Raw genomic sequence first — 285,595 nt, 5'->3', positions numbered from 1 at the left:
ATTTTATATGGCGTTCTAAGATGATCTCGAATAGATAATTCTTTATCTCTCTTGTTAAGAATTAGAAATGCAATCGGAAACGCGCGCGATAACTTATACCATCTTCAGGAAAAAAGCGTAGAGTGGGTTGTGACGTTTATGCTTATAACACAAAACTAAAACGACTTCATCGGGAATATGAGTTGATGGATTTTACTACACCTACGTGCAGATAAGTGCATTGCTTACTGCTAATTATTCCTCTCATAGTCTCCGCGTTCCTATTTGCATCTTCAGAGCTGTGACTATACATATACATGTATGTTGCTTTTGAGGTATGTTATTACATATCTGCAATCCGCTCAGAAAAGAAAGCTTGTCGCATGCCGACAATATGTAGAACATATCTAATCCGTATTCAAAAGACGAAAGATGAGATGAACTGAATAGGAAAAGTTATACATACAAGTACGTCATGAATATATTCAAGACTGCACGATGGAAGTTTGTCAAAGGTTTTGATTGACAATCAGTTATCACGCAGGCAAAATATTCCGTCATAGAATCTATGATGGCACCTCTAGAATCTATGTTGGTTATCAAAAACCACGTTTCACATCGGATTTCCCATCATAATTGGTTGGGAATTGAAATTTACCAACTCGTGTTGCTCGTGTATCTTGATGTTACTTTCACACCAACCGCACTGGCGGGTATTGAAATACCACAGAGAAATAACCGGCAATTTGGCCGAAAAAGCTTTTGCCGCTGCGCAAAAACGCACATATGGAATCTTACCTCCCTATAGGTCCTGCCTACAGTCTCCCTTTAAAGTTAGCCAGTGAATATTGATTAACTCTTTATGTACGTTCCATTGCATAAATATGATGCTTTTAAAATTGTCTTATGAGAGTGTATTCCTGTAATTTTCTTATGGCAATAATGTATGACCTCCTCGTTAATTAGTAGGTTCATTGTGGCCTATTCTCTTCTTTGAATGTGGCCTAATCAAAGATCCCAGCTGGCATCTCAGTCTGCGGAAGCTTGCGCCGCCCGGAGCAGCCGAGCCTGATATCATAATTGACGAAAAAACTGCCGGTCGCGAACCATACCCAGGGTGCAGCCATTTGACTTGTAATCAACGAAGTCATTTCTGATTCTGTACATTTATGGCTGGTATTGAAATATACAGGAAGCGTCTTGCATATCGGGATCTGACTGGCATATTAGATCTGCTGGGTCTTTCTGCGCCGCACAATGATTCCATCCCGCGCCGGGGCGAATCGCGGCGAAACTCTCTCGGTTTCTATTCATACGAATTTCTCATATTAGCAGAGGAAGAAATTATCATTTCTTGACTATTATCTGTGATTTCTTAGCCATTCATCTGTTATGAATAGGGTCGTTTGCTTCTCATTTAACCCCCACAGATAAAAATGGAAAATATGTATCTGTACCGGCTGTTTAGTCCCCGGTCTCATTACGGTAATAAGGCTGAACAAGAGAGAGGCAAAGATGACCCTGGCAGCGCTAATTTGCCGCGGGGCTCGATCAGAAATCATATAAATAAGGCATTCGGCGGATATGTAATCTTTAACTCTATAATATGAATATTTGCTTAATGAATCGGATTTATTGGGAGCAAGTAAATTAGTGTTATGGCGTGTGCTCCTTCGGGTTACTCGGGGTAGACCCCCGGGTGACTAAGAGGACCTGAGCGCGACGGAAATGGACAACGGCTGACAAGACTGAAATATGGCGGGGAAGTTTCTGCATGAGCAGTGAGCATGAGTTTAATGAGCCAGGTCATGTTATCGGCGATATGCTCGCGGTGTTTGAGGATGGCGTTTTGTTAATAATGGCACGACAATAGAAATCGTTAGAAAAAGGCGTAGGCGAACTAAGACGCGTTGTTAGTTTTCAAAATTGTCAAAGAAGTGATTTAATCGGTGTATTATTTGATTAATGCAGAAATCCTCTGGGCCCTTTTGTTGTTTGCCCGTGGGAATATCAAATTTTATTGAGTGAGGGATGCTCTTTCAATTGCCATTTGGGATTTCTAACTTTATGAAATCATAAGCGATTGCGTTGATTGTTCAGAATTGACTTCAACTGCTCATAAGACGTCTAGGGGCCCCTCCCCCTCTCTTGATATGACCAAGTGCATAAAATGGAAAATTAGAACTTCAGATTGTATAATAAACGGTCTTATTATTAGTATCAAGCTAACAAGCAAAACAGCGTCACACCTGTTTCAAGAATCACCGTACGCGACGCACATTTTTACTTGCAGGCCCTTCGTTTCAGTTCGGAACCAATTGCTTTGAACGTTGCAAAATTTCTTCTGAGGAGTTATTGTTTTGAAACCAAAATGATATCGTTCTTTATATCAAGACATTCTGATATATCACAATCTTCTTGAGGAATTCGTTTATTTTTAGAGATTTCTGCTCGTTCTCAATTACAAGTCAAATTCGTGCGAGTAAAAATAAGGAAAAATCATTTTCATGTATTGTATTTAAGGAACTGATGCCGAACTTGAAGAAGCCAGACTAGCTGGTGTATTGAGAGACGACTAACAGCCTGTGGGTGCCTACCAAGTCCTCCAAACCGCTACAAAAACGCGATCTCAGCTCATGTACAATTGTCAAAGAAATGATTTAATTGGTGTATTATTTGATGAATGAAGAAATCCTCTTGGCCCTTTTGTTGTTTGCCCGTGGGAATATCAAATTTTATTGAGTGAGGGATGCTCTTTCAATTGCCCTTTGGGATTTCTGACTTTATGAAATCATAAGCGATTGCGTTGATTGTTCAGAATTGACTTCAACTGCTTCATAAGACGTCTAGGGGCCTTTCCCCCTCTCTTGATATGACCAAGTGCCTAATATGGAAAATTAGAACTCCAGATTGTATAATAAACGGTCTCATTATCAGTATCAAGCAAACAAGCGAAACAGCGTCACACCTGTTTCAAGAATCACCGTACGCGACGCACATTTTTACTTGCAGGCCCTTCGTTTCAGTTCGGAACCAATTGCTTTGAACGTTGCAAAATTTCTTCTGAGGAGTTATTGTTTTGAAACCAAAATGATATCGTTCTTTATATCAAGACATTTTGATATATCACAAGCTTCTTGAGAAATTATTTTATTTTTAGAGATTTCTACTAGTTCTCAATTACAAGTCAAATTCGTGCGATTAAAGTAAGGAAAAATCATTTTCGTGTATTTTATTTAAGGAACTGATGCCTAACTCGAAGAAGCCAGTCTAGCTGGTGTATTGAGAGACGACTAACAGCCTGTGGGTGCCTACCAAGTCCTCCAAACCGCTACAAAAACGCGATCTCTGCTCATGTACCTGAACCGGTCCCTTCGCGCGGATCAATTGTTTTAGTCTCATATCGGGAGAGTGATTAACTGTCAATCACCGCGTCACCTGTCACATTTCTCAACACTAATTGTTTATTGATTTTAAAATTGAAATCAAAACGCTTCTTATTCCGACAGCGGGAATCTGCTCGCCATGAAATTGGCAAACTTTTCGATATTACCTAAGCGCAAACTTGTTCACACGCGATACAGTACACACCGAAATTTTCGCCGGCATTTTAATTTCGCGAACTATTTCTAATTGAAAAAGAAAGGAAAGGAAAGACATTTATTCATCCACCGGCCATAATGAAAAAAAGGATGATTTTTTGTGGAATTTTATTCGCGAATTCCAAATAAATGTATAGAGATGTCGTCCCCTTTGCTCTTGGTCTCCAACACTCTGCGGTTGCCACTCCATCCACCAGTTATTTGGGAAGCCTCGCCGGTTCCATTCTGCTCTGTTTCTCTTCTCGGTGGCCGTTCGCTTTCCGTTCCGGAGACAAGACCAAAGACCCCTCCAGGCACCACTACACCTGCGGCAAAAACATGTCACTCATTTGAGTTGGCCGACAGTCATGCATTTGTTGGAAACAGGCAGGCTAAACCTCAAACCGAAACCGAACAAAAACTTAATGTGTTAAAATGTGTGAACTCAATGGCCGCCAGTTTTCCACAATTGCCACGGTATCTATAAGTTGTGACAATTCTATCAATCGGTCTACGGCCGTTGCCATGGTATCCATAAGGTTTAAAACGAATAATCTAAGAGCGTCGAGGGCTGTCACTCCAGGAACACTTCAATATACACCACGGCAAACTAAACTCAGTCATTTTGTATCTTAGATGTTCCAGACTCGGACAGTGCATCGGTATTTTGTGGTGAGCGTATTACTTTTGTCAGAGTTGCATAGTAAGACTGCTGTTCAAAATTATCAGCTCCTCTCACCTCTGAGATCGTGGGCTCGATGCCACGTATAGCCGCGGGAGAATCTGCTATGTAATCGTGGATATCAAGACCAGAGAGTCCATCGGTATCGACTGATTGTCAGTACTCTTTTTATTCATAATTTATACTGGGTATGAAAACTTTCCACTATACCAGCAAAAGAAATGGCGAAAGTCAGCCTGTTTCTGAGATTGTTTTCCCCGAATCTTGAAAGCATTGTAACGAGCGCCATAAATACTCCCATCTCACGACCATATGGAATTGGATTTTTCCACTCAGTCGTCATGACACTGGCGATTACGACCAAATTTTCTGCCTTGGTTATTAAATTTCTTCGCTGAGAGCATTACTTCTAGTCCATTGCTCAATTCGCCACTAAACGGGACATTGTTACCCCGAGATAATTTCATATTTGGGATGATTCCGCCAGGATGATTGCCTCAGTTTGGGTCGTTACATATTTCTCCGCATTCTCATGCCTTAGCTACGCTTATTATCTATTGAGCTAAGAGTTATGTCTTCATATGGATGTCTGATGGCTTATCAGCGGAATTACCCGCCTGCTTTACGAGTCGTGCAGTGACAAGATACAATAAATCAACAAGATGATACGGCGATGGTACATCTTCATTTGGGGCGGGCGCGGGACGTCATGGAGGCCATCTTGGGTGATGTATGTCCTTATTTCAGGGGCCATGCTTCGTATCATACAATGGACTTTTGGAAGCAATTTTGAGATGCAAATCCACGACATCCCACGGTCTGCTTACATGTAGTAACTCTGCAATACTACAGCCAAGGGGGCCGACATAGTGAGGTTTAATAACAAGATTGGCAATCACGTGAAATGTTCAGCGTCAAAAACAAATAAATGAAGTCATGTACATGTATGTACCTCGTGGATGGATGTCATTCTATTTATATGTAAACAGAAGTCATCTGCAATCCTTGAATATCAAACACGTGAGCACGGACTCGATCCTTGGCCATTGAAATAGGCTCCAATCCGCTGTCCGTCTTGTGGAGGGATGGGTTTGTCGATATATCTAACTCGATCCCATCATATGCCTAGTTCCGGTCTTTCATGGCTAAACCAAGTACCGCCTCGATCGGCAAACTCGCACAGTGACGAAATTTTATGAATTTCAGATACAGAACCTCGAGGGTCAAGATGATTTTTACCCCGAATATCGTCGAGGCGGAACATTCTTAGCTCTGTGTGCGACTATGAATCATTATTTAGACTGAAGACAGGATGACATCAGAGTTATCATCCTGCCATGAAACAATTTCCTGTTTGTATCTGTGATATTGACACTGGGATGAGTCTCCCAGGAACACTCATCACCCTGAGCCAACACCGTGTGGATGATAGAGCCCTGGGTCGGCGGGAAGGCTGGGATCCGATCCGAAAGACCAAGGGAAGGGGTCTCTTACGCTTGAGATATAGTGGGGGAAGGGGGAGGGTAAATGGCCCGGGGTGATACCTGCCGGGTCTTTACATGTCAATTTCAAAGGAATCACCAATGATAGAATATTTGCCGGGGTAATGATGGTCTTGCTGCGCAGAGTTTCAGCGTCATCAAACTCTCGTTATAGGGTGTGTGGTAGGTCAGTCATCAAGGACAAGCATAATTATCATTGGATGAAATGCACCAATAGACCAAGAACTAGATATACATTACAGATATACAGACATTCATTTGGTACGCTCTTTCCCTGCGTTTTTTCCCCTCGTATATCAATATCGTCTAAAGCGCCTTGCATTCGGCGCCCACCTGAAACGGCCGCCAGCGGTTGCAGCTATTGGATCCCTTGCGAAAAGTACTGGATCTGCGCCAGCCTTGTAGAAATGTGCGAAAGCTTTGACGTTTTCTGTGTGCTAATTGTGTTGATTACAAGGTTTAAAACTGGACTAAATTGGTAGAAATGATATTTTTTTCGTTGAGAAGCGTCTGTCATCAACTACAATGTTAGCTTAGCGAGACATCATCATTCAGTTGACCACGAGGTCCATCAGATGAATAATCATCAAGAACACATTGGGAATTTTCGCCAGATCGCCAAAGGGACATTTTCCGCTGTCGCCTTCATTAATAAGCCATTAATTAGTGTGTTATTAGTGTGTAATTAATGAGTGGTGCTTTTACCCTCATGGTTTGGCTATAGTCGTCATCTTCATGAGTGGCAAACCGTACCACATCAGCACTATTTGTTCTTAGCCTGCATATTACTCCGCCAAATTAGTAAAGGTGGAACTCCAGGCTAATATCACCTTCCCGGCTAAAACTTTTGCTGAGCCTTGTTGGTTTTCCCCAGCCGTTCATTATCCAGATACATGTAGTTCGCCCTCCCCTATCCAGACTTTTATTGCGACTAGGACTCAAGATTTACTGCGTGTACGTACCATCATTGTCATCCAATCTCGGCGCTCCGCGCCATCTTGCAAACTTCGCCTGATTTCAATTCCGACCAGGTTCACGGAATCATAATAATTTGGTTTGCTAGTTTGTTTGTCGCCAAGCCAGTGATTATGAGCGATGTTAATTCTTATTCCTGATTCATGGGCTAGAGATTATCCTCCTTTCCGCCGTCTATTTAGGAGTGGTAAATTAATCAACCGGGTTCCGTCTGATATACTCGTCTTCTCCGTCTAACTTCCTAACTAATTGGACTTGGCCTGATCTTACAAAATCAACTTCGAACAAATTATGCCTGCAACAATCAGTAGCAGAAGCTGCGAATACATTAATCTGGGACAGGAATTTTATTATGTATTGCTTCTTGGAGACGAATTAAGACTGTTCACCCAATATACATATGCGACTTCATTAATCATTGAAGGACGTATGTGATTAGAAACCGAAGACAAAACAAATGAAATTCATGTCCTGTGGTACCATTTCGAATAATAGAATCTTCAACATAGAGAGCATGCTTCGTTTTTCCAGTTCCGAGTGAACGCTCTTTGATGCAGTGCATGTGTATCGCTAGAGTACATTTACAACGGGTACAATTCACAAACGTGACCAATCATTATCACACTTATTCATATCAATTATGACGCGTCTAGTCAATGGCCTCATCTGTTGCAGACCAGAATCTATAGAAGTTTTGAGACGGTGAGTTAAGACTTTAGCCTCGCAATCATTGAAGGCAGGTGTCCAAGATACATCCCTAATCCGTCATTAACAGAGAGATACCGTGAAGGATCAGCATCCAAATTACGTCGGGTTAGGCGGTGGCCTTTCCTCCGCCAATGTATTCATCCGCCTAAGAATGATGAAGGAGAATATAAGTAGGCCCTACATAGTGCTAAGCCTCCGCGTCATTAAGCGTTCTCAAATGTTGAGTGGTCGAAAGTTGATTTCAAATCGCAAGGTTTGACATATTGTTTTCTTTTGAACACGAACCTTGTTTACAAAATGTGAAGTTATGGTGCAAAGTGAATGTACGAGTATACTCTGCTGTTCCAAAATGGCGGCATGACCGATCTATTCATTTCGTCATGCCGTCTAGTGAGTTGATCGGGTACCTATACGAGTAGGTTTTGCCTTCGAAAAAAAGGTAATGGTTTTCAAATCGTGGTCAATTTATCACCAAGATGGATTCCAAAAAGGAAATCTGCTGACAGCCGTTGAGAAATGTTGAATATTTTGATGCACATCTCATCAACCTCATCCCCTCATCTATCACGAGGCGACACGAGCCTAACACCTCCTGAACAGGTCTTGGGTGATTAATATTCTTTGCTAGGTTTGCTTGGCGTGATAAATGACACCAGCGCAAGATTATAGCCCCCAATAAGATTTATAGGCTATCTTCAAACCGATCATAGCTTTCTGTTCGCCTTATATTGTACTATCAATATTTTCATTGTCAAAGTAAATATAATCTCTGTCGTTATCATTATCATTAGTCGAGTGAGACCATCACTCAACTGTCATGGCGACTGTCATTGTTGCGCAGACGATGGAACAGTTTCCAAATATGATGTCATTTATGCGGGTCAAATGGCCCCATTGTCTCCTAATGATGATGCAGGGCAGGTTAGGGGTGCTCATTATATTCTTCATATTCCGAGTGATTAAGTTAATTCGCCATTTGCGTCGAAGGTTTATTGCTCCAGAGGGTAAATATTGTCACACTACCTCTCGGAGTTTGTTCACACGTGGTTTTAGGATGCAGTGTCTCCTGTCAAAAGAGGTGCGAAAGATCGCATCCTCGTTCCGAGTCCCATTTCCGGCACGAACCCAACACAAAGAAACATTGGTGCGCTCCCACTTTGCCTAGTGCATCCGAGGTCTGGCTTAATCCACCGCTGGGGTTATTTAACTCCGTAATTAAAAGACAAAACGTTTTTGAGCTTACTCGCTCTTGGTGAGATGCCCCGTGTCAATCGGACTGGGAAGCCTGATTAGTTTAAATGACACCGGAAACTATTATTCATTTTTATGTCAGGAAACTGATCAGATCATCTCGACTGTCGCCCACGGCCGGCAAAAATCTTGAATATTCTATTTACCTTCCGTATGCGAGGTCACGGTAATTAGGTGGAAATTGAAATTCTGTCGGCAGGGGTTCGACGCCCGAGACAGTTAGCTATAACAAGAATGAATACATACATGTAAGATTCTGATTTAGAACTCAAGTATAGAAGCTCTGAAATCGAATTGGAGTTTTTAAAATGGACATTCGAAAGTTCCCTGACATATGCATCAAGAACATGGCCGCCAAGTGGCACTTACATCGGGTACCAAAGATATTTTGGATATCTTTGGTAGTGGTAGGACAACAGAAAGTGTCCCAGAAGGTTCAAAGCAACAAAAATTGCCATTTACCATTCATTGGAAAGCTTTTAGTGAGCGCAGCTTTCCATGGGCGCTTTTTGACGGGTATGCCATTTTGGTGTCCTGGCGCAACACAATCTCATCTGGTTGCAAGGAGTTTTTGGAAAGAATTTGTAGGCTGGTAGTTGAATTTGCCCCTCAAGAAACCACAGGTACAATATGGCAGTCAGGTCGGCCATCTTAGATTTGGGTTAGGCTGTCATAATCAATGTTACATGTATAAACATGTACATGTAGTTCGCTTTTGCGGGACGGAACCATGAGATTGTATGCAATGACTTGTGCATCTATTGCCATGTCAGTGTTGGCAGCCAGGCCAGAGTGCAAGCTACCCATGACCAACGTCTGAAGAGATTTGGCGACTATAATCAAACCTCGTTCATTCTCGTCAAAGAATGACTTCCGTTTCTTGTTCTAGCGCAACTTTCTCCACGCAACAGAGCACCAAAACACCATCAATCTCTCGTCTGCCAGATCTGCCTTGCTTTTTCTTCAAAGCAAAAATCAGAAATCTGCGCGTAAGATTCGCTGAATTGCTCAAAAGTCAGAAAGTACCGGTGATACTCGATCAAATCAACCGAAATGACGCTTTGATGCAAATGGTTATGTAAGAAATATGCAAATTAGCGCTCCGGCGCCTCTCAAAGATCTCTCATTATCAACATATAATTTCCAATCTACGGAACGTAACTAGCCGCCATTAGTGACAGAATTAAGAATTTTCCGCCCTGTTTTATCCGCTCTAGAAGTTAATAATTTTGCGAAAATGACATCTTGGATGGATACTTTGGCCCAAGAATTAGTACCAAATGAGGCTGTGAGCAAGTGACGCTTGAGCGAACAGAAATAATTGGCGGCGCAGAATCGGAAGCTTGGCATCGAAACAGATAAATAATTTGCAGGAGTGCATAAGTCGACAGAAGCGGAGCTGGCCTACAATTACATTCCCGCAATATTCGAATGACATCAACCTCGTTCCGACAAGCCGGATGAGCACGGTGGAGCCTCCATGTATAACCTGAATAATGCGGACCATTGAATGAGAAAAAAGGCTTTAGTTTGATAATCTGTCAAAATAAAAATGGTGAAAGAACCACGGAAGTATACGGGTTTACAGTTAGCTCACTGTGATTTAACTGCAGACTTAAAGAAATTCGTATTCTCACGTTCATTACCAATATTAGCGAGGTTACGATTTGATCCGTTAACGAGGTGACATTTGCGACTGACATCGCGGCCAGTTGTCAGACACGTATTGAAATCTATACCTCTCTAATGTGAGATCTGACACACAGAGTGAGCAACCTAATCAAAGGGCAGGAAAATTACTCCTTTGACAGGTCAATTTCTACGTCTTTCTCTTGCTGATTGATCGCCGAACCGGACTAATAACCTAAACGGGTGTCGCTTTATGATATTAATATGGCGCTATTATTGCGCGATGATCACTCTGAGATCTCTTTAGCGTCTTGTGTCGCATCCTGGAGCCTCTTGAGGCGATGATGTGAGAATGATGAGGCAGGGACACCTGTCATTATGCTCGCGTCGGACTTATGTAAGCGGGGGGCGGGGGGGGGGTTAGGGTAGGGGGTAGTACAAGTACAAGTATACTCATTTACACATGTACAACGTCACCCGCTCAGAAATATTGCTCCGAGCAATTTTATCAAGTTGACTGACAAAATCATTTGTGTTTACCCTTTCTGGCTCCGTCTGAAAGTGCAGCAACCAACTTCGTAAGAGAGGTCCCTTTCTTCCACCAAAAGGACTGGAGGACCCACACGGCTGGCCTGGTCAAGGTCATTAGGCTGAGCTTTCGACATCTGTGCAGTTTCTTGTCATGAAAACTATCGAAAGTCGCCCGTCCACCACATATGGCATCGCTCATGATTCAGATATTTCTAGCCGCCACATCACGCTCTACCGAGATACATTGATTATTATTTTATCAATATCTTCCTCCTGGTTGATAACTTAATTTAAATATTTGGTATTATCCGCGCAATTAACTCGTCATTCACGGTTATTAATGTGATGTCGCGGCGCGCGCTGCTCACTGGGTGTGAAAGTGACAAGGGTGGATCAATGAGGCAGAAGAGGTTGCTGAGGAAGGAATCGACAATGAAACAGTAGCAAATGTTGGTAGGATTGCTGTCTGCAGATACTGCAGAAGAAAAGTATGTTCCTTGGAGAAAGTGTCCAATGTTACAAAATCTACAGTATCATCATCATCATCGTCATCACCACCATCGTCGTCGTCTCCGTCGTCGTCTAAGAGTGTGGACTTTTATCTCGCGGTTTCCTTTCTCTCTGGTGTAACGGGAGTCAGTGTTCCACGGGAAATTGCGACCTGCGATCACACGACAAGAATCTCTCGTTTGCGGGACGCTGTACATGTAGCTATTGATCCTCACCTTACTGAGAGTCGACGTAAACACCATTGTCCCGGCGCAGCTTGACTTTTGCAATTATCCTCAGCACCAGCTAGCATTTATCACACGGGGAATAATATTCTATAAAGGAAAAGATAATTATAAAATATTCATACGAGGCGAGGCAGGCGGCCAATAATTCTACTTTCCATTTATCATCATCATCTGATATAGAATTTATAACGATGTCCCAGAATTTCGCATTACTTTGTCTCAGATTGTGTACATGTATGTGTTGTAGTGCATTGTTTAGTAAATGTATGTTGTACATCTAGTTTTCAGGCCGTGTTGGGTCGAATATTTACTATAGATTTTACAATAGAAAGACACTTGTTATGGGATGCAGCGCATTTATGTTATCAAATAATGTATTGTAGAATGGTATTATTATTTCACAAAACATCTGTAGAGTTTATGAAACCAATAAAGTGACCATTACTAATTCATACCGCCAGTAATAGCGTGCTAACTTACCTTATCATATATTGTGATGCTAGTACACAGTGCAACTTTATAAATTCTAATTTGCCCCAATTCCATTCGCTTGGGGAAGACAACTTTCTCAGCCATAAAGCCAAAATTAGTACTTATTAGCTATAAAGGAGCTATAATAACGATTTTCTCGCGAGGGCCTGCTGTAAGCCTTGGGGGCGAGACACCCAAATCCCCCGGAGCAATATCACAACGGGAAGTATCAAAGATGTGAAAAGATCAATGCGAACGCTATAGAATAATCTGCTGAAGTGTGACCAGATGGTTATTTTCCATTGAGAAGGTCCGCGAGAGGCTTTCAGCATCTTCAGAGTTGCAGCTGTACTCGAGCTAATTCGCGATGTTTGCTGGATAATGACTTGATTCATCTTGCCATTTAATATTGATCGATACAAAGTTATAAGTTTAACTCTTCTTAAAAAGGTCAGTGGCAAATTGTTGTGATATTGAGATATCAAGATCTTCTTATAAGGCCTAGCTGACTCAGATAACAATAACAATAACATATTCCTTACAATAATCTATTTGCAGGCAACTCACCGGGCACAATGTACGAAAATGGTAAGTGCATCTTTCTAGTCTTTTTTTATGAAAGCCTAGCAATTATGCTCCGTCAAATCACCACATCAATCGCATCGTCTTATCAATTTCTAATAAGAGAAAATGCACTGCTTCATGTAGGCCTCGAACCTTCCAGCTTTAAAACACATCGCCAGTGCACATTCCATTGGAGGAGAAATACCGCAGATACACGCAACCTTCTTGTCCGAAACAAATCTCTTTGCCATCCAGGCCGGTACGAGTGTTATCCGGCCGCCCAGGGCCGCGGCCTCAGCGAGGCAGAAATTTGATGTCACTATTCAACCACATTACCCATTAAAATATTCCTCTTTCCTAACAGACATCTGCTCGCGAACCCTCATCCCAAAGAGCAAGCCCTTAATTATTCCGAGGGCCCTTTCCTTGATTTCCTTTCCCAATTTCCTCTCTTATTCCTGAGGGATATTACGGCAACGGCGACGAAAATAGCGCGGAACCTGTCACAGACCCTTACTAATAAAATGATATACAAATAGCTACTATTGAGGGTTACAATCGTGCCCTCCTTCTTGACGCCTCGCCCCATGAGGCTCCCCGTACACACTCCCCCACTATATTCAATCAATATTTCCTTAACCCCGGGGCAAAGTCTGTCTGAATGCCACGTTAATTTCTCCCCCGTGCCCCGATGATATCTCATGTCATAAGGAATGACAGCTTGAATTGACCCTCGTTATAACAAGTCAACTCGTCACATACTCAGGGGGAAATACTCAAGAAGAGTTTCCCAGGGGGAGATGTTCACTCAGAGCGAGGCTATAGGTAAACAAAGGATAGTCCCAGGATGCCATCGTATACGTCACTTCCGTTTAGAGTGCATTTTGTTGATTGGCAACAGAAAGCAACTGATAAACGTTGTGATATACATTTGTACATGTAATATGATAGTTCTGCTGAGTAATGCAACTTTTTCGCTCCTGACTATGTTTCGAAAGAAATCAGATACCAATGAGCCCTTGGCCCATCCTTGGCCGTCCGTCGCAGCAAACGACCATCGTCGGCATGATGGACCACGGCGCGATAGGAAATGGTTCATGCTGACATCCTCTCAATGTGTCCCAAGGCTTCTGGCACGATAGCTGGGGTATCCAATCAGGACCCTCCTCGTTTTCGGTCGACCATCGCAGCATGGTACCAAGATGGACCATGGCGCGATAGGTAATGGTTCATTCTGGCATCCTCTCAACGTGCGCAAGGCCTCTGGGCACGATAGCAAGGATATGCAGTATATCCACTCAGGTCCGTCCTCGTTTTCGGTCGACCTTCGCAGCATGGTATCACCATTTTCTTGGCATGATGGACCGTAGGGCTGGTAGTGGTCCCTGCTGACTCTCAACGAGCGCCAGGCCTCTGGGCGCGATAACAATTATGAATGGTCTGTCCGCCTCGTCGCACCCAAACAATGGACAACATATTCCGCCAACGTAAGAACCATCTTCAGCGCTTCTTCGGTCATTACAACGGGAATTCAGCCATCTGACATCTCTGCGTTCGTCATCATGTTAATTACACCGTTAATTATCACGCTCTAGTACCCAGCCCGAGTCCAAATCAGAACTCGGCGTTACATAATGAAAAAGTAATAAGGAAGTTGCAGGGAGCAGCTGACTTTTGACAGAGGGCGTCTCCTTAGGGTTATCGCCAAGCAGGGGGTGGGTAATGATGACTTGTGAGTCTCTGCAACAGTTTTTTTGCATAAAAACACAAAAGAATGGATACAAATATCCCAGTGGTACATTTTGGTGACCTTAGTTTATATTACCATTGCCATTGCCATCGAATATCATTATCTCTTGTATTTTTATGAAGATCTGTTTCAAGACGAATAGTTCAGCGATGTCAACTTTTTGATGATTAAACTGAATAATGCATTTTTCTCTAGATATTAATTACCCGGCGAACTTTAACCGAAGAGTTACTTCGTTCCTCGGATAACTGGCACTGATATGATATTTTGGAAAACTGAATGAACCCTCGCCTTTAGTTGAAGCAACAATAGTAACTGGTTACGTGTCTTTGTGGCGGCTGCTTTCATGTTTGTGGGACGAATGATTAAATTAGTATCTTGCATCAGAAGAAAATTACATTGAAATGAAATTTGTTTGAGAGTATAAAGATAAGCTAGAGGTATCTACTACGTTACGTTCTCAGGAATATAATGAAATTACATTACAAACGTAATGGGAATCAACTTTCAGGGTAAAGAAGCAACATTCCTCGCTCCTGCGCAGTTGCTGCCGATGTCATTTGTTCAAAATGTGCAGGTGTACGAATATCGATCATTTAGGTGTGGTGTACTTGACAACGCGTTACAGCTAGTGGAAATGTATTAACTGTACCTTTAATGAAACGCGCACACTAGCCTTGGCGTCCCGAACAAAACAAACTCCCATTATACAAGTAGCGTTACCCTAACAAGGAAATCAAAGTAATTCAAAATTGTGAATTTTCCTTGTTTTTTTCCCCGTAATTCCATTTCCCGATTTGAAAAAAAGAGTTGTCAGTTTCAATCATTGGGTGTAGAATTAGATTCTGTGTCGGCCGCGCTTGGATAGAGGTGGCGATAATGGGATTAGGTCGAGGTATTTAGGAGCGTCTTGGCGCAGTAATGAGGGGGATGCCAGGTGTAAAAATGTAACCATCGACAAACTGATCGGAGAGTTGAATTTAACAAACAAACAAAAAGCATTCGGACAGTCGAATTTATAAATTTTTGCCCTAATGTTTCGGGTTGCAAGGGAGGTTAATTATGGCCAGTACAGTTGAAAGGAATACATAATACGGTAATCTGTGATGCTTTAAATTCTGGACCGCCAATGAGGTGCAAGGTTAAGTAGGCGCTTGAAGACGTGCGAGAATCGGCGAGAGGATCAAAGACCAATGACCCGGCATTGTTAGCGGGCAAATGATATTGATAACGCGCTAGCTGACAATAATGGGGACTCGGGAGAAAAAGAGGGGGGATTTCACCCGTGCAAACATCAAAGACCTGGGCCAATTCACACTGAATTATCTAATAAGGAATCTTCGCGGCATAATTTATTGGAGCGTAATCTGCGAGTTCTCGTTGGCATTCCCGCGGAAAATTTCAATTAGTCCCAGCACTTTTCGCGGGAAAACATTTGTTTGATATTTTCTCCGGCGGCTGGTCATTTTATTGGTGTTATCATGACAGTGAGTGGGTATGTTGAACAGACGACCTCTTAAAGGTAGAAAAAACCCCGATGTAAACTGATCTATTCGGCGTTCCTCTAAAAAAAGGGCGATCGATGTTCCTGATCAGTACATGTACCATTACAACCTCATCCCCAGGGGAGGAATTTATTCGTTGTTATCGTCGTTGTTTCCTTGGTCCAGTTTTCAAAAGTTACCTAACTGAAAGCGACACTGCTGCTGCATTGTAAGGTCTCGTCCCCTGTCGATCGACCCATTACGCTTGTCCTATCACTTCACCGTAGTTTCCAGAGCCACGTTCTGCGCAAGGATCTCCTCATTCCACGGCCAATTCCGCGGCCCTTCCGCACTGCCTCCCCTCTGAAGGACATTTTCCTTACAAAATACAGTGACTCCGCGCTTACCTATCACTCTCCTAATACCAGCAGCCGTATCCATCATCACAGTATCGCCTCCCTCTCACCCTGTCGCTGACGCATGCCGCCGCTGCCCCTCGCCCATTGATCCGGACGAACCCCCATTGTCCCCTCCGAGCGCGTCGGGACTTCACCCGCGCTGTCACATGCCCGGCGCCCGCGTATTATGTCCGACACCCGAGAACCCTGTTTGTAAATCTTGCTATTTTAGCAGCTTGCGGCATCTCACGGTATTATCATTCAAGTGTAGTCAATTAAATACCATCATCGCCTGCGAATCGGGGTTAATCGGGGGGTTAAGGAGGGATGACATCGGGAAATATGAAATGTCACTCATAATCAATTAGTTTAGCCTTGTAATCGCCGCAAGCTGCTTTCAGATTATGAAAGGGAGATTTGCTGCTGAGCTTGTAGCAGAAAGCAGTGACGTCATCCGAACGTCTGCTTCAGCTGCATTTGAAATTTTGGTCAATAAACGCATGAAATGATGTCTAGCATTCCAAGAAGGATTTTAATACGAGCGGGGGGGGGGGGCAGTACACTTTTTCTTCACTAATCAGCCAGAAAAACATGTTTTCTCTCTCGGTGTCTTCTGGGGGAGACAGGGTAGTAGCCCGTTTCTCCCTCGCTTAATGTCATGTCTTATTCTCCCTTTAAGAACTTAACGACGACACACTGCGAATAATATTTCCATTGTCTATCATGGTTACTATCGCAGCATCATGCTTGGTCCAATTTTCAAGTACTTTAATCCGACGTGTGAAGTAAACCACGTGCAGTAATCTTCAAAATTTGTTCTTTTGAGGAAGAAATTGCGGCCCTTTTAGTAAGTTAAGGATTGAGACCCTTGTGCAGGCGTCATACCCCCAATTTGAACCCTTTTGGACCCTTGAAACAGGGCCATTTGATATCCTCATTTTGATTTTGTATAATACCTCGACGAGTTAATCGAATGCAATTATTACCCAAATTACAAGATTGATGAGAAAATTGGTGAGGTTTCATCTTTCTAGATGAAACAGGGACGCGTGGAGACCAGACACCGTACTGGAAGTTTTGCTAAATGAAGAAATGTCTAAGACCTTTGGTGAGCGTTCTGTAAACTGTTTTTGCACATTTTCTAATGTATCTCTGCAGGGCTTCCTACACGGGAACTCTTTATAGTCAAGGTGCATTCCCTTCGCAACAGGTCCTGTCTCCTGGGTTTTATGAACGGTGTTTTCAAAAGCTAACATAATCTTGCCTACCTGGCAATAACTTGCGATTTACCAATAGGCCTACACTCCCTCTAAAATTGCCATCTTGAATAGGCTACAAAATTTCTTTGGGGCACTTATAGGGGACGCTGGTAATTGCTAATGTTGCATTTTCATAATGATGAGCAAGTGCTAAATCAAACTATTGTAGCTTGTCTTTCGTTGATCTCGCTGGATCTCATTCAGGTCACGTCCCCGCGAGACCAGACAAAGGGGAGCCATATTGCCTATTTTGAAGACGTATTCACTGATGGCAGTAGACTCCGTTGCAAAATGGACGGCCAGTGACTTTTCGATGGAGTGTTGATTAGCACATTCCATATTTGGGAGATGGCTCTTCGTAGTCCACGTCCTTCGGTAAGTCAATCTCTTATCCACAAATAAAAACTGAGTATGAAAATTGTTAGATGTATTTTCGAAGACATTTCATAGTAGATGCATTTTTCAGGCAAAACTCTCATCAATCTGACTAGAAGCAGACGTTAATCCACATTGATGGCACTTCATCAAAGATGCTCGTGCAGGGTTATGTAAGACAGTCATTTTAATATCTTACCCGGCGGACGCGTGATTAAATTTGTCTAATTAGACTGAGGAAGATGTCGGCGGGGTAATAAAGGTGACGCGCAGTTATTGATAGTTAATCAAGAGAGGCGCGGCGTTTGTTCCTGTTACGCCGCAGACGGGACGTGCAGGCTGGCATCTTGGCAACATTCAGTCGTTCTCGTCGGTGCATTGTCATGTAACGCCCGCAGACATACGACTTTATCGCAGCGACCTGCGATGTGCGATGATGATCGACTGTTTTAATCGGCCTATCGGTGCCTTGATATTCATTGCAGTCGCAACTTTGACCGATTCTTGTCCACAAATTCACCCAATGAACATGATCAACATTCATTTCAAAATGACCAGAACCACGAAGAAAAAACCCAGAGCAAAACTTGCCGCGATAAATCGAATCATTACGGGTTATGTCCACCAAATCTATCTGCAACTTCCTGGTGACTCAGACGACTTTTTTGCCGAAGCACGAAAAAGTAATAACTAAATCTACATTACCATTTATATGCGCGACTCAGGACTTGCATTAATGGAATATTGCCAAAACTAGGAGGCTATTCTAGAGAAACTGCTGGAATATCACCTAAACACTTGAGTTTTCTTAGTCATGACCGGGTGTAACGTTTTTCTTGTTCCCGAAAATAAAATGCCCCCATTCAATACTCTGCCATGAAGGACTTTGAATCAACAGTCGGCAGATAACGTCGAACGTAATTGCATAGAAATGGCATAGTATGACGAAAAATGTTAAATTCTGTAGTGAGTATTCGCTACTTCGACGAATTAAAAAACTTATATGAACATCGATAGATCTTACAGCATTTGTAACAGGGAGGAAGGAAAATCCCCGAATTCGGCGATTATTTGCCACTTCGGCAAATCGGCAATTCTCTCGCGACAGTCAGATATCCCTGGCAGCTTTTTTATTTCGGCCTTCGGAATATTTCTGCGTAAGACATCACGTTCGACGCTTCATATTCCTGGTGACCCTACATGGTCACATTTCCCCTCCCCTTTTTTTCAGGGTTTATCATTACCCTTGTCACCAGAGAAACAAAAGGTCGATCCTTTTTTGTCGCTCATGCATGGAACCATAACTTGCTACTTAAAACCCACGAGGTACTGTCATCGCTCACCGCGTGCCCAGAATTAATCGACGGTCATGCAATATCGCTCTTTGATACGTCTTTCGAGCTAATTTGTCCCTACTCGGCTCCTTAGAGATGAGGTCTTCTATCGTGCTCTTGACTAAATGATTCACGATCGAGTCGTTCATGTATATTTTTTCCCAGTTTTGTTCAAACTTGATGACACAACAGAAGGGGAAACAAGCGTTTTCTATTTATTTCAGAAATCGAAATTTGCGTAGCTCTTGATAAATAAGTAAGAACGTTCAGTCACAACATAATATGAAACTTCTTTTTTTTGGACCAATCTATATGCCATTGCATGTTCTGTCAGCCATTTATAAAACAAATTCCCAACCTGCCGCAATTTTTATCAACCTCTGATTTTTTATGTTGTTTTCGCGCCACTTGTAAATTTTCAAAACGACAAGTAGCAAAAAAGTCAACTGCGGCATCAGAGTTCTGTCGAACGCGTTTTTGTGCGCCGTGTCAGAAAGTCCATCTCCGTGTCAACCGTTTGCAGCTTTTATCAAGTTTCTTAAACCGGTATCATATGACATACAGAGTGTACATGATATGTCAACATCGATTTCTGAACATATTAACAAAAACTTGGGATATCGGACCCGTCTAAAGGGAATTTCGATCGATCCGTATAACGAACCCCGCAAGGCAACCTGATCGGTAATAATTCAACGCCAGGGGGACCTGTTGCGACGCCGGGGGCGAAACAAATTCCGCTTGAATATGGGATGAGATAAAGACTTTTTTTTACAATGTTGACACATGTCTGCAGTTTAGAATTCTGGCCTTTCTGATTGGATAGCAAACCGAAGGTCAACATCATTAAGTCCAAGTTGATCCCATCTCTAAGAGTGGACATCAGGCGGCACAGGTCCACTGTAAATAGTTCTGTCGCTTTTGATTGGACAATAGCGAAAGGATAATGATGTCCTAAAAGAGAACCAAAAAATAGATTCAAAATGATAAATCTCCTTTCTCTGGAGCCACGGATGTAAAGCACTCAGCACATTTTGCTATACATTATCCGTCCTGGAGCGGACAGACTGAACAGGTCCGCGGTAAAGAATTCTTATCTGCTGGCCCTTTTGATTGGAGGATCCCCCGAAAGGTCAACTTCGTAAATTCCCAAAAGAGAATCGACATGAAAATCTCATTTCTCTCGGGCGGACAGGCGACCAGTCCATAAATCTCCGTGAGACTTGTTCAAGCGTTCACGCAACAACCCATGCAGTCCGTCCCAATGATTTAGGGTGAACGGGATGACCAGAAAAGATAGGCCGAAGTAATTTCGCTTGCCTTCACCACGGATGAACAGGTTACAGATTTTGTTCCAAAACTTGGTGACGGATGGCACTTTCTTCGAAGATTAATCCCGGACACGCAGAAAATACCGAAACGCGGAAGCAATACGTCACAAGAACTCTTCGTTGCTTTTCATGAGTTTAGTTGTTCTCAGAAACATCTTTATTTTGTATAGTGATCTGCGCAGTGTTTACATCATTTTGGGTTCAGGTTGTGGTGAGGTCATCTCATGAACCAAGTCCGTATCCTCATGGTTATGCACAGAGAAATGTTTCATTTCCCCAAGCTTGGTTACCTTTCATTTCAGAACCGTGTTCTCTGATTTGAGGTGTCAGCTAGAGGATATCAGGTGACGTGGGATGCGACACCTAAACATTATGAATATTTCCCTTCTTACGTTTTGTTATTAATCTCGATGGATGTTTTGCCGGCAGTAATTATCTGTCCAGATCTAACTCTGCCACTCTATTAATTTGCCCGTTACGCAGACGACAGCTCAGATGAATTCTGATCCATTCTGACAGCATGAAGATGGCGGACCGGAAGTGACGTGCATTATAGGTGATATATTCCCCATCCGTCTTAATGGCGGAAACCGGTTAGAAATGTTTTTTTCTTATCTTGACTTAGATGTGGAACTGTCGTAAATATCTTATTAACCATGGTAGCCGTTATTTTTGAGTCAGCAGAGGTCGATGTTGTGACAGACGGCACGTGTTTCAGACGCGCCGCCATCTTGCTCGACTTATTTGCGACAGACGCATGGGCAGTATAACGAATCATTTAATTATGTTATAAACTGTTTAATCCGCGTTTCGCTGATGGGTGGGGACGGAGAATTCCTGTTCCAATCGAAGCTATCAAAGCCTCGCCAAACAGTGCCTGGGGGAAACAGATCTAGTGTAAACATCAATTATTATAGAGGGTTCCGAATCAGTGAGGGGAATTCAGTGCTTGCGGTCGTATTTAGGCCATTCTTGGATTCAGTACAACTGTAGCAGTTTCTCTGGTCCGTCTCGGACGGCCTACGCATAGAACCCGCTCAGCTCCAGGAAGTTGTGGGAGTGATACAGATTGCATTGGCTGAACCGCTCAGAGAGACTGCAGAACCTCATGTGACGGAGTTAGTTGTCGCCGACCATAACAATCTCCCCTCCACCCGTCACATTCCGAGGAGAAATCCCCCTTCCTATCACAGTGATCAAGAACGAAAATTGAATTTACGATAAAACGGTCTGCTCCGAGGCAGAAATTAGATTGTCCTACGAATTATGCTGTATTGCCCCTAATTTTTATATTTTTGATCAGCGGGTTGATTTGATTACATATTAATCCAATCTTTTGACTGTCGTCTTTTAATTGTGTTTCGTGCGAAACGAGGCGAGTCTTATGCTTGAAGAAGTGATCGCATTAGGCGCAGGGCATGGCTGCGTTGCCTCCCTGCGCTGCATGCGTAAAACATTCCACTTTGATGGGATCCCGGATCCCTCCTTTGCTCTCATCTGCATTTCCCTTTCGCAGACGACATGGCTTTTTCGAATCGTATACAAGACAGGAGGCTGCATAATCGACTGGTTTATCTAGGAGTCCTTACAAACAAAAAAAACTGGCCGCAAACAAATATTCTGAATAGCTAGACAGTACAATTGGCCTGTGATTTCTTGTGTCGTGGTCAAAGTTCTTACGAATGGTGTCACATTGGGGTCTGTAAAAAAACGGCTTGATGGTGTCATGGGGGAGCTGCTTGTGCATATTTTGAAGCGAAAAGCTTACGGTTCATTGTATAGGACGATGCCCCGAAAAATGCATCGTGATTGCAACATGGCCGTCACGGCGGCCATATTTGATATTGGGGTCATGGCATGAGCAGATAAAAATTGATTAGGCGGCATGGGTTCTATAGTATTTACTTGAATATTGAGACCCTCCGCGCATTTATCATGTGCCTGACCATGCAGTGAAGCAATTTTGGTCAAAATAAGGAGCAGCACCTACCACGGGTCGCATCCAATTAAGCTTCAAAACTACTTTCTTACATATATGTTAAGTGTTCCATTCCCCGCCAGCATCCGGTCAATATTATTGAAAGACTAGTCACCAAACACATGGGAAATTAAACCATGAAATTCAAAACCGTGTTGTTTGCAGGAATTCTGCGCAAGTGGCTGTCAAACAGCGGCTAGCTGCGCTGAAGGGGCTGTGTGTAAATTCAGTCTGAGCCGGCGCACTTCCCACGGCGGCCAGTAACTTCTCAAAAGAAATAACCATATTTGATGCGCTACATTGTGCGGAGGCGTCTTATATTACTCCATGGTTAATATGCTCCTTTATTACAGCTTATTAGCACAAAATGACCCGTGTTTCAAACGGCCATTTTACGGTCTTGACTGCGCGTCTTGGCGTGCGTGATAATGATTGTGTCGGGGCGCCGGATGACGGACCGGCTGCACGCGATTCTCTTCTTGGCTAATCCTCGGGGACACGTTCATCACAATTTACATGTTTGTCTTGTCTGCTCTCTAATGACTTTCAGAATTGACCTTTCTTATTCTAAGTGATCTTTCTTAGAGCTTAATGTTCTCATGAAAGAAACAGTGATGATTGTTAATCGAACTTCATCATGTTTTTGTCATGCGTTATTGTATCTTCGACTGACTTATCATGCGGCTTTTCGAGTTATGATAATAGTCATGGCCCAATTCAATGTGGAATATTGATGATGTAGAAGTCAGCAATTTGGTGGTCGAACTTCAAAAGTAGAAATTTCATTTATCAACAACAGATGGAGCTTTTTTCGGATGAAATTGATCTGATCTCATTGCACTTCTGTTGACTGCCCTCACGATATCCTTGTATTTGAGGCAACCGCTTCCAATCTCCCTCTCATTCGTATGAACATCGCAAGCCACACTTTCAATTAAACTCAGATAACCTGTTGTCAAGCTACACACCAAGGTTGCTAAGCAGTGGATCACATGACACGGCCAGCTTTTCAGTCTCGGGAGAGAGCCAACTATTAGGTTGCGAACAGGGAAATAAACACACGTTTCTCCCCAAACCTCTCAGTTTTGGAAGAACGGTCATTTCTTTTACATTCTTTGAATTGGACTTACCATTGCGGTTCCACTAATTGACACCAGATGGCGCGCATGCGGTAAGTAGCGGCCGACGTGTTATTATTGAATGTCATTTTCCAATCAAATACCATATTGTGCATAATTTATGGCATATTGCTTTGGAAATTTCTATAATATGTTCGTGGAACGCCTGGAGCGTCGCTTTGTTTTTGAATTGTAGTCCAAATTAGGATATTTTGTGCCGGGTGTTCGTATTGGCTTCCGTATAGACCTGGCGGGGAACTCTTCCTTTCGGAAAGAAAAACAGCCGCGGCATACGGCAAAGAGATAACACAATTTTTCAATGATTAAATATACGTATGATGCCCATACATGGCAATTCGTCCGGCGATCTAGGCAAGGCGACCGCTTATTTTACGCATAACGTAAACATTTTCACGCATCATTCTCTGTCTTTATCCTTGGTTGTTACGAGATATTGGGCAGGTTCCGTAAGCCGCGCGAATAGGTTCGAACGGCGAAGTATAAGAAGTATAAAAATGTATTTTATCGAATATACTTTTCAAATTTTCCCCCGATTCCTCCTCCATCTTACTACAAAGTATAAAATATGATGTCGGGTAAATGAACTGGCAAAGACCTGCGTACTTCTAAACTTTTAAACGAAGAAGGACGACGTCGGTTTTTTATTTCTAGGTGGAACGAGATTTACACCTGGCGCATCAACAAGCAGTAATTGAACCCAAAAGAAATGAGGAGAAGGGTAGAGAGGGCTTTTCCATTGAAAGAAAATATTATTATTTTTGGGCATTTTCTTATGATAGTTCATTGAAATTGTCGTAGGGGGCGCCTATGGTATTGGCCAAGAAGTAACTGGGGTGATCATGTTTTTGTCTATCGCTCTCCAAAGCCACTGGCTACTTTTACCCATGAAAAAAAATGTGCCTTAATTTGTCGTCGTCGTCATCATATATACATGCATACATTCAATGTGACGGCGGACTAAATCTACAGGGGACTAAATCTACTTTCACACCAGTACTTTCTAACTCGGAATATGAAAACATCTCTAAAACATTCAATCCAAATACCATCTGGTCCCGGCTCACGGCCATCGCGGTGATGAGAGCGCTGCTTCATCAGGCATGCATGGCTGGTCCCACCAGCGTTTCAATCCTGGGCGGAGTTATAAAGAAAACCAATAATTTATCATAGCTATTGCCCAGGATCGATAGATTTAGCGAGGGCATCTTGATACGTTGGTTCATATGTCGAGATGAAACGCGCAGACAGATGAAATTCTATCGCGTTTGGTGTCTGGGCTATTTCATTCCCAACGTCCCCAACGTTTCCGCAGGAGTATTAAACCCCAAGAACGTCCCACACCCGAGCTCAGTCCCTGACAATCTCAGCCTACGGTAATATGTATTTATGAATTCATAAATGTCATCCTCCATAAATGATTTCATATTCATCATATCAAATCATAAAGCTTACATTCTTTCTTAAAGTGCCCTTTTTGAGTAAATCTTGAGTGCCCATCATTTACATGTTACCCGGAGTGTAAGCGAGCAATTTGACCCCCAAAAAAATCGAGCATTTTTTTCCCTGCGGCTCCGGAAATGTTATCCCCTGGGTTGCGGTTTCTCGAATCATTTCATAATTCATGCATGTTCACATTCACATTTTCATCAACAACTATGGCATAAAATATTGTCCTCAGTGGCTTGGGAGTTGTCTTAGGTTACTCTGAAGCGACTGGTCGTATTCAGAGTGCCAGGTACTGCGGAGGTAATGGATTCCAGGGTTATGGGTTCAGTCAATGTTTGTTGCGGTTTCCTCTGAGGGCTGGCCATTGGCAGGCGCAAACTCCGCATTCAATTATGATTCCAATGTAACTGGACAAGAAATATGAAAAAATAACCAACATCTGACATATTGCCGCATGAGAAATCAAAAACAAATGGCGGACTATTCTGTTTTGAAAACAATACGCGGTGACTTCTGAAATCACTAAAATAAACAGTGGGGACGATTTCTATTTTGACACGAATCACTAACAACCCAATAGCATTCAGAAAATTTTAAATGCTATTTATTATACATATTTAGAGTAATTACTAAATTACTGCCGGTGAGTGGAAGTCAACGAGCGTAACGACTTGAAAGCCCCATTCAAAAATTTCGCGCGATTTTCTGAAATTCCCCAGGGGGACGTATTGAGGCCATTGTTACAGCAATGGTAAGAGGAAAAGCCATATTTGCAGTTCATACTTTGGTGTGTGTGATTGGACAGGTAGATTCATACAGCTTATTAAATCCTAAAGTATTTTCCGCCCAGGCACTTGCGGAAAGAAAGAAGTTGAACTAGCTGCAATAATAATTGTGAATGAATTGCCCATCGAGGGGTAGCTCCAGAGGATTTTCGCACTGGCACCTGCGCTGAATAAAACGATCTGCGTGGTCCTTCGGTCCATACAAACATAGTAATAAGTAAATTTTTTCTTCTGGTGTTTTCGTTGTTGCTTTGTCCTTTAAAATGATGGCGCTAGGTTATGTTTGTATTGTATAATTAATATAACGGCAGTTTCCACCCCGTAAGGTTCAGTCCCGGAGGAGTATTTTGCGCCCCTTGGCTGTCTACGGTGCAACTGTCCAAGTTTAGACGTGGGATGGCATATGTTCTGTTCGTATCGCTGTCTTCACTTGTACATGATTAATCCTACACCATGCTAGCAACGTTTATTCGAAATGAAATGATCTGAGACGCTGTAACAGTGTACCACAATTTGTCCCCAGATGCCAGAGCTCTCTGTCGACATTCCGACCCAACCCTCTGCGTCCTCAAAACCCGTTACCCGGGTAACCAGCCCGCGGCATCAGCAGCCGCCCGACCTCTAACACCATCCGTATTACCAAGACATTGCTTGTGTCGAATGGGACCTCGCTCAACTGTATGGTGAAGTGCAGTTTGTCAATGTTTGAGAGGTACGGGGTTCGAAACCAGCATCCTTGAGACCTCTGGATGTACTTTCCGTGTAAATACGGAAGGAGAGGGCGTGTTGCAAATGGGCACGACACGGACTGACCATACAGTAGTGGCGTAGTGCTGTCATGTGCCGTGTGTTTTGGTACCAGGGTATACGGGTTTCGAAACAATGTTCTCTGAAGAGATAACGGATTGGTAAAGTTGGTTGTAACCAACGCCTCGTACACGTAGATCAGAACAGGGTCACTTGAAAACGTCTGTGTTACTTGCCAGAGTCGACTGTCATTTCATTTTGCGTCAGCCCGCGAGAGAGTCAGCTGAAGATCGGGGTTGCGGTTTGGGGGGAAAGCGTATCTTTGACCGTTAAGTGTTCTTGACACATTTAGGAGTTTCCGTTTCATATACATGTTTACCTTCAAAGCATATTTTACTTAGTGATGAGCGTATGAGTCATTCCAAAATTGAGTTCATTTCGCCAGAAAATGGATGTCATATTTGCGTTAAAATATGAAGGAGGAAATGTCTGCCAAAAACAGGAAACGATGGGATATCTTCTCATACGTGAATTGGATGAAAATAGCTGTTCTTTGCTATATCTTGCCGTACAATACAATATGAAGTAGAGATATAGATATCAACAATTTCTATGAATATGAATCCCTTTTTGGCTGGGTTCGCAGGCAGCAGATAGTTTTTTCTTTAGAGAGTAAAGTTTAGCTACAACAGTCCCCTTATGAATTGGCTTGCAGTTTCGAGACGCGAAATTATTCCATGATAAAAAAAGAATTGGAAATGTTGACTCAACCGGATATTGTAATAGAAGACCAATTTTCTTTTGCCTGACCAAGTCGTCCGCTCAAACGTGCCTAATACAAGGTTATGCAATCCAAAGAATGGTAAAGAACGCTTGTTTTTATAAAGAGAATAATGGATAATATTATTGCTATCCATGTTTATGGGCCATACCACTATTCTTATAAGCGTCTACCGCATATCATTTCTGGACGCGCCGCCGGGGAAGCCACATCGTATGAATATTGTCATCCAGCAACATCAGAAGAAGGCAGTACTCGATAAGAGAAATCCCAACCTCCAATCAAAATAGCCTATAGAATTCCTGGATTATAATTTATAATCATATTTTTGTCGGGCATGCGCAGTGTTGGCGCGGCATTGGCTGGCGTTTGTATTATAAATCGCATAATGCATAGCGCGTGAAGTTTTCTCCCGGCGCTCGGCAAGCCTTCACACGCTCATCATGTCGCGGAGGAAGCAGCAAAATCCCAAACACTTAGAAGCTTCGGATGACGATTCCAGCCCCCAAACGTTACCTGGTGAGTGGATATCAAAAATTCTTTTCAGTGATTTAGGATTGTAAAAGTGAGTTTTATATCTGTTCTTTTGACGGGTGTGACTGCAGCCGGTGGGTACGCTATTGAAATTCTTTTGAGCGGAGCGCGCGTGTCCCACTGTCGGCATTTGACCTGTGCTGTTCACTGCATCTATGGGACTCCGTGGCACGCTTCATTCGGGACTTGTCAAGCACGTGGTATCGACACACTTTGGATTCTGAGAGTGAAAGCCACCAGTGTTACTTATTTGCCTGGCCTATTTGCACAGCATCTTTTCATTTTCGATTATTCTTTGGATTTCGTTTTTAAAAGTTGCAAAGTTTTGTGTCACTTGGTGACACTTTCATTTGAAGTTGCGTGATGGAGGAAAGTTTAAGTCATATTTTAGACGGTGGGTGTCTTTTCTTAAGTTCAATTCCCAAATATTTCTTTGACATAATACCCTTGTCTAAATAAGCCATCACTTTTATCTGAAATCGGGAATTATTCAACCTTACAACCACTGATGGAACGGTGTTGCGCTAAAGACATTCGAGCAGACGATATAGCTGCCATGTTTTTTTTCGGTGGCCCATCAAATGCTGTAACTTAAAAGTTCATCTTTTTTGTTTAAGTGATTGCTGAAGGTTCTTGTGCTCATTTGGTGGTTTTTAAACGTTATCCTTCTTGTGTATTGCCTCTTGGCTTAGCTTGGGGATCACAGCTTGGGGAGCAACACCTACAACATCGGAAAAAAGTTGTGTACTTTCAGTGGTTGATAATTTCTCAGGTTAGAGCAATATGTTGTCCTTCTCCTGTTCTCATTTTCTTGACCTGTTGATAAATTGGCGTGTTGCTGATGAATTGGTGTTTACTTCTCAAGTTCCAGAACTTGCTGGTGATGCATTTATGATTGCTTCTACCAGAACTTGCTGTTGATAAATTGGTGTTTGCTTCTACCAGAACTTGCTGTTGATGAATTGGTGTGATCTTCTACCAGAACTTGCTGTTGATGAATTGGTGTTTGCTTCTACCAGAATTTGCTGTTGATGAATTGGTGTTTGCTTCTCCCAGAACTTGCTGTTGATGAATTGGTGTTAGCTTCTACCTAAAATTGCTGTTGATAAATTGGTGTTTGCAGAATACATTTTCACCCTTAGTTTTCTGGATTACCAAAGTAGTGTTTAAGATAGCGGACTTTCCTGAAAAATGGTTGTGAAGCTTTTCTCTTGCAATCCTTGATCATTGACTGGTTTAGCAGGTCAGGTAGAAACATTTTGTTTTTTTATCCAGCTAATATAATAAGGTTTAACTCTCCTAATTCTTCTCAGGTATTAGTTTGACTAATCTGTATTTCTTTCCATTGTAAGTGAATGTCGTTGGCCTGTTGCTGCTATCTTGGCTGCCTTTGCCACAGTCGACCTAAAACATGAGAGGTATTGACAACATTGAGTCCTATAAGCATATTATGATGTCCAGTGGGTTTGCCTGTTGAAGCAAGCTGCCTGCACCATATACAGCAAAACCTCCCTTTCCTCTGTTAGCAGGCATCTTTTCTTTAAGGGAAAGAGAAGTTGGACCAAGACTGCTTGGTTCTATACAGAGTTGACCTCTGTAATCAGGCTGCTTCTCTATTCAGGACTGCAGATGTCAGTTCCAAGGGTTAAATGGTTTAATGTGTTTGTGGATGCTGAGTGACCCAATCCAAGGAAATGTATATTTTGAATCTGGTCAGCTTGTGAAATATTGTCCATCTTGTCCATTGTGACCTCTGAACCTGCAGCCCTCATTTTTACAAAAACATGTCAGACAATAATGCCACATGCAATCATTGCTTAATCTCTGGATCTTATGGGATTTAATGATAAAAGGCCATTTCCACTGACCATTCATATGGTTCTCTCTAGAAACGTAATAACATCATGCCATAACAATGGATTTTAAATTGAAGTTCCTCGTTCATGAAACTTTATTTTTCCGGCAGGGAATTTTTAAATACCAGAACATTCACTGGACATGATTGTTGATTCAGGGGATGAAAATTGTGGACAGCCCCGAACAAAGGTCATTTTATTTTCTGATTGGTTAGATGTGATGCCTGAATAACTATTACATGAGTCTTTGGGGGGTTATTTGCACAAATTAAAAAGTTGGCGGGTCCAGGCCCTTTGACCATCCCAGGGCCTTATGGATTTATGAATAGGACACTAAAAGGGGGTCAAAGTTATTTTCTATATGTAAAGTTATTTGCGCTTTTGTGCTCTGTTGGTCAATTTAAACAACGCTTGATGGGTTTTATGCCAAAATTGGCATTGGAGTTTTAAAGGTTATAAAATCTTTGCAAATAGATATGTCATGTCATGTCGCATAATTTGAATATTGAATAGGATTGCAATAACAGAAAGGGTTTTAGGCAGGGCTGTAATTTAAAAATATGTATATGGTTCAGTTAGTTGGTATTTACTCGGTTCTTAGATGTTTCAGTGTGTCTGGACAAGCACTACAGGTCTGGTTGAGAATGAGTCACACAAGTACATGCACACCCTTCTAAAATCATCGGTAAGACGTTGCCAAAAATTGGTTTATATTATCAAGCCCAAATTGACATCAAGTGCCCAGTGATATCCTGTCCCCTTTTTTGAAATCGGCGACTGCAGGCTAAAATAATGTTTGCTGTCTTGACAACAATCGAGAACCAGCGATGAGACAATCGTGATGGGAATCTCAAAATGTCATCTTCTCGGTTATGTCATCTAGGATGTGAAATTCTAAGGTGGACTATTCAAATTTATTCATTTTCAGAATTCTCAGAAAACTTTTGTAAAAATTCTGTGGGTGGCTGTCTTTGTCTGGGAATATCCCTTTTTGATGTCAGTTCCACATAGACAAGAAAAAAGACCTTGTACGAATGACACAGTCTCTTGTGTAGAATACATGTTATTATCTGTCGTTCTAGGCTGAAATAGTTTAAATATTTTCACTCTTCTTGGCATTTGATATGCATGTCAACTAAAAATTGCCCAAAGCGCTTGTATAAATACATTTGTGTTCAAATACAACTAAAATAAGTTTGATTGAGTGGGTTGCGCAATCATGCAATTACCTTTCCACGAAGCCTTCCACAAAGTGGCATATTCAATTGAGTTGTCATCCATAAGAGATGTACTTGAAAGCTTTTAGAATATATATTGTTTTATTCATGGCAAGGCTGATCTTGATAGATTTAGGCCTTCCATTTTGGAAACACATGCCCTGGCATAATTATGAGGGAAAGGAGTTTTTTTGGACACCAGACAAGACCAAAAATGGCTTGGATTTTGGGGATAGACGCCCATTGCAAAGGCGATTTTGGGGTGACAAAAAGTTGCTTTGCGATGTGTGGAACTTGCTTGTTGAATTTGAAAAAGGGGATTTTTTATTACAGGGTGACAGAGCAGGTGCCCCATCCTCCCCTATGATAATTTCATTAGTTAAAATCCGAGTACAAATTCAGAAGTATAAATGAGATAAAAATGTTTCATACTTTCTTGATACGAGAACTACAATCTGAGCTGAGAATAAGGGGAGTTGAATTTTTCTTTCTCGCATCCTTACGACGCCGTCTGTGATGTTGGTGACCACTGAGAGTACAAAGTATCCTTCACCTTTGTCACATGATCAGGTCCACTAAGAATGGGGCGAAAATTAGCGTTACCGAATATTTTCGGATATCTTTTGTCCGAAGTCATTCTGTGGAAAATGATATTCCTGTGTCATTCTTTTGGTTATGCTAGTTATCTTCTGTATTTGGATAGAAGTTGTATATATGAGACTTATGTGTCATAAGACGTCAAAAAGACGCTTATCTGGCGATAAAGATGATAAAAGTGAAAATAACCAATATCTAAAGTGGATTCTTACTACATGTATATATGACCAATGAATCACATTGGTGAACAACTAGAACTCTATAAAAAGTTGCTGGTCGACAGTTTCTTCTTATCAACTCGCTGGTGTTTGTCATTTCTTCTGATCTGTGATAAGGTGGAAGATGTCAAAAAGTATCAATAACAGGCTAAAAGGTGAAAATATCCAATCATCCAAACCTATATGCTTCAAGCAATCCGTTTATTCAGTTATTATTATGTGATACTGTGGCCAGTGTCTATCATTGGCCTGTTCAAAAAAAAATTGTAATAGGCATTTATTTGTGACTAGAAAACATTGGGGCTTAGAGTCTTAGACAAAACCTGCAGTCTTAAAGTCTTAAAAAGTGATGGACAATAACAAAAAAGAGATGACACCATTATCCCACTGGTCAAATTCTTAAAAAATGGACACTCGTCAACCTCTAAATCTTTTTACAAGAAATGACCAGTTGGTTATTTGGCTCACAATAATAAAATAATTTTCCACTCGAGAAGTTGGCCCAATTCTTTGACAACAATAGCCATTCCATAAAAAGCACCGTCTATAAAATGTGCAAAAATTCCTTTATATTTTTCCCTCCAGATAGCACAGTAGTTACCAACTGCCATCTGCCTTTTTACATAATCTTACAACTTTGTCCCCTCTTTTTCAATTTTGGTCATAAATGCCACCTGACTGAATTTACAGACGAGAACCTGATTGGCTCCAAAACCTTTTGTAATGGGCAAATACTGCATAATAACTTTTTCAAAACAAAATCTTTTGTTGACCAGTATGGAGGGTGTTGGCAGATGTTGTTTAGTTAAGAAGATATTTCAGACAATGAAGCTTTTATTTGATCATAATTACTAAGAGTTAACTTGAGCAATCTTCTACTTGAAATGTTTCATGGAATTCATCAACCAAACGAAAAAGACACCCTGATTGTTAAGGCATCTCCAAAAAAAAAGTGGAAAAGAAGAGAAAAAATAAGTTGTCCAATGTGAATATTGGTCACTTCTCAGCAAACCAATACTTTTGATAATATGCCAATGAGTGTTTTGATACTAACATCATTGGCGTTACAGTGTCGTTTCATGACTCCACGATAATTGACACAACTAGTGCCATCTATTGATTTGGACACTAACTGGTTGATTTGGTCGGGTCGTGAGCACTCATCGATTGCAATGACGAGGAGATGCTGTTCATCGACGAAGCTGGCGTCTTCGTTATTGCAGCCATTGTTTGGATCTGCTGGGTGGTACGCCTCATGAAGATGTCTTGACCGCTTAAAGGTAAACTCCCCCGTGTGATTTGGCCATTATTTGTTACCTGGTACCTTGAACACATCTTCACACACAATGCTCTGAGATTGCAAAGTCCCTTTAACCATGGAGGTATAAATATAACTCCATGCTTTAACAGCTCTGTTATACTCTTGACTGATACAAATGTATAATGGCAAAGGAGTTTTGTCATTGTGCTTCAGGTCAATCTTCACTGAGCTAAGGGGGTCTAGCTTGTTTGGGAGGCTTATAACCTTTACTAGCATTGTACCCGTGGCGCAGGCAGGTTCAAATGGGCTATACCTTGAATAGATTGAATTGCAATGAAAATATAATGCAATATCAAAGGAGCAATATCGAAGAGACAAATTAAACCAACCATTTGTCCACAGACTCGGACCCTGTGGCGTGCTGTATGCGTGCATATAAAAGTAAATCAATTGGTCCGAATGAGATGATGAGGCAATGTGAATATACCTCGTTCCTTAGTCAGCAATATGCCCCTTTTTATACGGAGATGAAGGAGAACCCATATAGGCCTTCACATGTCGGCCTCCAAATGGCTCGGACCAATTGCACTATCACTACTAAAACTTTAAAATGCGTGCTCCTCCTACATGTAGCATGATCTCGGGCAAGGCACTTAGTCGACAGGCAAGCTAGAAGTTCAGCACCGTGAGCAGCTCCTTGATAAGGCCATGCCAAGTTCAGAGTGCCTCTTCAGATACATCAAGTTTTGAAAGCTGTGGTGAGCACATTAACATACCATTGTAACCTTTAATTTGGAAATCCCTTCATAATCAAGGGCTCGCTCTGGCTAATACAGTACCAATATACGATAGACCATCAATTTGACCCCAGCTCCTTACTGCGGGAAAACCCAAGTCCAGCAACCAAAAGTATCAAAATACATTTTTGTTTACATTTGAACTGCACACATGCGTTTGTTTACAATTTCTTTCCCGCGAAATCTCGAAGATCAGGTGACCTACAATCGTGGATTGAAAATAACATTAACCTTGGTTCAGCAGGTCAACACGTGTACAGGCTGTTCCAATCATCCCCCTACAGCCAGCCGTTCAACAGGTAGTGTTATTCACCCCACAGGGAGTGCAGGTGATTCATTAATCCCCTGCATAACTGAACAGCAATGGCTTGGCTTCCGTGAGTGATAAGGAGAATTGACCGTGTCCGATTAAAAATCCCTCATTACTGCTCCGCTGAAGTAAATTTCCGAAAATAAACATGACGTTGCATCAGGATAACATATCACCTGCAAACGTGCAAAATTTCGAGACGAAACACGACCCCCAAATGGCACTTTAGCGAGCCGCCTTATAGTATTATGATATAGATCAAGGTCAAATCGTCATCACATTTTGAGAACACATTGAATAGGTGTATGCTATGTTCATTGTATCAAGTTGGGGTGGACAATTTTATAAAGGGACCAAAAAGGACCCTGGACCAGGGGGTTATTTGTAAATTGGAGGGGCATTTTCATTCCTCAGGAACACATGGTATCCACTGGACCCAAGAGATTGTGCTTGTCAGAGCTATTTACACCTCCAATTCTGCTCTAGTGTTGTGTTATTTTTCTTGCTCCCATTTGGCCTTAAAAAAGGGAACTTCCTTGGGAAAAGGTTTGTGCTTGCTTCCTCAATTAACTTTGTTATTGTTTCTTGACTGATTGTTTGATTGTTTCCCTGAGTCCCATAGCAATTCACCTCATTTCACCCCAATTGTAACATCTCTGGACTTGCCAATTAACAGAGTGTAGAGTTTTCAGAATCCGTTTTCTTAAACTTGGGCCAACTTTTCCCGTACTATTGCGTGGAGACCAATTATGATCTGTTGGTATGTGTCATGACTTCTGAAGGAAACTTGAATTATTGATGCAGGGGATGAAAAAGTGTTGAGACAAATCTTAATATTGACTTTGGGGAATAAAGCATCATTTAAGCCTGTTTATACATTGCTCTGAATGCACAATTAAAAATTCATAATAATTGGACATAATCTTAATGCTTGGAAAAACAGGAGGAGTGATTTTATCCGGTCTTGGGAAAATATGGCATGGCGATTTATGGATGGAGTTTTGATTTCTCTGGAGTAGTCATCTGAGCTGTATATAGAGTGTTGCAGAAAAAGTGCAAAAGTTTGATTGAGATAAAGGCAGCATCCTGCAAATAGCCTCTACATGTAAGCTCTGTACACTGCTGCAAGTAATTACGAATGGCGTACCCCTTTAAATCGCAAATTAGTGACATTTGCGTCTAAGCTCTTCAATATGATGTCATCCCAGAGCAATGTTCTTTGATTTACTGAAAATAGATCCGATGGTTCGAGAGTCTATTCCTACTGAATATCGAGACAGACGTACTCTCAATCCCTCTCTCTGGGGACAAAAAAACATGTCCAGTCGAAATTGTGGCCGGCAAAATCCGGTCATTGGTATACCGAATCCATCACGACCAGTCCACGGGGACCCGTAACTACCCTTGTTGTATATGATGAATCGCCAATATCGTATAATTCTTCCGTTTCCTGATATGGTGGCTCAAAAGCCACAGAGTTATAGATTCATATCGAGAACTAATAGCGATCCTTCGGGCGCGTTTCGTCCGTAATGAGCCATATTGGACCGCACATCTCCATAATACTATTGATATTTTGAAATATGTTTCATAAAACGTAGCGATTTAGGGCTATGAATGATGAAATAATAGCATGTTTGGAGCAGGTTCTATGAATGCAAATGTGGTCGATTCTTATCACTATGACAATAACGAGGTCAGTCAAGGTTAAAAATTCTGATGAACCCATAAAGCGGGTTGTCCTTAAAGGAGGGGTAACAGGAGGTAATGCAGGGTCAGCGCTAGTGAAGAATACATTGTCAATATAGATGGCGCTGCAGGTATACATCTGAAAGTGAAATCAAATGCAAAAAATTTCAACTTGACGTTAAAAACTCCCCTGTAAATTCCATGAGAGGTCTTTACAAGAGTGCAACATTTCTTCCAAGTGAAATTTAATATGAAATACCTTCAACCTAAGTTGTAAACTTTTATGTTCTTTTCTTGATAACCTTTCATAAACGTACTGGAAATGCCAGTAAATTCTTTGTGGAACCCACTTGAATCAGGTATAAAATGGAGGCATTCTGAGCAGACACATCCGATTAACACCAACGTTAAGATATCTCCACGCTTCGAAAGAAACGACCACAGCACTTTTGAATAACAAGATCATAACTTTACTACCGGAATATTCTATAACGCTAGTTTATGGATCCACCGAGGGGAAGAGAGATAACGTGCCAATAACCATCTGTTTCGGATGTACCTAGACATTTCGAAGCACCTTTGCATACCATATCAGTGATTACAAACTTAAAATCATATATTTAGTAATGTACACCTATATATCACTTTCGCTATGGTATTTACGCCAATCTGGAATTTCGAGCATGAAAATTGCCATACATTTTACTAAATTGTATGAAAATCATAAATTGTCTGGTCATGACGGTTGAAGATAATCATTTTCTGTTCATATTCAGTTTCAAATACGGTTTTCAAAGTGGTGTGTATCACTGGACTTTTTGCCTTTGCTCATTGGCATCGCTGGATTCTTTCAAAGCAGTCGTTACTGAAGATGTGTGTCTTGCTGCAGTTTCTTTTTGACTGAAATTATGGCTTAGTTTGTCTTGATAGCATTGCCTGAGCTAAGCTCCGAGTTCAAAAACAAGCATTCCTTGTTTACATGTATTCTTACTTGTACAGTCCAAGACGAACCATAATATGCTGTACTTAAGTCATAATTGGCGTACTCAAAAATGTTACGTAAGGAAATATTCTTATAGTGGCCATCAGTGGCAATAATATTTCTAATGGAGCCACTTTTCGGGTTTTATATGCCATGATGACAGATCTAGATTGAGTAATGCTGTAATCTTCCCAAGAAATTATGGAAATTATATCGACGTATGATCTTCAGTATACTTTTTAAGTTGGAAGTGAGCCATCAACACTATGAGTCACTTTGAGCCTTTTAGTGGAATGATCGACGCATGAGTGCAAACATGCGATTTCAGTTGCTGGGACCTCCGATAGATCCATGACAACATGTCGAGTGCAATTGTTGTCTTGGCTTTGTCACAGGTTGCGATAACTAATTGCCTGTTTGCACGGTGCTTTACTAAAACCCTTACGCTTTGACCTTCAGTGCCAAAAAAATTGGATCTGATGGCTTCCTGACGAAGTGAAAGTTAAACGTAGATCTACGTCACCGGTAGTCGATGGTTCACTGTGTAAAACGTAGGTTAACGGCCATGTTGGTCAAAGAGTTTAAGATGGGGTCCTTGATGAAATACATGTAAATCATTGGTGAATTCCTTCACCGAAATTCTTGAGTATTTTGAAAACAACTTTGAAATATCGCCTCATCCCTGATACCACCTGCATAACTTCAAAAATATTCTCAAATATCTTACAAAATAACCCATTCCACAGAATCTTGATTGATCGGTGAGGAATATTTCTTTTACTTGACCACTGAGAAAGAACTCTATAAAACTCTGTAAATAAAATATTTAAACCGGCACAGCCTTGAGATATGCCATGTCAGAGTGAAAAGAACACCTCATTCGAGATAACATTTTTCAGGGAAGTGATTTTAACACGGTATGAAGAAGATTAGTAGAGGCATCATGTTTAGTTTAGATAGTTTTGAAGAAAATTCGAAGCGATGCTGAAATATTTCTTAAAGGTGGACCATAGGGATGATATAGGGGGTCAAATTGGAGGTCTCCAGGTTATAGATATGCATTTAGTGGACTAATAGTCTAGTTTGATTGAGTGATTGATTAGTACTTGTGCAAGCATGAATAGTTCTAGTGTAATGTGAGATAAAAGAGACCCCTATCAGTGACTATGTGTAACTTTATTTAACCTATTTGGCTCCTGCCTTTTGCTCACTTTTAGTGTTTGAGAGTGTTTAAACACCATGATAGTGAAATAGTCCCTTCATGAATATGTTGGTTTTAATCTTGCAAGCAAACCTTTTGAGATATGTGTGTAGTCTTATATCTCAGGTATTTTTGGAAAAGTTGCACTTGGACTTGAAGGGTTAAAGTTTTTTATGAATGGCAAATGGCCATCCATCTATCCGATGACAGATTCACATGTGCAGTTCTTAACGATTCATTAATTGTTATTTAATTACACTTATCCAATAATAGCACAATGAGCATTTCATTATATTAAAAATAATTCAATTTGAAATCTGATTGCGTATTCAAGCATTTGATGTGATTGTTATTATTCAAAGAATATATCGGTTGTGGATTTCTGTTAAAGGAGGAGTATTTGGAATTGTTGCCGGCACTATCTGCTGTGTTCGTGTATAGGGGGCAGTTCTGATGTGCAGTTGAAAATGTACACTGCAATCTCGGCTGTTTTTTGCATATTGTGTAGACTTCCTCACAAATAGTAATTTGTGGCGCCCTCTGCAACTCTGATTGATGACAATTCTGCTTGCTCTGCAATAACCCGCCAAGGTTGACAGAATGCTTCATTTCGTTTTCATAGTTATAAGTTTTGAACAAATTTGCTCAATTTTCATTGAATGCATTCCGTCTCATGTTGAACTCTCTCATATCAATAAACATGAAAACCCATTATCTGAATCTTACATAACCACTTGCAAATAACTAACATTAAAATAAAATAAAAACACATTCCGCTTCTCAATTATAGACATTATTCATATATACATGACCCTCTTGCATTTTTCGCCTTTGAATATGGGTTTTATTATTGTGCTAACAATTATATACATAAAAAGTTGCATAAGATTCTCTGTGGTGTTTTCGTGCCCGGGCAAATTCCACCGATGATACAAATTTATTTGGCCTTTCTTCCAATTGAGCACACCCTTTTTCGAAAATCGTGATAATCTCAAAGTCGAAGTCATTTCCATAAGCAGATCCCACCTTATTTCAAAATCTCAGAAATTGACCATGAAAGTTTCATGTGTTGACGTTCTAGCTTAAATTCAATAAGACAGGCCGAGAGTGACTTCAAATCTAATGCACACATTCGAGGAACATTTTCAAACAATCTTCAACCAACCTATTAAAAGTATACAAATTCGTTAGATAAATTGTGATGTTAACCTAAAAAACATCATTGGGGGAATATTTTCCTAACATGACTCCAATTCAGATTGTTTGTCAGATCTTATTTATATATTCCGCATAACTTATATGATTGTTTCCTCCTGGTATTTTCAATACCAAATAGCATTTCTTTGTAAAGGGACTCAACTGGTGAGCTAACCTTCAATATTGATGTTAGAATTTACAGTAAAACCAAATTACTCCAAATATTTCTTTCCTCTGCTTACGAAAATATATAATTCCTAATCCAGACAAGAGGAAACGTTTGGCCAACGAAGCCCTTTTAATTGTGTGACAACCAAATGAAAAAGCTGTACTTATCATAGATACAAAAACATTTTTAGGCCCTTCTTCATACAAGTTAACACAAGAAACTTAATTTTTTCCAATCCGTTTTAGGCCTGTACTTGTTTTGATGTGTGGGGTACTAGCAAGGATGTCATGAAAACCATAAATGTTTTGCGGGCAATAAGCCAAGGCCTATGGCTTATATTATCGCTTGATTGGCTTATGTCCCCTCTGGGGTTTGACAGTGGTATGACTGAAGGGCCTAGTAAGAAATACATATTTTTATTTGGGATTTCATCTACGCATTTTGCAAAGATAAGTTCATGCAAGTACTTTACAGTCCAAATCACAATTGACATCCCTTAATCCATAGAGTGATAAGAGTGTCATTGGCACACACAGACGCGAAGCAGGAAGGATGTCAATTGTGACTTGGACTGTGTATGGTGTCAGGCATGCCGTACACTGTTGCTCCAGTTTTACTAACTTGACCAGAAGCAATTATAAAAGAGCTTTTTTAGAAGCAGACCTGTTGTCAAAGCCGATTTGTTAAATTTACCGTTTCATAGCTTTCTGAAAAAAATAAAATTGTACTTCATATACCTATAGGAAAAAAGTTTGTTTCAAAAAAAATATTAAAAATTTTTTTTGGTCGATCAAGTGAGAATTACAACTTTTTTTGGATGAGTAATGTAAAAATAAATGAATTTTCACAATGATCATTTTCGAGCATGACTTCATTGACGACGTTATAACTCATTCCCGAAATAATTTTTTTGTGAGGTGATACAACGTTGAGGTATTCATATTCCATAATTTATGTGCACTGCAAAGTTCACGAAGGGCTTGGACAATAGCAGTTGGGGAAAGAATTCTTAATCGTTTCGAAAGGAATTATAGTCTCAAATAGGGAGTGCCAAACAATATTTCATATCATAAATAGGAATATTAGATTTAGCAACAATCTTTTTGTAAAAATGAGGCCAGAATGACAATAAAATTGTGAATTAGTGTTTTATGACAGACTGCGATCCATAAATTGTTTTTCACAATATATTCAAAAATGTCCTTTATCTTGACACAGGACGTAAATATTATTTTTTTGAAATATGAACAAACTGTCGTCTCATGTCTGTGCAGCTTGGTCATATTAATATTTGCGTCTGTTCCGTTGAAAATATTCGATGGCCCGCTCTTGCATTTTCCTGAGCTCATGAGATGGATAATTTCATATCGACTCGAATTTTTAAACATTGGCGTCGTTTTTCAATCCCAGGTATGGTATTTAGTCACTGAACGTTTCACGTGCTTTTTCAATTTGATTAAAGCTGAATGTTTTGTGTGACCTCAGGAAATACACTTCTCCATCATACTTTGCACTCTCTGCTGTAGAGGTGGATTCCACGGCACGCTCTGCCAAAAAGCAGAAGGCTCAATGAATTGAGATGCCATATTTCCTCATGACATGGCGCTTGATCCAGCTTCTGTACCTTGATTAGAAAAGCCCTACAAGATCGGTCATCATCTTTGAACCCATTAATTGACCTCACTGTTCGCAAATTGTGATGCCTCGCCAAGCGATTTTCCAGTTTGGGATAAGTCGCGTACAAATTAAGGTGACATGGCGAAATGAGGAATTATGACGGTGATTCATATGCATTGTTATGGGTTGGATCTCGCAACGTGAGGGGGAAGGGGGTCAATTACTGTGATACGATACTTTGATTAACCATAATGGTCAAATCGGATGACCATCATCATGGCTTGAAAGCTTAAGAAAATATACACAAGGAAATAAGCTGTTGAGACAGAAGGTCCTGATGTGCAACCTCAGGTTACCACTCTAGAAGTAAGAGCACTGAGGTGTAACCTGTTATCAGTAAAATTGCCCTGACGTTTGGCATATGAACATATAAGAATCAAGGGATAAAGGTGACCTTAATTACTCCCTCATTTGATAAGGAGGTGGGGGTTTGAACGAGCTTTGGTTTGAAGTGTTAGGATTGGGATGTTGCCATCATTTAGTAACCTGCCAAGTTCTGACGTTCAAGTTCCTTGAAGGTGGCAAAGGTAAGCCAGACCCACGCAAAATCTTTCGTCATAAATCTTCCCGTATTAAACGATGTCAGGCGGTGACAGCTCCCATCGCGAGATGATGCCCGCGTAAGTTATCATCTAAATTAAGGAAATCACGAGTGATCTCTTCCACCTCGGTGGCCGCGAAGATGTTACTTTAGGCTGGCCCGGACGTAAATATGGCAAGAGGGTCATATCATCTTCTGGTGATGGTCTATATTATCGATTTTGTCTGTAAGTATAGGCTGGCATCATCCTTTGTACAGTATTAGCCATGTGTAACATGTCTTGTTTGGCTATTCCAGGGTCAGAGTCGATCTCTCCAAGTACAGTATCAGTCAAGAGTAACATGCCTTGTTTTGCTGCTCTGGGGTCCAAATTGATCTCTGCAAGTACAGTTCTAAGTGAAAATAACATGCCTTATAGCGCAAAAGACTTCATTCTGCAATCTAATTTGGAGTACATGTCGAAAGTTTTCAGGGTTTTTCGCTGGTCGTCTCAAGTCTTTATGAAAGTTTGAATGTCGAAAACTGCTCAGCATCCTACAAAACAAACACATATTTTACGAGATTACATCACGACTTGTATAAGAATCCCATGATGCATCATAATTCATAGCGCTCATCGTGTAAGGCGTTATAACAGTGTGTATTCTGAGGGTGTCTTAACTGCTATAGCACCATATTGATAGTCCTTATTATAGAATCCATAAGCTCCTATTAGATGATCTATCTCGTGGCGTTATCTGCCCCTTGGTACATCTCTTGCCCAGCTTCATGATTATTAATAATAATTATTATTCTGGGCTTGACTTTGTGGTCTCTCAAAGGCATTCGGGATTTCTGTGAGTGAAGCGAGAGCAAAGCTGGAATTTTACATCGGGTCATAAATCAAGAGCTGCAACATTGATGATAGATGGCTTAAGTGTTTCTGTGCATTGATATGAATTGAATACTGTCACCAAAACAATGGTTTATAACAGGCCAATATAAGAATCAGAAATGCCTGTTATAAATTTTACCTGAGCTTTGTATACATAAGTTTTTTATTAATAAGAGAATACATTGTATGGTCTCTGATTTCATTTTCTGCTAATGAGGGTCTTTGATAACACTGGATAACAGATCCCAATAACTCAACTTTGATACCGTACTGTAGAATATGCAATAGTGGCTGCAGCACAAAATGATATTACCTAAAAGTCTTGACCAGCCCAGTGACTATGACCAGTGTAGTCATGGCTTCCAGCCACAATCTAACAACAATAATTGTTACATAACATAAAAATCTCCCAAAAACAATTTACAACTTTGAAGAGGGAGCAACAATTCCCCTATCAATGCGTTTGAGCGAGACCTCCTGTAAGAATTACATAATGATGGTTACTCCCTCATATCCGCACAATAACTCTTAACTTTAATGCAACTAACCAAGCAGAGAGTTTTTCAACCACAAAAGACCAAAATACAGTACAAATTCATTGAATAATGTACATAGTCAGTTGCTGTAGTTAAGTTGAACCGGTTAACCATTGTGGTCCAATCGAACTTGACCTTAAATTGTAGGTAAATCTACTTGGGAAAGTGTTGCAAGCTCTGATTAAGTTGAACTGAAACACAATGGAATTTAAGGGATTTTTCTTTTATCGTTCTTGGCATTATATTTGACAATTATTTTCCCTCTATTCAGGGCCAGTATTAGTCAATGGTGACAACTTTTCAAAGCATCAAGCAGGGTGTTTTGGCGGTTATTACATAACTGTCATAATGGTCTACGAGAGGGACAAAGCATTTCCTGCTATAAAGTTGAATTTTCAAAATTCTGCACTCTTTTTGTCATCTGTTGGAAAGAAGCGATCATTTCTCAACTGGACTGGGATTCAGTAGGTATACACAGGCAGGACCGATTTGTAGCAGGAGGACCGATTTGCTCACTTTCTGTGCTTTCTCCTCTTGGTACAGGCATCTTTCATATAGTTATGACAGCATGTGCCGTTTTGGAATCTGCTTGATGAGGTACTGTCTATGTCCCCAATCATTCGATCACTGCCCAAGATGTCAAGTTCCTGATTAGTTATTATTAGTAAAACAGTTTGTCAAATTGACGTCTGCCATAATCATTTCAGCATCACTCTCCTCTCAAAAGAGGTAACAAAGTGCCATTGATAAGCTGCGACATTGCTTTATAAAAATAGTTATGGATGAATCGCGGTTATGGGACATCTTTCATCTTTTGAGATAATGTCGGGGCGCTGGTTTTGATCGCCATCTGTGCCGCTCCCCCACTGGGCACCTGTTACAAAACAAAAAGATGCGAAAAAGATGCAAGGGCTTTGGGCGTTTCAGGAGACGGGACAAAATTACAGTGAAAACTTGGGTCGGTATAAAAGGTCCTTTTGACAGGCTTAAAATATGACAGCCAGGGTCCATAAAATGTAAATTAGGCTTATATTTATTTTTGATTTTGCCCCTCGAATTTGGACCCTGGTAAATGCGGGCAGACGCCATCTGTTCCCACTGAAAGACCTTGAATTGAAACGATGTTGTCATCTTTTACATTTGCCTGCTCATTTAGTGACAATTTTGTCGACTACTTAGTTTTGCAAACAGTTTATTCATAAATAGGGAAATAGGTTTTCACAAGTTTAAACGACTTCCTCTACTCATACCTCACAAAAGTCAATATGGAAATTTCAATAAAGCAAATAATTTTTGTTGGGTTTCCATGTCCCTAGCAAATATCTACCTAACACCTTAAAATTATCGCCTGTGGGCATTTTGCTTTTAAATGGGCCTAATTTTCTGTGTACAATGCTTAAGAAAAACATGGAAAACTAAACATATGTGCAACAGAACGCATCAACAATTCCATCATTTATGATATAACCCATTGAACAATCACAAAAGACAAAAAGGTCGACAATAAATAAATTGGTGGAATATTTAATAGATTTCGCTTTACGCTCTTTGATCTGCTCAGACGGGTTTCTATCAACCAACCCAACCAACCTGGAGAACAGTGCCATGTTTGGAAAATTGTCACTAAATTCTGATGTAATCATAAATTTTTGTTTAATTTTATGACCAAGGATTGGCCTGGACGGAACAAAAAATTGTCGAATCTAAATACTTGTTGTTCAATGTTGATAGAAAGGTCATAACATTCCGAGAGAATTTGTTTTACCATTTTGGTATAAGCTTCTGAATATGAGAATATGTATGGTTTCTTGGTGTGGTTTGTTGACATACAGATTTATGCGACTTTTTTCTGTACTTTGGCTAATATGCTGGCATTATTCACAAAATGGAAATGACTTGGTATTTCTCATGACTCCTGGGCGGGCAAACAAGACTCTCAAATTGCAATAACCACATTGTCTTGGAACCTTATGGCCAGGTATACTATTAATACATTATAATACAAAGGCAAATTTTATCCTGTAATGAATAATTTATGAATTCCTTCACCTGCGTGGAGATATTTTGAAATAATTTCTAATTAATCTTGGAGGAAATTAGTATGATAACCTGGTAATGAAATGAGACGTGATGAAAAGTTGAGAAGGTATTCGGACGTTGTATTAGTTTTGATACTTTTAGTGCCATCTCTATCAATGACACTGTTTCTGGTCAGAATTGGTTGCTTCCATTTGATTTGACTTCTGCAATAGGACACCTCTCTTTAAGGACAGTTTATCTATCAGTCAGGTTATCAACTCCTTATCTAATTCTTTGTAGTCTGAGTATAAAGGGTTAATGTCTAATCCGTGTGAGAACGTCCCAGCTTGTTCTTCCAGACATGAAAATGACGATGTTTACCATCTTGTGTTTTAAGACGTGACAAATGCATTCAGACTCCAACTGATGGAGCAAACGACTCCGCCATGAGAATTTATCAAAACCTTTTAAAATATTTATGCGATATTGATGGCTAATAACGCCGCGTATCCGTAGCATGAAGCTAGAGAGAGCTAGCTGTTTCACACAGTGTTGTCGGACTAGCTTGGGCAAAAGGTTGCTTGTCATGTGATACTGTGAAACCCTTTAATTTCATGACCCTGAATGTTTGCGAAAAGATGCAAGTTTCCAGTGGTGTCCTTATCAGAGAGATTGCTGTACAGTACACATTTGAACCTCCCTTAGCTCAGAAAAAGTCATACTACAAGATTGACTTAAATCTTTCCATGGGACAGAGTTATAAGTGGTGTATCAAAAAGTTTGTGAAAGGAATTATAACTATTTTCTTTAAGTATTATCTATACTTTTCAGCATTTTCTATTCAGATCAAAATCACCCTCAAAATAATCTGTAGTGACCGAATAATCTTTCTGCCAAATTTACAAAATATATTCAATAGAAATTAAAAATAATACTTTCCTTAAAGGATTCATGAGAGAAAAAAGAATCATTTTAGCCAAAGTTTGTTAATCAGATCATGTTTAAGATATTTAAGCTGTTTTTGATCCATCCTAAAATACTATTATAATTGTATATTTATTCTATAGATATTGATATTATAAGATTAAGATCATAATGAATTGAAAATAGAGAAGGAGTTTCTGCATTCAATGTATGCCTCTCCTTGGCCATGTACTCATAGACCTTATTTTCCCAGCTTTTTAAAAAAGGGCCAGGGGACCACAATCATACAAGTCCATCCAAATCATCCTACATTTGATGGTGTGAATTGAAATGTGATTTCAAAATAATGGCAATATCTTGAGCTGTGCTTATAATTGGGGTCGAGAGCAATCTACTTTGTGGTGACAAAATCATTCTAAGTGCACCATAAAAGGTTAAAATATCCCTGATGATGGTGATGACCTTAAATCCAATGCAGATTTGAGGATTAGATATCAAACCGAACTGTCTCTTTCATGGAATTACATCGTTACTTTCGCGGAGATTTTTCCAGATGACCAACGTCATATTTGCAATTCGGATAACATCGCTATGTTTACTCAGGGCATTTTATATGAAATATTCATCGAGTTTATCCGGCAGACTGGCTGTCCAAAGATCTTTCTGAAAAAAAATTCAGATTTGAATGCATTGTATGAGGTAAAGCATTGGTATCGGCGGCCATTTTACTCCATGTTTTGGTGTTTCTATGCTGATGGTGACTACACTGTTGGCGTCAGTAAACAAAACACATAGGCCAAGCAAACTGATCATTTGTCTTCAGTTTCTGTCTCAAGAGCGTGTCTCTTCCTTTAACAAACCTCAAGTGTACACCTGGAGCTGAACTTCAAAACAATATCATCAGCAAAGACAATCCTTGGTGCTACCTCTCGTATCTTAAGTGTATTCAATGGCGGCTGATTCAATTTCTGGATCTTGACGATCATCTCTGGCGATATCATTTGACATTAATAAATAAACTTCATTATCGTTATGGCGATAATCTCGGCGAATATTGAAGATTCAAAAAGAGTAACGATAATTTCCCCCGCGTATGACAAATCTCGGCGGAATATGACACCCGTGGCAAAATTGACTTATATCGATTGAAGATTTATCATCTTGCCCATTGTCGTGTCAGAGTTCATTACCGCTACGACGCGAAATATGAAAATATTAGCCGTTGACATTAGATAATGCTGTCAATATCGGGCAAAAATTGAGTGTAATCGCTTTAGCTGATCTTCACAGTGGCGTTATTGGGTAATTTGATTGCGCATATGTAGTGAGTTAACCCGTGACCTGTTTCAGCGCTCCGGGCTTGTCATTTCACCTGACAACTGGATGCGAAGATGCAGCAAGTTATTGTCAAGACAGATGGCGATGAGACAATTTGTGTCAATATTTGTCTGGATCACCTGAGAAGTTTTTCACATATTTGTCAAATTATATAGATTTAAAAAATATTCTGCCATCTGAACTTCAAGATTTCTATCATCAAATCATCATGACCTTTTCTTTATGAAATTGCCATGGGCTGGAAATCTCTTGTGTGCTAGACTGCTAGCTATTGCCACCTACTGGTAATAGTGTAATCCTTCTTTTAATTGAGTCAAAATATGTCATTGTCCCTTTAACATTGTCTTCAGGAGAAAAAATGTCACAGCGTGTTTTGTTTATGTTATTGGTGATTAAGACATCAGGCCAGGTTCAAAGGAGACAGACACATTACATAACGACCCGATTAATCACATGATATGACATCGCGTATCCTTCCTTTCCTTTATCACCTCTCCCGATGATACTATTTTAATTTTCCACGTCCCAAGACGCTCGATCCAATACCCGGCATCATGAGATCACAAGACGTACCAGAAGATTAATTTGCGCGCATCCGTAGTCGTGCCGATATCAAACTTATAATTCTCGGCGAACGGTCCGTCTTCATTGGTAAGATCCCCACATACAAAGGCTATGATTCTGGTATGGAGTGAGCATATAAATAACGCTTTGTTTCCTGACGATAGTACAGTATCTGTATTAATTTTCCTTGTTGTGAATTCGGGAGAAGTTATCGGGTGATTTGACGGAGATATGAGGGATGGGATGCAGATTGTCAGTCATCGAGCACTGATGGATTGGGTGGCGTTACTTTGGTTGTTTTCGTTAGCATATTTGGCGATGCTACTGTCAGTTACTTCCCTGCTAAACCAAGGTCATAAGTCACGAAATTTACCGGAACTGTATAATCAGTTTATTTAACACAACAAAAATTTTAAAATTTTTTCGGACAGAGAAGGCCAAACTGCATAACTGGCATGTGAACTCCCATGTAGGTGTTAAAGCGCATACACGGAAGTGCCCATCCCCTGAGCTAGAAATGTACATCAAGTTAAGAAATGTAAAATTCATCATTGGTAAACTATTGACATGTGGCACCAAATGATGGATGGAAACAACTATCAAACTGAGTAAGATGCTGGCACAGTCTGGTACTACGATCTGCTGTTGATGGATGGAAGTAAATATCATCTTCACCTGCCTCTAGCATTTCATCAGCCGGAGTGGTTATGATTTAAAGTCCGAATTCAATTTGTAAAATCTTCCGCCTTCTAAGCTCACCTGTCATTCGTTACTCAAAGTTTGCCAAGTTTTCGAGTTCAAAAACTTAAAAATTATGATAAGTTTTTAAGTTTTTGCATTTCATCAACCAATTTGGTTGGGGCTCAAAGTGCTATTACATTTTATGTTCACTGAGCTAATCAATGAGTCAAGTTTGAACCAGTCATGTTCAGTGGTTGGACCTAACTGACCTACCCCCCCCCCCCCCCTCAGACAGACTTGTGTCTGGAACTGTTGACAGAAATTCCATACCTTTCACCTTTTGTGTTTTTTTTTTTTTGATTTAATTTTATGATTGTACCTACTTGTATATTTGGTTTTGATGCAAATACAACTTTCTCTACTCAATACCTCAACACACACAAAACAACAATATCAATAATCTAATAAACTATATTTCATTGTGTGATTTTGAGAGAGGCGTATAAAATGGAACCTGTCTATAAAGGACACCATTGGGACTGACGTATACTGTCCTTACTATTGAGGTGTCCTGAATACAGAGGGAAAGATGTATAGGAACAAAGATCTCTGTCTTTGATATAGAGGCTTTCCTGTTATTAAACTGAGGTGTGTGTTAAGGGAGGTTCCTCCAGATTTCAGATATGGCCAGAAGTTGTGCATGACTGATTCAATATTTCTTTCCTTATGATTTTTGTCATAAATTACAGTTTAGTCTAACAATGTCAAGAATGAAAGTTTGAACATGTAAACACCTCTGGAAAAGTGCACCTTATCATTTCAAAGAACATTTTGTGTGTCCCTGTTGTTGGTTTTAAAAAACCCATATAAAATTATGCGATTTATTCAAATATTTTAGCCAAAGAATAAACTATTATGCATGAGATCCTTCAAAAGCCCCCTGCAGAGTCAATAATGCATATAAAACAGCCATAAAGCAAACTTAGATAGATGAAGTGCCAAGACCAATAACAAAATATTGTTTAAGTGTTTTGCCTTCTTACCCGGTGTTGATCAAACTTTGGAAGCTATCATATAAATTTTTCATCGGTTCAAAGATAGCCAACATACATGAAGACTGAATAAGTGTTGATGAGCCAATCCTTCAAACGCATGGTCAAAGGTTTTTTGACACTGAACTCTGGACCCAGATTTCTTGTTTGCGTATCTCCGTCGGCATTTTCCAATAGAAAAATCTTCAACAGACCTTAAAGAGTTAAAACCTACTGAAATAATTATTCAAAGAAATCTAGACTGGTATTTTCTAACCCATGGGGAATCGATGAAAATATGTCCAATTATGATTTCTCAGGAAATAGACCTCGTAGAAAAAGTGTTAATTTTTTGCAGGCATCCATTGCTAAACACCAATCAACAATTGAGCAGGTTATACATGAAAAACTTTGGCATACCTGAAATCTGAAACTCGCACAGAATTAAAAAGCCGATTCAATTACCTGGCTAAACAACCAGAATATTAAAATCATATGGTCCGCCCGGGGTGCCGAGATGATTGGCATGGTTGCACCATATTTGGCCTTTGAAGGGTGAAAAACAATGCGGCTGCTATTTTCGCCTTGGGTAGTCAAGCGCTCTGTCGGTGATGAATACCTATGCATAAGTAATATAAGTTATCAGAATAATGATTGGGTGCAATATGAGGTTTGGTTGGGGCGGAAACGCCGGAAATCTTATAATGTGAATTATGATTTAGATGGAAAGTTTTGATTGCTTTCCATGGGTATTCCATAGACATCCTGGCATATTTGTAACTCAGGCAAATTTTAGGCCTCAGGAGCCAGGAAAGAAAAAGCACTTTAGAAATATCAACAGTTGGGCTGACTCTTTTTGTTGGTGTCACTAAATTCAGAAATTGCTTTTTTCCATAATTTCTAATTTCAAAATTTTCTTACTATTATCTATGGGTTAATCCCCACCATATGTTTGGATCTCGAATGACCCGTGGTACACACAGAGGAAATATCATACATGCCAATCAAAGGAGTCTGTATAGGTTTCGATACCTATAAACAAATGTTAGATACCTGACCGTCAATAACCATGGAAATACAGGTACATCTCATTTTCTGCCATATAGAACATATTCACCTGTGAAGATTTGCTCGTGGTGAGATATGGTACTTGAACAACCAGACAACACTTGATGCTGGCTTGCGCTGGCCAAATCAAAGCGTAGCATGAACAAACAGATATGGAAGGTGGGAGTGGAGGGTGTCTAAACTGGGAATATGGACGAGGCCAGACCCAGAGGCCCGGTCCAGTGGGTCCGGAGTGTAGAATCAGGATGCACATGTTAAAGGTTATACATCAGAAATTGATATCCACCGGATTAGCATTCAAATATGAAATACATCTTGGCAGTGTTGATGGGTGGAATTTTCTTTTTGGTCGGTTGAGTTGCAGCAGGAATGATGGCCCAGCGGGGGCGATGACAAGAAGGTGGCTCATTTCTTCAGGCATATTATGCTCATAGGGGCGGAAATGTTTACCCAAGCTAGGATTACCGGCAGGAAAACCATATTGTTCATCAACTGATAATGCACCAGACTTCTGAGTTCTAACTGGGCAGCAAGAACTGATATAGCTCTAGAGTTCATCTGACTTCTAAACTTTACCCCAATATGAAATCCGGATATAAGTAGTGTCAAGAGTTTCTGCGATGAATGCAATACAGGTCATCGTCAATTTAGATTTTGAAAATTCTCAAACTCTTCAGGCAGCTTATGTCTGCTACTCTTAGCAACAGGATGTCTTGAAGAGTGAATGTTTTGATTGTCTTAAAGTTATCATAAAACTGCTGGATATTTTTACAAATTTCGCTTCAAGGGAAATTAGTGAATTTAATCAGAAGCTGCCTTTATCATCTTCGCAATAACAAAACTCGATAGGGGCAGCTTTTGTTTTTGTTGACTTAACTCAGCAAATGCTTAAATCTTTCTTGAAAGAAATGAAAATTTTATGAATCAGTGGGTGCAAATTATGAGATATCTCTGCCATATGCTTTATGTTTACCTTGACAAGCCAGGATATGGCAGCGTGAACTCAAATTTACCTCTAACAGGCGAAACTCTGCAGGACGCCGGGATCGGTTCGATGCACAAACAACATTTGAACTTATTGCATTTCAGAATATGCTTTGAGCTATCATATAGAATCAACTGAGTCTGGGAAGGGAGACGAAAACCATGCGGTGGTGTCATGATGAATTCTGAAAGAACTGATCACTAACTCCTGGAGATTTTTTTCTGCCACCTGCCAAAGAAAGAATCCAGTGGCTGTAAAACGTCTTGCAAAGTTTTGTTGAGGTGATGACAAATAAAGTGAACCCACAACCTCTAGGAGTGAGACTGCTCACACCCAACCACCATATCACTTAGCCTCTGTTCTTTCTTGTTTTAGGACCACCCTGTATATCATTTGTTATATTGAAACTACCCGTGTTGGCCCCCTTGGTACATTTCCACATTAATTGAAGTGTTTACTTGTACTCATGTGGCTCCCTCTTTATCTTTTTAGGGGAAGCGGTTCCTGAGATGGCGACCCTAATTGACGAAAATGACGGAAAGCGGGAAGTTGAAGAGAGTTCGCAAACAGAGTTCACAGAGGAGCGGGAATTTGTGGAGCCGGCACCAAAACGATTGAAATTAGATGAAGAAGCTTGTGTGGATGAAAGGGTTAATGACAATGAAATTCAGGTAGATCATAATCAGAATGCAGCGGAGGATGTGTCCGATGTTGGCGATGTTATCGGTAACGTTGACGGCCATGATGACTTTGACGACGAGAATAAAGAGAATGAACATGACGATTTAGAAGGCGTTGATGACTATGACGATTTAGGTCAAGATGACGGAAAGTCTAGCGACGATGATGATATCGATGATGACGAGGATGATGAAAGACCGTTAGATCTGAATGTGAAATCGGGTAACTTTCTGTCGAATATTGCAAAAACTGGTATCGATACCCTTAACCCCATGTTGACACCTGCAATGGCAACATTACAGCAGTTCTTCCCGTTTAACAATGTGACATTAGAACCGTTAGAAACAACAAAGCAGGCCGTGGCACAGTTTGCGGAAAATAACCTTGCACCGTCAGAACTTGCCATGTTACAAAGCACACTCTATTCACTGCAGCAGCAGCAGTTGTTGCAGTTACAGTTGATTCAGCAGCTTCAGCAGCAGCTGATAAACGGAATGAACCAAAAACAACAGCAACAGCAACAGATGCAGCCAGGCGGGCATTCGTCGTCTCCAATGCCGCTCAAAGCAGCGCCACCTCCATCTACTACCTCACCGCCAATGTTGATGCCGCCTGGTGGCCATAGTAAATCCGCCTTTGATCCTGTTGCTAACACGGACAAGAAGGTCACAGGTTCAAGGTCATCCAACTCGAGTCCAGATCTCCATGACGATAATCAAGGTAAGGGTCAAGGTCACTTCATCTCAGATGCCTTCTTTTCTATTGCTTGCTTGCTTCTTTGGTTCAGCTTGACTTGAGCCGAGACAAGTGTCTATTGTTGTACAATACATACACCAGTCCTGACTCAAGTTAAGGAAAAGGAAAGTTGTTTGCTCTCTCACCCGCCTCACCTCATCACATCCAAAAGGGTTAATACACATGTGCTATAATGTCTTTGACCAAGCCGTTGAACTCCAGGGGGTTAAATATGAGCTCCTTAGTCCCCTAGCTGCTTGGAATATAAACAATGCGGATGAAGATGATCTAGAGACATCTTTGTCAGAATGCTGCCTCCATATTTTTCGAGGGGAGATTACAGATATGACAGACTTGGGCCCCTGATTGATTGCCTGGACCTGAGGTGACTATAATCAGATGCCAAGGCGATGAGAGTTCAAAGGTACAAGTAATCACTTGGAGAACCGATGGTAAATTTTACATTAAGAGGACAAATGGCGCCATCTGTTTCCAAGTGCAAAAACAAATTGTCCCAAAAAGTTAAAAATTGTCAAAACAAAATTGGACAACTCATGATCGGCACTTTCTGATGGTCTGATTGTGTCAAGATTGATTTTGGGTATAATATATGTCTTGATTCCACATGTGTACGAGTTTACCCCCCCCCCCCCCCCCGCACCCTACAACTTGGTCGTTATTGCACCTGCATGTACTGTGTTGATGCTAATTAGCCAGTTCAGGGCGTCCATACCAGAGGCCTCAATCAGCTAAATACCGTGGACACAGTATATTGTTGAACAAGATAATGTTAAACTTTAAAGGTAAACTGCTGAGGTCCACTCGGTTGGTCTCTCAAACATCCTATGGCCATTTTCCTCAGCAACCCTTATGGAGGAACATTTGTGCATGAAAATATAACAGTCAGGATCGAAAAATCATATCTTGTGTCTTCCTTTAAGCAGTTCACCTTTAATGTTGCCATGTAGGAGGTGGGTATTTTGATATTTCGGTATTTTTGTGCAATACTAACATTACACATCTCATTTCCATTTACCGTACTAACTCTATTGGTTAAAGGGAGAACTTGTGCGTGGGATTTAGCTGGCCATGAGAATGATTCCCTTGGTTGCCACAAGGTGCCGCATGCAGAGTCACACTAATATTGTTCTCTGATCAATGATTTTCGCTGGTCTGGTCTTGTGAGCGATTTTGAACAAGGGCCGAATTTACGAAGGGTGTTTAAGAGTTAGACGCGTGTAAATTCTACATAATCAGTTTCAGGGCCTAATGCGGTTTTCATGAAGAAACCCTGCAAGGCCCTGACTCTGTCTATTCAGACATTAAACGCTGTTTTAAGCTAAACACCCTTTGTAAATTCGGCCCGTAGTGATCGCATTCTCATCTGGTACACTGTTTAGTGTAGTATAATGATTTTCCGATGATTCTGTTTGGAGTAGACTTGCTGAGGGCCATTTTCATATGGAAAACCAACATATCTCATCGCCAACTTGTCTGTTTAACAACAATTTATGACATAATATGGAAGTAAAGGACAAGTTTCAGGCTCTTAAATATGAGAAAGTCGTTTATCATTGGATGAACTCTTTCCCCAGCTCACAGAAATGGTGACGAAAATAGCGGGGAATATTTATAAATATTTAAACCATATTCAACATCTGTCAAGATGATATCTGTTGAATTTTGATAAGTCACACAGATGGTAGGAAAATGTCTCGCACAGGTCAACAAGTGAGATGGAAACAGATTTTTACCCTCGAGCGATGTGATATGATATATACTTCCTAAAGTTTACAACTTTTAGCTTCTTATTGCTGAATATTGTTTAGTTAACCCTTAAATGCACCAATCACAATTGCACCATTTTCTTCCAAGTTCATTGAATTGTTTGCAAATATTTTGATACTGCTGCTTTTCATTCTCCGGGAGAGAAGAAATATCTGAAGTGACTCTCCTAACAGACAAACTACCGGGTTAGATTTGAAGTTTATTGGTGTCAGCTACCCTGACACACTGAAGTAAAAACCAATGTTACATTTCTTTTTGATACACTCAGTAGTATCAGGAAGTGTCTTACAACACAGTGATATTACCAGTGGACCTAATGATATCGATGACTGCTCAACATGGTAGGGGGCAGACAGTGAGTCCAAAGACCAGTCACCCATAACAACCTGTCAACACTCCTCCGAAATATCTGATAAAATCAACCAGTAATTTGAAATTGAACTTATCAGGTGGGGACTCAGGATTCAGAAAAAGATAGCCGACCAATGCTAGCCATTCCCCTTATACTACACTGATTTGGCATCTTGATTAAGATCGGGTCAGTTGGTTCTATCAACAGGCCTAGCCATCTTCTTTTCAAGAACAACAAAGTAGTTGCCCATGAAACATGCAAAATTGTTGCATTCCCTTTTGTCCTGATCACCCCTGCTCATGGAGTACTTTTTCACTGAACGTGGTCCTTCCCTTATTGGTGCTAATACCAGGCAGTTCGACCAAGGTCGGCGAGATCCGTTATACCAAGTAATCACAGCTCAGATACTGGACGACGACAATCACGACCCCCTGAAACATAATTTATCGCATCCGTGACTACCTTTATGACAAAAAGTACAATTGGCCGTCTAAATTGCCATAACGCCGAGAAATATGACAATGTGGATCAACGGTAACAGTATTCTGTTCGCTAGTGGGATAGCTCGCATTAGCTTCGCTCTCCGTGGGTTGTGTATTGTATAGCGAGAAGTTATGGTCATCATATTCAGACAAAACGATATAAAGGATTCTTCGGGCGTAATTACCCTGGTCTTCGGTGACAAAGGAAACAGCTTATGGCGATATAATCTGTGATATTGGCGCGGACAATGATGGCCACGAGTGGAAAGGTGCGCTGGCAGAATTTATCGTCTTTGGTTATTGTTTTCTTGTTCTCTAAGCATTGATGGCGGCTTTCGGAGGACTGCTCCGTTGGAATCAAAGATTTGAAAATAGAACTCGAATTTGAAGAAACAGCTTCTTTGTTTATAGATGTAGGGTTTATGAGGCTTGATGTGCAGGATGGCATTGCAGAGTATAGGCCTACTCCTTCCGATATAAACTCCACTGGCTCCCTGTCAAGAGTAGGATCATCTTCAAAGTCCTGCTCTGGTGTTTCAAGGCCAGATGTGGTTCCGCTCCTGAATACCTGTCTTGCTGCCTCCAGAACCACTCCAGAGTGCGTCCTACCAGGTTGTCCTGCTCAGAGCTTTTCATTGTCCCTCGAACAAAATCTCGGTATGGTGACAGAAGCTTCTCTGTTGCAGGTCCCAAACTCTGGAACCAACACCCAGCCCCAATCAGATCAATCGCTGATCTGATGCAATTCAAGTCCGCCCTAAAGTCCTGGCTATTTTTCATGTAGGTGTTTTTCTTGCGCTTTGAGCAGGGCAACCTGGAAGGGCGCACTACAAATCATGTATTGTATTGTATTGTATAAAAACTCCTAGTTTCTGTTGATTGGGTGTGCTGTCTGGTGGTTCAGCTTCTGTTTGCCTACTGCGTATTCTTTAATACTTTCGGGGTTGAAAGCACTTTCTCGATAGTTCATCATAATCAGAAACCACTGAGGAAAAACCACTGATCTCCAACAAATAGGCCTACTTCATATTAACCATAAACAAAGCCACCTGTAGTAATTTCCCTAGAGCTGTTGGAAAATGATTGTGTTAAAATACTGGTAAAAAGGCCGGCAGGAGGTAAAGCTCCCAGCCCAGGACTCACGCAGAGAACAGCAGACATCAATTTTTCACCTTCATAGTGCAAGTATTTTTATAATTTGTGGAAACTTGTCGGTTTTTCATGCAAAATTGGCAACATATGGAATATTTGCGCACTCTGATGAAACTGTAGTTGGGAATAGAAGATTTAACCCGCTTCTTGGGGATTGGGTCCAAAATTGTGTTGCAAAAAATTTGATCGTTTAGTTTGAAATCATAAGCAGCTTCTGATCTAAATGACGCCTTGAGTCCTTGGGATGGGCACTTAGCCTGAATTGCTTCCCCCTTCACAGGTGTTAATGGTGAAACCTGCAGGTGTCATACATAATGGGTTTATAGATGAAGAAACGATAGAGTAATTTCGAAAAAACTTGTAATTAAATATCAAAGACCACTTGAAAAGCAGGTGAAAGGCTTTCAAGCTTGGATCATAGTTCATGGTAAAAAGATCAAAAATCTCTTTGTATGATGCAGAGGGATATGATCAGTTATTAGATTCAACTTAGGATGGAACACTTCTGTGAGTCTTATTCTATGTAGATTTCTTTGTAATTTATACTCGTTCTTGTCAAAATTCCACCGGATGAAGCTCTAAATATAAATTGAACCTGGTTCTGTAAGGCCATATTCTATCAGGGCAGTTAATCACTCAAAATTCTATCTAAATGATAATAATGTACCTTGGCATTATATTTCACAGAATTTGCCGCTGTTACTAAGGTGAAATCATCGACAGGCCTGGCGTTCATTTCCTAAGCGAAGACAGACAGGTGGTGAAATTATAACCATGTCGATTTCAGGAATCAGTTTTTGGTTGAAAGATGCGAAGTGAAGGCAAACGAGTTAAAATCATTCCAATCTGGATCATATTCATCAGTTACAGGTTTGAGAAGAAATCGACTAAGCCGACATTGAGGATGCACACCTAGCCTTCGGTAGGAATTATGTATGAATTTGTTAAGAAATGTTTGCTTTTTGGGTGGAGAGAAGCGCCGAGAATTCAGGTAAAGTGCTTATCCCAAGGGAACTGGGTGTGATGCAGTCGTCAGCAAGTTCTTTTAGAGGTCGCCTCCAGTCATGCCAAGCCTAAGATTGAACACTTAAAGGCTCATTACTGAAACGTTTTACAGTGCATGCAGGCTTCAAAATTTTCTCTCCAAATAATCTCAGACTGAGTGAAAAGATTACTGGATGAAATCCACTTATATTATTGGTCAAAATTCTATTGGCAATTAAGGAACTTCAGAGGCCTTTGCCACAAAAACCTTCAAAGTAGAAATCCAGATTATAGAGGTTAAGATCATAATGTAGATTAGGATGAAAAGAATTTGATTAACTGGGTTTAATATAGTTTCAGGGATTAAGTTGGATTGCAGGCTTTAGGAATATTAGGCTAGCTCCCAAGATAAAAAAAATTATCAGGACCCTTGCTTAGTGCCTGGATCCCCCTGAAAGCATCCTCTTAACAGGGTCTACAACAGTTAGGCAGAGAGCTGTCATGTACAGTTAGACAGACAGCTGTCATGTACAGTTAGACAGACAGCTGTCATGTACAGTTAGACAGACAGCTTTCATGTACAGTTAGACAGACAGCTGTCGTGTACAGTTAGGCAGACAGCTATCATGTACAGTTAGGCAGACAGACAACCATTCATTCTGTGAAGAATATCAACAAGCTCTACACTGAGATAAATCTCGATCAGAATAATTCTCGTTCAAATATGATAACCACCGTCGCGCGTTATCTCGACGCTTAATAGCCTCTTCCTCGCCTAGACGACAGATAACGCGCGCATTGTCTGATTCAGAAGACACCGATCGCGGTTATTAATGTACGAATCCACTTTTCCTAACGCAGGTATGAGGTTCATGGGGGTACTTACACGACTCGGGGGACTACAATTTGACACACGGGGCAATCGCAAAGTAAATTTTTCCTTCATCTTAAAGGAAATATTTGACATAACTTAGTGATATGGCCATATTATTACATATGGGTCCCGCAGGAGGGCATAAAACGCCAGGGTTAATTTTCTTCGTGACGTCTGCTGCTTTGATGTCTTGATTGAGTTTATCGAAGGATGTGCTATATTATTTGGAGAATACATAGGATAGTTTGGACTGTCTTTGATCAAGGAGACATTGGCCTCTCGCCCTTTTGAAGATCTCGATACGCTAAGATATCTCGAATATCTCGACGACGAGGTGTCTTATCGATCCTTGTGTGCAATTTATGAAATGATTGTATAGGAGGGCCCTAGACACTAGATTGGTAATTTCGAGCGAGGGGTCACTTTTTGATCTCCACGACATCAAAGATGTGAAGAGTTCGATTCTGATTTAATGGCACATGATGTGTTATCATTTCATGTCGCAATCGACAAGACTTGTTTTCCGCCAAATGACAAAGTGGCTACTCCGCAGCAGAAATCGCATATCTTTGGGATTATACTCGGTTCAAGTGCCCAATTGCCCTTTGCAGACTGCAGAGGAAATATTAAGCATTGTTTAATGAGTTATTAAAGGTGATATTGTAACTCATCATCGTTGGAGGCGCGCCATGCCCTTTGAGAAAAAAGTTATGCTTCGTGATAACTGGATTCTGATTTTGAATTGGGCTATTTCACTCTCTTTTCTCAATGTAGTGCTTTTGAAATTTGATAAAAGTCATTTCGTATGATTACTTCTTTATTATTGGTGTATTAGTCGCAATTTTGGAGTCAATGCTTTGATCTTTTCAGTAGATTGCCCGTCTTTGGAAAAATGTTTCCGTATGGAGTTTTATAGGATTTTGGTCAAGTTTTTTAGCGATTGCAGCAGGTTTGAAAACATGTTTACTTTTTAGAAATTTGACTGAGGCATGATGGTTTATAAGTGATATATTAGAAATGGCATGTCGGTCTGGTTTATGTTATGATCACAATCAGATAACTAACTAGTTCGGAATCTTGAAGCTTTATACAGTTTCCTAGCAAAAAACAACCTATTTATGAAAATGTCAATCATAACATCAGAAATCAGCTGCTGGTGTCGAATATCAGTAAAATAAACCCTAGAAGCATAAACATGATAAATAGATCTCGAAAATGTGATAAAAATGAAGAAAATTGGCAGGAAATCTGGATCTGGTTAATGCAGCAACTCGTTTTGATTGAGACTATTAACAAGAGTTGAAATACAGAAATATGTTTGTGAAATACTGTGTGGCTGTGTGTATGGATGATGCTTGACTGTGCTAGTTCAGTTGTCTGTGTGCGTGCCTTATAAGACGTCTTTAAAACGGTCTGCAGTTGGACATCCATCATATCAATCGGAGACGCTTCAATTGTGAATTCAATTAGTGTCTCAAAGAAATTTGCAAACGATATGATTTTAGCCGCCGTTGTCTCCAAAAAGATCATAAAATGTGAAAATATATGGCTAGTTATGGATTCATAAGACATCAACTAAGCTGCTATCTATTTTGCAAACGATAGAATTTTGACAAGTTTCATCGAAATTCAGGATGTGTGGCGACTCCGTCATTTAATAATCGATATAAGATGTTGTCTGTACATCTTCGGCAGCATAGCGGAGATTTAAAACTAATCCCGTTATGACTGGCCATATCCATATTTCATTGTTCCCACCATCGGAGCACTTAATCATGACGTTAAATGATTTTGTTGTGACATTAATTCGGAGCATGATACACTGTATCTTGGCTTGTCTTGGCTGATTCACGTGTTTTAACTCTTTAGGTCGAGAAATTATCTCAGATGGCCGCCTACGCGCTTTCAAGCTCATTTTGATAGACACGATGTTTTCAAATTGGTGGAAGTACTGCTTAAAGAACCCATGAGATAATGATTATTTTCATCTATCACTTTACTTCACAACATCATACCATTTGAAGATTTCCATTGCAACATCTTCATTTTGTTCATTTTAACCAAATTCACTGTACCTAATCTGACAGTGACACTCAATGTAACAAAGCTTGGTCAAGAAAATCTATCACTTAATAAAATGAAGTCCATTCCTGAGATACTTGTAACGCATAATTAATCAAGTAATTACTTACCTCGCAATATTCTCGAGCTAATTTGGGGCTTTCGGAATAACACACTTATACACTTTAATTTCGAAGTAGTAATTAATACCAACAAGAACCTAAACAATTCATTAATGAATTAGAATTAATTCTCCGTGTATGTGTGTTTTGCAGTTGCACAGGAGAAGTCTGAACGCACCACACCATCGCCCGCCGAACCCACCACGCCCGTTAACCCCTCCGTCTTCGTTAGCGATGACCCGTTTTTCAAGCACAAATGCCGATATTGCTACAAGGTCTTTGGTAGCGACAGTGCCCTTCAGATTCATATCAGATCGCACACAGGTATGAAAATTAATTGATTCATTACCTAATTAGGTGTTATTTTATGTTTTGATGTTTATATGAATCAAACTGGGGTTGGAAGGGGTTAATTGTTTGAATTTTGCGTGTTGTGAACCAGTTTTAAAATGGATGGAGTTTTTAATCTGACGAGGGGTTAACTTTTTTCAATGTTGTAACGTGTTGTTATATGTTAAATTTAGATGGCTTATAATCAACTGACACTTTGAAAACGACCATGAAAATGAAAGAAGTTTGGCTAAGTTTGATGTACAAGAAATTCATTCTAGTTGAGGCTAATACCCTTAATTTTCAAAAAGGACAGCAATGCTGCAATGAGTGCCAAGCAAATTCAAGAGTCCTATAATATATCTTTTGAGAATCTGAATCGTCCAGCAAAGAGACTTCACTAAATTTCACAACAAAAGCTCAACGGAATTATTCGGAATTGCTAAATTTTCTATAATTAAAATCCTTTGAAGACTCCGAGTCTAATTTTCACCGGTCTTTGATCCCCGCGCTCTCCGGGCATTGTTCATCACATATCTGAATGCGCGGAGTCAGTTGGTATTGTCCGCGTCTGTAATGCCCCTTGACCCCGCGGGAATATATTGAGATTCCTAATTAATGATCATGGCTGCTAATTAGGCTCATCCTTGTGTCTGTTCATCTGCTCATCCGACTTTGGGATCTACACGACGGGCGGTGACAATATTTTTCATCAAAAGCAATTTTTTCAAGAGATTACTACAGTTTATGTGTTCAGTTTGCCCGAGGTCCACCTTACTCGAAATTGTTGGTTTGAATTTCTCAACAGTGGCATGATATCAATGGATTAGAAGCCAAAATTCACAAAGGGGATTAAGAATGGTTTGAAATTGACTTGAATGATTACCTGAGAAATAATTACCTGAGGTCTATATGATTTGCAACAGTGGTGTATAATTCCTGTTCTTGATTCTATTAAAAGGGCAGAATTTTGTCTTCAAACACTTTTAGAGTGACATCTCTGTCAGTAACACTGAGATTTGGCTACGATAATATCTATGTCTATTGTTAAGAGTAAACAATAGGTAACCACTGTAAAACCTGGGAACTTGCAAAATTTCATATTTGCTTCCGACAATATTTATGTCTTCATATTCATTGCACCTCAATATAGGAAGCAAAACAAAGTGAGTACACCCCAGGATGGCAACATTTGTTGTGAAAAAAAAGTTATTTCCTTGATGTGATCTCAATTCTGAGAGGGTTTATTTGAGCTCAGTTGCCATGAAAGATATGAGAGCTTAGTTATCACTCTTAGGTCAACTAGCTAAGTAGCGTGATTAGCCTCACTTCAGAAATAACCAATCAGATTACAGTATTTCGGCGTACAAAGTGCATGTCAGGTTGGCGGACAAATGGCCAATGCGACTGCTAATGGGCGATATAACAATGATAATGATTTGATCCTCTCCGACTTATCATTTTCTTATAAATTCACTGAAAATGAACAAGCAAAGATGTCCGATTTATCACAGGATCTCGCCTGCCATGATTGAAGCTATTCCAGCAATTGCAAACACCCACTTGGGTACCATGCTACTCCATCAATTGGTATCAGTCAGAATATGACTTTGACTTCAGATCATACTATTACACTGTGGATTGTTTCTTTGAATTGTCATCTATTTTGGGCCCGATACATTTGGAGGTAATTTGTAACAGGAATTTATCATTTTGGATTAGCACACACTCGCTAAGAATGAGTAAGGGTCCATTTGGAGGGGAGGGATGCTGTCCAGTTCTTCGAAGAGCCCCTAATTACTCAAGAAAGTGTCCCGACAACGAGGCCAGTTAAGAAGACAAATGAACGTGAATGCGTCCAATCTCGGACGAGAACAATACCAAATCTAATGACCTCATCTAGGCTATAACACCGTGGATTGAATTTATGAGACAAGTGTTAGATGAAGATGTATCTTCGATTTGATGGACAATATTCTAATGTGACTTAGGTTGGGATAGGTCTGAGAATACGCTAAGCTTCTGTGGGGATATATGGTACAAATTGGACCCTGGCATCAACCTTGGATGCCTAAGATTGAATGTACGAATCAATTGTCAAGGGGACCAAAAAGAAGACGGCACATCCTCAGTGTCAGACTGGGGACAGGGTTGTGCTCCTAGGGTTGAGTTTTTGTGTTTGGTGCAGGGAACATTATTTTTTCTTACTTATGAAACTGAACAGGCAGTGATGCATATCGATATATGTTGCAATGTGGATATTGCATATAAATTGCATTCATGAATAAGAATTGAATTGTAATCAGAATATACAAAATGTCACCTGAAAGTCATCAAATATCTCCTATTTATCATTCTAAAAATGACTTTACATTATTCATGAAGAAATTATTTCAAATTGAGTTCAGCCTGGCTTGTAAATAAAATATCAAATCAGATTTGATGAATTCATTAAATCTTATCTTGTTTGAGCCGTATCTGACACTGATCAAAATATTCCATCGGAACTAACGAGAAATTGACAAGTGTTAATATCTTGATTAACCTCTAGGTGGCCAGATTAACCCGGGATTATAGCGTGATCCCGCTGATTATTTGGCCGCCATTGTCGTGATTACGTTGTTACGCTCGCATCTTGATGAAATAACTAGCGTCGTAAGTTTGTAAAATAGAATATGAATTATTTATGGGAGATTGTGATATGAAGACGATGGGGATTTCTTGTCTGATGAAGAAACAGGCCAGCTGTTCATGTCATCATAATCTGTATCATTCACCAGATATACATGTAGAGGTAAAATACAAATAAATCCTGAGAGTATGATGGTCCTACAAATACAGTATCTGTATTTCTTCAAGCTGATTTTCAATTCATTAAATTTCTTCTTCTACTCAATAAACCATAAACTAGAATCGATGAAGCAAAAATCGTATGCCTGTGATTTTCAGCATACAATCTACCAATTAATATCAGCTTTATCAATAATTGATTAATATTATATTATATACTCATCAGAACATCAAGTGTGCATGAAAGGACTTAATTGGCAGCATCAATTAACTTCTAAAGAATGTCAAATCAGTCATAAAACTTTCATGACTCTGTCATATCCACAGAGCACAGAAATGAAACATTGTGAGAATATTATGTATTAGCGAAGTTTTCATTGCCTGACTGGGGTTAATGAACGCGTATTAAATTTCATCTTCTAATTAGGTTTTGACATACCCAGGAGTTTGATGTCATTCAAGTTATGTCAAAATTAGCCTGCTAAAGCATATATAAGGTTTCATTACATTATAATGCATGCTTATTAAATTCTTAATTGCATTTTCTGAGGAAAAATGTCAATCAGAAAATTAACCTCTTGGAAGCCAATTTTTTGTAAGACATTATTTTAAGAACACGTCACATGACCTTGGACTTCGTGAGCTATTGGAAACTTCTGCAGTACTTGCCTATAGGGAGTCTGTAGGCAGGAGCCGAGTAGGCCTGAATTTTGGTTATATGAAGTCACATGTAGGGGTCTCTCCCATCATCTTCATGCTTGTACATTTCACGCTGAATCAAAGACAACCCATGCCCTTAACTGTGCACCTGGAGATGACCAGTTTAACCCCACAGCTTCTACCGGTATATAGGTCCCCTTTAAGGTAACCTATTTGATAAATTGCAAAAACTGGTGGTCCTGATGATGTGCTTGAAGGGGTTAATCAGGTTAATTTAGCGAAAGTTGACTTATGAAATGCTCCGCTATGTTATGGTGTATATGATGTGTCAACGTTGCACTTCCTAGTACCAGCGCTACATCATGCTATCAATCATGATGTCGTAGCCGGTGAAATCTCATTTGGCACGTTGAGATCAATTGCGACGATATTCAATAAAGAATGAAACAGTTAACAAGACAAAGGTTAAATAATGTCAACGGAATTATTAGCGCTGCATTAGCACTTCATAACAGCGGAGAAATGCTATGGAAATATGCGATTATCAACGAGGCGAGCTATGACCCGACTGATAAATGGCTAACGGGACTGGGAAAATGAAATTAATAACGTGACACAGAAATTACGTGGCAAAACATTTCATTTGTCTTGTGTCACTATGGCTTATTTATGCAGTTGCTTTTCCGAGTATAGCTAATAATACCGTTGGGAGCAGATAGCGTCAGAAATGACGTTATTTTATGGACGCTATTTTTCTGCGTCTGCTATTAATAAGACTGACAAATCAAAGTCAGATAGCGCCGTATCCATACTTTTATAATTCCTTAAGGAATTCTAATGCTTGCTAACGTAAATCAAATATACGCTAAGATAACTTAGCGCTTTATGATAAGATATCTGTCTGCATTAGCAAGCTAATGCACCTTGGCGGGAAAGAGCTTTTGTTGCCGGTAAATGAGCAATGGATGACAGCGGGTTTGTTTTAATAATTCAACAAGAGCACGTAAAATAAAATCATGAGGTCTCGTAATGTTATGTCGAGAGTGCGTTCGGTGACCTCCGGGAGTTGGGAGCATGTTTCGTCCATTATAGGTCATGGGTAATGAAACTGTCACAGGCATCGAGAGTTATTGATGGATTAAGTAATAGCCTGGGCATTAGGAGTTGATGTGAGTTTGCAATAAAACTTATGGGCTCAAAGTGATGATATCCATAATGGAAGGTCAGTATAAGTCGTCTCCAAGATGAAAGGGTCAGTTGGAAAAAAGGGCACTTCTGTCGCTGTGCATCTTGAAAATCATGTACATGTAGCTTAAAGGGAGACTAGAGACAGAAGCCAGGTATAGGATCATAGTCACCTGGTACTTACCAATTTGACCCCCAAGCTCCTGCCTATGAAATAGAAATCATTTCGAGACACCCTGTATAATGCAAATAAACCATTGCGAGAACTCATCCTATTTTCTTAAAGGAAGATTAGTTATTATCTTCATGACATAACGAAGGAAATTACGGAACAAGAACAATATATTACTGAATTGTGATTGGGCGCCGGAATCAAATATTAAATCATGTTTGCTTCCTTGCGAAAATATTGACAGATTATCGGAATATCTGCGTAATCCGATTTTCTCTGCTGGAAATATGCCTCGGCAAATAATAGATGATGTTGAAATAGAGTATAATGGGGATGACCGTGGATGAGAGGGTGATAGTGGGATGTGTGAACTCATTAAGTAAACCTCTGTAGACCCTTTTATGCGGCATCAGATTCGAGGGAAAAACTTCCCACGCTTGAAATTGAGATTCACTTTTGAAATGGTGCTGCCTATGGTCAATGCTTAAACTAACTTAACAAATCCGACCTGATCTCAAAGGGCCCGAGACTTTATTGAGGCAGCGTGGCGTCCTAAAAAACCTCTTCATCATCTTCCACCCACATAGGACCCCGATTCGTCAACACAAAGTCCATGTTTAATTTTCAAAATGAAAAATTAATGCAACTAGCAAAATAACGCTTGGAAATGCAATAGATTCCGTAAAGATAAAAGCTCTTTGGTTTCTCTTGAGGATCGGACGAATCCTTAATAACCGTTTTGTATGCAGGGCTCGTCAGGCCAGGAGTAATTAACTTGTAATTCTGTTATGTTCTGTCATGCCCAGTGATAAAAAGTGGAATTATGGGACCACGCGCCAATAAGCAGAAGGTCCATAACGTCAGAAATTATTGGTGAGCAGAATATACAATATACTAAATTTACAAAGCTTGGGTACTTAGCAAAATGATGAGGAATTTGGTGCATGGAATATGGTTGCGTGCAAAGTTCAAATTGTTGTACAATAAGATTTGGGGAGGGTTAAAAGTTAGCAGGTGCGATGATGGCAGGCAATACTGTTCGTCTCATTATTTGTCATGCCGCCAACTGTGAAAATACTTCTCAAAATATCACATCATGAGAGGGTTAATTTTGAAGTGTTCGTGATTTTGACATGCTATTCAAAAGCACCCCCATTACTTCGGCAGAATGATTTGAAATCTTTATTAAATTTCTATTAAATCTATTACAATATTGACTCCATGGTGCCAAATGACGTTAAATGGGAATTCATCACAATTTCATAAACGCTCAGTGCAGAGTTTCATTAATTTCATCACGGAGAAAAGAGTCTTAGAAATTGAAAATTAATGTTGTAAAGTGCTAAATAGGAGCCTGATTGAAGCAGATGATGTTAGCAACAATATTTTACAAAAATGAAATTTGCCCGACTTTTCAAACATGCAGTCTCGAAAGTGAAATAGAAGCTGCTGTGGTGTAGTGGCTTGGGTCTCTCTCTCGCGGTCATGAGGTCCCTGGTTCGATCCTCACAGTCTGCAACCTTAGGCAGGTCTCTTTGCTCCACGTGCTTCAACCCAGGTGTATAAATGGGTTGGATACTGGTCAGAAATGCTCAGGTCAGCTATGCTCAGGTTGAAGCTGACCTGAAGCTGCATGTCACCTGAGTCAACTGAAAGATTTCATAGACCATTCAAAAAAACCCTTATTACTTTCACTTAGTTGAAGGAGGTAAATTGGAAAAAAGGAATAAAATGTCTAGAGGGGTGGGCAGGTGATGCAGTACAAAACCGAAATTAGAAATATTACTCCTCAAACGTGTGGCCCCCCTAAACATTATGCAACTTTAGGGAATTAATTTTTTCAAAAGGGGACAAAACTGGTGCCATTATAATCGAAATTTATTGTTCAGATTTGCTCATACTCAATTCTGACATCCAGGGTCGCAGGGTTTTCATAAAAGAACCCTTCTGTTACCGCTCCTTATTAACAATTGCCATCTCAGAATATCCCGGCATTATAAATTATTTTTCTAGAAAATTTCCATAGTTGGCTTTGAGCCAGTGTTGATTCATAAACCCTGTTTTTAACATCAAACAAAAATAGGGATTTCGCTGAAAAGGGCTTTGTGGACATATGGCCCGGTTATGCAATTTTCCTGTCCAGTTGGGTCACCAATATGGGTGTTTTATGATGGGTGGCGGACTGAGGGGATGTGATATGAAGAAAAAATGGCACGATGTACCCCAACTGTGGGCCCCAGACTGCCAGAGTGTACCCCTAGGCATCTTGACCAATCGAGGGCGCCACCATTTTACCCACTATGCCTTAAGGGTCCATGCAGGGAGCAAAATCAAGAGCCAAATGTAACCGAAGAGGTGATTTGCTTGTGCTGACACCTGGGAGAAAAATGTTGAACTGAAAATCTCGGTATTTGCAGAGACCTCAGCAGCTGAGTCACCAGGATAGGAGTTCATGCAGACCCTCTTCTTTGAGAAGATTCTTTGAGATTGGCTCTAACTAACCAAAAGTTTTCTTTTCAGTTCAGTTTTAGTATCATCTGGTGGGGTGTCTTGTAGAGCTCCTTTCTATGCACAGACTTGACTTTTAATGAGAAGTGCCTAACTTATTATGATAAAGTTAAACAAGTTTTAGCAATTGTTGGTTAGCCTTTACAGCATTGGAAAATTGTGCATGTCAAGATGCTTTTCACAGGGACTCCTTGTCTATCATTGTAATTTTTCCCAGGTTTTTATCGTAGATGATGACTTACACAATCATATTTGCTCATCATGAACAGTTTGCCTTATGAGTCCCCTGTTTCTGTCGTTCCAGGTGAAAGACCCTTCAAATGTAACATCTGCGGGAATAGATTTTCAACCCGAGGCAACCTGAAAGTACACTTCACCCGGCACAGAGCAAAGTACCCCCATATCCGGATGAACCCCAATCCAGTACCGGAACATCTAGACCGGATCGCACCACAACGAATCTTCTCACCGAACCACGCACTCCCAACACCGACGATGGGGCCTCATTTTGGACCAAATGGAATCCCTAGCATGCACATGCGACCTTTTGACAAGATGCCAGAGCTGCAAATTAAACAAGAAACGGAGACGTCACCGTTTTCAAGGATAGAGTCACCAGTTACAAGTTCCTCATTGGCAACTTCGACCAGCCGGAGCCATACTAGTCCAATCCCTGCGGTCGGAAGCGAGCCACCAGCACTGACTTCACCAGATATGTCGACAGGTACTGCAAGCACTCATAGCCATCAGCGTTTGAGCCCACACATGCCACGCCCACCGCACTCGATACCCATGCCAGTTCCGTTACCCAGCAGTCTTCCGACAATGTCCATGTCAATGCCACCAATGTCGATGGTGGATTCACCATTTCAACGTGGATCAATTCTGCCCGCAAAAACAGACGACCCTCTGGAGGAATTCATGGAGTGTAAAAAATCTGAGACCTCAAAACTCCAGCAGTTGGTCGAGAACATTGAGACGAAACTGACAGATCCAAATCAATGCGTCATCTGCCATCGTGTACTCAGCTGTAAGAGTGCACTGCAGATGCATTACAGAATTCACACCGGCGAGAGACCATTCCGTTGCAAAATCTGTGGCCGATCTTTCACGACAAAAGGGAATCTGAAAACACACATGGGTGTCCATCGTGCTAAGCCGCCACTACGAATGCTTCACCAGTGTCCCGTATGTCACAAGCAGTTTACCAATAGCTTGGTGCTTCAGCAGCATATACGCATGCACACTAACGATATGAGTCATATGGGATTCTCGAGCCACCATCCTGATTTCAGCGCCCCCTACCAACCGTTGAATTTGTACCACCCACCACCATCGCATCCACAAGTCCTTCCAGGAGGTGAACTTGACCTCAGCAAGCCATCAGATCGAGACCGCTCAGAGCTCGACAGGAAGACAGGGAGTCCGGATCGCGAGAGTCGGTCTCGCAGTGTCAGCCCCGAAAATGATACTCCAGAGAAAGACGACTATAATGAGAGTGATGACGATGAAACACCACCTCCCAAAGATCACAGTCCTGTACCAATGGACACTTACAATGAGAATCTCCCCATTGAACCTGGTAAGGGAACACCAGAACCGCCAACGTCAATGTATTCTACCTCACTTGCAGCTTTAGAGGAACGTGTTCGTGCGATGGATGCCAGCATGGCACAACCGCGGTACGACCTAAGTAGGCCGCTAGATATGACCCATTCGCATCACCAGGAAAGACGGCCCAAACCTGATACACCGGTATCATTCGCAAGCTCGCCGAACGGTGAAAGGAACATTATGTCACCTGTGAGTCAGAGTGAGCACGGATCTGAGCACCAGGACTCGCAGGAGCACCGCAGTAGTCCTCACTCCCGCATGGGCTCATCACCACCATCAATGTCTCCGTACCCATATCCAACATCTTCTGGTACAAGCAGCCCGGGTGCAAACTTTGGCGCCTTAGACTTGTCTCAGGACAACAGGCCGACCACTTGCAATATCTGTACGAAGGTTTTTGCCTGCCGCAGCGCGTTGGACATTCACTATCGCAGTCACACCAAGGAACGACCTTACATGTGCGAGGTATGTGACCGAGGCTTCACAACACGAGGGAACATGAAACAGCACATGCTCACTCACAAAATCCGTGATTTGCCTTCCGAGGCTTTCGGGGAGGACCTTGAGGAAGACAGGGAGTCGGACAGAAGTGAAAACTTCCCAAAGTCTGAGCCAAACACACCGGCGATGACTTCACACCCGCATCTACACACACCAACCACGCCGCCATCAGTTGCAGACAGTTCTCCGTTCGTTCGTAGACACAACCCAAAACATCAGTGTCAGATTTGCATGAAGCCGTTCTCAAGTGCGAGCGCGTTACAGATACATATCCGCACTCATACCGGGGACAAACCATTTAAATGTACCGTCTGCGGGAAAGCGTTCACCACCAAAGGTAACTTGAAAGTTCACATGGGGACGCACATGTGGAACAACGGGCCATCAAGGCGCGGCAGACGCATCGCCATGGAGCCTCCGATCCCTATGCCGACAAAGGAGGCCGATTTCATGTTTGCGCACCGATCGCCTTCAGAACTTTACTTCCCGTATCCACCGTTTGCAAATGGCTTGTCGCCCAAGTTAAATGAGATTCCTGTCATACAGAGCATGAACGGCACCTTCCCTCATCTTGGTGTCCCGACGAGCTCCGCAGCCGACTACCTCAAAATGGCGTACTCACCGCTGATGGCGATGGCGGCGCCAGCGTTGCATAATGGCTTCAAAGACTCGATCCCCAATCGTGGTGACTTTGGTTCAAATTTTAAGGAAGAGAAAGACAATGTGAAAAATAACAATGAAGGTGAGGAGGAGAGCAAAACGCGAGATGACCAGTCTGACGATTCTTCACATGCGCCGAACTGGTCGTGGAAGACGACGTGTCATCTGTGTAGTAAGGTTTGTTCCTCGGTACCGGCCCTGGAGGCGCATCTGCAATCCCATGTCTTGAGTCATAACAGTTCAGAGAGAGAGGAGCAGAAGACTGTCATGACGTAAACATGACGTTTCATCTAAAATATCATGTAACTTTTGATATCATGTGACATTTCATGAATATTTTGTGACCAAGCCGGAACGGCCCCTGGAAGACATTACAGTAGAGCACCCTTACTTGAACAGTTTTGACCATAATTGCAGTTATAGGAAAACTGAAGTCACTTTAAAAGCTAAGCCATGACATAAAACATATCTAATGAAGCCCTAGCCTTTCACTTCTTGTTTGATGAGGTAACTACTTTATAAAAAACACTGTATATATACATAAAAGTATCCCTTTTCCAAAGCTTAGGGCGTAGCAAAATAATTGTACTTAAAAATGATACCCAAGGAGATTTTGACTAATACTCAGAACTTTTGTGATAAATGTTGTTATTTGAGATGAATTTATATGGAAATATTTCTTTTTTATTGACAAATTTTGTCATAATTTGATGACAGGAGGCGAAAACTCATTTTTTACGTATCAGTATTCAGTATTTTGTTGACAATTTGTAAAAAAAGATGCCAGATTGTCCAAAACCAATATTTTGAATTCACTTCAAGTGTAAAATATTAAGATTTTTCTTGAACTGTGTAAGATGAATATGATTTGGACAAATTCTAGAAAATATGTACATGTATCTTCTTACTTTTAAGTTGAATCTCACGTATTAAGAAATAATTAGCATAATTCAATTAAAAATTTATGGTGGTGGATGTATAATTGACACAAGATGAGATTTGAAATTGATACTTTGTTGCTAGGAATAAGCCCTTGAAGGGTTAAACTGAGTATCTAGTCTGACGATTAAACCCCTTCCTGTAAACCCCATTATTTTTGCAAGCTTCATGTTTGTAAAAAACATCACTTACAGACTTTGTCTCCATTTATTTCCATGAAAATGAGCATTTTCCAATGATAAAATTATCAAGTTGAAACATTTTGGTACCCCAAGTTCATAATTACCCCCTCTCCCGAAAATATCAGGCTCGCAAAAATGAAGTGGTTTACAGTTTATGATATTATAAGATGATAGGGATGCACCAATATTTTTTTTTTTTTTTTATGGTACTGATAATTAATTATTGCAATAAAAAAGGACACTGCCAAAGTTTCATAGGGACAGTTTGCAAATTAGTGACAGTGTTCAAGATGTGGACAGTTGGTCCCTTAAAATGCAGTGGTCAATGCAAACATTGTCTTGCCAGGGGGTACAGGGTTTGCATTGACAGCTGCATAAATGTTTCAGCAAACCTTATCTATAGTTTAATTACTCAACAGTTTTCTTTCTGCAATAAAAGAAACCTTTCTATCGCACTTTTCTGTGTAAATTTGAGTAAAATGGTAAATTAATTGTATTTCCTTGGTTTTGACCCGACTATTAAAAATCTTGACAGTAGCTCTTAAAGGGAAACTCCACTCAGTAATGTAAATTGGGGGCACCTTTTAAGCGAAGCACACCTGAGGCAATAAAATCGCTTTCAATTTTCATTTTTGTCACAGGGTATCAAATGAACCGGGTGCTTTGCTTGCAATGACAAAACAGATGGCGGAGATGTGCAATTTTTAGTGCTGTAGATTTGCTGTTGGACTAGCTGCTCCCTCTATGTATTGCTCAGTGAAGCTTGCCTGTAGTCTCAAATGTGCTGCGAAAGAAGCATAAATATGTGCACACAACTCATCATGATCATCATTGTATATATTTTGCAATAAATATGACATTGTATAGATATGAAATTGAATATTGTTATGGACACAACAGGGGTTGAAACAGGACAAAATATTTGTATATAATTGGAAAGAAAATGACTAAATGTAGACCAATTTAATAACAATGTCTGTCAGAAAGGCACAGTAAGCAATTAATCTTTCCTCCAGTTGATACATTGCTAGAAGAATTGGCTTGGTACCGTTGGTTAAGGGTATAAGTCACCAATGAACTCTAGATGTGGCTGGTGCAACAATTAGTCCCCAATTAGGAACTCCCTTGCCAATAGAGCTCCTCAATTCATAGTCCCTTTAAGGAGTTTTAGGAGAAATAATTGTGCAATGATGCTCGATTCCAAAGATGTAAATAGTCATCATGCTGCTGCTATTTAATCACATAGTCAGATAAGTTTTGTGATTTCTAGTCGGATAAAAAATTGGAGATATGAACTGTACTTAAAACCCTCATAATATTTGGGTTTTGAAACTGCCAGATGTAATTGGGTTTAGCAATGACCTAAACCTTGCTATCATTAGCAGGGTTTGAATTGGTATTTCTATTAAATCTCTCAATGAATTTACATTAAACAGAGGTCAGATTGTAGATAGTTAGAATCCATTGATTGTTCCCTCTGCATAACTATTGTATATCAATTGAGAGAAGCTATTTTTGCTGATAAAAAGAAACTGGGTCAAAATACTTATCAATTATTGAATTGGATCCGAAATGTACAGTCAGCATTTTGGGTACTTGTACAAATGTTTAAATTTGCTCACTGACTTAATCCAAAATGTTGTGACAATTTTTGTTGGGAAATTATTATGTATCGGTATTATTGGTCATAGTCAGGGTGACCCCTAATATATTCCGCCCATGAAAATATTGATAAAATTCACTATCAAATTGGATTAACTCCTGTGAGGAATGGGTTTGAAGCTCTTGTTTCAATAAGTCCAGTCCCCACCTTTATCAAAAGGGGCTGTGCAATCTCAGTGCCTTGTGTGTCAAGATGGGTTTGCAGTGGAGACTGAAGTGATTGTGAATATTATTGATATGTCCATGGATGGCATTATTTGTGCGTCATCCTGTATATGTTGATAGCTAACACTAGGAGTAGGTTTGTATCTTGTCATGTTTGACATGTCAATAAAGCTGTCACATTTATATATAATGAAAGACGCGTCATGAGTTTGTCTTTAAAATATTGGAGGAGTCCAAAGGGAGGTAACTTGTCTTCATACAGTGACTCCAAGATGATGACAGTCCTTGTCTCGAGTCCTTTTGAGAAACAATTAGAGACACAGTCACTCCAAGATGATGACAGTCAATGTCCCCCATGCCTTAGGAGACCGTGGAGACAGTTTTTCCAGGGAAGTGATGGTCCTTGTCTTTAGCCTTTAGGAAACCATACAAGAGACACCCAGTTCCAAGATGATGACAGACTGTGTCCCCCATGGCTGTGGAGACATGAGACAGAGTAACTCCAAGATGATCAGTTTGTGTTGCCCATGCCTCCTGAGGAGACAACCATTTCAATTAACCCCAACTTTTCTCTGAACAGACTGGTTGTGACAAAGCTCGTCTTCCAAATACTACCATAAATATTTGTCTGGATGTTGTTACCTAGTATCACTTGTTTTCCATGACTACTATGGAGACAGATTGTGACTAGTATTGCTGGTTCCAGAACTACTGTCAAGCAATTATTTGATTTGAGAAGGCATGCCTTGTATGTCTCCCTGTAAAGACCATGTCACAACCAATCTGATGACAGTAGCTGGATACAATGTCCAAGATCTGAATAGTAGTTACCAGCATGTTGAGATGATAACTCAGCGTAAGGCAGTGGGCCCTGGTGTGCATGCCATCTGGAGCACAGTGAGAGGTCAGTCCAAGACAGCAGGCCCAGACGACTGCTCTGAGACAAGGCTGTGAATGTCTTCCAGAAAATTGCAAGAGCTCACACCAAGTCAGATTATAATGCATGTACTGGAATAACGTCCAGCATATGCATGTCAGAGAGAAGTTAGCTCAATCCAAGGAAAATGGTCGGGGCCTTTGGCAAAAGTCATTTCTCAAGAACGCAGTCATTTCATTCATGGTCCCCGACCACGTGCTCTTGGCTGGTTACTCGTTTCAAATCAAATTTTTTTCCCGCCACATATTTTCCCATTACGCATTGCGCTAATAATTTCACGCATGCGCAATACAAAGCGTCGCCATTTTACAACGCCCTCACGCGACGAAATTTGTCATTCAAAGGCAAGTAAAACACTGCAAATATAACTTTATTTCTTAATTTCATCGTTATTCAGATTCATCTGCATGTGCTTGATATTATAAGCTTCAAAATAAATCCAGGTTTTGGGTACTTGGGCCATTCCAGCTACCCATCCCACGAAGTCCTTTGTGCCGACTTCATTATCATAATCGCCGTGCATCAGCCAATGCTTCGTCGGGCAAGCACCTGCTCATCTCGCATTTGTCTGGGCGCGCAAATTACTCCAAAACACCTAGATTTTCTCACGGATTTCTTTCTCAAACGTAAACAGAACTATCCAGGAGTAGTTTAGACGCGAAACCGGTATGTGTATATCCGTATTTGGCGCAGATTTTTAGGTTTTGGCACAACAAGGACTTCGTGGCGTACGCGATGGAGGTCAACACTGAATGGCGATGTATGGTGCAGATGGCGCTGAGAAAATGTCTATGAGGGCGCTGACTGTCTCCTTGTCCGGGCGCTCCTATCGTCCAGTTGCTACATTAGGCATCAAAATTGCTTGCCTGTTCGATTTGTTGTGACCACGATCGATTTCAGGCAGTCACAACTCACTGAAAGTGTGGCATTCACAACCATGGCTTCTCAAAAGGTGACGGCCATTTTCCTCATGCCAGACATTCCCAGTCTGACCTCCATGTAGCCATGAGCACTGCAGAGCTCATCATGTATAAATTATGTGTATCACTACAGTGCTTCTGCCATGTACAGTGTACAGTGTACATGATGTACAGCATAGTCTAATACTTTGCAATTTTGCAAAATAGATAAATAAAAAAGGTGCAAGCAACAGTTGATTTTAAAAGGAATAGGTACTTTTCGATGAGCCATTGCCTTTGACTTGAGCGTCCTTGCATTAGTGGTTTCTTAGTATGTATGTGACCCTAAATTTTTATGTCCTTTGTTATATATTTTCAGGTTTCTGCATTGGTGATTTTGTTTTTCTGGCAAGAATTGCATCAGGTTGCAGACCTTGTCTGTCAGGTTAGTTTCAAAATAACTGTAATTGCCACCTGGGCCATGGGAGTGAGGAGACTGTAGACAGGTGGGGGGGGGGGGGGGGTAATATTGACTTGATGCTATTGCTAGTTCCTCTTCCAACATGATCAAGACATTACACTATTATTGTAGCGTAAACACACTGGAGTGACTGCATTACTCAATGATTTTCAAATGATCTTTCAGGATGGATTCTGTGAATGCTACAGTTGCACCTCCTTCGGCCGAGTCCCTCAATGACATCCAGGATTATCTTGAGAACTTTAATAAGGAGATACAGGAAGCTGGTAAGTGTATCATGTGTGACAACCACCTTGGATTGGATTGGTCCACATTGTTAAAGATGGACACTATTAAGACTAAGATCAGACTTTGGAACTGAATGTGCATATAAGGTGTTTCTCTCTTCGTGCTTTCAGGTCCAAATGGAAATCAACAGCTATTTAACCCAGAAGTTGGGCAGGGTGACTTTATCCAACAGCCGAGTGAGCTACTACTGGTAAGCTACATTTATGAAAAGTTATTCGCCTGGTCATTTTGACCTGAGCAAACATCGGCTGCATAGTACTCTGTGCAATCAAACCCAGTTTCCCCATGATGATTCAGAGCGGTCTGTTGAACTAAAATTTCAAAAGGATTCATTCCTTTGGTACTTGTAGTCTCACATTTTGTTCACTTATCCATGTTGTTACATCGAATTCTTGGTATTGTACAAGGTGTTCTGAAAAAAAATTAAGAATAGTATTTTTCAAGTTATTGTGACAACCTGAGAACTAAGATTATGGTATTTTGAACTGACTTGTCATGACATTTTGCAATTGCTCGCTTTTTGGTTATGATTGTGATTGACTTTGTTTCCAGGCTAGTGGTTCAGAAGCAGCAACCGCTACAACTCAGAACCTTGAGACAATTGCCCAGGATGCCCTGCAGAGTATGGGGACACTAACGCAACCCGTTGATGGCATGAATGGTCAGGTTGTTCCTAAGACAGAGATTGATGAGCCGATGGTCGTTACAAAACAGGAGCCGGGAGTTGACACAACCCAGTCCCAGATCCTTATCCATCATCCGCAGGGGATTGTATCCCAAGATGGACAGCTGATGATTGTCTCAGGTGACCAGACCACTGCCTCGCAGCCAATGTTGGTCAGCAATGCTGGTGAACTCCCCCAGATTATCGTCTCCGAAGGGCATGATTTGGGAAGTCAGCAGGTGGTAGTGCAGACAGCAGCCTCCGAGACAGTTGGACAAGATCAAAACGCCTTGGAAAACTCTGTGGTTCAAGTTTTGCAGTCTGTTGGAGCAGAGACCCAGATGGTGCAGTCTGGTGACCAGATGAATATCCAAGATCCACAGTTGGTCGCTGTGCAGAATGCCCAGGATAGCTCACAGCCACAGTTGGTAGCAGTCCAACAGGGTGTAGATCAGAGTTCACTGGATATCCTTGCGAGTGCTTCCCAGCAGGGCCAGCAGATTGCTACAACTGAAGGCAACATGGTGTTGAATTCTGAAAACGCACCGTACCAGACGGTTACGATTGTTCCCTCCGACGTCAACCAAGGCGGTGAAGTCAGTTATGTCTTGATTGTTTCGCAACCAGATGATAAGAACAAAGACGGCGAGGTGGGTGATCTGTCTGTGTATGACTTCAAGGAGGAAGCCAAAGAGCATGTCGACGATGGCGAAGGCAGTGACGAGGAGGAGGAGGGGGAGACCCCAAAGAAAATCATCAAGATCCTCCCCAAGAAAGTCCCACAGTGTACCCATTTGATGTGCAACTATTGCAATTACACCAGCCCCAAGAAATACCTTCTGACAAGGCATATGAAGACGCATTCGGAGGAGCGGCCTCATAAATGTAATATTTGTGACCGCGGTTTCAAGACCGTTGCGTCGTTGCAGAATCATCACGATACGCACACGGGTACAAAGCGTCACAAATGCAAGGAGTGCGAATCGGCTTTCACTACGTCTGGGGAGTTGGTACGTCATGTTCGTTACAAGCATACTCATGAGAAACCTCACAAGTGTACCGAGTGCGACTATGCTAGCGTTGAGCTGAGCAAGCTCAAGAGGCACATGAGATCGCACACAGGCGAACGACCATACGCTTGCCCTCACTGCTGCTATGCCAGCCCTGACACTTACAAGCTAAAAAGACATTTACGAATTCACACTGGTGAAAAACCTTACGAGTGTGACGTCTGCCATACCCGCTTCACACAGAGCAACAGCTTAAAGGCACATCGGCTGATTCATAGCGGCGCCAAGCCCGTGTACCAGTGTGAACTTTGTCCAACAACCTGTGGGCGCAAGACCGATCTGAAAATCCACATTCAGAAGTTACACACGAGCGACAGACCGCTCTGTTGCAAGAAGTGTCACAAATCATTCCCTGATCGCTACACGTTCAAGCTCCATATGAAGACGCATGATGGTGAGAAATGCTTCAAATGCGAGTTATGCCCGTATGCAGCGTTATGTGAGCGGCATCTACAGTCGCATGTCCTAACTCATACTGGCGAAAAACCATTTGAGTGCGACCAGTGTGACCAGTCATTCCGGCAAAAACAACTCCTGAAGCGCCATAAGAATCTCTACCATACGCCGGACTACACAGCACCGGTTCCACGTGAGAAGAGTCACGAGTGCAGTGAATGTGACAAGGCGTTTGCACACAAGGGAAATCTGCTGCGCCACATGGCCATGCATGACCCGGAGAGTCCGATGTATCAGCCGATCACTCAGTTTAGAAAGAAGAGGGAGCCGGGTGAGGTGCGTGAAGATGATGACGATGATGAGGAGGAAGAGGAAGAGGAAATGGAAGGTGATGGGCTTGAGGTAAGCATATTCATGTCACAGAACAAGTGTCCTTTCATGACACTATTTGGCCCAGGGCAACTTACTTGAGATAGTTCGAGGGTAGAGTGATAATCTTGAGACATTTATTGATTCATGTTGCTGCTCTTTGGAATGATTGTTCAAAAAACTGGCTGACATTATCATGTTGGTCTCATCAAATGCGCTTGCAAAGTTAAAAATGTTTCTACATGTTCATTTTGCTTGCAGGTTGAAGTTGGCGATGGTACCAACCAGGGTAAGACAGTAATGATTGAAGTGACCCAGGAGGGATCTGCCCAGCAGATGTTCTTGCTGATGGAGGTACCTGCCGGGACAGAGGAGCTTGAGCAGGGCACCATTCAGGAGGAGATGGCGGTGCCAGAGGGCGTGGAAGAGCCAGTAGAGATTGAGGAACAGCAGAATACGGAGGATATGGAGCCACCGGTGCTTGTGATGGAGACGCCTGTTACGCCTCGGAGGGGTAGACGTGGCAAGAAAGCTATGGCAGTGACACCAAAAGTAAGATAACACGCCTACTTGTACCGAGAAGTGTTCAGTCTGATTAACTTGTATGTTGGAGTTTCGAGGTTGTTGAAACAGATTCATTCAGTTCTTCATTTGCATTTTGCTTTTCAGCTTGAAAAGGTCGAACCAGAACCAGAACCAGAACTAGAAACGCCATCGCCAGTGGAGACTCCTTCGCCAGCAGTGACAGTAACCCCATCGCCAAGCAAGGGCAAGCGTAGCCGCCGCTTGTTCAAGAAGGATGAACAGGATGCGGAACCTGCAACCCTTGAAACGTCGACATCATCTACCCCAGCTAGATCAACAAGGTGAGCGTTCTTTTCGACTTTAATCAACAGCAAAAAATTATCTAAAACTCAAACTTTGATAACAAGTAGATTTCTGAAGTGGTCTGTTCTAGCTTGTTGATCTTCTTTGCTTGTAACTCTTTATAAAATAAGTGTGTGTTTTTTCAGAGGGAAAGCCAAAGTACAACAAGAATCTTCTGAAGAGCCGCCGGCTAAGAGAACCAAACGTCAGAGTCCTAGGAAGGGGAAGCAAGAAGATGGAGGTAAGGAATGGTTTTCTTCCGCATCTGACATAAAAAAATATCAAAAAATCTCTAATCCATACCTTGGTATAATGTATAGTGAAAACAACTGGTCTAGTGAAATGCCATGGACTCCAATTTCGATGTTCATATGGACGTATTACATTTCAGAAGAGCCCGAGGAAGACAAGCGTCGTGAAGAACAGATTAGGAAAGATATTGAAGAGTGCTTTGGATTTGAAGTTGACGAAGAAGGTATGTTGTAGAAGATAAAAAATGGCTCGAGAATTTTCTCAAATGTCTCTATGCCATGCATGCCTCGAGTGACATTCATACATTGCTGGTTTTTTGTACTGTGACTCCTATCACAACAATGCAGTACACTAGTGATACTTGACGGCTGTAGTTTTGCCGGTACCCTATTTGTTGCCAGTCACAGCCAGTGAATCGTGTTGTTGAGTGATTTGCAGTTTACCATAGTGTACTTTGGGTGATCTCAATCAAAAATTGTCCTAATCCTCTGTCTTTGTTCGAGATGCTCCTACTATATTCTTGACGGATTGATACAGTGATAGTTGGTGTTGTTGTTCTAGAGCCTGCCACTTATCTGAGAGATTTTGACATTTTTTCAGCGCTACGGCGACGTTTAGCAATAGCACGTTCGCAACAGATAATCATAATTGAAGAGGGTTATGGTTTAGATGTAGAGGAAAGTATGAGCAAATGTTCATGTTGACGACGTTTAACTTTCCTGTTCAAAATTTGTGTTTTCTGTTAACTTAAAATTTCAGCTTTCTTTTTTGACAATTTATGTTCTGTGTTATTGCATGTTTCTTGTTGCTGTTGAAGATTAAGACGAACATTCCACAGGCCTCTGCCGACAGTCTTTTGATATTTCAGTTTCAAATTTTCTTTCAGGTTGAATGAACGGATGCCATGGGATGGTCGAAACTGCTTGGATTGAATTGGAAAATGAATCTGAGGTAAAATCGACCTCATATACAGTTGAAGCATATCATCGATGCACTTCCCAGAGCATTTCTGTTTTAAAAGATTATGAAAACTTCTTTTCTGTGAATGCAGATGGACTTATTTTGTGAGACATCATTTTGAGCGAGGTCTCTGGGAGGAAAGTCTGGAGACTCCATTCTAACTCTCTTCTGTAATTGTAGGCTCTTCTCAGAAAGTTGATGCTGAAGGAGTTGGTCAAATATCGAAGCTATAAAATGTATTAAAATCTTCATGGTCTGTCCTGGTTCTAAGATATTTAAATCAGGGGAATTATGCCAGAAGTTTAGACGAAACGTTCCAATGACAATTGCATTGGTTGCTTTTGCTCTTACTTGTCTTTTCTCCTTTCCTTTATACTGTATATATGAATGGACGTTATAACACTTTTAGATGTACAAAATAATGAACTGTGTTGAGATATTTCATTGTTTATCCTTATTAACATGAATGTATGTCAAGTCCGAGTATTTTCACATTTGCATTAAAATCAAACTTGTTAAAAAGTTGTCGTAGACCCATCCATGTTTGCTGCTGTTGGTGGGGAGCTGTCTTCAATTAATTTGACTACCTCCAAATTGTTGGATTTCAAATTCCCGTTCAACGGCACACGAAAACAATGGGATTATTATCTTACATCATTCTATATTCTCTCATCTCACCTTTTGTAAATGTAGGTTATGTTTTTGTAACAAATGTACGCATAGGCCCTGTTAGGCGACGTAAAGTCATATTGATTGAATAGCCAAGTGTTAGGAACATGTATTTTGTTATTTTAAGATTGTCAGGATTGTGGCGGTGCCTGAGTAACTCACAGTTAGACTGATGACAATCCAGTAACTGTTTGTTATTTTGTTTTTGAAATAGATCTGGATTTTGGTTGTTACTGGCCCTGGAGGGTTACAATATGATTATTTTGCTAACTAGAAGTTGTTGAGAGGTACATTCACTTGGACTTGCTATGTAAACAAATGTATAATGAACTCCCTAAAAGGAAAAGGGTCATGAATTACTGGCACACATTGGCAATAAATCGTACTCAGACACATTTCCCTTGATCTTCCGAAGATGTGTTGTACATGTATTATGCGTGGCATGCAGACATTTGTCTTTCATTTCTGTCTTGTTGACTTAAAATGAGAATGCTTTGAGATTGTAAGATATCTGGTGGACACTGTCATCAGCCTTCAGTACTGCATATTGCCAGCGGATTTAGATTATTGGAAAAAAATCGAAGTTCGGTGGGCAGACGTTAGCACAACACTATTAAAATCAATAGAAATTTGGAGTTTAGGAATGAAAGTATTAGAACTTTTCATCAAAAATGATTGTTAGCGCATTTTTCAGTCAACTTTAATAGAATGTCCTCTTGAGAAACACTTTAACAATCGTGCTACCAAACTTTGAACCAGAAATATCCTTGATTATGAACAGATTTTAATGAACTTGTATTGCACACTCTAGTTCAGCTAGTACTATATTCTGTGAACTTATATGTATGGATCCATGGTGGAGTTTACAATAAAATGCATGAAAGTATAATTACTGAATTTTAGTGATATTTTCTTTAAAAGTTGGTTCGGTACCTGTGTTAACTTGTGGAGAGTTACTAAGGGCCGAGGACCTCTGCCAAAGATTGTCCGATCTTGGCACATGAAGATATTGGTCGATGTAGCCTTCTGTTTGGAAGGTAACATACATTGATAACAAACTAAAATATATACATTGTATTGAGTGCTATCTTTTTATTGCGTTTATTACAGAGAATAATATCAGAAATTTACTTTTCGTGTTTATCCTCTAAACCTGTCGTCATCAAAGGGACAACCTGGGTGTGTGATTAAAGTTGACAGGAGGATAATACCCCTGCTTGTCGACAGAGTGCTGCCACATGAATCCAGTGTTACAAGACAGGCTGAAGTGTCGTGAAGAGGTATTAAGCATGGCTTGTGAATTTCTTGCCCAGGGGTACATGGCTTGTGAATTTCTTGCCCAGGGGTACATTCTAATCGATTGTTTGTTCAACAATCACGTTTGGAGTAGTGACAGTCCTGGGTGAAGAGTGGTGGAATTGTCTGTGGAAACAAACGGATCCCAGTTATTTTCTGCCTCGAATCAATGACGCTTTATCTTTTACACTGCCTGCTCAAAAATGTTACATACTGTCTCATTTCTCTTTTCATCAACTTTCAGTTGAACGAAGATACCTCTTCTGACCAAATTCAAACTTAAAATCAAACAGTGTGAAGAGTCATCAACCACTTCGCTCTTGAGGTTTTCGCCGACTCTGAGAAGCCCAAGTTTCTCCCTTGGCTGGAGGAGGGTGTAACTGGATGACCGCCTTTGGCTGGAGGTGTCCCATTGGCCGCTCTGTTGAAATAACTCTAGAAAAGAAACAAAGGACTTAGTACTGGCTTATTGATGTATTGGAACAGCAGACAAAGACCCTCGTGTATCAATCGTACAGCCTCTTTAAGCTATTGTCCGCCGTAGGCCAACACACATAAGCTTTTCCCTCTGAGGGGAGTTCACCACTTTTCCTGGGCGCGTAAGTCCTTTCTCAAAATCCCGAAGATATGACAAAATCGTCTGATCTAGGATACTGCTCAATAATATTTCAAGGTCCGACGAGCTTCCGATAATAGTTACATTAAGTCGTTGTCAAGTTAACGCCAGCGTTATTTGCCTTGGGCGCATCATCAGCGAATCATTAGAGAGGTTCCGAGTTCGATCCGAAAACGACGAGGTGGCCTCTGACGAGGTTGTCAGATATGCATGGAACGGCAGTCTATAATCAATACTAGACAATCAACTCTACTTGATGACGTCACCTCGTTCTTGTTTTCTGATCAAAATCCGAACCTCTTCACTATCTGCCTCACCCTGGCCCCAGACTTACCTCCTTGGTAGTGACAGAATACCTCACCTCCTGAAGCGTAGTACGTGACCTTGACAAAACTCCGCGGAAACGCTCTGTGTGAAATATCAAACAGTTGACACTCGTACTTCGCTGTCTCCTTCACCATGAGGAACGTCTTGCACTTGGTGATATTTCTCAAACACGTCGCCGCGCACGACCTCCTGTCTGTCGTGAAGAACCTTTTAAAGGGAGTAAAGCCCTTAGGTTCTGGGACGAGTCGGTCATACTTGTGGACCTGTGTTGTTCCGAGCTTGCTGCATTCTGTCTTAAAGGTCTTGAGGTCCATTGGGTCTGCTCCTGTAAGATATTTGAGTAGTTACGCTCCATGGGTGTGTGATAAAGAGGTCAGACCCCTAAATAGAGTACAGCCCCGGAGTTCCACCAATGCGAGTTGGGCGATCCTCGCTAAGCGATCTCCCCCCCCCCCCATTTTATCAAGACAGCTCACCCTGGTGGTGTCAAAAGCTCTCCTAAAAGCGAGTCATTTATTGTCTGTGAGGGTAACGGGTAACGCCAGAGGCAATGTAACTTTTGCTAAATACTGCCCCTTTTAACTTTTCCCCCAGATAATGATAGGGAAGCACTTTAAAGTTTTTAACGGCTATTGTTTTCATCGTCTGTTTTAGTTTTCGTTAATAATAGATGTTTTATCCCCAGGCTGCACTCAGAATCATTTATGCACAGGGTACTAATGGCGTTATCATCTAAAAAATCGACACTCCTTTCTAAAACTGCACGCCAGTCCAATATTTCGAGAGGCCTGGGAGCAGCTACCTCCGATGAGAACTCCCTCGGTCTACAGGCGCTCTCCCGTTCTCAAATACAACTTGTTCACGGTATCTAAAAAGTAACCTATCAATGGATATAAGGGCGTCGTGCAACTGGTGACTCCTAGTTCTTCACTAGCATAAACATAATAAACGAGAGCGATGAAATGATTTGTCCATGATGCTAGAATGCCCTTTGGATGAATATTGTTTCTTTCCTTATCTCGGCCGATATACATGTATAAGCGAACAAAATCCCGATTCGGTAAAAGAATCTGTCTCCCCCCAAACAATCACAACCCCTCATCACCACCCGGTTCAATCTTACCTGTCATGAGAAGAAATAGGATATAGAATGAATTAATTCCGAACTGCGGTCTTTGCCTGGCCATGCTTTTATCCCGATGATGTGGAAATGCTTTTCAAATCAGGGATGATTCCGTCCTCACCTTTCCCGAAGTGTACCAACATATATAGCACAAAACATATTTTTTCCTCGCAAGTTCCTAAATCAATAAAAATAATGTTCCCAAAAAAAGAACAATGATTATCGAGTAAAAACATTTCAGTTGTCAGTACATATTTATAGAAGGCATCTGTGTCGGCTACAGACTCTGACTCGGAGGGAGCAAAAGGTCATGAAGAAGAGCCAGCACCGCCCTTGCTAGGAGAGGGGAGTATACCTCCTGGACAATCAGCTCCAGGTTGTGACAGACGGGGGACTGTACCTCTTGCTACACCAGCCGTAAGTGGCGAAAGACAGCGGAGTATACCTCCTGGACAATCAGCTCCAGGTTGTGACAGACGGGAGACTGTACCTCTTGCTACACCAGCCGTAAGTGGCGAAAGACAGCGGAGTATACCTCCTGGACAATCAGCTCAAGGTTGTGACAGACGGGAGACTGTACGTCTTGTTACACCAGCCACAAGTTGTGAAAGACAGGGGAGTATACCACCTGGACAATCAGCCACAGGTTGTGAAAGACAGTGGAGTATACGTCTCCTGGACAATCAGCTCCAGGTTGTGAAAGACGGGGGACTGTACCTCTTGCTACACCAGCCGAAAGTTGCGAAAGATAGTGGAGTGTACCTCCTGGACAATCAGCCACAGGTTGTGAAAGACGGGGGACTCTACCACTTGTTACACTAGCCACAAGCTGTGAAAGACAGTGGAGTATACCTCCTGGACAATCAGCTCCAGGTTGTGAAAGACGGGGGACTGTACCTCTTGCTACACCAGCCGCAAGTGGCGAGAGACAGTGGAGTATACCTCCTGGACAATCAGCTCAAGGTTGTGACAGACGGGGGACTGTACGTCTTGTTTCACCAGCCACAAGCTGTGAAAGACAGTGGAGTATACCTCCTGGACAATCAGCTCCAGGTTGTGAAAGACGGTGGACTCTACCTCTTGTTACACCAGCCACAAGTTGTGAAAGACAGGGGAGTATACCTCCTGGACAATCAGCTCCAGGTTGTGAAAGACGGGGGACTGTATTTCAAGTTGTAAACGACACGGGATTGCCTCTCTTGCTGCACCAGCCACGTGGCTTGTAGCTGTAGAAGACGATACCCTGTCAGTGGATCCTCTGGTCTTCCACAGTGTGTGGCTAATGTAGAAAGAGGAATAGTTCCCTGTCTTTCACAGCTTCACCACTGCGCCACGTGTAAAAGTTGCAAGAGAGCGGCAGTAAATCAAGCTGTGAAAAGCGAGGGGACTATTCCTCCTGCTACACTAGCTACATGTTGTGAAGGGACGTATTCCACCTGCTGTACCAGTCACAAGTCGTGAAAGACAGCGGACAATTCATCTTGGAACATCAGCCGCAAATTGTGAAGAAGACAGAAGGCTGTACATCCTGCCTCACTACATACGGCCCGTCTTTCGCAACTTGTGGCTTGTGTTAGAAGAGGTAGAGTCCCCCGTCTTTCACAACCTGGAGCTGATTGTCCAGGAGGTATACTCCCCTGTCTTTCACAACTTTTGGCTGGTGTAACAAGAGGTAGAGTCCCCCGTCTGTCACAACCTGGAGCTGATTGTCCAGGAGGTATACTCCCCTGTCTTTCACAACTTGCGGCTGGTGTAACAAGTGGTATACTCCCCCGTCTTTCACAACTTGTGGCTGGTGTAGCAAGAGGTACAGTCCCCCGTCTGTTAAAACCTGGAGCTGATTGTCCAGGAGGTATACTTCCCTGTCTTTCACAACTTGTGGCTGGTGTAGCAAGAGGTACAGCTGAGTCCCCTTACTTTCACGGTCTGTAGTTGGTCATCCAGGAGATAGAGTTCACCGTCTTTCATAACTTGTGGCTGGTGTAACAGGAGGTAGAGTCCCCGCCTGTCACAACCTGTAGGTGATTGTCCAGGAGGTAAGCTAGCTGTAAAAGACCGAGGACTATATCTCCAACCTCACCACCTACATGTTGTGAGAGTCGGAAGACCAAGCTGTGAAAGACAAGGACCATTCCTCTTGGTATACAAGCTACTAGTTGTGAAGAACAGAACACTATACAGTGGGAGACCGGTGACCGAAATGTAAAAGAAACAGGGAACTACTGCTACTGCTACACCGCGGGCTACTCGCCGTAAACGACTGTACCTAGTGCTTCACCAGCCAAAGGCTGCGAAAGAGTGAAAAAACAGGTTGTAAACGACACGGGATTGCCTCTCTTGCTGCACCAGCCACGTGGCTTGTAGCTGTAGAAGACGAGACCCTGTCAGTAGATCCTCTGGTCTTTCACAGTGTGTGGCTAATGTAGAAAGAGGAATAGTTCCCTGTCTTTCACAGTTTCACCACAAAGCCACTTGTAATAGTTGCAAGAGAGCGGTAGTAAATCAAGCTGTGAAAAGCGAGGGGACTATTCCTCCTGCTACACTAGCTACAGGTTGTGAAGGGACGTATTCCACCTGATGTACCAGTCACAAGTCGTGAAAGACAGCGGACAATTCATCTTGGAACATCAGCCGCAAATTGTGAAGAAGACAGAAGGCTGTACATCCTACCTCACCACATACGGCCCGTCTTTCGCAACTTGTGGCTTGTGTTAGAAGAGGTAGAGTCCCCCGTCTTTCACAACCTGGAGCTGATTGTCCAGGAGGTATACTCCCCTGTCTTTCGCAACTTGCGGCTGGTGTAACAAGAGGTAGAGTCCCCGGTCTGTCACAACCTGGAGCTGATTGTCCATGAGGTATACTCCCCTGTCTTTCACAACTTGTGGCTTTTGTAGCAAGAGGTACAGCTGAGTCCCCTTACTTTCACGGTCTGTAGTTGGTCATCCAGGAGATAGAGTTCACCGTCTTTCATAACTTGTGGCTGGTGTAACAGGAGGTAGAGTCCCCCTTCTTTCACAACCTGGAGCTGATTGTCCAGGAGGTATACTCCCCTGTCTTTCACAGCTTGTGGCTGGTGTAACAAGTGGTAGAGTCCCCGTCTTTCACAACCTGGAGCTGATTGTCCGTGAGGTACACTCCCCTGTCTTTCACAACTTGCGGCTGGTGTAACAAGTGGTAGAGTCCCCGTCTTTCACAACCTGGAGCTGATTGTCAGGAGGTATACTCCCCTGTCTTTCACAGCTTGTGGCTGGTGTAACAAGTGGTGGAGTCCCCCGTCTTTCACAACCTGGAGCTGATTGTCCAGGAGGTATACTCCCCTGTCTTTCACAACTTGCAGCTGGTGTAACAAGTGGTAGAGTCCCCTGTCTTTCACAACCTGGAGCTGATTGTCCAGGAGGTACACTCCACTGTCTTTCACAACTTGCGGCTGGTGTAACAAGAGGTAGAGACCCCCGTCTTTCACAACCTGGAGCTGATTGTCCAGGAGGTATACTCCCCTGTCTTTCACAGCTTGTGGCTGGTGTAACAAGTGGTAGAGTCCCCCGTCTTTCACAACCTGGAGCTGATTGTCCATGAGGTATACTCCCCTGTCTTTCACAACTTGTGGCTGGTGTAACAAGAGGTAGAGTCCCCGGTCTGTCACAACCTGGAGCTGATTGTCCAGGAGGTATACTCCCCTGTCTTTCACAACTTTCGGCTGGTGTAACAAATGGTAGAGTCCCCTTACTTTCACGGTCTATAGTTGGTCATCCAGGAGATAGAGTCCCCCGTCTTTCGCAACTTGTGGCTGGTGTAACAAGAGGTACAGTCCCCCTTCTTTCACAACCTGGAGCTGATTGTCCAGGAGGTATACTCCCCTGTCTTTCACAACTTGCGGCTGGTGTAACAAGTGGTAGAGTCCTCTGTCTTTCACAACCTGGAGCTGATTGTCCAGGAGGTACACTCCACTGTCTTTCACAACTTGCGGCTGGTGTAACAAGTGGTAGAGTCCCCCGTCTTTCACAACCTGGAGCTGATTGTCCAGGAGGTATACTCCCCTGTCTTTCACAGCTTGTGGCTGGTGTAACAAGAGGTAAAGTCCCCCGTCTTTCACAACCTGGAGCTGATTGTCCAGGAGGTATACTCCCCTGTCTTTCACAACTTGTGGCTGGTGTAACAAGAGGTAGAGTCCCCGGTCTGTCACAACCTGGAGCTGATTGTCCATGAGGTATACTCCCCTGTCTTTCACAACTTGTGGCTGGTGTAACAAGAGGTAGAGTCCCCGGTCTGTCACAACCTGGAGCTGATTGTCCAGGAGGTATACTCCCCTGTCTTTCACAACTTGTGGCTGGTGTAACAAGAGGTAGAGTCCCCCGTCTTTCACAACCTGGAGCTGATTGTTCAGGAGGTATACTCCCCTGTCTTTCACAACTTGTGGCTGGTGTAACAAGAGGTAGAGTCCCCGGTCTGTCACAACCTGGAGCTGATTGTCCATGAGGTATACTCCCCTGTCTTTCACAACTTGTGGCTGGTGTAACAAGAGGTAGAGTCCCCGGTCTTTCACAACCTGGAGCTGATTGTCCATGAGGTATACTCCCCTGTCTTTCACAACTTGTGGCTGGTGTAACAAGAGGTAGAGTCCCCGGTCTGTCACAACCTGGAGCTGATTGTCCATGAGGTATACTCCCCTGTCTTTCACAACTTGTGGCTGGTGTAACAAGTGGTCGAGTCCCCCGTCTTTCACAACCTGGAGCGGATTGTCCATGAGGTACACTCCCCTGTCTTTCACAACTTTTGGCTGGTGTAACAAATGGTAGAGTCCCCTGTCTTTCACAACTTGTGGCTAATTGTCCAGGAGGTATACTCCCCCGTCTTTCACAACTTGCGGCTGATGTAACAAGAGGTACAGTCCTCTTACTTTCACAACCTGTAGTTTCTTTTCTGGGACAAGACTAGGAGATTTGCTGTGGTTTCTGCTGGGAACTGAAGGGAGGGCCACTGGAACACATCAGGGATTTTAGGCTTCAGAAGTTTAATATCGACGGGGCATCCTCCACCATCAACACTCAACTCATAACATGGGACATGAGACTTATTTCATGAAAGTTACACTTTATTATATCATGGCAAGAACAAATATCCTCCAATAAATAACACCATGATAGATATCACTTTAAGCCAAGCTAATAATATTAACACAAACACTCAGGACTAACTCTTGTCAGCACAGCAACTTGGGATGGTATACATTAAAAATAGACCCTATTCAGTTCATTTTTTTTTTATTTCTGAGTTATATTTGAATTTTCTTCAATGAATTTAAAGTAAAAAGTTACGGAGTTTAGTTGGTTGATCCTAGCTTGTTAAATGCAGAACCTTGGTTTATTAGATGTCAGCATCACAATCCCCCACTAAATAGGTTGATCTTCGTTGATTTTCTGTTCGAAGGTGGCTCAAGATATAATAGCATTACCTACATGAATTATTCTTTTTGCCATCTCAAGTGCCCACCTAATAATTATATTTTCATTCATCTTGTCCTAGTTAATAACGGCGCATAAGCAAATGTCTTACATTTTGGCCAATCATACAGTATGAACACAAAAACTTTCTCATGCAAGTTGCAACATGTTCCAATTCGCAAATTGTCAACGAGTGACCTATTTCATACGAAAATGTGGCAGTCATACATGTAGTTAGAGAACCTTTGCCAGGGGCAACGAGTGACCGTATTTCAAACGAAAATGTGGCAGTCATACATGTAGTTAGAGAACCTTTGCCAGGGGCAACATCTGTACACATCAGAATGACTGGACTGGCTGTGGCATTCCTGTATTGTGAATTAAGTCACAATTTCTTCACGCAGATGATTTTTGGGCGTTTGGTGAAAAGGAGACTCGCTATCACAACATTTCATCCCATAATTGTTTGGCACACTTGTCAGATATCAAATGGTAAGACGACAGGGAACCTTTCTCATTGATTGTACCAAAATTTAACACGAGCATCAATATATTTACACTTAGACAAAATGTAAACTGTTAGCAAATCTTTGCATGCATACTCCACAAACGACCTCTGACAGCTCATACATATTTACATTTATTTACATATATCACACATGTACAAAGCAATAGAAAAGTGTACAGATAACTACAATACAATGCATGGCACATTGATGACTTGCAGAAACGTCTTTCCGGAATTACACAAACCACTTTACTATACATCACCGAGGATCGCCAGTAATACATGTTGTTCCCTTTATCAGGGATAGAGGGAGCAACATGTGCGACTTCCTCAAGACACAGGCCTGTGAAGGTCACGAATACTGCAGGATTTTCTGATCTGATCGAGTGTGTGCAGGTCTCTCCCCATGGCAGGATCGGTTTTCCAGATGTGGATAAAGTCCCTCTAGTTTTGGCCCTAGGGGGTGGTGTCGGTACTGATGACCTTATTCTTGTCAAATCTGAAAATCCTGATGTCAGCCGTTAGCTGATGTTATCATTGGCACCTTTGTTGGTCAGTGTATTAAGGATATCCTTTAAGCATGGGAAATACATTCAGCAATAAAAACCTTTTATCAGTCTTCACTCACCTCATCCTTTATGGTCAACAACCAAACAATTTCGCATGTAATTACCTATGCTACAACAGACAAAATATCAGTCTCATGACGTCACTTGCAAGTAAAGAACAACACCTGTCATGATTGTCTAAGCTTTAGTTATTAGGTAATCAAAGAGTGTTTTTCCACCACAGCACAATGTAACTGACTACCTCATTGGCCAATTCTAACATTACTCACCAACATCAACCAATCAGAACGCATTTTACATACAATCTCGTTATAAATAGCAAAATATTACAGAGGACAAGTAACACTAAAGATAGACACCTATGGTTGACCATGAAAATGTAGATTAGGGGCAATGCTATCCTCCCGGAGTGACGGCTACCCTTGGGAATCAACACGCACATGTACATAGCATCATCAGGGTGTTTACCAGTGAAGTGGCAGTCTTATTAGATAGATTTCTGTTGATAATGGTGGCCCACTATGGCAACAGCGCCGGAAAAAGCGCTACCAACATTTACAAATTACAATTGATGGCGAAAACAACCACAACAACTTGAGAAGAAAACAGAGCGAGATCGTTCTTGTGATTATTGTAGAAGTGGTAAAGCATTGAAAGATCTTTGGTCTGTCTATCTCGTCACGTCAGCTTGGAGTAGCTCGGAGGCGAGAATTTTCTTCTGAGATATTTGAGTATGTAAAGTGGGATGCAGCTGACTGAAGTGATCACTACGACTTTCCAAACAAAGTCCCACGTCTTGAGGAAATTGGCGTCTGAAATTCAAGTGACATTGTGATTAACCGTTTCATTACTTAGACATGTTTGGTAACTGTACAGTGTTAATATTCATGTCTATTTACTTGTGGAAAAAGAAAATACCATGAGCTCGAAAGGGTGTAGACCTTTGAAGAGGGATGGTTGGTCTTCCAATTATATGTATTACTATCAGAATGGAAAAGTATCTCTTCAACGATTCAAACTCAGTCCTGAGTAAACTTACCAAAATAGTTCCTCAAGATGGCTAATGCCGCTATATACACCGCTAAGCTTCCAACTTCCGCTATGACCATGAGATAGTGCCAGGTTCGTATTGTCAGCGCCACCATCAACAACTCCGTCAAGATGAGCGATGAGAAAGTGATCGCCACGACATGGATGAACTCGTCCTCGAAAAGTAGCAAAGCGCCGTACATGATTATACCACCTGGGGAGAAAGAATGTTATTGAATGAGTATTGACAAGGATAGGGTACTAGTAGATTAAGTGTTTTATAAACTGGGAAATAATCACTGCTTCTGTGCCAAAGACCACTTCTGGTAAGCAGTATATTGAGAAATGTTCACGAAGCTAAAAGTTGGCAATTTGAATTATTTTTCTTCACTTGGCAGACAATCAAAATACAGCACCATATGCACTGCTATGAAATAAACATTTTTAAGTTGAAGACCCAAAAGGGTGAAAACAACTTCTACAATGATGATGATGATGATGAAACAACAGTCCTACCTTGATATATACTTATAAGCACCCATATGAAGAATGTTTTGAAAGACAACGTCCGCCCCTTCACCAGATCTTTATACAACTCGGGATACGTCAGTGCGATCTCGGGCGACACATCCTTATCCAGCACCAATGAGAACACTGGGTACATGGTGAAGATTGTGGCATAACTAAAAAGAAATATCGGTAATTGAGATGACGACGAATTTTCACGGACGTACAAACTGTACAACTTTCGAAAGACTCCCTCCTCTACCAAAAAGAGTACAGAAAAATACCTATTTTAAACTGGTGTAGATTGTTTCAGCATGGCGTTAACCAATAACCAACAAAAAGGCATTTATAAACCGCATGTACTCATAACTTAGATGTCTGTGCAAAATGCATGTACTCATAACTTAGATGTATGTGCAAAATGCATGTACTCATAACTTAGATGTCTGTGCAAAATGCATGTATTCATTACTTAGAAGTCTGTGCAAAATGCATGTACTCATAACTTAGATGTCTGTGCAAAATGCATGTACTCATAACTTAGATGTCTGTGCAAAATGCATGTACTGATTACTTAGATGTCTGTGCAAAATCCATGTACTGATTACTTAGATGTCTGTGCAAAATCCATGTACTGATTACTTAGATGTCTGTGCAAAATGCATGTATTCATTACTAAGAGGTCTGTGCTTAACAGTGAGTAGCCCTAAGTATATGATTCGTATACACTATAAAGCAAAACCTGGACTGATTGACTTACCCCACCATTAAGAATCCAGGGAAGAGTGACACCGAGACGAAATAGAATACAGATGAGAAGACTGCTTGCATAGTAGAGATGATCAAGCCACGATGTATCACAAACTGACTCAGGGCTGCTGAACGCTTGTAGCTAGAAAAGAAAAGGAGAAATCGTAGAATTTGACAAGACAACACTATCAAAACATCAGATTCTTAAAGGGTAACTCGTGTCAAATTTCACCACATAATGTTCAAGCTGTTTTTGACAAATGACTACGTCACTTTCTCATAAATCGGTAAGGTGTTCGTATCGAAATGCACATTTTCTAGAAATTGATAGTTTAATCCCGCCCAGACGGCTCGCTTCGATGCCGTTGAAATTGCGCTACGCCGATGACGTTTTCGTTGATGACGTCACAACATGAACATTTTTGCAGTTGCGGTGGTTTACATTCAGCGATTTTATAATAAATCTAATCAAAAATGGAAAATCTGAGCTTTACATTTGTGATCAACAATTAAAAAGGGACGTATTTCCGCAAAGTTGTAAATCACATCATAGTATCACTACGATGGATTGCTATAACGGTTAAGTGCATCATACATGTTATTGGAAACTACCCTCCAAACTAGAGTTCTTGTTCCTGTTTGAAGTGATTCGAATACAGCACACACCTTGAGCTACCATACCTCAAAACCTCGTTACTTCTGATTCCAGAGAATGACCAGGTCTTTCTTCAGACAAGATGATAAAGGGAAACAGAAAAATCCTTCTACATTTCATAACCTCATCTCTTTTAAGATATTGGATGATATGAATAAAGACTAGCAAGTGCTTTTACTTCAATTTTGTTCAGAAAGGCCTAGTGTAAATGTACATGGAGTTTTAGATAAAAGCATTTGCTAGTCTTTATTCTTATCACCCATTGAGTCAAAAGCGGGCCTAGTATTTCATGTGACTAAACTCACCTGTATCGACCATGCACCATGAGCAACCGCCCAAGAAAACTAAACTGGTTAATGGAGAAATCTGCCGCCAGCGACGCCTGCTTCCCTTCCTTGCCGACGATACCCACGCCTACATCCGCCGCCTGGATCATACTGACATCATTACCTCCATCACCTGGAAGGAAAAAATACACTTTTTTTCCAGCCAAACTGATAAATGTATAATTGACTACAAAATTGATTATATCGTAACACAATTTGTACAGTTGTACGATTACTATTTGTACAGACGCCCTTGGGACTGACAGATACTGTCCTAAATTGGCAGATTGACTAAACGATGGTGGTTGAGAAGATACACACCTATAGCACATGTCCGGTTGTTCGTGTGCGCTCTGAGAAGTTTAACTATCTCTGCCTTCTGGGTCGGCGAGCATCGGCATACCACGACTGCTGGGCACTGGCAAGCCAACTCGACAAACTCATGCTCATAATATTTCAAACACACCTGAAAATAAGACACGAGAGGGTTACCAGACGGAAAGGGACACCCACACATGGCAAAGCTAACAATACTTGCATAACATTGGCTGATATGAATAAAGTCTAGCAATTTTGTACAGAAAGGCTTAGTGTAAATGTACATGTAGTTTTAGATAAAAGCATTTGCTCGTCTTTATTCATATCACCCCATAGCAGGTCAGAATTGTTTCATCTGCTTGGTAGCCTGGGCCAAGACGGCAGCTGTCAGGTCAAGACATTTGGGTGAAGGCACCACAATGACCCGTAGCATTCTCAGTTGAGAAATACACCTATTGAAGTGTGTTAGACGAAAGTTTCTCATCATTATCCTACAAGAATGACCCTTACCTCAAGTGACTCCCCAGTTATAACAAGACAACAGTCTTGTTTTCTCCTAAACGAGTTGAGTTCCAAATGCGCGTCTGCTCGAGACAACACCTGCTTGAACGTGTGAATGCTCTGCGTTCGTGAAACTAACCGTGAACTTTTAGCAATGCATGTAGCCGTCTCTAGCTTATCACCTGTTAACATCCAAACCTGGAACAGAACAAAGATACAATGAACTCTTCAACTACCAGGGACGAAAATGCCTGGATAAAAAGAATGATAAATTTCAAAGTTTTTCGCGACGAGAGGGAGGCATGTTCAGAATTCTTAATACCTTGATGCCAGCGTTCCTTAACATCTCTAACGTAGGCCTAACGTTATCCTGGAGCTTGTCCTCAACCCCTGTCAGACACAGCAGCTCCATGTCCATCTCCAGCCCTTCAATGACTTGTGCGACCTTGGACGAACGTTCCTGGATGGCGAGTTTTGCCTGGTGGTAGCGATTCTCAAAGTCCTGGTACTGGTCTTCCGTCAGCGGCCGCTTGGCTACGACGAGAGTACGAAGACCTTCACGTGCCATGTTACCGCACTGAAAAGAAATTTAAAGTATCCTTTGAAGCTTGACATGCAGGTTATACAACTTGTAAACACAATCAGATCATCCCTTCTGTTTGGTCTACCAGGGTCACTCGATTGGGACATCCAAACAGAGTCTACCAAAGTGTTTAGTAGGAGGCGTCAAGGCCAGGCAGTAATGAAGATAATAATGATGAAAACAACAGGCCTTTGCATACGAGTTTCCTCTCCTTGAACTTAGCTCATGACGACATTACAACTCACCTCTTCCTCCAGCCAATCATTGTACTGGACAACTGGCACCATCACGACGTCGGCACCTTTCATAAAGAACGTGATATCGCCAGTACTCATCTCCTGAAGATACGAACGGAAGATGATGAGGAAAGTTCTTCATAATATGCACACTGGTAACAGATCTAATCCTTCAAAGCCAACACCCTCTTTCACCAGCTTCACGCGTCAGCTTCATGAATGTAATCACAGCCACACTACTCCGGTTATAGATGACAGTCCGGTAGGCCTGGACAAGGTCAGTCTAGAATATCTGGTCGTTCGACTTCACAGCAAAACAGATTGAAAATATTCTTACCCTGACAATGATTCCCATTCTTTTTCTCTCTGACGTAAAAGGAAATATTTGTAAGATTTGATAGTGTAGTTCGGTGCCGGTTGGCGATCGAAGCCACATGTTGGTCAGGTCACGCTTAATTAGGGTCAGGTTAACGCTTTCACACCATGCTACCAGAGCCACCTGTAGGAGAAGACAAGTAAATGTTAGAAAAACTCACAAGGGGTGTCACAAAGAGTGCTTAGGAGGGGTCGGTATAAAATGGTGTCAATACAGTACGGTGTCAATTGAAGACAAATAAAGAAATGACTAATCTAGATGTCATCAACAAATAGGAAATCATGTACAAGGTGATGTCATTTTCAAAGCTTACATCCCATCTTCTTTTACGATAGTTTTTAGGTCATTGCAGGGGCAGCAAATAAGCCCAGTGAATTCTCAATTCAAATTGCGCAACCTACCTCATCAGGGCTGGAAGCCTGATATGTCACTTCCTGTTTGATCTGTTGGTCCGCTTCTGTCTCCGAATTGGCGCTGTCTTCAACATCCTCGTAGACTGGCGTCACGTTATGGCACAGTGCCAATGCCTTCACCGCTTCCACAACACGCGTCACGATCGTACGGCGGACTTTCGTCGTGGACCCGGGTCGACTGGGCGTGAGAGCTGCTGGGTCTTTTGGTATCGTGAACGACGTCTTTAAGTGCGCCATGACCTCATCCATGGTGTCGGATGAAAATGAAACAGTCCCGAGATGAAGTCGTTTGAAAATCTGAAAAAAATCAAAAACACAAATATCAGGAGTTTGCACATTGTTTTCAGGCACAAATGATGTACAAGACACAGCCACCTAACAATGGGCCAGGGCACTATTAGCTAGACACCAGATTACATCTTGCATTTTATCTTTATGGCGTGAAATAAGCTATGAAATGAACTTTGGTGCATACAAGAAGGTACTGGCCGTCGCAAACACATCTCATGATCGACTTTGTTTTGACAATAACTCGGTGCATTTAAAGGTAGACCGAAGTCAGAAAAACAAAGAAGTAGTGAGAAGTGCATCATTACTTCAAGATTGGAAAATGGGAATGAATTGACTAACAAACAATTGCGTAGTGAGAAGTGCATCATTACTTCAAGATTGGAAAATGGGAATGAATTGACTAACAAACAATTGCGTAACGTACCATTTCATTCTGAGTGAGGGTACCCGTCTTATCAGAAAGAAGATAAGTGATGCGACCCATCTCTTCGGGGATGGTAGTGCTCCGTACCACTGTACCAGGTATCTTGTCGTCTCGCTGGATCATCCAGGAATACACTGCCTTGCCCATGTCAAGGTTAACACGCAAACTGAAAATAACAAGAGGCCCAAGGTGCTCAGCTGAAATACATTGGTACAATGTACAAAAAATGGATAGTACCAGCTACATGTAGGTCTCTTTCAACTGCAATTTGGTTAAATGATCTGCCTATATCACGCACATATACAAGGACAGCACTTGTCAGTCATGAGGGTGTCCTAAATAGAAAGTTCTACTGTACACTTTGTGATGAGTACTCACCTAATTGGTATGATGTAGGAGAAGAGGAGGATGAATCTAAACATGTATCGATACCACGGTCCGGTGAAGCCCTTGATGATCATCATCACCAACGATAACACGACCACGGCAAAGAACAGGAGTTTGGTCAATGTGTTCACTTCGAGGTCCAACATCCCCACCTGCAATGAATCCACAACATGAATTTAGAAAATGTATTGCTTTTGATCACTTACAAGCGACAATCATAAACGGGCAAGGCTCAGAATTTAACTGCTGCAACCCCTGGAATCCTTGACTTCCCGACCACAAGTAAGACACTCCTCAACAGTGCCACTCTGATTCCCCGAAATAAAAAACGACATCTGGATTCCAAACTGATACTGGGAGCTCTTTTGTGCGTGGTCAGCTGTAAATTTATGATTTTAAGCAACGTACCTTAGTTTTAGGATGAGAGGTGTTCATGACGGCTCTAGTCTCTGGCCCGGTGTAGATGATCACACCTAGAGCTGTCCCTGACGCTACCACAGTATTGGACCACAGGACATTCTCAATCGCCAGCGAATCTTCTGATTGGTGCACCTGGTCACACTGGAAAATAAGCAGAACAGATCATGAAATAAAGCAAAACCAAAAAGTGTTTTTTTAACCATTCTGCTACCAGACATTCTGGTAACTAATTTACTAAAAGACCACAAGGACCGTCCCAACCTGTCGTATTTTAGCTTATGTTAATTTCGAATAACAGAAATTTAAAAAAAACAATTCTACAATAATTATGTGACATACCCGTGTAAATGTCCCAATAAAACTGTGAATGTCTTTTTGCGGTTTCTCGGCATAGACCTGAGCCGATATTCCCCACAGATCAGCGTCGGTCGGCAACTGCTGCGTGGAGCCAATCGCTAGTCGAAGCTTCCAGTCCGTTTCTCCATCGAGCTGGTCAGTCCTGATAAAACAAGACCCGTTTTTCTCTGTCGTTCGGACAAGTACCATATCGGCTGGAACCCGCTGATCCTAGAAATGAGAACACCATGCACAATGTAGGTACTTTGAGGAAACCATGTCAGTTGAACAGGATATTTTTGTACTTTTTAAAGAAATTCCTTCAAGTTTCAGAGTTTTATACCACATTGTTTAACCCCAGCATGCAGCCATGTCAATTCCAGACCCAGGTCAGATACAGTGGCAAGCAAAATTACTAATAATTATCAATTTACCTTTTCTACAAAAATAAGATCGCCAACTTTGATCTTTGAACTTGGCACGATTACAACACCGGTCCGCGTCACTTTTTTATACTTTGTTGAATTCATCTCTCGATCTCGTCGAAAACGTCTGAAATCATCGACCGCCTCCCGCACCATGGTAACAAATATCACAAAACACTAAAAAGAAGATGATTTCAAGGTAAGTTTCTTTCAAATAAAGTAATTATCTTTCAAATCAGGTCATTTTCTTTCAAATATAATGGTATAGAATGTTTCTTTCAATTTAAAAGTTAAGTCTCTTTCAAACACTGTCATTTTTCTTTTAAATAAGGTACGGTACATGTACAATCATGTTCAAAAGTTTATGGACACCAGTTTTTGCACATTTTCTCAAAAACGGCTAATCCTATTGAACCCAAATTTTCACCAATGGTGGAGAATCTTCTTGGCTATCGAATGACGTGATAGTTGATATCAGGACCAATTGCATAACAAAGTTATTACATAATTTTGAGAGGGATCTTTTTTTTACTTTTTTGTTAATCAATTTTTCAAAACCAAATTAACCTACAGTATATATTGCACATAGCTAAGACTTTCTGTGAAAAAAATTTGGATAAATCTCATTTCAGTTTTGAGATATATCGAAATATCAAAATTTTGATATTTTGATAATTTGATATTTTTGGGTTTTTTGCAACTGTATCATTGAGAAGTCATACCCAAATAATGATTGGCACCAATTTAGCACAGCTAGCAACTAATATTGCTGAGAAAAGGTGGATACTTGGTAGTATGAAAATTTTCATATTATAATTTCAAGATGTTCCTTTAGTTGAAAATCAGAAAAAAATCACCATTCATTCAGGGGACATGGGTACTACTAGGATATATCGAAAAATCAGAAAAATCTCAAAATTTTCAGAATCTCAAAATTTTGATATTTTGATATATCATGAAAAGTAAATGATATTTTCAAATACTTTCTTCACAGAAAGTCTTAGCATTGTTATCTGTATGATGCAAGATTTATACTTCGATTTAAAAAAAATCAACCAAAAAGTGAAAAATAGATGCCTCTCAAAATTATGTAATAACTTAGTTATGCAATTGGTCCTGATATCAACTATCACGTCATTCGATAGCCAGGAAGATTCTCCACCATTGGTGAATATTTGGGTTCAATAGGATTAGCCGTTTTTGAGAAAATGTGCAAAAACTGGTGTCCATAAACTTTCCGACAAGGGTGTACATGTAGGTTTCTTTCAAATTACACAACTTAGGACCAAAACCAGTGTCCCCATTAGCGAGGGTGTCTTTAATAGAGAGGTGTCCGCTAAGAGAGGTGCCGCTGTATTTTACAACAGTGATCTTACCAATGGTCCCCAGTAAGTATATAAATATCCTATCCGTATCTCCGGGATAAACTGTGAGCACGCCATCACAAGAAAGTAGAGATTCAGGAAAAATCGAAATTGTTCAAATAACACCTGTAAAAGAAACGAAAAGAATTATAATTGTTGATGATTTATAGATAGGGCAACTACTGATAAATGTCCTTTTACCTCTGGTTTCCTCCTACATGCACCAAGTTTTTGTTTTCAGTTGAAGAGAATGAAATGGCCAGGGCCATTGTGCTCACCTCATGTGGAGGAAAGATGGATAAAGAGCATGGTATTGTGTCATGTAGTGTTAGGTTTGATGTAGGTCCAAGCAATTACAATTTCCCCAAAATAGCCAATTTACAATACATTCGACCTCTGTGACCTTGAAAAGTAGGTCAAATCAAAGAAGACCCGGGTGACACATTGAATGGTTGTTAGAATTAGATGTACCTATGATATAAAATTGGTGCCAATCGGGCAAGTCATTACTAGGAATAATGGCATTTTGAAGAATTTAGGATTTGGCCCCCTCCCTGGAGGCCAAACGGCAAATCAGATCGCACCAAACTTCGGTACCTGAGATCACCTGACCAAGGGGTACATGTGTACTTAATTTGTGATTAATAGTCATTGCAGTTAAGAAACGTGCCATAGTTACGGCCGGACGGCGAATTTACGCCATTTGACCTCTGTGACCTTGACAAGAAGGTCAAATTAAAAACCTGTGTGACATATACTGTATGGTGGTTAGATGTACCCATGATATCAAATTGGTGGCAATCGGGCAAGAAGTTAAGGAATAATCACATTTTTAAGGTTTTTGGATTTTGCCCCCTGGTGGTCAAGTGGTGAATCATATTGGACCAAACTTCGGTCCCTAAGATCACCTGACTAAGGGGTAAATGTGTACCAAATTTGGTATCAATAGCCATTGCAGTTTAGAAACGTGCCATCGTTACATCCTAACGGCCAATTTACACCATTTGACCTCTGTGACCTTGAAAAGGAGGTCAAATCAAAAACCCGGAGGATATATGATGCACCTTTGCTAGAAGTACCTACCATATTTTTTTCAAAATTTCCCGACTACTATTAAGGGAGATATTGCATATTTTCACTTTTAACGTTTGGCCCCCTGGTGGCCAAACCATGAAACGAATCGGACCGAAACTTGGTCTCCAAGGTGTCATTACATAAGGGTACATGTGTACCAAGTTTCAACTCAATAGCTCTAACAGTTACGAAACGTGCCCTGCTAACGGACGACGGACGACGACGACGACGACGACGACGGACGACGGACGCCACGGTATGGGATAAGCTCACCTCTGCTAAGAGGTGAGCTAAAAAGGTTGACATTGATAAGTAAGTTAAAGTGGGACAATTTTAGTCCTGGTACAATTATAGCTCCACTGTGCATTGATGGGCACTACCAACTCTTTTCTACACCTTAGGGCTATAATATAATTGTACCATTTAACCTTATCAAAAGGACAGCCCCTGAGCAGGCTAACCTAGATACCTACCATGGGTATAAACGTGATGACACTATACTTCTGGTTTCGTATTATATTCGCTGGAAACTTTTCTGTCGTCGGCGCCAGGAGGCCGACCGGCACCAACCGCGGCTTGTATTCTTTCTTGCGACGACATTTGTCCCAGACGGCCTCGCAACAACTGGAAGAGAGAAGAAATATACAACAATTTGTCGCTAACTTTTTGAGGATATCTTTGATGTGAGAAGACGCAAATGCTCAAAGATTTGAAACAGTTCAAGTTCAGCCCCATTTCAGAGCCAGAGCACCAAAGGCATAAGGGAGAATATAGCCAAGATTATATTTCAGGATAGCTATAGGCAAAAGTAGCCCGTCTCATCATTCTTTCTGATGTGGTTAACGTGTGGCTTGTTATCTCGTAGGGTAACTCCAAATGTCTATAAACCATGAAGACATACCATCAATGTATTGAAAGATACTCAAAGACCCCCGACAGTGATAGTCACAGCGACAGAGAGAAGAGGCGAAAGATGTAAGAGTGACAGATAAGACAGTTGGAGTTAGAACAGTGCTCTCTCCACCAAATTTCTCTGGCCGGCTGCTTTGACAACATTTTTATAGAGTTAAGACTTCAATTCTGTCCTGGCTGGCAGCAAAATGTGTCAAAAATAAAGAGCGTGGCGTTGCCTCCAAGGAATAATAAATTGGTATGACCCCTAGAAATTTGGTTAAAAGGATGCAGAGCAACACCCACGCTGATTGGCAACTCAGGTCTAGTGCTGGGAAAAGAATTTTGATTGGCACGGAAGTGTGCAGCTGTCCGATATTCATGCATCTACATTCATCTGGCCCAAAGGATTTAAAATAGGAGTGTGGATGATTTGGTAATCTTGGAATTTTGGTGACTGGAATAACACCACAAATGGGTTGGTGGGTCATACAGGTACTTAAAAACGAATTAGAATGGTCTTTGGATAAATAGGATTTTCTGGAATGACTTGGAAAAGCAAGAACGACAAGACAAGACAAGACAGACACGAACACAACACCAAAAAAGATATCTTTGATTAGACACAAGAATTAAACAAATCTTTTGATACACAATAATACAACAGTGTTTTAGTGAGACAAATAAAATAATGAATGGAAACAGCTGAACGCAGATGTGGACGGACTCTCAACATTTCCTTGACAGTTCATTTTTTATGCCTCCTGAAATTTGTTTGACCCATTTTCCTTCAGCTCAGAAATTTGACTCAAGCAGGCCGCACACCTCATGGAAAACCCCAAGCGCAGATGACTGTAATTTGCCTTTTTGATACTTCTGCCCAGAGTGACATACCTCCCCCTCCCAACATCACTCAGGAAACCCTCACCTCAACTCAAAGGCAAGTCAAAATCTATGCAATGCAGTCCAGACCATCTTCATATCGTTTCCAAACAGAAAACGTCAATATACGCCTACATACAGGTTTATACTGTGGTTTTTCATTTATTCAATATTGTGGTCCATAACAAGGCCTGCTGATGCATGTGTGCACAGCTGTTAAGGACAGGTATTGATCTTCGATTAAATATAGAACCAGGCCTACACAGTGAGAGATAGATTTGATGAGGCAACACGCCATTTGTACACTCGTGGTTCAAGTGAATATGAAAAAAACCCTTGCAGATGGCATGTCAATGACAATGTGATGAAAACTGGCCTATAATCGGGTAAACAACAGCAATGCTGAAGTTTATATTCAATGTGTACTTTAAATACAGAACAAAAATATCTCAAAGTCAATTTCAATTCCCCCTCCCCTGCCTGACACCAACAAGTTGAGTCGTATGAAGTCAAAGAAAGACTGTGGAGCTATCCAACATATAATAGGATAGGCAGGACAAGTATCTCTGCCCTTAATGAAATGGCCAGGGCCATTGTGCTCACCTCATGTGGAGGAAAGATGGATAAAGAGCATGGTATTGTGTCATGTAGTGTTAGGTTTGATGTAGGTCCAAGCAATTACAATTTCCCCAAAATGGCCAATTTACAGTACATTCGACTTCTGTGACCTTGAAAAGTAGGTCAAATCAAAGAAGACCCGGGTGACACATTGAATGGTTGTTAGAATTAGATGTACCTATGATATAAAATTGGTGCCAATCGGGCAAGTCATTACTAGGTATAATGGCATTTTGAAGAATTTAGGATTTGGCCCCCTCCCTGGAGGCCAAACGGCAAATCAGATCGCACCAAACTTCGGTACCTGAGATCACCTGACCAAGGGGTACATGTGTACTTAATTTGTGATCAATAGTCATTGCAGTTAAGAAACGTGCCATAGTTACGGCCTGACGGCGAATTTATGCCATTTGACTTCTGTGACCTTGACAAGAAGGTCAAATTAAAAACCTGTGTGACATATACTGTATGGTGGTTAGATGTACCCATGATATCAAATTGGTGGCAATCGGGCAAGAAGTTAAGGAATAATCACATTTTTAAGGTTTTTGGATTTTGCCCCCTGGTGGTCAAGTGGTGAATCATATTGGACCAAACTTTGGTCCCTGAGATCACCTGACTAAGGGGTAAATGTGTACCAAATTTGGTGTCAATAGTCATTGCAGTTTAGAAACGTGCCATCGTTACATCCTAATGGCCAATTTACACCATTTGACCTCTGTGACCTTGAAAAGGAGGTCAAATCAAAAACCCGGAGGATATATGATGCACCTTTGCTAGAAGTACCTACCATATTTTTTTCAAAATTTCTCGACTACTATTAAGGGAGATATTGCATATTTTCACTTTTAACGTTTGGCCCCCTGGTGGCCAAACCATGAAACGAATCGGATTGAAACTTAGTCTCCAAGGTGTCATTACATAAGGGTACATGTGTACCAAGTTTCAACTCAACAGCTCTAACAGTTACGAAACGTGCCCTGCTAACGGACGACGGACGACGACGGACGACGACGACGACGACGACGACGACGGACGACGGACGCCACGGTATGGGATAAGCTCACCTCTGCTAAGAGGTGAGCTAAAAAGGAGCCTTTTTGTTCTTGACATGTAATGTTCATGCCCATATTCCAATCATACAACGTCCCAGCACTACAACTCCCGTAAATAAATGGAAACTGGCTGGAATGATTACGTACATAGCAACCGACCACAATTAACAATATTGCTGTCATATTTATACAGCCTTGTAGACATTTATGGGCAATTCCCTGCTGCGTTCAAACCACTATGTTGAAGGTTTTCAGAAGCTACATTTACATTGCCATGGCAAGACACCACGTCACTCCTCTCCAGTAAAGCTTGCAGCACACTGGACGCCAACTCCGGCGGCAAGGCGCGTTTTTTGCAGCAAGAGTCCTGAACGCCTGAAAAATCCGTAGTGTGCTACGGACGGCGTCAGGCAAACGCCACTTGCCGCCAGATATCTAGCATGTTTGATTTTTTACGCCTGTAGCGGCGTCTGAACGCCAGTGAACGCAAGAAGAATCCAGGTGTGCTACGGATCGCCGCCAGAGTTGGCGTCAACCAGCGTCAACGGCGAGGCTTTGGCCAATCAGCTTGCGTCTTGACGTCACATGATATCAAAATGGCAGCCCCCACGATTCTTGGAAGTGGCGGAAAAGACGCTACTGGACGCCAATTCTGAGTAGGTGTGCTATGAGCGCGATCCACTGCCGCCAACTCTGGCGTCGAGCGGCGTTCAGTCTGACGCGCCTTGCCGCCGAAGTTGGCGTCCAGTGTGCTGCAAGCTTAAGGGGTACCTCAGCTATGGCATAGATCCCTTCTTAAAACACACTTGTTCAATCTTCACTTCAAAAAATAGAGGAGTTGGCGCTTTGAGCAGGGTGACCTGGAAAGGTGCTTTACAAATTCTATATTTATATTCATTTATATATATTTATAGATCTATTAGCACTGAAAACATTCAAGATACGGACCATGCAAAAGCTACATGCAGGCCATCATTGCCTTCATGATTGGGACAGCATGAGAAGTCTAAAGGAAGGGTACCTGCCTGATATTTCTACCAAGAACAAGTGGAGGCCTGGAGGCTCCAAGACCAGCTATAGCATCCATGGATGCAGAAAAACCTTCAAGACGGGCTGCAGCCACAGATGAAGGGGGAGAACCAAGATCTAGAGGTGACCAAAATCTCACTAAAGACGGGGGCGGCAGCCACTGAATGAAGCAAGAAAACAACTTACTGGAGAGTAGTGTCGTTTTCAGATTCTATCTGTTCATCAGACGCTATTAACGGAGTAGCTTCCGCCATTTTCAGAATCAGGACTTGGCTAATTGAACCGGCCAGCAAGACGGGGACCCCACCTCTCTAAATTTTCTCAACTTCCTCCGTGGGCAATCGACAACCAAACGCAGACTCCTATCTTCTATCAAATTCAAACTGTGATAAGCAATCAATGGACACCAGAACTACGAAAATGATCACCACGTTTAGTTCTGTACATACAAGCAAAATATACCAATTACTATTTTCAAGACGGGTCTGAACAGAAATGATAACACTACAATTAGTTAACACATTGGGAGACAATTTGACAACACATCAAAATGATCAAGAAAACTGCATACAATATTTTAGGGTAGTAATTCTAGTACAAAATTGAAATTGCACTTCATCCAGGACTGAACATTATTGCTGGATGTTCAATTTTATACTTGAACATGAATGGGTGCATAATATTATATTACTTCACGCATAATTCACCGCTCATACTGTATATGGAATTTGAAGAGACACTCAATGCTGCGTCTCAATGAGTGATAATATCACTGGATGAAAATAATTATCGTCATTTACTGGGATTGACATGTACTGCAGCCACAGTGGTGTAAGCAGAGTGTATGATTACTATTGGTAAGAAAATATGACATGAATATCAATTTTTCCTGTTGCAGTGTTATGAACATCTGTCACATGACCACAACAAACAAACTCCAAGAAATAGAAATAAATAACGGTGTACTGTAAGTGTGCCAAAAAAGTGCGTACATCACCATATAGCATGTATAGAGGATCAGTATATCTGGAGAACTGTGAAGTATCTGTTTTTAAACTGAAAACTTTCTGTCTGCTAAAACCTGCAGTGGTCTATTTTAAGGTTTTCGGCATGGTGCTCAAAGATATCTGGTTGTCCATTCCCTTCGGACAGTTGTCCTGCATTAGGTTTGTTAGTACTAAAACTGAAATTTTTCTCCTTGTCCACAGGACAACCACTTAAATACCGGTACTCAATTTACTCATCCGTCCGATAATTTGATTGTGCAGAAACCTATCCTCTATTGTTTACGTGGTAAAACAAAAAGTAGTGTCATTTCATGCCGGGGAGGCAGGTCAATCAACTCAACAGCCTGCAACAGTGGGAGGACAGGCAGAAAAAAGAATGCCACAACAAGCCACTTAGCGAAATTACCATGTAAAACCAGCATTTCGACTTATCAACTGCGAACACGGTATTATGTAGATTTCTGTAAATGTGCGCCTACATCAAGATAGGAGTTAGAGCCATATCAAACATTGTATGAATCCACGATAGAATTGGATAAATTACAACAGCTGTCATGCCATGTCATCAAATGCTCTCTCTGTGTACATATGCCAAGCATCGAAAAATTGGCAGCAAAGAGAATTTTCGATTTGAGCACATCTCAATGTTTTAGCCCAGGCTGTATCTATCTTAGGTGTCCAAAGACGCTCAGTAATGGTATTTTGATATTAGTGGGTCTTCAAAACAGCACGGCACTACCAAAGAGTTTGTAGTGGTGTGGTGAGTCTCAAATATCAATCCAAAATTTGATAAAATATGACCAGGAATACACAGCTATTTTGGTCTGGGAGTGGTAAAGCTTGCTGCTTCCCAGAAATTTCATAAGGTAGACCAGATTAGCTTCCGTTTTGTTTTGGCATCTGAAAAGTCGAAGCAATGCTGGTTTTACAAGAGACGACGAGCTTACCTGAGATCAATTTTGACATGACTTTTTGGTAGAGTGGGTGTGGTCACCTGACAGTCCAAGCTGGGCTCCGAGTGTGACGGACTGACAGCAAGAATGGAGACTTATCATACGGATCAAATATAGTACAAAATAGTCGACAAAACCAAAACAAAGGTTAAATTGTTCTGTATTTGATTGAAAAATGGTGTAAAACTGAGGTGATTATCAATGCCTTGCAATGGAAATCTTCACCGGGTGTTCCCTTGCAAGCAACCATCAAGGAAGAGACCAATGAAATGGGGTGCCCTAAAAAACAGGAGGCAATTCCTACCCAAATTCACCATCATTTTCAGAGATTTTTCACTAATAAAGGAAGTGTCTGTCCACCTGTGCTTAATCCTGGTTCCACCAGGGAGTAAAGAGAAACCTTATCCACCAGAATGCTGACAATCAATGGATCATCTCGACCTGCCAGAGAGTGAAAGAAATCGTCTGTATTTCATGGAATCGGAAGATTTACATAAACAGATGATTCCATAACGACTTTCAAAATTAAATGAACTGAAAGTTAAACTTGACATTTTGCTTTTTATTCTATTCAACCATTACAAACCTACAACGCAGACTGTTGGTGTGACTCCCTTTGGCCAAAAGGCACAAACCTTTCCGACCAAGGCTTTAAGGTCTGTCTGGCACTGACATTGACTGTTACTGGCCAACTCTCAGTTCCTTTCCAAAGCAGCAGACCGAAATGATGTTGCATTTGGCAATGTTAAAGGGAAGCTATCGAGAAACGCTTATAAAAATGGGGAGTTTTGAACGGCCCGGTTAAAACCTAAGGCGGGAATAAGTTTCCTTTGTTAGATGTTAGCAGTTTCAAGGTCCCCTAGGTAGTTGTTGCGGTGAGCTGTTCATCTGGCTAACATTGCATAACGTTGCATAACATTACTGGCTCCAGTCAATGAACTGCGTAAGAGGTAATCTCCAATTTAGTTATTTTTACTACGTTCAGCTAGGCGAAATAAAGACTTGGGTCACGACAGGATCTCTTTAAGCTGATATCAAGGACAAGGAAGTGATTTGCATGCCTTTGCCAGTGCCAATGAATGATCTGATTCCCAGGACGAACTAAAAAGTACAATCTATCGCTATGTCCACCAATTCAAACTACATGTTCCCTATAAACTTATACCAAATTGAAACTGAATGTAAATTACCTCAATAAAAAAGCTTGCTTTTTTCCATAAAGGTATCTACATGACAATGATGGATTAGAACATTTTGCATTACAATTTCAAGAGTTGGACAATCTTCTAGTTTTTGGATTCAAAATTAGGGTTGATTTTCACCTTGTAAATTGAATGTTACTGTAATTACATGGTCTAGAACTGAAATCCAAGTCCATATTATAACAACATAATTGAAATACATGTGAGATGATGAATATATGTATTGTAAATGCACTGAAAGATATGAATTTACATCAGATACCTGGTGAAGTCCTCCTCAATCAAGAGAAACGTACTATAATGAATTATGAAATCACAAAATACAAAATATAGACATAAAGAATCGATAAATTTCTAGCACAAAAATATGACTTTTTGCATCTAAAACTTCTGACATGTCTGAAGAGAATCTGGCTTCGTCAAGTGTGAAAGGTACATAACTTGGTGCAGAGAAGTTTCCTTTAAGCTAGAAAAATGAAAAACTGATACAACTATAGCAAAATGGCTACAATATACAAACGCTGTCAGAATCCGCAACAAAGAGCCCAGCTTGCACTGTGACAGCACCAACGCAATTAACAAACAAAGCATGGAGCCACCAATACAAGAGAGTGTGTTCTCCAAAGCATTTTAACAGGATGTGCCACCCCAATATTCGTGACCCATCACACAAAAATGGGTAGTAAATAGTAAGTCGCATTAGGGGCATATGGAGTTATCCACATATTCACATAGCTTGCTGCTTAGATTATAAACCTACTCCCAGCTGTGTATCTTTTATGGCGAGATATTCATAAATATGGATCATATTTGACGTGATTTCATGTTGTCAGTGATTGCTCAATACTAAGCTTTGTGACTTACTACCCCATTTGGTTCGATGGGTCACACAGTGGGCCTTGGAGTGACAAATTGTTTTTTGGGCAGAGTTCGACTCAACTGGTGGAGAATGCGTTGTCACTTGTCACCCTTGAAGAACTCTGGCAAATTAAATTCGGGAGATAAAGAACACTGTTCTGAAGATGACATGAACTGATGAAGATGGGACAGCAACACAGAGGTAGTGGATGAATTGAAAGGGAAGAACGCACATAAAGATATGATTTTTGCCTCCTTAAATCAGCCACTGTCATCAATTTCTAGAGCAAAAGTCACGTGTAGATGAAAGGGACGTAGAAGTACCGTAATGACTATTTAGTTGTTTTGTCTGCTTTTTTATTTTGAAAATCTTGACAAATTTGTAAAGAAATACCAGCTTGCATGCATGCATGAATCTGTGTTTCGTGCATTTAAAAATAAGGTTTTCATCACATGGAAAGGGGCCTACCAGGGCTATAATAGTATAATCTTACCTTACTGTTTCAAACTATTGAGCTACACATTAAACATGACACCTACTAACCAGAAAACATACATCAGTACCACAGGGCACAGCTGTTAGAAACGAAATCTCACATGATGCAGATTATATGCAACAGCTCTAAAAAGGAACAGAATAAAATGCAGGTTAGACTATGAGACTAAGAGGATAGTGAGAAATTAAAGTGCATAGAAGAGAAAGTAGAAGCCAGAAGAAAATAGACAGAAAACGGAAAGTGTGTATGTACCTAACACACTTGAGGCGCCATCCAGTGGTTAAAAAATAGATGAATCCGTGAGAATGACGTCCCCGCAACCGGGGACGAATCAAATAGTCGCTTTCATCAGTCTCGAAGCCATCAGACTCATTCCCTATCATGAGGGGGACTTCATCCATTTCGTGCATTTCGGTGCCTGCAAAATCATCTTCAAATTCCGGGTATCTATACAAAATAAACAAAATCATGTCAATTGTCATTGCCATTCCAATACCAAAATTTTGATATCATATTCATACATTTATGTATTCAATATAAAGTCATTGAGTTGTTTAAAACTGATTTTATATAGTTTTTCATTTGATTTTACATTGCCAGTTGAGTATTTTAACTGTAATGTACAACCAATATTTTGACAAAACAACTTCTTTTTCTGTTGTTACTGTTTTGATGGACAGTTTACATACATAACAATGAAGAATACTGAAAATAGATGCCAACGCACCCAGAGGCAGAGTTTCAAGAAGGAGATAGAAGAACCCAATCCAACGTGCATAATTTTTTTCTCGAGTTACCCATAAGCACTAACTACAGGGCTCAATATTCCCGACCGCATTGACGGGAAAAGCTGCCTTGCCCTCTACTGCCGCACTATATGGTATCAAGTTTATTATCATGGTCTTCATCAGTCTATGAGCATGATGAATGATTGAGTTGAAGCCACGTTTCATGCATGCAGAATTAGAATGCAGCAATCACCACGGCCACATCGTCCTGGACGTCCGCGCTTGCCGAAGCTTCGTCTCCCAAGTAATATAACATCTCGGTCTGACTACAGTTCATCATTCACAAGTCAACTGTCAATGTCTTGCACATATATATAATATTTGCCAGGCAACAAATCTATCTGGACAAAAACCGTTTGAGGAAACACCTTAGTCATAATAAATCCCACATACCAAAATAATTTATTTTCTATGAGGTAAGCGACGCAATTAGATACGTGTAAAAAGGAGGCAAAGATGTGCCATTCAATCGGTAGCCATTCGATAGATATACGACCATTCTGCACAATGTGAGTTTCATTCATTAGATGGGTACATATTCTTTCACCAGAAGTCTTTGAAAGGCCTACCTGAATTTCTTTCTACGTTTACTTCGCCCACTTAGCTCGTCATCATCGAGAATGGGCGACAGCTCGGTCGCCATTTTGGTTGATTTTCTGACGGGTAGGGAAAATTAGGAGAGGATTTCATTTCATCAAAATGCACAAATGCTGCAAATTAGACTAATGGTTATTAGTTCAATAAAATTATAATAATATGATATTTTGTTTTCAGTTGTTGATATATTTTTATCAATGGTAGTAAACTCAGAAATTTAATCTTAAAAATGGGTCTGGTGAAATCATCACTAGAATTTCTCCTCTGTATGAAGTGATTTTGTTATTATTGCTGCAAGCGATGTTGTCAGATTTTTGTTTAATTTTGCCTTAACTTTTCTAAAAATTACGTTAAAAATGACATTATGAACAAATCCAGCGCAGAAAGTGTTCGATCTTTGAGTCGCAGTTATAGTGCTCGACATCAGGTAGTTATTCCATGGCTGATGACGCTGTGACTCTGTGAATTTTGATCCTGTGTCGGGCTGATACTGATGGCGATGCGATGATGATGAGCTCCTCGACTCTACACTACAGCACTAACCACAGTGACACTATGACTAGTACATCAGAGTGAGACTGGGTGAAGTAGAGTTCAATAGATTACTGATTACCTGGTGATGTCCGTCTGTGTCGACTGTGACTGTGATTGAGATAAGGTTATAGGCCTATTGCAATATGTTCATGTACGTCATCGGGTCATTGTGTTATTTATTGAGCCGAGGCTGAAGTGGATATTAGATTGAACTGTCCCTGCTGCAGTAAAAATATCATAACCACATTGATTACTTCAACTGATGGCCACTTATTGTTTTACAGACTCGACCAACAACAGCGGCTATAACACATTCAGAATGTGACCCATTTCTTTGCCGCTGTGGGCCATGTCGATCATTTTACAAGCGCCACTTTGGACCAGACTCAGAATCGCATCTCGGAAGTACGGCTTTACACAGATCCACACAGACCTCTTCCCTGTTCAAGTCAAAAGAATTACTTAAAAAAGGAGATCGAGTCATTGTGTGGGGAGAGCGCAAAGGTAGGTGGAAAATGTGACTTTAAAAAGTTGAGTTCCATTAAGAGTAAGAACACACTGATTGCTGCTCATGGTTGTAAATGAGCACAAAGATTTCTCAACTGGCTCCCAGTCTTTTTGGCTGGTCCAGATGACAGAGCTGTTCTGTAAACTTTGATATTTGATGGCTCTTTCAAATCTTTGCTGAAACAATTGTTGGAATGAAAATAATTGAAGGGAACTATTCTAGTGTAAGGCAATTATTTCTGATCGTTTTGCATTAAGGTCTAATTACATGTACCCAGTACCTGATGTGGTTAGGTGTTCCACTTTTTCAGGTTTTGTGAGATTTGTTGGTCTTCTTCAAGAGGACCTTGTGGCACCAGAGGTTTTCGTAGGTGTTCAACTTGATGATAATAGTAAGTAGATGATGATCCTCCAGATGAATGTCTAAATTCTTAAAGAAAATGACCTCCCTTATCCCATAGTTGGAAAAGTTGGAGTTGAAAACTAAAATGAACTTATGAATGATCCCACTGACATGTTAGAAGTGTTTTTGATCTAAAACTCCTATTGATAATGCCATGTTTTTTTAGTGATTCCTCTTTGGTTGAAAAAGGAGTCACTAGGCCAATCAACCTAATTGGCACCTAACCGTTGTGGCATGTAAAACACGCTAATCCCACCTTTGAGGAAGTGTACTCCCAGGAGAACAACATTTCTAGGTGCAGAGCAAATGCTGAAGACAGTGATTGCTCACAACTTTACTCTTTAGTGCATGCTGACCTTGTTTTCCTGTTCAGAAACTGAAGTTCATCTGTAAATAATTTTATTCCAGTTGGTTCAACTCATAATGGTGTTTACAGAGGCAAGCGTTATTTCCACTGCCCAAGAGGTCATGGTGCCATGGTCAAGTACAGTGACGTGAGGCAGTGTACTGTTGCTGAGAAAAGGCCACCTTTGACGGGCAACTATATGTTCCCAAGTTTCAAGGAAATTCAAGAACAGAGAAGGAAGAGGAGAGAACAGTAGGTGTTGAATTTGGAATTATATGAAATAGACACCGCTCAGAATGAGGCATATTGAAAGCAGTAAAGTAGAACTTCTATAATAAGGGCACCATAGGGACTGAAATGCTCTCCTTGATTTTCCATCTTGAAAAAACATGCAGTTGCCATTTCTGATGTTTGACAAGACCAATCATGAGGATTCTGTATCATTTTAAAACAAGTGCTCTAATTTCAGAGATCCTGGTTTTGATGTTGGCTGTAGATCATGGAGTGGCTCACAGGAGTTCAGCCTCTTTCGTGCAAAAATTACACCACAGAAGTTGATCTTTGACACAGATGATGTTGCATATAAGGCAAGAACTTCTATTCATGTTGAACAATTGTCTTTTATGGTTTTCGATTATATTCAGATACCCAAATGTATACTGATCCTGAGCTTGGCCTCCATTGATGCTTCAAATAGCCATGTGACCAGTCTCTCAGTGTCCAAAGTAGGCAGTCCTGGAGGACATGCTCTGGTTGCCCGCCAATTTTACAGTCCCAACTGCTTGTGTGAATACGTTTTAAAACAATTTTTAATTGTATTTTCTTCTCACTAGGATTCCCTGAAGAAGGTCAGACGACCTGCGGGCGGACGGCATCAACAAGAAGCTAACAAATTGTCTCCTCAGGAACGTAGGATTCAGAAGTGGCGGGAGGAGTTTGGGGGAGACGACCGTGCAGACCAGATGGTCCAGACATTACAGAAACTCTACAAAGCTTATGATCATGGCTTGACTTTAAAGAAGAACAACGATTTATATGATTCAGATTATGACGAGTGACATTTTCTCTGCTCATCTCGACATATCTATTTTGCCATGCTAACTTTGGTCTGTTTTTCAATTCAAATTGTCATTACCAAGTGTTGTCTTATCAAATTCTAATTGTTAAGTTTTTGCTAACATATAGGCCTATTCCACTTGTTGCTGCTGACAGTGTAACATGCTTGTGAAAACTTATGATAAACATTCAGTGTACATATATACCAGAATCTAACAAGTGCCAAGTTTTGAATTAACATATATTTTTGTAGTACAGTTGACATATTTTTGACAGTGTATTTGTATAGCAAAATCCATATATTTTTATATAACAATCACTATATTTTTCTTGTTCTCGTGAATTAACTACAGTGCATAAGCAACTGATCCTCACATTTAAGGGAGTGCAGCAGTGGTTAAAGAAACAGAGGGCTCTTGTGAAGAGAGTGCTACATGCATGTAGGTGTACAAATACAGGTAGCCTATGTTCTCGGTTGGTAGCTAGTCAATGATGCACATCACATAACTCGCTTTGCATTGTGTTTGTTTTACAGTGTTTGTATTGAATTTGAATGTAAAGAGTGTGCTGCCAAATAGACCTTTCTGTCTCATACATGGTTGTCCTTCCCTTTACTTTTTGTCACACATGAAGAAAAGAACTTGGACCCACATATACATGAACTTAGCCTGCACTCTGAATTCTGTCCTCAAGGCAAATCAGGTCTCTTGTCTTCCTGGATGAGATAATACTGGTATTCCACTTGCGGACAACATCAGCTTTATACATGTACCTTGCTTGATGTGACCATCATCAAGAGCACATTGAGACTGCAGCTCTATCAATTGCAGGGTCCTAATGCTGTCCTGTATTGAGCAGCATACTTGGACCTACATATACCTTGCTTGAAGAGTCTGTCTTCAAGAGCACATTGAGACTACATCTCTATTAATTGCCAAGGGTCCTATGGCGTCCAATTTTCCCAAGAACCATCCTTGGACCAACATACCTTGCTCGATGTGTCTGTCTTGAAGAGCACATTGAGACTACATCTCTATTAATTGACAAGGGTCCTATGGCGTCCACTTTTCCCAAGAACCATCCTTGGACCAACATACCTTACTCGATGTGTCTGTCTTCAAGAGCACATTGAGACTACATCTCTATTAATTGACAAGGGTCCTATGGCGTCCAATTTTCCCAAGAATCATCCTTGGACCAACATACCTTGCTCGATGTGTCTGTCTTCAAGAGCACATTGAGACTACATCTCTATTAATTGCCAAGGGTCCTATGGCGTCCAATTTTCCCAAGAACCATCCTTGGACCAACATACCTTGCTAGATATGTCTGTCTTCAAGAGCACATTGAGACTGCAGCTCTATCAATTCCAAAGGTCCTGACGTCGTTCTCCGGTACAAGTCCCATACTTGAATTGGACCCACGTGTACTGTGTCTAATGAGAGAGTCTTCAAGAGCACACTGAGATTGCAGCTCTATCAATTGCAAAGTTCCTGATGTTGTCCTTCATTACAGTGTCATACTTGGACCCAAGTATAGCTTCAAGAGTACATCGAGACTACAGCTCTATCAATTCCAAAGGTCCTGACGTTGTTCTCCGGTACAAGTCCCATACTTGAATTGGACCCACGTGTACTGTGTCTAATGAAAGAGTCTTCAAGAGCACACTGAGATTGCAGCTCTATCAATTGCAAAGGTCCTGATGTTGTCCTTCAGTACAGTGTCAAACTTTGACCCAAGTATAGCTTCCTGTTAAGACTCTCTTCAAGAGCATGTCGAGACTGCAGGTCTATACCCTTGTGGTCTGGAGGATCATCTACTAACAAGGTTTATTGAGGCCTCCAGATCAAGCAGAAGTCACTGGCCGTTCCGATCTGGTTAATAACCAGCGGTCAAACAGACAAAGCTATTGGTGTAAGTGTTCCCTTCCTCATCTTCATTCACAGTGTGCAATCAGAGAGGGAGCTGGCAAGTACTAACAAATCAACAAATCTTTCAATTTAAGTTTATTTCGTTCCTCCAATAAAGAAAAGATGAGATACAGTGCTGATTGATATGAATATAATATTCATTCATTGTATGAATATTAATATTGTATTATATTATACAAATTGCACATTTATGTAGGACATTCCCTATGAAGCACTAAAAACTATCACATAAGAGCCTTGATACCCAAAATATCACTAAAGGTTTTTCACAATAGTGAACAGTCTTTTGTCAACATGATCAAATAATCAGCAGAGCAAAGCTAAGACTGGCTGCAGGTGCTGACAGTGGGCTATGCCACGCTTGTTTTTTTACGCTACAAGACTCTGTCATGATCACGGTGCAAAATTGCCGAGTATACTTTTACATACAGAAGCCAACAGTCGCCACCTGGCCTCAGTGACTCAACCTCCAAGAAGTTTGCACGGTGTAAACTTAATGCTGAACAAAGCAGGAAAATGCCAAGAAAATGTCCGGAATTATTTCAAGTAGCATCATAAGCATGCTAAATCTGTCTCTGTGCATCGCTTGAGCAAACAGAATGCCTCAAGGTCGATCCAGAGAAATCCCAAAGTGTCCTCGTCGAAGACGACAAAATGTCCCGAAATGAAAGTCGGCCTGGTGTAATTATCATAAGCCACTTGTCCTCTTGAACTAAATCTAAAAACAGAGAAAAATCATAGAAATCAGAGCCTCAGACAAAAAATTCATGAAAACAACCTCAGCTTTATACTCTGGTCACGAGTCCACAATGCACAGTTATACCGTTCTATTAAGGAAACCTTGAAACTGACAAATGCTGTCCTGAGTTGATAAGTGTCCTGATTACAGAGGTCAAATTCAATGGAAATGACCAACTAGGGAGCTCCAAGATATTCAGACTTTTAATCTACCGCATTAGGCATGAGAACATGCTGCCCTTCTAAACAAGTCAAGCTATCAAGAATCTACCTCCATTTACAGCTCTCAGGGACTAGATTGCTTCCCTCTCTGGAGCAGCCATTTGGAATCCTAAACGGCTGAGATGGCAACTGTCCTAATTGCATATCCGGGTCAGGGTCAGGCAAGTCAATCTCGCTCAAAGTTTCAAGTTCTTCCTGCTGAGTTAACGTTAAAACCATCGGACACAGCAAGTCGGCCTTCATTGTGATGCAGCCTGCTGGAATGTTGGGATCTCCCTTCAAAAACAAGCAGTATTTCAACATTAGCATTTTACCCAGTGTGCATTTGAGTAGGAGTTACACCTGACTCTATCAGTGCTTTCATTTTTTTTAAAACCAGCATCAATATTTGGTCAAATTACCTTCCACTACAGAGCCTTCAATGACACACAAATTCTTGGTAAAATTTGGACTCGAATCATTACTACACCACTATGCTTTACCAGCGATTACCTACCGTAATTTTCAACAATTCCAACTGCTTTAAATCGTCTGTATATCCAAGTTTAATAATCTCTACCCCATGGGCAGAATAGTCGCCCTTGAAGAACCCTGGCTGCACTACTACACCTGGGGTTGAACGCGGATGCAGAATCCTCTTGCAACTATATTCACACCTAGAAATGAGAGAAGTATGTCAGGATACAATGGGGAGCGGGGAGCTATCGTACTTATGATAAACACAAAGGTACAATGCCAGACCTGATCACATCTCTTGTGACATTGGGCAGGTCACTTCACTTCCATTGTCACGTCCATACTCCTTTAAGGATTTTGAATCAGAGGCGTGAGTCGGCAGAGGATGGAACAAAAATATTCATATTTTGTATCAAGTTACCAGACTCTGCTATGATGCTCATTCATGCACATAACCGGATACAAAATCTGGTATTTGTTGTTCAAACTTCAGCCAATTGACTTTGTGTTGCCGATTCAAATTTCTCAAACGAGTATGAGTTATAACACCAATATCATTCGTATCTGATGCCTGTAGTCACATGCACAAATGCGGAAAGATATCTTACTCGAATTCAGTGAATGTATTATATTTCCTAATATAAAGGTGTTGATCAAAGACACCAACGTTTCTCTCCTCGAACCCGTACTCTTCACTCAGCCATGTCCAGAATCTCAGCTAAAACAGGAGAAGTGAAGCATTGGCATTAGAGTTACAAGTTTTGAATTCAACCGTCAAATATGTACATGTTGATGTAAGACAAAGCTGCATGGTTACTTGAGGTCGTATAAACAACCCCGCATTGCACTTGTAAATTAGTTGTTGTAATCTGTAAAGCTAGCGTAGGCCTACTATAAGCAAAATACCAAAGTAGCGATGACCAAGTGACATAATGTCCTCTGGTATAAAAGACTAATGAAATGTCATCCTCCCTCCAGGGCAAATTGTTCCTTTCTTTGTAGATTAATATTGTAACTATTCAGGAAATTCAAATGTTCTTACATCGTGATCACCTGACGTCTGGTGCTTTTCTGGTGACTGACACTTGATACAGAGATCCTTATTTGCATTCTGAAAAATATTTGTTGTTTGTTGATATTTATAATGGACAGTTGTTTCCTAGCAATACACCTTTAGCAGCGCTAGCAAGTATAGATTAGTTAATTAATCCATACTTGGTGCTCGTGGCAAAGTAATGTATTTTATCTCTAGCAGCGGAAGCGGGCATAACTTAGATATCCAGACTTCTGTGAGGATTATTTACGGGAAAAATTACAGCCTCGTGGCTTTGAGGTGGTGCAGCTAGCTGGAATTATTGACAACAGATTGCAGCGATCAAAATTGCTTGTTTGCAGGGCACGTTACCTTTGTCAACACAATTGGGTGTTGCTTAGCAACCTCTCCCCCAATGCCAGTCCTGCACTGTGCGTGTGTCTCCCCATTACAGATCCAGACAGTAAACAAGAGCTTTGATCTCAGAGCCAGCTTCACATTGGCGGGTTGTGATGGATAGTAACTCCAGGCTTCAAGGCGACCAGCGGCATTGTTTATCTGAAACAAAGGAACTACCGGTAACACGGTAACATTTAATGGCGGACTATAGGCAGGAGTTGGGGGGTCAAATTATAGACTTTCATGACTGGCGACTGCATGGTCGTGCGGATGATGATTACACTACCTTGACACAGATCAGTCCTCCATAGCAACCTCTGTCTGGCTGCCATAATCCTACCATCCAGCCATAGTGATATAGAACTGCAAAGAAAACCTTTCAATAAGGCATAATGATACATTGCAACGACCAAGAGCAATCATAGTGGTATAAAAAAAGATCCATACATTAACTTTCAAAGGACTAGGCCTTAGCATTTGGTAACACTGAAATATGGAGATATTTGACGGTCCAATACGGATTGCACTTGGATAGTATTAAAGATACACAAGGCTTGTGTATATTTTTGATAGTATGTCACTGACAGCAAAAAAATGTATAACCTTTGGTCTGGGCCTCAGATTCTCACCTTTTGTGTAGATCTCTCTGTAAGAACAGTTCCAACCAGATATGTCAGATATGCTAAATTCTGAAAGGAGAAGGAGACATTATGTGAGGGGGGGGGGGGGTGTTTCACGACATTTTGCTATCATAGCCAGCAAATGATAGGTATTTAAGGTAGTTAAAGCTGACGGGTAAAATATACATTCCCGAGTATACTATAATTGTATAAAGGCCAAAGCCGAGCTGTATTACTATTATTGATATGTATCTACGTGATACATATCATCATACCAGATATAGCTCTCTACAGGATGGCCCAGAATTATTTTCCCCCACACAATGGATACACAATAGAACTCTATTGTGGGAGGGAAAAGCTTTCTGGACCACCCTGTGGTACACACATGTACATGATACACACCATTCCTACAACGAATTTTCCAAACATAGTCCTCATTACAACCCTCATAAAACCGTCGACAGACCGCAGATGCGACTGAAATTTCTCCTCCAGATAGGTATGACAATATCTCGGTTAACAGTTCAGGTGGTAAAGATAGAATTGACGAGGAATTCGTGTCTGACATGTCTGAAGTTTGTGGAAATTCTTCAGATTCCATGTTTACATTTTTTTCCACACGTTGTGGTTGTCGTTTGACTAATTCCGCCCTGACCACAGTCTACATTTACTGTAAAACGGGAAATGTTCGCGACCGTTTTATTTTCGCGATTAGAGGCGAATAAAGCTTCAATTTAAATTCTGCAGCAAACATGTTAATTCTTCGTTCTGTGAACATTATCACTTGGTTTTATTACTGTACTACCAACATCCTCAAATGAGGGGTATAATGGGGTGGGGTGGGGGTCTGTACTACCCAGTTACATACCTCCGGTGGATAATTCTGTCAAATTTGAAGAAATAATCAAGATGTGCCAAGATCCAAGATAGGCATATCCACCATGAGGACAGTCTTCAATGACCCAGAGTGTTGTCGTCAAGACACCAGGTCAAGCCTGCAAGTTGACACTTCCACACCAGCTGTGGCACCCCTAGCTAGAAGACATTTTGGGTTGTTAGACTTTCCGCCTAATGCTACCACTTTCACCCCATGGCAGTCACCATAATCATCTTGCAGAAAGGTTATGAGCGGTGGAATTTCTTCTTATTGTGAATATTCCAGAAGAACTTTTAGGAATCAAATAAGGCAATGGTTGTATTTATATACAGCTTATAAAATTTATTAACAGATGAAAATTACACGGATATAAAATAACTATATACACATACATACATTACATGTACATTGTACAACTACGGGTGCAAAGTGGTCAGAGTCCAGTTCAATATAAGCCAAGTTTGAAAGTTTTCCATTTAATAAAATGAGTTCATTTCATATTTGTATGTATAAAAGGTGAGCTTATATATGCATTGTAAATCTTGATGACCTTTTCTTTTCAAAATCAGCAACTGCAAAGCTTTTTGTTCCTTTTCACCAACTAAATATAATTATCTGGACTGCTCATTGAAAACAACCTTGGGTGATATGAATAAAGACTAGCAAATGCTTTTACTTCAATTTTGTACAGAAAGGCCTAGTGTAAATGTACATGGAGTTTTAGATAAAAGCATTTGCTAGTCTTTATTCGTATCACCCCTTGGCTCTGACCCATACAATTGGAACATTCTGATCCAAGACAGTGCATGAAAAACTGCTGCGGGTGATCTAAATGGAAAGCTTCAATAAACGTGAAAATAGACATCAGAATTACGTTGGTAATAAAGCTATGTTCCAAATAGAAACACATCAGAAAATGTCCAATTCTAAACCTTATTCAGTGACAACTCCAAAAGTAACCTAATTACACAAACCAAAAGATCTTTTTTCCCCATGTTTTGACACAACTTAAACTTACCTCTGACACACACTACAGAACAACACAACAAAATCAAAACACCGATGATTGTGCTGAAAAATAAACATCAAAGCAGAAGCATGAGCGGCAGGTCTTGAACTAAATTGCATACAGATACCAGGCACCACTTTTCAGTTTATCAAGTAATGTGATATTCAACTAACACAACATTGCTTTAACAACACTCCCTTTAAGAATAAGCATGGTGTTTTCTTTAACTTTTAGCTACTGCTTCCAGATACATAATAAAAATGGAGACATTTTTGTCACACATTTGTTTGATGACCCAAATACGAACATGAAATATGATAAACCCTCAAAATGTACTAGTTGTTTACTAGAGTTATTTTCTTCATTACTTTGAGTTGCTGCCCTATTAATTTTAAATCTTTTTAACGACCCAAAAATCACAATGAAACATGACCCTCAAAATGTACTATTTTGTTGCAGTTGTCATTCAAGTTATGAACAAATATCTGCCAATTTATTTGACATCTCAAAATGATTGGCACCAAAAAGTAAAATGAATGGTTGAAATACAATGTGATATACTACATAAGAGCTGCCTCAATTTTTCATTGTGTACATGTATATTTATCATTCTGAAAAGAATAAGATTTGACCATCTATAAGAAATGTAGATATGTGCACGGTGCACACGTTAATTTTAGGAATGAAAACACAATGGTGGTGAGTTCCCCTGAAAAGGTATCAACATATCAATTATTATCACTTACAACATGTTCGTTGCACCAATGTTTCAAATGAATGTATTCTTAACGGACAGATGCTTGCTCACGAAATGTATTTCAGGTAAGGTGTGAGGTACGGAAACTAGAAAGTACATTACATTAGAAACTGACTTCTCTGCTAGGAGAGTCTTATCTTATGGACATCAAGCTTACTTTTAATATAATCCACTAACAACCCATTGACAACTACCCTTTAAATGATATGAGCTGAAAAAATGCTATGATGATTGTTTGTTCTTTTTCTATTTTCTTCCTTTTCCTTTCCTTGAAAAGATTTGTTTCGCTGTTGATGAAAACAATGTGTCTATCAACCCACCCTAATGTTTTCCAGTTATAAATTACAACAACGGTAATGTGATATGAGGATCGCCATCAAAACGATTACAGGTTAAGAATTGATCGATGAATGAGTACACACACTACAGTATAGTTTCTCAAAATCCTTGAATGTCTGTGTCATATCCTTTGTTCTTTACACATTCCAGTATAATAGCCTCCACTGACTCTCTCTAGTAGGCGTATTCACTCCCTCTGAAAAAGAAGAAAACCATTAGCAAGATCAGAAGAAATTTGTCCTATCCATGGAAGACATTACCACCAACTCCACCAAGGAAAACCTGTGCCTTAACCGAGCAGAAACTATACATCGGGCCATATGTGATTCATCTGTCATAGGGGGAGGGCAGGTCACTGTACTTTTTGGCTGGGAAGGAGTACTTTTCCCATTTTCAACTAGGCAATCTACCTTGTATATCATGAAAGAAAAATAATTAATTTCTCGTTGATGAAGACATATTTTCAAGGGTATCATGAGTGATACATGCACCATACGATGTACGTCCTTACCCATCCATCTCGTAATCCTCAAACATCTCGACTCCACCGAGATCCTTGCCGATACCCGAGTCGGAGGTGACGCTGAAAGAGAATGGGTGCATCACAATCACAACATCAATAGAGGGAGCTGTGACTGAAGGAGGGAAATGTCACAAGGTTTGGGTGGCACTTGTAGTGTTTCATCATTATTTAACTGTTATTGCCGGATTTTCACCACCTTATTTCTACTTCTTCTCGCATGAGTTGACAAATCACAATCACACCAACAATATTTATTACGCCCCTTTTGTGATTTTACCAAAGGAGAGAAGTTCAAATGAAATAGGATCTACCGGTCAACGATGCTGATGACCTTCTCACCTGGTTGCCCTGCAGGAGAAGAATACGATCCTCTTCATCTTCTTGTTGTAGATGAAATAGTTGAACGACCAGATGCAGCCTTCTTCACCGTATGGGTCAGACGCCAAGTCAGGATTGTAACTAAAACATGAAGAGAAACCAATTGTTGATATTCTTTGGAATAGAATTTTGATAAAAGTCATTTTTGTTCTTAATTTAGTGACAAGAGTTTGTAAACTACAGTGACGGTATCCAGTTCTACTTCTACTATTAAGAGTTTGTGTACCACACATTTGTGAAAGATTTCTCAACAGTCCTATGATCGGGAAGCTCAGCTGATCACCCCTCAGTACTTCTTAGAGTGCGATATATTCATCATCCAGCGCTAAGACCAAGTCAAAGGACCTTGATGCCCAAACAAAAAAAGTGGGGGAATCAGGTGAAGGAGAGCCTGAATCCTAGTCACAACTGCCATAATGACCGAAGAGCCAAACATGGAAAACGTGACGGGCAGACTGTACCTCAACATACCTGTAGAGTTCACATTCTCCCAAGCCAATCTCTTCATCAAGAGCAGCCCATAACTGCGGTCGTAACATACTGAATGTGTCGCCCTCAGAGGCAAACAGGAGACTGTCTATTGAATTCATCACCCACTGGAAAACAAGCGCAATAGGATAGGAAACAAATTTCTCCTTTGTGATCATGATTCCAAAATTACAGAAACAATGCACACAGCAATTTCTTGTCTTCTTAAAAGTGTATTCAAGAGTGTCGCAAACAACTTTAGAATTATATTTTGCAAACCTGCAGACTTGGCTCCTTGCTGAACTCTCCACTTTTAGCATTGCTGAAGTCATAGTCCGGAGCAAAAGATGCGTTCAGGGTCGAGATGAGGTAGAACAGTGTCTTGGTGCTTATCGTGTCGCAGAGTGGCCCCTCGCCACCCTCACTGTCACTCACACTCCTGAGAAAACAACAAAGAATTGTTGAATACAGTGGAACCCCTTAGAGGACACCTCTATATGATTATGAAGGACACCTTCTTGTTAAAGGACAAAAGATTTTGTCCCAAATCAGTTGTTTCAATTCAAATTGACCTCTGTAATCAGGACACCTCTCTTTTAAGGACAGTATTTGTCACCGTCAGTCCCGAGGGCGTCCTTAATAAAGAGGTTCTACTGTAAATAAAGGAATTTATTTCAAAAAGGAAATGAGTCATCATCATGTGATGATGTTTTCGAATGATTGCTCATGTGAATATGTACGTTTTGTGACATTTATTTAAAGAAAACTTCCTGGATATCACTGAGTGATAAGGCCACACCAATCATTTTATCCGGCTATTCTACTTTTTTTTTATTTTTCAAAATCCAAATTTACTTACTTGACAGGGCTGTGAGACAGAGTACCCATTGGAGGAGACAGAGCCTGGAGATCGTTAGGGGCGTGACCGCCATCTTGGCTGATGACTTTGAACAGTCGTTTGTCATTCCCAGCCATTTTGCAGGAGTAACTCTCGATTCTGGAAAATGGAATGGTACAAAACGGTCATCAACCAACAATTAATCCTGTTCGTTCCACTTTTCAAGGTCACTCGAGTCATATAGTAGATTTGCCAGTCAACAGTTACTGGAATGACCCTTTTTAATCACTTCATTTGTAACAATTAGCAAGCAAAAACTTGTCGCACAATCATCTTATTTCAAATAATTAGGACTTACCGCCCATCAATTTTGCAGTCACCCATCTCCACTGACAGGGCACAATTGATGGCCTCAAACTTTGAATTTTCTAGGAGTTTCATCTTAAATGATTGTCAGGTCTGAAAGAGAAAGGCAAGCAAAATTTACTTCCTTGACCATGTACTTCCTTCAAATCACGTCTTTTGGTTATTCTATTGTGTACTCGTAGCACATACTGATACCAGTCACATGAAGACTACCAATTTGGGCTCCTAACCTACCTCCTACCAATAGACTCCATCTAAATTTAAGAAACTAGCCATGATAAGATGAAGACTACAACATGAACAAGCTTGATCTACGTTTAGGGCTTCACACCTGCATGCCTGTATTCTGAAGAGACTAACTCACCTATTCAAATAAAATTTTGAAATCAGCAATTTCACTTCAGGTCTGTTGTTTTGACGAGATAACTGAACACGGTAACAGATCCTCAGCAGCAGATTTAGAACTGATTTACAACGTTAACTAATATAGTAATAGTAATACTGTCTTTGTACTATGAAATTAATACAAAATTTATGATATCGAATGAGATGAAGTTTTTAAATTGAATCGTTTGCTGTAGCTTCTTGAGATAGTCCGTTGATATACGGTACTCGTGCAAGTCAAAATTTCCAACAATACTCTAGGCCTACTGCCGTACTGGTTTATCTCCGACGGGATGAGGTTGTTGAACGGACCTGATTACTTTCAAAATGTAACGTCAGCAAGAAAACAGTTTAAACTTCTTCGACAATTTCTGGGATGAATGAATTTGAATGTCAATAATGCAATATCACTGAAGAATAGAATGTGTGAAGGGTACCCTGTAAGCTACTTTTTAGCACTTTAAAATCGAAAAAAGACTCGAGGAGCCTTGCGGACAGTTCTTTCTAATACTCTTGGGATGATTCAAAAGAATTCTACACGGTGACGGACGCATGGAGACAGGAAACACGAGTTCTAAAGACATAGATAATTTTTGTAGGTCAAAGTCTCTTGGCGCCATCAAGCTCATAGGCAAAACTGATACTATGGGTGAAATACACTACGGATATTTCTTCCGTACACTCAGGAAATCGGGCACAAATCCTGTATAAAGATAGTTCTGGTGGTTCTTGGTATCTTCCTCTAACACCTCACACAAAGTTTATTGACATCGGAATTCCCAAGGTAGCCAAATTTGTTGATTTTATTCAGAGTTTTCCTCTCCTTCCTGAGTTGTTGACAAACAATGAACACTTGACGTGCTTGATGTACACAAAATGCACAGCGGAAGTGGGAAACTGAACTTTTGGGTTATGACTTTTGAACACCCACTTTCTCAGTTTTCCCGATAGTGGCGCTACTGTCTAATTGTGAAAAATGCGAGTCCAACAGTCCTTTAGTGTGCACCGAGCATTATCCGTGAGTTATATGAAAAAAGTATTCAATAAAAAAGATGTACTTTGGGATAAAGAATGCAATTCACAAAATATATCCAACATTTAACCCCGTTTTAAGGATTTCATTATGTTCGCTCTCCAAGAGAGCAATACTTTTTTAAATGTTTAGGCCTACTTATATCTTGCATGCATTGAATTGTATTTTTTAGGCCAAAATACATCTTTTTTATCTGAGTATTTTTTTCATATAACTCACGGATAATGCTCGGTGCATACTACAACGACTGTGACTTGCCGTTTTTCACGCTTAGACAGTGGCGCCTCTATCGGGAAAACAAGGAAAGTAGGTACTCAAAAGTCATAACCGAAAATTTGCCGACAGGTTCCGAGTCGTTTTGAAATTTTTATTTCTTTTTTCATTGTTGTTGATTTGTTTGCATTTCCTTTAACATTTTCTGCTCAATATATCGACTAAGGCAAAGAAATGATAATACAAAACAATGTTTGAAAACGATCAGATTGGTACCCAACACGCACCGCGGCTAGACGGTGACGTCGGCATCTACCTCCATATTAGGCCATATCGCCCACTTTTCTGGGTGACCCCCTGCAGCGCCAAGTTATTTATACACTCGGGACACCCAACGGAACACTGCCCCCTCTAATTGTATGGGAATCCCTCAGGCGGTCATAGACGATAAGTGTATGCGGGCTAGAAAGCTAGCTAGCCTATGCCATGAGCAGGGGTGGGGGTCGGGCCTTAGAGTCTGGTTACTCTAAGGTCGGGCAGAGATCCCCCGCTTACGACGCCCTTGAAATATGGTCCCGCTGTTTGAAAGTGAAGCTGAAGTATTGAATTGAAACAAGCTCCGACTTGTATCCAGGTCGGTCTAATAGTCCACACTCCGGAGGCAGTGGACCGGCCTCGTTCCTCACCATAAGCTTCTAAGGAGACCAAATTATATAGGATGACGCGACCAGAAACTTTACGGAACGGAGTGCTGAAATATACACTGAGCCATGCGGTCTGGACCAGGCCGGCGATGATTTTGTACGATTACCAATGGCGAGACCTGCAGAACGTCCTGTCACCAAGAAATGTGTTTTTTGCCACAGAGCCTCCCCCCTCCCCCAGACCAAAAGCTAGCTATACGCCCCTGGGGAAAGTCATATCGTCACAAATATCATCTCTTGTGATTGGTTTGTTTGAATTGGCTCAGTATAGCCGACGACGGACCACAAGTCTAAAAAATGCTGGCCCAACAAATTTTGTACGCCGACCCAATTTTCAGACAAGAGGTTCGTTTTTCAAGTGTATATCCGGACTGGGACCAATTTTGAAATAGTGCGGGACTTTTACATCACGTGATATCGGAGGGTTCGCACTTACTTCAACGTGAAGTGCTCTTCATTTTCCTCGAGTGTACACGGCTCGATTTTCACATGGTACAATGTATGTGTTTCAATTGGATGGGAATTTAAATTGTACCTTGAAGCAATTTGAGGCATGTTGTATAATGTTTACAGCTCACACCCAACCAATAGTGCCAATTAAAGCAGGGTGCGCCTCTCTAAAAATGATATTCGATTGAGCCAGCGCAGATGACAAGCGCGCTACCAAAGGCGATTCATCTTCCCGGATAACGGAGGGAGCCGTTCCATCGTCTGTCAAGTAAGCATGTAATTTTTGTTGTTATAATCCGTCGAATCGTTTTGATAGCTGTGCAACATGGCTGAAGACAAATTACCAACATTAATTTAAACATAATGACACGTAAGTCAAAATTATCCCTTTTCTCTTTTGAAAGATGAACCTTGATGAATCAGGCTTAATGATAAAATCGTCCGAATATCCATCGTACCATCCTGGTTACCATGTCACAACTTTGACCTCGTGGGATTGTCAAAGCCCCGCTGAACTGACATTTTCAAATGGGGAACTGTTGCAGCTTCAGCGACAACTAGATGACGGATTGTTTGTTCATTTCTCTATTGTCTGCCTTTTGCTGGAACGGACTGTATTGAATTCAGTTTAGGTAGGCCGTACTATTGCCAAACATGCAAAGAAATAGCGCGCGTTTTTCGAGTTCCTCCGCGCCATAACATTCAAATACAAAACATAATTGGATTGTTATTTTGAAGGAGAACTCAAGAGAGTCTTCACCCTTTTTGTTACCATTGTTCGCCGATCAGGCGCACATAGGTGGGAGAGGTATGTTCCAAACACTTAAAAAAAGGAAAAATACTTTGACATCGACCGATGAAGTTTTTCACAGACATGGCATGTCTAGTAGCATGCTTCAGCCTAAAGTCAATATGCCTGATGCCAAGTTGCCTTTCGTCATTTCACCTTATGACTACATTATATTTCTACAGCGAGAAGTACATTTGCAGTCTCTAAAACAGCAGATGCTGACAATCGCCTTCCACTCGACCACCTTTACGAAATATTGACTATTAATTCGAAGCGTCTCAAGTAGTACATTTATACTTGCACTGTCCCTATCAGTGTAAACACGGTCTATGTGTGCGTTACGTTGGAAGTCACATCATGAATGCAGCGCTCCAGTAAAATCCAATTTTTTTTTAAATCTTGCGTCTGAATGGAATGCATGCTATAATTGCGCAAGTTTATCGTCAAGCTGAGTATACTGTAACTACCGATCAATATCGATGAATTGTTTTGGTTGTTCCCCGCCCATGCATATACACGCACGTGCCACGTTCACCACTGGACCAGATGTATCCCTGTAATTATTTGTAACATATTATTCTTTCTTCTTCTAGCGGCCGCCTTCAGAATGGATCCCAATGAGAAGAACGGCATGGACGACCCCAGGGTCGTCTCAGACGAGAACACCCCGAACTGGCCCGCTGGGTCGAGCAAAAGCGAATCGAACGACATCCCGTTGTCTGACATGGGGTACTACAACCCAAATGAGAGAGATTATGATACGCTGATGAACCCGCTACACATGGACAAATTTAAGGCGTGGTATGATATCTTAAAATCGGACGACGTCGAGGGTTACAACAACATGATGAAATGTGGAACAGATGAAAAATTAGGACTTCTGAACAAGAAGTTTCTTTACTGCACAGCGTATTCGAAAAAGTTGAAGGATTTGCGTAAAGATAACAGCCGCATTGAGTTTGAGACGCCACTTTGTGTCGCTGCAGCTAGTGCATCGCGAAGGGTTTTTGTGTGCATGCTCAAAGACGGGGCGAATGTCTTGAATACCGATATTGAAGGATGTAACGTCATTCACACGCTGGTCAGAGCCTGTAACTGTGCTGACGGCTTTGAATATATGTATATGGAAATGCTGAAGGCAGTGATGAATATGTATGATGTCGGAACGTTAAAGAAACTCCTCTTCCACGAAGATATGTTAGGCTTTCGACCGCTAGAGGCCGCTGCGAAATACGGGACGTTTGGACTTTTCCGGATAATCTTAGAAACGAAGGAAATATATTACGAAATCATTGATGAGGTTGGGATGTGTACATACGCCGATTATGATATCGATGACTACGAGAGTGGTTTCAGCCGCAAGAGGGAGCTACGCTCGCCGCTTCGTTTCATCCGGATGTTGACGCCGAACATGCTGAAAAGCTTCGACGAAAACAAAATCCATCAACATCCCGTCGTACAGCAATGGATCACACGGAAGTTTATTCGCGCCATTCCGTTTATCATTTTTTGGTTCAGCGTGAGGAGCATGTTCCTCGTAAGTCTAGTGGTGTTGGACCCGAAGTTGATGATAAACCGAAGCTTGAACTGCAATTCGGAACCAGGTCACCGTAGCTGTAGCGGGGGCGGAAATGACCCATCCATCGTCTTCACGCTGTTCTTCTCCGATCTGTCCGTCTACTTGAGCTGGCTTATAATAGCCTATGATATCGTAGAATTCACATATTACGTCCTTGAAAAAGACAGGTGGAAGCTCCACGGAGGGTTCTTGCATATTTTCAGAAAGTACGTATCTTACACTGTATTCTACAGAGTGATCCAGGATTTGCTGGCAGTGGTCAGTTTGACAAACTCTTACTTTTCCATCAAGGCGGATCCGGACTCCATCAACATGGCCAAGGCAGTTTCTCTTCCCCTGATTCTAATGTCCTTCATGTACATATTGGAACTTTTGCCAGTTTTTGGACTCTTCGCGATAACTTTCCAAAAGATGGCGACATCTCTGCTAAAATTCACCTTCATTACTGCGTTCGTTTGGGTGATTTATGCATATTTCTTTATGATTTGTTTGCCGCACACCGATACGAACTTCAGCAATCTCGGAACGAGTATCTATACACTGTTTCTTATCGAAAGTGGTAACTTCAACTTCACAGATCTCACAAGCTACGTCATGTTGGCGCACATCACGTATTTTTACGCCTCGGCGGTCATGTTGTTGAACTATCTCATCGCGATCATGTCGACGATTTCCGACGAGATGGGAAAACAGAAAGAGCTCTGTCTGACTCTGCGGCGACTGGACATCGCCATCTTGTTGGATGACCGTTTTGGGCGCTGGTTCCGGAGGATTATATACCTCTGCAGCAAAACAAGAAAAAGGATCCGACTGGCTGTGCTGAATCCACAGAGGTTCAAGAGAATTAAACTGAACGTCGAGCTTGATGGCGAACAGAGTGTTTTGCTCTAAGCGATACATTTATAATTCTATCTCATACACGTTGTCAATTTATCTACATGTGTGGCTGCCGCCAGAGTGCAGAGCATGATTTATCTATACTATCCGTAAAGCTCGCTACCATCATGCAACTTACCACGGAATACTGTACTGTATCACCCAGAAGTATTAAGGTAGCAGGAAGGGTTGGGCGTTTGTGGTTTCTGAGTCTGAGGGGGTTGGTGTCTGTTGACTGTGCTTTAAGAGAGACTAGGCATGGCGCCAGTCTCTCTTAAAGCACAGTCAACAGGCATTTGATCTTGGGTAAGTGCAGAATCAAGGCAGCTCAGAGAGCAATGATTGAACGATGCTGTGGACAAGTCCAAGGATACTGCATCCGTCACGACCAACTTCTCATCAGAAAGCGTCACCACCAGCATATTCAATGTTCAGTTCCAACCTGTATCAGTCCAATGCACGCCTGTCATGGTCAGCAGTGGTCAGCTTAGCGCGATATGGAACATTCTTCCGAAACTCAAGCGAGGGAACTCTGCTCATTAGCACATCTCGTGCACTGCTCCTTCTTGTCAAACATCGTAGTGAAATCGTAATGGAAAACGTCTGGCTTTGCGCCAGACATTGAGACTAATAAGTGAAGAACTAATAGGTAAAGAACTTCTACTTGCGCGAGACTGCTGTGATAAAATTATCATTGCAGAGACTCCGGTGACGTACACATATATTTTTTACAATCAAAAATGCCCTCAAAAGACGACATGGAATGATTATTTTATTGATATTTCCTACTATTTACCTTCCAATTATCACTTTATACAAATTGATCGGCGTTAGGTCGCATGCTTTTCTTTCCTGGTGACACTATAAAGCAAAATAGTTGCAACCCCGTAAATGCGCTATAAGTCCAATAATAAGTGACGGTGACCCGTTATAAATGTTTCGCCAGCTTTGATTTTTGCCGCTACGCGGCGCTTTGGGCCCTTGCGTCCAGCATACCATTGACGGGCGCCCCACTTTGTAATGGTTTTGCCATTGTGGCGTTTTGTAGAACTACTTGTTCTGTTACGTGCTGTGTACGTTTTCGACACGTTTTTGATTCCGACGATTAAAACCAGTTTAACAACATCCTGCGATTCGATCTTGTCTTCAATCAGATCACGAGGCCGTTGACCAGGAGGTCAATACAAATACCACCGTAAGTCCCTTGCACGTGTTCGACACCAGTGGACAAAACTGTAAACGTCAATAGTGATGATGGCTGATGAGCCGGGGTAATTGGGGAGTACCATGCTCAGGCAGAAAGCAGCGTTTTGTTGGCGCTCTCGTGAATCCATTTGCGAGACGAGGTTTTAACTGCCAATGTATATGGTATACAGCCCACTGCCAACGACTTATCCACCGGAGTTTGGTTCTGTAATCTGAAACTTATTTGGACTTTCGACCCATGATTCAATATGAGCAATCGAATTGGCCCCTTCAGACGTCAACATTTCAAACTGTGAGAAAATGGGGACTATATCTGTAAAGGCGAAATAGTGCCAGTAAGTCAGTAGGTAAAGTTACATTTATATGGCACTATTTCCACTTAGAAATGTTAAAAAAAGGGGTGGGGGTCGGGCCTTACAGTCTGGTTACTCTGAGGTCGGGCAGAGGGGATCCCCGCTTACTACGCCCTTGAAATAATATGGTCCCGCTGTTTGAAAGTGAAGCTGGGCATTGAATTGAAACAAGCTCCGACTTGTATCCAGGTCGGTCTAACAATCTACACTCCGGAGGCAGTGGACCGGCCTCGTTCCTCACCAAGGAGACCAAATTAGGATGACGCAGCGACCAGAAACTTTACGGAACGGAGTGCTGAAATATACACTGAGCCATGCGGTCTGGACCAGGCCGGCGATGATTTTGTACGATTACCAATGGCGAGACCTGCAGAACGTCCTGACATTGCCTAAGTCACCAAGACATGTGTTTTTTTGCCACAGAGCCTCCCCCCTCCTCCAGACCAAAAGCTAGCTATACGCCCCTGGGGAAAGTCATATCGTCACAATTATCATCTCTTGTGATTGGTTTGTTTGAATTGGTTCAGGATAGCCGACGACGGACCACAAGTCTAAAATATGCTGGCCCAACAAATTCTGTACGCGGTCACATTTTTCAGACAAGAGGTTGTTCGTTTTTCAAGTATATATCCGGACTGGGACCAATTTTGGAATACATGTAGTGCGAGGCTTTTACGTCACGAGATATCGGAGCGTTCGCACTTACCTCAACGTGAAGTGCTCTTATTTTTCCTCGAGTGTACCCAGCTCGATTTTCACATGGTATGCGTTTCAATTGGATGAGAATTTAAATCATACCTTGAAGCAATTTGAGGCGGCATGTTGTATAATGTTTACAGATCACACCCAACCAATAGTGCCAATTAAAGCAGGGTGCGCCTCTCTAAAAATGATATTCGATTGACCCAGCGCAGATGACAAGCGCGCTACCAAAGGCGATTCATCTTCCCGGATTACGGAGGGAGCCGTTCTATCGTCTGTCAAGTAAGCATGTAATATTTGTTGTTATAATCCGTCGAATCGTTTTTTGATAGCTTTGGAACATGGCTGAAGACAAATTACCAACATTGATTTAAACATAATGACCCGTTACAAGTCAAAATTATCCCTTCTCTCTTTTGAAAGATGAACCTTGATGAATCAGGCTTAATGATAAAATCGTCCGAATATCCATCGTACCATGGGATTGTCAAAGCCCCGCTGAACTGACATTTTTAAATGGGGAATTGTTGCAGCTTCAGCGACAACTGGAACCTCCCGAGACTGACAAGCTTGGTTTGATGGTGAGAGGAATCCTTTTGAAAGACAGTTCCGCCGCTCCCGCTGTGGTGTCTTGTACATGTATATCTAAAAATGATCGAACAGTAAGTTAGTCACGACATGGCCCGACGAGTACTACAGAAATCCCGGGAGTAAAGTCCCAGTTGTTTTTATTTTTTCAAAATTTCGGTTAAATGCGTTTTTTTCCTTCTTGACTATGACGGTTCTTAAATATTGCATTATAAAATATGATTATACGGGCTACATATGCACAGCTGTCAGTAATGTACAATGCGACGAGACTCTGGGTTGCCAATGGTCCGAGTTCCTGTAACTGAACATGGTAAAATAATGTGAAAAAGAGTTTAAAATAAGCACTGACGCGCTTTTAAAATGAACAAATATCATTTTGTAGATAAGTCACTGTTTACAATGATAGCGAATCGTTGGTTGCCATGTCAACGCGGCACTTAAACAAACCAATTTCACTGTAAATGTGGAACAATGCCATCATTTGAACAGTATTTGTTGATTTTCTGTCTCGGCTGTTGATTGCGTCAACCCAGCGCACAATATATCCGTGTTCTGGTCAGATTGTTTGTGCTTTCCCGGCTGAATCCATTCGCCACCTTTGACGTTCGGCGGAGATCTCTTGCAAGTCACGTAACTGTGGGACACTCGTTCACTCAAAAAGTTGGTTTCGTTGATGCCAAGGTAACAAGTTTTTCGATTTTGGTAGCTTAAATCCATCGGTTGTTTTTGTCTGTTTTAAGTATTCTCTTCTTATTTCATCAGAGGAGAAACCTCGACAAGCTGCTATGTTATTGCAAATGTTCAGTCAGCCTAAAGTGCCCCGCACACGAGCGATTTAAGTCACTGCTACCTGCGATTATATAACGCTGCTATGTGCCACAAAAGAGCACTCGTCTGCGGGTAAAACAGGAGATCGCTGGTTTTTATCGCAGATTATTATCGCAGGTACCTGCCACTTTAATCGCTCGTTGGCGCGGCGCTTTAGTTGCTTAGAACTGTGACAGAGCGATGTCTACACGACGATTTCGTGCCCCCGTCGCAGTTAGCAGCGACTAAAATAGCTCGCAGCGTATGCGCATCGCTTGACTTCGGTTGCTTGGACTGATGGGCGGTTAATTTTCTTAGCTTCGTGAATGCCGGGCTATTTTCACTGAGTCGAGGTCACTCGTGATGAGAATTCAATGAAATATTTCATATTATATATTTGAACGATGGCATTTGCTAGAACGGACTGTATTGAATTCAGTTTAGGTAGGCCGTACTATATTGCCAAACATGCAAAGAAATAGTGTCAAGCGTTTTTCGAGTTCCTCCGTTCACATTCAAATACAAAAAAAAAAATTGGATTGTTATTTTGAAGGAGAACCCGAGAGAGTCTTCACCCTTTTCGTTACTATTGTTCGCCGATCAGGCGCACATAGGTGGGAGAGGTATGTTCCAAACACTTAAAAAAAGGAAAAATACTTTAACATCGACCGATGAAGTTTTTCACAGACATGGCATGTCTAGTAGCATGCTTCAGCCTAAAGTCAATATGCCTGATGCCAAGTTGCCTTTCGTCATTTCGCCTTATGACTACATTATATTTCTACAGCGAGAAGTACATTTGCAGTCTCTAAAACAGCAGATGCTGACAATGGCCTTCCACTCGACCCCCTTTACGAAATATTGACTATCAATTCGAAGAGTCTCAAGTAGTACATTTATACTTGCACTGTCCCTATCAGTGTAAACACGTATACAGTGTGCGCTACGTTGGAAGTCACATCATGAATGCAGCGCTCCAGTAAAATCCAAATTTTTTTGAAATTTTGCGTCTGAATGGAATGCATGCTATAATTGTGCAAGTTTATCGTCAAACTGAGTGTACCGTAACTACCGATCAATATCGATGAATTGTTTTGGTTGTTCCTTTGATATGATGTATGATATGAATTAGTGTTGTGACGACTCATGTTAAAGGGAACTGGTCGTCCCGAAGATCCACTCGAGTCCTTTTCTCACGGACATCTATATATGAACACTTAGTTTGCGAAACGCACGATAAACATTTATCAGCTTTTTGAATCTGTCTTACGTTCTTTACGTATCGTTGCTCACCTTAAAAGGGTACACCGTTCGTATTTAATTGTGCCTCAGGGAAATAGAAATGCAGTTATACACAATGCCGTAGTGCAGTTACATGTATCACGCATGCAAATTTGCTGAAACTTTGTATTCTTATAGCATTTGGATGCCTGTCTTCACAACGGCAATGATAAAATATACATGTACATGTATTCTGTACATATTGACGCAGTTGCAAGTTTTCAAATTCAATTACAATTTCTTAATTTTTGACGAACGACCTTCAAAACCCTGGATCGAGGAACACTGGACTGGATCGAACTGTGACTCATTACTCTCCGCCGCCTGTTTCGATACACAAGGGGAATCACAATCCAGTTTTTCATATCTTTTTTTATAGCACATGTCGTGAACTGTAATATTGCACCTTTATACACACTTTTCGTTAACTATTTTGGAGAAATGAATTTTAGTTCCAAACAAATACGGTGAATATTTAAAGTTTTTAAACAACTCTAAGACATCAGGCAAAAGAAGGAAACTCAAACGCACGATAATTTTGTATATACATGTATATACACTTTTTTCCTTCTGTCTTCCACGTTCTCTCCCAAGGTCGTCAACGTCATCAACATCATCTGCCAACGCGGCCATCTGACAACTACAAACCTTTGGACAACCTGGAGCTGTCCTGCTGCTGCATGCACTAGCTGACAATTGCAAAAGCTTAATCCGTATAAAAGACAGCCTTATTTTGATCTAAATTGGTAGACCTTAACTTTCTTGTGCAAGATTAAACACAGAGCTCTTTGACAACAAGCTAAGACCTTGATTATGGACAATGTGATACAGGGATCCACTGATTATAGTAGGGGGGGGGGCATGGTGAACTTAGGTGCACGTTTCAAACTACATTAAAAATAGACTAGACGCCTGGAATAGCCGATGTTTGGCATGGGTCCCACGTACACCACTAGACCCTTGCCACTAGACCAGATGTATCCGTGTAATTATTTGTAACATATTATTCTTTCTACTTCTAGCGGCCGCCCTCAGAATGGATCCCAATGAGAAGCACGGCATGGACGACCCCAGGGTCTTCTCAGACGAGAACACCCCGAACTGGCCCGCTGGGTCGAGCAAAAGCGAATCGAACGACATCCCGTTATCTGACATGGGGTACTACAACCCAAATGAGAGAGATTATGATACGCTGATGAACCCGCTACACATGGACAAATTTAAGGCGTGGTATGATATCTTAAAATCGGACGACGTCGAGGGTTACAACAACATGATGAAATGTGAAACAGATGAAAAATTAGGCCTTCTGAACAAGAAGTTTCTTTACTGCACAGCGTATTCGAAAAAGTTGAAGGATTTGCGAAAAGATAACAGCCGCATTGAGTTTGAGACGCCACTTTGTGTCGCTGCAGCTAGTGCATCGCGAAGGGTTTTTGTGTGCATGCTCAAAGACGGGGCGAATGTCTTGAATACCGATATTGAAGGATGTAACGTCATTCACACGCTGGTCAGAGCCTGTAACTGTGTTGACGGCTTTGAATATATGTATATGGAAATGCTGAAGGCAGTGATGAATATGTATGATGTCGGAACGTTAAAGAAACTCCTCTTCCACGAAGATGTTTTAGGCTTTCGACCGCTAGAGGCCGCTGCGAAATACGGGACTTTCGGACTTTTCCGGATAATCTTAGAAACGAAGGAAATATATTACGAAGTCATTGATGAGGTCGGGATGTGTACATACGCTGATTATGATGTCGATGACTACGAAAGTGGTTCCAGCCGAAAGAGGGAGCTACGCTCGCCGCTTCGTTTCATCCGGATGTTGACGCCGAACATGCTGAAAAGCTTCGACGAAAACAAGATCCATCAACATCCCGTCGTACAGCAATGGATCACACGGAAGTTTATTCGCGCCATTCCGTTTATCATTTTTTGGTTCAGCGTGAGGATCATGTTCCTCGTAAGTCTAGTGGTGTTGGACCCAGGGTTGATGATAAACCGAAGCTTGAACTGCATTTCGGAACCAGGTCACCGTAGCTGTAGCGGGGCCGGAGATGACCCACCCATCAACTTCACGCTGTTCTTCTCCGATCTGTCCGTCTACTTGAGCTGGCTTATAATAGCCTATGATATCGTAGAATTCACATATTACGTCCTTGAAAAAGACAGGTGGAAGCTCCACGGAGGGTTCTTGCATATTTTCAGAAAGTACGTATCTTATACTGTATTCTACAGAGTGATCCAGGATTTGCTGGCAGTGGTCAGTTTGACAAACTTCTACTTTTCCATCAAGTCGGATCCGGACTCCATCAACCTGGCCAAGGCAGTTTCTCTTCCCCTGATTCTAATGTCCTTCATTTACATGTTGGAACTTTTGCCTAATTTTGGACTCTTCGCGATAACTTTACAAAAGATGGCGACAACGCTGATAAAATTCACCTTCTTTACGGTGTTCATTTGGGTGATTTATGCATATTTCTTTATGATTTGTTTGCCGCACACCGATACGAACTTCAGCAATCTCGGAACGAGTATCTATACACTGTTTCTTATCGAAAGTGGTAACTTCAACTTCACAATTCTCACAAGCTACGTCATGTTGGCGCACATCACGTATTATTACGCCTCGGCGGTCATGTTGTTGAACTATCTCATCGCGATCATGTCGACGATTTCCGACGAGATGGGAAAACAGAAAGAGCTCTGTCTGACTCTGCGGCGCCTGGACATCGCCATCTTGTTGGATGACCGTTTTGGGCGCTGGTTCCGGAGGATCATATACCTCTGCAGCAAAACAAGAAAAAGGATCCGACTGGCTGTGCTGAATCCACAGAGGTTCAAGAGAATTAAACTGAACGTCGAGCTTGATGGCGAACAGAGTGTTTTGCTCTAAGCGATACATTTATAATTCTGTCTCATACACGTTGTCAATTTATCTACATGTGTGGCTGCCGCCAGAGTGCAGAGCATGATTTATCTATACTATCCGTAAAGCTCGCTGCCATCATGCAACTTACCACGGAATACTGTACTGTATTACCCAGCATACCATTGCCCTTCAAGAGGTTAGAGAGACCGGCCGGTGGCGCCCCACTTTGTAATGGTTTTGCCATTGTGGCGTTTTGATCCTTTTGAAAGACAGTTCCGCCCCTCCCGCTGTGGTGTCTTGTACATGTATATCTAAAAATGATCGAACAGTAAGTTAGTCACGACATGGCCCGACGAGTACTACAGTAGTCCCGGGAGTAAAGTCCCAGTTGCTTTTATTTTTTCAAAATTTCCGTTAATGCGTTTTTTTCCTTCTTGACTATGACTGTTCTTAAATATTGCATTATAAAATATGATTATACGGGCTACATATGCACAGCTGTCAGTAATGTACAATGCGACGAGACTCTGGGTTGCCAATGGTCCGAGTTCCTGTAATTGAACATTGTAAAATAATGTGAAAAGAGTTTTAAAAAAGCACTGACGCACTTTTAAACAAACTGAACAAATATCGTTTTGTAGATAAGTCACTGTTTACAATGATATCGAATCGTTGGTTGCCATGTCAACGCGGCACTTAAACAAACCAGTTACACTGTAAATGTGGAACAATGCCATCATTTGAACAGAACTTGTTGATTTTCTGTCTCGGCTGTTGATTGCGTCAACCCAGCGTTCAATATATCCGTGTTCTGGTAAGATTGTTTGTGCTTTCCCGGCTGAATCCATTCGCCACTTGTGACGTTCGCCGGAGATCGCTTGCAAGTCAAGTAACTGTGGGACACTCGTTCACTCAAAAAGGTTGGTTTCGTTGATGCCAAGGTAACACGTTTTTCGAATTTTGGTAGCTTAAATCCGTCGGTTGTTTTTGTCTGTTTTAAGGATTCTCTTCTTATTTCATCAGAGGAGAAACCTCGACAAGCTGTTTTGATATTGCAAATGTTCAGTCAGCCTAAAGTGCCCCGCACACGAGCGATTTACACTGCTACCTGCGATTATATAACGCTGCTATGTGCCACAAAAGAGCACTCGTCTGCGGGTAAAACAGGAGATCGCTAGTTTTGATCGCAGATTATTATCGCAGGTACCTGCCACTTTAATCGCTCGATGGCGCGGCGCTTTAGTTGCTTCGAACTGTGACAGAGCGATGTCTACACGAAGATTTCGTGGCCCCGTTGCAGTTTGCAGCGACTTAAATAGCTCGCGGCGTTGTTCAAGTTCCTCCGCGCCACATTCAAATACAAAACATAATTGGATTGTTATTTTGAAGGAGAACTCGAGAGAGTCTTCACCCTTTCCGTTACCATTTTTCGCCGATCAGGCGCACATAGGTGGGAGAGGTATGTTCCAAACACATAAAAAAAAGGAAAAATACTTTAACATCGACCGATGAAGTTTTTCACAGACATGGCATGTCTAGTAGCATGCTATAGCCTAAAATCAATATGCCTGATGCCAAGTTGCCTTTTGTCATTTCGCCTTATGACTACATTATATTTCTACAGCGAGAAGTACATTTGCGGTCTCTAAAACAGCAGATGCTGACAATGGCCTTCCACTCGACCCCCTTTACGAAATATTGACTATCAATTCGAAGAGTCTCAAGTAGTACATTTATACTTGCACTGTCCCTATCAGAGTAAACACGTAAACAGTGTGCGTTACGTTGGAAGCCACATTATGAATGCAGCGCTCCAGTAAAATCCACATTTTTTTTGAAATTTTGCATCTAATGGAATGCATGCTATAATTGCGCAAGTGTATCGTCAAGCTGAATATCGATGAATTGTTTTGGTTGTTCCCTGCCTATGCATAGGCCCTATACACGCATCATTTGATATGATGTTTGATATGAATTAGTGTTGTGACGACTCATGTTAAAGGGAACTGGTCGTCCCGAAGATCCACCCGAGTCCTTTTCTCACAGGCACACCATGAAGCTTGGGCAGACATATACGAACACTAAGTTTGCGAAACACACGATAAACATTTATCAGCTTTTTGAATCTGTCTTACGTTCTTTACGTATCGTTGCTCACCTTAAAGGGGTACACCGTTCGTATTTAATTGTGTCTCAGGGAAATAGAAATGCAGTTATACACAATGCCGTAGTGCAGTTACATGTATCACGCATGCAAATTTGCTGAAAGTTTGTATTCTTATAGAATTTGTATGCCTGTCTTCACAACGGCAATGATAAAATATACATGTACATGTATTCTGTACATATTGACGCAGTAGCAAGTTTTCAAATTCACTTACAAATTTTTAATTTTTGACGAACGGCCTTTAAAACCCTTGATCGAGGAACACTGGACTGGATCGAACTGTGACTCATTACTCTCCGCCGCCTGTTTCGATACACAAGGGAAATCACAATCCAGTTTTTCATATCTTTTTTTATGGCACATGTCTGGAACTGTAATTTTGCACCTTTATACACAATTTTCATTACTACATTTAAAATAGACTAGACGCCCGGAATAGCCGATGTTTGGCATGGGTCCCACGTGCACCACTGGACCAGATGTATCCGTGTAATTATTTGTAACATATTATTCTTTCTACTTCTAGCGGCCGCCCTCAGAATGGATCCCAATGAGAAGCACGGCAAGGACGACCCTAGGTTCTTCTCAGTCGAGAACACCCCGAACTGGCCCGCTGGGTCGAGCAAAAGCGAATCGAACGACATCCCGTTGTCTGACATGGGGTACTACAACCCAAATGAGAGAGATTATGATACGCTGATGAACCCGCTACACATGGACAAATTTAAGGCGTGGTATGATATCTTAAAATCGGACGACGTCGAGGGTTACAACAACATGATGAAATGTGGAACAGATGAAAAATTAGGCCTTCTGAACAAGAGGTTTCTTTACTGCCCATCGTATTCGAAAAAGTTGAAGGATTTGCGTGAAGAAAACAGCCGCATTGAGTTTGAGACGCCACTTTGTGTCGCTGCAGCTAGTGCATCGCGAAGGGTTTTTGTGTGCATGCTCAAAGACGGGGCGAATGTCTTGAATACCGATATTGAAGGATGTAACGTCATTCACACGCTGGTCAGAGCCTGCAACTGTGCTGACGGCTTTGAATATATGTATATGGAAATGCTGAAGGCAGTGATGAATATATATGATGTCGGAACGTTAAAGAAACTCCTCTTCCACGAAGATGTGTTAGGCTTTCGACCACTAGAGGCCGCTGCGAAATACGGGACGTTCGGACTTTTCCGGATAATCTTAGAAACGAAGGAAATATATTACGAAGTCATTGCTGAGGTTGGGATGTGTACATACGCTGATTATGATATAGATGACTACGAAAGTGGTTCCAGCCGAAAGAGGGAGCTACGCTCGCCGCTTCGTTTCATCCGGATGTTGACGCCGAACATGCTGAAAAGCTTCGACGAAAACAAGATCCATCAACATCCCGTCGTACAGCAATGGATCACACGGAAGTTTATTCGCGCCATTCCGTTTATTATTTTTTGGTTCTTCGTGAGGATCATGTTCCTCGTAAGTCTAGTGGTGTTGGACCCGAAGTTGATGATAAACCGAACCCTTAACTGCATTTCGGAACCAAATTACCGTCTCTGTAAAGCGGGCGGAGATGACCCACCCATCGACTTCACGCTGTTCTTCTCCGATCTGTCTGTCTACTTGAGCTGGCTTATAATAGCCTATGATATCGTAGAATTCACATATTACGTCCTTGAAAAAGACAGGTGGAAGCTCCACGGAGGGTTCTTCCATATTTTCAGAAAGTACGTTTCTTATACTGTATTCTACAGAGTGATCCAGTATTTGCTGGCAATGGTCAGTTTGTCAAACTTCTACGTTTCCAAGAAGTCGGATCCGGACTCCATCAACATGGCCAAGGCAGTTTCTCTTCCCCTGATTCTAATGTCCTTCATGTACATATTGGAACTTTTGCCAATTTTCGGACTCTTCGCGATAACTTTACAAAAGATGGCGACAACGCTGATAAAATTCGCCTTCTTTACGGTGTTCATTTGGGTGATTTATGCATATTTCTTTATGATTTGTTTGCCGCACACCGATACGAACTTCAGCAATCTCGGAACGAGTATCTATACACTGTTTCTTATCGAAAGTGGTAACTTCAACTTCACAGATCTCACAAGCTACGTCATGTTGGCGCACATCACGTATTATTACGCCTCGGCGGTCATGTTGTTGAACTATCTCATCGCGATCATGTCGACGCTCTCCGACGAGATGGGAAAACAGAAAGAGCTCTGTCTGACTCTGCGGCGCCTGGACATCGCCATCTTGTTGGATGACCGTTTTGGGCGCTGGTTCCGGATGATCATATACCTCTGCAGCAAAACAAGAAAAAGGATCCGACTCGCTGTGCTGAATCCACAGAGGTTCAAGAGAATTAAACTGAACGTCGAGCTTGATGGCGAACAGCGTGTTTTGCTCTAAGCGATACATTTATAATTCTGTCTTATACACGTTGTCAATTTATCTACATGTGTGGCTGCCGCCAGAGTGCAGAGCATGATTTATCTATACTATCCGTAAAGCTCGCTGCCATCATGCAACTTACCACGGAATACTGTACTGTATTACCCAGCATACCATTGCCCTTTAAGAGGTTAAAGAGACCGGCCGGTGGCGCCCCACTTTGTAATGGTTTTGCCATTGTGGCGTTTTGATCCTTTTGAAAGACAGTTCCGCCCCTCCCGCTGTGGTGTCTTGTACATGTATATCTAAAAATGATCGAACAGTTAGTTAGTCACGACATGGCCCGACGAGTACTACAGTAGTCCCGGGAGTAAAGTCCCAGTTGCTTTTATTTTTTCAAAATTTCCGTTAATGCGTTTTCTTCCTTCTTGACTATGACTGTTCTTAAATATTGCATTATAAAATATGATTATACGGGCTACATGCACAACTGTCAGTAATGTACAATGCGACGAGACTCTGGGTTGCCAATGGTCCGAGTTCCTGTAACTGAATATGGTAAAATAATGTGAAAAAGAGTTTAAAATAAGCACTGACGCGCTTTTAAACAAATTGAACAAATATCATTTTGTAGATAAGTCACTCTTTACAATGATAGCGAATCGTTGGTCGCCATGTCAACGCGGTATTTAAACAAACCAATTACGATGTACACTGTAAATGTAGAACAATGCCATCGTCTCGATTGCTAATTGCGTCAACCCAGCGAACAAGTTATCCGTGTTCTGGTCAGATTGTTTTGTGGTTCATTTTGTGCGAATCCATTCGCCACTTGTGATGTTCGGCGGAGATCGCTTGCAAGTCACGTAACTGTGGGACACTCGTTCACTCAAAAAGTTGGTTTCGTTGATGCCAAGGTAACAAGTTTTTCGAATTTGGTAGCTTAAATCCATCGGTTGTTTTTGTCTGTTTTAAGGATTCTCTTCTTATTTCATCAGAGGAGAAACCTCGACAAGCTGCTGTGTTATTGCAAATGTTCAGTCAGCCTAAAGCGCCCCGCACACGAACGATTTTAGTCACTGCTACCTGCGATTATATAACGCTGCTATGTGCCACAAAAGAGCACTCGTCTGCGGGTAAAACAGGAGATCGCTAGTTTTGATCGCAGATTATTATCGCAGGTACCTGCCACTTTAATCGCTCGTTAGCGGCGCTTTATTCGCTTCGACCTGTGACAGAGCGATGTCCACACGACGATTTCGTGGCCCCGTCGCAGTTTGCAGCGAATAAAATAGCTCGCGACGTATGCGCGTCGCTTGACTTCGGTTGCTTGGACTGATGGGTGGTTAATTTTTTTAGCTTCGTGAATGCCGGGCTATTTTCACTGCGTCTAGGTCACTCGTGATGAGAATTCAATGAAATATTTCATATTATGTATTTGAACGATGGCATTTGCTAGAACGGACTGTATTGAATTCAGTTTAGGTAGGCCGTATACTATATTGCCAAACATGCAAAGAAATAGTGTCAAGCGTTTTTCAAGTTCCTCCGCGCCACATTCAAATACAAAAATAATTGGATTGTTATTTTGAAGGAGAACCCGAGAGAGTCTTCACCCTTTTCGTTACTATTGTTCGCCGATCAGGCGCACATAGGTGAGAGAGGTATGTTCCAAACACATAAAAAAAAGGAAAAATACTTTAACATCGGCCGATGAAGTTTTTCACAGACGTGGCATGTCAAGTAGCATGCCACAGCCTAAAGTCAATATGCCTGATGCCAAGTTGCCTTTTGTCATTTCGCCTTATGACTACATTATATTTCTACAGCGAGAAGTACATTTGCAGTCTCTAAAACAGCAGATGCTGACAATGGCCTTCCACTCGACCCCCTTTACGAAATATTGACTATCAATTCGAAGCGTCTCAAGTAGTACATTGATACTTGCACTGTCCCTATCAGTGTAAACACGTATACAGTGTGCGTTACGTTGGAAGTCACATTATGAATGCAGCGCTCCAGTAAAATCCACATTTTTTAAAAATTTTGCATCTAAATGGAATGCATGCTAAAAGTGCGCAAGTGTATCGTCAAGCTGAATATACCTTAACTACCGATCAATATCGATGAATTGTTTTGGTTGTTCCCCGCCCATGCATATACAACATGTACACGCATCATTTGATATGATGAATGATATCAATTAGTGTTGTGACTACTCATGTTAAAGGGAATTGGTCGTCCCGAAGATCCACCCGAGTCCTTTTCTCACAGGCACACCATGAAGCTTGGGCAGACATCTATGAACACTTAGTTTGCGAAACGCACGATAAACATTTATCAGCTTTTTGAATCTGTCTTACGTTCTTCTTTACGTATCGTTGCTCACCTTAAAAGGGTACACCGTTCGTATTTAATTGTGTCTCAGGGAAATAGAAATGCAGTTATACACAATGCCGTAGTGCAGTTACATGTATCACGTATGCAAATTTGCTGAAACTTTGTATTCTTATAGAATTTGTATGCCTGTCTTCACAACGGCAATGATAAAATATACATGTACATGTATTCTGTACATATTGACGCAGTTGCAAGTTTTCAAATTCACTTACAAATTTTTAATTTTTGACGAACGGCCTTTAAAACCCTTGATCGAGGAACACTGGACTGGATCGAACTGTGACTCATTACTCTCCGCCGCCTGTTTCGATACACGAGGGAAATCACAATCCAGTTTTTCATATCTTTTTTTAAAGCACATGTCTGGAACTGTAACTGCACCACTGGACCAGATGTATCCGTGTAATTATTTGTAACATATTATTCTTTCTATTTCTAGCGGCCGCCCTCAGAATGGATCCCAATGAGAAGCACGGCATGGACGACCCCAGGGTCGTCTCAGACGAGAACACCCCGAACTGGCCCGCTGGGTCGAGCAAAAGCGAATCGAACGACATCTCGTTGTCTGACATGGGGTACTACAACCCAAATGAGAGAGATTATGATACGCTGATGAACCCGCTACACATGGACAAATTTAAGGCGTGGTATGATATCTTAAAATCGGACGACGTCGAGGGTTACAACAACATGATGAAATGTGGAACAGATGAAAAATTAGGCCTTCTGAACAAGAAGTTTCTTTACTGCCCACCGTATTCGAAAAAGTTGAAGGATTTGCGTAAAGATAACAGCCACATTGAGTTTGAGACGCCACTTTGTGTCGCTGCAGCTAGTGCATCGCGAAGGGTTTTTGTGTGCATGCTCAAAGACGGGGCGAATGTCTTGAAGACCGATATTGAAGGATGTAACGTCATTCACACGCTGGTCAGAGCCTGCAACTGTGCTGACGGCTTTGAATATATGTATATGGAAATGCTGAAGGCAGTGATGAATATGTATGATGTCGGAACGTTAAAGAAACTTCTCTTCCACGAAGATGTTTTAGGCTTTCGACCGCTAGAAGCCGCTGCGAAATACGGGACGTTCGGACTTTTCCGGATAATCTTAGAAACGAAGGAAATATATTACGAAGTCATTGATGAGGTTGGGATGTGTACATACGCTGATTATGATATCGATGACTACGAGAGTGGTTTCAGCCGAAAGAGGGAACTACGCTCGCCGCTTCGTTTCATCCGGATGTTGACGCCGAACATGCTGAAAAGCTTCGACGAAAACAAGATCCATCAACATCCCGTCGTACAGCAATGGATCACACGGAAGTTTATTCGCGCCATTCCGTTTATTATTTTTTGGTTCTTCGTGAGGATCATGTTCCTCGTAAGTCTAGTGGTGTTGGACCCGAAGTTGATGATAAACCGAACCCTTAACTGCATTTTGGAACCAAATTACCGTCTCTGTAAAGCGGGCGGAGATGACCCACCCATCGACTTCACGCTGTTCTTCTCCGATCTGTCCGTCTACTTGAGCTGGCTTATAATAGCCTATGATATCGTAGAATTCACATATTACGTCCTTGAAAAAGACAGGTGGAAGCTCCACGGAGGGTTCTTGCATATTTTCAGAAAGTACGTATCTTATACTGTATTCTACAGAGTGATCCAGGATTTGCTGGCAGTGGTCAGTTTGACAAACTTCTACTTTTCCAAGAAGTCGGATCCGGACTCCATCAACCTGGCCAAGGCAATTTCTCTTCCTCTGATTCTAATGTCCTTCATGTACATATTGGAACTTTTGCCAATTTTCGGACTCTTCGCGATAACTTTACAAAAGATGGCGACAACGCTGATAAAATTCGCCTTCTTTACGGTGTTCATTTGGGTGATTTATGCATATTTCTTTATGATTTGTTTGCCGCACACCGATACGAACTTCAGCAATCTCGCAACGAGTATCTATTCACTGTTTCTTATCGAAAGTGGTACCTTCACCTTCACAGATCTCACAAGCTACGTCATGTTGGCGCACATCACGTATTTTTACGCCTCGGCGGTCATGTTGTTGAACTATCTCATCGCGATCATGTCGACGCTCTCCGACGAGATGGGAAAACAGAAAGAGCTCTGTCTGACTCTGCGGCGCCTGGACATCGCCATCTTGTTGGATGACCGTTTTGGGCGCTGGTTCCGGAGGATCATATACCTCTGCAGCAAAACAAGAAAAAGGATCCGACTCGCTGTGCTGAATCCACAGAGGTTCAAGAGAATTAAACTGAACGTCGAGCTTGATGGCGAACAGAGTGTTTTGCTCTAAGCGATGCATTTATAATTCTGTCTCATACGTACGTTGTCAATTTATCTACATGTGTGACTGCCGCCAGAGTGAAGAGCATGATTTATCTATACTATCCATAAAGCTCGCTGCCATCATGCAGCTTATCACGGAATACCACCGAAAGTCCCTTGCACGTGTTCGACACATAAAATTAGTGGACAAAACTGTAAACGTTATTAGTGATGATGGGTGATGAGCCGGGGTAATTGGGGAGTACCATGCTCAGGCAGAAAGCAGTGTTTTGTTGGCGCTCTCGTGAATCTATTTGCGAGACGAGGTTTTAACTGCCAATGTATATGGTATACAGCCTACTGCCAACGACTTGTCCACCGGAGTTTGGTTCTGTAAACCGAAAATTTCTGAAATTTATTTTGACTTTCGACCCAATTCAATATGAGCAATCGAATTGGCCCTTTCAGACGTCAACATTTCAAAATGTGAGAAAATAAGAACTTTATCTGTTAAGGCAAAATAGTGCCAGTAAGTTAGTAAGTAAAGTTACATTTATATGGCGCTATTTCCATTTCGTGGTGCGTTTCCGCCAATCAATTACTCCGGCAAATACCCATCCGCCAGCAACGTGTCGGCAGTTGTACCGACCATTTAGGAGGACACGGGGAAGTAATCGCATCTAAGACAGTAAATGATATTTCCGGGGATTCCCAACGACAAACATGTACATGTATATCAAGTATAAATTTAAATATCTGGTGAATGCTGCTTTAGATAGCCAATGAGGTCATGGGGATTTCCAAAACCTTTTCCGTTCATGAGATCAGTTTCGTTTAGCACATAGGAATGACAAGCAATTACTGCCAAAGCAACTATTCTCGTTGAGGAGCAGGATCATTGGTAAGCAGCAGGGCTTTCATGATAGGCATATGGCTGTCGTTTGGTGATGGGGGGGGGGGGGGGGGGTTGTAAAAGAAGTGCCAGGAAATATACGTCGAATATCCAACTGGTAAATACTTATTTTCAACAAAATTCTGAACGTCTGAGTTCAAGTCAGTGTTTTGATCTGTATGGATTTTCATAAGCAACATCATATCATGAAGGCAATTAGCCTTCCAGATTTCTGGGCTTGCATTTCAACGTGAGATGCATTTCTGTCGACATATGGCACGACCTTTATTGGCATTTGATTATAACATTTTTTTCAGGATGAATAATACAATGCCTTTGGATAAAACGAAGTTCATCGACTTCGGCATCACGCCACTCCTGAAGAAATGCGAACTAGACCGTTTAAAGACGAAATTCTTACCAGTGGTGGTCAGAAAGTTTTCACACGTCCCTCTTGACGTCATCGAGGACATAACATTCCTGACATCCGACAGCGATTTCTGTCTCGCCCTCCAGAAATTATCTAGCCAGGCCAGGGACGAGTTCTTTGCCGAGGATGACGAGTTTCGGGCACAGCAGTTCCAAATTGTCGCAAACCAGCCGAGAATGTTTTACACATTTCGGAAAATTCTCGAAATCGCTCTTAAAGATTTACCGGATGTCTGCACACAACCTATTGATGAGGAACAGGAATTAATGGCGGACGCTAAGATTGCACACGTTGTCTGTAGTTTGCTTGTGAGTGGTTCGGATATTTTGGAAGTTTTCGCCAAAAAGCTGAGTTATGAACCATGCCTTATGGAGCTATTTGCACGTTTTGTGAAGGAGGCAAAACCAGGTTATTTTGAAGACACCGCCGGATTGGTATGTATTTTTTTCCCAGACGATGTGTCATGAGTGCCGCGGGGACTAATGAATGGTGTTAGGGAAGGCTAGTCAAGATGTCCTCCGACCAACGGAGCCAAATACGAGAAGGCATACATTTGTTGGGAATCCGGTTACATTTATATGACCATGATATTCAGGATGTAACAAAATTGGAAATTTTCAAACAGGCAAGTACGTGTACGCCTGAACTTCGATTGATATTTGCACGTGGTTTTCGAGTAATGGTCTTGGTCCTGAAAGCGTACCCTGCTCGAGCATATCAAACGTTAATGTTAATGTGGAAATAAGCCTTATACGATATTTTTTTCGTTTTCTTTTTACAGGGTACAAAAATTATTCTTGACCCAATCATGACTATTATTCACAACTGTGCTTCGTTCAAATCAAACCGAGGTCGGTTGGTTCAAGCAGGTGTCCTCGATGAACTGAAGCCCTACCTCGAAAAACAAGATGGCATCCATGAATCAGAGATCGTCCAGAGCGTGGCATTTATAGCAGACGATGAAGATGCTCAATTGTTTAAAATGAAGAGGGAAGTTATTACGGACGACTTGGTGGTGAAGCTAAAGGAATGCATGAAGTCGGAAAGGAGGAAAGCGGGCGGATGGAACGTATTGGAATTGATCAAGGGTAGGTGTTACCTGAGAAATAAAAACATGTCTCGCTTTATTTATATAAATGAAAGAATAGGTTCCCCAGGATACATCCGCCAAGTTGTTATTTTTCTTCCATTTTGTTTCCAGGTCTCGGTCGTTTGGCGCTAAACGGAGACAACAGGGCTGTGATGAGGGAATGTGGTGTTGTGACCTTGATGTTAGACTTGATGAGGTCAAAGGTCAAGAGCGAACAGTATGGTAAGGGTCGATAAAAAGCTGAAAGCAAAGCAACGCTTTATACTTGCCTTTAATTGACCATGAATATACACTCATTTGGACAATCAGACCAGATTTGCTTTGCTATCACCTTCGCGGAATGCATATCAGGCGATTGAGGCGATGGGCTCGATGTCGTAGATGGCCGGGCTGCCGGGAACCCACTCCCGAATTCGGACTTCATAATAGGGAGTTTTCGCAAAGCCCCCGAAACGCGAACGTATATCCTATTGTTCGACCTCCTGATGCTATCATGTCATATCAATGGGTTTACGGCAATGCTAGCTTATACTGCATTTGTTTAGTGGGTATAGACTTCAGTGCAGCGTATCTTTTTCTCCTGCAGAGGCTCTGTGTGCATTGTGGACACTGAGCAGAGATCCGACAATGAATAACACGATTGCAGCTGACAGCGACGCCATACGCAGAATCACGGAACTATCATCTGAATCACCGAAAGACCCGCAAGAAGTTGCCGTTGGTCTACTCGAAAATATCAAGCGGATAGAGATATAGGATTATCTTACATATCGACATCTGGCTGGTTTTGCAAGTGATAGCGATTTAGGAAGTAGGTGTCAATATCCTATCATGTTGTTAGCAAGAACATTACAACGGTTAAGTCTTAATAATACTTGTTAGTCAATTAAAAAAAACCGATGTAAATACAATAGTATTTAATCACAGTAGTTTGGACAAAATTGAGATCAAGGGGTGAAGGTGAGAGTCTATTTCGCTACAGGGCGCCCAAGAAATAACTTCCGATTACACACTAATGATGATATAGGGGCCTGAATCAAAAAAACTACGAAAGCAACATGTGTACTGAAGAAAGTGATCACAAGCCCAAAGTATTTGCCATAATATGGCCATATTGGAAGTGACTAATTGGCAAGCCCGGCTTACCAAACAGCGACGTTTTCTTGTCCTGAATGGAGAGCCGAACTCATTAATATTGAAGTAAAGTCTCCAGCTCGCCAAACAGGGTAGATTTTTTACCTGTTTGGCAAGCCTGGCTGGCCGAACAAGGTGGCTTTTTAGTGCTGTTTGGCAAGCGGCTCTCCAAACAGGACAAAAAAAGATGCCTGTTCGGCGAGCGGCTTGCCAAATAGACCCGGCCTAATATATTTCGTCCTTTTGATAGGACTTTCTCAGTCTCACTGACTGACGGAGGTCGCTGATTAGCTGACCTCGGTAGGACCTGATGGTAGGTGTGAAAGTTGCAGACCCCGTCTCTGCACAGGCTGCATGGCTCGACCACTGTCGGTCAGTGTACTGAGGAAGTCCTTAATGAAAGCACGAAATATTTACAAGGTAAATCATTTCTGAATCTGATAAAAGAACCTTTATCAATCGTAAATGCCAAATGATGGATCCTTTTAATCAACACGGAAGCAGTAATTAATCTGGAGTGACAAGGATATTATCTTGGGACAGATAAACGTGAAAGTATCTGTTAATACGAGCGACCCGAGCTCTATTAAATAAGTGAGGTCAAAATGCATTTGAAAAAAAGGTTTTACCAACTAGGTCTCTTATACAACACTCATTGACTGACACGCACACGAAACACAAGAGTTTCGGAACCTTTCTACTTAATATTTTCGCAATAATTCTCATTGAACAGAAAAAGATGGTTTTATCCTTTTTGAGCTGATCGTCATACATAACAACAAACCCCTGTGATTTCTTTAGTTAAGGGGTTTGATCTCGGCTAAGATCTCGGCGATCAAATCAATCCGATACGAGCAGGATTGAGTTTGAAAGCTCGGGAAGTGAGAATCGAACCAGGCCTTGTTGCCTGCCCGCATAACCTCAATATGAAAATGTTCGTTTTGCCACATTCAGTCAGAATTGTCGCTTTTAGTAGTAAAAACACACGTCTTTTTCGGCCACTGCAATGAGGAAATTCTCGTAAGTTCGAAAATTAGATTGAATTAAATCCAAACTTTGAAGTAATATGCCCAGCGGTTTTTGCACAGCAGCCCAAAAGGGCGTTGACATTTACTTCTGAAAGCGACTATAGTAAGATGAACTCAAGATAAACAACTTTTATCATCTGCACACCACGCTTTTTAAAAGCTTCAACTTCAACTGATTGTCGCGATCAGTTCCTATATAGTTGATCGAACGGAACTGCATCAACTAATTTCACCACCGCTGTCTTTATGAATAAATTATAATACTCGACTCAATTTCTTTGAAGAAAGTCCATTTTCGTTCCGGAAGTTCCAGGGCTGACATTTTAGCACGATCCTCATCAGCCAATCAGGGGAACATATTCTGTTTCACCAGGACTGTGATGATGATAAGCCAATCAACATTGGGAAAACACGATTCGGTTTGTTATAAAGGCATGAAGTTGCAGTCGTCGGTTCCGCAGGTCCAGAAGCAGGTCTTTGAGGTTGTAAGATGGGCGGTCCTAGGGCCAGGGACGGGTGGTTGGTCAGGGGTTGTTGTAATACAGCCCTTGTAGTTCCTCTGTTCGCAGTCCCTGGTCACGGCACGCAGAACGCCTGAAAGAAAGAAATGGAAGAAGTGTTAAGAACAACTTGGCCTGGTTCAGAAGCACTTTGGTTTACGTTTATTGACGGTACGATAAGTATCCTTAAAGACAATATCTCTTTCGGTTAATCTCTATGAAAATATTCTGAGATCCGAGGTCTCGTGGCTCCTAGTTAAGGACTGTTGATTACTCTCACTTTCGACGTGACCAGACAAGTTATTGCACTCCCACGCCGTAAGTCAACCCTTCAGACGCAAACACAGGCCACATTACTATACTGATAATATCTGTTTTCTGATGCATATCTTTACAGATAAAAGGTTGACACAGTCGAGTTCAGTTACGATGAAGTGACCAAATACGTATGCATCGCACGCGTAAGGTTTAAGTCAACATGAGACGCATTGCTGACGCGTGTTCGTTCCATCACAATATTCTTCCGCCTGTTTCACTGTTATAGCCTATACGTCGCCGAAGAGAGATCAAAACACTCAACATATGCTCGTAACCACAAGAGTTTTGTCAACATATCCATCATGCCCATTCTCCAACCACATTTTGGTCAATTGACTGAATTTTTCGCGGAGTGTGTGTGTTTGCCTTGATCGTGCCTGGAACATCGTGTCTGTCACGAACCTCATTGACAAAGATATGTTTACAGCTGCTGTACTTTCGCCATTAACTCCTACAAAGGGTATAAGTAAACCAAGCTTAAAATAAAAGTGTATAGGCCTATATCATAATACTCCTGTACAGTTTCACCAAGCCAACAAGTAGTATAGCCCTTAGATGTTCTCCAAGCATAATTCAAAAACACATCGGGTGTAACGCGGCTTTGATTGGAACGGTTGTATAGTACCCCTAGGTATATGGCACGGCTTAACCCGCCGGCTATGAGGGAATTCCTTTATGGCCCAGTGGTTGGCGCGTTGGCCCCAGAGTGGAAGTTAAGCAACGTTGAGCGCGGTAAACCTTTGAATCGGTTACCGGCGCGTACAATACAACGGTGTCGCAACCATAACCGCTTGGGTTCGACCGGAAACTTTTATGGAATGCTGATTTTCGCACGGCGCAAAGCGATTTTAGTCGCTGCGATCTTCGACGGATCCATGACTAGGTGACGATTGTGGTCGTTGTCATGTTGTCATCATGACTCTGTTGCAAGTCGCAGCGACTAATATCGCTCGTAAGGGCGCTTTACTCCTGACTGCTATGTAACAGTGCTTTTTACATACTTTGTTCAAAGTTCAGCGTAGTAACACAATCCGTGTATCGGTCGCTTCCGCATTCGATGCCTGACGGAGGGTAGTACATGCATTCAGCGTCGTCAGACCATTCCCCGTTCCGGTCCACGGTGGCCTGGCACACACTACATCGGATGGCGGAAGCTGAAAAGAGAAAGAAGGTCATGGTGATAATCCTTTGCAAGAAGCTGCATTGATACACATTTATTACCTAACAAAATATGTGCATTCGGTCGGAAAACAAGGTTTCGTGTTCGCTACACCCGCTCGAAACACGTAAAAGGAATACATTACACCGTAGTATAAAAGTCTACAGTACTCAGGGAGCGTGGCTTCATATCTTCCTGTGTGAGGTTATTCATGATCACCAAATTCCCCGCAACTTTCATTTTCTGTTATTTAGGGAGACGGAAATGGTCCAAATTATGGTTTGCGTCGTCCGTGTCACCGTCATATCTATTTTAGTGTTCATTAATGTCATTAGCCGTCATCTTGAGTCCGAGATTGGATACTGTCATCTGAAGCCAAGGACAATAATCAGGCAATCTCCACTAAGGTACAAATATTTTGCCAATTAAATAACAAAGCAATTAAAACAACAAATGAAATATAGACATTCATCGTCCAGTCTATCCGACCTCTCCCACGCACGATTTGATATCACATTTCATCAAAACATTTCATTCAAGCCCAGTGTCTGAGAACCTTAAATTTGAGACCCGCTAATTTGATAGGTGTTGCACTTTTAACACCAAGGTGTTACATTTCAAACCTGCTTATTTTCATTTTGATGTCTCGGCCACGTCGACTCACCATTAGTTGTAAACCGCAGTAAGATGGCTACTTCTATTATAATAGCCTAGCTCTAAGCTTGTTGTTTTCCGGATTTTCTATTTTGATATACATAAATTAGGGAGGTTATCCCCATTATAGACTTGTTTTGAATCATACTTAATATCGTCATTCTGAGGATGATGATAATGGGGATAGCTTTCTGTTCATTTGATTGTGATTGCGAAGAATAAAGGAATGAATTTTCACACAAAGTTCCGGCATTGTTAAAAACTGCTACATGTACGATCAAGATTTATTGAAATGAAGCAATTTTGAAACAAATAGTGGAGTATAGGACATTTATTGTAGAGGGCGTGGAATTCCTCCAAGAGCCCCTTCAATCATGTTCCCAATGATGATCTCTTCGGCTGCCCTATTCAAGTATCACGATTGAAAAATGCTTGACATAGTCTTCTGAGCGCCGCGCGGCAACAAGACGAGTGACTGCACTTTGGCCGCATTTGATCAACCACAATCGTTCGGCCCTCATATATACATGTAGTCATGACTCCGTCGCAGGTCGCAGCGACATATCCAAAATCGTGGCGTCTTCGCGGCGCTTTCATAAACGTACGATAAGGTGATCATGTCCCCCGCGTGGCGGAAAGGTGGGTTGAGACGTTTCGCAACATTCCCAATGATGGCTCCCTCGCCTGGTGACTAAGCACCTACCCTGAAATATCTCTAGCCGAGTCTGGCAAGACAATGCTAAGTAGTTAATGTCATCAAACCAATCAAAGCTTTCCGGTAATCTACAGGAATATTGAGTTCGTTTGTCTTATCTCTTAGGGGAGTTCTACGAAGGTGTTTATTTTCCTCTGAAAAGAATTGCCATTCTCAGGAGAGCGGTTTTGCTGCCGAAATACCCGGGAGACGTGGTAGAAAAAGAATAATCAGTACGCACAACTCGGCATTAGTCGTATAAACACGGAGATGATATTTGTTTTTTTAGTCAGAGGTTGTATAGAGTTCCCCGATTCCCATCGACTCCCACTACAACCCATTTCTGCTTATTACGTCATCAGCTATAACGTGATGTTTTCTCAAAGTTGTTAAAAACAGCGCACACACGCAAAGCCTCCGCATACAGCTGTGAGCATCCTGACCACCAAGTTTTTTCCATCAGCTCGGCTCTGCACTTTTAAAGGGATCCTCAGTATAAGACGATGAGGTTCAGAATGAGCGGCTAGAGGGAGTCAAGCGAAAGGGTAACAATCTCGCACAGCCTGTCGCACATTGGCTCATTAGCATCCCATTCGCACATTGGCAACCCATGACCTCTGACCCCTGTGAAATTTTCGATGAAGCAGAACGAAGCAGAAGAACTTACATTGCGTAGCCTGTCACGTGAATCACCAAAGTATATTCATAAAACAGGCTTACGGTCGACATTGAGTATGTTTTACGGTTTGCTTCTGGCGTATGATGCCGAGGCTTACACCTCGTCGCGACAGGAGAGGACATTTGAGAGTAAGAAGATTTATGCATATTCCAACACCCATTGTTAATGAGACGCACAGCCGAGAGACATTTTAGATGTTTGTGAAAAGCATGTACACATTATTAGCGTTACTATACTGAGTATGAAAAATAAACGGAGACTAAGAAAGTGCAGTGCAGGGTCTCTGTACTGAGTGGAGCTCCCTGGGCATATAAACTCAGATCAAGCGATTAAAAGTTGCCGCCCCACAAACGAGCAATTTAAATCGCCTGCAGCGATGGTCGCTCGTTTACGATCGTCAACGTAGGTCGTAGCAAGCCTGCGCCATACAGCGATTGGTTTCACCCGAACTGACGAGTGATCCTTTGTCGCTACCGGTATATCATAAGGTTCGAGCATGCATAACGTGTTTCTGACAGAGTTGTCGCAAGCTCACATGCGATCGCGTCCGAGAGATGCCCGGGCGGACTCAGGGTTGGGCCACTTAAATAGATACCTGCAACTCAGACGACGATTGGTAAAATGTCGTCCAGTTCAATTAAATTAAAGATCGAAGAGTTCCCTTTCTATTTCAAGAATGTAATCGTGATACAATTATATAATTGTATTTAATCCTCTTGGTGCGGTTAATTTGTTCTGGAAGAGACATCAATTTGTTATCCTGCTGTTCAGATAACAACTTAAAGTGCATGTGTTTCTGACATCAGTTAAGCTGCAGTGTGGGCGGAGAGACGGCCGAGATTTAACGGCCGCCAGACAATTAAACTAACATGTTTATTAGACTAAATTAAATCAAATTACTCTAGCTAAACATTGGAATTTTGATTGTTGACATTTACTAAGATTGTCTGGCTTTGTTTTCGCTGCGCCGGGGTGGGGTCACGAGGGATGCTCGACCCGGCTGATTAAACGTCCTGTTTGAGTCTCAAACGAAATGAGGTTTTTCTACTATTCAAGAATTGAAACAATATTAAAAAACACTTTCAGAAAAATAGTTTACTGATGAAACAGGCGTAAAATAAACACAGTGAAGTAAAAACCTCACACACGCCCTTTAGGCCACTGATGACCAGCGCCAGGCGTGGCGGTGTACCCTGATACTGTCCCCGCCGTTGGATAATTAATTGGTCATATGCATGCGCATGTAACATCAGCAACTAAATATCATGCATAAGTCAGTGATTTGCTGGGGATGATTATTTAAACAATATTGGTCTATTTATATTAGCCAAGCCCCATTGTCTCGAATGTTGGTACGTAATGCGTAATCAAGTTAACATTATGACAAATACCGTAATGAATGTACTTCAGATGCATATATGTTACGAATTCCAAGAAATTTGTCTAACCGGCTGTATTTCCATAATTTGACATTGCTGAGTCAGGACATTGTTGTTCCTTTCCCATGGAAACGGTAAACAGAACAAGATGTTTGACGTCACTACAGTTAGGAAATCGAAGATTATTGCAGTAATTGCTCATTTTATGCAACTCACTCTCACATGCACCATGATGACCACTGAGATACCTTTAAACAATACATCATTATCGTACAAGAATGTATAATCGGTATCGTAAGTTACTTAGAAGTGCAGTAACTAGTGCCGATATCCAGACAGTCCGGGTGGCTTTGGCAGGTTCGGGCAATGGTTAAAGGAGCCCAATACGCATCTGCTAGGTATAGGCAAGATGGTTACACGAAGACGCCAAGTGGGGTCTCTCACATCTCGCAGTACGTCCGAACTATACACGCTTGTACGAGGAATACATAGTGGTGAATCAGACATGATCCAGCGCACCTGTTATTGAAGACGAATGATCTTGCAGAAGCCCCCTATTGTCAAAATTTGGAACCTAGTGCTAGTTTTAACTAAAGAACTTAAAAGACGCTGTTGTCTAGTCTTTATTTATTCTTGGCGGCATGCATGACCACGTGTATATATCTTTGCACAAGGTGATAATACAGGCAATCAAGCAGCTGACGCCGGTGTTGCCCCACGCATAGTGCGTCTTCCGTGTTTGCCGTACTATTCAATGATAGAGACAATCTGAGAAGTAGTGGGGAGAGGCCGCTATTTCAACTGTTAAGAAGTACTTCCTGATTTGCTATAAGTTGCATCAGAAAATAAACTAAAAGTACAGAAATGAAAATAATATAAATTTTAGAATATGGTCAATATATTTTTGTCAGTATCGCATCACCCTGTGCTGCCTGTGTGTTCCTTCTCATTGTCTTGTCCTTCTTTCTCACCTCACCGGCGTGCCTGAGAGGCTCGGTGCAGTTTTTTTTCTCAGAAACCGTGAACCATCCCCCCTGTTGACACTGCTACTAGGGAGTGTCCATACTGTAGGTTTACAGGCGTCCCTCAGATAAAAATTAGGCGCATCCGCAATAAAACCCACTTTATAAGGATAGCCAATCTAAAAACAAATAAAACTCTTTGAGATGTCAACATTGCCCCTCGTCTAAAAGAAGTACATGTATCTACTTGCGAATCACACGAGCATGCCCATGCGACGAACACAGGTTACAGGAGCGAGTATTATGTTCGCTACTTCTATCAAGATGAGGGTCCGCGAAGTCGCCGATAGCTGACTTTACCATGGACAAAAAAGTCGTGAACGCAAGGCCATTTTTTTCTTTCCCGTAAACGACAGTCGTGGATACATCCCCGGTCATCTAAAAAAGCTACGTCGAAGTACAATGTATCTCCAAGGCATTGAATCGAGGAGTTTCGACCAGGGGGTCGTCGCCCGCAACAATTAGCGACAAATCGGCGCATAACAGTTATGACAACATGAATCCAAAGGCGGGGTTTACATAGAATTCATGTTGTTACTTCGGGGTCACTATACTTGCAGGTGTTCTTTACGATCAAGTGATTTACAAAAAGCGAGCAAGACAGGATTCACGATGTCACTTTCCACACAAACGTCATTCAAGTCATGTTTTTAAGCCAAAATAACAACCTGCGAGTGACAAATGACGTGTGACACGGGAAACGTGACAAGTGATAATGTGAATCGTATGTAAACACGACCTTAAGAGCGAAAACGTGGACTACCTAAAAGAACATGGCCCTTTAGAGAAAATTCTCTCAAAATCAATTGGAAGTTCTTAATAAATGTCTCCTACCTGCATCAAGCAGCAATACTATTAGACACGATCCAAATAAGGCAGTTGCAGCGTTCGTGTTCATGTTGCCCGAATGGTCCTCTCCTCAGTCGATTGTCAAAGTGGCAGATTTTCCAGTTGTCGCCACATTTGTATGTGAGCGCCGGAACTCGTCATCAGCAATTTGATTGGGCGGAATTACGAGGTTACACTCCCTGATCTTGGTGTCAGAGAGGTAACATGAATATGGCGCAGGGGAATCCATAGCAACCGTTTGATGACGGTCAAAGTCAGACTTGGACGATGTGACGCTATGGACTGGAGTAGAGACCCCATTTACATATCACTATCAGTCACCTGATGACCAATTTGGCCCTCCTAGCTCCTCCCTATAGCTCCCTTTAAGTTTTTAAAGGAAATGAGCAGAAGTTGCTTCAGGTTGATGGTTTCAGTAGGTTCGGCCAACATAGGAAAAAGTTGCATCCTCCGATATGAGAATATCGTTCTTTATTTTTACTAAAGGAGGGTGTTTCGAGATAAGGCTGGTGTAAATGCTTGAAATGACCTAGTAGAATGTCTGGGGAACAAATGATTTTCTTATGTGCTCTTAGTATCTGATGCATTGACGGTAATGGTCCCATAGAAACATATACGATATTCCGTCAGACCACTAGAGACGGACACCTTTTCCAGGGTGACATATTCGACTGCATGCTCCACAGGTGTAAAGTTTTGGGCATTTTGGACTATTGAGAAAAAAAATGGTTGAGAAAATAAAACACTTCAAGCTATATTTCACGACTAAGATTATATTAAACTTGTTGAAAATTATGTTTGAGTATTTTTAGACCAAACTAAGATACCACTTCTGGGAAGCGCCTTTCATTGTGATAAAAGTAACACCTTGATCAGTCATCACCAGCGATGGGATTTTAATTACCTTTGCAAGGCGTCGGTGATGTTAATGTCGTTAGACATAAGAACAGCTTGACATTCAGTTCGTCGGCTGATTTATATCTTGTTGTTCAATAGAATCGTCATAGTTCTACTGCATGCGATTGCGACAACGCACACTTATCGGTCAGGGCCGAATCCTGGTTTTGCGAGCTGACGCCAAAATCGGCAGTCGGGCGACAGGCCATCGAAATACCCAGATTCGACTAGGCCGTGGAGATGACCATTTGCGTATAGATCGACAGGCCCGTATTTAGTTTTTGGTCGGGGGGGGGGGGGCAGTCGGCTTCCGAGGGGAGCACAAACCCCTTTGATTAACCACTTGGCGATTAAGGAGACTCCAGTGACGAAAAGAAACCCGCGGCATCACGAAATGTCATATTTCGCAACAAAGTCAAAATAGCGCTATTTGTAGTAAATCTTTTACTACGCTTTGAGGGATAAGCTGCAGCGAGGATTATCCTTATAAGGATGGGGAACGCTGAGACAAATGGGTGTTTATTACAGAACTAGTTAATGAATGAATTGGATTAGGTTCGGCGTCACTCTGAGTGATTTTAGTAACAGACTTAACGAGTTCAGTGATGGGTCAGGGATGACAAATGTCACTGGAGATTAACTCGGATCTTGTCCTACCCCAGATGACCTGAGGGGTAGGGATCATCCAATGCTAAAGGTTGAAAAAACGGCTAATTAGACCGTTTCTCCTAAAGCACCTAAGATATCCTTTCTGAAAAGCTTCATCCACAAACAATGCAAAAACCGTTATTTTTGAAAAATGGCTTTTATTTCCCAAGACAAGACTTAAGTCAAAGTCACAATAGCTTGACAATGACTTGCATTATAAATTGCGTTCGACTGGTGTGATATTCGAAACGATACTATTTTTGATGCAACACTCAGAGCTCTTGTTGAGTTTTTTCTGAAACCTAATATTACATTTAAGAAACTGCCCTTTTGTTACTTTTAATATTTTCAAAACAGGGTACAATGAGGTACAAGCAGAAAGGCTTGGGAGGTACGAACAATGAATGCGGGTATTCCTAACACTGACGATTTACTATATGTCGAAACGATAGCCGTCATAGCACTATTTCTTCGTTCACAATACAAGTGCCGCTGCAAAAAGTGCAAAATATTTCAGGCAATTGCTGCATCATTCAGACCTACAAATTCTATGAAAGTGTCTGCAAAGTTGTAAGAGCAGAAACAAATCTTAAAGATCTACAGTAGCTTCTCCTTTGGCCTCACAATTTCCTTGGAACGTCACAGTGACAGAAAAAAACAATGTAAATGATTTTTTACCGGAAATGAGCTCACTATGGCCAACAGGCAACGTATGGGACCCTGCACAATTAGAACCACTGTAAAATATGATAAGTAGGGAGGGAGTGGCCCTTTTTTTACGATGTCTTTTCAAAATAAACATGTAGCACACCATCCCCAATTGATTTCTTTTCAATTTCATTTTGGCTTGCTATCAACAAAAGGCAAAATCAACATGCTACAGAACAGAGATGAATAACATTTGAATAAAACACAAGGAACAAAATGAACACATTATGAACTGATTGTCAAAAGATATAACAAATTGCTTGCTACCAAAATGACAAAATGTCCTGTAAGCTTATAGAATGAACGTGTGTAAAGGTACAAAATTGTAGTACATAAGAGACCAGATCTTAAATTCAATAGTGTGTGGCAAAAAGACACCAATTGAGACACTTTCGATATTGAATCATCACATGCAACATTGCCTAAAATCCATTGTGACAAATAGCTTTTACCCTCCAAAAGAAAAAGCTTGCAACTACTTCAGACCGCTTGACTTGCTGTTCTGACTTGCTGCATGATTTTTCCTTGCACCCAAAGCCCTTGGTAACCAGTGTTGCCATCTATCTATACACCCATGAACCAACACAATGCTCTTGGTACGAACCTGCTGCTGTCGACTCGGACACACTTTTGAATGGTTTTCTTGGGAAGCAGAAACAAATGGCAACTGGTGCTTAACAGAGTGTTAACCCTCTGTCAAGAAGGGTATTGTTCTTTCTCCCTACCTCATACTGATGGACGTGAAGAAAGCTCTCCAAAGAAAGACCCCTGCCCCAAAAGAATCTTGTATTATTGATGGATAAAGACATGATTTCATTATTTTGCCATTAACCACTGTTTTAGCACATGATTTTTCTCTACTAAAAATTTGATGACTTTCATTTCTTTCAAAGAAAGATAAGAGCCTAAGTGAAGGGTTGATTGATGCTGTGGGTTGTCAGTTTCTAAACTAGCACAACTATAGCGCAGCATGCAGTTTCTAATATCTTATTATAAGGGTTTTACGCTTGCCAAGTTTCATTGCACTAGTCCAGTAATAAAATGCAGAATGTTCATGTCGATTGCTGTTCAGTGGACTTGCCCAATATTGATACAACTATAAAAATCAGTGAATTGAGACCTTCAGTTTTTGGGAAATTGTTGTGAATCGCCAAAATAAAGAGACACGAATAGTTGGGAGTTTAGAGTATTTCTCACATCCGCCAAGAAAAGCCACAAAGCTATCCTAAAATAAACAAAATAATTATTCAACAGTGAAAAGGGTATGACATGACTTTAAATATACACTGTACAGTCGATTGTATCACAGACAATTGGCATACCAGCATCAAAAAACACAAAGACACATCAATAGGGTAGCTCTGCAGGTCTTGAACAGATAATGCATTCTCAAGATGGTTTTGATCAGATTCTTCAAACTGTAAACCCCTCCATTTTTCGTGACTCTAAATTTTAGCAATATTTCACTTTCACTAAATTATTAGAAAATAATGATATTCACGTTCAGACCCCTGAAGCTGAACTCACCAAACTTTTAGCCTCATGACAAGCGAAGATTTACGCCCAAGTCAAACAACGTCATATCAGTTTCTAAGGGCCTTCCATAACTTTCATAAATGTAAATCGTACAAACAGGGAGCAATGCATCTAAAATTATATATTTTACGATAAAATGCTAAACATATGAAAGCCCCACAAAAACTCTTAGCTGAATGACAAGGTACATGGATAGTTTCAAAACAAAGAGCTGAGGAGATTTTTAGTATTGCATAATTGACAACAAAAAAAGAACACTCGAATATCTCTTAGCGGACACCTCTGTAAACAAGACATTGTCTATTAAAGTCACTTCTTTGGGTCATTTTCATTTAATTAGACCTATGTAATTAGGACACCTCTCAAGCTGTTCTTGGTCCAAGGGTGTCCCTAATAGAGGTTGTACTGTACATGAAATTTACCTTGTAACTCTTAAAAGTCGGTAATCCAACCAAAAGCCCTGTAGCACAAGTGGGAGACTACAAATTTTAATCAAGGTCATAAAGTGCTTACAGACAGTCAAAAGAATAAGGCTGCACCTCGGAAAGGCCACACAAAACAACACGGAACACAGATAGGTAAAGATCTAGTCAGGGCAGAAGGAATAACAGTCACAGTAACTCCTCACAGCGCAACACATACAACTGCTAAATTGGTTTCTCTTCCAGCTGCTGAGATAACTCGAGTCACGAGGGAATAAATGTCTTTCCAGGTTCAGTACAATGCCAATGGGAACAGGCCTTTTTATTTTTCGTATTTTTTTTGTATTCTCAACAATACTTAACTATCTACAAATCTCAGCCCGGTCTTTTATCTACAATGTACACTACTAGTACTACTCCCAACAGATTTGAGAATTCAAACCGACTTTCACAACCTCTCTCATACCCCTTCATTTTCTAGTTTACCTTAAGAACTCAAGTTACTGATTTTCAAACATTACGGCAAAAAGTACACTATATAGCAGTAATTTCCTGTGAAGCAAACTTGTGCCACTGAATCTTTTAACCGCCAAGTTTGGTTTTAGGGGAAAATGTACATGTCATCTTTCAAAACAGTTTACCAGGGCTGCGAAGATAAGTGCACCTTTAGAGCCCAACCAACCCTAGTCGATTTCCTCATGATATCATCTCTTCTCAATCTACATTCTAAATGGAGCCTAAAGCCATTATGCAAACAATGTGACTCGACAGCCAAAAAATATTTTAAAAACTTACGATTGCCTCCAAATGTTGGAGACGTCATTCCACCCACGGCAGAATACGGAGGCCAACTTCATGAGTAACAGACATTGGCCTCAAACAGTCGAGGCTGGCTCTTCTGGTCCCCCTAATTATAGGACCAATGTCGATATATAATTCATGTGACAATAATTTAACTCATCATGGTTCAAGATTCCAGTTTTCCAAATTTACCAGCTTACCATCCCAAAATAACATGGGTCCTCCTTCTCCAGTTTTGGCACCAACATCATAAACTATCATACAGTACACAGATTCAAGTTTCAGGATCCATTGGGTCTATTCATAGGATGATCTACAGACAAAACTAAAACATCCTACAATTGGGCAGATCGTGGCTGGGTCTGACAACTTGGGTTTTGTCTATTCCAATTCAAAATAACTTACATACACATGATAGGGTTGGACATTTTATCGGTTACAAAACCAGTGATCAATGAAATAACTTCACTGAATTCTAGGCACATGATTTCTCATTGTCATAAAACTAACATCACAACAAACCAGGATCCAAATCATTGAAATATTATGTTTTCATTCCTATATGTCTTCGCCAAAAATTGGACTTTTTCAACCAAAGCCAAGGTTAGAAATTGCAACAGCACAATGAACACAGGTCAATTCGCAAAAGACAAAAACAAATTAAGGTTTATAGAATGTTTGGCAATTATGCAAGACTACATGTACATGTATAAGGTTATTCAGGTTAACCCTTTCACCACATTGTGTCTAAATAAGGAAATACTTGTGAAAAAAAGCGCTTGGTTTCATCAGGTAATACTCTTTACGTCTCCTTTCTGCTGAGACTAAATATTATCAAAAAGACCATGTCATGACTTGTAATAATGAGCTTGGCTACGACGACATGACAAATTCGTATGACCAGTCGAGGAGAGGAACCTAGGTGCAATATAAAGTGACACTCAAACAAGCAATTTTCGTTGCTGCAACCTGTGATTCAAAATGTACGACAAAAAATATCTTGTCTGCGGGTAAAACTGGTAAAGTTTTGCTCTGGTCTGGCACCTCCAATGACTGTTGCAAATTAGCGATTTTGTCGCATGTGATCAGGTTAGCAGGCAGCACCAATTTAAATCCCTTGTTTGAGCGGCACTTAAGAGATGGTTACCAAACCACCAAACATACTGCGTCATTTAAAAAAAAAACAAGAGAAAATCTCACCTTTTGGATGTTTACACGTAATAGAGACTTCTTTACCAATACATTAGATTGTCACATGTCCCCATGTTTACAGAGCACAGAAATTGATCTCAATGAAAAGCTGCATGTACATGTGTGTATACATTAATACATATTTTAGACCCAAGACATGAAAATTAAATAAACAAAGCTCGATGTACACATATAAAACTAAAATGGCAAGTCAGCGCTAAATCTAAGACATCGGTTATAAACAACCAATGGTACAAGGCATTTTGTGTGATGTGTAAATCCAAGCGTCGTAAATGAAAAAACGATAAAAATGTGGTCCCAAAATTGCATTATATTTATAATAGGTGAATAACTTACATGTTCTTCTGAATACTATAGAGCGTCAAAGCCAAAAACCGCAAAAAGCTTTTTTGTTAGAAAACGAATATTTGTATAAAACCACCGATCAATTCACTCCCCTGCATAAATGCATTTGATGCCAGTCACACACTTGACTTGTAACTGAACAAAACCCTGTTTAACATGTACATGCTTGAAATGCTATCCCCCACCATTACCCCTTGCAAGACTTAGACCGAAGTTGGTAAAACATTCCATTATTTTTGGACCTTCTGTACTAGCTTGAACCGCCAAATCCAAAAACCAGCTGACCTCATAGGCTTGAATATAGAGTGTATCTTTTTAGTTTTCACTATAGATGAACCTAGATTCCTCTCCTGAACTGACTGATCAAAAAGTTCCTTCTTGCTGTTTTAAGAGATTCATTGACATGTCATGAAAGGGCAACTAATTATTCCTTCAAACTTACATTCGACCTGTTGTTATCATGATGGGGAACTGCTGATAATAATAACTTCCACCCAATAGGCCACAAGCCATCTATTCTAAAGTGTTTCATACCTGGTGACAAAGATTATTGTGTTACATGTATAAAGCCCAAGTCAAAATCCCTTCTAGTTCCATTCTTGTCACATTTTTTTTTAAATGGCCCCCTTCCATCTCGGGTATATAGAGGTCAATTTATTTTTCGGCAATGGCTTAAATAATTTTACATGTGTAGTTAGGTGTAAAAAAATGTCATGCCATTCTGTATGAGAAGTTACAAACATTCGAGTTCTCAACGTATGATTGTGTTTAGGTAACAACAATCGTAAGTTTGTGCCTTCTCTGTTGAGCCAAACTTGGAAATAAAAAATGTAGAAAAATATACATCTATCCTACTAAATATACCTAAAGAGGTAAGACTTCGAGAGGTCATCGCACTTTAAAAACCATACATGGAAACGTAACAAAAAATAAAGAAAAGCCAGGTTGGTAGAAAACAAAATTGTCTCAAGATCCAATACTGTCAATCAATGATACATAAAAACAATGCACAAGGCAGAGGCTCATTGATATTTCTAATTTTGCACTTCATTTCTCATACAATATGCCAACAATAATCAACTAAGAATATTCTAAGTTGTATTACTAAACCAAAAGCCTACCCTTGCATTCAGAAGACAATAAGTTCGCATTACAAGATGGGTATCAATTCTTCTATCATGTAGATTTAAATTATTTGTACAAACAGAAGCAATACGTTACTCCCAAGATTTTCTTGAGTTTCACTTGAGTAGACTTGGATCCTCAAGGTCTTGGCAAGGTGTAAGGGTTAGTACCTGGATACATCGGTGTCCCAAGCTGTCCTGGCACAGCTGATGGATACGGGCTCGCAGTGGGCACGGAGGTTGCATATGACATATGTGGTGACATATGATGACTCGGAGTCGGAGGGCCGGCGTAGAAACTGGCCCCAGCGGGCATACCATAACCAGGAATCGAGGTCCCTGGGTATGCTAAACTACTGTTCAGTGAGTGCTGACTATGAGCCGCTAAATAGGAGCTCGCTGGATAGGTTGGGGAACGTTGGATAGCTCCTGTGGGGTAGCCTGGACTTGGAATTTGGGCAACTGGATATCGTGGTGCTGCATATTGAGGTTGCACAGAGCGGTACGCTGCTGCCGATACAGAGCTGGGAGGCTGGTACGGTTGGGCAGGGACATACTGGGACGTAGGGGGTTGTGTCATGGGTCGGTATCCATTGGCCATACTGGGATAGGCACTGGCCATTGGGCTGGGTCCAGCACCAAACACCTGACCGGTAGTACTATACCCGGCAACACTTGCAGGGACTGATCCATACGTAGCGCTGCTAGCTCTGGGTATACCAGCAGCTAGACCTGCTCCTGGTGGTAGACCTCCTTGAGGCGTGTACGCCATGCTTGGTGCGTATGTGTTCTGCGGTTTCTCATTTGATGATGGGTTCTGCAGGATGTTGGCGCCAGTGGGGTAGTAACTATTCATAACGTGACTGAAATGAGAAACAAAAACTCTTTTTCATGATCTAGTAACAGAACACATGGCCATGCTAGGAATGAGAAACTCAGAAATAGAATCCATGTCACCAAGCTATACTATACCGTACCTGGGATCTTTCTAACTGCTTGACATGTGTCCAGAAAAATTATCTTTGAGACAGTTACAGGTACTGTGTGTTATCAATCAACTGGAAGGCTGCAAGTGTTAACAAGTGTCGACGTGTATCGGAGGGAACACTTTCTTGCACTTTCAACTTGTTCTCTTGGCTGAAAGATAAATGGAAAAATTATCGAACCAAGATCTGTTATACTGTTAAAAGACGCTGTGCATACTGCGTGATCAATCGGAAATGTCCGAACGGAGAGAGAATTTAGGTTTTGTTTTTGACAATGCACAATGCATACAAGTGCATAACAGCCTGCAGTGCATTATGCACGCAATGCAGAAGAGAAAAAGCGGGCAACGCCGTCGACGGCAGTCAGAAAGAGGAGTCGATTTCTACAAGAAAAGCACCTCGAAAACCGATGATGTGAATTGACATACACACTTTGGATATCGGCCAACACTGTCCGTTCCTTAATATTAGAAATATATCTTTATTTCATTGAGAAATTACCTTCAAAATAATCGAACTTTGCGTCAATTTCTCACAATGGCGACCATAATCGGAGCTATTCAGCATTTCAGCCGGCACCTATCTCTGATTGGCCTAAATTAAAATTAATTTACCAGCGCCATCTCGTGCTGATAGGTGAAACTGGCGAGGTTAGCGCGCGAATTTTAAAAATTGGTTTCCGAGCTCAGTTTACGCGCGAAGGGATGGATCTGGCGGGGATCTATGTTATACATCCACTGGATCCATTGCAGCTGATGGAAAAACTAAAGCTAAGAGAAAAATGCTTCTTGCCTAGAGAGATAGCCTACAAGTCAATCCTCACGAAGTAAACATTTATCAAACCCAACACGACCACTGACACAGTAGGCCTAGCTGTTAGTCACTCCGCCGGCAAACCACACTACATTCGAGGTCAAGGTAAATGAAGGGAACATAGGCCTAGTGTTCCCATCTGATGACCACAGGGTCGAGCACGACACATGGTGTTATGAACTGCGCTGATGAGTAAGACGATAACTTTGAGGGGCCTACCATTAGAAGGGGAAACATTTGCGAGAGGGACCAAAAATGACTGGCTACAGAAACCCATGGCCTTTTTCTTCGTCTGTATACCAGTGTAACGGAGTTGCCCCCTCCCCCCACCCGACCGCTGGTAATACACCACCAATGAGAAATGAAAAGACAGTTGGCCATGAAGACTCGATGGTCCGTAAATGGTGAACCGCGGCGGTGACCCCATCGAAAAAAAAGTAACATTAGGTCAATGTTCTTGACAGTTTATGACAATTCATACTGGCAGATAACGAAATAGGCCTTTCGGTTAGAGTTATTGACGTATGTCACACAACAACGTTATCATCTATTGATCGATGAAGACTGATATATCAACCCAGTATATGGATGTGACGGCATTTGACGACCTGAATCGGCCGGCCAGACTGTACCGTGTCCGACAAACTAAATTGACTTGTGACGAACCCACTGTTAACTCCATCGCCACGGACTCAATAATTGGATCGTCGCAAGACAGTTTTTCAGGACAATAGCGAACCATCTCTCCATCAACCAGTGTCATCCAGGACAAAACTCGTAGTAAGTGTCGATTTTTTATTAACTGCAAGAAGGCTGCAAGGTCTGTACGAATACATTACATGTATAAGTTGTGCCATTGTCTCGTCTCAATCACCCTGCCGATGAGCGATTTTTTGTCGTTGCGCCCTGCGATCTGGCGAAGTGCTCTGCGGCGGATATGTACCAGGAATGAGAAGGTACATTTTCTCGGGCGGTGAAAATACAAAAAGTGTAGGCTAAAGCATTGGATGTGGTTACGACATATTTGATATCAATTGACATAGTTATTGAGGTCATAACCTTTAAAAACACATCAAGTGACCTGGTTATCGTTTAAAACATTTAAAAACGAGGTAAAATGTCATTTGTAAGATAAACGTTAGAAGATAGTGAATGGGAGAGGAAAGTCCTCAGACAATTCTGATAACGCGCAGCGGTGGTAAGCTATATACAGGAAGGCGTGTCTGACTTGTGATCGAAATGGCGTTGGTTCGAGGCCCAGCCGCGTTAGCGCAAACTCTAGAGCCTGAGATGACAAAAACGAATAGGGCGGTATTAAAGATCGTGCCCTAGTCTTCGGAGAGCGCGGCCGCCGGGTGGCGTGTGGTTACAGTGCCGAGTAATAGGTACATTTTTGTATGTACGCGTACATGTAGATTCATTGGAACATTTTCAAATCATAAACCAATGAACATGAAAAGTGCACTTACTAACAGCTGACCGGGCTGATGCAATATATCAGTTGGCATGATCGATTTTTTAGCGCAAATAAAATGTACATAACCCTACTGACTTGATAAGTTGTTAGCAGATGGGAATTAAAGTCTTTGTGAATCACAATCATTCTTTTTCAATGTGGTGGTATAAAGCCGTCGTCATCATCTTCGTCACCGTCGTTGGCGACACGCTATCGGAGTGACATCTCGATCGGCAAATATTTCCCGTGCCAATTCTTGTGCCCGCTGAAAATAACGAACAGCGCGTTTTTCTACTAACATTCTGCTTATAACTACTATGAATTGCAACACTGGAAAAAACGTCAGGAAAATGGTTTACTAATGAATCAGGATAAGAACAAGCATGTTGAAGGGATAACCGCCTTCTTCCTTTCGTCTATAGTCCACATAAATCAGAGAGCTGGACAGGCCACCCAGCACATTGTGACCTTTCTGGTAGGCCATGACTATTTTCTTCTATTTTAGATTTTTCAACAAACGAGATATATATTTGACGATGGAAGCGAATGAGATAGTCATGAAGAAGTTCTGGGAGGACCACAGCAAAGATGGCTCCGTCAAGGAGATGATGTTGGATGAAAATGCGGAAGCTTTCAGTGACCTTGAAAAGGCTGAACTACTTTCGCTGTTACCGTCCGTGACCAACAAAGACATCCTTGAAATAGGCGCTGGCATTGGGTGAGTCTTTTGCTTTAACCGGCACCGAACTGGGGTATTTACTCGGGTACATCTGCCTCCCGAGGGGCCGTAGCTGGGTTTGGCCGAAGTGCCACCCTCGCGGTGTTTGGTAAGAAAGCCAATATATTGACATCGAAATATCAGTTTCTATTCTGTAAGATTTTTGCCTTTTTATTCTCTGTACCAACTCTAGCTATTATGGTCGTGACACCAAAACCGCTGCGTCCAAAATGTGGGGCAGTGTATTTCAAATGGAAAAGAATACTACATTGCGCCAGGTCGAATATCGAACGTCCGAAAACTGAGTCGGAGCCCTTCACCCTGTTATAGCATGATGTCCCAGTTCTGCCGCAAACAGGAATGTACTGGAATAAATCAAGGTCGATCTTCTCTTGCTCTACTTTGCTATATTTTCTCTATTTGTTGCAGCCGATTCACTGGTGACCTCGCCGAAACGGCCAAGTCAGTTCTAGCTGTAGATTTTATGGAAAACTTCATTCAATTGAATAAAAAGTCACATGGACACAAGACAAATACGAGTTTCTTACAAGCAGATGTCAATCACTTGCAATTACCCGAAGACAGGTGCGTATATTGCATCCGTGATCAAAAAGGCCTGAACCCGGATTATAGAGTGGTAGGCCTACCAGCTCTGCACTGGTCGGAGAAAATGAGATGATCCGCCATGCCCACCATTTTGCACCTTTCTCAACTAATCAGCGCGTTTAATTTTTTGTACGGAATACGGGCGAAGTGTACACTTAGCTTTTTTAAATTTTAGAATGGTCTTCACGCCGGTGTAGCAGTCTAAAATGCCCCCCTCCCCCCTGGAAAATGTCTGACCTTTTGTATTCTGTCGGATCATGGCATAATGCCTGTATAGTGACCATCGTCAATCCCTAGATCCAATGTTTCCTGGACATTCTATACGAGGACATTTCAACCTTTTCACCGATACATATTCCAATCATACAATCATATACATGTATCCTCTTTTTCAGTTATGACATAGTCTTCTCCAACTGGCTAATGATGTATCTCACAAATGATGAGGTCCGGAAGCTGGCAAAGAACGCGCTCAAATGGTTGAGGGAAGATGGCTACTTCTTCTTCAGGGAGTCATGTTTTCATCAGTCGGGTGAGAAATTATTTTTATCAAGAGTCTCTTTTGATCCGGCATCTTTCTTCACTTGGCTGTTACTGACTTCCTAGCCAATTGTAAAGATTGCTGTTGAAGACATGATCAGAACGAACAGAATGATACCTCAGTCATTTCCATTCTGTCAATGATCAGCTACATCGTATTTGTTCCAGAAAAATAATGTGTAAATCTATACCGTACATTTTCTATGTTCGTAAGTGGACAGAAATCACATTGTTTATTTAAAACAATATTTCGTAATTTAATTACAAAATGCCATCTATCTTTAGAATTAGAACTAAGTGCTAGACGTTCTACAAGACATTCTTGTCAAAAAGAACTACTCATATAAACGTACGGTGTCTATAAGCTCCTATCTTCCAGGTCATAGTCTACAAGTCTGTGGGCATTCACTCCTTGTGTCCTCAGTGTCGGCCAATATGAAGTGTCACTTGCGTCATCTTGCCCGCACATCTTGACCTGTCATCAATCACATATATACGTCATCTCCACATACTCACCCAGACATCTAATCTATATGTATACTAAAAAAATGAGAACATCGGATTGCGTAAAATTTAACACTCGCATTTTGAAGATTCAACCGTTTTTCAGGTAACAAAAAGCGTGGTTTCAACCCAACAGAATACAGATCGCCCACTGAATACAACAGTCTCATCCAGAGTGAATACGTTACGGAAGGTGACGGTTCTCATTATCAGTTCGAGCTGATGTCAATGCAAAGTGTGAAAACCTATATTGAGGTAGTTATAGCATCTTCAAATATCACTCTTTTCGGAGTGTTTTGTGCGTCCGCTTCAAAAAAGTCCCTCGGGAAGTGCCTCAAAGGAGAGATAGCGATGCACAACGCCGGTGGTTAACCTGCTGTATCTCGCAAGTCCATCGCAACCTCGTCGCCGTCAAAAATCGCAATTGTGGATTCCCCCCGCATTTCACTGAATGCGATTTCACGCAATTTCGCAAGAATTTCACAAGGCATGCGATTTTTGCGATTTTTGCGATTTTTGCGATTTTTGTGATTCAAGCAAAATTGTGATGAGTGAAAAGGCCCGAATAATATCACGCTCTTGAGTGTTATTGTTTACCGAACTCAACGTCAACCTATGAACTAGTGACCCAATGCCATTCGATATCAGAAAGTCTATATTAATCATTCTACAAAGTCCTCTTTGTCTTTTGATGAAATTTGCCGGTGAGTGGCAATTTGACAGGCCAGGGTCAAGTTGAAGGCTATTAAAGATCGCGACACTTGTGAATACAACGTGACAAAAGTAGGCTTTAAATAAAAATGACCCGAATTTGGGCCACCCTAATTCGATAGCGAATATTGGTTGAACTAAATTATCTGTAAGTCTCTCGCACAAAGTCTCTCGCTCCGTGAAGAGAATCGAATCGAACTCATTGATGACGTAATTGGCGCCAGAAACTATTTCTTGACCTCACTCAACAACTTAACTCCCTCTAAGCACAGGCCACTGAATCAGGGGTCAGTAAGGGGTTAAAACATTGTAAAAGGGGCGAACTTGTATAAAGGTTCTGTGGTTTCTTACGTGTACATGTACCTTTCAGTCTCTTACGGGACATCCTTGGATTCCTCTCTTTCTTCTACATAAACCTTTCATGGACATCGAGTGCTCTAACCCCTTTCCTTACTGACCCTTGATTCAGTGGCCTGTGTTCGAAGATAACATCTGCCTCATCACAGTTCTCATCACATTCCAGGTGAAAGGCAACTGCAACCAGATCTGCTGGTTGATGAAGAAGGTCCGACGCGACTCTCCCCCAATTGAGGATGATCTTGCGTTTAACAGGTTACCAATACTCCAATGGATGTGTGGCGAAAATTACATGGTCACCGGAGGTAACGCAATCACAAAGGTACGCATCGCCCTTTTCCTCAAGCGACTTTATGAACTAACCCCAAAACAGAGCATTTTCATATTCCGACTCTGTTCCTGATATTCCGACTTTCACCATGATTCGTTATTTTTCGCACTAAATTCGAGGTCATTCGTGAAATCCGCAATAGTACAATTACATTTATTTGCCCTTGTCGGTTTACCCTATCGACACCAGGAAAGCACTATATAGTGGGGCTCGACGTCATCAAGATTTGCTCTGATGATGCTTCGACAAGATGTAGAACAATGGTAAAGGCCTTGGTGCGAGCGGGCTTTGTTTAAAGACAATAGATCGTACCTTACGCAAGGCTTCCTTTAACTGCAAGATAAGGGAAATATAACGTAATAAAGACGCCCTGGAAAACTTGGCGATGACAGTATATGAAGTTGAATGCTGGTTTGGACTCCTGAATGCAAGACCATCTCCTGTTCTCTTTCAGCTGCTCTTACCTTACTTCAACATTGACTTGAACTCGACACTCTTGGATTATGGAACTGGTCTTGGCGGCACAGCATTTTATATAGCTCAGGTCAGTATATTCCATAGTTTTATTGATGAAAGTCATTCCTAGAAATGACCATCGAGATAAAACGCTTGGCTATTCCCCTCGGAATTCGTAAACACCTCGGTTAAAAACCACTGTTGACAGCGTAGTGTGCCTCATTTTGATGGCGGCGGTCATGATTTCTAGGCAGCCATAACCGCTTGGGTTGGTGCAAAATATAGCAGCAGTCGAAATTAAACTTTATGTTTAGTTAGATGTAGTGTTTCAGGAAAGAAATTGATACACGACTGCAGTCAGAATGCTCTGACATTAATGATATTCTGTACGTTTTCCATTTGAAGGAATTCGACGCGTCCATCCGTGCGATAGGCTCGAGAGCTGACGCCATCACAAACGCTGTGAAATCTGCTAATGACATTAAGGAAAAACGAGTCGCTTTCGAGGTACAAACGGACAGTATGTTCGCCATGGAAAGCAACTTGCTTGATGCTGTGATATGCCGAGACTACTTCAGTCAAGTGAGCGCGAAATCAGAACTGCTTAGAATATTTAAGGTAAGCTTATGAAGGATGGTCCATCTTTACTTTATCAACAAGTTCAAGAGCCATAAATTACAACTACCCTGTACTGGCTCCCCAGGATAACAGATGCCTACTCGCAATTTTGAACCAGTTCTAAAAAAGGTGCTTACGAATGATTGTGGGGTGGTTAATTTTCCGTCGTGTAGATTCCATTTGTTTTGGGGGAAAAGTAGATTTCAGTCAGATTTCCATCCTCGTATACAGTAATTTTGCAACTACAATGTATCTCGATTCAGAATGGGCTGAAACCCGGTAAACGACTGGTTTTAACCGACGTCTGCCGCACTGCTGAATCTAATGAGGGTGGGGACGTTGTAGAGTCCATGCTCGGACCGCACTTGATCACCAAGGACCGCTATAAAGAGGTAGGTATTAAATCCCTTCGACCTTTCTGCTCGTAACATGATGCACCCGGTGGCGTATGCTTTAGCCTCGCAATGACTGCGGTGCACGCAACACGACGACTTGTCTTCATAGCCTTCCATCTCAATCGCGGGCCAAGCCAACACATTGTCAAAATGGATGCTACAACGGAGGGTACCATGCCTATGGATGCATATAGCCTGGTCATGCATGCATTGAGTTTAGACACGGTATCTCATTCAGTCTTATCACAAGAATCACAAGAATGCCTTTTACATTTTAGATCTTCAGCTCCTCAGGGCTGACTCTAGTTGAAGCATTGGACCGAACTGATGTGTACCTACACCACCTCAAGCAAGAATTCAACAAACTGATGTCGGGCATCCAATCTTTTCTCCAAGTGAGTCTAAAACGTACCACGTTATCATATTAATTCAAATTCATGCAGCTTAAGCTGTTGTGGTGTACGGTCGGTCGCCTATTCTTGTTGGATGGTCGGCCCTTCCACATGTCTGCGCTTTGTCACATGAGCAGGCAGTAGACAGTGCTTCGCATACATAGCCGTTAATTAACGGCACTAGTACTTTGCAAGAGTCCAGATTTGTTCAAAACAAAGATATTCTCGGCACAGACCCTTGTATATATAAAGTTCACCTCTGGAAAACCCCTAACACTTGAAAATTTTAATCTGCAGCAATTCTCCATGGAGGATTACAAGAATATGCACGACGAATGGTGCAAGAAGATCGAACTTTTCGAAGGCGACAGCTTGAAGTGGGTGGTCCTGGTTGCAGAGAAGGAAGTAGAGAATTGAGTCCAGCAGTGGCGCCCGGCATGGAAGCGGTGAAGGTCGGAACCACTTCCATGTGAACCGAACACTGAAAACTGTAGACATTGGAGTAGGTGCATGGCTCCTGTGAGAAATCAGAATTACAAAGGCATCGCTTTTTATTCATAGGTCTACATAAGAAGGCGAAGCTAAGTTTAACCATTAAAAATGTGACTCTGTCTTACCATGTATAGGCCTAACTGGGCGCAAGCAATATCAGGAGTTTCCAAACCTGTCTGTGATCAGCGACACAGTCTCCTGTTGGTCCCCTTGAGAGGAACACGATGGACTCGGGATATGCTCATTACCGTGATAGGGACGACAGGCTGATCGAACGCCCCTATTCATGTCCCGATTCCATTGTGTTCCGCTGATGGAATCCACCGGCCGCGGACGACTCACTGACAATGCGTAATCTGACATGCGAATTATTATAGCACACTGGCTGGTGAAAGTTCACAATTCTTTCAGGTGATGGCACCACGGGTTCTGTCGTACAGAACACGTACTTATTTCTTTGGAAGGTGAAACGTTGGGCTAAATTCTACGTACATAATTTCTACATACATGTACTCAATGTTTCGCATCAATATATGCATTACACGTTTGGTGATTCTAGAAAATTCAAAATGTGGATAAATCGTCTAAGTACATGTTGCTAAGTAAGTATTATCATCATGATGAAATAAAGGAATTTTAAATATATAGTACTATTGTATAGATTTGTCCCTCGACTTTGGCGACAAAACCGCACAAAACTGTCGTACCAGTTTCGGAATTCTCAGTTTCTCGTTCGTTTTATCCGGCTAACACGCAAAGGCTAGAATAAGTGCTAAGATGCGAAATCCGTAAAATCCGCTAGAGGCATTTCGAGTAAATTAAACTTTCTGCTGCTACTGCAATTGAATCAAGGATGTATACATCCATGATTGCATGAAGTTCTTTTTCCTTCAATGAAATAGAATATAGGCCGGGTCTATTTGGCAAGCCGCTCGCCGAACAGGCATCTTTTTTTGTCCTGTTTGGAGAGCCGCTTGCCAAACAGCACTAAAAAGCCACCCTGTTCGGCCAGCCGGGCTTGCCAAACAGGTAAAAAATCTACCCTGTTTGGCGAGCTGGAGACTTTACTTTAATATTAATGAGTTCGGCTCTCCATTCAGGACAAGAAAAAGTCGCTGTTTGGTAAGCCGGACTTGCCAAGTAGTCACTTCCTCGAAATATAATGCAATAAAAGTGAAGTTGCATCTTGAACAATAGGATCCTGAGTACAAATCCGTCCCGATATGCATTGCCCCCGGGGAAAGAAGATGAAAAGATATTTCACTTGTCTCAAGTGCGTACAGCCTAAATGTGATTCAGAGTGGAAAAACACAATACGTTATATGTAATATATATAACTGTTTTACCCGGGTGTTTGAAACTTTACCTGACGCCTCCAATTAGCACCCACTGTTGTCATGCACGCGGCGTCCCTTGGCAACGGATGTGGATGGAACCCGTTAGATATCGGAGGCGCGAATGCACCGCGAACCAATTGGAAACTGGGAATTGTGTTGGAACTGGCTTTATTATTAATATCTACAACGCCGCTATATACAATGTAGTTTTAGCATCATAAACGTAGCATGCATACTTTGCAACTGGAGCTGTTTTAATCGCCGCATATATGTGCCTAGTTTACTGACGATGTTAAAAAACTTCCTATCACAAAAAAGGGAATAATAATATCGCAGAACGCATCGAGAGAGGCAATTTCAATATTATTCAGGGAAATGGAGTTTGATTTTCGATTCTGGCTATATCAATATCATGATTAGGATTAGGGTTTTGGCTCTATTAAGACCTTTACAACGCTGGTCCTCCCTACTTTTTACGGCGTTTGCGGTTTTCGGCTTGCGCGCGGCGGGGAAGGGCCTCACGTGCGCTGATTTACTGAGGAATGTAACGGAATACACGGGAGTGAACGCATGGCTGCGCTTAGATGTGACACACCCAGTACTTGATGCAAATGATGGATATATACCGGGAATGCATTACGATGGTGAGTATCGTATTGACTGATATTTGATTGAAGAGTATAATATGTCTAATCATAGTTTTTCATGAAAAAGCATTCTGCTCAGTGATCATTTAAATAGTTACTATTCTGCTGAGTAAATTATTTTCTGTAAATACACAGTTCGAGTTCGAGTTCCCACAAACCCTTTCTCTACCAGTATAACTCGAGATCAGGTGAGCGGTGACTGCTGATGCTGGAGAAATCCCAAATAATATCTGGCAAAAATAAACCCATGGTGTAACTAACTACAATGTACCTGTATAAACTGCATGGCGTCATGCTAAAACCCGTCTATAGGCGTCACTTGCCAATGAACTGAACGACAAGGGGGCCACGAACGAACATGCATGTTGCTCGTTGACAGGCTCTCAACTTCAAACGCCTGTAACTCGATGCCTTTAAGGCGCAGAGTTCTAACGGCATCATTCAAGTTGCCGCTGACTGGCCAGCCAAAGTCACAGTGCCAACTAGCAGCAGCATGGGCGCATAAACGTTACGAGCAGTTTTGTTTATCCTGCTGGCAGTCATCCTCTTGCAAATTGGGTCTACAACATGACTTCTCCTTACGCAAGATTCCATTCAGGGAGTAAGTATGTATCGAGTGAAATGGCCTGATATTGTGAGGATGGCTGGCAGCCGGCGTATTTGCTCATTAGTGACTATCGACGTATTGGTTGCCTAACACAAACATGTCTCAACTCTGAACAGTTCTGAAATGTACAGCGTGTACGGTAAAGAGTTAAGAATTAAAGTATCAGTACAATTATAGCCGCCGCAATGTAAAAAAAAAGCTGGTCTTACGCAGTGATTAACACATACGCTATATTGTGCCACAATACCTAGGCTATAGTATCACATGTAGCTATAACGGCTTTTTACATTTTTTCCCGAATCTGCAGATCAATAAAACCCAAACATTCCAAAACAAACCAACTCCGATCTGCGAAGACTATAATAAGTTGCTTCAGAGCCCCAAGCGCCGAAGGACATGGATTTCCCGAACGGCGACAAGAATAGTCATCTTACCCTCAATGTTTTGAGATACGCATGAGAGTCGTGATGAAGAATAGGTGGCGGCTCATAGTCAACAACGTGTTTCCTCTGTCCATCACGGACACTGATACATGTAATTCATTTATCTCAGTTTGTTGCAAATTTGTAAACCTTTTGACCAAATACACAACTGTATCTCAAATGTTACTGGAAATGTGTTTGATTCTAGGATATATCTTGGACCACAGCTCGCACCAATCGCACTTATCAGGGCCTCGGTTACATCGACCACCAAGAACCAGCTTTCATGTGGGGGTGGGGGGGGGGGGGGGGTCTTATTTCGAAGTAATTTCAGCTGAAGAAAAAAGGATATCAGTTATGAGACGTGCGAACTTGAAGCTTCAATGATGACCGACAGTGTCAAGAAAAACTCCGCACGCAATAAAACTATGGGTCCACTGAACATTAAGCAACAATCTCGTGACAATGTTCCATCAAAGGGAATTGTCAGACAAACCTATATTGGCCGCAGCTGTTACCTACGTTTATTCTTAGACATTTATAATATAGACGGCTAGGGAGACACACCTGCTCAAGCTGAAGAAGAAGCGATGTCCACCAACAAAGCACTTTTTTTTCCTAAAGCCATGGCCTTTCTCTCCTTTTACTTCGGCTACGCTTTGCTGTCCGAGATGTAGTACAAAATAGGAATTTGTCCCAATGTTTCCGTGTAAAACTAACGCGTAAGTCTTTGAGGTCATCGCACGTATAGATGTATAGACCTAATTTTTTTGCGTGTATAGTTGCTCTTCAAATTCCTCCCAGTTAGTGCTTTAGTGATTTTAGCCGGTTACTTTGCTTCCAAAGCAAAATTCTGTGTCGCACTATTGACCTGCATTCATTCTGATATCGCCATGGGCTGCTGACCTCAGACCGTGACTACCTGCCCGCCAATCTGTTAATAGTTATGGTTGATTAATATGCGTGCTAATGAAAAAACATGTAGAGCATCCTGTGGTCATCCGATGATTGATTCAATTCAATTAGGAGTCATGCATGCCAGGGATCGAGATATAAAACCGATAGTGGTAAACTGTTGACGGTCACATCGATTTTTTATTTTTGCGTATTACGACAATATCTTAAATTTTTTTCCAATGCATGTATAATGAAATATTTTCGAGAGTTTTATTTTCGCGAAATACTCGTGAAATAAAATGTTAAGTGATTTAGTGCTTTTAAAACATTGCGGGTCAAGACGGTTGAAAGAGGATGCGTGTATTGGACACACCTGGAACACCGGGCGCGACGTTTTAGATATCCTTCAGGCGGAGGTCAACGTTGGGACACCCCGTTCAACCCCTGAATGTGTCTATATTATTCGCTATACCATCATTGCATGACACCCAGCATATTTCTCACCTGAATAATCAAGGGACCGCATGAGTAACACAAACTATACACTCAGACATCAATAATTCATTTTTTGTATCAACAAAGATACATGACGTACATGCACATATCTTTTGCCGACACGCGAACCGGATTTGTTCATTCGGACTTCAAAGGGTTGATCTCGGATACTTGGGCATGCAGGGAAATTATCACAAGATAATGTGATGATATAAGCTTACTTACATCCGATTACAACACTGATTAATAGTAGTTTGCAGAGGATTTTGGTACGAACCAAACAAATCGCGGCAACACCGGAAGATGTTTTCGGCAGATGAGAACAGCCGAGGAATCTCGGCAAGTTGGTTTTCCAACTGCAAAATTATGAAAAAATCAGAAAACTGTCCTTTCATGGGTTTTAAGGATAGGTCTATATTCAATGTGTACAGGACGAATATCTCAGTCAGCACCAGAATTTTTTTTAATTTAGCAAATCTTGCCGAATTACCCTCGGCGATTTGGGTAGCTGTGATGATGACTGAACGCTCTACGACCATGACAAGTACATGTATGTGTATAACAAAATTATCACGCGTGCCATGCACAAATAAAAAAAACTATTTTCCTTTACAATTATCAACCAAATACATTATTGAATGTCTGCATATCACTAGAGCAGTGCATCGATCGAAAAAAGCTCTCGTTATTTCCTGGAGTGGAGTGTTGGATGACAAAGTCAATTCTGTAGATCAATTGGTTACATGACGGCTGAATCAAGTACGATAACTCCTATATTTTATTAAAAGTCAGGCCGTATAGTGTTATGATTTGTTGTGCAGGTCCAAATCGAGTTGTATATATGATTTCAGAGCCCTTTGTACATGTACATAAACGTCATGCAATCTCGCAGCAGGAAATCACGTGACTCAATGTGTCGCATCTCAGGAAGTATATAGCTCTCTAAAACTCTGATTTGCCGGCGGTAATGATTCATGTCTGATCAGGTATAGACAGTGCTGCTCAAAGTAAATCTGCAATTAGGAAGATGAATACTGCCTTTAAAAAACTGCTGGTCACATTCAAACACGGCACCCATTGTACCTCTCGAACGCCCCATTCTTTAATGGCTGCCTGGGGGGGGGGGGAGGGGGCTTAAGGTCAGGTATGACCGTCTGTTTACACACATAACGAGAACATAAAGCGCCATTATCTCTGTTTGAAGATAGGGATCGATATGAACACGATAAATTGAGGCAACACCGTCATTCCCAATTTTATGCTTTAAGCTGACCATGACCTCGGCCTAAAATTCTTGATAACATCGACCCCCACAAACAGCTTCAATAGGGTCGCTAGGCCAAAGATCGGCGAGGGCTATTACAAGTAATGTACTCGCATGAATAGGCCTAAAACTGAATCAATGTAAATTGGTTATTGCCGATATTAAGTTATTCGTCATCTATTGTGTTGTTAATCCCTAACCACGATCCACCTTATTGTTCGATCGATCGGGTTCAATTGTTAAGGGCGAGAAGGCGAAATTATTAGTGTAAACAAGGTGTTGTTACGTCAAGTATGCAAAACCTATATATAATTATTGGAAACATTCGCGTCATCATGGTCATTCTCAATAAGTCAGTCTAGTACATTTCCTCTTGGTAATATTGATATTCGCCGATTTTTACGGCTGATATCTTCTTTTCCAGAGAAACGTTAATGTGGCTGGGAGGCCAAACAGTCTTATTTGTTCGTATCACTCCCCGCCACATAAAAACATGTCAACACTGTCATATTTCTCATTGCTCATGATAATGGATGATATTTGGATAAGTTGTCCAAACACGAATGAACTTGGTAAAGCACGGATTTCATTTCCACTGAGCTAAGTGTTTCCCGACGAGGGTTGATTGCCGAGGTCACTCGACTTGAGCCATCAGTTTGTGGATTTAAAAGAAGCAATATTTTTTTATGAAGACCACACATGTATTGAGAGGCGTAAAGATTCAGGTATTCCGAACTGTTCTCGTGTCTGCGTTGCATAGCCTCGAAGTATAATCCAAAGATTTGTAGTGGATGTTCGGCGTCACCGGTGCCGTAATTGAAGAAATAAGCCAACCTCATCTTTAGCGTTTTCTGCATGCTCATTGCTTGATCATCGTTTCATCCTCTATCTTCCTTGATAGCATTTCAGGCATCACTTATAGGCCTATGATTGCTCATGAAGCGGGCATAGGTTCTTAAAGCATGAAGTGCGACAAGAATACGTTTGGTAATCCAAAGGATCAAAGCTAGCCCATTGAAATATGCTCCGATCCGCTGTACATTTCTTGTGGAGGGGTGAGCTTGTCGATCTCGATCAGAATAGAGTTATCGGTAGGCCTATACAATCTTAGAAATATGTGTGCACAATAACCCATTCTTTACTTATGCATAAACATAGAGTGACTTGATACCTTCTTGAAAATACAGGTTTAATGAAAGAAAGAAAAATCCCATTCTCACTATATACGTTATAAAAACAACGGCAGTGTCGGCAGCAAGAGCCAAATCAGTGTCAACCTTGAGGTGTCCGAATCTATATGATATGGATTCTCCCCAGTGAGTAACATTTGCCGCACCTTGTATTTGGTATGTGGCAATAAATCAGATAGGGAGGTTTACCTTTCTGACCGAACAAACATCACTCCTGTTCGCAATCAGAACTTAGCTCCAATCATATGATTGGAACAACGTGCTGGCAGCTTGTTCTGGTGGAAGGATTTCCCTTGAATATATCTTAAAGGGAGTCTGTAGGCAATTCCAAGAATAGGTCAGGTTAAATTACACAGGAAGTCATCAAAATGAGTCGCGATCTTCTATCTCACTCGAAGCTGAAAACATTTATCGCTGAATGAAAGCTGACCCAGTTCCCTAAACTGCGGATATATCTTTTACCGGTGTAATGACGGCTAATTTGCCCCCTTTTCACCTGATGACCGCTAAGTTTCCCCCTTATAGGTCACGTTCCCTTTAATAATTAATGATCGTAAATAATAATGTAAACCTTTTACAAGAGGTCTACTTGAACTCCCAAACCGGCTATATAGCGTCTACACGGTGTATATTTTCATCACCGTGTGAAAGTTACCAAACCAATGAAATAATTCTATATAACATACAAGCTATTAATACATCAAAATTGCATTCAAAAATAAACATGACGTGAAATGAAATTAGATAAAATCAAAATAAATCAATGACAAAACGAAGTAAAAATACATAACACTAGTGGTTTCCACCTCTGACTTATACAGTACTAAGTACATGTATAACCATAAAGGAATTAACATCTATATTCAGCTTTGACCTTGGTTGACTCAAACCATTATCGGCTTTTTACATAAAGTTTTTATCATTACATATTACATATTACCATTGAACATCGCTATCAATAAAAATACAATACACTCTGAAAAATAAATTGTTTTTTAGATTTTTACTGTCATCCTTTGGAAGTGGTATCCATTTTATATATATATTTACACTGTTAATTGGAGCAAAAAAGGTCAGAGTCAGTTCATGTATTTGCTGTATCATTACAATAATGCATTGACGTACCACTCCGCGATGTCAAATAATCTTCACCAGACAATGTGTGTTAATTGGATGAGTTTCGTAAACAGACAGTCGTTTCATCCATCCTTCGTTATTCGAATCCATCTTGTGTAATAACTTTGGCACTGTTGACCTTATCCAACCGCGTGGCAAAATCGGTGCAAAGGGAATAACTTGTCAGGCTAACGGCTAACACGGTAAAACCAACAAAATGTTGTTGACATTGCAACCATGGAAACACAATCGGTCCGACACAACCAATTTGAGATTACCGTTATTCATTATTACATTTTGGTGTTGGTTCACTGTTGGTGCCTTTGTTCACGAGGACATTTGGTAATTGTCTTTGAAGTTGTTAATCGCCTTCGCATCCAAATGCAACCATCAATGGGATGCGCTGATACAGACAATCACCAGATGAGACAACAGTTTGGGCTGAGATGACGGAGTCTGTTCGAGTATAGGGTGCTCCCGAGCTACTCAATATCTTGCCGCCATTTACGAAAAAAAGCCAAAGATATTGACTATTCCAAATTAGCATGAATCGCATGTTCGCCATCACGAGGTCAGGCTAGATTATTGGGAACATGTCGTCAATTAATTTACATGTCAATAGATAAGGTGTTTACGCAAGACGCTATCGTAAATCAATAAAATCAATGCATTAGTTTTATATCGTTTTATCACCCTCAGCATTGATATAATGAATAATTGAATAGAAGAGCGATTGTTTGAACAGTTGAACAATAGATTGGAATTTGCCAGTTGCGTTGGAGCTTTCTCTCGATTGTCTTGCAACCTTAATATAACTCTGCCAAGGGTGAAACTGGCGAACTATATCGCGTATTGAACTGCCCCGGCTCTTCTGAGCTTAGACCACCAGAGATATGGCACAGCTGAAATCCAGATTTCGTACCCTACTTTCTACGAAAGCCACTCCACTGAGCTAGCTCTGCTCATCACTAGCACTGGGTACATGCACTCCGGACGAAGTGGACCGGCCTGGTCTTGTCGCCCGGTAGTGGAAGGACGATCAGGATGATGATATTGACTGCATCGGAGTCTAACGCAAGGAAGCATAGATCTAAATCTATCTCGATCTGACACCCATAACAAACTGTGTCAACGCCAGGTAACAATGAAAATAAGACAATATAGTCAACAGAGATTGTATATTCCATTATATAATACCATGTCAGTGGTATCGTATCATGACCCTCAGTGTATTAAAATACAACTCGAAACTTGTGTTTACTACGACAAACCGTCCGGGTTTTTTTTCATAATTTCTCTCTTCCCAGTAACTTTCAATTAATATCAGAGTTGAACGAACCCCAGTACAATGATCAGTTAATAATTATTTATAACCTGGTTTATGATTCATATTCATGTAAATCAAATAGTATCTCCGCATATCCTGTAGGAAGGGCGTGGCTGTTGAAGCGCCTAAGGTAATTTGTATCATCACAGACTGTTGAAAGACTTTCTGCACTAAGTCTGTGGTATTATGCAGCGATATTCATGTATAGGTGTCGTATTTCAACTGAATTGCGCTAAGAGTGGTCTGACGGACTGTGATGAACGGTCCCCGTCCTGGGTACTAATGACACTTCATGCCTACCAGGGGTATGCTGATCTCCATCAGGGTATTTGTTGCTGATGACATTCTTGCCGTACCTGGGGTATATATAGGTAGTCAATATTAATCTTCGTTGCATGGCGTGTATTGCTGATGGAATTACTTTCGATCACCAAATTATCCGGGTGGATCACGGGAGGTAGACTACCGACCTCAAGTATAATATTACAATCAAAGTGACCTCAGCCCAAATTGTTGATAATGTTAATTGAGCTGATTTCTCCAACTTCATGATCAAGTGGCTGTTTCGTCTTTGGTTCTTTCCATGAAAAAACAACATTATGAATCGCTTTTTGGGCACAGTTTTAATTGACACGCAGTAGTTCTTCTTCGAAACGGGCGTGGCTGTTGTGTGAGAGCCTATACACGTACCTTCATCCGGCGGTGACAATAGTTGTACATGTAATCTCGTCAGGTCTTATCATTGGTTGATTATCCATCGTCGCGTGAACAAGATGCGTGTGATTACTAAACTATGCAACAAAAAATAAATGCGTGACTGACGAGAAATGTCTCTTTTAACTTATCTAACTTTTTTATTGTCGTTATAATGGGCAATGTAATGTATTTGTTTTAGAAAACCGAAGTTGACTTCCAATAAATGCCCATTGGTAACCATGGTTATGTAATCAAATGATGAACAATATTATTTCTATCATGGTTTTTCCTGTCGAATGCTGGAGTGTTTCAGCGTTCCCAAACTATGTGAGACAAAAATTAGGAAGCTGAACTACCAAAATTATGCTACACCTGCCTTCGTTTTCACACTATTTTTCACACTTCTTGGCAACAAATGGAAAGATAACGCCCACTAAGCCTCAATATCACACTTAACAGTATGACTTTCATATACATGTCCAATGCATTGCGTTTGCGTTATTACACGTAACACTCTATGCGTTAACATACGACAAATAACCACTGACATGTATCCACTGTGCAAAGTGCATGCAAATACACGCAAATACTATAGTATACGTTATTATTGTGAATAGTTCTTTTACAATAGATGAACCTTTATTTAACTCAAAATAGCACGATATTTATTTTTCAATTCCAATATCAATTGACAAAACATCATCTGTGAGCGAGTGTTTATTTTGTGATTCGGTTCATTCTCTTTGTTTGAATTGGATAATTTGATGACTGCCATTAATAAATAGCCTCATAAGGTTAAGTGGTACAATTATATCCTCGGTACAATTATTTACTAAATAAAACTACCTCGTACATTTTATCGGCCTACGCCGTTCGTTAGAAATTTGAAATTAATATTTGAATTTGAAAATTTTCAATTGCGTAGATACTACGAACTGAATATAAATTTCAACATTACCGTTGTGTATAAAGATATATACACATCATATCTATACCAAGTTTTAGCAAATTCGTATGCATAATAACTCCACTACCTGCATTTTTATTTTCCTGGACCACTGGTAATAACGAAGGCGTACCCCTTTAAAACATTGATAGTATTACTTTTCTTATTCCTTTCACCTTCCAGTCAGCCTCACAAGCCTAGATGCAACTCTAGAATTTGCCATCACCGCTGTCTGGACCACGCAACCAAACTCCACGACAGGATCATTTATTCACGTCCCCGTGGGGACAGGAATCGAAATTCTCCCGGACTGTAATGCACTCAGCGGCCAGACAGAAAAAGGCAATGTCACGCACTTCACATGGCAGCCAGCCAATGAAACAACAGATAGTGGGTGTATAGACATTATGTAAGTACCAATATAACGGGTCACAAATAGACTGTAAAATAGAAATCCTCCTTGCTTTGTTTGATTTATATATACGAGAAGAGTTCTGATGCAGAAGACCATTTACATTTAGAAGTATTATTATGTAATGAGTTTGTTTTGAATGATTTTTTCTCTCTTTTTCAGAACAATTGTAAAGATTGGTGCGATTTGGTTTAAACTAAAAAGACATCTATGTGAAAATAAAAGTAGGTAGTCATCATTTGATGGTCTTGTGGTAATGTTCGAGCTCATGAACATCTGGTAAAATCTACTCGGGTAGCCCTAAAGATTCCAAAGGGAAAGACAATTTTACAAAAGGCCAGCCCAAAAACCACCACTGGCGTGAAAGGAGTATGATACTATGGGTTCTATGCCTTGGTAAAAATGGTCCCAAATGTTTGATCCTCACTGCTGGCACTACTTTCGGCCTTTCCCATTACGTATTCCATTACGATTTTTTCTCCTAAAGCTTTCGACCCAAAAGTGGGCGACGACTTAGAAATTCATTGGGTTATAGATTTTCTGACATGAAGATAATTTCTTTTCCACCAGTAAGGAAATGGTCAAATTGGTTGGTGAAATACGATAGTCGGAATCTTTGAGTTTAGGAAGCGTGCGTTTCCTTGTAATCGATGTAACGTCATTGTCGACCAGAAAACAATGTTGAGGTAAACAGTGGTTGTATTTGGAGAGTGCGTTCGGCGTCCTTGACCTCGTCTGGCAGGCGAAGGTGAGGGTGAGAAAATAAAAATTATCATTCTCTTCACGTTTGGCAAGACCCTGATAGGGAAAAAATGTCATCTGATCGTCGTGAGTTCGATACATTTCAGGAACCAACTTTTCTTGCCCTTTTGTCCGGTCACTTTATCCACGAGTAGATTGCCTCGTCATTCGAATATAACGTCAAATCCTTATTCGGTGCCTGTGTCTCTGTGTCTATGCAAGTATTGTGGATACATGGGGAGTCGAACCCGTGACCACCAGATCGAAAGTCCAGCTTTCTAACCGTTGAACCGCAGAGGTTTTTTCTGTAAGGGTTGAGATGTTATTTGCCTGTAATAGCCAAGCTATGGCGATATGAACCTCGTGCGAAATAGAGCGACATTTTTATTTCACACAAGCTTCAGAAGAAGAAGAAGAAGAAGAAGAAAATGAAGCTAAAGCTGATGAAGTTTTTTCTTGTTTCAGAATGTCTTGTTTTTTCTACGCTCCTTAATGGGACCATATACTCCCCGGGGTTCCCAGAGCGCACTGAGGGGAGGAACTGCACTCTTGTTATTTCTGTACCGAAAGGATTTGTTATTTTTCTACAAGTAAGTATTTTTGGGCACTTAACAATGTCCAACGGGCGTGGTAGCATCGTTTGGCATTTGCAATTATGATAATGAAAAAAACAATTATCAGTTACACCAGCAGTGTATCTACACCTTATAACATCGATTCCCTCGAAACAGCTTTCGTAGGGCTGGATAGGCCAAAAAATACCACCATGTGGATTTTTAAATGCATTGGGAATTATTTCAACTGCTTGATTTCGAAAAGAATCGAGGGATTTCGTGATCAGCAGAGTTAGGTCTAATCACATAGACTCATTATTGCGCTAACACACGTTATGAAGAGCGATAGCATTAATATAGTTATAAGAACAATATCCGTTATACAAGGGCGTTGGCCATATGGTCATTTCACGGTGTTACCAAGGAAGCCTGTATGACTGCTGTCGCTTTTGTATTGATCTGTCGTACCTTGGGGTTCGCATTACTAATACGCTCGATATGCGTTACATCCATGTCCAATTCAGGAGACAAAGAGAATTAGTGCCGTCCAGTCAATTGAATGCATACAATGAAGTACATTCACATGGCTGATTTCTAACATTAGATTAGTTACCCTCCACCTCGCAGGTTCAAGAATTGAAACCCACCACAAACCCCGCAGTCTATTGTCTTTAAACAAAGCCCGCTCGCACTTCGGTCTAAATTTTCCATTGTTTGTCTTATCAACGGATAGCAGGGCATGTTTTGATAACATCGACCCCCAAAAACAGTGTAAATCGGGGTCGATAAGGAAAATAAACGTAATGAAAACTATTTTTCTGTATCTCGTCGTATGTGGCGTCTAAAACGACAACTGTTATGTATTTTTCCATGGTTGTTGCCAATAACCTTCCCACACGTGAATCGGGCCGTTGGTAGATTTTGAAATGCGTCACTAAATGGCTTACTCTGAAACGGCAAAGCCGCTGGTCGTACAAGTAACCGTAACTTGGTCGACAATCTATTTTCCGTTTTTTCCAGTTTGTATATTTTGATCTCGCACTCTCGCCTGACAACACGTGCCTTGATTACGTCATCATAGATCAGCCAAACGACGCAACCCATGGATACAAGTACTGCGATAGGAAAAGCAAGGAACAATTGAGGGACATGGCCTTCGTCTCTTTAAGTGGTGCTTTCTTCATTACCCTCATTTCTCATCTAACGCGTCCGCTACCTGGCCAGGGGTACCAGGCAAAATATTACGCTCTTAAACACGGAGGTATGAAACAATTTGTGTCCAGAATGCCGTAATGTGTTTTTTAAGTAAAACTGTTGAACATATTTCATATTATAGAGGAAGAAATCACGAAATTCTTTTAAAAATCGAAATATTTGTCTTGAACGAACGTGATATGTTTTTATTGATGGATCTTCTTATTGTTTTGTCGTTGGTAGTTTTTTTTGTATATGTATTGCTTTTATTGCCTAGTAAGCCTTTAATTGCCAATATATTTCAGAATGTAATTCAACACTTACTGCTAGTAGTGAAGCACAAAACATGTCGAGTCTCAACTACCCCAGCGAATACTTCCCAAATCTCCGTTGCTTTTCGACAATAACAGCGCAACCAGGATACAGAATCATCCTTAGAATTCTGGAGCTAGATATCCCTGGAGAAACGTCTTGCAAAACTGATAAACTTGTGATAAAAGTATCCGAAAGTGACTCCGGGACGCAACTTTGTGGAGCCAAGGTGAATTATAGCCGAGATGACTTGGAGTTTCAGTCAGTCTTGAACATACTATCAGTGTCTTTCATAAGTGATTATATGCTCGAAGGTCAGGGTTTTAATGCAGAGTACACGGCCGTTCAAACATGCTCAAATTCGACAGAGTCAAAGCCAACAGGTGATTTTCACAGTATTAACTACCCGAATGGCTATCTTAATTCGCAAAACTGCGAAACGACTATTGTTACGAATTTAGAAGGCAGAGTGATTCAAGTGAGTTTTTCATATCTAGTGCTAGAATCGGAGTCAGGAGGTCCAGAGGTTGATTATCGGTGTACAAAGGATTATATCGAGATTCTAGACGGGTTAGATGCGCATAGACGCTGTGGGGATTGGAGTGGTCGAGAATCTCAGCTGGTGTTCAACTCTTTCACAAACAAAATGGTGGTGAGATTTTCAACGGATCACAATGTCTCGCGGCCCGGGTTCCACGCAACATGGCACGCGGTAAAAAACGAGAGTGCGTTGTTAGACTGTGATATAGACTGGGAAGAGAGTAAGAAGCATTGCTTTAAGGTTTTTAATGAGCCAAGGAACTGGACTGATGCGGCTACAGACTGTGAGCAAAGACTTTCATATCTTGCTAAAGTGGATAATAAGGAATCGATGGTGGCTATCACAAGAATTATTCTTCAAAAGTAAGGCGGAAGGTTTTTTATTGCTTGGTTCTCGAGTACACAGTTGACAAGTTATACAATTTTGCCATAATTTTACTTTCTTAGGAATTCGTAGCATACATTTGACGTGGGAGGCGAAACTAAGATTGATAAATTTCACGATCTCAGGGGTGACCGTCGCTGACGTTTACCAAGGTCAGTTAACAGTTATTCATTTCTTTTTCCAGCAAACTTCACAAAGATATTTCTTGTTATTGGATAGGGGCGAACGACCGACAGTTTGAAAATGATTTTTTCTGGCAGGACGGGACACCAGTTATATCACCAGGTAAGGAAAACACTGAGGTTATATTCGCAGCCTCTTGTTTCGAACCACGACAGAGGTGAGTTTGCCACGCTGTGGAAGATCGTACTCAGTTTCTTGACGCAATCTCTAAACACCACATGTACAGGCGGAGGCTTTTGGACAGGGACATGTAAGCTGTTTTATAGCAATGGCTTTCGACTGGAAAGCCCTTTGGATAAGTAAACAACAAAATATAAATGAGGGTACAGCAACATTCCTGTTGCGGGCAAACGCCTAAAACATAGCAAAAGGTTTTGGGTAATGAAATGGCATTTAGTTAAAGCCAGCTGACCTTTCAAACGCATTTTTGAATTTGTATTGAATTTTTACTGGTATATCCAAAAGATTACGCAGGAAATAAAGGTCTTGCGCAAATGATGCCATCACTAAATCAAATTCACGTATTTACTATAGTGCTTTCAAGTATGAATACAAGTGTAAACATAGTTGCGTTGCGCTACCGGTAGATGAATGGTGCATGGATGCTGATTGATCAAGCGCCGTGCATGATATCGATCTAGCTCCCAGCCTGAAGTTCGATGTTTCCCGTTAACAAAATATCATTGAATAGAAAATTATTGATTGATCCACATTAGCTCACAGCAGGACTTGAGGAGGTGCTATGATTGTTTAAAAGGTAAACAAGTTTTAGATTTGCTATCCCTGACGTCATAGCAGGGGTACACATACCTTTGATCTTTGGTGCCTGGCTGGTTCTGAAGCAAGGCCATCACTAGAGTATAACAGTATGTCACGAAAATGAATCAGCACAGGACTTTATGACACCAAAGACCTTCGCACTTCGTCGTTGGTGAGGGTTGCGAAGCCTGCGTATTGTTTTTCAATAATGGCTCGCTGATCAATGACAACACAATTATGTACTTCATGCATAAATCAATAAATCACTCAAACCAATTAGTTTTCTCTCGTAAACAATCTTCATCCGCACGTGATGACGATAAAACAGATATATACTGGTATCAGCTTCAGTCACAGGATAAAAGCAGACATCGGTAAAGACAAAGAACTGCAGAAATGTTCAACCACTGGGCTAAATGTCAGAATGTATTGATAATGCGATCTTTGAAATTACAAGCATCATGATGTAGTCTATGATTATATTGGCTGTATAGTATCTTCAATACCTTTTCTATAGTATGGCTGCGATAACAATATAAGTGTCCACTAACAACCAAAGCTTGTCCACCTAACTACATGTTTGATCAATCCTATGATGCTGAGCCAACTGATTACGACAACGACCGTTATTCTCGGCTTCCCGAACGTTGTCGAGATGACGGCGAGACGATGATATATCAAATGCCGCACAGGCGCTTCGACTATTTCCTTTGCAAATTTCCTTTATTTGCAGCGCGATATGACGGCTATACATATCAGGTAAAGCCGGCTCATTACGCTGCTAATTGGTTTCTCAGTAAACTATAAACTGCAACCTATTTATACCATTAACCTCTATATCAGTCGAAGAAGATGTAAAAAAGACGCCATCATCAGTGACAATGACATAAACGATATATTGCGTGATATGTAAAAAGGTACATGTACATTAGCTATATTGTCCCAAGTGCAATTTGATCTTAAACTTTATCTCTCAATTTATCAGACGGGCGCCACTGTGTGGAGTATGATGTTTTCACAATTACGTACCTTTCAGACTGGTTCCCCGGCTGGTCAGACTACAGCAACTTCAGCTTCCAACCAAATGATGACGGGATGGCGGAACAGGATTGTGTAGAATTACGCCAGTCTTACCCCTACCCGTCCAAGGGAATCGGGCTGGCCCCCAAACTCTACTGGAATGACATGTCTTGCTCAATGAAGAACTCGTACATATGCATGAGGACCAAGGCTGGTGGTAGGTCCACAACCCTTATGTCATTTACCTGAAAAACCCTCACCAGATATCAAGTAAGCGTGATGAGGAAGGTCTTTGCTTCGAGGCTCAGCCAGCCAGTGCCAATCGGTACTTTCAACGTCGACTGATTGCCCGAAATGGCCAAGGGTACGCAGTACGTTCCTTTGTTTTCTGGATAAGGTATTGTGAATGAATGAAGCGCGCTTTGTGACCATTTAACCGTACATTTTCCTTCATAAATCTTACCCACAGATCATCATTTCCATACTTGCTTTCTCTCCTTTTAGTTCACCTCCCTCCACATAAGCCAGAGAAAATAAACTGTTCAAGCACACTCATGCTCAGGCACCTGAGTGACACTGGCCTACTGGAAAGTCCAAACTTCCCAAACAGCTACAACAACAACGACGATTGCGTCATCAACATATCTACTTTACTCGACTACAGGATTGCTTTGACGTTTTCCCATTTCCAACTCGAAGAGGACAGCAGGTATAAAATTTGTTTATCTAGTTGAATCAACGTTTTCGAACTGGGGTAGAATTCCTCTCATGGTACATGGATGGTTTTCCCATCCGAATTTGCTCTTGTGCCAAAGATGTTGTTGCGTGTACGGACATCATGACCCTCAATTGACATTACTCAGCCCATCTTCGGTCTGCGGCGCACATTGGGCGCTAAGAACAGAAGCAGCAACGCAAGGATTACAATGTAGTTGATTGTATTTGGTGGCCTCTGAGTTGATCTGAAAAGTTCCTTAGGTTACGAGTAAGTTTCGCCAAGTTAGAAATTACAGAAATAAAAAACGAGGAGTCAATAATGAATCCATTCATAACTTATCAGTGACGTGATCAATGATGAGGAATCAATAATGAATCCATTCATAGCTTATCATTGACGTGATCGCTTTTCGCTTGCAGCTGTCGGTACGACTTGCTCGAGCTGACGTCCCCCCACAGCGCCCCGAGGACCGAGAACACTGTCCGGCGTTGCGGAGACTGGGAAGACAAGGTCAAACTCTTACACTACACAAGCACAAACAATCATTTACAGTTAATGTTCCATTCTGATCACTCGAGGGTTCGAAAGGGATTCAAAGTCAGATATGCAGTCCTTGCAGGTGAGAGCCAATTCTTGATCTCCGGTTATGATGTTTTTCAAGAAGCAAAACGTCCAAGTTTGTGCTCTATTTTGACGCTGATGACAGAGTTGTTGTCCAGTTGGTCAAAACAACTTTTTAGTCACTACATAGGTAACATTACGTACAAAGTACTTGAGTTTTGGTCGCACTTTTTAGAAAGTCCCTCATAGGAGAAGAGACGGCGATGCGATCGGTCACCAACATTGGGAATTCGGCATGGTAACAAAAGCATCGACAAGCAAGTAACACAGACTGCAGAAATGATTTAGTTGAACAGGGTAAATCTTCATCGGTTGAAAATGCTCATCCCGGTTTGAAGAATAATACCTGAAAGTGCAGAGTGAACGCTGAGCAGAAATAAGAAGAATCTGTTGAATATTGCAGTACTGACCTATTATATTTCCTGTAGCTCCCAAAAGATGTGATGAAAGTGCGGCTGTCCCCTGGAGCCAAAGCTGTTATTACTTTTTCGCCAACGACACTACAGATTTAAGCAATGCCAGCACGGAGTGTCAGAATGTCAAGAGTGAGCCCTTGTTGATTGAGAGCCAAGAAGAGTTGAATTTCGTCACAAAGTACATCAATATTCATTGTAAGTGTGTGTTCTGCTACTCTACATGTATCTCAAAGAACTTTAAAGCTTGATGCTCATTGAGAATACTTTAAAGTTATACGCTCATTGAGTAAAATCAAAAATAATGATAAAATCAAGTTCAATCATGTCGGACAATTAGTGTAGGCATATGCTATGACTTTAGTGTTAAATTTGTATCTTGCATTGTCAGCCACAAGGCTTTAGGGTGTGGTTTTTTTAATATCCTTGCCTAATATTGGTGATGAATCAATTATATTTTGAATTGGGATTGGGTTTAAATCAAGGATGGATATGCTAAGAGGAACACCCCGAAATAGTAGCCCCGAATTCCATGGGACACTGGAACATGACATAACCATTTTTCGGTTTTTACTGATGACTGAACGTCCAATATAAATTTTTAGTTACATGTTAAAACTCTTCCTAAAGTCACAAATCAACGCAAACTTGTCAAAAGTATATCATCAGGCGCTCGGATTAAGCTTCATTCATTTCCGCTGAAATGCACGAAACAAAAAAAGGATTTGTACGCTGTGAATAATACAAATTTGTCATAAAAATGAATGATATTCAGAATGGCAATGATTTATTTTACTCTTATCGCTTGTCAGGCTGACTTTAGATTCCAAATGAGTGGACAGGATGTTCGATAACTTAAAAGCATTGCTCAACTGCTCGTATGTCAGAGTGTAGGGCGTTTTTATTTTTTACAACAAAAATGAAAAAAAACTCATTTAACTGAGGGATATGGTGTATTGCTCTTGTTAGATTTATGATTAAAATGTGTAAGATATCGGCAAAGTTTATCGTTCCCTTCGACACAGAAACTGTTTTCTGTTGTCAGGCTCTTTTGGGTTGAAATATTGATGTCCGTTCTATGATTTTATGTGGTACTCAAAAACCTCAAAGCTCGAAAACCTTTTATTTGAGAGTGCAATAATACTTATTCCATCCGCTTCAGATCCGGAGAGTACGTTCTGGCTCGGAGAATCCTTCAATTTTACTTCGACTCAAACGAGTTCGAAAGCAGCGGTCGACACCGTCACACTTGCCACCTCGCCAAGTCAAACAGGTGTTTGCTACGTCTTCGAGAACAGAACCATCTTGTCTCGGAAGGGAAACGAATGTAACCAAAAACTAAATTTCATCTGCAAGACACCATTTTCTGGTGAGTAACACTTTCAATCATGTTTTGATTTGCATTGTTTTTGCGTTTAAATAACAATCAGGATTTGAAAGTCCGTGGTGGCATCAAGTCATCTGCTAATACATATATACATACGACCATCAAAATCTACTTCTTTTTAATTTTTGCGGACCCACCTTAAAAAAATTACCATATTTTCAGAACATTCTACTGCAAGCTTAACAACCACAGAAGCGTCGTCTGGCAGTTTAGCAAGCTCTGACTACCATCCATCTAGCCAAAATTACACCAACAACGAAAAACACACCGTCATCATCACCATTCCTGCCGACCATAGAATCATTTTCGACATCGCGTTTATAGATTTAGAATACCAATACCAGTGCCTATACGATTTCTTGAATTTTATGGATCTCAACACTACCTTATCAAAACGATTTTGTGGTTATGATAAAAGTGATCTACACCACGCATCAGATTCGAACAGTGTTAACGTGACTTTCTTTACGGATAGTTCGCAGACCGGTCGTGGATACTCGCTCACTTGGAAATCAGTGGATATTTCGGAATGCAACTTGACGAAAGTGACAGAGGAATTCGGTGTAGTTTCATCGCTCAATTTCCCGCTTTTCTATCTGGATAACCTAGACTGCGAGACCTGGATCGTTGCAGCAACAAACAAACGAATATGGTTGTCATTTACTAAGTTTGAGTTAGACTACACAGATAATATTTGCAGTGATTATTTAGAAATAACGCTCTCCGAGTCGACGTCGTCTGCAACTATGAAGAAGACTTCTTTAAAGCTTTGCGGAGATCGAAATGGACGCGTTAATGAGTTGAAATTCGTGTCATTTTATAACAAAATTGTACTTCGTTTTCATTCGGACAGCAATATACGCTCAGTCGGATATCAAGCCGAATATAAATCAAGTAAGTGTTTTTGTTATGCCTTAGAGCTATTCCAAACGGAAATAGAGTCCATTGAACATATTCTTTTGCGATAGTGCTCTATTCAGGATTAATTGGAAACACGCTACATGTATATACTTATATGATAGCGAACGTTTACTGCAACAACATACAGTACATTCTGTTGATCCTCCGTCAGTAAACCCTATGAAAACATTCAGCCTTAACAGTTCCCTCTCAAAATCGTTAGACCTCGGTGTTTGTTAGCAAAAGTTATCACTTTCATGTGGCCTTTGGTAATATTTATGTTTTCTTCTTCTGAATTTGATATTTGAAGGGGAATACAACGCATACATGTATCACCATTTCCATCTCCAGTTCCAGACGGCTTGTACTCCCATGTAGATATGATAACAGTCGACCCAGGTGAGACCGGCCACGTGGTCAGCCCGAATTACGGCACAGACTACCCCGTAGACCTGGATTACACAGTCAGGATAAAAACAAAGCTAATGGACCAGATAATTCTCCAACCAGTCGATCTCGACCTCCGTCTGTCTGGAGATTGCTATTACGACAGCGTGACAATCAACGATGACATAAAAACCTGGCAAGGAGAAGAAGGCAAGATGGCCGTTCTCTGCCGGAATCAGACCGAGGCTACGAAGTGGATTTCACACATGAACGTCATCAGTGTCCGCCTACAGACCAAAACAAGAACTAACTTTGGTTTTAAGGGAACCAACTTCGCTTATCACGTAAAACAAGGTACGTATGAGGTTGATCCTCCAATTTCAATAGTCAGTGAGACCTAAAACTGAAGCTATCCAATAAACGACTCATTACATCATTGTACTTATTCACTCAAGAACAATTAAGTGTACTGGGGCGAACGTCTGCAAAATTCTGCAAAATTGAAAATCAATGGTTTTTGATAAATAGCCAATAACGTGTAGGTTTTCCTACCTAAGGGAAAATGTGAGTAATTGGAGGACCTGTTTCTACATGGAGATCGTTTTCGATACTTGAGACTTGAACGTTAGTCGCTAATATATAACTACTGTAGTAAAGATTCGTAATTTGAATGTTTCGCAAAACCCAGGCAGGACCCTTTGCCGCTTTCACAAACTCAAAAACCTTTCTTTTTTACATTTCTCTGATTCTCTATTCATGTTGGCTAAGGTTTTAAGACGAGTGTCGTGTTAGAACGCAGAAGAAGACGTTAGAAATGAACCCTTGCTAATTCCGACTGAGAATGTTCAATTTGCGTCATTCAAAATCGGCTTATAATCATAAAATTTCTTCAAAAACATACCAGTTATGATCATCAATCAATACGTGGGGCCCTAGATTTATTATCTATTGATGGTGTTGTCTTTCAAGATCGCTCTGTCGTGCTTCGGGCAAGCGACACCCACTTTGAGATGACCTTTCGTGCAATACGGGACTTGCTTCGCTCGTACAAATGTCGACGAGGGCGCCTGAAGTGCGAAAAAATTGCTCCATTTCACTTTTTATCTGGACTGTATTACATGTATTATTTTGCCTCTTGATTAATGATAACTCCAATTTGTATCTTTAGACGAATTTTTCTGGAACAAGACCCACAGACGTCTGAACATCACTCTGGATGAGTGCTCAAAAACAACTTGTAAGAATAACGGCACGTGTCGTAACACTACATCTGGTTATGAGTGCGACTGCAATGGAATACACACAGGTATAGTGTCGTTGCTGTTCGGATCGTGAACTTTGTCCCTTTTCCAGGAAAACGCGTTACACGTAGATTCATCGATGGTTCTATAGCCATCCATGAGAATGCCAGTAACGTTCGTATTCACCATGTCTTGAGCGCTCGCAAACAATAATTTTTTTCTGCAGTAACCACATATGGTTAAAAGTATGCGGCAGTGCTCTGTTATTTCATTCATTCAACAAAAATCTCATGAACATTCTACGTCTCTTCATTTCCAGGTTTGTTTTGCCACATCACTTGGTGCGAGCTCCGCCCAAGCCCCTGCAAGGAAGGCAAGTGCGAAACGAACGGGTCGTATGTCTGTAAATGCGACCAGGGCTACTTTGGACACGACTGCAACATGACGCTGAACCAGTGTAATGCGGCCAGGTGTAGCAACAACGGATGGTGTAAACCCATTGGTCGGTATGGAGATTACCAGTGCAAGTGTGAAACTGGATGGGATGGTAAGTCATTTTTTAGACTTCTGCGCGCAGTGCGCAACTTTTACAACTTTTCGGCCTTTTCGGAAATTTCTGAATACGATGCCAAATGGCACCAATTTATCGGAGTCGAACGCAGAGCAGGAACTTTGTGAAGCGGGGAATGCGTTGAAAGGTTGAGTGAGGATTTTCGAGATACATGTGTTAGAAAATCGAGTCCACTGCCACCGTTTCGTGCAATGGTAGAAGGGCGTAGTCGGGGACTAAGATAAGGAAACCAATCAGAAATGTAGTATATCAAACATGTGCGTTACATTTCAGGCAAAGTCTGCGACGAGTCGGCTGAGGGGACCAAATCTCTCGGGGAGATGCTGATCGAGGAGCCGTTCTGGATCGGAATCATCATCATCTTGGTGGCCCTTTTCCTCACTGTGTTCGTCTGGTGCTTCAGGAAGAAATGCGCCCACAACTTCCATTGCTTCCGACAGAAGAAGGATAAGGTGGTAGCTAATCACAATCATGGTAGGTATCTCTGGTCCGATAAAGTATACGTGAAATTCATGTAGTTGTAACAAAAAAAGAGATATAGGCTAGGACGTTTACGAAAATCTGAACGCACGCGAGCACGAAGTGAAAGAAACATTTCCCCTAATTCTTCCGATTTTGAAATCTGTGACACTTTATCTCAGGGCGCTTACATTCCCTGCCTGTTCCAGTAACCACTCTGTAACACTGCGCTACACGTAGCAATTTCGAGCCAACCAGAGAGTACACAAAGTGACACTGGCCCATCTTGACCCTCAGTGTGAGGCTACGGAGGCAATACCGCTGGAAGTTCAATATGCACTGGTTGGGCAACGAACCCATGACCTTCTGGTCACAAGGAAGAAGGACACTCTCATTCCACTGTCCCAGCGCACTCTCTTTCCTGCGTGCTGTCACCTCATGGATTATTCAATCTAATCAATTTTGCAGCAGTTTGTCAGTAATTTGGCTTGACTTACACGAACCTTCACCATTATCGCAAAAACTAAGAAAATTAAATTTATGACTCATGTAGCAAGACAGTCATTATCTAGACTATTCGAAAGAGTCAATAAAGTTTCATTGCGTGAATAGGAGGGGCCATTAAATATTCCGACCTTTAACGCCAGTCAGCCTGCGGTATCACGTCAGGAGTGATGAATTATATATTTAGACATGGCATCTTACAGGTACAGTTGACCTGACGACTGCTTGATGAATTAGATTAAATCGAGTTTGCGTCACGCAGATAACCGAGTGTGCAACGAACGCCATTCGTCACTTTCCTCATAAATGGCTGTTTTGGTACTATTATTAATATCATCGTCTTCTTCTTCTTCTTCTTCTTCAGCACTCGGCATTTTTTGAGAAGCATGCTAGACAGTCAGTTCATTTCGGGAACATGGTCGGCTGTCCTAGACAGTTCTGCCATTGAGCCCGAGAGTTTTGTGGTCACGCTGGTGTCCTTTGGTCACAATTCCTCCCTGGTCTTCGTTAGGGACAAGGCCTGAAGCATATGAGCTGAGTCAGGTCTCCAGTTCATCACTCACATCGAGCATATTCTCTTAACGAGTCCGCTCTCATTATGTTTGTTCCTCTTCTCCAGATATCAGCCGGCGGCCATCACCTGGGGATCTATTGGTCTACAACAACCCCGTCTTCTCACGGGAGGGGAGCCCAAGATACATCAGGTCTGACAGCCGGTCTAACAGTCTCTCAGTAGAATACAAGGTAAAAGGATTGTTTAATGGTTAATAATATGATATGACATCATCAATGCCGTATTGCGTAGACTGATACACTACATACAAATCTACAAGTATATGACTGACAAATTTGAAACACTTGCGGGCACACTGCACGGGCAAGTACCATTCTAAATACTGGAGCCACGAAAAAATACAAATAACGCGTACGGCCTTTAACTCAACCATCGACAGACAGACGCTAGCCCCTACATATCAATACGGACTGGTATATAGCAGTCAGTGATATCAAAAAGCACATGGAACGCTATTGCAAATGTTGCAGTCACTGAGGACATCAGAGGATTTCTGAATGAGGTCGCAACTCATTCGGTCGTCACTTTTCAGGACTCGTGGGGCGCGCCGAGCAGAAAAGGCCCCGAACAGAATGCTGCGGCCGCGGCAAGGTTCTTTGCCTCCCTGAACGACATCACTCGTGAGAAAACGCTTATGGACACGGCAGGGGCGACCTATGACACGGACAGCGATGCCAATTATATGGGAGTGCAGGTATGGTAACATGTACATTGAATGTGGTAGCCCCTTGTGAAGTGGAAAAATCTTGCTGTCGACCTAATGCTCCACTTGGAGTGATGGCATACAAATGGGAAAATCTTTCATTTCATTTGAGAATAGACATAATACATGTATACTGATGTTGTTGATAGCTTCAATTCTGGTGTCAGGTAGATTTTCGGAAGAGAACCAGATGTCATACTTATTGCTTCGTACAGTACATTATAGGATACATTTCTTTGTTTTACTTTAATCGTAGAACTCAGCTGTAGCACGACACCGTATATACGCTTTGTGCTTTTTTAGGTCAATTGGGTGTTAATAGTTAAATCATTTTTTTCTCATCCATTCAGGGTGGACAGATCCTTCTCACGCCAGCCAACCTGACGATAGACCAAGCTCAAGGTGGTTCAGTTACTCCCGGGCCATCGCCCTTCCTTGCCCATACTCCTTTGGCGGCTCGCTCGACCGACCCAGGCCTCAAGCGCGTAAAGAGCGCTCGCGAAGGAGGGCGACGAGACGGGTTCAGGGGAAGAGGAAGAGGGTTCATGCATGCGTCTCACAAATCCCATTCCTTTGATTATGGGCTACACCACTCAGACACAGAGGTGGAGACGGATGACAGGTTTCTACAGTTTGGGATTCCAAATCGGAGGGAGGTGAAAGCAACTATTGAGCCGCATAAGAATAGGTTGGACGATGATTTGGATCCCGAAGCTCGGAGTTCCGCAAGGAGGCGGCGGGCCTTCGCAACAACACCACAGATTACAATTCAGTTGTCGCCAGTACCCGGTGGAGATGAGATGTTTCATTTCGAAGACGAATTCGGCCACCGGGATGGAAATGGCTGTGAAGCCCAGGGAGATTATCATGATTATCCACGGCGATATGAGAAGAGATTACCGAGGCAGAGTTCGTCAGGGGATAGCACATCAATACGGCTCTCGCCGCACGGTTCGGAACATAGCTCAAGAAGTGGTTCTGTTGATATCTGTGGTGGTTCAAGGCGCGGTAGTTCACTTGATCCAACCCCTAGGGAATCAAGGAGGCATTCATTGGAACCATCTCGCGAGGGTTCTGGCCACAGCACACGGCGCCATTCTCTCCAGCCGTCACGGGACCACTCCGCACGCGGGTCAGTTCGTCAATCTTTGGAACCATCTCGGTCGGCCTCCAGGAGAGGATCAGCAGGGCACTCGCCATCGAGCAAATCCTCTCGGAGAAGCTCTATTGCGGTATCCAGGGATGTTTCCCAGCGCAGCTCCAGGCGACACAAGAAGTATGGAAAGAGACGGCATTCCGATCAGGCATCGCCAACAGAAAATAGGTACGGCAGACGACAATCACGTGACAGCTATCACGGGCAATCACGTGATACTGACATGCGCGAACACCAATCTGGGAGCAAACATCTCCAGAATCGCTATCTCCGCGACGTCCTGCGTCAGCATTTGAAGAATTTTGCTCACAGAGACTTGTCATTTGAGTCGACGACAGGTTCAGACGTCGGCAGTGTGAAGAGTTTGGGATACTTAACTGAAAGTTTGGATCTTCCGTGTGATTGTGACAAATGTATTGTGACGTCGTCCAAGCATCGACACACCCATGGTCATCGACGAAGGAATCTCAAGTACTACTCCCCGAAGGATAGTTTTGAATCCATGCCTGCGTCGTATGATGTGCACTCTTCTGATAGTTTGCCGTCAGATCACATTGGTGTGCGGCGGACTGCCTCTGCGGAGCCCCCAGGAATACGATCAAGTATGCGGTCATCCAGATCTGCGTGCGGCTACCACGAAGAACACTTCAAGCAGAAAAGTAAGAAACGTGGCTCAGGGCATCATCATAGGCATAAACATAGATCTGATAGTAAGGAAAGTAAAAATGTCCGACACGAAAGGTGGGCATCATCGGGAAATCGTGGCTACTCGAGTGAAAAAGACTTGGTTCGTCTCATTCCATCAATCGTCGTCGACAGGCACCGGCCCGTGATGCAAAAATCCCACAGTGAAGATGACTACTTGAATAGTAGGTCTCAGTCGCCAGTTAACAAGGCCTCTATGCCTGCTCAAGGGTTTTTGCGTGTCCCTGAGATGTTTAGTGAGCACGATCATTCTGCGTCGAACGAATCGAGCAGTGGGATTGCCTCCTCTCCGTCCCATTCTACTGCCTGTTTGGCTCTCTCCGTCCCCGAGGGTTTGGACTACAACCCAGCTGACTATAACCAGATGGATAAGAGGTTATTCCGTGATACTATGAAGCCTGGTGCTCGGGACAGAACAGACTTGGAAATCATAGAACTAGAAAATATGGTGCCTATAAACTCAGAAAGCCAAAACGCGCAACCGAGTGAATTGCGAAAGGATAATGATAAAACTGACCCTTCAGAGAGCGATCGGTCATCAAGTTCGAGCGGGCTCGGCTTGATGCAGGGTAAACGCCGAAGCAGTGTTGGGTCAACTTCCATCAGCGCTATAGAGGGATCCGATCCCGACGACATACTCCTCAGGAACGGCGGGGTTCTCCCTTCCAAATGCAGGCCGAAGCCGATCGCCATACGTGAGAGCCACAGCATGCGACGGAAGCACCAATTCCGTGACTCGGCCTACCAGACGAAGGAGCATTCCATGTCGAAGCCGCCTTCAAATCAGGTCAGCCCCACCACCCCCAACCTCATCAAGACTAGGCCAGAACCGGGAATATCAACCAAAGCTCAATACACAAGGTTAGAGCTATACCTTCTTACAAATGTCAATTCGTAAATATTCTGTCCGCATCATTTAGGCTCTGGTTTAAGTTTGTTTTATTGATCTTTGTGTCGCGACTGAAGAATCATCCGAGGGGGTAAAATGATCTCGTACCTTGAGATATCACGTGACGAAATCAAGGTGAACAATTTCAGTAGAACTGTTGACGACCTCGTTAACAGTCACGCTGAAATGTTACCTTCATGATCGATCTGCCCGTCCTCTATGAACTCCTCGGCAGCACTTCCATGGCATTTCAGGAGCCGGAAGAATTGATCTCGACCTTTAGTTACTGATCGTTCTGTCTCATTAACGAACATTTGATTCTATTCCAGGCCAGAGGATACGTCAGTGACGTCACAGTTATTTGCAGCGGCAAAGAAACTTGAACATCTCCAAAGTGATTTGAACAGTCGACATAATTCTGATTCTGAAACTGCCACTACGAGTGCGCCAAGTAGGTAGGTAACGAATTATACCAATGCTACTGCAAAGTTGGCCTTGTCCGTCCATTGACGTGGCCACTGGGTTGTCTGAAGTAAGTCATTTAAATTTTTCCTTGGTTTCTTTCAGTGTCATTTACCATCAGCCAGTCGCTCGGAAACGCAGTTATGGCAACGGTAAGCTTATCAACATCAGCGACATCCCGGAGAGCAGCCAGGAAATAGAGGATGACACCATGGGTGTCACGACGGCCACAACGGACGACTCTGGTCACAGAGGGAGCTACTATAGCCAGGAATCCATTGATGATCGCACCCATGGAAAAATGACCCCGTACAACACATTGGACACCGCGGAGGATTCAGTTGACCTGCGTGACGATGAGGTATTCAGGACTTTCTCACCTGTGCATAACGCGCGGTCGGTGCTTTCGGTGCTTCACCGGCAGAGGTTGTCGGGGGAAGCCGAGGAATATGTTGTATGAATTTAGATTGATGCTTAAATTAAACAGTTAATCAATTAACATTAAACTTTTCGGCGGAAAGAAGAATCCATACTTCTGGATTTGACCGACGGAAATTGAAATGTTTGGTGCCTATTTCGTCGTGTCGAAATGTTTGTCTTGGTGCACATATCGGTCGGTCATGCGAATTCTGCTTCAAATATCATGAAGGAACATTGTGTAATATTGGTGCTAGAACTACGGAGTGAAGCTCAAAAATTATTCTCTTAATTGGAAATCGACGTTAATAGCATGTAAAAGACAATGCGTATGGACAACACGAGAATAATGTGGAGGCCACCGGGGTAAAGTTGCCGGAGGGGTGCAGAACAGATCTGCGTGTGTTGCTTGTCGGAACAGTGCTGAGAAAAAGGCCTTATCACATTTTTCAATGTTTCTTATTTGTACCGTAATGATCCCGAAGACTCGAAAGTCGCATCAAGGGTTTGAGATTTATATGATGGTAGAAGACATTGTGCCTTGGGCTGCACAAATGGGATCTATGTATGTGCTTCACCTGGTGCTATTCATCAGTGTTACTGTTAACCGAGAAGACTCATCCCAACAAATTCGAATTTAACATTCGAATTTGAGCCTTTTGGGCTTTCGTAGCACAGTGACTTGGTACAAGGCTGACAGTGATGTTTATTCACCGTGCCTCACTACTACATGTACTCTACCACGCTGTCACATAGCACTGTGCCCGATGATGCATGTAATTCTGAAACACGTTCGTTGCAAATGTTGTTTTCAATGTTTCACATACGTTGCGCCTTTCATCTGTTTGCTATTATCTATATTTGTAGTGATTTTTATTTTTACCAAACGATAATGTATCATCACCATTATTTTATACATGTAGAACTCGACGACTGATAATAAAGACTACGTCAAAGGTAATATGCACCAACCTTGTTTCGTCATTAGGGAGTTTTCGCAAAGCCCCGAACGCGAACGCTTATCCCATTGTTCGACATCGATATCAGGCGGTCGAACAATGGGATAGGCGTTCGCGTAAGCGGTCCCATTCGTACAATGCCAAAAAAGTCAGCGTGCTCCTCACACAAAGTAAGCTTTCCAAGAGCTGAAACACTGTTTTTCAGGAGGCTGTCGTGCAGAGCCGGTGTAGAAGGAGAAAACGTCACCCTGGAAAAAAAGTCCGACCCTATCGCATTCTGACGGATTTTGGTATATGGTTTTGTAGAGGTTATGGCCGTCAATAGCTCAGAGATTTCAGCACATAAATAGAATCCATTGTTCCACGGACATTCTATCATAGGATATTTCTAACTTCTACACCGGCATCAAGCGAAATCCCGCACGTTTAATTTGTACCCAAACATTAAAAATTAAAAAATTATCTGCTACGGAACTACTATCTATAACCGTACTGATTTGACACTGCACAAACCGAAGCTATTGTTCGAAAACTGAGAAAGAAGTGTTTGATTTACAAATAATCGTGCGAAGTCCTTAGACCAAGTCGACTTCAACTGTGTCAACACAACATTAAGTCGAAACCCAATATTTTTCTTAGTAATGTTGCCAAGAATGCCTGTGTATCTACAAAGTACCCTTCTGGGGCTTCAGCGAAATGCTCGTAAAGGGTTGCCTAAGAAAATATAGGCCCGAGTGACACTTCGCATAACTATTGCACATGAAAGTGGCAAAGATTCTCGGCGTGAATAAACACGACGACGTACGTGTACAGTCCAAGTTCAGCCCATGAGTTTTTGCTATCCCATTCCGAGAACCAATCGACCAAGCTTGTCGTACCTAAATCGTCAGAACAGAAAGTATGTGGAAATGACAACTGCGTGGACGTATTCGTAAACGTAACTATCAGTCCGTGTGAGATCGAAATCTTACTATTCTCATCGCCAGCATTTACCATTGAACCCGAAAAGAAAACAAATTTTTTAAGAATCTACTTTGCTTGTCCATGGGTACATGTACATGTATTACAGCACCTGTCCAGTGGAGCAAACATTCTAATGGCATTTGTGATTCTGACTAAAGTCCATGGAGTGGACGAGGCAGAGTCGTACATGTATTTACAATGGAAGCATAAGTTGGGGCGCCACTAGCACTTTCCAGAGATCAACGGTATACAGAATCGAGACCCAGTCACATTAGCTTCGGGCTGAAGGTCCACAAGATATTTAGCCTCCTTTATCCCGGGAATAATCTCCTGTAGTGTGAGATTAGTAAACCCTGCCGACCGTCCTTCCTTTCCTTCCTCTCCTGATAACCACGAATGGAACCAATTATGGCTTGTATAAGCGACCTCTCCCGGGATATTCTGGAACTCACGGCTTTTTAATTTCAGACACACCTGCCTCTTCAAGCGTGACATGAGATGAAACTGTCTGACACATTTAAACTTAATCATTTGTAGTTTGATGGGGTCGAAAATTGGCGTAAAATAGTCCGGGGGAGCCAGCCAAACATTGTCCTCGGGGAACTGCTCGAGGTGTTTCCGGGACCTGTTCATGTAAATGGTATACATTTTCGTCAACATACCGGGCCCTGTGCTGATGATTGTCCGGCCAGGAGCGTGGTGGAACCGCTCGGATAAGTTATGATTCGCCTCCAAGTTTTTCAACACTGACAAAAAGAATGGATGTCCAGTCCTGCAGGCCATGAACGCATTACAAGCCAGCATCTTTTGATCATTCGAGAAGACATCGTTAAGGAGTTTGGCGTGTTCGTCCGGTTCTTGACTAAGAACACACGCGGTTTGATCGCGTAACGGATTCAAGCTCCGCAACGGTTCAACATCCAAATCAGCGTAAACGCCTCCATACTCGAATAAGATGAAATACCTCATAGCGTCAGCTTTATAAATCGGAGCAGGGTAGCGATCGAATAGCCTTAAATAGCTTGGGAATTTCTTGGCGACAAGCTGCCTTGCGTCTGCATCAGTCCAAAACCACACCTGCCAGTCAGAATTGGTTGTCGCCCAACGTTTTACCCACTGGACCGTCCCCGACGGTAGGACATTATCCTTCCACGTGACGTGGACGATCCGCGGGATCTTCATATCCGGTGGCGGAACGTAGTTTTCCGGCTTGTACTCGAGACGTACGCGCTCTCTAGGTTGTTCAAGAGATTTCATCGGGGGTCCATTTACTCCATTTGACAACGTTTTGACAACCATATACACAAACATCAATAAAACGGAAACAAGTCCGATTTTCTTGATGAGCCCAGCCCGCTGAATCATGTTAACTTCCCGCCAGTTCCTTTACAAAGCAAGTGTTTGCGTACGATAATCCAGGAATAGAAAAATGTCCGTTATATCACCAAAATATTGGAAAATTTGCAGAACTGTGTCTCGCGTTCATGCACTATCATGACAGTGATTTACATGTCCAATACAAAAGGGTAGCATTCCATGCATTAGGGTTCAAAGCAATCTGCCTAAACCCTAATCTCACGCAAAGCTTTATAACATTACAAAATGTAGTGATTTTCTTGCGGTTAGTCACGTCTCGGTACGTTAAGTCAATTCGCCCAGGTTGGTCGAGTATTGTGTTACGCAACGGCTTTTGTGTCCAATTGGTGAGGACAAACACTGGCGAGAGGTTGACAATAGAATTATTGGTATGAAAACATTCAAAGTTTGCAAGATCGGACAAGCTATAATTAGAGAACACTTAACAGATATCTGGAAAACATTTAAAACTGTAATCTTTTAAAGGGGTATACGCCATTCGTTCATATATATTTACTATTGGTTCAACTCCGGGTCCAACTATATCTGTTTCCTATTTCTAACACCAGGTACCGCCAAATCGAAATTTTGAACGAACGATTAAATTCGTCGATTTTTCAAGTTAACACTTATAATAGTAATATGGATGAAAGTAGAGATACATATTATAAACATTGACTATACATTTTGTACGTATGCTGTTATCTGTACATAAGTATTGTTTACGAAGATCTTATCACGTCGCAGCTACACTGTACATCACTGATTTCACAAAGGTCACAAAAAGATATACAACTGCAATGCAGATCTTTCAAGCTTTACACTTAGTGAAAGAATCCACTACTGCACAGTAACAACACCTGACTTTCCCGAAGTAGTGACCTGGGAGACGAGGCGGTTACTTCGGGCCTGGCGCTACAGGCCCTGGTTGTAACATCACGAAGGTAAACGAAAACATTGGCGTAACTTACCTAGCTAGGCGCAATGCAAGTAATCGAAAATTCTCATCCCCCTACCTAAATCTAGGTCTGGTGGTGATCTTCAGAGTTTTAAACATGATATTTGTAGTTATGATGACTATCTCACCTGATTATATCACACTGCACGCAAGTGTTATTTAGGGCGCAACGCGGCGCGAATATCCTTGCCATAACGGCCATGACCCCGTCCTCTGTGGCGCGATCGCCCAGATCTCGTCCTCTGCCTCGTCCTCTTTGGATGCCTACCCAACAGTCTAGCCAAGATTGATTCGGCACCATTTCTCTCCCCAATGTATTTACTTTTTCTCGTCTGTTTGATCAATTCCGGTTTCGGCGTCGTTCTTGGTATCATGTCTCGACATCTTGGACCGCGGTTGATCTGTGATTGGCTGCAGCGACACAGTTTGTCGTAGCACTGCTTCCACCAATCGCACTCCTTGACCTTATAGTTTGGATTGTAGGGGCCATAGCAATATCTGCAAATGTAATTTGTATACATGTACAGTATATTGTATTTCGTCTCCAAACAGTGTGACGAGACAGGTCGCATCAGTTTCCAGACAACGCGCATCAATATGGGCGGAGGCTACGGAGGCAATACCGCTGGAAGTTCAGTATGGGTCGCATTGGCGCCAACCTATTAAAAAAGACATTCATCGGGTTCGAAGTCAGTCGGAACCTACGGTACATAATCCATCAGTACAAATCAAGGTATAACTCGAGGGCGTCTACTTGAAAGCGTTACCACATTTCGGGGCTATATTCGGGGCGTCATTCAGAGCACATGCACGGATTCATGCAATATGTAGGCACATAGTACGTACTTCTTCATACACTGAAAAGCTTTCGACCGACACTGGTCAAGGCACTGCTTGACTACTCTGTCGAAGTGTGCTCTCGCAACTTGGGGCTTAGGTTTTCTCCAACTGTACCGATGCCTTCCGTGGCGCATAAACATCCGCCTTCGATATCTGTTTCGAGGGTCATAGGTGTGGCATCTGTGGAGGCAGCTTTTGTGGTCGAATGCTGGCCGTCCGCTGTATATCGAGGGATAAAGGTATGAAGCTTTGCCTGAAGAAGAGACGCAATGTTGGCAGTAAATCGCAACCAGTAGTGAAATTGAAATGGCGCGCACGGCGTTTGACTCGAACTATCAGCAAGACATTATACAATGTACCGATACATTGTTGAAATAGAAAGAAGGGTTTTTTTTGTTAAGAAGTGGAGTCCAAAGACATTTAGATGTGTATATATGGAATGAGACGGTAACTTTTCGTTTGGCCAAGTTATGGGGACGCCCGTCCGTCTGCGCAGCCATGCAGAGGAATCCGTCGGAAGCTAAGGCAGCATATATTGGAATGAGGTTGTTTTCAAGGATGAAGCAAATTAAGGTCGTTTCTTGCTCAAGGCACTGGGTGATTCTGACCTATGTTTGACTTTCTGCATGATCGCCAGTGTAGTCCTATAACCAGTATTAATTTGTCTGCCTCGCGTGCCCGATATAAACATCAATTATGATATGCATTTCATACATTAAAAAATAACTTGGCCAAGCTCTATAATCATTCTTTTATTGGGTCACAAGTATATCTAATGAAAAGTGTAGTTACAATGTATTCACTGAGAGTTGGAAATTATGTATAATTAGTCCCCTGGAAGGTTAAACGAGCAACGGATACCCTCATGCTCCGGTTGTATCATAATGTATAATGATGAATGAAAGAGACGAATTTGTTAAATGATGGATTTATCATAATTAGTACGCACAGAGTTTTTTTTTTACAGGACACTCACCTTTTAGTGGAACGAGATTTTAGGTCTATATTATGGAAAATCTATTGGGTATCATGTGAATCGGCCCACACTATTTGAAATATAGGTTGTTGAGTTCGCTTCGAAAAACATTCAAGCTGACGGTGACAAATATATGCACCCCGTATATAGAGGTTTTTTTCATTGAAAAATGAAAAACCTTTAGTGAATTTTCGGGATCAAAATATCGAAAAACTACCATTTGGTTTTTCATTTTACCAAAAACAAATTCAAGGGGTGCATATTTGTGTTTGCTGGAAAGAAAATTAAAGATTTTCTAATAAATCACTGAAAACCTTTTCTATTGACAGGGAGTTATTATACGACTTATTACAAAATGGTTTGACCGATGTGAACGACGCTTGATATGTCGGAAATTGTTCTTGAATGTTGGACTACATGTACTTTATATCGATCATAACACCTCCTCATTGCGCACGAAAAAACGGGAGAGCCAAAATAACTCTGGAATGTCATGACTCGTTTCTTTTTGCATCATTGTACGTCAATGACTGGCCTAGATTTCTACCGCCGTCTAGCCAGACATCAAGCGCTGCTGACTCTCCGCTTTTGTGCTTGTTTCAGATATTTAATTCTCTGCTTTTGTATTTAACTTGCTCCATGCGAACTCGAATAGAACTTTCCTGGCGAGATATGCGGCGTTGTTCTTTGATTGAGGCCTCAGGTCCGCCCGTCTCGTCACGGCGTGACTGATATTTGCGAGACCTGAGACCCACTGATCACCTTTGCCCCTTCTTCAATGTTTGTAGCATGCGCGTCACTGCACAACGCCCGTAGTCATACTTGAAATAGACCTTCAGATAAAACATCATGCTCAAATGCTATTGGATGCACGATTTCGAATCAAAATTAACTTTCATTATCAAAACTAAGGCCTGGCGTTCATGCGCAGGGAAGTCTGTTTTATACTGTAATCATTCTATTGAACCCCAATATGTTGTGATACGAGCGCAACCTGCTGTGAGAGACTGTCACGGACTTAAATACACAGAGGTCCGTGATGTAGATCACATACATACCAGTTATATCCAGTTAACCCATAAAAGAAATCGATCCAACTACTTTTAACCGATGTCTTTCAAGGTTATTTGCAGGACTGTTTAAACAGAGTGTACATATTCTTGTCACTTTATCTATATGATTCGCAGCAAAAAATTCACGAAATTTTTTGCGGATTTTGTACGAAACTCTTTGAAAAAAAATGCCCGTGATAATTAGTACGTTACTGTGTGTTTCAGCTTTCTGTGCTGTTTGACAAATAAGTTACGTCGCCAAATAGGTTACCACATTGTGTATAACCCGGTTGATTTTATGAACTTTCTTCTGAATCATCTGAATTCGAAAGGGATCGGGGTTTTTTAACCGTGATATTAAACGCCAAGATTTGAATATGCAAATGATGTAATTGGGTATCATAACTTACCAGTTGTTAATTTTCCCGTGACCGGGTCGAAGATGGATAACCCATGCGAGACCGATGTGACAGGATAAGACGCAGCAATCCATCCGACACGTGATAATCCCCAAAGTAACAAGAACGCCAGTGATTGCATCGTAATCTCGTAGGCCCAGGACGACCGTAATCGAGTTAACCTAATTGCATCTCATAGGCCTACCTTACTATGGCGGGCCCTTACATATTCTTCGAAATATCAGACTGCTCAGCTGCTAGACGGGCTAGACATCCCGGGGCAGCTAATCGCAACAGGTCGTTGACAGTTCTCTGAACATTGGTTGGCAATCACATTTAAGTTATATTCCAACTCAACCTAACTTGGCTCAATCTTTGCGTGTGTGTTCTAGTGCATGAGGTACATCGTCTGGTTGAATCCAACTTTTGACTCCCCGTTACTTTATACACACGTGACTGTTCCAGTTCTCTTTTACAATCAAACATAATAATTACGCTCATTCCCATTTAAATTGTCTCGTGTAACGGAACTAATTATCCTTTAACCCAATTCCCGACTCTCATCTTCGGTGCTGCAGCAATTTGCCTACAAGTAGTACCTTTTTTGCAATTATCTTTTAATTATGATATATGCGATTTAAAACGGTTGTTTAACGCGTTGTTTCGTACACAATAGAGAGTTTCGATTACACACTTCTGGTACTAATGGGTCAATAGAGAAGTTCAGATTTCGATCCGAGAACGAGGGGATTTTTTTCTTGTTGACGCTATCAAGTCAAGTTGAACGTTTTGTATTATTGTTTTTAGGCTCACCAGACGCTAAAGACACATACACTAGTTTCATTGCAATTTTGACGACTGGCAACGCGTTATTCGCAGTCAAAGATGTCACCTTGTTCTCGGATCGAAAGCTGAACCTCGCTATTGACCCATTATACTACCGTTGGTGCTCGCCGTGCTGTAATCACCGCTTGCAGTCGTAAGGAGGTTGCCAGCACAGGCGTTTCTTCAGCATGGGGTTAGACGGGGTGAGACTGAATTGAGTAGCAAATTGGGTCATATGTGGTTTGATAAGAAAGTGAAACATGCGTTCGTTAGACACCTTGACACATGTTTATCATGACCCTCGCCCCGGACCCTCGCCCACACGAGGTGCGTTAGTTAGCAACGGCGAGCTGTGCTAATTGGGACGCTCTCCCGGCGGGCCCCTTCTGGTGTCAATTGGTTATATTGAAAACGACAACCGATACGATATTGTATGCATGGTCTGTATTGTATGATGTTCGATGATGTCTAAACATTTGATAGCAGTGCAAAATACTGATTTTGACAGGCATAAATACGGTGGCAAAGTGAACATTATTATTGACTATGTAGTAGGCTAAAACATCTTTTTTAATAAGACACCAATACCAGTAAGTGGATAACTTTCGATATGGCCTATCGACCGCCATGAGCTGTTGCGTCAGGGTCGGTATCATCAAGATTTGTCCTGATGACCCTTTGATAAGAGTGCAGAACAATTTAAATTTAGGCTGATTTAGGTCGTTTCGACAGGCGGAGTTTATTAAAAAAACACTGGTTATGCCAGGATGGTACTGGGCAAGACCTTAATTCTTTAAATTGGGAGGAAAGGGTCGACGTAATGCCGTTGCAACCAGAATACACGTGTATAACTGAAGGCTTCATATTAACCACAAACCCCAGAAGTCGTTTCCCGTCGCCACTGACCATTAGACAGGTCAGCTGGGACGTCCTAATGGTTTGACACTGCTAAAGTGTTAACCTTTCTAGACCCCCAGTGATGCCTTGGGTGATAAAACCAAAGTGTCAAACTTGGCCTACGTGCCAAGCTAACTTGCATGTACCCTACACGTTCATATACTGTGTACATGTGTACATAAGAGTCACCAGTCATCCTCCTATATTGAAATTACACCTATAGCCCCGAAGGCGATGTTCAGGGGGTATATCTTCTTCATTTATGAATTTAAGTTAGATCTGACCAGATCGATTTTTGCGCATCAGAAACAAGCAGTTGGAATAAAGGTAAGACGGTTTTGTTTAATATTTTGTTCAAACAGAGTCCATTTTCTGATTTAATCGCCAATTTAATCGCGCTCCGCAAGCAATCGTCTAAGTCAGAATTTCAGCTTTTGATATTTTACGCTGCTCGACAGCAAGTTAGGTCATCATCACACAATCTTTGAAGAAATGACCAATTTTCTCCTGCCTTTTTTTCAGCTAATCGGGTATAATATTTCCTGTGGGGCTGTTCACCTCAGACCTCTTCATAAAGATACAGTAAGGTTACTAAAAAAAGCACTTCATCGGATATATTCGTGTACATGTAATAATCATTGCATTCTTTTGTCCGTTTCAGAAGCAATGGACGAGCAGAGCTATGGCAATGAGATCGCTGTTCGGGAAGAAGGCGCGTGTCATTCTGCTGAGGTATGTGTCTTTTGTACCGAAAGGCAAAAAAGGCTAATCAAAATGGTCAGAAACATAGGGCTTATGTCATGATAAATCCCCTAAGGAAATATTATCAACATAATGGAATAATGAAAATAAAATGTACATGTACTTGGTCTTATCGTATCGCTGCGCTTCGGTTATTACTTGACGGATTTTCACCTTTCACCTCTTCTCACCCCTTTTCACGCGATGATCAGGTGTCAATTAATTTGTTGACATGTTTTTGTGATGAAAAGGGTAACCATAGCACGTATGACGCAGAATTCGCCCATAACTGCGTCGTAAAATATTGCTACTCTTCCTCTACAAATCTAATTAGCGCAATTAGCGGGTTTTTAAAAACACAAATCACGGTCAAAAACACTGTTTTTATAACTGTAACTCATTACATCCAACCAACATTGTGGTTTAAGAGAATGAGCCGTTTTAAATTAAATTATTATCATGTGCAGTAGTTGAGTACAATGCACTTTTCTTGGTTGGCATACAATGAAGGTCAGCTATTTTCATCCTTTTTCAGGAAATACCAATTTCGATACAGTCAAGTGATGGCGATGTGCCTACAACTCTTTCCCTCGGCCAGGGCTTTTCGACATTAGCTGACATGACTGAGGGCTTGCCTGAGGAAGTCTTGCCTCATTTGGCGGGCTTGGAGCTGATGTCTCTGCAGCCTGGGTCGAGCGTCGTCGAAGTGAGCGCTGACGGAAAGAGCTCCATGGAATGTGTCATGCAGCAAGTCTCGGTCCAAGTTCAATCACAAAAATTTGAGCTTGAAGGTGAAAGTTCTGGCTCAGCGAAGAATCAAGGCTATAATGCCTTACATGCGGCCATTCTGTACTCAGACAACCCCAAGATTGCGCAAGATCTCATAGACGTCGGATATGACGTCAACCTAACCTCGACAGTCTCGAAAGAGACGGCCTTGCATGTTGCTCTAAAGGCAAAGAGGGAATACCAAGTGATTTACGTCGACAGGCTTCTGAAGGCTGGTTGTGATGTAGGGGTTAAGGATTGCAGCGGAAATACTGTCCTACACATATGTAAACACACTGACCTGCTTTCTAAACTGATCAAGGTTTCTGACCACGGAGTGTTTGAGACGCGTAACGTGAACGGCTACACACCCCTGCACTCTGCAATAGATTGTGGTCACAACGAAGCAGTTGACCACATGCTCAATAAAAATGTAGATCCCAACATAGCAGACCGTGATGGGAACAATGCGCTGCATCTCGCATCGAGGGACGAACTTACGGCAGACTCTCTAGAATGGATGGAATGGTCACAACAAGACCTAGATGACAAATGGAAGTCAGTTATTCCCCACTTGACAATGGGGACGGGCCTGTCAAAGGCAACATACAAGCGCCTTCTGACTCGGATGCACGATATTGACACTCAGAATAATGCATACCGCACGGCACTCCACATTGCCGTGGAGCACAACTGTCTTAGAGCTGTGACGCTTCTATTAGAAGCTAACGCTAACGCATTCGAAATCCCTGACGCAGATGGAAACTCGGCCTACGACCTAGCTTGCTCGAAAAAGGATATTGCGCCGGAAATAATAGGATTGTTGGGAAAGAATATCCCAAATCAACGAAAGATTTTCATGGGCGTCAAAGACATGCTACATAATCTAGAAACGTCTTTTATGAGTGGTGTTGGTATCGACGGACTTGATAAGGCGGAATTCAAAATGGCCTCGAAAATTCTCGTGCAGGCTCTGAAGAAACACAAGCGCAAGGATATTCCTATGGAGAAAGAACATCGCAGCATCTTGTTAGGGAATTTCGACTCTCTGTTGAATGAGGTTGCCCCAGGGGGAGTACTCGAAGTCTTGAAAGCAGAAGGGTGAGTTGTGATGTCTTAAATGACAAGAATACGCCTGCCCTCTTTAAAATACCAGTGGCGTTGAGTTATGAAGAGACATCTATTTTTCACTTTTCCTCCCCTTTCTCAAATGCCGCCAACATGAGCCTTTGGTGTTTTACTTTCCTCAATTGATTTTTTCAGGATATTCACCGAAGGCCTAGTGGCGGAAATCTCCGAGGAGCCGGGGCGCCGAGCTCAGAGTAAGAAGATGTTGGAGATGCTAATGACGGTTGGCAGGCGGGCATTCCCCATCTTCTGTAAGGCACTTACCCTCACTGACCAGTTCCATGCCCTGGAAATCATGAAGTAAGTAGGGAAATCAAAAGTACACTTTCCAATAAAACCTGATTTGATACTAAGTAAACTATTGAAGGGAGTACGTGTATATAGGTAAAGTCGAGCGGGCAAAAATCTGTCTTAGAACACTCGAATGCTGAAACAATGCACCAGTTCACAGAATTTCGATTTTGCAATGACAATTCAATGCAAAAGAATCCGAAAAGAACCTTTACTCTTCTTAATTATTTGCGCTGTTCCTATAATCCGTTTTTTGTAGAGAAAGCGTCCCTACCAGTGATGGTGACTCACCCATGCCGAGCATCCCACTACAGGGCAGGCCCATGCCAGAGGAGCATAGGAAATTCATCCGGGAAAACCGCGGTTCTCTCCTTGAGAAAATGACATTGACCAACGGAGAGAACTTCATCAAAAGTCTCGTATCAAACGGGTACGTAAGAGAAAGGTTTGCAGGCTACGCGTCTGCAGTAAGTAGTGGGTTGATGAATGAATCGAATATATCATCGCCACTGTTTGCGCTCGTACAAGCTTTATCACAAAGTCAAACGAGACCGACTTTCCCTTTTATCTGAGACCATGCATGTACGCCTGCTATTTGTCTCCCATTATTAAATTTGAAGCTGTTGAGCCTCTTGGCATATAACAGCGTTGGCGTGTTTTTTCTATGTTGTACATGTACAATGAGGTTATCTTTACATTGCAGAGTCCTTACGAAAGCCATGTTCATCGAAGTCATGCAGGACAATTTCGAAAATCAGTTTCATCGTATACTCGACATCCTCCCCTACCGTGGACGCAATGCCCTGCCCGTCTTCTGTCGCGCGTTGGTTCTTTCCGATGATGATACAAACGACTCCATGTCTTCGAGTGGCGAATACGATTCTTACTACATGTAATTCATTTGCAAATCGCAATCGAGGTGCAAAAGTTTTGGCAGTTTGCAGTTCCTGGTTTCATGTTGTCCTTTTATAGTCTTTAGTTGTTCTGGTAATCATTTCTGAGTGTTAAAAGTCATAGTATTAATGAGCGAAATTTTGAAGGCCCGGATGTATCTCGAATTTCGAACTTCAGGCACGGAACATTCGAAAATTATACTTTGTGCGCAAGTATAACATTTTCTTCACTTCTTCTTGTGTGAGAGGGTGTTCGAATGTAGAGCTTAAAACTATTGTGGAGCATTCAAAATTCGAATGGTCCCTCTCGGCTCCCTTATTACATTTCTTCATGCTTCGTGTGAGATACTTTTCTGCTCAATAATAAATTAAACGTTTACAGTGTGTATTCCTTTCTTGTTGTTGTTTATTTCAAATCTGTTATCGATACCGCTGCATTAAACCACCGAAAAGGCCAGTAATCCAATTTAAGAAAGCCTGCTCAGTATACTTTTGAAAATGTAGTGAAATATCATCCCTGATCTCAATACAATAAACTCGATTTCACCGATGTAAGGTCGGTTAATGAATTCTATACTGAATCGAAACAAAATCCAAGCCAGAACCTCACATCATGACCATGTTGCCAACCCATTGTTCAACCAAATTGAACGCCGAACGAGTTCACGTACATGTGGATGGTATCTACATGAAACTTTCATTGAATATTCAGACACGGTATAGGAATCGTAACCTTTGATACAGTGTCTTGTACATGTATAGCCGCATCCAACTCCAAAAGAAGAAAAATGTGATAAAGATTTATCAAATGCCAAGACAGAACTGATACGTATTTTCAATAACGTACTGGGGACCTCTTCGGCAACAGCTGCCCAATCGTCCCCTTTCCCTACACTCTGGACGCAGTGGACCGGCCTCGTTCCTCACCCTAACCCACAAGGAGACCAATTTAGGATGACGCGATGGGCTGTCCAGGGAGTCTACCTTTCCCCTGCCCGCGATAGTACTATCCTGCTTCTGGGTCAGGTATTTAGAAAATGACAAGTCCATTTTGTCACGCCCTGTACCAATTTAAAACTGTTTTTCATTGAGATATCATAGAATTTCCCGATACACTTTTCATAGAAAAGATTGCCTGTGCTCTAGATTCAAAGGCATGAAGAATAGCTATAGGGCATCTTCGGGAAATATATGCATAAATAATCCCAATATTACAACAATAACGAGATTTCAGTACGTAGTGTTGTAATCCTAAGATTTCGGGTCATTTTTAATATTGCGCTCGAAGTGAAGGAAGATGTTTGCGGACCCACACGCATTTGAGCTACTATAATGCAGATTGGAGTGATAGCGATACTGGCTGTGGTAGGATGCTCGGTCCGGGTCACAGACAGCGCATGTAAGTGAGAAATTCATATTCATCACATCCGTTCTACAATTTTATAGTTCGTGCCTTTGAACAGGGTATTGACTCTAATTTTCTACCAATATACCCTCAATTGTAAATCGGCGTTATATGTTAATCCTAATGTAGGTCTACTTCGACCCACAGCGCCGATAGATCAGCATCCTAAGATTCAGTCATTAAAACTCTGGTCTGAGATCTCATTCTTTTGTGTAACAGTTCCTTACCATTTACTATATTCTTTCAAGATTCGAGTCACAATTTTACCAGAACTTGCGGAAAATTATACTTACGTGAATCAGGAAAAGCACAGAACCTAATCGTACGACCGTATTGTGTGGGGAATAGACATCAGTTAACAATAGAATCGCCCGATGTTTTGTGGATGGTAAAATTAAGGGGTGTAAGGTGTGCATTACACCCCTCTTCAATTAGTTTAAGAAAAGATTGGATGGGTCTATTGTTGTCGGAAATCTATTTCCCACACAATACGGTCGTATGATTGGGCACTGATTGTGATAAGTAGACAGCGGAATTTTCGTCCTGTGATCATCAGTTCAAAATTCACTCTTAATTTTTCAGCTACGGTTTACGGTTACGTCGGGGCAAATGTCTACTGCTACCAGTCATCCGCGTTGCTACGTTATATCTCAAACCAACGCTATGCCTACCAATGCGCGGCTTTTTGTAACAGTTACAGTACTTGCCAATCATACTTTCATCACTATAGCTATAGGAGATGCTACCTTTACAAGATTAAGTGTCCGACAACCATTTTCAGGTATTGGGGATATTGGTACTACGAGTACCAAGAAAAAGCATGTAAGTGATGTATTACGTTCTTTTATTAGACCAGGTATGATAAAATTGATAATGATAATGAAATCTGGCGGGGCGGGCATTTTTGTTTTTATTTTCTATTATTGGTGCTCTATATTCATTTCCCGGTCTACGGACCTGCCATGTTGATCACCGACAATTCTGTTTCAATTTCAGCCTTATCGTATCTTCATCGCCCGGGTAAGAAAATTTAACTGTTTATAAAGGCCTCCTTCAGATTGATTTCGCATTTCATACTCTATGGGTGTTGCCGGACACAAATCGGTTGCGCTGTCCTATCTTCGTGGTCATTTGTCAGCCGACTGCACGCTATCCACTCAAAATCTGAAATTGTAAAACTGAATTCCGGAGGGTGTAGCTATAGCTACATGCAGCTAATGAATTTGTTGATGATATTTTACGAAAGTGTTCCTTTTTTAATACTCGATCCTTTATAGCGTTTTGAGTACACATCTTTCGTCACAGTTCAACATCATGACATCACTTATGCATTTCAAACTTGCAGAAAATCTTGCTTTCAAAAAAACGACGAAGATCTCGTCCGTGGCGTCGACCTCGTATGGGTCAGCGCGAGCGGTGGACGGGAATCGGGAGAGCAACGAAGTTCGGTTCTCCTGCGCAGTTTCCTTCCTGAAGAAAACCAACCCCCACTGGTGGTATGTGGACCTGGGCAAGACATATGATGTCGGTTCAATCTTTTATCTGAACGGAATGACATATTGTGAGTTGTTATTTTAAAGGGAGTCTTTATATTATAAGAATCATGTGACCAGAATAAGATGCAGCAAGCGACGCAAAGGTGTCGCTACTACTGCACATTGCATTAGCAATGATTTCGCTTGTTCGGAACCACACCTTTGACGTGCATATCGTCCTGTCCCATTATAAAACAACCAACCTCATTCGAAGGTCAGGTCTAATAGAACAACATCTTCTGAAGGCGAGGACTTATTAGAACTACCTCTTTTGAAGCAGAGGAACAACCTCACTCACTTGCACGGTCGCATAAAACAACCTCATTCTCGGGAGAGGACTCACAGAACACATTCGAAGGCCATGCGAGGTCCTATAAGTCAGATAAAGCCAGCTGCCTCGTAACCCTTACAAATGGCAAGATTTGAAGGAGGAAAATTCTACTTGAATACACTGTTCAATATCCGACTTTTTTCTTTTTAGATCAAGCTGCCAACACCAAGATCTACGTTACCGCTACGGTAGCGCAGACTGGCGACAAACTGGCCTGGACGAATGGGACAGAGTGCGGCTCTATTGGGTCTACCAAGCTGGATGTGTCAAAAGGGGGCAGCAAGTGGTTCCACTGCCCGGAACCTGCTCACGGCCGATATGTCATATTTTACAAGAAACCTGCTGATTATTATCTTACATTGTGCGAGGTGGAAGTCTACCGTCGGAATATCATACATAGTAAGTGTTGTATTGAAAGACTAACATATGGGGAACAACAAAAAACGCTGGACTGATTAATCAGGGCCAACATGCCCGACATTGACTTGTCATCTCAAGAAAATTGAATAAAAAAAATTATCTTCATTGGTGTAACACAAGATGAGTCCCTTTCATTAGTACAAACTGCGTACCGTAATCGTGAGAATGATTGGTGCACGGGTGGCGAACTCGTTTATGGTAAAGGCATTGATGATGACTGCTATCGAATCCTTAATTTTACCGTCTTGGACGAATTTATCATCTACGCTTCTTTTACAGATGACGTGAGTTGTGAGAAAAGTGCGGATATGTACGGCGCCCTTCAGACTAACATGGAGCCATCCAGGTGCGTGGACGGCTGGGGAAGTCAGTACTTCGAGAACGGGGCAGTGTTCCGATCTGTGCTAAAAGACCCAGGCATCTACAAGTGGTGGATGGTGGACTTGGCTACGACCTTCCAGATCAGGAAGGTGTCGCTTTCGTCCGTCATGTACTTCAGCGTCATCGACAAACGTAAGTTTGGTTACCCTTCGGTGAATTTACGACATACCCCGATCGAGACTTGCACTCGCTCTCTTATCATGTGAGGTGCCTGAGAGGCTTGGGTCGCGGCTATAGCAATTTGGCCAAGATCGCGGTCAGGGTGTTTCACTTACACAGTATGACTGCGATCGGACCCTATGATGTCTCCGGCGTGCTATATGTGCTATGCTACACATCACAGAGGCAGTGAATAACACCTGGCCGAACCATCAGGCTGTGGATAATGTTAGACATGATCCGCAGCGATAACGTTTTGACACATGTTCACACTTGACTTTCAGAATACCTCTTGGGCTACACGACCGTCTACACATCGAATAAATTCACCAAAAACGAGGTCACTCTTCCTTCGGGGATGAAGGGAATTGACATGGACGGGTATAAAGAATGTGCGGGGATTGGCCAACCCGCGCTGAAACCTGGCGAACACATTTCCTTGTTTTGCCCCGACAAACAGCTGGCTAGGTTTGTTATCATCATAAAGGCCTACGCTAGCATGAAGTCATTAGCGATTAGTAATGTGGAGGTGCTGGGACATGCACCGAACGGTAGGTATACCAAACCATTCACCTTTATTCGAACCACGAGATTTCCATGTCACTCACTCACCTGAAATCGTCTTTAAGCATTTTCAAATTAAGAGTACTTGGTGCTATTCACACGCTCATAAGTTTTTCCCAGACTTACGCAGGGAGGAACGCTTTCACAGTACCAACTGGTACAGTACTTTGACCGCTCGTTTATTTCAAACCGGCCTCCTTTCGAAAACAACAGCGAGCTGATTGGATTGATAAAGGTGCGTGACCTTCCAACGTCCGATTTTACTGTGTGCAATACGGGAATTCACTGTTGCACGGGAACCAGCATGTTGTTGTACCTTGCAAACCAAGCTGTACCTTTGGAATTTTCAGCAGACAACCTGATGCTGTTCCCCTCGTCTTGCTCGAACAACATTCGGCGAACATGTGGACTGTCATCGTGGTCAGAAAGGGCCTTCTTGTGATATCCCCGGGAAATAGTTAGGCCTCCTCCTTCTCCATGTTGGTGCCCCTCTTCTTGCTGGAACAACATTCGACGAACATGTGAAGTGTCATCGTGGTCAGAAAGGGCCTTCTTGTGATATGCCCGGGAAATAGTTAGGCCTCCTCCTTCTCCATGTTGGTGCCCCTCTGCTTGCTCAGCTGGCCGGGGAGACAGCCTTAACCTGCAGAAAAGCGATGGTTCACAAGCTCGAAAACCTTTTATGTCAATGAGTGTTGTGTAGTTATCGATATCTTCATAAAATTATGCTGGCCTGACCTAAATCTAGCACTTTTTGATCCTTGCTCCTCTTTAGGAGACAACCTCGCCCTGTTCAAACAAGCCATGCAGGTGGACAACACCGCCCTCGGTAACAGCGTCTCCGCCAAAGCCGTCGATGGTGCGATTGCCCCGCAGTCATTCGCCGCAAAGAAGTGCATCTCGACCACTGGTACGGCTGCTAAGGATTGGTGGACGGTAGATCTGCTAAAGGTGTACAGGATTCATCAGGTCATACTGACAACTCTTCAGGATAGTAAGTAGATTTCAATTCGGCCCACTGGAAAACTTTGTTTCCGTGTATTTACACGCTGGTTCACCTAATCAAAAATATATAAGCGAGCATTAATAATTTTGATCAAATCGGTTTTTAGATTATACCACGGACTTGTGTACAATATCTGATTTAAATCCGTGATTAGACCAGTAGTCTCCTTTCGGGTGAATCCGGCGCCACGCCCAGCTAGCTCAAGGCGAAACGAAATTGTACAAAAAAAGCTTTGCAATAAGTAGATCATTTTTAATCGGTATCAATTTGGTTGTTATTTTCTAAACAGTTTTCTACATGATATGTAAAGGTACTAGTGTGCATGAATATCAGAATAATTTACAAGATAAACCCATCATTATTTTGTAATGGGTAAATAACATACATTTTGACACACGTGTTTGCATTTTCAGAACCACTGAGCGATTTAAAAATTGTCTCCTCGGTTGACTTCGACCCCGCAGCGATAGATAGCAAGAGTTACCTACCCTGTTATGAATCACCAGCCGGGTGGTCAATTCCGGCAGGAATGTCTTGGCAGACCAAGTGCAAACCTAACTACGGTCGATACGTCACCGTGATGGGGACGAAGAAGGGTCCGTTGTACTTCTGCGAATTCGAAGTTTATGGCGCGAAACACGATGGTAAGAGTTCCAATATCAAGAATTTATAAAGAGACTGGTCTTTATCAATTCTTGCCTTGCCGACCGGGTCTATATAGAATTCCTGTCGTCACTTGTCAATACTCATTGGTCGAAAATAAACTTCACCTAATTCTTACCGACAAAAAAGCATTTTTCCACGGGAGCGATCATTTGGTCTTTTGGTCCTGAGACAGAGTTCCAATAGAGGACACCTCATATCCATCATCACATGTTATACGTGCACTATAGAATTTCTAATGAAACGAGATTTGATCTCATTTCTAGCAAATTTGGCCTATGCTGGCCCATCCAAGCAGAGTTCAACCTACTGGCATTATGACCCCATTCTGGCTGTTGACGGTGACGCTTCTCCTGACTTCTCCAAGAAGACCTGTTCACAAACCTTGAAGACCCAGACAGGACCCAAGTGGTGGTCGGTGGATTTACGGGCTACATACAGAATTAGCCGCCTGAAGATATCTAATGTCAAGTCTTGTGGCTGTAAGTGGCGATTGGTTCCTGATAAGCTTTGATAAACGGTAAGCGCACTGTTCTACGGAAAAAATCCACGATGGATAGAAGAGAAGCCACAAAGTATACCGATATTCTAACTGTTCAAAACTCTGAAGAAATCCGAGTTTTTTTATATGGAGCTTTATCAAACAGTTCATTTTTTCAAATCACATTTTTTTCAGCCAATTGTTTACGGAAGTTTAAAATCCTTGTGACGGATTCGTTTAACTCCGCCAGCTACTCCAGTAATACGTTCCAGACCTGCTTCGACTACACTGGCACTATGGTCAGTCCCTCCGTAGAGAGCTTGACGTGCACGTCAGCCGTCAACGGGAGATTCGTCATCATTGAGACATCAGATACGTCATATGCGCTGACCATTTGTGAAGTGGAGATCTACACTGCTCTGATATGGCGTAGGTGTATACTATGTGTTTCAAAATATATTAGACAGTTTTTAGTTCTATTTTTCAAAATTGACGAAATTTAACTAATTGCCATCTTGACCCTCTAGCCTTGGATGCACTCCGCCATCCCGGAATCCAGGGGAGGTAACGGACCGATTAACTCTGATGGTTCAGAATGCTAATTGTAAGCTACAGTGGCGTCTAATAATGAATGTTAATGAGGCGATATGGTATTGAAACTGTTTCACGTGTTGCTGGCAGTGATGAATTAGTATAACGTTCCTATGATATAAAAGTCAAAGCACGTTGAATGCCTTCCAGCGTTAATTTCAAATTACAACCTTATAATTTTCCAGCAAATATTGCCCTAAAGAAGACTGCCTCTCAAAGTAGCAACCAAGCCGGGACTGGAGGCCGAGCTGGTCTCGCGGTGGACGGGTGGAGGAACCCGAACTATGACGAAGGGTCCTGCGCGATGACCGGCGGTAAGGACTCGTATGAATGGATCGGGGTTGACTTGGCGGCAAGCTACATTATCAGGAAGGTGACGGTGACGAATCGGAACAAATGGGGTAGGTACAAGGTGGAAAGAAGAGGTAGTTCAAGGCGCATATGTCCGAGTCACGAGAGCTTGGCCTTCGCTTGTAAAGATGCATAGGTCAAGGGACTTGCCTACTGTGTGACTTACATTGCTATTCTTTACACCTGTCACATGCACCGAAGGATCGAAACCGGGTCAAACTCAATATTCTCAATGTGTGACAATATTCAAAACGGACGGGTCCAGATTGATTCCTCACTCGCCATTAGGTGATATTGATAAGGACTAGTAAATGCTTGTTTAAACTTTTCCTATTTTTTAAAGCTCATAATCTATGCTTGTTATCATGTAGCCAGCCTCATGAAGGACGTTTACGTCAGCGTCGTCGAGAAATTTGACTCTTCAAAATTTGCCTCCAACTACTTCAAGACATGCGCAGTGATCAAATCCATGACTTCCGGTGAGACAAGGTCAATGCATTGCGAAAGTGCCCTTGTTGGACAGCACGTGGTATTAAGAAAGAACAACTTCTATAAGAACAGTCCGTTGAGTGTGTGCGAGCTATCGGTGTATGGTTCGCCTTACAGAGGTACGACTGCAAGGTATCAATCTGATGAGCGCTTTGCGCTAGGCCAAAATGAAAGTTCCATGGAAAGCGCGGAATAAAAACGTGGCACAATGCTTTTTTCAAGGCAGCATTCCTAATATGATTGTACAAGACCGCACCTAGTCCATGCAATACACATCTGTTAGAGATCACGCTCGTCTCTGGTAAATGTGCTTGAAGATTTCATGTACATATACATAGTACATCATCATGTATTTCATAAACTCAAGATGATGTCCTTTTTTTCTTCCAGAGAACTTGGCACTGAAAAAGAAAGCGTACCAGAGTAACGCAATGTTTGCTCAATCCAAGCCATCCATGGCTGTAGATGGTGTGCTCTCCCCTGACTACCACTTGGGGAAGAGGTGTTCCAGTACAGCAGGGAAGCTTGCTACGGAGTGGTGGGCGGTGGACTTGGTCAAGACGTATACAGTCAGTGGTATGGTCATGATGGCCAGCGCCAAGTGCCCCTCATGCGGTAGGTGACTCACTTTTTCAATTTGCCTCTGTTTGCTTTCATCATAAATGATTCACTGCCTGCTAGATCCGAAAAGTTAAATTTGAGGAGACTTTTGCTCCATGCAATCAGATTGACAAATAATAGGTGTAGTCGTCAGGAATGAGCTCTGTTTGAAAATCTTCTGTACTACAGGCTTCGACGCCCACAAGGGCCTTGATGGAGTAGAAGGCAGAATCACCAGAGAACTCTTCACCAATGACGTATTCAGGACATCATACTTACCCTGTTTCAAGAATGACAAGACACTGTACCCAGGGGAGGCTGTGAAGGCCACGTGCATAGGGGGCGCCAGAGGTCGCTTCGTCCTGTTTCTGAAGTCGCCCGCGCAGAACAAACCCTTGGTACTTTGCGAGGTTGAGGTGTTCGGGAAGATCTACACGTACAACAAAAGTGAGTTTTTCAGTTTCTAAATAGATGTGCCGAATGGTGTTCAAAAATTGTAGGAAATGCTTAAAAAGCCAATATTTAGACAACCCTTTCTTTTGGGGTCGAAATACATGTATGCAAAATATGAAATGATTTGGCACTTAGGAAAGATTTACAAAACTTGCGTTCTGTTGTTTCAGCCAATCTTCTGCTTAACAAAATCGCCAAAGTTTCCACAGAAGGCTCCGGAAGGGCGGACTCATCTCAAGGGGCCAATGACGGGGTACCAAACCCGAAGATTGCTGGAGGATCTTGCGCCCAGACCAAGGGGGTCAACCCTTATGAATGGTGGATGGTTGACATGGATGATTACTATAACATCAAACGAGTCATCATAGCAAACAGTGCTGACTCGGGTGGTAGGTTCTGTTGGGACTACGGCTTAGCACTGGAACGAATAAGTAGACAAATAAAGGGCAAGCGTTCTCGTTTCTAAATCACCTTGCCATGGCAGTGCGTAAAGGCATGTATCTATGCAGCCTGACCGCTCTATCGATGACAGATTCGGGCGAGTGCCATCGAAGATCACACAATGAAATATTCTATTCACCAGACAATCTTTCCCGAAGTTCAATGCCACATTTGTCGGAAATTGCCCAGAAGGTCATCGAACTCCCTCAAACTTTGCTAACGTACACAAGCCATATATATGCCAATGTGATATACCCGCCTTGGTAATGAGAATCGTAATAAATTCTAACACTCTCTGTCACCAGTGTCTAAGTTCCTTCTTCCCTTACTCACAGACGACAACTTGGTGGGCGTGGACATCTTGCTGACTATGGACTTCAACCAGGAAGACTTGAACATCCGCTACCCAGGGGCGTATTTTGCCCCAAGCTCGACATCTGGTTCATCCCCTTCATCCGGGGGATCAAATACTACATCCAACAGCTCTACAGGTAAGGAAACACCTTGAATTGTTCGTTGTTTAAGGTTGACCATCCATGCCACCACCATTTTGGCAGAACTTGAAATCCTAAAGCAATTAGAACTCTCTCAAAACGAAGCGAATGCCATATCAATGGCGGAAGTCTGTTCTTTGTTCAAGAGAAAAGCTCGGTATTATTGGCTGTTTTAATAATTCCTCTCTGACAGTTTTCATTTCCACCTGCAGTGACCACGACGAATGCACCAGCCGGCGGGTCATGGACTTTTGAAACCTGCGCACAACTTAACAAAACAGTCGCTCCTGGACAATACGTGGACATCACGTGCACCAATAACGTGACTGGACGGTTCATGATCATCATAAAGAACAACACTGTCAATAATACGTTGGTTTTGTGTGAGGTTGAGGCGTTTGGGAACTGGGTATACGTCCCAACGACTGCACCGCCGCCAACTGCAAGCACGAGTGAGTCGCCGTCGCCTTCCCCGCCACCGACCCCGGCGCCGGTGAAGACGACCAAAAAGCCAGGTGAGCCATTCAAATAATACTGAGGTTCGGATTTTGATATGAGATCGAAAATCGACTTGTGATGGATTCCTCCCTTCTGGCGAATAAATCTATAGAGGCCTTCTGAGAAGTCCATAGTCAGCAAGATGTCCACGCCCAACCATGGCTGCATTGCAAGAAGATTCTTTCCGCAAGTTGTTTGTCACCCTTCATCACGCTGGCCGAGTTTTTCGTGAATAACTTTTTAAAGATTCTGGCTACCAAATGTTAAGCTTATTCATAGATTCGTTTCGTTCCAGTGACCGAGCCGGAGCCAGAACCGAGTGGCGCCGGGGCAATAGTGGGTGCCGTCGTCGGTATCCTCGCCTGTTCGGGTGCTGGGGTCGGGTGCTTCTTCGGCTACAAGCAGTTCATGGCGAAGAAGGCCGCAACTCCGGTGGCGAGGAAGATATCGGTCAAGGAAGCTTCGGAACCTTCGGAGGCGGACGACACGAGTGAGACTGACAGGCGACCCGCATCAGTCTCGTCCATTCTGACGACCGTCAATCATGAATAGGGTCATATGAAAATACATTCTATATTCTATTTTCAAGACCCTAAAATAGCGAAGGTTGTGTTCGCTTGTGTATTTTTTAGTATCCCTGTCTTGTACAGATACAAATTTTATCCATAAGTAGGCAACCGAAGGAATATTTTCACGAATGACTATTTTGACTTTAGTAGAAGAATCAGGTGGCAAGTTTTTCATGAAAGTTGTATTTGTATTCAGATACAAATTTTATCCAAAAGTAGGCAACCGAAGGAATATTTTCACGAATGACTATTTTGACTTTAGTAGAAGAATCAGGTGGCAAGTTTTTCATGAAAGTTGTATTTGTATTCAGATACGAGTAAAATTTAAAATTAGACAGTGTATACTATGCAATTTGTGAAGACAAGAGTTTTTGTTGATTTACTAGGTGGTTTCTACTGATTCAAGACGAGGTCTGTGCTGACTCCAGAGTTAGTTCTTTCATCGCCAGAATCAATTTCTTAACAATATATAAGAAACAGTATCGACTATAAAAGCGCCAAGCTAAAACTATAAGAAGCAACATCGTGTAAGCAGTACAACCGGGCCCTTGAAGTAAGCTCTTGGAGACAATTTGTACCCCTTCGACTAAACTGCACATGCCGAAGGAGTTGAAGAAGAACCAATGTGCATTTGATTTTCCCCTTCTTTTTCTTTTTCCCCTTCTTCTACTTAATCTCCTCCTACTCCATCAACGTTCCCTTTTTGTGAACGTTAATTGCGTGCCCTATGCAGGGGAGGTAAAACGGGGTGTTGTTCATTATACATCTTGTTAGAATGTGGTCCATTATTCCTCAAAGACCACAAATGATTGTTAGATGGACATCAACAAATGAAACACGGAGCAAAGCAACCCCGAGTGCCCATTTTATACGGCTCGCCTCCCCGTGTGACGATCGGGCCGCATTTCTTGGTCGGTGACGTCACGGGTCTCAACAGTGCGCGCTCCCAGCCTATGACGTCACCAGATATCCTCTGACGTTTATTCAAACGGTTGGGATTTGCCACGGTGCTGAAAGCACACCATTTCCCCATGAAAATAACCGATCTAAATATAGTCAACATGGATGAAGTACATGACGTTTTGTTGATAGGCGAGCTTCTTGCAGAGAAGTTCGTTTCCATTTTTCACTGTCCACGAAATGGCGATGAAAACGGCTACAGGAAGGTCCAGAGATTATCCACAGGAAATCGATTTTTTGCAAAAAAACTTAAATCCGTCAGCTTCAATGGTCGCCAGGTCAAAGTCCTGGATATCCAGGATCTTTTCACCAGTAAATTGAAGCTACATGATTATGTACCAGAGCTAGTGATACCGGAACAGAACCTTGCAACGTTCGAATTTACGAGTGTCGACTTTGTGGCGGACACGGTGAGTTAAATAAAGTAGGCCAATAAGATGTCCATATCTATAAATCTTTGAGTTTTATTGTTTCTAACTGTCAATTTCACTATTATAGAGCGTGACTCCCAAGAGCACGACATTTTGTCCGGGCCGCTCAATATATACACCTCATTTCTATAAGCGTTTCGTGATTGTCTTCCCTTAAGTTTATGTGATTCAGTTCATTTTCGTATCATCAGAATAAAACGCCCATGCTGCACCTGGAGTGCGCTAGAGGCGACCTGCTGATGGTCAGGATGCTCATTGACAACGGCGCCAAGGTCAACAGGCAACAGGACGTAAGTAATGGTGGATATGAAAACTGATGACATATATACACGTATGTGGTGTAAAATTAAATGTATTTCAACAAACAAATCGATGTAAAACAAGCCGTTGTGAGGGTTTTTCATGGCTGATAACACGTGCCATGGCGCATAATTAGTCGTCAAAATGTCTGCTGAAAACCGCATTTCAGTTTCTGAGATGTTGTATGAAGTAGGTTTTGACTTAAATTGATAATAAATATGAGCTAGACTGTCGTGAAAATACTTTTTAACCTTTAAGAATGGCAACACGGCTCTGATGGAAGCTGTCTTTATCCATACCGACAACCACCTTGAGATCACCCGTCTGCTTCTGGCGGCCGGCGCCGATGTCAACATCCAGAACAAGACTGGTTACAGCGCGTTCACCGTCGCGGCATCAACTGGTAATGTTAGGGCGCTGAAGCTGATGAAGGATTGGAAGGGTATCAACGTCAACACGGAAGTAACAACAAAAGTAAGTGCTGCTAAGGAATAGCCGTTTATTCATATTGCAGAACATTCCCAAAACTATTATACTGATGGCGATGGTCTATGTGTGGACCCACTAAGGCGTTTCCTGTGGTTGGTTCCGCGAGAAAACTGCTCTCTTCTGCGGATAGGTATACAGTAACTATGAATATGATTTCAGAACGGGATGACAGCACTTATCATAGCTGCTAGCCGAGCCAACAGGGACATGATGAAGTACCTCGTGGAGCAATGCGATGCAAACATCTTGGCAGCCACTAATGACGTGAGTAAAATGATGACTACCAATACTAAATTCATGTTGGAATAGAAGACACAGCTTTTGCCTTTCCTGGCCGCGACCTTCAGGCGTAAGTGCGAATGCCCCTCTGCATACATCTACCTCGTTGAATTTCTACACGTCGCCACTTTTGCTGACAGGTCACCACGCTCTTCCCTTCACTGTGACATTCTTAACCGGGCTCATCCATCTTTTCAGGGTCAGTGGACCGCATACAATCTAGTCACCGCTTACACCACGGACTACTGCATGAAGTACCTGGGGGAGAAACTCATTGAGAAGTCTTTAGTCAAAACCTACGTCAGAAGACGAATCTACGTTCTCAAGAGAAACACACTGGACCCCCAGCTCATGTTGACTGAAATGGTATCTCTTCCGCCGCTATTTCTCCTCGAAGCCAGCCTAATGCCGAATGATTTGCGGCGAACTGCTATTGGTGTTCTGATGGACCAATCGGACGCAAGCCTAGACGATCACGACCAACAGTGCTACGTACTGCATCGATTGATACCATGGTTCCTCATGTTGACCGCTCTGCGCTGCCGCTTGCGTCCGTTGAAACCTGAAACTCAACGCGCGGTCGTCCTTGACTTTTTTTCCCTAAACGCAGATGAATTACTTCTGAAGTGCGTCACTATCTACCAGGAAGACGACATCATGATGTTCAACTTTATCCGTATTATAAGTTTTTTATGCAGCGAAGATGAAGGGAGAAAATGGGTCGAAAAGCACGGAGAGGAATTTCAACGCTGGACTAAAGTCACAAACTTCGAGGGCCGCTTTTGCGGTCGTATGCAACCTCCAGTTCACCCGAGGTTCAGTGTCCCATGTGTTCAGTTGATTCGGTGCGAGACCGCCGATGATATAAACGGAAGGGCTAAAAACATCGACGTTGTGAAATATTGCATCGAAAGATGCGTTGCGGATAAAAACATGAACAAGCTGATTAAAGAGGATGAGGCCGAGAAGAGAAAACGCGAAAAAAAGCGAGACCGGAAGAAGCGACGACAACAACAAAAACGCGAGGAGGCGAAGGAAAAGACAGGTTCAATCGTGAGTTCAGATGAGTCCGATCATGATGCTGGAAATGATGCAGATTGTGGTATCTTTGACACTCCCTCGAAAACAAAGGAACTTGATGCGGAGTTATCCTCCGTCGACTCCCCTGAAGATGTGGACTATGGTATTTTCAGCACACCTGATGACAAAAAGAAAGACCAGCGAAGTCCTGAATGCGATCAAGAAGCTGACGAGGTGCGGACGGATGCTGGGGATGCTGTGGCTACTGAGGATGGTCCATATTGGGGATTTATCACGACGACTACGAATACGACGGAGAATTACACAGGATTTGCTAAAGTCACCAAAAAGTCCGCCACAAAGAAGCCAAAACCTTTGCCGAATGGTAGACCTACTTTTGAATCAATTGCAGCTCCGAAGTCACACGCCTTCGCTTCGACTGTGAAAGCCCCTGCCCGAAACCATAACAGGCAACACTGTGGAAGCACAGGCGGAAGGCCTATTCCAGTGAGGAGGAACATTCCTGCCGGTATGTCAAATAAACAATTCCAGAGTCAAATGAATAAACTTAAAGAGAAGGCCAACGATAACCAACGTCTTCAGGCGATTAAAGATAAGTCTGCCTGGCCAGCCCAGAACACGCAGGAAGAACCCCGAGGTACGTACGTCCCTGCACCCATTGAAAATTTGTTTGACGGATCTTCACACATAAAGGTTAACAAATTAACACCGAAGAAATCAACGGAAACGTACAACGATTTCATCAATAGGTTGAAGGAATCTCCAGTCAAAAATGAAGAAGTGCAACTCGAAAATGCGAAAGCTTTCATGAAAGCACGCGGAGTCGAGGGAACTGTGAGACGCCCTGCGCGGGCTGGTGACTACGGGCTTGATACGAAGGAGTTTCCGACTCTACCCGTGGAGAAAGTCCCTCCACATGCTGGTGTGCACTTGGATGGGTTGCACAAACTGCCTGTTAAGGATAAAAAGCCGAATCCCACGACCTTGAAGGACCTGGGTGAAGAATTCGAAAGAAGCCATCAGAACCTTGCTACTGTCATTGATTGGGACAAAGATACACCAGCAGAAGTGGTCACTTCGATCCATCCACCGAAAGCAGAACCACAGGTCGGGCCAGCTCAGCCCGTTCTTAAAATCGATCCTCGCGTGAAGCCTGAGCAGAACACCGGTTTTGAAAAGGACGGCAAGCCTGAGCAAAGAGGTAATATTTCCTGGAGTGAAGTTCTGACTAATTCACATCTGCATGGTGCAGGGGCCAACGCAACTCGAACGGAAAACGATGCTGATGTGAAAATACCAACACGCGATAATCATGCAAAACACCAACGACAACTTCCACCGAATGTGGTGGGCTCAAATGCGATGAACACTCAACCACCTGCTTGGGAAGACATGCCGGAGTGGATAGCTAAGGCTATAGAAGCAAGGGTACAAGAAGTCATGAGACAGTTCCGCGAAGAGACTAAGAATGCGACCGATATAGCTTGCCACGAAGCAACTGCTACAAATCATCCATCAAATGCAGAGAAACCTCAACCGGAAATTGGAAATGGGCGAAGTGTCTACAAACACACTGACACTTCTGCTGCCATTGACTGCGAGCCCTGTACCAGCAAAAAAAACCTGAAAGAATCTAAATTAAATTCTCCCGACTACATAGAAAACGAGTCGGCGTCCTCCATGACTACCAATGAAGTAATGCCATCAGATGTAGAGCAAGATGTGGCGTTGACTGAAACAGAATGCTTTGAGAACATCACTACAGATACGGACTTGGAATTAGCCGACTCGGCTACGATTACAGCGAGAACAGAACCAGCACTTCTAGGAGTGGACGCTTTGTGTGTACAAACCGAAAAGAATATGGTGCCCTCGGAGATGAAGAGAGAAGACTTGATATCAGAAACCACCCATTCGTCAATTGTTGTGGAACCGTGTCGCAATGAGCCGTCTAAAAGAAAAGAAACTGGCGAATATACTATTAGGAAGTACCACAGTAACATTGAGATCCCGCAAGTCAATGACATTGGCATGTTATTGAAGGGTCTTGGCCCGGAGTCGCTGTCACAACCAAACACTATGAAAACTGAACTTTCGTCCAGAAAGAGTGACGCTGGCGATCTTGCACTGGATACAGACAACGAAAAGCACAATATGTTCAGCCAGGTGGTATTCGAAAACGTAGCAAACAAGTCCTTTTCAGCGATAATGGACTCCAATCAAATGCCGAGTGGGAACCTGCGAAGAAACAAGCCACGGGAACAAGGCATGAAAACGACTCAGCCTGAATACGATGTCCGTAAGATGGTCCACAGCTCAACTCTTGTACCTAACGTCGTTCAGCAGGTATACAGGGCCGAGAACGTCGGAAGAAGCGAGGCTGATCCAACCCGGTTTATCATTCATGTGAGCGGATCTGAAAGTAGTGACTCCGACTCCGACCTGCGAAGAAACAAGCCACGAGAACAAGGCATGAAAACGACTCAGCCTGAATACGATGTCCGTAAGATGGTCCACAGCTCAACTCTTGTACCTAACGTCGTTCAACAGGTATACAGGGCCGAGAACGTCGGAAGAAGCGAGGCTGATCAAACCCGGTTTATCATTCATGTGAGCGGATCTGAAAGTAGTGACTCCGACTCGGAATCTGAGGATATCTACTCAAGTTGTCCGACTGCAGATATGGCGGAAGTCGAACAACAACCGGCATTGTCCTATTCAACTTGTGCGAGTCACGGGATGCCGGCTGAGCAAACTCAAAAGGAAACACAAACTAACCAAGGTCCTGGTAGAATTGTTGAAAACATCGCCAGGATGTCAGTCAAAGACGATTTGGATGCCTCTGCGGGTTTCGTAAAGGAGGGATCCCCGTCGCCAAGAGTGGAACAATCAAATCAGGATCACGGGGTAGAGGTTGGGATGGAATTTACTTCATTTGCAAACAAACTCCCTGCAGAAGATCTCCGTAGAAATCTTGACCACCCTGAATCTAAAATCGCCAAGGCACCTAAGGTTTTCGATATCGAGACGGTCCTGTCACAGGCACAGCGGGCCGCCCCTGCAGGCTATTTCTTTCCAAGTATGCCAACGGGCTCCGTGTTCGCCCAAGACCTTGAGACATTGCTGAGTACTGGTAATTCAGGTAGAAGTTCACAGGGCGAACGCGAAGCACTTGCGGGAGAACGCACCGCAATATTTGCATCAGATTTGGAAGCCAGACTCATAGCATCAGCGTCCAGTTCCCTTGAACAAAATTGCAGTCACCCAACAACTGGCCATGAAAAGCGCCACCAGACGATAGCGGTGGTCGATCTCGAGGCGAAGCTCCGAGCAGAAGCGGACGGGAATCTTGAATGGAATGTGCCCATTTCTGTTAGCTCTGAATCTGGCCATGACACCCCTAGAAGCGGCTCAAGTGGAACTTCACAGAATAAAGACGTCATTCTGGAAGAAGACAAAATACCGAGTATGTTCGATTGGAAAAGTTCAAACATTGATTACGACCACCGTGGCAACCAACCTTCTCACGAAAATGCTAGTCCACCCGTTGCTGCTCATCATGACGTGAAGTCATTACAGGAAAACAACTCGGATCAATCTCCTCAGACTACCAGTCCGCCACCGGGGTTTTCAACTCTGATGTCACAAAATCTTCAAGATAGTCAGAAGAGTTCAGTTCAATCAAGTCCAACGGACCCGAACCAGCCTTCTCCTGGCTTGTGCCGGAGTCCAAGTAACCCACAGGAAACATCCCTTGGTTTCGGCCAGAGCCCTCCGTTTCGAGGTGGGTATGGAGCTCCGTGTTCTTGGATCCCTCGATCTCTGGCCTGGCACAACAAACTCAAGAGGCTCTTCGCCCTGGATGAGAACATACAGCTGCGATTAGGGGGCGTGTTCAGCAGCAGCGATCCGAGCTCTTTAATATACAGCCATCGGTAATTAACGCTCACACCGCCATCATCATAATAAACATCATCGTCATCATTATCAGCATTATCCCCTGTAGCATCATCGTTCCTCCACCTAGTTTACTCATGACATTCATAATGTAGTCCATTTACTTGCTATGCGCCTCATATAAATCGCAACGCACATGAAACGGCATGTGAAGTTCTCGGTTTGTGGATTTTTTTGGATGCCGTTCCTGTTCCTGCCGTTAATGTTTGATTGTCCACGATGATACATGAACTTCAATGCGCACGACAGAGGGTGACGCTGGTACTATACTTTGGCAAAGTGATGGAAACTATTAGCCCACTGGGTTTATATAGGTTCCTCCGATCAGGAAATCCTATCGTCTGTCACGGTCGCTCCATCCATCGTTCTCGATTGAGTCGGCAGTGTGCGCGCAATGCACTTCATCATACTGTTTTTTTAATTTCAGTAACGGGGTCAGGGTGATGGTCGGCATGTCCTATGACGGCCATGAGTTCGCGCTCAAGCGAATCCTGAAGGTCAATTACCGGAGTTTAGAATCCTGGTTGACAAGGATGCGGAGACTGCAGATGGACAACAGATTCCTGGCAAGATATTTTGTAAGTTAATTCGAGGTCGAGGTCAGGTGTTCAAGAAGGTCAAGCCCATTCTATTGAGATGAATCTATGACAGGCATTTGATGGTCCTGAATAGATGTGCGGCAGTTCATGGTTTTCACATCTGGCGCCATCCAGTGTTTCTGGCAAATTTAACCATGCGCACACTGGCATGACTCTGGCGGACAATGTTGAAGCAGATGCATACAGCGACAGACATTGAAAGGCCAATCGACCCATGAAAGCGGTTTGGTGGGGGATTGATGTTATCAAGATTTGCCCCGACAATCCTTTGATAAGACAGTAACCAATGGGAATTTAGGCCTTGGTCCGAGCGGGCTTTGTTTAAAGGCAGTATAGACTGCGTATTGGGCAAGACCTGAATTCAACGTCATGTTCCACTACTTGCTGTTGACAGGACTGCATTGAGGACATCCATTTCGGCTATTTCGCCATGGAGCTGTGCGAGTACAACCTGACGCAGTACATGATGCTGTTATCCAACGCGGGGAGGCTTACGACGCAGGCGTTGCCCATCTGCTACCAGATTCTGTGCGGACTGCAAGCCCTGCATGATGTCGCCATGCTACACATGAATCTGAAGGTAAATGCTGGACATTTGCAGTGCAAGCTGACCAGAGAATAAAAACGGGACTTCGCATACCAGGGCTCACTGCGCTTTTCCTTGAGGTGCACGCACACTGCAAAATTGCGGCGAAATAAACAATCTTGTGTGCGACTATTAAGTGCCCCGCAAACGATCGGCTTCAACTGTCATTTTCGAATTATCTGTCTTCTTTTTAGCCAACCAATGTCATCATTGACGCCGAAGGCCGTGTCAAGCTCTCGGACTATGGTCTTTTTTACGGAATACCAAAGGCTCACAGTCAGTCGTTGAGAAGCCTTCTAAACGGTAAGCACATTGGTCCCCAACTAGTTTTCTACGTGGTATGTTGAATTGCCTTTCCTCTCCTCGAAATCGCATTTTTATTTTGTGGCAATTACTATGCTGGGTCCGGTTGTTCAAAATAAGTTTCATCACTAACGCTGGTGTTAACTTACTTGGCGTTAGTCCAAAGCGCTCAACTGAAGGAGATAACGCCAAGTTAGACTTATGCCAGCATTAGTGACAAAACTTATTTCAAACCACCAGGCCCTGACTATGATTTATCATTCTTTTTATTTTTTATGGACGACCCGTAAGTTCAGTGATAAAGTTTATTGGCGTTATTCATTTTCTTACTCTCTTGTGACCTTTTCCAGTCTGTTGGTGTCCGACGGAGGTGCTCAATCCTAAATATCAAGGTTTCCCGTACACGTCAGCTTCCGACGTTCAGGTAAGGATGGAAATTGCATCAGGTGGCCGTGGCCATGGTCAGAAGGAAATCATAAGTAGCGTCGCCGCGAAGTAGAATGCGTAAGCAAAGCAAAATTGGCAAGAGACCACTCGAAAAGCGAAGACCGGGGCGTGATTATTGGAACTCCTCTGGCCGAAATAAAGACAAACGATTTGTCATGTAGATATGTGTACATTCTTTCGCTTTTGTTGACCTCCTTTTCCTCGCAGGTTGCTGGCATGTTGATCCACTACGTGCTGACAGGTGGACTCCACCCGTTCGGCGACGACGCCATGCAATGCCAACACAACATCAAGTCGGGCAACCCGCGGTTCGGCGCGGGGCTGGGGTTCTTGGGCCAGCATCTCCTGAGCTGGATGCTACCGCCTGATATGCACAAGCGGAAATTCATCAGTGAATGTCTTCTGTAAGTACATGTATATATACTCACTTTGAGACTGAAAGACGACATGCAAACAGAACTTTGTTTCTCCGATTAGTTTGAATCTTGAATTTTTAAATGTTCAACGGCTTTACCGCCCTTTCACATCATGGCCAGCCATCCACTCTAATTTCCTTTCAGGTAACATTACTCATGATTGAGTGCATCGTATTTGAGTCTCAGTGCGCACCCAAATGATAATTTTGTGACGAAATGAATCGGTATTTTCTCCTTTTCAGTCATCCCCTTTTCTGGCCCGAAAACAAGCGGTTTGCCTTCATACTCACCGTGGCTGAACAAAGTGACGTCAGAGAAAAGTAAGTTGCGGCATTGCCATCGTATAAAACGACACTGCTTTAGCCATACGACAATTCCTAAGGCACAGTATTTTTGATGTAGCTCACCCATTATATTTTCATAACATTTCAGGAAGAAGACCACTGTCACAAAGGAGATCGACTCTTACGCGAAATGGATAGGATGCACGGACTGGGTAAGAACGAGAGATGTGTAACTTGACAGCAATTCGCCCATGCCTAGTCTTTAATTTTCCATCTTTTGGCTTATTTATGGAGGACACGTCCCTACCTTCTATGTACTCAGAGAGGGCTGCACACAATATTCTGTCTGATTTCAGAAACAAGCAGTAGCGGCGGCGGCGGCAGCGGTGGGCTTACGCCGCGGAGAAGAGGTCTACTCAAGTTCAGTATGTGACCTGTTGAGATGCATTGGCGACACATCAAGACGGTTCAGGCAAATGTAAGACTCCACTGACACTGAACTTGACAAGAAATGGCAAATGTCACCACGACAGGCCTTCGTTGTTCGGACATCGTCGTTCGTAGGAGACGCCAAATCATACAAGACGTCGACGCTGATGGTCGCGGGTCCGAGAAAATTCGGATTCAAACGCGTTAGGCCTATAGGATTCTCGTGTGGGGGGCATGCATTATATAAATATTTCCTTTGGGGAGATGTTACGCGTCGTTTAAGCCGCTATAAGCTGATCTTTTCGTTTTAGGCCACTGGAATACCAGTCGAATCTGGTCAACCCACGATTCTACTTCGACAGGCTTTACCCCAAGCTTTTTCTGCCCATCTACGACATCGTCTACAAGACAGACTGGAAGAGCAGGCAATCGCTCTGCCCGTTCTTTCTGAGGCAGCGGATGTAGAGAAAGACCAGGAGACCAAGAATTAAGAAAGAGTAGCCTTTATTAATTCTTGGTCATGCATATCTGTCCGAACATTTTGAAACAAAAATCCGAGAAACTATGATTAAAATGCCTGGGAGATGAGATATCAAGGTGAAGTACTAAAAATTGGAAATGCTTTGGAATTGCTGGCCTATATTTTTAAATATGTATTTTACACAAGAGGAGGGGAATCCCATGAGGGATTAAAGGCCACAAATTGGGTGGGGGGTGGGGGGTGGAGGATGAAAATAAGATAGGGTTATAAAATTTGGTTGGAGAGAGAAACCAGGGGAACAACGCCAGGGAAACCCACTCCAAGGGCGGGGCTTACTGAAGACTTGAACCGTCAAGGCCAGTTGGGAAGCGATGTCCAGATACAATCCTGAAAGTTACAATTGGGGTCATTCTTTACAAATGACCAATTTATTTCTACACAAAGCAGATACATTGTTGTACACCTTCTGACGAAGACGAAATTAAACTATTGACAAAATAAATTATTCCTTACACAAATTTGCTTGTATCTCTTTTTTGACCAAGTATCGGGGAAACTTCCGACGTCATGTGTAGCATGCCGGTGAGTTGTTCGAAATTATCGACTTGCTCTTTACACGTTATTACTTTCACTTTCTCCATACACGTTCTCTGTTGTTTACTCATACAACTATGTAACCACTACATACATGAGGACTGGCACCTCATCCAGTCCTGAGTTATACACGGCGCTGGAAAGTAACCTACTAACTACCTTAAGCGTTAACCGACGGGGAGAAGAAGAGTCTACATCATGTAGACAGAGCGACAGAATTCCAGCGACAGCCGCTCATGATGGAGCTGCGGCCCAAGAGGAATTCATGAGTTAAGTTTATCGGCAAATGAACAACATGGCGAATTTTGGGGCTTTGAAAAATTTCTCTAGATTTTCACCTTTCATTCGAAATGTCAGGCTAAATCGAGCCGCTTTTAATCAAGGGGCACGGTCTATGACAAGCCAAGACACTAGAGAAGATGAAATGACACATACTGGACAGGTAAACATTAGCATGAATAAATACCAGCGCGTTTTGTTTCGTCCTTGAGTAGTGTATTTTCCACTTTGTGTACAAATCTGAAATTGTGTACATTTTCGTACACTACAGGTTATGTACATTTTGTACAGAGTAGTAATGGGAATGGCTAGCCTCGGTGAGGGTGCCCTGGCCTGTTGCAGGCCTTTGATTTTGTGCAAATTTCGATCCAGTTTTCAAGACGACTGAACTTTCAATAATTTATTCGCTTTGCTATCCCGAATTCTAAGAAGGTCCCTGACAGAGTGACAGTCGATCGCCAAAGCCACAGGAGTCCAGTCACAGTCACAGTGCCAGGGACTGACTCCACCAATTATTCAAACAACGATAATTTACGGTTATTACTTCTATTTGATTGTCTTTTTCTCCAGAAATTTGAAAAAGATGATGTACGACTGGTGAGGTTCGTTGATAAATCGAAATTGGTGAGTATAGAAAGATTTGACCAGCAAATGTTGAATTTGAAAAATAAACTGTGCACAATATGTCACATGTGAATAACATTCTTTATCTATCAGATCAGTGTAACATCAGCCACTGTCTTCTGAGGTCTTCAAACTTTTCATGATGATTTTTGGACACCCTGGTTAATATTGAAAAGGTAATATTCCTTTGATCTCTATATTTTAGGTCAACAAGCAGTATGCGATAGATCTTATTGATGAAATTCCACCCAAGGCCTGCGAAGAACGTGTCGTGTCTTGTGACGGAGGCGGTGGCGCACTAGGACACCCAAAAGTTTATATCAATCTTGTAAGTATGCTAATATTCCTTATCAAGTGTAGGACAGATCAGCTACACATGTAGGAAGTTATATCTTTCTCAGTTGCATCTTGACAAGGTTCTGATACACTAACCCTCAGTCTATATGCAGTTGCACATGCTTGAATTAATTGTTCAAGTAGAACTTCTCCATTCAGGATATTCTATAAGACCAAATCTTTCCCTATAAGATACCTAAGGCCACAGCTTGTTGTTTTATTGTGAAATGTAACACACATTCAGGATAATTGATTTCAATTAAAGTAAACTTCGAAATTTGTTTTTTTACAGGACCAGCCAGGGAACCATGCCTGCGGCTATTGTGGACTACGATTCTTTAAGGATGATCATCACTGAACTGGGAAATGAATTAAATAGACAGTTGTAAATATCTATGTAAATAGTGATTACATCATATTGGAAGATGTTGTCTTCAAAAGTTTGTTTTGTCAACAGAGGTGGACTTGCAATTAAGACGAACTCGTCTGGTTCGAGTAGACCTGCTTCTCAACAAATTGTATTTGAAAATAATTCGCTTTGGTAACTATTGGCAGAACCTTCTTGAGGAGAAGATTAAGTTTGATGTCCACACATGTACTTTAGTCACGATGGGAAAAACAAGTTGACTGTGTGTTCTAATGTAGCACTGACCTCTGAAACCATTTTGCCATCAAACATCAATTCCAAAGTGTCAAGGTGATAAATAAAATTAGTGTGATTGTTGATGAAATCGTGTTGTACTTAGTTTCTCTCTGACATTTGTACACCAAGTATAGATTAGTCTCTTGTCTACATTGTGTACTTGCTTATACCCAATGATTAGCGACAACCTCCAGATAACGTCTTCGGCAGGACCATGAACTCTAAATGGATGGTCTCATCCAAGTTGTCCCAATGTTCCAAGCTATATGGATGATAACAAGCTCCTAAGAATGTCTTTGGCGTATTCAGCCCAAAATGTATAGTCACCACCTCCCAATAATATCTTTGGCAGACCCATGTACTCTAAATGGATGGTCACAACCATGATGTCCCAATGTTCCAAGCTATATGGATGATAACAAGCTCCTAATAATGTCTGGCGTATTCAGCCCAAAATGTATAGTCACCACCTCCCGATAACATCTTAGCCAGACCCATTTACTCTAAATGGATGGTCACATCCATGATGTCCCAATGTTCAAAGCTATATGGATGATAACAAGCTCCTAATATTTTCTTTGGCGTATTCAGCCAAAAACGTATAGTCACCACCTCCAGATAACATCTTAGCAAGACCCATTTAAATGGATGGTCACAGCCATGATGTCCCAATGTTCAAAGCTATATGGATGATAACAAGCTCCTAATAATGTCTGGCGTATTCAGCCCAAAATGTATAGTCACCACCTCCCAATACTCTAAATGGGGATGGTCACATCCATGATATCCCGGGGATGATAACAAGCTCCTAATAATGTCTTTGGGGTATTCAGCCCAAAATGTATAGTCACCACCTCCCAATAATATCTTTGGCAGACCCATGTACTCTAAATGGATGGTCACAACCATGATGTCCCAATGTTCCAAGCTATATGGATGATAACAAGCTCCTAATAATGTCTTTGGCGTATTCAGCCCAAAATGTATAGTCACCACCTCCCAATAATATATTTGGCAGACCCATGTACTCTAAATGGATGGTCACAACCATGATGTCCCAATATTCCAAGCTATATGGATGATAACAAGCTCCTAATAATGTCTTTGGCATATTCAGCCTAAAATGTATAGTCACCACCTCCCGCTAACATCTTTGCCAGACCCATGTACTCTAAAGGGTTGGTCACATCCATGATGTCCCAATGTTCAAAGCTATATGGATGATAACAAGCTCCTAATATTGTCTTTGGCGTATTCAGCCAAAAACGTATAGTCACCACCTCCAGATAACATCTTAGCAAGACCCATTTACTCTAAATGGATGGTCACATCCATGATGTCCCAATGTTCAAAGCTATATGGATGATTACAAGCTCCTAATATCTCTGACTGATGTACTCTAAATGGACAGTCACATCCATGATGATCAGACCGATTTAGAAGCAGTCGTATCAGGACGATGATTTCAGGTGCCAGGACAATGTCACATATCATCAAACTAGTTGGATATACAGGGACCCCTGAAAAGTTGCAGAAGGCCCTGGCTCTGGAAGAGTAAAAGACAGTCATAACATTTTGATCTCTGCTGGGAGACCTTGGCTCAACGTTTAATGCATTGTCACAAACTGTCCTTCATGAGAAATGGCCTACATGTCTTGTTCACAATGGGAATAAAAGAGACCCGAACCACTACACCATTGCACTTCGACATCAGCAACAAACTATAATCGTCCTTTCTCAGTAAAACTCGCATCGACTCAACACAGGCTGACAAAACAAGGACAACATTGTATTCAAATAAAACATTGCATATATTTTTATTATAAATTTGTAATAAATGTAATAAATGTGCAAAACTGCGAAAAAATTCAAGTGGTAGGACACATGATTTTCTTGAATAGAACAGTTGCCCAACCATTAACCTTCTACACCTTTGGGTCACACAGTGTCAGGAGTACGTTGTGAAGAATCAACCTCCATCGTAGTGAAGTCCTCCAGTTTAGCATCACTTTGTTAAACCACTCCGCCACTGATCTACAGAATAGTCCAATACATGTAGTTGAGCAATATCAGCTTCATTGTATAACAGATTCTCAACCATGGTAATCATAATTATAATTGAATATTCAGTGGTCTCATGATCTTGTCCTCAGCATACTGGTGGAGGTGTTGGAGGCTGTAGTCCTGCATCGAGTGAGCCTCGCCTGGATGGATCTGGAAGAAAAATGGATACGTACATTAGCTGTGGATTTCTGATGAACAGAATGACTTAGCAGCATAGCTTCCTCAAATGCCTGTTTGATTCTTCACAATGGCGAATATATTTGCAACTTTTAAAAATGATCTTACCAGAATGACTTCGAAACCAAGTTTCCTCAAATGCCTCTGTTTGATTTCACTTGTGATGAGTTGGCGTTCTTGCTTATTGTAGCACACTTGGTTCCAACCGAGGATTTCTATGGCGATTCTGAAAACGGAAAATGAAAATGAGTCAATGGGTGATATGAATAAAGACTAGCAAATGCTTTTATCTAAAACTACATGTACATTTACACTAGGCCTTTCTGTACAAAATTGAAGTAAAAGCATTTGCTAGTCTTTATTCATATCACCCAATGGGTCAACACTTTCCACAAAAAATTATTGTGAGACAATTTAGGAGAAGAACATTAGAGGCTGACATGTAAGAGAGGTTCAGACTGTGATCTGAGGACAAGAACAAAATCACCTTCTTGCTGGTTTAGCGACAGCAATTTTTTGGTCCTCGCCACCATTTTGTCCACATAATCCTTGAAGGAGTTGACTCGTCACTGCCACTCCTTTAGAATGCCGTTGGTGACCGTTTTTGCTCCGGAAAAGACCTTCGTAAATAGTGGCAAAGTCTCTTTGAACGTCCTGGAAAGGTAGTTTCATTGGACGGTTTTCTGCATCTAGGTGAATTTCTATACCTAAAAAAACAACCGGACTTTAAATGAAACAGCATGTACTCGAAAGGCAGAAACTGTTGATGTTTTATTATGAAAACACCATATAAATGACTAAGCCAACTCCATCTCAAAGAATTTTAAAAATGACAGCCTTCTCTTTGATTCATCGAATCTCCTTTATCAGCTGTGGAACAACATGGCTACAAGGACCCATCAAGTTTACAAGCAACAGTCCAGCTTTACAATTGCACAAGAAGACATCAAAATAACCATTCTTACTAGCAGTATGAAAATGTGGCAGTATAAAGTGACACTGGACGAGGTCTTCCTCAATGAATATGTCACGTATGGCAGAAAAAACGGCATGGAGACCAGCTCTTCCCTCCAACTCCGTGTTGATCTTGCCGAGGACCGAGTTTGGCAAGTTGTTGATGAAACCCTGCAAAATAGAACCTCAGTTTAAAAATATCCATTATTCGAAGGATGGGATTATCAAATACCGGTAGAAGTTAATAGACCAAGGTTACCAGCAGTGAGCCAGTCCCAGGTATCAAACAGATGATATTTGTATGATGTTGATCATCATCTCATCATAACTGATTGTTCCCACGTAAATTTTCCTGTGGTGCGCATGGAGAAAAAGTCTTGCACACCAAAACTGCTGCCCTGACAATTTCTTCAAATCTATTTTTTTTCTTCCTGAGAAGATCTTAACCTTTGGCAGCTGGAATCCCTTGTAGTCTGGGCATTGGATGGATGTGGAGGCATCTATGATCAAAAGGTGGTAATACTTGTCCATGTGGCGTAGAACTGAAACAATGAAACAAAAGAATAACAAACTTAGTTACCGGTATGTATCACAAAGGAATTTTTATAACTCACCTATAGTTCAATTTTCTGTTCTGCATTTTGACGCATCAATGGCTCAAGTTTTTACAAAAGCATTGACATCAACAATGAAATAGACAGCAGAGTGAACCGACATTTCAGATCCTTTTTCTGGGAATCTTTGTTCCAAGAGCCATGATTTCATTATTCATACCTCTAATTCTGTTCAGCAGCTTGGATTCTAACGTTGTACTAATCAGATCCTCCGGGAAGTAGTCCATCAGCACCAGTGCCATAACCCCATTTACTAAAGACTCGGGATACGTGTCAAAGTCGCCGCGTTGCTGCAGAGTCCTCAACCAGTCCGCCAAGTAACCTAACGTACCGATGTCAGGTTTGTAGTCGAACACTGCCAAGGCCCACAGCAAGTAAGAAAAATCTTTTGATCTCAACCCGGTCAAATCTGCTTTCTTACTTTGCAGTTCTGTAAAGGTATCACGGACAAGGCTGAGAAGGTCTTTGTTGTAGATTCTGAGAGACGCGTAACACCGGAGAGGCTCCATTACTTCCTTTAAGAGGCCAACAGAAAGTGTATCCTTATATTGGTGGTGGTATTTTGCTCCCAACGAGTCGAAAAGATTCGGGTTTTGATAACTCGCATGGCGCAGAACCTTCAAGGCGTTGTTTATCTGGTGTCTAGGCAATGAATCAAAATTTTCTAAAGTACTTTTAGCAATCCAGTCGACCAACTCTGGACTTTTTACACGACGGTTCACAACAAAGAAGGCAGAACATAGTATTGACAAATATTCCATTTCAAAGTCTTGGATGTTCTCAGTGAGTTTATTTTCAATTTTCAACATGAGCTGTTCCGATGTCTCGCCCAAGTAGGCCATATAAAACAGCAGTTGTAATATTTCCAAAGAGGACAAATTCAAATTCGACCACTGCCCCGATACATGGGATATAAGCCTTCTGTAAAATAATTTGGGCACACAATCTATCTGGAACACAATATCACTGGTGTATAATAGAGTTCTTGTATCCCAATACCTGAATCGGCGACAACTTTCAATAATCAAGCTGTCGAGAATATCAGTTGGTTCCGATTTATTAGGATGTTGCTGACCGACCAGAACCAACAGTCGCTGCAATTCCAAATCGCTCAAAGTTTCCAAGAAATTCAACTTTTCCTCCCGAGTTTGAACATTCTCATATCTGTCAACAAGGTGGCTCGTGATGAGGTCAAACGATAAACCAACTGGTCTCGTATAGATGTAGTCTGAAGGGACAATAGATCGAAGTCCTTCATGCATCTTTTCCGATATATATTTTGGGAGACCACTGTTTTGTTTCATGTCTTCAAGACGTCTTTGCATCCCCTCACCAATCCGTGATCTATTTGTCCTGAGTTTTGGACGCATTGTTACTTTCTCTGAGCGACGAAAAACACTTGTAGTTGATAGTGCACATTTTTGGGCTATCCGACCAGTTCCAAATGTGAAAGCTCTTGACCAAATTCTTAACATTATGATTCTTTACTTCTGAGCATTTGCATAACCTGCAAAAAAAGGAGAGAAAAAACTCTCAGGCACAATTTTTCCCAGAATAGGTGGTGTATCTCTACACAGTACAGGGACTTGACATGCAGGATTGTGTTCCTAGGCCCGGGGCCGGGGAGGTGTTCTCTACCAATCCCGACTTAATACCCATAACCCATATTATGATATTTTGCGTGAAAAGTCTGCAACCCTGGGCCTGGCCCTGTGCGTATCTCATGATCTCAGGAATATGAATATGAGCAGAGGCTGCCAAAGCTACAGGGTGGGGGGGGGGGGAACTATTGAGCTCTTATTTTCACGTGCCTGTGTACAGACACTATACAGGGTGGCCCAGAATTATTTTCCCGTGCACAATAAAATTCTATTGTGTATCCATTGTGTGAGGGAAAATAATTCTCCCCCTATTCTGGGCCACCCTGTAGACAATTTAAATTCTCCACATTTTCACTTCACACTCACCAAAATAGTTATTTTGAGTGTAACAGTGGGATATCGTGATAGCAAATGATATTTTACATAACTATACATATACTTAATATTTGAAATTTAGTAATAATTCTTCACTTTTATCACAAATATTGCTTTTATGAGGAAGAATATTCAGAAATTTTCAAGGGTGAACAACGCCATCTAGGAGAAGAAAAGTAAACCAAATTACAGAATTCTACAGAAGATTTACAAAAATAGAGAAAATTGCACAAAGAAATCAAATATAAGCAGAAAAAGGCATCATATATTTTTGTTTTAGTTTTTATATAAAAAGATACAAAGATATTTGGCAGTGGGTTATTTATTCGCGTCCCATTTAATTTCCTTTCGTTTTTCACTCCTCACCTTTAAACGATGTTTACAAACGATGGTTTACTTCCGGTTTTCGTGCAGTTATGTCAAAAACGTCATGATTATCATATTGCAAGCTTGTCAAAAGTTATCAAATAGTGTAAAACTTTAATAAAGTGAAAGTGCTGATAGGCTAAGCCTAACGTTTTTGTAATCCATGGATGTTATGGTGAAAATACCAAGAGGTAAACGTTCTTCTCTTCTCAATTTCTGACACTGACAGCTCAGTCTGTGATCACTGAGTGACAGTCACGCAGTCACAGTCACAGTGCAGTGTCAATGACTGAGTCACACACTACAGTCATGAGTGTGTCAGTGCCGCTAGTGTTGCCACACAGACCGACACCACTGACCCAACTAACTGTGCACAGACACTAGTGACAGCCCCATGCAGCATGCCTGATGCAGTTAGTAGTCTCCGATCACTCCTTGATGATTTCGAAGAAGTTGGTGCTGATTTTACGTGTGTTGTCAATAAAATGGGGGTGGGGGGTGGGGTGTTTGTCATGTGCCTGTGGTCCACATGGTCCCACATCATGAGTGATGTCCATGATGCCAAGATACCACAACGCATGAGCCCTTCCGACCCTGTCAATTCTGAATGGCATTCACCCATGCCGCATCCACCAGACCTAGGCACTAGGCCCTACCCCTACTGGGCCCTACCGTAGGTTGAAGTCATCAAATAACATTTTGTAGGCATGATTGTAAGCTTAAATAGACTTTCTAATATCATGTGACTTCTTTCCAGCATTGGTCCTTCACTGCTTCTTCTTCTGGGCTTTTGTAGTAAGCAGATTGGCTCAGGGTATGTATAAAAGTTACTTATTTCATATAGTTCAGGGAGTATACAGGACTAACTTGATATTGTACCCCCAAAACAGGTGGTAAGCCAGTTGAAAAACTAAATGTCAAGGCCATGATTTGGTATTCTAAGCACCTTTGCACACCGAATTGAAGCGATAAAGTACACTTGACTACCTGTGTACTTAGGAAAGCAAAAACTATCCAATAGTGAGCAACAGAGCTGGCTATTATAGAATCCTCCAAGCCTAACTAAATCACCTGGCTGGAAATACCAGTTGGTGCCCAAACTTTGTTGCATGAGGCTAGAATAGTTACAAAGAAAAGTTCACTTGGGACTGTGACCAGAATCAATGCCCTGAATAGCTAGGGCATCCTGTTGGCACTGATGTCTGCTAAGGAAAGTTCTGCATTCTATTACAGGTGTCCACTACTGCTCGCCAACTCCAGGGAATGTCATCACTATCAGCGGTGAATCCTCTGGAGAGATCAAAACGCTGCTAAATGGCGAGAGTAGCTATGGGGATAACAGAGATTGCGTGTGGGTCATCGATGCTGGAGCAAACAAGAGGATCTGGATTGAGATTGTAACATCGAAGTTGCAGTGGGCACCTTCGGGAGCAATATGTGAGGGTTATGACTATATGAGGATTAGAAATGGTGGGTTTATGGCAAAACGGAAGAATTATTCATAGAATTATCACAATTCCAAATCCAATTGTTGAGTAGAAAGCAGTAGTTTCCCGCTTCAAAAACCGAAGTACCTCAGAGTTTGATCTACAGAATGTATCTTTCAGTAAAAAAGATACACTTTAAAAAATGACTGCGTATTGTTTTTTTGGACAGGGGGCAATCATCATTTAGTGTTAAACACTGTAAACTTGATGTTATTGAAAGGCCTGCCCTTACAAAAGAAAATGCAAAAATGAAAGAAGATCTGCTTGCAAAGGTTGCTCAATCTTCCATTTTGTTGCAGGATCTTCATCAGCTGCCACTGAGATCATCTCGTGGTGTGGAACCCATAAACCACAGAGTCTTCTCAGTACCGGGCGGTACCTGTTCCTGCAGTTCAAGACAAATGCCCAGAATGTGTATAAATATGCTGGAGTTCATTTGCGTTTTGGAACATATGGTAAGAAATTATCACCATTCCTATCTGATAGTGATGATCATTTTTGGTATAACAATGCATTGATTTCATTTCCTTGGAGCCTATTGCGAAATCATACCTCTCTCCAATGCAGATGCTGGTGTCATATAAGCAAGCTAAGGGCCTCTGTACTCTTAAAGCTCAAGTACGTAAAATTAATCAGAATTTGATAATCGCCTCCAACTTAGATTAAGATCAAATTCTTAATACAATGAGACTCGTTCTGTTATGTATGTGGCAAATTGTACTGTAAACTGCCAAGGGAGCTTTTCTTGACTGCTGGTCGCACGCTAATGTTAAATACCCTCTTTTCAGATCGTTTGTCGTGCCCACCAATCTCCAGCCAATGGTCCAATGGAAATACATCACTGTGCATCACAGTTTTCCAGGAGAATATCACATGGAAATCTGCCCAGCAACATTGTGGATGGATGCAGTCGAATCTCATAAAAATGTACTCTGCGGACATGGCAGTATTTGTTGCAGGTAAAAATTGCATCCCTTGGTGCCTATAGGGCAAGCAAAACCCCAGTTAAGTGAGAAACAGTGGTAGCTCTTAAAATGAGTTCTGTGGCAAACCCTAGTTGGTGCAGTACCGTATTCCAGTTGACTTTTAGAGAAGCATTGCAGGCTAAAGTGTCTTGCTAAAGGAACATGAATCAGTTGTTTGATGTGACTAGGACCCACAGCGGTTACCTTAAAGGCCTGGTGCCCTAACCATAACTCTGCTGACTCCCTTCTGTATGTAAAAGGTAACCGAAATACCGTTATTGTATTTCATGATATTTTTGCAGAGGATCTCAATTCGTTGGTCATGCTCTTTGTTCCAGATCAAATCTCACAGAACACAAGTCAGTCATCCTATTGGATAGGCCTCCACGATATTGCAAAAGAAAACGTATTTCTGTGGATTGATGGGACTAAGCCGACATTCGACAGGTAACATTATCCCTGATCGAATTTCTGTGATAATACAGATTAAGTATTGATTGTATCAAAAAGAAACACAAGGGTGATTGTTTAACACCTCTGTCTGCCTTAATGTTACATACACAAAGACATTTTGTAAAATCCTTTTAGGGATATATGACCATTCTGAACCATCAGAGGTACCCTGTCTGTTACTTCTTCTCATTGGTGTAACGGAGTCAGGTTCGGCGGAGTGGATCGGAAACTTGAGGGTCAAGATGTTATATAGTTACCAGAAAAGCTCTGAAACGTTGATGAAAATATCACTTCAAGATTTTCAAATTTCTCACTCCAGGTTGAGCAGCAACACAGGGGTTGATAGAGACGACTGTGTATCTGTTAGTACATTAACCAACGTTTGGTTGGAGAGCAATTGTGATGAGGAGAAACCAGCGTATGCCTGTAGTATGATAGCTGGTAAGGATTTTGCACTTATATGTATTCGGATGATTTTGGGATGGAGTATGCACAAGTTCATTTCAGTTTTCAATGAACTTTGCCACATTAATGTCAGATTATGTCATTGACCTCATGTGGTGGAGTCATGATGATGGACTGCTGCTCAAAAGTGACATCATAATCATCCAATGCATTATCTCTATTCACAGCTGTTCGTTTGTTGGTAAGCATAGTAACCTTGTTTATCATTCAATTTCAGGTGGTCCGTTTCCTATTTACAATATTCCAAAGGTGGGGGAATATCCAGTGGGTGAGTAGATGCAATTTGCCATAGAAACCAATTATAGTCTTTATTCCTCCACTTGATGCACTATGCACTAGCTGGTGCAAGTCAGACAGCTGGGTATTTCATTAAATGAATAAATCTTCCTTCTTTCTTTTGAATTGAGTTCTACATTTCGTTAGAAATGAAAAGCATGTGTGTCTTCTATTTCTAGAGCCCTTAGAAAAAGCATCACCTTTGGTTATTGGCCTCATATCCGCTGGTGTGGTGATCTTCATTCTGGTCATTGTTGTGATCGTCGCCGTTGTGCACTGCAAAGTTATCAAGAAAGGCCGACGGCAAGGGGATAAAAGAACGGAAGAAATAAACGTGGAAATGGACAATGCAGCACAATCATTGAGATTGGAAAATGTCGAGACAGCGAATGACAGTGTTAATGCACAGTCCCCGGCTATGCAATCACCTGGGGCCGCTTCAAATTCAAATGCACAAGGCCCCACAGCGTCACCTCCCGCTTATGTACCAAATCCAAGGCCATCCAATCAGCACATTGCACCACCTGGGTACGACGAGGCAATGGGCCATCCAGTATTTGAATATTCTCCCAGTAATATATAACAAAAAATTCGCCTGGCCGTGTTTTGCATTCCAACTTTGTGTGGTTCAATCACATTTCATTTCAGGTCTTACTTAAATTACAAGATGGCAATGGGAATTTATTGTATTTGAATCCTATATCATGTTAAAGCCCCAATCTATTGAGTACTGAAGTTGACAGTTCCACTGTGTTGCCTAGTCAATCTCTAAATAAGGAGAAGCACCCAACGGCTGAAAAAGCCCCTGAATGCGCCGCTAAATAATTGAGTTGTCCTGTGTGTCACCGTGATGACAAATTTCTTCAATTCTACTTAAACTTGCATGTGGTAAATGAATTTTTCATGTTTTGTACAATTTTTAATGAGGATAATTTGCATTTTTATAAATGTCTTTAAACACTATATTTTTGCACGTCTCAATCTCAGTGATCTTGTAAATTTCAACACACATATGTGCCGAATGGTTTGTTTTCTATTAAGTGAAGTAGGTTGTACAGGTATGTTATATGTATTATCTACATTGATTTTCCAAACTTGTATTTGGGTAGGGTTTTTTAACTAGAAAATGACATCATTTGAAAAATAATTTACAATACTGGCTAGGCCTGATGCGGCTTCTGTGATCAGTACAGCAATACTAAGACAGAATTCTATTTCTCCATTGGCACTGGTAATGACTTGTGTATCCAAACTTCTTCCCAAAACTTATGACAAGTCAGATACAGAAAAACAATTTGGTTGGTTTGTTTGACTTGCTCTGACCGGCCTCCCCATGGTCTCCTACCAAAGACAAGTTGTGTCAAATTAACGATTTTAGGGTTTTTTTTACTTTTCCTCAGTTTCATAGCTATGATGAAAATATCTCTGTCACAGCGCAGCTCACTGTAGGTTGCATTTTTCTACAAGTGAGTGCTGAAAAAAGAAAAAGTTCAGACTTTTTGCCTTTGCTCATATTTTATGATAAAGTGCATGAAATTGTTCGCTATAGATATGCTTTTAATAGTTTTCTAACTTATTTTGTAGAATTAGTCATAATCGTGTAAATTCTACGCCTTGACAGCGATGGACTAGCCAAAGTTTGCAAAGCTGTTGAAACTTAGAATTCATCAATGAGTGTCATTGTGTTCACATTCAAATACCGGTTGTCAAATTTAGTTTACAAGGTTTTTTAACTTTTAAAAAATGCTTAGTCTGCACACTAAAGTAATTGGCTACAATATATGTCAGACAGTCATTAAATCTTTCCTAAATCTATACTTGGAATAATATGTGTTATTTCCTAGTCCTAATGTTTTAGTTGTGAAATGTGTCCATTCTTCAAATAAAGCTAATTATATTTTTTTCTAAAAAACTCTTGTCATGATTTATGCCAAGGCACACGTCTTGACCTCCATGTACTTGCGCATACCTGGTATAATCAAGGATACAAGTGACAAATAACTCTGTGATTTCTCCACCACAAAATGAAATTCATCTTCAATGTTGGCAACTTAAAGTGGCATCCATATTGAATATCACCTTTTCAGTATGATATTTGGTGGCCCTTCTCTCTGCAGTGTCCTCCAATTGTCTGTCCTCGATGATTTTCATCAATCCTCATAAAATTGGATTGGACATCATGTGTGGTGACATTTCTGGTTGTGATGTTTGTTTAGTATCATCAGAGGAGTAGCGGCACTGAATGTTAGACAGGCCCTCTTCCCTCCAACATTTCAAGCAAAATCTGTTATCCTCTCATGTCCTCTCCTCTGTCATGCTGCCAGTTCTTATCCGAGTGGCGATCAGCCAGCTGTTGCCCCACAAGGGCACATCAGCCCCCTCGCCTCGGGCCATCTCTGTGCATCGTCTAGGTGCTCTCTCTCTTCCCTCTCCTCACGGTTGTGATGACATCACTCTATTGAAGACAGGATGTGACGACGTCCCTGGTTGTTATAACATCGCTGTACTTAAGACAGGAGGTGACATCACCAAGACAGAACATGATGACATCTCTGGTTGTGACATCACAGTATTTGAGAAAGGGCACAAGGACTTCTCTGATTGTGACATTACTGTATGAAGACGCAAACAATGACGAGTATCACCCTTCAGGGACCTACAGTTCGTGATATAGAGGCCTGAGAGGTGCTATCTGTCTTTTTTTATGTCCGGCCTCGCATACCTTTTCAAATGAGCTGGACAAAGGCATCGACACGCCCCATGTCAGATCCAGTCGTCTACCAAGTGTACCAAGGACCAGTGTGCTCACAGCTCAGATATTCACAATAAATTTACAAAAGACAAACAACTTTCATTCATGGCTCCAGGATTTAATTCGAAGCTAGATACATGTAGAGATGCCAATGCATAGTATAGGACATACCATTATTCTTTTCACTTTTCAACATATCTAGGTTGTGAGGCAACTCACAAATAAAACATTATTTAAGTCTATTCCACACGTCTCTTATTAATTTCATCTTCTCCTGAATTTTTATGCACTGCACCAGGTTGTTCCCCCGTATCACTATCTTGCTGCAGTGTTTGGATGTCCTCTGGGAAAGCCCAGTCTATTGGTTTATCATAACCCATCATGACCTTGTAAGCCTCAGGGTTATCGAAGTGCCTACCATCCATAAACAGGGCTTTTCCTTTCACAAGAACTGACGTAAAAGCACCAGGAGCAGCGGGCACTTTAACATCCTCTGGTGTAAAAACTGTCAATTTTTTCCGCACAAAAAATGAGTATGTCACAGCTGTAAACAACCTCTCCTCAGGTTTGAAATACACAGCGGAAACGTATTTCTTTGTTATCCAGTGCAAAAGAGCTGGAGTCATGAAGATGAAAAAGCTACACATTCCACCGAAGGCTACTCCTATCGCACCAAGATCACCTGCACGCGTGAACAAAATAGGTTGCAGACCTACTCCGAGTAAACTGGTCGATAAGGAAAATATTTTGACGTTTTTCACCGCACTGGAAACAAGTCCTTTATAAACCAACTCTCCATGTTCACTGTCATTGTCTGGAACCTGCGTTATTTTGGGGCCGGATGTAGAATACTGGACAATACTTGATAAATGGACAACTGGACGTAACTGGTCTATGGTTCTATGGTTACTTGAGTGACTTCTCATTTGCTTTGGCTGGAAAAAAGACCATATAAAAAATAAGTAATTAATCTGTTACATCCTGATATTGCCAGTGTAGGCTAGGCAGTCCATGCACGCCAAGACCAGAGGCTGAGACATGCCAGAGGCAGATCATTAGATACGAGTCCATCCCCAAAACAGAACAAAAGTTGATACATGGCATAAGTTGATATATGGCATTTACAACAACGATATGTGTATTGAGCATGCTGCGGTCTATATAACACCCTGACCATTCTGATCGTTTCATAAGGGCCTACATACAAGTTACATGTACATAGATTTACATGCATTTGCACAGGGGTCAAATATAAAAGTTGGGCTCACCACAGAACAAAAGGCCCGAACCAAAATCTGGCGTGATGAAGGCAGAGATATACATCTAAGCAACATTCTTGAAATCTTTCGTCAGTTTCGTCTGAAGAATGAAGGTGGGAAATGGTCTGAAAGGGTAATTTTTTTCCAAAATCAAGCTCTCATGGGCGCAGCCATATTGGTTATTTTCGGGAACAGGCCAATCACAGACCTCGTAACGGAGGCAATTAGGCCATTTCGTGTGTTGAGCATTCGCCAGGTAGCGCTGATCAAAATGGCGGAAGGTGGCCAAAAAGATGGGCAAAATCCTTTTTCCTTCCAAAGTTTTGTCAAAAAGAAGACGAATCCCAATGACAAAGGAAATCAGGATGATAGCTTTGATGACAGTGAAGATGATATACCAGATGACATTTTTGAATCTCCCGATATTCCCAAAGCTAAGGCTGTCAAAAATGTCAAAAACCAGCTGTTGATTGCTGATGGTTGGTTCCACTTCACACTCCAGTGCTTTTTTGGGTCATACTGTATTCTATTCTATGTCTATTACAAATAGTGTGTTTGATTACAGGCGCCGTGCTTCGGAAGCACTGGATCTCGGGCCTTGAGAATTAATGCGAGTTGTTAATCGACTGCACTGCCACTGGCAAATACCTAGTGAAACAGTAACCAGAAAATATAATATTCACTTGTCTTTGCTGCTTGTATTTCAGAGGAATTTGACCCTGAAGCACCCCAGAAGAAAAAGGATTCCAAGAAACCTGTGAGGAAAGAAGAGAATCCCTTCTCCTTCAAAAAATTCCTGAAGAAAGATCCTACTCCTCCGCCAGGACGCTCTAATTACACAAATGGCGGAGGATCCTCGGGACCTGCCCCAGACTTTGCAAATGATTTACCAGACTTTGTCCAAGATCATTTTACTGGTAATGAACCAAGGTCTCGCAGTTCAAGTAATCGGAGCCGCCCGAGGACACAATCTGAGGTGTCACTACCAGATTTTGCATTAGACAGCTCGCCGAAGGATGGTTCGTTGTTTCCAAGTATAAACGCAATAGGAAATTTAATTCATCATCGTGATGATGCAGCAAGGTCAGGTTCGGCTTCTCGGAATATTGCCGCGACAAATGGTGGTGTGGACAATGATACTGTGACTGTATCGCCGAGGCATGGTGGGCTTCCAGACTTTTTGTCCGAGAGTGTGGGCTACGGTGCTGATGGGAATAATGGTGCTTCAAATGTGATAAGGAGAGAAGTGTCTCCACTTGTTGGAACTGAAGACTTAACTGTAGAAGTCAAAAAGGTAAGCATTTCACATGACTCGGAGAATCCAACCCACAACCTCATGGATAGGAGCCCGGCACTCTCACCGCTATACCATTGATCTCCCTTGAAAGGGCTAATTTCGAGGAGTTCTAATTTTTTATTTGTGACAATCACATACTTATGTATCATATATTGTAATTTCAATTTTCCTTTTTCAGTTACAAGAAGAAAACAGAACTTTAAGTCAGAAACTGCATGAGTCGCGACAAGTTGCTGAGAGAGAATCCAATAGGTATACATTTTTCGATAAAGTATTTTGGTAAAACCGCTACCAGGCTGATTTCAGTTTCAATCATGATTGGATAGGGGTAGGTATGAGACCCAAATGTACCCTAATATGCCAGGTCACTGGCCGGCCAAGGAAGGAAAATGACGCTGCCGTGATGTCAGGAGTGATATTCATCCTGACACTTTGCCGTGCGACATTGCTCATTGGAAAAAAGGGCGTGGGCACCAATTTCATAACCAAATGCACCAGCCTCACAAATAAGTGTTATTTATTTCATAGTCTGGCCAAGATATAGAAAAAATCCCTTGGTGGAGGGAATAGACTGTCAAATAAATCCCTCTATGCACACTAGTGATTGCTTATGATGATATTGATATATTGATTCTTCTGTTTTTGTTGTAGAGTTACAACTTTGCTATCGGAAATGCAGATTCTGCAGAAACGAGAAAGTGAAGAAACTGCTGCCCTGGAAAACATGGTTCAACAGGTGGAGGCAAACCTTCAGATAACCACGGTAAGGCAGATATTCTAGGAGGTTGTGGGTTTGACTATCAGAGGATCACTGATGTCCTTGAGCGAGACACTTAACCCTTAGTTGCTCCATCCTTTGAATGAGGTGTAAAGAAAACAAATCTTCTTGTGCCAGGAATCTTTTCCAGTGAAATCAAAAGGCCCCTACAAGTGAGAAACATGAGTAGTTTGTAGTGTACTCTACTACTGGCTGAAGACGGAGTAGGCCAATAACCGCAATTGGAGCCCAACCGTAGTGAAAAGCAAAACACTGATCCTGCCTTAGAGGAGGAATACTCGCCAGAGAATGTCCCCTCAAAGTGCGGAGCAATTGCTGTAGAAGAAGAAGAAAAGAAGGACCACACATTATCTTGAAAAATCTATTGTCTCTTAAAAATTCTTTCCAGAAAAGAGCTGTGAAAGCAGAGAATACGATCGTCAAACTAAGACAAGAAATCAAAGGCCTGCAGGTATGTATGTCATACAAGTACATTATTGGTACTGGCTTTTCCTCTCTACTCCACAAGCATTTGGAACAGGATCCAAAGACTACCTTACCAGTGCCAAGCGTTGACCCAAGACGCAGGGAAAGAGAGGGCACCTTGCACTCAGTTTTCTGAATTTCAATTGGTGCCTTTAATACCAAAAAACCCGCTGTCCCGCCGTAGAGAAGGAGTACCTCTGTAGAGTAACACCTCCAAGTGCAGAGCAAGCAGAAGAGGAAGAAGTGGAGTAGTGCTTTAGCTTATTTTGTAAAATTGGGAATTATATATTCCTTCAGGCAAACATACTAATGTCCTTTCTTAATTAATTCAGAACCAAGTGGGGAGTTTAACGGCCGAGAAAATTGCGTCGTGTTCGGGCGATCCTTACCTTGATGACATGAGAGACAAAACTCAGTATATTGCAACACAACTGTCAAGTGCCGCTCAAAATGCCGACCAATCTTTACGGTAAGAACCGACAAACTCTTTTGACCGATTGAAGTCATCTATTGGCCAGTATGGAATAGAAAATGTCTTGCAATGATCACATTTTGTAATTGAGACCCATCGCACTAAAATGGATAGTAAGTCGCACTTTGGGCATGTGGAGTTCTCCATCTATTCACACAGCTCTGAAAAAGATAAGATGAGATCAGGAGTTCGTCTACGGTAAGGACAGGGGTTCTAGTGAGCACAATATCCCATAAACCCCCTGCAGCAGGGTTTCCAACCCCCCCCCCCTAGAGGATGACCAAGGTTGATCTTGCTTGCCAATGGCACACTTTCCTCTGGCTCAGCCTCATACCATTGTCTTAGTTCTCTTGATTCCGTTTCAGGCAACTTCTTAGCGGTGTAACCAACTTACGTTTAATGTCGGATATCTTACAAAACATTGGGAAATTAACGGTGCCAGACGAGCCAGCGTCTGCAGACACTCCTCCTGAGGCATCGAATACGCCCCCTTCCCATCATAAAACTCAGCCTACTACAGCCCAGCAAAAGGCTCAGACACCTCCTACTCAGAAAAACTCTTCCCCAACACCTCCAACACAACGGAAAGATCCCACGTCGTCCCCCAGCAAGTCAAAACTAAGAAAAGCACAAGATAAGAAAGACTGTTCTCCTTCCAAAACGTGATTTGTGATGTGATGAAGATTACAGTGTATAACTTTTTAGAGCCCAGTCAGTCTCTAGGTTTTCATGCTTGTGTATTATTTCCTTTGTCGAAGACGAAAGGGTCTGTAATTTATTGCCAGTAATTGCTCGCAAAATGTATATTTGTTAATGTCAATAGTAGATATTCTCAATGATAAAATTTGATTTCAAATATGCATACATGTATTTGTCATTTTGTAGAAAGTATCCTCGGCATGTACAGGTCATTGTCATGACCACTGGCAGATTGTTCCTTTGGTTCATTTGCGAATGTGTCTGGTTGTGACAGGGCCAGAGTTTGTGCAAAGGACTATCCCTCCTGCAACATCAGACAAACGCTGTGAGACGTGGCATGATTTCGCCTGTTCCACACAGTCGAAGGTTGTGAAAGACGGGGGAACCATTCCTCCTGCTTCACCAGCCACAAGTCGGACAGATGTGCTGCATCAAGATGCAAATTGTAGTAGACTTGGGAACTTACGTCCTGCTACACAAGCTACCGGCTCTGAGAGACTAAGTTGTCAACAATGCACTCGAGACAATGTCACAAACGATTGTCTCTTGATTGGAGGGCTGCATATTTCACAATGAGGTGGTCCTAGTTGCTCCATATCACAACCAGATCATACCTTAGGGACAATAATTCAGTCACATTGGACCTTATTGCATATAGTCCAAAGATGTGGTGTAACTTGGTCCTCTGTCACACATATCATGTAGCTGATGAAGCAGGAGTAACAGTCCCCTGTCGTTCACAACCTGCTCCCCTCTCTCAAACAACTTCGTCCTCTCTCTATCAACATACAGCTGGTTAATGAGGATGTATAGTCCTTGGGCGTTCACAACCAGGGTTCTATAGCCTTCTGCCTTTCACAACCTGCGGCTGCGTAGCAGGAGGACAATCTTCCCGTCTTTCACAACTTGTGACTGGTATAGCAGTAGGAATAGTCCTATGTCTTCTTCACAGCCAACGGTGGTGAAACACGAGGCGTCGTCACCTGTCCTGTATGCTGTTTTGGCTTGAGGAAATGTCCCCTGTTTTAACCTTGTTGCTGTAGCCAGAAGAAAGTTCCCTGTTTTATTTGACAATTGCTGCTGGGTGAAACCGGAGGAATAGTACCCCGTTCTTTCACAACCAGTCTTTGACAACCGGTGGTTTTGTCCTCGTTCAAGCTATCAGCTGGTGTAGCTGTAGGAATAATTCTCGCACTTTCGCTAACATCATGATTACCTGTCTCTCACAACAGGTAGCTAGAGAAGCATGGATGTGGCATGAGGGATAGTCCGCTCTCTTTAACAACCTGTGTTTGGTGTAGCCGGAGGATAGTCCCCGGTATTTGACAGCTTGCTGCAGGGTGAAGGCGGGGTAAAAAGCCCCTGTTTTTCACGAATTGCGGATTGTGTAGCAGAAGCGGGGACAGGGCCCGGTCGTTCACAACTTGTTACCCTGTCCTTTACCACTTTTCTCATGTCTCTCACAACCTGTAGCTGGTTAAGCAGGAGGTATATTACTCTCTGCCTTTCACTGTTTGCGGCGGCTGGGTAGCAGGAGGGGAATCGGCGTCGCCTTTCTTCAATTTTGCTACTTCTTGCAGGTGTAGCAGGATGAACTGGCGAAAAAGGTGGCTTCGTCGCCTGTCAGTGCCTTAACAGTTGCAAGTCTTTGTCACAACTTGTGGATGGTGTAGCAGAAAGGAATAGTCCCATGTCTTTCTGACAACTCACGGTGGTATGACTGATGAGGCATGCGGAATAGTCCGCTCTCTTTAACAACCTGTTGCTGGTGTATTGCTCCGGAGGATAATCGCCTGCATGTAGCTCCTTGCTGCTGGCTCGAGCAGGAGGAAAAGTCCCTATCTTTCATAGTCTGTGGCTAGAGAAAGAGGAGATATAAAGCACAGTGGTATCTCGCTATCAGCTGGTCAGCAGAAGGAATTAAACAACCACCTTCGTTCCCTCTCTCACAATCTGTGGTATATAGGTGAAGCACCCTGGCCATAACCGGTGGCTGCTGTAGCAGGAGGTATGGTCCTCTGTCTGTCACAACTTCGTCCCCTGTGCTTCACCACCAGCTGGTCCGTGTCTCTCACAACATGCAGGCGGTGAAGCTTGCTTGGGGTGTAATCTGTGGTTGGTGTAGCCGGAGGATCTTGAATCTTGAATAGTCTTGAATAGTCTTGAATAGTCCCCGGGATTTGACAGCTTGCTGCAGGGTGAAGCAGAGGTAATATAGTCTCCGTCTCTGGTAAGCTGTGGTGAGTGAGGAGGTACAAACCCCCGCCGTTCTTTCACAACCGGTGGTATAGTGTACTGTCTTCCAAAACTACTAGCTGGTGTAGCAGGAGAAATAGTCCCCTGTCTTTCACTAATCGACTTTTTTGGTTACATTCTACTGCCTTTCTAAACTTGTAACTGGGTGTAGGAAAAGGAATAGACGCCTGTCTTTCATAAACTGTGGCTAGTGGAGCAGGAGGAATGGTCCCCTGTCTTTCACAACCTACGGCTGGGTGGAGCAGGTGAAGTCTTCGCAGGTCCTTTGCAGCCTTTTTTGGCTTTCGCAGCAGGAGGAATAGTCCGCTGTCTTCCACAGCGCCTTTGACTGGTGTAGCAGGAGAATATTCCCCTGTCTTTCACAACCTGTAGCTGGTTAAGCAGGAGGTATATTGCCCTCTGCCTTTCACTTATTGTAGCGGCTGGGTAGCAGGAGGGGAATCGTCGCCTGTCTTCAGTTTTGTTTCTTCCCTGGCCATAACCGTTGGCTGGTGTTGCAGGAGGTATGTTCCTCTGTCTGTCACAACTTCGTCCCCTGTGCGCCACCAGTTGGTCCACGCCTCTCTCACAACATGCAGGCGGTGAAGCATGCTTGGGGTATAATCTGTGGTTGGTGTAGCCGGAGGATAGTCCCCGGTATTTGACAGCTTGCTGCAGAGTGAAGCGGAGGTAATATAATCTCCGTCTCTGGTAAGCTGTGGTGAGTGAGGAGGTATAAACCCCGCCGTTCTTTCACAACCGGTGGTATAGTGTACTGTCTTTCAAAACTACTAGCTGGTGTAGCAGGAGAAATAGTCCCCTGTCTTTCACTAATCGACTTTTTTGATTACATTCTACTGCCTTTCTAAACTTGTAACTGGGTGTAGGAAAAGGAATAGACGCCTGTCTTTCATAAACTGTGGCTAGAGGAGCAGGAGGAATGGTCCCCTGTCTTTCACAACCTACGGCTGGGTAAAGTCTTCGCAGGTCCTTTGTAGCTTTTGGTTTTCGCAGCAAGAGGAATAGTCCGCTGTCTTCCACAGCGCCTTTGACTGGTGTAGCAGGAGAAATAGTCCCCTGTCTTTCACAACGTGGTGTGGTCTTTTCTCATGTCTCTCACAACCTGTAGCTGGTGAAGCAGGAGGTATATTGCCTTCTGCCTTTCACTGCTTGTGGCGGCTGGGTAGCAGGAGGGGAATCGTCGCCTGTCTTCAGTTCTTCTACTTCCCTGGCCATAACCGTTGGCTGGTGTTGCAGGAGGTATGGTCCTCTGTCTGTCACGACTTCGTCCCCTGTGCTTCACCACCAGTTGGTCCACGTCTCTCACAACATGCAGGCTGTGAAGCATGCTTGGGGTATAATCTGTGGTTGGTGTAGCCGGAGGATAGTCCCCGGTATTTGACAGCTTGCTGCAGAGTGAAGCAGAGGTAATATAATCTCCGTCTCTGGTAAGCTGTGGTGAGTGAGGAGGTATAAACCCCCGCCGTTCTTTCACAACCGGTGGTATAGTGTACTGTCTTTCAAAACTACTAGCTGGTGTGGCAGGAGAAATAGTCCCCTGTCTTTCACTAATCGACTTTTTTGTTACATTCTACTGCCTTTCTAAACTTGTAACTGGGTGTAGGAAAAGGAATAGACGCCTGTCTTTCATAAACTGTGGCTAGTGGAGCAGGAGGAATGGTCCCCTGTCTTTCACAACCTACGGCTGGGTGGAGCAGGTGAAGTCTTCGCAGGTCCTTTGCAGCTTTTGGCTTTCGCAGCAGGAGGAATAGTCCGCTGTCTTCAACAGCGCTTTTGACTTGTGTAGCAGGAGAAATAGTCCCCTGTCTTTCACAACGTGGCGTGGTCTTTTCTCATGTCTCTCACAACCTGTAGCTAGTTAAGCAGGAGGTATATTGCCCTCTGCCTTTCACTGCTTGTGGCGGCTGGGTAGCAGGATGGGAATCGTCGCCTGTCTTCAGTATTTCTACTTCCCTGGCCATAACCGTTGGCTGGTGTTGAAGGAGGTATGGTCCTCTGTCTGTCACAACTTCGTCCCCTGTGCTTCACCACCAGCTGGTCCGTGTCTCTCACAACATGCAGGCGGTGAAGCATGCCTGGGGTATAATCTCTGGTTTTATGCAGCCGCTGGTTGTTCTTGCAGGGGGTATATTTGCCTGCATTTAACGACATGTTGCTGGTGTAGCAGGAGGAATATTCCCTGTATTTCACGACTAGATGGTCTCCTGTCTTTGAGAACTAGCTCCCCTGTCTTTCACAACTTGTAGCTGGTGAAACAGGGTAGTCTCTGGTCTTACACAACCGTTTGTAGGAGGTATATTATCCCGTCTTTTACAACTTGTGGGTGGTGGATCATAGGTTGTGACAGACACGGGACTAGAGCTCCTGCTTCAGGTCATTGGAGACGGACAAAGTTTTTCATTTTTTGTCTTGTGTAGCAAGGAGGAGTAGTCCACTAATCTTCCACAGCTTGCATTGATACCCAGTCTTTTACAACTATGTTAACCCTGTCTCTCACAACCTATAGCTGGTGAAGCAGGAGGTATATTATCCCGTTTTTTTACAACTTGTAGGTGGTGGATCAGCAGGAATTTGTCCCCGTCTTTCACAACCTACGGCTAGGTGAAGCAGGCAAAATCGTCGCCTGTCTTTCAGAGCTTTTGGCTGGTGTAGGAGGAAGAATTGTCCCCCGTCTTTTTCACAATCCTAAGTGGTGAAGTAGGTGACGTCGTCGACCGCCTGTCTTTCACAACCTGTGGTTGATGTGGTATGGGAAATACTCCCATCTTCAAAAAACACAAGTTTGAAACCACACAGGTTTTAAAAGACGGTCCCCTGCATTTTACAACTTGCAGCTGGGTGAAGACTGGAGGAATAGTCCCTGTCTTTCCCAACTTGGGGCTGGCTTAGTACGAGTTATTAGTACCAGTCTTTCACAACCAGTGGTATAGTCTTGTCGTTCAAAACTATCAGCTGGTGTAGCAGGGGGGCTAGTCATTGGTCTTTCACCAAAACAGATGGCTAGTGTAGCAAGGAGGAATAGTCCTCCCGTCTTTCAAAACTTGATTCCCTGTCTTTCAAAACTTGGTTCCCTGTCTATCACACATGCAGCAGGAGGTATAGTCACTCGTCTTTTTCATTTTTTGGCTTGTGCAGCAAGGAGGACTAGACTCATGTTTCACAATTTTGTCCGTCTCCAATGATCTGAAGCAGGAGCGCTAGTCCCGTGTCTGTCACAACCTATGCTTTGTGTAGCTAGGAGGAGTAGTCCCCTAATCTTCCACAGCTTGCATTGATACCCAGTCTTTTACAACTCTGAACTCCGTCTCTCACAACCTCTAGCTGGTGAACCTGGCGGTATAGTCCCTAGTTGTTCACCAGCTGTGCATTGCAGAGCAAGGAGGATTAGTCCTCTGATCTTTTACAAATTTACCCCCTCCCACCTCTCGCGACCTGTAGAAACTGGTGAAAGTAAGTATAGTCCCTGGTTTTTCACAAACAGCTCCTTGTGTAGAAAGGAGAATGTCCCTCAATGTTTTATAACCCCATCCCTGTCTTTTAAAACTTGGTCCCCTGTCATTTACAACTTGGTCCCCAGTCTCTCAAAACCTGTAGCTGGTGAAGGCGGAGGTTACACAACCTATGCCTTTTGTAACAAAGATCAGGAGGAATCATCTCCGGACTTTTCCCAACTTTGTCCCGTCTTTCGAAACTTGGTCCCCAGTCTCTTAAAACCTGTAGCTGATGAAGCAGGAGTTACATGTATAGTCCTTAGTGTTTTGAACATGTGGCTAGTCTAGTAAGGAGGAAATAGTCCCCCACCTTTTAAAACCTTTCCCCCTGCCTTTTACAACCTAGTTTTCCGTCCCTCACAACCTCTAGCAGGTGGCAGGAGGATGTAACAAGATCATTTTCATCATGTACATGTACATGTAACAACAAAGAATATATCTTTAAAATATCTACTTGTTAAATCATCAACATGCATGTATGACACATATATAATGAATGCTGCCCTGATTTTAGCCAATGTTCCACGCTGATGCAGAGCACAACTCAGGTTCATCTCTGTGCAGCACCAAGACGATTTGCTATGCCACAGTAAGTTTTCTAAAACCACCATAGTTTTGTCCAAGTTCTTCAGAAATAGAGTTTTCAATGTCAGTTCTTTATCTGTGGCTTCACAGGAGAACGTGATTACATAATAACATTATCATTTTTCATAACATGGTATACATCACCATCTATTTGTTTTCATAATGCCACTTTTATACATAGTATAGGTAACAATAAATATTAGTAATAAATCATGATAGATATATCGTTCTATCACGGTTTCCCCAACGGTTTTTTGTTAAGAGTACAGAAAGACTGACACTACTGAAAGAATGAAAATCAAGACGCTGTTTCATCACTGTTTTTCTCTCCACGGTCATTTCGCTCGTCGACACTATCACAGACTTTGTTTACCAGACTGTTGAACGCTTCCGCCCGGTCAGCGTAAACATGGTGACCTGCTCCCTTGATCAGCTGAAAAATTAAGATGATAACATCAATGATTTATGGAGGACAAGCTGATCGATAGATTTTTCCGAAGCCAGACCAGTTGAAGCAATCTTTGGCTAGAACTTTTGTCAGTTGCAGAAGCCTTAACAGAGTTGTTTAACTGCAATTTTAAAAGTTCACGGTCCATTTATTGTCGCTGTTTCAGAATGTTTATAAGCTGGCAGTATATTGTATAGCAACTATGCAGCATTCGAAGAATAGAAATTTTACTCACCTGAACGTCAACATGAGCATCCTCACGTAGAAATTTAACTAGATTCCCTGTTGAGTTATCAACCCATGATCTTGACCCATATACAATTGTCATAGGTATGGACCGGTCTATCTCCTTCACACGGTGTATCATGGGGTTCCTTGCCCAACCGAATGGTATCGACATAGTTTTGAAAGCCGTCTCGCCACTGTAAAGTAATAGACGATTTGAAAATTAGCCAAGTTCATGAAAGGAGATTGGTGGCACAGGCGTCAGAGCAATACATTCATAATCAGGAGGTTCTGGGATCGACTGGCAGAATGATCACCATTGTTTCATCTCAGCATCCTTGTGCAAGTCCCTTAACTCTTATTCCTTCTCACACCCAAGAGTAAAATAAGTACCAGTTTATACTGGGAAGATGGACCAGTTTATACTGAGAAGACAGCCTCTAACAGTTTGATGTTTCGATGAGAGCCTTAACAATTTTGATGGAGTGTGTAGGACTGTTCCTAAACAAACCCGGACATGAAAACTCACCTCGGATATTGAGCATTGCAATGGTAGATGTAGTCAAATATAATACTGTCATCTTCAACAAACCCTGAATACTTCTTTTTGAAATCTGGCCGGAATCGCTGAACTAAACCTGGTCCTGTAAAAAAGAAGAAAGGACAACTTAACTTCCAGAAAATCTACCAAGTGCTATCATTTTTTAACAAAACATGTTTTTATTGGGAGAACTCGAACGTCAAAGAACTGTGGAATCTCTATTAACAGACACCCCTGTGCACACACCCTCTCTGAGGGATGGTAATTTTAGTCCCAAATGGGTCATTTCTACATGATTTGACCTTTGTAATCCGGACACCTCACTAAATTTAAAGGACAGATATTTCTGCTGGTCTTCCCGAACAAAATCCTGGTTTTGAGATGCCCAAAACTATTTGGCAGTTCACAACATACTGTACTGGATTTACTCACCCCAAGGTCCAGCAAATCTCACAACTGCCAGTGGGTTAAACGGCTGCAAAAGCGCCGCAACAGTTCTTGCCCAAATAGGTATCCTATACAGTCTTTCCGGATCCTGAACCCGCTCTGGAAATCCCCACGGATCAACTAATATCAAGTGTTTGACGTACTGTGGATATCGTAACGAGTACGAGCTAGCTAAATAGCCGCCGAGACTATGCCCCAACAAAACAAAGCGCTCTAGTCCCATTTCTTTGCGCCAGTCTTCAATCGACTCTACGAAGTCTTTCTCTGCCAAAACGGCATCTTGACTAAACTCAGCTCTGCTGCTTCGGCCGAAACCTAAAAGATCGAACGCATAGAAAGGTCTCTGTTCCGCCACGCCATCTATATTTAGAGCCCATAAGCCAACACCACCTCCCATTCCGTGAACGAAAACAACCGGTGTTTTGTCTGTGTTGTTTGGGTTTGTCCAGACAGTCCATATCCGTTTTTTATTGCCAGCAATCCACACATATTTTGAAGACAACACACTTTTCAACCCTGGAGAGTAGAGTAGAAAGAAATTAATCAATACATGTGACAAGGCCACATGATATTCTCCTGCGCCCCCCACACATGACAGTGTTATATGCATGAGCTCCCAAATCTTTCATCTTCCTAGCTCTGCATGGTCAGGTCATTTTGGGTCGGTTTCAAAGAGCCCAGTTTTGCAATGTGAAGGATGTGATGAATTGAAAGGGTCCTGACTGGATTTGTCCACAGACTAGGAAGAGTGAGTCACTCCGATTCATTGCAGGTGTGGCTGCAAATTTATATCCACTCCTTACCTTTCAAGAGTTTTTGTTCGGCCTGTGCAAGAGATACAGTGGAGGTGGGACGCCACCGCAACCAGCTAAACCAACCACCACCTCTGAAATTGAAAACCAAACAATCTAGTATAAGATTTTAACCCACTGGAAACGAGTCGAATGCACACACTCAAACATGTCAGAAGGCCTCAGCCATAGTGAGCCACTGTGACACTTTGGCTTGCTTTAAATCATTTGATGCCTTTGTTATGTTACAGGCGAAATGCATGGGAGGGACTGGTCAGGGCCTAGGCCACCAAACTGAAACTTCAAACAAACTATGAAATTCCTACAAAAAGGTCGAGACTAGTTTTGAATCAACACCACGGCACTAGGCCTATAACTTCGAGGCAGGCCAAAGTTAGATGCAATTCAGTTATGCAGAGTCATCATGATGTAACACAGTATTACACATCACATTGTGGCCACCATACATGCAGCGCATGTAGCCTATGTACATACTCACAGCTACATGGCTAATATTTATAAAGACTAGTAAATGCTTTTACTACAGTTTTCTACAGAGATGACTCGTGTAAAATGTACATGAAGTTTAAAGTAAAGTTTTAGTATAAGCATTCACCGATTTACACTACAGCATTTTGACACAACTGGTCTAGTCATCTTGATGATTCATCCTTCTACCCGATAGAGTCATGCTTTCTGAATAGTTCACACATTTTTTAACATTCTGAGATCATGAGATCTTGAAGTAGAATTCCTCCAAGATGAGATCGAGGTAAAATGGAAAGGTTCCTTACCCTTCGTCCACAGCGTCAGCCATTGCGACACTATTGCAGTTTCACGAACAGTCCACAGGAGGCGCTGGGGTCTAAATGCTACAGTGTGTTTCAAAAACTTTGCATGGGCAATTTTTCAACCGGGGCCAGTTGCAGTGTACCTGAATCCGGGCATCGAATGGCAATGAAGTCCAATATTGAAACTACTGTCTGCATCGTCTTTGTCTAGTCCTGTTCCAAGACCATTCACAAAACTCGATGGAAGTACTGACACCTTCTCATCCGAGTTAGTCGGTGAGACATTTTGGAAAACGAATCCAAAATAAAATTCAGTGACCCCTCATGAATTGTTGTTTTATTGAACCTGTTTTGGCTGTACTTGGACAGTGAGAAAGAGCTTCAATTGACACCCTGAAAGAACCTACGTGGTGGCGTGGTCACAATAAGATCTGGTTAACATTGACAGATAAAAAGAACCAACTCATTTGTGATAAATATTTATTGAAAGTACGGGTAAAGCAATCCACAGTGAAAAACATCATTTTCATATCATGTATACAGCATTCACACAGATTCTCCTAGCACATTTAAAGACCCACCCCCATGTACTCTTCTGACAATTTGATTCTAAATTTGAGTTCCCAAAAAGCAACTGGAGAAGTTGACCACTAAAATGTGTCTTCTTTGTTCTGGCAAAGATAATTGTCAGATATTCAAGAGTAATTGGACAGGTTAACCGTTTAATAAAATAATAATCTAGAGCTACCTTTTAAGTATCAAACTAAATAAAAAATACTTCTTATATCAATATATTCGTACAAATGAGAAGCCAGCAAAAGTGACCAATTAGTTGGTCCCCAATGGAAATCTACACCAACTAAAATATAGTTTAAAGGAGTATGCCGTTTGTAATTATTTGTGATCCAGGAAAACAGAAATGCTGTAGTGCAGTTAATATACATAGAAATTTGCTGAAACATGGTGTTTATAGTAATCGTATATCTATCTACTCAAAGTAGTGCAGAAAATTCTATCGAATGCGTATTTATGTAATCGAAAATTTTCAAATTTCAAATTTTAATAAACGGCATTGCACATTGACCTTTAAGAGCAGGACAGCCCACACTAAAATACACTCTACATTTTGTTTATTTCATATTTGAACATGACCTACATGTAGTTGCAAAAATACCCCTGAATCTTTGGGTACTTGCTGGCCTAAAGAAGAAAGCCTGATACAATATGCGGAGAGAGTACATGATTTTTGGCACAAAGTGCACTGGCAGAATGTTTAATAATCATGAATTGAATAAGGGTCCAAATTCTGTCACTTTCTTGATATCACACTATCGTAGCTAGTCCTAAACCAAACGAATTTTCTTCAAGGCGTTCTCGTCTCTCTCGCTTGATTCACCATCTATCGCCTGTGGCGCCACGTATTGCAGCAATGTACTCTGGGATAGGTGTCCGAACAGCGTGTTCAGAAGGCCAACCCCGTAGCCCGTTGCCCTTTCACCCTGTAATAAATGGGAAGGATACATCAAGGTGATAACCAGAGGTCCATAAGTACAGTACTCAGCCGATATTGAGAAAGAACCTCGGCCATTGTGACCCTTTTCAACATTTTAACATTTGAGGTTAACAGTCAGATACCAGCAATGGTAAGTACAGATTATCATCTGAATTTTCACTTTAACCCCAGTTTACTCTGAAACTTTTCATTAGGACTCAATGAGTAACCCAATCAGCACTACAACCCAAGCATTTCCGGACGCTAACCATTCATACACCCAGGTGGAGTAAGGCATGTAATGCTAAGAGGCGTCCCTTGAGTCTCACACCAATGTTAGGATCGAACCAGGGACCTCTTGACCTTAGTCAGAGGCCCAAGCCACCACACATCTGGAGCTCTGAATCAAACGATGTCAAGCTCATGTCTCACCTAGGTAGTATCCCAAGGACTAACCTCAATAACAACCTATAAACGGACTAGCCCCAATTATTGAATTTCTCATTTTCTCTTACTTACACAATGTACAGGATATGCCATGTCGATGTGGAGCCAGGTACACGGGAACTCGAACAATGCTTGATCACTAACTATGTGGGAGCCTATGAACAAGCCGGCACAGGACACCTGAGCGTTGGTGCGGTCCTGAAATAACGTGATATCATTAGAATCAAAAAGGAGTCAATTGATGGATGAGATGTTAGATGATTCCCAAGACGTAATGGAGAAACAATGCCAGGGACAAGGTATAGTCAAATAGAGATGTGAATCCCAGGTGAGGGGGGGGGGTCTAATTCTGTGATGTCAGACTGGGGAGAACTCACATCAAAATCAGTCAATTCTGGGAACAGTCCCAAAGCTCTTCCCAAATGAGAGGGTTTCACGGTTTTACAGTAGGTTCTGGTAATAATTGTCATATACTTACTGCTACAGAATTCTTCATGTCAGCGACAGCACTGGAAAATTCACTGAAATGAATCTCGGGACAGTAGGGAACAGGATGGATGAGGTCTCCAGACGCTCGACCAGCCTCTACAGATATCTCCTCCCAATCGGGATTATTGGTGAGCAATGCCGCATGGTATTTACCTGCAAATATAACAATTGCATCCAGAAATGATTCAGAACTTTCAGGTCACCAAGGGAGTAGGGATGGTCTTGATGCCAATAACACGTGGCAAAAAGTCTGAAATTCTTTCTTGTAAAAGAAGAGTTCTTACCAGTAGCAATGCCCTGAGCACCAGTTAACGTAGCAATATCAACAATCACGTCTGCCTTCAGTTCTTTGCTCGCGTACGCCACCCCATCTCCGAGGACAAGTCTGCCTTCTGCATCAGTGTTGTTTATCTCAACGGTCCTATGAGAAGAAGACAATCTCTGATTTAATCAATATACAATATAAACAATATGAATGGCGTTTTCCCAGTCGCACTTAAATGACTTTTTATTTTCAAAGATAAACAGACAAGGAACAAATATTATACAGAGGGATAGTGGTGAAAAATTCTTTCCATTTTTCCAGTCACAAAATATTTTTTAGCGCTTTTATTTCAGGTTATTCACAAGATCTGAAAAAATACCACTTGCAAATATTTTACTGTTTTCGCAGTAGCTATTTCAACATACCTTCCTGAGTAAAGTTTGACAACGTCATCTGGTCTTTGTGCTTCTGGCCCAATTGCATTCTCAGCCAAACACAACAAGGCATGGAGATTTTCGGTGAATCCCTGAAACAAAATCACAAACCTTACATGTAGACACCTTTTACCAAATCCTTTCTCACAGCTCCATAAACACTATTGGGTGATTATGTCAGTAGAAGGAAACCGGAGACCCCGTATGAAACCTACGGTATCGAAGAGAGTCGCCCTACCTACCTGTTTCACAGCAGCATGGAAGGCTCCGAGCACTGCTGCCGCCCCACCACAGTCTCTCTTCATCCCTGGCATACTGGTCTGAAAATAAACAAAGAAGGAAAGAACGACATCAGCACTGACAACAGTTGGGATAATCGGTATGTAGTGGTTGTGCATCATAATCAGGAGGTCGTGGGTTCGACATTTGGAGGAATCACAGCTGTTCTGCCTTTGTCCTTGAGCAATGCACTTTTAACCTCACTTGCTTCTCTCCATCCAGGTTGTGGTCCAGATTTGAACTTGGGCTTGTTAGTATGAAGCAACCCCAAGGGCAAACCAACTGAGCCAAGAGGCTCCTCTGCCTGACCGACTTGATAGGACTATCTTCGACCGGAATCTCGCGGATGTCTCGTCGATTCTCGAATGTTCTTCAAACCGTAACAGTGATCCCAAATGCCGTAAGGCCAAATAAACAAATCCCAAATTCTCAAAGGAACTTCGAATGATCAATGAGATCAATAAAATTTGTTTTAGGTGAGAGCTTAGTAAATACCGTAGACTTTAATTTTGGAGTAAAAACAAATATTCTTTGCAAGTGCCGGTTATAAAGAGTTGACCTTACCTTTCCCTTGATACAGAGACCACCAGTGTCATAGACAATTCCCTTGCCGACCCAGGCAATGGTCTTAGTAGCACCTGCGGGACGATGGCTGAGCACACATAGTGCTGGTTGATGGATTGCTGCCTTTCCAACACCATGCAGTCCTAGGAAGGAAGAGACATGAAGAGATTAAACGACTGTCTTGATATAATGATGGGCTGGACTACTGAAACCTACAGGGTTTCGGACAAGAGGGCTGTTCTTGGATGTACTGCAAGAAAATGTCAACAGACACTCTTCAAATAGCCAGGTGTATATCTGTAGCAATCACTAATCTCCGAAACTTGGTACAGTCGAGATCTGTTCAAATTTTGCTCTCACTGACACTTACCTCCAAAACCTCTCTCTTCAAGTTCATCTCCTTGTATAATGACAGGTTTAATTCCCAAATCATCAGCAACTATTTGGGCTTCCTGAAAGCACACAAGACATACTTTAATCCACTACAAAAACACAAGGGCTTTACCACAACTATAAGGTTATAAGCTAAAACAAAGGATAGCCAACAGGCTGACCCAGGCTGCTGACACAGCAGCTTGATGCAAACATTTTTTTAAAGAGAGCTGGCACACTTGTCTGATTTGAAAAGCTGTAGATCTGCTCTTATAGCATGCATGAAGCTGTCCTTCCTCTTACTCACCTCCAAAAAGGCATCAGTGTGCATCACACTGCATGGCATGTCGACTATCTTCGCTGCCAGTCGTATGCCCTGCGCCATATCAGACAGACAAGTTAACTCGCTCTCACTCAGGACAGTCTTATCGCTACCGACAAGCAAGAATTCGACGTTCACTGTGCGTTTTGAAGTACTGATGCGGGACTTTTGCGAGTACAATGGCAAGGCTCTAGCAATGGCACAACCTGATGCAAAGGCATCGGAACGCTCACACACAATCTGAAAAATATACAAGAAGATTTGTTATAGAATAGAAACTTGAATTTTAGGACTTAGGAGAAGTTTGTGAGAAAAGGGCCATGGTCTGTTTCGTCTTGGTCTACACAAGAGCAACTGAGAGGCCCGTACCAGTAGACACTTGTCTGTGGGGGATTTGGATTCCAACATGTCAACAGGCGTACACCTTTGACCTTAACGTATTACCATAACCAACAATCTCAACGTTATTTTATAATAAAATCTGCTCGGATTTTGTTCTGGCATATGCAGTATGAAGCTAGAAATCTTGGAGGAACTGCTGGTTGCCCATGTAGGAAAACTTCCTAGTTCCAACTGACGCTGGAGAGAAGTGATGTAGGATCATACGTATGTGTTCTGCTCAAGGTCACAGACATTACACTTTCACTCACCACGAAATATTCATCACCGCCCATCAAGTAGGCTTTGACGATCTTCATCAAGGAATGGCTTCTGGAGGGCGTATTGTGGCGACTGCACTTTGTCGGTAGAGCGGCAACATTGGCGTTGTTTAACCACAGAGCACAGGAGTCAGTTGGCGACGGGTGTAAGCTGGCAACAGCGGCTTTCCAGGTCTGAAAAGATATCCAAATAGATAAGCTTTTTCCACTGATAACTACCGGTAATCAAATCGAAGCCATCAATGTGCTGTTTCAACTGCCTTTCCTTACATTGTCTTGAAACAATTTCTCTGCTGTTTTACTAGATGCCAATTGCAGGTATTGGAAAATGAAATTTCACCAAATAACTCGGGGCAAAATTATTGACACAACCCTAGTCCTCATTTTCTATCAGTACCATGACGACATTACATGTAGAGTCATCACTGATTGGATTCTAATTCTGGAAATTTTCTTTATAATCCAACTTCCAAGCCATTTGACCCATGGTGGTTCTTTCCAGTGCATTGTTTTTATCTGTCTTGCAGGTAAGCCTTTCTGTCAAGCCAGTGAGAACTGCTGCTGAAATTTACCTCTTCAGTGACCTTTGAACCAAACTTGCACTTGACAGCATCATAATTGACAGAGTTCAAGTTCTTCACTTGTCCTATGATGGTCACAGGGTGGTTGGTCGGGTCGGTCTGCTTTAGGCTCCCAAAATATTTGATAGTAACATTTGCCATTTTGATGGCACTTTCTGTTTCTGGCAGATAACTGGAAAAGAAGAACATCAGGATTCTTTCAATTTAAGCAATTTTTAGGGTTAACCAACAGCACCATCATTTCAGCTAGAACTTGGCAATAGCCCAGCTAAATTTAACTTTTTTGAAACTAAGTTCTATTTCTATTTCTAGTACATGTTCAGAATGTGACTATTCCTATCGGACTGAGAGTACATGTACTTGTTCATGGCCTTTACAAGACTGAAAAGCAGATTAAAATTATGTCCGAGGTCATTTTTCAAATTTCCGTATGTATTTAATTGACCTACTTTGATTAATAATAGATCGAATAGTGCAGTGAAACCCCCCTTAGAAGACAAGACAAGTGTAACAGGATACTCTCTCTAGAACGTTGGTTTATTTAGGGAAGCCAGATAATTCCGACCCGTCTTTTACTAGGCCTATGCGCATGCATCCTATCTTGACCTAGTCCAATAAACCTTTTCGTAGAAGTTGGTTAGGGCGCTGACTAGTCATGATTTTCACCGGGAACAAAGGGTCGCAGTGGCTTAGGGCATGGTCCAAAAGCGGAGTCAGCTTATAACTATAGACCCTTTTACTCCAGGCAGAGGAAGCCACTGCTTGCCGAAACAAACCTAGATATAGGCGCAGCAGTGGCTTCCTCCGCCTGGTGTACATATATCTTGACCCTCAAGTTTAAGTTAGGCTCAAGCCTTGGATCCACTCCGCCGACCCAGACGTATGAGGGAAGGTAACGGACCGATTAACTCCGATGGTTCAGAATGCCTGGTGTAAGGCCCAAGGCCCTTCACTTTTGGCAAAGGTCTCTTCATTCAGGGAGTGTGTTGTTTTGTAATGTTAATGTTTGGGCTCCGATTCGTTTTTGTCGAAAAGGCCTATGCCTGGATTGGCTGGAATGTTACCGAGTATAATTGAGATCCAGAAATACTAGGCCTGCATACACAAACACTACACAGCTAAGCATACAGAAGAGCAATTACTGATACGACAAAACAATTATTACAAAACAAAGATGATAATGACATTGGATGATGATCATTCATGATGAAAATGAAAGTGAAGCACTTCATTGACTTCGCCGGTACGGTAGTTGTTTCAACGAGGAAATACGGCCGAAACGTTCCATCTTTCGTTCTAATCGAATCTAAAACATACCTCCTAAATAATGCTAGAAATCGATGACTGCAAATCAGAAAGATTATTTCGTGATGTAGTTTTATTCGTGACTTCCCATTTTTCCCCGACCAGGAAATGCGATTTGTTACATCCTCGATGTACACATTTAATTGAGGGATGTCGGAGTTCTTCTAGTAATAACAGGTGTCGCCACCATTAGGTCATGAGTTCCTTACGCGGGAAATACGAATGCACACGTGTGGGGACTTGGTTAGTTTACAGTGTTGCATATAGGAGGTTTCAAAATCTTCACAAATCTTACAGGCCTGAGGGTCGCCCCTGTAAGATTTGTGAAGGGGTCCGGGGGGAGGGGAGACCCTTTTGTATCTTGGAAGCATGTGAATCATGGTAACAGTCCCAGTGATCAAAGTGTTATTTACAAGCAATTCATCAGCCAAGATCTTGTGCATTTCGAAAACCATGGTTTAGACCTACTGTGAAGCCAGCCAGGTGCTGTTCATTTTGCTTTAACCTTTGCGTGAGCTGCTTGAGATGTGAACAAGCCTTGGGCTTCTATTAGCTTCTGTCAGGATTCATACTGGTGATAAACCATTCAATGGGAACTCAGGTGAAAGTGATCATCTGAGGAATCGGATATAGATTCATACTGGTGATAAACAATCTAAACTCAAGTGTCAGTGACTGGTCATCTGAGAGATGTTGATTCATAGTGGTGATTAACCATTCAATGCAGAGGGATGTCCAAACATGAGTTATTAGAATATATTTTATGATTCTGTATTTATTGAAGGACTAATTTTATCAATTCATGGCGTTGGTCTCTGAGGCTTCCACATGACCTAACGGGGCTCAAGGTCATATTAACCCCCTTATGATGACTAACAGCATCACACTCCCGACAGGACATCACAATCTTTGTCCTGGAGTTCATGCACATCCCCCAGACGGCGCACAAGCAAAAGCCACCAGACTCTAGAGAGCTGATAGGACGAGTCCTGGTAACCACTCATACTCTTTTAGCCTTTAGGGTTTCTATCACCTAGAGCATATGTATTGCAGGGCCTGAGGAAGTTAGTATTACTCGACCCTTTTGTATCTTGGAAGCATGTGAATCATGGTAACAGTCCCAGTGATCAAAGTATTATTTACAAGCAATTCATAAGCCAAGCTCTTGTGCATTTTGAAACCATGGGTTAGACCTACTGTGAAGCCAGCCAGGTGCTGTTCATTTTGCTTTAACCTTTGTGTAAGCTGCTTGAGATGTGAACAAATTTGTTATGAATTGAATATGATTTTTATTACATACAAGTACACCTCTCAACTGGCTTGAGCCTGTCGAAACATTGTATGTAAGGATGTACAGTACTGCAGTGTCTGACGTTTGTCTTTTGTGATACTGCGGACAAGCATGTCACAAGCACACCCTGCTGTAGGCCTACACTCAGCAAAAACAGTCAAATGGTAACGTCATTTGTTATTTAGGGTGTACAGGGCACATTTTGATGCCATGGTGTTACCCAGCATGAAAACAGCTCCTGTCGTGTGGTACTGAACTGCCCTCGGCATAACAAAGGTTATGATCAATGGACTCTTCTCCTTGGGGTGCAAAGGTCAATAAGCTTGTAGTCCAATGCAGTGGTTATGGTCGTTGCAACTTTATGCATAATCCACCAGGTAAGATGACCTCAGGGGCGACTGAAACTGACAACACTAAAAGTGTGTCAATTCCAACTTCCAACATAGGAAGCAGGTTTTTTATTTGACCTATTTTTCAAGGTCAAATCTGGTAAGCACAACGGCTCCAGTGAAAAGATTCGATAAGTGACGGTGTCCAAAGAGGTGAGTCAATAAGAAAAAACACTTTCTCTTTCAAAAAACTTTATTCTTGTACATTCCAAGGAATACACATGACGAATTGGAATGTCGTGTAGGAGGAATCCTGCAATCCAGGAGAAAACCTACGCAATCGGAGGGAGTCGCCATCTCAACCACCACACAGGTGACTGGCGCTGATGTTCACCACTCCGAAAGCCCAATACAAGAAGAGGACCAAGAGATAGGATCGTAGCGCTATCCCTGGGACATGATCAACTTCTTTACAAGATGTCACAAAGAAATACTGATAAGTGTCCCTGCAACACAATGCTAAATTGAGATGAAACACAATAGACTCGACTTAACTCCACCACAATGGTTTGAGTGGGCATTAAACCTCTTCGCATTCATCATGTTTATCATACATGAATAGCTATTGTATTAAAACCTATTGTTCAGGTGAGCCATGTTAGCTGACAATAGGTTTGGTCACTGCTGTTGATTTGCAGGACCTAATTTAAATAACAAAAGAACCACATTTGCCATGGTCACTGGACAGAGCCGGCTGCCAATTAGCATGACAAAAGGAGCAGTTCTGACATGTTATTTGCATGACAAAAGAGGTGACCTTGACATGGCAAATATTAAAAGTTGGGTTTACCATACTTTTTGCCAAGTCTTGGAGTCTATAGATCTCATTTTATTTAGACATTTTACAAATATTTAGTTTACATACAGGATTTACAAATACATTCATTCAGGACAAAAATTTTAAAACGTCTAAAAGTTGACGTTTTAAATTACACTTTTCTCGATCAATTCAGTATCAATTGTCCAACCAAAATTGTCATGATGGGTTTAGAAGATACTTTCCCAACCTCCAGAACATGACAATGCCCTTACAATGAAAGGTCTTTTGAATAAAAATGAAGAAAGACTGAATTTTGTTTCAAGTGTGACCACTAGGGTAAGATCAGTCCTGTTTGTCAAATTTTCAAAACTTTTCATAAGAAATATCAAAAGTTCAATTGATATTCTGGCAAGTTTCATTTTCAATAAAACAGTGAGAGTTCAACTAACTGTTTTAGTTCAACTGTAAAGATGTTTTGGTATTTCAAGATTTTTTGGTACCGGGCATCGCCCGGGTAGGAAATTATGAAGGAGGAAAATTCAAATTCAACAAATCACTGTTGGTCAGTTGTCTCGAGCATGAGGGTACATGTACTGAGCAACTGATCCAGACAGTGTGATAAGGTCCAGGGCAACGGAACCCAGACCAGGTCAGTTGATTCTGTGGTACTGATGAGATCAAGAAACAGAATGAAGGCCTACGGTTCCATCAGACACATGTGCTCTTGTTTCGTGGGGTCAGCGAAACAAGAAGACATGGACCCCATGTCTAAAGGACCCCATGTCTAAAGGGATGGATATAATCAAATGAATATCGATCTGATGAATTTGGTGATTTTTTTAGCAGAAAAATTACTTTTGCCTGAAAAGAATTTCAGGGTCCTGATATGCCCAAGGCGGGTGTTGGCTCCTCTGGTAGCCACAAACAACCCCCCCCCCCCCAAATTGTTCTTTCTTCTTATATTAAGCACAAAATTTTACTTGAAAATTATTTTGTTTGAGTTTTGACACACCTTATTGGCTCGCTTGTTAGCCAGAAACAACCGAACCCCCCATAATGATAACTTTAATTCCCTCTTTTGATAAGTGTGAGATTTTGAACCATGGTATTTATAAGTCATGGTCATATAAACCAAGCATAGATTAAAAGAATCTATGCTTGTCATAAGGAAGGTAAATATTCCCTTTTTCACCATCAGAAAAATTTGAATTTTCATTAAATCACCTTTCAATCAGATATTTTGATAAAACAATAAAGCCTACGGTGACAGAATACAATCTAACCGTCGTACTGTTACTTGACGGCGATGGGAGCTTGGTCGGGATGTGCTTATAGTCAACAACATCCTTCTCCCTTCTGTGGGATGGCTCATCACGCTGAAAAGATAAAGACAACGTGAAATTAAGATTGTAGGTCCACATGCTCAGTTGATAATTCAATGTCAAAGGGCCATTGTGCTCACTGCATAGATATCTAGTAGATAATTCATGCTGGTTAAGAAACGTGCTATAGTTTTAAGACAAATTTCTGATACTTTTTACAAAAGTAATGAACTTTTCCAAAACATCTTCTCTGAAACCTTCGTTCAGGACTCGCACTCTCAACGCCGCTTAATTGGAGTAGCGAGAAACACTAATCCCTCATTGACATGCCTGATGTCATTACAATGACTTAAATTCTATCCTTAGAAAATCAGCAGATTAAGTTCTCAGTTTCAGAGGGAGGTAACGGACCGTAGAATTTTAGAAATTTTGTCAAAAGGGCAGTTCTGTTAAGGAAATTTTCCAAGTCATTTTTTCTATTCGGAATTGATACCGAACCGGAGGTTCTAGGTTATCTCATCAAAACCGCGAGGGTTGAGCTAAAATGTAGACCAACTAGGCGGTTTCGGTTAGACAATCAACACCAATGTTGCACCAACCCAAGCGGCCTAACCATAACCGCTGAATTCAAGACGAGGGTTCGTTGGCACATGTTGCATTTACCCTGTAAAGTGCGGTTCATTCTAAATCCAGGTGTTAGAATACTGTTACAATGTGATTTTCATCTGAACTACACGGGTGATAGTTTTAACCATTCTTTATATTGTAATGCAGAAAAAGGTGTCACCATAATACTGCTTAAATATTAGTTAAACAACACACTTTTACATCTACTGAATGCATATTAATGTATCATTCATGCACGATTTACAATTTTCAAAGGTTCATTTCATGGAATAATAGCACTTGACGCCAGAAAAGTATAATGCCCCTCAAAGTCCATGTGATCATTAAATTCATCAAGATTATGATCGAATTTGGTTCATTCAGAAAAGCTTAACTGCATGGAGTTTGATTGATGGTCATTTAAATAAACCCAATGTCACTATTCTGAATGAAGTGATTGAGTTTAATACTTGCAACCAGTAATGATAAATTCCTTGCCGAGATATGATAGAAACATTTCAGGGAAGTTGATGGATCTGTCAAAGAATGACCCATTTTATTTGGCCCCATTGCACATGATGAGGCTGTTCCTTTGCCCTCCCAGTCCCATTTGTTTAGAATCTACAAAGTACGACAGTTTTCATGATTTCAAAGCATTTTTCCTTGTAAAAACCATATTTCTGAATGATGCAATCCTTCGGAAGAGCAAGCTTACATTTGTAGAATAATGTATAACAGATAAGGTCACGAACATTCCATATTGTCTAGTTCTTTTTACAACATTTCATTGTTTTATTAACTATAAGATTGGTCCAAACTATCATCACCGTGAGTTTGATGAAAATCGCCCTGTAATTGGTGTCGCAAAAACAACGTTGGAAAATTGTTCCTCAACAGAGAGCTCACGATCTCTAAATCAGGCCAAAGGCTACACCTAATAAAGGACATTTGAAAAACTGAAATTGACTTGTTTATATTACCATGTGATGGCATCCTTCCGAAGGTATGAGATAGTGTCCTCATGGTGGCTGCCGAATATCTTGTCAGGGCTCTATGTCCGTAGCTTCTTTCCTGAAGCCCATTATTGTTTTATCAAAATATCTGATTGAAAGGTGATTTAATGAAAATTCAAATTAAGAGATTACCTGACTAAGGGGTAAATGTGTACCAAATTTGGGATCAATAGTCATTGCAGTTTAGAAACGTGCCATCGTTACATCCTAACAGCCA

The 285,595-nt window shown here is 41.9% G+C and overlaps 20 protein-coding genes and 1 long non-coding RNA gene across 25 annotated transcripts; 12 read left to right on the top strand and 9 right to left on the bottom strand.

Moving 5' to 3' along the window:
* The first annotated feature begins 27,782 nt into the window (after positions 1-27,782).
* On the top strand, positions 27,783-83,023 carry LOC135495296 (uncharacterized). Its single transcript, XM_064783759.1, has 13 exons — positions 27,783-27,936; positions 52,176-53,084; positions 61,068-61,238; positions 68,864-71,606; positions 76,522-76,563; positions 76,765-76,865; positions 76,998-77,077; positions 77,440-79,419; positions 79,648-79,938; positions 80,056-80,252; positions 80,400-80,494; positions 80,645-80,728; positions 81,392-83,023. The coding sequence occupies exons 1-13, from the start codon at positions 27,861-27,863 to the stop codon at positions 81,394-81,396; spliced, it is 6,774 nt and encodes a 2,257-aa protein (XP_064639829.1). The 5' UTR covers positions 27,783-27,860; the 3' UTR covers positions 81,397-83,023.
* A 7,550-nt stretch (positions 83,024-90,573) lies between these two features.
* LOC135495471 (probable phospholipid-transporting ATPase IIB) lies at positions 90,574-112,861 on the bottom strand. Of its 3 annotated transcripts, none has more exons than XM_064784155.1 (20): positions 112,779-112,851; positions 111,674-111,868; positions 102,903-103,053; positions 101,368-101,481; positions 100,001-100,168; positions 99,570-99,797; positions 99,219-99,371; positions 98,802-98,962; positions 98,424-98,589; positions 97,697-98,005; positions 97,257-97,418; positions 96,929-97,021; positions 96,423-96,677; positions 96,110-96,298; positions 95,603-95,747; positions 95,261-95,414; positions 94,311-94,442; positions 93,560-93,726; positions 93,054-93,257; positions 90,574-92,826 (listed from the first exon to the last, which is right to left on the bottom strand). In XM_064784155.1, exons 2-20 carry the CDS (start codon positions 111,829-111,831, stop codon positions 92,693-92,695), a joined length of 3,243 nt encoding a protein of 1,080 aa, XP_064640225.1. In that variant the 5' UTR covers positions 111,832-111,868; positions 112,779-112,851; the 3' UTR covers positions 90,574-92,692. The 3 variants fall into 3 exon arrangements, with proteins under 3 accessions (XP_064640225.1, XP_064640227.1, XP_064640226.1); XM_064784157.1 differs by lacking the exon at positions 111,674-111,868 and adding an exon at positions 108,859-108,939 and having other exon boundaries at positions 112,779-112,845; XM_064784156.1 differs by lacking the exon at positions 111,674-111,868 and having other exon boundaries at positions 112,779-112,861.
* A 242-nt stretch (positions 112,862-113,103) lies between these two features.
* On the top strand, positions 113,104-116,232 carry LOC135495882 (uncharacterized). Its single transcript, XM_064784880.1, has 6 exons — positions 113,104-113,233; positions 113,625-113,844; positions 114,159-114,239; positions 114,659-114,848; positions 115,066-115,183; positions 115,430-116,232. Exons 1-6 carry the CDS (start codon positions 113,171-113,173, stop codon positions 115,652-115,654), a joined length of 897 nt encoding a protein of 298 aa, XP_064640950.1. The 5' UTR covers positions 113,104-113,170; the 3' UTR covers positions 115,655-116,232.
* Positions 116,233-117,671: 1,439 nt separating this feature from the next.
* Positions 117,672-121,675, bottom strand: LOC135495820 (F-box only protein 31-A-like). The gene is made up of 9 exons (XM_064784792.1): positions 121,457-121,675; positions 121,061-121,120; positions 120,718-120,794; positions 120,405-120,590; positions 120,042-120,110; positions 119,608-119,717; positions 119,040-119,199; positions 118,593-118,819; positions 117,672-118,301 (listed from the first exon to the last, which is right to left on the bottom strand). Exons 1-9 carry the CDS (start codon positions 121,653-121,655, stop codon positions 118,136-118,138), a joined length of 1,254 nt encoding a protein of 417 aa, XP_064640862.1. The 5' UTR covers positions 121,656-121,675; the 3' UTR covers positions 117,672-118,135.
* A 572-nt stretch (positions 121,676-122,247) lies between these two features.
* LOC135495876 (repressor of RNA polymerase III transcription MAF1 homolog) lies at positions 122,248-127,864 on the bottom strand. Its single transcript, XM_064784872.1, has 8 exons — positions 126,974-127,864; positions 126,602-126,702; positions 126,265-126,402; positions 125,685-125,844; positions 125,409-125,533; positions 124,899-125,018; positions 124,548-124,619; positions 122,248-124,232 (listed from the first exon to the last, which is right to left on the bottom strand). Exons 2-8 carry the CDS (start codon positions 126,682-126,684, stop codon positions 124,211-124,213), a joined length of 720 nt encoding a protein of 239 aa, XP_064640942.1. The 5' UTR covers positions 126,685-126,702; positions 126,974-127,864; the 3' UTR covers positions 122,248-124,210.
* Positions 127,865-135,121: 7,257 nt separating this feature from the next.
* LOC135496281 (uncharacterized) lies at positions 135,122-141,093 on the top strand. The gene is made up of 2 exons (XM_064785528.1): positions 135,122-135,181; positions 138,601-141,093. The coding sequence occupies exon 2, from the start codon at positions 138,615-138,617 to the stop codon at positions 140,475-140,477; it is 1,863 nt and encodes a 620-aa protein (XP_064641598.1). The 5' UTR covers positions 135,122-135,181; positions 138,601-138,614; the 3' UTR covers positions 140,478-141,093.
* Positions 141,094-141,224: 131 nt separating this feature from the next.
* LOC135496280 (uncharacterized) lies at positions 141,225-146,978 on the top strand. Its single transcript, XM_064785527.1, has 2 exons — positions 141,225-141,373; positions 143,147-146,978. The coding sequence occupies exon 2, from the start codon at positions 143,161-143,163 to the stop codon at positions 145,021-145,023; it is 1,863 nt and encodes a 620-aa protein (XP_064641597.1). The 5' UTR covers positions 141,225-141,373; positions 143,147-143,160; the 3' UTR covers positions 145,024-146,978.
* Positions 146,979-150,672: 3,694 nt separating this feature from the next.
* Positions 150,673-154,527, top strand: LOC135496088 (uncharacterized). Its single transcript, XM_064785213.1, has 5 exons — positions 150,673-150,703; positions 150,903-151,449; positions 151,797-152,103; positions 152,217-152,327; positions 152,692-154,527. The coding sequence occupies exons 2-5, from the start codon at positions 150,904-150,906 to the stop codon at positions 152,859-152,861; spliced, it is 1,134 nt and encodes a 377-aa protein (XP_064641283.1). The 5' UTR covers positions 150,673-150,703; position 150,903; the 3' UTR covers positions 152,862-154,527.
* Positions 154,528-154,540: 13 nt separating this feature from the next.
* LOC135496090 (uncharacterized) lies at positions 154,541-161,598 on the bottom strand. The gene is made up of 3 exons (XM_064785214.1): positions 161,507-161,598; positions 156,087-156,239; positions 154,541-154,861 (listed from the first exon to the last, which is right to left on the bottom strand). Exons 1-3 carry the CDS (start codon positions 161,568-161,570, stop codon positions 154,692-154,694), a joined length of 387 nt encoding a protein of 128 aa, XP_064641284.1. The 5' UTR covers positions 161,571-161,598; the 3' UTR covers positions 154,541-154,691.
* A 1,612-nt stretch (positions 161,599-163,210) lies between these two features.
* LOC135495688 (uncharacterized) lies at positions 163,211-170,762 on the bottom strand. Its single transcript, XR_010448591.1, has 3 exons — positions 170,702-170,762; positions 170,192-170,351; positions 163,211-170,077 (listed from the first exon to the last, which is right to left on the bottom strand). It is a non-coding gene; the product is annotated as an uncharacterized LOC135495688 (long non-coding RNA).
* Positions 170,763-171,618: 856 nt separating this feature from the next.
* LOC135496243 (uncharacterized) lies at positions 171,619-179,232 on the top strand. The gene is made up of 11 exons (XM_064785436.1): positions 171,619-171,793; positions 172,975-173,187; positions 173,617-173,772; positions 174,189-174,325; positions 174,944-175,092; positions 176,072-176,227; positions 176,691-176,780; positions 177,098-177,310; positions 177,574-177,702; positions 177,984-178,100; positions 178,395-179,232. Exons 2-11 carry the CDS (start codon positions 173,006-173,008, stop codon positions 178,512-178,514), a joined length of 1,449 nt encoding a protein of 482 aa, XP_064641506.1. The 5' UTR covers positions 171,619-171,793; positions 172,975-173,005; the 3' UTR covers positions 178,515-179,232.
* Positions 179,233-192,370: 13,138 nt separating this feature from the next.
* Positions 192,371-208,174, top strand: LOC135495295 (uncharacterized). Its single transcript, XM_064783758.1, has 18 exons — positions 192,371-192,501; positions 192,740-193,649; positions 193,856-193,956; positions 195,650-195,850; positions 196,138-196,342; positions 196,771-196,970; positions 197,401-197,583; positions 198,548-198,754; positions 198,935-199,666; positions 200,024-200,413; positions 201,228-201,365; positions 201,620-201,847; positions 202,145-202,345; positions 203,454-203,578; positions 203,941-204,102; positions 204,462-206,833; positions 207,191-207,316; positions 207,429-208,174. Exons 1-18 carry the CDS (start codon positions 192,390-192,392, stop codon positions 207,781-207,783), a joined length of 6,948 nt encoding a protein of 2,315 aa, XP_064639828.1. The 5' UTR covers positions 192,371-192,389; the 3' UTR covers positions 207,784-208,174.
* A 127-nt stretch (positions 208,175-208,301) lies between these two features.
* On the bottom strand, positions 208,302-215,538 carry LOC135495553 (uncharacterized). The gene is made up of 3 exons (XM_064784338.1): positions 215,255-215,538; positions 212,823-213,069; positions 208,302-212,474 (listed from the first exon to the last, which is right to left on the bottom strand). Exon 3 carries the CDS (start codon positions 211,025-211,027, stop codon positions 209,885-209,887), a length of 1,143 nt encoding a protein of 380 aa, XP_064640408.1. The 5' UTR covers positions 211,028-212,474; positions 212,823-213,069; positions 215,255-215,538; the 3' UTR covers positions 208,302-209,884.
* Positions 215,539-216,327: 789 nt separating this feature from the next.
* LOC135495294 (ankyrin-3-like) lies at positions 216,328-219,450 on the top strand. The gene is made up of 4 exons (XM_064783757.1): positions 216,328-216,394; positions 217,626-217,696; positions 218,241-219,295; positions 219,444-219,450. The coding sequence occupies exons 1-4, from the start codon at positions 216,328-216,330 to the stop codon at positions 219,448-219,450; spliced, it is 1,200 nt and encodes a 399-aa protein (XP_064639827.1).
* A 2,629-nt stretch (positions 219,451-222,079) lies between these two features.
* LOC135495796 (uncharacterized) lies at positions 222,080-232,868 on the top strand. Its single transcript, XM_064784719.1, has 19 exons — positions 222,080-222,184; positions 222,773-223,012; positions 223,187-223,210; positions 223,536-223,751; positions 224,207-224,455; positions 224,756-224,989; positions 225,301-225,567; positions 226,356-226,574; positions 227,000-227,230; positions 227,516-227,731; positions 227,926-228,159; positions 228,507-228,722; positions 229,044-229,280; positions 229,552-229,776; positions 229,951-230,208; positions 230,385-230,603; positions 230,991-231,146; positions 231,362-231,664; positions 231,943-232,868. The coding sequence occupies exons 1-19, from the start codon at positions 222,118-222,120 to the stop codon at positions 232,197-232,199; spliced, it is 4,068 nt and encodes a 1,355-aa protein (XP_064640789.1). The 5' UTR covers positions 222,080-222,117; the 3' UTR covers positions 232,200-232,868.
* Positions 232,869-244,043: 11,175 nt separating this feature from the next.
* Positions 244,044-245,782, top strand: LOC135495967 (NADH dehydrogenase [ubiquinone] iron-sulfur protein 6, mitochondrial-like). The gene is made up of 4 exons (XM_064785022.1): positions 244,044-244,254; positions 244,662-244,715; positions 244,921-245,043; positions 245,344-245,782. The coding sequence occupies exons 1-4, from the start codon at positions 244,099-244,101 to the stop codon at positions 245,407-245,409; spliced, it is 399 nt and encodes a 132-aa protein (XP_064641092.1). The 5' UTR covers positions 244,044-244,098; the 3' UTR covers positions 245,410-245,782.
* A 1,733-nt stretch (positions 245,783-247,515) lies between these two features.
* Positions 247,516-251,639, bottom strand: LOC135495977 (FAST kinase domain-containing protein 5, mitochondrial-like). Of its 2 annotated transcripts, none has more exons than XM_064785044.1 (7): positions 251,576-251,639; positions 249,664-251,010; positions 249,337-249,431; positions 248,901-249,060; positions 248,423-248,642; positions 248,044-248,161; positions 247,516-247,908 (listed from the first exon to the last, which is right to left on the bottom strand). In XM_064785044.1, the coding sequence occupies exons 2-7, from the start codon at positions 250,976-250,978 to the stop codon at positions 247,807-247,809; spliced, it is 2,010 nt and encodes a 669-aa protein (XP_064641114.1). In that variant the 5' UTR covers positions 250,979-251,010; positions 251,576-251,639; the 3' UTR covers positions 247,516-247,806. The 2 variants fall into 2 exon arrangements, with proteins under 2 accessions (XP_064641114.1, XP_064641113.1); XM_064785043.1 differs by having other exon boundaries at positions 251,471-251,607.
* A 204-nt stretch (positions 251,640-251,843) lies between these two features.
* LOC135495978 (uncharacterized) lies at positions 251,844-257,403 on the top strand. The gene is made up of 9 exons (XM_064785045.1): positions 251,844-252,036; positions 252,603-252,659; positions 253,079-253,315; positions 253,632-253,787; positions 254,121-254,291; positions 254,636-254,744; positions 255,070-255,191; positions 255,433-255,483; positions 255,671-257,403. Exons 1-9 carry the CDS (start codon positions 252,009-252,011, stop codon positions 256,072-256,074), a joined length of 1,335 nt encoding a protein of 444 aa, XP_064641115.1. The 5' UTR covers positions 251,844-252,008; the 3' UTR covers positions 256,075-257,403.
* A 2,353-nt stretch (positions 257,404-259,756) lies between these two features.
* LOC135495813 (endosome-associated-trafficking regulator 1-like) lies at positions 259,757-263,355 on the top strand. Its single transcript, XM_064784777.1, has 7 exons — positions 259,757-259,981; positions 260,210-260,796; positions 260,978-261,051; positions 261,451-261,562; positions 261,966-262,028; positions 262,375-262,511; positions 262,880-263,355. Exons 1-7 carry the CDS (start codon positions 259,774-259,776, stop codon positions 263,178-263,180), a joined length of 1,482 nt encoding a protein of 493 aa, XP_064640847.1. The 5' UTR covers positions 259,757-259,773; the 3' UTR covers positions 263,181-263,355.
* Positions 263,356-269,396: 6,041 nt separating this feature from the next.
* On the bottom strand, positions 269,397-272,824 carry LOC135495719 ((Lyso)-N-acylphosphatidylethanolamine lipase-like). Of its 2 annotated transcripts, none has more exons than XM_064784590.1 (6): positions 272,792-272,824; positions 272,010-272,092; positions 271,192-271,722; positions 270,748-270,862; positions 270,229-270,415; positions 269,397-269,978 (listed from the first exon to the last, which is right to left on the bottom strand). In XM_064784590.1, exons 1-6 carry the CDS (start codon positions 272,812-272,814, stop codon positions 269,844-269,846), a joined length of 1,074 nt encoding a protein of 357 aa, XP_064640660.1. In that variant the 5' UTR covers positions 272,815-272,824; the 3' UTR covers positions 269,397-269,843. The 2 variants fall into 2 exon arrangements, with proteins under 2 accessions (XP_064640660.1, XP_064640659.1); XM_064784589.1 differs by lacking the exon at positions 272,792-272,824 and adding an exon at positions 272,614-272,734.
* Positions 272,825-273,254: 430 nt separating this feature from the next.
* On the bottom strand, positions 273,255-280,121 carry LOC135495945 (probable aminopeptidase NPEPL1). Its single transcript, XM_064784988.1, has 12 exons — positions 280,010-280,121; positions 278,684-278,864; positions 278,103-278,285; positions 277,438-277,692; positions 277,129-277,210; positions 276,759-276,901; positions 276,158-276,235; positions 275,907-276,007; positions 275,501-275,637; positions 275,206-275,369; positions 274,800-274,925; positions 273,255-274,287 (listed from the first exon to the last, which is right to left on the bottom strand). Exons 2-12 carry the CDS (start codon positions 278,831-278,833, stop codon positions 274,132-274,134), a joined length of 1,575 nt encoding a protein of 524 aa, XP_064641058.1. The 5' UTR covers positions 278,834-278,864; positions 280,010-280,121; the 3' UTR covers positions 273,255-274,131.
* Positions 280,122-285,595: the final 5,474 nt, after the last annotated feature.

Source organism: Lineus longissimus, chromosome 11, assembly GCF_910592395.1.
Source record: "Lineus longissimus chromosome 11, tnLinLong1.2, whole genome shotgun sequence".
In the NCBI taxonomy this organism is placed as follows: Eukaryota; Metazoa; Nemertea; class Pilidiophora; order Heteronemertea; family Lineidae; genus Lineus; species Lineus longissimus.
Note: the sequence above shows the minus strand (reverse complement) of the source record. Positions and strands in the feature narration are given on the sequence as shown.

Excerpts from the sequence above, each read along its gene's own strand:
- LOC135495796 (XM_064784719.1), top strand. The coding sequence starts at position 222,118 with ATGCAGATTGGAGTGATAGCGATACTGGCTGTGGTAGGATGCTCGGTC. Across the intron at positions 224,990-225,300 it reads CTTCAGCGTCATCGACAAAC|AATACCTCTTGGGCTACACG; the intron begins GTAAGTTTGGTT and ends CTTGACTTTCAG. Across the intron at positions 226,575-226,999 it reads ACTGACAACTCTTCAGGATA|AACCACTGAGCGATTTAAAA; the intron begins GTAAGTAGATTT and ends TTGCATTTTCAG.
- LOC135495977 (XM_064785044.1), bottom strand. The coding sequence starts at position 250,978 with ATGTTAAGAATTTGGTCAAGAGCTTTCACATTTGGAACTGGTCGGATA. Across the intron at positions 249,432-249,663 it reads GCTGCTGAACAGAATTAGAG|TTCTACGCCACATGGACAAG; the intron begins GTATGAATAATG and ends TCATTGTTTCAG. Across the intron at positions 248,643-248,900 it reads GCCACATTTTCATACTGCTA|GTATAGAAATTCACCTAGAT; the intron begins GTAAGAATGGTT and ends TTGTTTTTTTAG.
- LOC135496280 (XM_064785527.1), top strand. The coding sequence starts at position 143,161 with ATGGATCCCAATGAGAAGCACGGCAAGGACGACCCTAGGTTCTTCTCA.
- LOC135495296 (XM_064783759.1), top strand. The coding sequence starts at position 27,861 with ATGTCGCGGAGGAAGCAGCAAAATCCCAAACACTTAGAAGCTTCGGAT. Across the intron at positions 27,937-52,175 it reads CAGCCCCCAAACGTTACCTG|GGGAAGCGGTTCCTGAGATG; the intron begins GTGAGTGGATAT and ends TTATCTTTTTAG. Across the intron at positions 77,078-77,439 it reads AGCCGAGTGAGCTACTACTG|GCTAGTGGTTCAGAAGCAGC; the intron begins GTAAGCTACATT and ends CTTTGTTTCCAG.
- LOC135495553 (XM_064784338.1), bottom strand. The coding sequence starts at position 211,027 with ATGATTCAGCGGGCTGGGCTCATCAAGAAAATCGGACTTGTTTCCGTT.
- LOC135496281 (XM_064785528.1), top strand. The coding sequence starts at position 138,615 with ATGGATCCCAATGAGAAGCACGGCATGGACGACCCCAGGGTCTTCTCA.
- LOC135496090 (XM_064785214.1), bottom strand. The coding sequence starts at position 161,570 with ATGAACACGAACGCTGCAACTGCCTTATTTGGATCGTGTCTAATAGTA. Across the intron at positions 156,240-161,506 it reads AGTATTGCTGCTTGATGCAG|CTTCCGCCATCCGATGTAGT; the intron begins GTAGGAGACATT and ends TTCTCTTTTCAG. Across the intron at positions 154,862-156,086 it reads TACGCTGAACTTTGAACAAA|GCGTTCTGCGTGCCGTGACC; the intron begins GTATGTAAAAAG and ends TCTTTCTTTCAG.
- LOC135495813 (XM_064784777.1), top strand. The coding sequence starts at position 259,774 with ATGGCGGAAGGTGGCCAAAAAGATGGGCAAAATCCTTTTTCCTTCCAA. Across the intron at positions 261,563-261,965 it reads CAAACCTTCAGATAACCACG|AAAAGAGCTGTGAAAGCAGA; the intron begins GTAAGGCAGATA and ends AATTCTTTCCAG. Across the intron at positions 262,029-262,374 it reads AAGAAATCAAAGGCCTGCAG|AACCAAGTGGGGAGTTTAAC; the intron begins GTATGTATGTCA and ends TAATTAATTCAG.
- LOC135496243 (XM_064785436.1), top strand. The coding sequence starts at position 173,006 with ATGGAAGCGAATGAGATAGTCATGAAGAAGTTCTGGGAGGACCACAGC. Across the intron at positions 173,188-173,616 it reads GAAATAGGCGCTGGCATTGG|CCGATTCACTGGTGACCTCG; the intron begins GTGAGTCTTTTG and ends TATTTGTTGCAG. Across the intron at positions 178,101-178,394 it reads GCATCCAATCTTTTCTCCAA|CAATTCTCCATGGAGGATTA; the intron begins GTGAGTCTAAAA and ends TTTAATCTGCAG.
- LOC135495882 (XM_064784880.1), top strand. The coding sequence starts at position 113,171 with ATGAACAAATCCAGCGCAGAAAGTGTTCGATCTTTGAGTCGCAGTTAT. Across the intron at positions 114,849-115,065 it reads AGAAGGAAGAGGAGAGAACA|AGATCCTGGTTTTGATGTTG; the intron begins GTAGGTGTTGAA and ends CTCTAATTTCAG. Across the intron at positions 115,184-115,429 it reads CAGATGATGTTGCATATAAG|GATTCCCTGAAGAAGGTCAG; the intron begins GCAAGAACTTCT and ends TCTTCTCACTAG.
- LOC135495967 (XM_064785022.1), top strand. The coding sequence starts at position 244,099 with ATGAACAACATGGCGAATTTTGGGGCTTTGAAAAATTTCTCTAGATTT. Across the intron at positions 244,255-244,661 it reads AAATGACACATACTGGACAG|AAATTTGAAAAAGATGATGT; the intron begins GTAAACATTAGC and ends CTTTTTCTCCAG. Across the intron at positions 245,044-245,343 it reads CAAAAGTTTATATCAATCTT|GACCAGCCAGGGAACCATGC; the intron begins GTAAGTATGCTA and ends GTTTTTTTACAG.
- LOC135496088 (XM_064785213.1), top strand. The coding sequence starts at position 150,904 with ATGAATAATACAATGCCTTTGGATAAAACGAAGTTCATCGACTTCGGC. Across the intron at positions 152,104-152,216 it reads CGTATTGGAATTGATCAAGG|GTCTCGGTCGTTTGGCGCTA; the intron begins GTAGGTGTTACC and ends TTTTGTTTCCAG. Across the intron at positions 152,328-152,691 it reads GGTCAAGAGCGAACAGTATG|AGGCTCTGTGTGCATTGTGG; the intron begins GTAAGGGTCGAT and ends TTTCTCCTGCAG.
- LOC135495820 (XM_064784792.1), bottom strand. The coding sequence starts at position 121,655 with ATGGAATCTGAAGAATTTCCACAAACTTCAGACATGTCAGACACGAAT. Across the intron at positions 120,795-121,060 it reads CAGAGAGATCTACACAAAAG|TTCTATATCACTATGGCTGG; the intron begins GTGAGAATCTGA and ends TTTTCTTTGCAG. Across the intron at positions 119,718-120,041 it reads AGACGTCAGGTGATCACGAT|CTGAGATTCTGGACATGGCT; the intron begins GTAAGAACATTT and ends CTCCTGTTTTAG.
- LOC135495945 (XM_064784988.1), bottom strand. The coding sequence starts at position 278,833 with ATGGCAAATGTTACTATCAAATATTTTGGGAGCCTAAAGCAGACCGAC. Across the intron at positions 276,236-276,758 it reads GTCTCTGTATCAAGGGAAAG|ACCAGTATGCCAGGGATGAA; the intron begins GTAAGGTCAACT and ends GTTTATTTTCAG. Across the intron at positions 275,370-275,500 it reads TGCTCAGGGCATTGCTACTG|GTAAATACCATGCGGCATTG; the intron begins GTAAGAACTCTT and ends TTATATTTGCAG.
- LOC135495978 (XM_064785045.1), top strand. The coding sequence starts at position 252,009 with ATGGATGTTATGGTGAAAATACCAAGAG. Across the intron at positions 255,192-255,432 it reads TGCCTGTAGTATGATAGCTG|GTGGTCCGTTTCCTATTTAC; the intron begins GTAAGGATTTTG and ends ATTCAATTTCAG. Across the intron at positions 255,484-255,670 it reads GGTGGGGGAATATCCAGTGG|AGCCCTTAGAAAAAGCATCA; the intron begins GTGAGTAGATGC and ends TTCTATTTCTAG.
- LOC135495719 (XM_064784589.1), bottom strand. The coding sequence starts at position 272,654 with ATGACTAGACCAGTTGTGTCAAAATGCTGTAGTGTAAATCG. Across the intron at positions 271,723-272,009 it reads CGAACAAAAACTCTTGAAAG|GGTTGAAAAGTGTGTTGTCT; the intron begins GTAAGGAGTGGA and ends TCTACTCTCCAG. Across the intron at positions 269,979-270,228 it reads ATGCTCATGTTGACGTTCAG|CTGATCAAGGGAGCAGGTCA; the intron begins GTGAGTAAAATT and ends TTAATTTTTCAG.
- LOC135495295 (XM_064783758.1), top strand. The coding sequence starts at position 192,390 with ATGGCCTTCGTCTCTTTAAGTGGTGCTTTCTTCATTACCCTCATTTCT. Across the intron at positions 199,667-200,023 it reads TCAAGCCGAATATAAATCAA|TTCCAGACGGCTTGTACTCC; the intron begins GTAAGTGTTTTT and ends TTCCATCTCCAG. Across the intron at positions 200,414-201,227 it reads CGCTTATCACGTAAAACAAG|ACGAATTTTTCTGGAACAAG; the intron begins GTACGTATGAGG and ends TTGTATCTTTAG.
- LOC135495294 (XM_064783757.1), top strand. The coding sequence starts at position 216,328 with ATGCGTTCGTTAGACACCTTGACACATGTTTATCATGACCCTCGCCCC. Across the intron at positions 216,395-217,625 it reads CGGACCCTCGCCCACACGAG|AAGCAATGGACGAGCAGAGC; the intron begins GTGCGTTAGTTA and ends TGTCCGTTTCAG. Across the intron at positions 217,697-218,240 it reads GCGCGTGTCATTCTGCTGAG|GAAATACCAATTTCGATACA; the intron begins GTATGTGTCTTT and ends ATCCTTTTTCAG.
- LOC135495471 (XM_064784155.1), bottom strand. The coding sequence starts at position 111,831 with ATGCACGAAATGGATGAAGTCCCCCTCATGATAGGGAATGAGTCTGAT. Across the intron at positions 101,482-102,902 it reads TCATCACGTTTATACCCATG|GTGTTATTTGAACAATTTCG; the intron begins GTAGGTATCTAG and ends TTTCTTTTACAG. Across the intron at positions 98,963-99,218 it reads CCTCTCATCCTAAAACTAAG|GTGGGGATGTTGGACCTCGA; the intron begins GTACGTTGCTTA and ends GATTCATTGCAG.
- LOC135495876 (XM_064784872.1), bottom strand. The coding sequence starts at position 126,684 with ATGAAACTCCTAGAAAATTCAAAGTTTGAGGCCATCAATTGTGCCCTG. Across the intron at positions 125,019-125,408 it reads GGAGAATGTGAACTCTACAG|TTACAATCCTGACTTGGCGT; the intron begins GTATGTTGAGGT and ends TTCATGTTTTAG. Across the intron at positions 124,233-124,547 it reads GAGGATTACGAGATGGATGG|AGGGAGTGAATACGCCTACT; the intron begins GTAAGGACGTAC and ends CTTCTTTTTCAG.